The sequence below is a fragment of the Lynx canadensis genome, chromosome A1 (assembly GCF_007474595.2).
Source record: "Lynx canadensis isolate LIC74 chromosome A1, mLynCan4.pri.v2, whole genome shotgun sequence".
Taxonomy (NCBI): Eukaryota; Metazoa; Chordata; class Mammalia; order Carnivora; family Felidae; genus Lynx; species Lynx canadensis.
The window spans coordinates 21,159,655-21,445,164 of NC_044303.2; the positions used below are offsets into that span (position 1 = coordinate 21,159,655).

Below are 285,510 nucleotides of genomic sequence, written 5' to 3' on the forward strand. Positions count from 1 at the left end.
CCAGCTACTACCAAATATTTCCATATAAGAGTGAAGGCACGAAACAGGGAAGGTCTGGGTTTTATGTGGCCCAAAGCTAATACAAAGTTTGTATCCCTCTTTAAAGAAAATAAAATACAAAATTAGATGCAAAAAATGAATACTTCTTGGGAATGAGTAGAGAAATTACACATTTTTTTAAAAGATGACAAGGGGCACCTGGGTGGCTCAATCAGTCAAGCATCTGACTTTGGCTCAGGTCAGGATCTCACAGCTCATGGGTTCGAACCCCGTGTCAGGCTCTGTGCTGATAGCTCAGAGCCTGGAGCCTGCTTCGAGTTCTGTGTCTCCCTCTCTCTCTGCCCTTCCCCTGCTAACACTCTGTCTCTCTCTCTCTCTCTCCTTCAGAAATAAACATTTCTTTAAGTAAGAAAAAAAAAGATGACAGATACAACAAACATTTTCTTTCAATTTATACTTTTGGCTTCCAATAGACATACATCCTTTCTATCACATCTGAATTTTGGTATAAACAATAATTCTGGGGAAAAAACATACAAAATTAACCAGAAATTAAGGCATACACAAGAACAATTCAAATATCCCTACATTGCATTCAGTAACATAATTAGATAATTGAATTCCTCTTAAGCTACATACTGTGAATTACTGATGGGATTACATGAGAGTTTTGTCACCAGAACACTTACTCCTCAGGACGTTTCTCTTGCTTTGGTGGTGATTTTGCACATCCTTTCCTCTGAAACCAAATTTTGTTGGGACAAGAGGCAACAGATACAATAAGAGGAGATCCAGAATGGGAGGCAGAAACATGCACAAACACAAGAATTCTGATGAAATCTATTTCTTGCTGTTCACATAAGAGAAAGAAAAATATATGTAGTGAGTTTATAATTGTATGCTCAGCCCTATTAAGCATATTCCAAAGAGGAGAGAATATACTTGGCTAGGCATCAATCTTCTGCCCACAATTTCATGTCTGCCGAAAGTGAGAATTTTCCACAGCTGAGCTTCTCAAACTTTGCTTCAAACCTTTTTTATCTCCACTGCTCTGTACTGCCAGTGATGAGAGCCATAAGCTGGCTTATATGGCCCTCACTTTTCCTCACCATCTCTGCTGGGTAAGTCATCCACTGGGTGGATTCCTGAAAGTCATTCCTCACCCAGATGGCCACAAAAGGGCCTACAAACTACATAAAAATATTGCACCAAACTACATGTATCCCTAGTTCAACTTCCTTTTAGCCAGATCCAAAACATGCCCACCACTCAGATGCCAGCTGACAAATTGTGATGGGAAAGCCAGAGTAGAAAGAGGTGATCTTGAGTGATTATATTTAAAACATTGTGCTTTTGCAAAATTTAGAAACATACATGATCATGTGAACACTCTGACAGTGCCCCTTGCAGGGCCTTTATTAGATTGCTGGAGACTGGCTGCCTGCATAGAAAAGATCATACTATATCCAAATAGAATTGGAAGAGAAGCAGTCCAAGCACCAAGAGGATATTTGATGAGTCTAACAAGGTTTCTGGGTGTACCTATCTATTGGAGGACAAGACTTAATTCAAGGCAGACACAAAGTGAGAGAAGAAGAGTAAAGCAATCATCTATTCTTTGATTGTTTTTTAAATGTTTTTACTTATTTCTTTGGAGAGCAAGAGTGAATGAGGGGCAGAGAGAGAGAGAGGGAGAGAGAGAATCCCAAGCAGGCTCCATGCTGTCAGAACCTCAACAGGGGTCCTACGACCCTAGGATCATGACCTGAGACAAAATCAAGAGTCAAACACTTAACCAACTGAGCCACCCAGGCACTCCTTGATGATTTTAATAAACCACAGTCATGTTCTGGTAAGTCACAGTCACCTAGTGAGACTGAGAGTGTCCCCCAAAGGTTGCCTCCACAATCCATTCTAAACAAAACGTTGGAGAGCAATACAGTACAGTTCAATAATTAAAATTAGCCTTTTGGCTGTTTTATTTTTTCTCCCCCAGGGTGGTAGTTTATCTTCCTCACACGTGTATAATGGGCCACTTTGTAGAAAAACTAGCAGAATTATTTATTGTCCCTTGCATTATTTTTTAGAGCCTGATATAGACTTTAAGGTTATTGTTGCGGTCTTTTTTTTCTCCTTCTTGTTAGCTCATCAAAGTTTACTTATCTAGTTTCAGGAAAGGCCAATTGGTTTTCATAAGAACTGAAAAAGATAAATATGATCCCTCACCAAAAAACAGTGTGAGGTCCTTTTAGTCCACTGAATAGTGCCTATACAGTTGATCCTTCAAAGGGAAATACCCATTAATTTCACCTCTAAAGGACATACAAAATTGACCCTCAGCATCTGAGGCCTTCATTTATATGTGCTATATAAACAACTGCCTCTTTCCCTCCTGTTGCTACCTGAATTGAATGAGATAGACTAGGGAGCTTGAGCATTCCCCTTTTCCTGGACACAGATATCCACAAACAAATCCCACAATCCTGTAGTCGTCTCCTATCCCCTAAGTCCAAATGCATAACACAGTCTTTTCTGACAGTTGTAAGGTTGAAAAACAAGGGGGTGGGGGGGATGCTTTGCCACGCTTGCTTAGGCCTCCACAACAAAATCACATCATAGATTCTCTTCCCATAATGCTAGTTCACAAAAGAAAGGAAACGAGAACTTTAGTTGCTGGCTACTGTGTACCAGGAACTTTCATACATGTTTCATACATGCCTTTTGATGGTAAATATTATTATCCATATTTTATAGATAAGGAAAGGGAGGCTCAGAAAGTTTAAGACATTTCCCCCAAGATTCTGCAGCTATAAAGGAGCAGTATTCTGAAATCTTGTGAAATGGTACCTACGGTGTAAAGTAAGGAAACCTTGGGTTTGGGGCTCCATTCCTGGCTCTGCACACAATAGCAGTATGACCAGAGACAGATGATGGTGCCCCCCTTTTCTCATCATAAAACAGGGGTAAGAACAGCACCTACCTCAGAGGTGTCACAAAGGTTGAATGAGTGGTAGCTATCAAAGGCCAGCACCTAAAAGACACACAGTAATTTTTGTTACTTTCCCTTCCTCTCAAGTTTCTTGGAGACAGAGGCCACATCTTTTCTCTTATCTTTTTTTTATCTTACACACACTCAGTCTTTTGCAAATATCTGTGGAAATGAGCTCTGCCATGTCCAGTGCTTTTTGGGGACAGCTGACACAGTGTTTTCCGAAACAACACCAGGCATCCTTATGAAACTTTGATTTCAACAGATTGGATGATATATCTCACACAACAATACATTTAAAGTAAGAAACGGGTGGGAAAAGCATTTTGCAATTTTTTAAACCATCAGCTCCAGTGTCTCCTTTTTATTAAAAAAGATTTTAAGCCAGTGGGACGTAAAGTGAAACCATAATCAAGTTATCAAACAAACATTCTGAGCAGCATCAAGCCTCTACAAGAGGCACAAATGGCTAGCGGATGAGGAGTACATCTGACCCAGGGAAGCCTGGCTTCCAGGGTTCCAAACCAGCTGCGCAGACACTAAGCACATAAATGCTAGAGCCAGCCCCCAGCCATACATGAAGGACACACTAGTATAAGAAACAGGGTTCGGCCTACAAACACACACTTTGGCAAGAATTGGTCCGTCTCCACTTCAAACACCCTAGTCTAAGCCATCATTATCTCTAGTTTAGAATTCTGCAATAGATACCCAGCTCCTGCCCTTGACCTCTTTCATCTGTTTTTACACTACAGCCAAAGAAAACTTTTAAAAACACCTATCAGACCATGTCAGCCCCCTGGTCTCCTACAGTTCCTAGAATCAAAACTAAATTCTTCACTATGGCCTGGAAGGCCTAATGAGATCTGGCTTCTGTGTACCTCTTTATTCAGTGAAAGAATGAATTATAAACAAGTGAATGAGACAGATATAGCACGGCACCGCCTGCCTTGGATAAAGCCCAGAGTGTCTTGCATATGGCAAGTGACTGGTATTGTTCGCACTTAACCTTTATGAAATGGCTTTAGCACACTGGGATGTGTACAGAACAACAAAGGCAATCCAAAAGCCCCAGTACTTCAAGAGCTATGTTCTAGGAGTTAGTTTTCCAAAAACTGAAGGAAAGGAAGGGTATTTCTTGGCAACATTTGTTTTATTCTTTTTCCTTCTTCAGACTTAGAGAGCATGGTGCATGGAGAGCAGTGAGAAAGAAAAAACTAGGAACGCTAGGAAAAGTAGATGTGCCACTAGGAGGAAGGGAGAAAAAGAAACCAGTAAAAATATCAGGAATGGGGCAGGGAGGTCAGAGAAGAGAAGAAGTAATGAGGAAGAAATAGGGAATCCATTTAAGGCTTGCTGTTTCTCCCTCTCTCAAATAGATATCGGACTGGGATTCATCTGAAAAAACAGAAATCAAGGTGAGTCTCTGTGACCTCAGACAGACCCGTGACCATGCAAGAATGGACTGCACTGTATGTTAATTATACTTGAATAAAAAATTGTTATTAATTAAAAAATATTTTTTTAAATGACTACAGTAGCTAAAGCACCTGGGTGGCTCAGTCGATTGAGCATCCGACTTTGGCTCAGGTCGTGATCTTGAGGTTTGTGAGTTTGACCCCACATTAGGCTCAACCTGTCAGTGCAGAGCCCACTTTGGATCCTCTGTCCCCCTTTTTTTGCCCCTCCCCCACTTGTGCTTTCCCCAAAATAAATATTAAAAAAAAAAAAAAGAATGGGCTACAGTAGCTAGAAGAATACATATGTACACTATGCTCTCCGGGTGGCTGGACAGAAGGCAAGAGCCCCAACTCAATAATATTCTACCATTACTGCCTTCATCTCTATTTCTGAAAATAATTTCCCATCAGCTCCCAAATTTCCAAAGACTTTGCCTTACAGGAGCATCATGGCATGAGCAAAGAAGGAAGAGATAAGTAAGCCTTCTTCTCTCCTTTCTATCCCCTTTCGGACTGGGTTTTGGAGTTCTTGACCATTAAAGTGAAAGAACAAGCTATGGGTATTTTAGCTCTTTAAATAATCCCACTGTGCTTTTTCTAAACTAAATAAGTGTAAGTATGTGTATCATATACTGTCTTATCTCATTATTTAACTGGTTCAAGAATGCCTTGTCTCAATAAATTATAAGTTCCTTGACAGTAGGAACCATGTATTCTTTCTCTCACTTGTATACCATACAACACTCAGCACAGTGTCAGAAACATAGCAAGCACTCAAGAGAAACTCATTGCACTAAATATGATTCAATGCTTTACTGTCTTAAAAAATTGTCTCTCAAGGGCATGAGAATTTGCAGTCTGACATTACAGAAGAAACTGAATAAGAATCACAGCTAAAATATCAACAGTCACTTCAAAAAAATCAACATACTCAACTTCCTCATGTGTATAGCTGGTCTACCAGAGCAAAAACCATTCTGATACCCCATGATGTGGGCATAGTTATGATAGTTCACCCCATTCCCATGTAAATACTGAGAAGCTAGCCCCCCAACAGACATGCTGGAAATATTGATCCCATTCTAAAAATAACATTTCCTTTTCCCTTCAAGAAATAATTTTCCAGGTTAATACAAATATGCAAAGAGAATACTAAAGTGCATCAAGGCTTCCCACAACTCTTGTAGACATCCTCAATGGATGTCCCAAGCTCTTCTCACTCTTGTGAGGATGGGACTAAGTTGTTACTGCCAATGATGATCTACTAAATCCTCAAAAATGCAGCAGAGTCTAAGCCTGTGATGACCACTCCTTCCTCTTGGACCCATGGCAGGAATCATTAAATGATGGAATTCATTCCCTTGAGTCTGGACTTGGTCTCACAACCTCTCTTACCTCACATCCCAACCCAAGAAGACTCAATCAAGCAACGTGAAGATTTGAGATGAAGACTTTTTCCCATATATAGGCTAAGGCCTTCTAATCTCCCATGAAGAGCTACAGTAGAGGCAAAACTCCAAATCAGGCTATGAGATAGGTTACATTTATCTTCAGGAACACCTAAAACCTCTTTACTAGAGTTATCCCATTATTTCTATCATCCCCAACCCCAACAAAGCCATCATTCTATGATGTTTATGTTAAATCAAGCTGTCAAAGTTCCATGCTATGTGCCCACCCCTGGCCTGCTTTCCAAAAATTATATTTTCAGGACATTTTGTCTTCCAACTTCCTTCTCTGTTAACTCCTGAATGGTCTTCCTTATACTGGACTGTTTTTCCTTAGTGCCATAGATAACTGTTTAGTTAGTCTGACAAACTTACCTAAACCAATGTGCTCATTCTCCAAAGGAGCAGGGCCCTTATGGAAACATTGGCCTGAATGACACTAGTGGAGAAAATTTTAGACCCAAAGTTATGGCTAGAAGACAGATTTGAGAGTCTGAGAGAGAAACTGCTCTGTCATACCACCTTGATTTTCTCTCTGCCCACCCAACAGCCCTTTACAATCAGTCACTGCCCTGGATCTTTCTAGATCCATTTCAGCAAACCAACTTAACCACCATATAAGAACACAGCCCAGGGCACCCAGGTGGCTTAGTCAGTTAAGTGACTGACTCTTGATTTCAGCTCAGGTCATGATCTTGAGGTTCATGAGATCGAGCCCCACATCAGCCTCTGCACTGACAGAGGCTTTCTCCCTCTCTCTCTTTCTTCTCCCTTTCTCCCTCTCTCTCTCTCAAAAGTAGATAAGTAAACATTTTTTAAAAAGAAGAAGAACACAGTCCATAAAACACCTAACAATTCCCAAGGAAAGCTAAGGTAGCTTAACAAAGAAGTACCTGATTTCTGTGGACCGTTGGGCACATACTAACGGGAAGAGTTTGCTAGAACCTCCCCGCCCCTCAAAGTTTAAAATCTGCCTCTGTAAGCATTAATCTGGTACCTTCCAGAAGCTGAATAAATTAGGTACCCAATACCACTTAAGTGGCTTAATGTTTTCACCAGACCTGAATAGGCCTAGACAACAAGGAGTGGGTGGGGATGATCATGTATTTTCATTTATTTCATGAGTCTAATTCTCTGTGGACTGGTTGTTTCTAAAGCTGCACACAAAAAAGCTTTAACTGCATGAGTAATTTTTGTTTTGTGGTACATTATTATTCACTTTCAATCATGCAACTCAAAAATGACTTACAGGATTACAAGAGTGTAGCATATAGTTTCTGATACAATCCAATGGCCCTTAAGTAAAAACATGAACACCATCAACTGCAGTTATCCTGTGCAATGTCAGAGAACCGTCAAACCCAATTATGTGAAAATACAAGAGAACTGCTTAGACAAGCTCCTCACCAAGCTTTTCCATTGCTTATATAAGAGAGGATGGTTAACATCAAAATTCTAATGACATTTAATCAGTTTTCTGATTATAAAACATGCTTTTCAAGTTAGTTCAACATAGCATTCTCTGTCCTAGTAGAGAGATTAAAATATTATAACAGTTATTCCTAGGAGGAAGAAGCCAGTTGCCAATCAAAATTGTACGTTCCAGGTGAAGTTAGAGAAAATTCTTAAGGCAAATTTACTAATGAAGGGTGATTTGAGAAAGCAAAATACTTGAGACACATACGCCCATCTCCCATCATGGGTTCTGTTTTACTACATGTAATCTACTTCCTTATATACTTGTTCAGTTGAGGTTTTGGAAAACTATTAGATTAACATTGGGCACATAGTCACACACAAAAGATGATGAATAAAGGAGGGAATTCTTTTTTTTTTTTTAATGTTTATTTATTTTTGAGAGAGAGAGACAGTGCAAGCTGGGGAGGGGCAGAGACAGAGGGAAACAGAAAATCTGAAGCAGGCTCCAGGTTCTGTCTAGGCTGTCAGCGGGGCTCGAACTCATGAACCACGAGATCATGACCTGAGCCAAAGTTGGATGCTTAACCAATAAGCCACCCAGGCGCCCCAGGAATGAATTCTTACGTATACTAAAGAGCTCCAATAAATGTAAAAAATTTAGAGCCATAACATAAAGAACCATATCTCACTTTTTCAAAAATGTGATTACTAGTCTTCTTGTTAATTATTCTCCTTAAGGCAATTTCTCTTTTCAAAATGTTTTAAGGCATTTATTTTTCCAGCAATGAATTAAATGAGGGTTAAGCATCTGCACATCCATACCATTTACATATAGCATGTATTTTTTCCTATTTTCATAGATTTCATAAAATGCAAAGGTTGTGTAATCCTGTCAGCATTATTAAGTCATTAGCAGACAAAGAGAAACACTCATGAGATTTGTGTCTTAGTTTATCTCACATTCTGCTTCATAGCCCAACCAGCTTTCATAATGAAAATTTCCTTCAGCTGGGGCCTCAAATACTTTATTTTTAAAATACAAATGATTTGACCAATATCACTGTGGTTTAGAAATGTTTTCCTCCCTGTTGGTCTCTGCCATGATCTCCTCTGGATATAGTTCAATTAGATGCCTTCTCATTTTTTCACAAGTAGCCTGTTTTTGTAAAAGTTTGAAAAACTTTGAAAAAGAACTATAAAACGTTTTCACTGTCAATAGAAAAAAAAAATGGATTGCTTGAGCCAGACACAGCTCCCTGTAGAGCTAACCTTTTGATCCTGGAGTCCTTTCATGCACTTAAGTCTTCTCTAGAGTCAATGGGAGTGTTGTGTGTGCAGGGGCAGCAGGATCAAGTTCAGTCAGCTCAGTCTCTTCTTTAGTACTCTGTAGCCAAGTGGGGTAGCCAGCTGAATCTGGTTTAGTTATAAAGTTGGGGGGGAAAAAACCTTTCCTGATGCTTTGAAGTTTTTTGGGCAGTGTAATAATATCAGGATTTGTAGAAGGTTATTTTGCATAATCCTTAATAAGATATTCTTATGCCTTCAAAAAGTGAGTGGGACAAGAAAAGCAAGAACCTCCAGTATCCATATGAAGTAATTTTTAAAGTTCTGTGTAGAAATGACCCAAAATGCGTTTCAGGAGGATGCATAATTATAGGACTGCCCAACTGTGTCCACACAGGAATGCACCTAAAACTATTCCTGATAGATGGATTTCTACCTCCATTTCTTAAGAAAGAGATATAATAGCCCTCACAAAAGTGTTCACAGAAAGTAGAATGGTGATTGCCAGGGGCTGGGGGCGGGGGGAGGAGGGAAGTGGGGAGGTCATGTTTAATGGGTACAGAGTTTCAGTTTTGCGAGATGAAAACAATTCTGAAGACTGGATGGTGGTGACGGTTGCACAACAACATGAATGTGCTTAATGTCACTGACCTATATACTTAAAAATAGTAAAAATGGTAAATTTTTATGTTATGTGTATTTTAATCACAATGTAAAACTTCTATGAAAAAAGTAAATCTTTAAAAGTGCCTTAATGGGGCGCCTGGGTGGCGCAGTCGGTTAAGCGTCCGACTTCAGCCAGGTCACGATCTCGCGGTCTGTGAGTTCGAGCCCCGCGTCGGGCTCTGGGCTGATGGCTCAGAGCCTGGAGCCTGTTTCCGATTCTGTGTCTCCCTCTCTCTCTGCCCCTCACCCGTTCATGCTCTGTCTCTCTCTGTCCCAAAAATAAATAAAAACGTTGGAAAAAAAATTAAAAAAAAAAAAAAAGTGCCTTAATACTTATGCTATTTAGAATCAGAAAAATTAGAATTCTGCTAAATGAACAACTCCTGCATGATTTGCATTCAGTTATTCCTTTTTTTTTTTTCCTTTAAATGAGTACAAAATACTCTGATGAACACAAAGAAGCTTGCTGGAGGATTCTACTATTTGTAAATGGATTAAGTATCCCTGTGACTAATCCAACTATTTGAATTGAAACAGGCACTCTTTCCTTTAGAATCCTTATCACCCTAACCCCACACTCACTGATGAGGACATTTTTCCAGGCAAGGTCAGAGGGCTGAGCAAGGTGACTTTGCACTGCCAAGTGGGAAAAGGGGGCTGGAGAACAAAGTACAGAGGCACGTCACAGAAGCCACAAAACTTCTCTGCTGAAAACCCGTTCACTTTAATATTACCAAAAACCTGAGGTTCATTTTCTGGCATTTTGGTCAGGACATTAAGAATTTAAACTAACACCATTGGACACAACCTACTGTTTTTAAAAATAAGCATTTCATTATCACTTTGTGGAAGGGTACTAAAACTTCTGTGATTTATTGGTACTGGGAATTCAGAAGGAATTTAGGCAGCAGCAACTTGGGTCTGAAAAATAAAAGTGCCTCACTGAAGGGGCACCTGGGTGGCTCACTTGGTTAAGTGTCAGTCTCTTGATTTCAGCTCAGGTCATGATCTCACAATTCTGACAGCATGAAGCCTGCTTGGGATTCTCTTTCCCTCTCTCTCTGCCCCTCCCTCCCTCTCTCTCTCTCTCTCTCTCCCTCTCAAAATAAATAAATAAACTTTTTTTTTAAAAAGTGCCTCGCTAAATAAGTGATGGTCCCAACACTAAATATGAAGTTAGGAAGGACTTTCTCTCTGGTTAAATACACACACACACACACACACACACACGCACACACACGCACACACACACACAATTTCAGAAAGCATGCTAAAGCTAAAACAAACAGAAGAAAAGTAAAAAACATTTAGTAGTTGGAAATGAAGTATGTCATTTCAATATACATAAATAACTTATTTTTTCCCACTTTTTGGAATCCAGATATTGAACAACCTAATCTTTGTTCCAGATGACTGTTATCTTTTTAACAAATGTTCTTAAAAGTTTATTAGTGGTCCACAGACAAAAAGATACTGTGCTGGGGTGCCTGGATGGCTCAGTGGGTTGAGCATCCATCCTACTCTTGATTTAGGCTCAGGTCATGATTTCATGGTTCATGGGCTGGAGTCTCAGATCAGACTCTATGCTGATAGGACAGAGCCTGCTTGAGATTCTCACTCTTCCTCTCTCTCTGTCCCTCTCTTGCTTGCACACCGTCTCTCTGTCGAAATAAATAAATGAACTTTTTAAAAATTTTTCTTTTTAAAAGATACTGTGTTAAGAGGTAAAATCTCCAAATTATCTTCTTGGCTATCTGACAAATGAGAACTATGACTCCACATGTTCACTTATTAATATGCCTTACTAAAGGAAGTATTTTGTTACTTGTTTCGAGTATATGTTAAAATTATAAAATTAAATGGCTTCAGCAGGAGAAATATGTCTCTGGTGTTTCAAGAGATAACCACTGGACAAAGAACAGACAATGCATAAAAGAAATATATGTTGAAGTTGCCTTAAACAGATCATTGTGCATGTGAACAAAGATGCAAAAGGATATTCACTGCAGTATAATTTATAATGGTGAAAACTGGAAAGAAATAATGTCCATTAATAGGAAATTGGTTAAATAAATTACTGCTCATTCATTCATCAACAAGTGGTTGAGGGCCTACTGAGTGCCAGGCAGTATTCTATACACAGTACACATAATGCATCCATTAAAATACTATTCATTAAGGGGGGCCTGGGTGGCTTGGTCGGTTAAGCGTCCGACTTCGGCTCAGGTCATGATCTCACGGTCTGTGAGTTCGAGCCCCGCGTCGGGCTCTGTGCTGACAGCTCAGAGCCTGGAGCCTGTTTCGGATTCTGTGTCTCCCTCTCTCTCTGCCCCTCCCCTGTTCATGCTCTGTCTCTCTCTGTCTCAAAAATAAATAAACGTTAAAAAAAAAAAAATTTTTTTTAAAAAAATAAAAAATAAAAAAATAAAATACTATTCATTAATATAAAATTGCATGTGTGAATTTACTTATACATATGTTTATATATGAATATATACACATTGAGAGACATCTATAAGGATGATCACCAATGTGTTATGATATTGCCAGTCATTATCTCTGGGACTTTTTTATTGTTAACCTCTATATGAAATTTCCCCATTATCTGAAAGTAGAGCATTCCTATGAAAACTTTCATAAGTTGAAATGAAGCAAATAAACAATTAACATTAATTTACATGGAAAAATTTTTTAGCGAATGTCTTAGGCTTATCTGACACTTTTTTTTTTACTTCGTTTTTATTTAAATTCTAGTTAGTTAACATACATGGTAAAATTGGTTTCAGGTGTAGAATTTAGTGATTCATCATTTGGGGCACCTGGGTGGCTCAGTCAGTTAAGCGCCTGACTTTGGCTCAGGTCATGATCTCATGGTTTGCGGTTTGAGCCCCGTGTCAGGCTCTGTGATGACAGCTCAGAGCCTGAAGTCTGCTTGGGATTCTGTGTCTCCCTCTCTCCCTCTGCCCCTCCCCCACTGGTGTGCAGGCTCTCTTTCTCTCTCTCTCTCTCTCTCTCTCTCTCCCTCTCTCTCTCTCTCTGTCTCTCCAAAGTAAATAAATAAGCATTAAAAAAAAAATCCCAAGTGACCTCCTTAATGCCCATCAACCATTTGGCACATTCCCCACTCACCTCCCTTCTACCACACTCAGTTTGTTCTCTATAGTTAAGAGTCTCGTATAGTTTGCTTCCCTCTATGTTTTCCTCTTCGCCTATGTTCATCTGTTTTGGTTTCTAAATTCCACATATGAGTGAAATCATATGGTATTTGTCTTTCTCCGACTTATTTCACTTAGCATAATACACTCTAGCTCTACCCATGTTGTTGTAAATGGCAAGATCTCATTCTTTTTGATGTGATGGCTGAGTAATATTCCATTGTATAGATATACCACTTCTTCTTCATCCATTCATCAGCCGATGGACATTTGGACTCTTTCCATAATTTGGCTATTGTTGATAGTGCTGCTACAAACATTGGGGTGCATGTGCCCCTTCAAATCAGCACTCCTGTATCCTTTGGATAAATGGCTAGTAGTGCAATTTCTGGGTCGTATGGTAATTCTATTTTTAATTTTTTGAGGAACCTCCATACTGTTTTCCAGAGTGGATGCACCAGTTTGCATTCCCACCAACAGTGTAAGAAGGTTCCCTTTCTCCACATCCTTGCCAACATCTGTTGTTTCCTATGCTGTTAATTTTAGCCATTCTGATAGGTGTGAGGTGGTATCTCATGGTTTTGATTTGTATTTTCCTGCTGATGAGTGATGTTGAACATCTTTTCATGTGTCTGTTAGCCATCTGTATGTCTTCTTTGGAAAAACATCTGTTTGTATCTTCTGGCCATTTCTTATCTGGATTATTTATTTTTTAGGTGTTAAATTTGGTAAGTTCTTTACAGATTTTGGATACTTACCCTTTATCAGACATGTCATTTGCAAACATCTCTCATTCCATAGGCTGTCTTTTAGTTTTGTTGCTGCTTTTCTGATACTTTAGGACACATCTTGTGAATGGATGCACAAAATAAATCAAGATAAACACAGATGCTCACAGACACAGTTCAAAGCTATGGCAGCTTAATACCGAACTGCTCACTGTAGTTCTGGGGAAAGAGCTTGGTGGTGCCACTCTCCCTGCTTGGGGTACGCACCATCTCCATATGGCTGGCTGCAAAACAAATGCTGAACACTATTTTCACTTCTTGCCTTTTTTCCTAAAAGCGAAAATCTTTTTCAGATCACTTTCAGCTCTTGAAAACAGGTACTAAAGTAGGTCTTTCATAAAAGCAAAGTGGCGTAAGGCAAACTTTCAAAAAGCCGGGTCTACCTATACTTTTCCATACTGTTTGACTATTTTTTACAAGGTAACTATATCATTTTTATAATCTAAAAATATTAGGGGTATATTCATTTTGAAATGATAAAAAAGGGAACCATTGGTCCAATTTAATCATATTAATATGCAGAAGAAAATACCAGACAGCCGCAGAATTCCAGAAATCCAGCTGCAGTTCTAAGATGTAAGACACAAAAGCAGATGCTTCCCCACAAGGATGAGGTAAATAGAGATGAAGCACAACGGTTCCATAGAACTCAAGTGCACAATGCAGCTGAATGTACTCCACGAAACTAGAAAGCAGGCCAGCTAAGTCCCCCAAGACTACAAAGCCTAAAAACTAATAACGATAAACATATCACACAGGGCTTTTATATAACTTGGATGTTATTTGTGTTGAAATACTGGCCTTTTAACAGTTTATAATGTTGCTTTTTAACTCTATATATCATTCCCTTTTCCTTTAAAAATGATTTCCCATGAACCTTCCTCATCCTTTTAATCCTACAAGATACTTTTTAGTCTGAGCAGGTGGCAAATGCATAGCTCGTTTAAAAGGCCAAAATATTCTTAGCTTTACCTAAAATTCTGATCATCTCAGCCAAAGTATTAAGTGTATATCAACAGCACAATCATAATACAAAATAATTCCTTTTCCTGCCATGAGTCGAATCAACAGGATGTGCATCGTAAAGATAGATAGAGAAACCATAACACAGAATGATATACCAGAAGTCATGCTAGAAATTCTCTCAAGATTCTAGTGAACCTGAATATATGAATAGCTGGCCAACATGAACAAGAGAATGGAAACATACAACCAGTCAGGTCTTTAAACTGTTTAGGAAAGGACATTCACAGAGCTCTCATTTAAATGCATAGAACAATTATTTAAAAGTCTGGGTTTCTATTGTGAGAAATATCGTAAGTATTCAACTTTGAATATTTTTTAAGTTTTTGTTGTTATGTTGTTGTTTACTCTTACTGGATTACTTTACATTTTTATGCCTTGTACTATGGGTGCATCATAAGGCATCAGCTTTCCCAAACCAGTGTAAAATTTCTGCTCCAGGTCTCCAAGATGGAATCAAACCCCAGCAGTAAGCAAATACCTTGATTTCACAGTTTTTACGATAAAAATTGGAAACGAAACTTGAAGACATTTGGTTGAGTCAATCAGAACTAATAAAGCAAGTACTGTAGTCTGGTGTCTTTCATTAGTCCAACTTTGAGTTCTGAACACCAATCTCCCTTGACCACATAGAAGTCTTAAGTGTGGGTGTGCATGCACTGAACTCTACCAAGGACCCGTAAGATGGATCAAACGTTCTAGCTTTGCTCCTTTCAAAACCTGTTCCAAGGAATCAGGATAGATAATCTGCTAGTAGATTTTCAAAAGCCAAAAAATATTCTGTATCATATGACCTTTCTGATTAGAAAGAAGGCATATACTATTGACCAAACCCAAGCTTCCAGCTGCCACTATTAGCAAAGCTGAAGACCTGTTAAATTAACTGTTGTGAACCTAGGCCAGAAGCATCAACCTCTCTCCGGTGTCTTGCCCTTACTTCTCCATTTGTTATACTCTTCAGATGAAAATTCCAACTTCAAGCAGTCTGCTGGTGTTCCTAAGAATAAATCAGGTTTTATAGACCTGAATATCTTATAAGAACAAAGAATATTTAGGAAGCCCTAAAAGTATCAGACTGATGCATTAATTTTCTGGATGTTCACCAGGTTAATACAAACAGGCCTGGTTACCCCTGTTGGGGAAGGGAAAGGTAAGAGTTTAGGTTTCTGGACTTTACGTTGATAGTTCAAAGCTGGAGAGCGGGGTGGGAGATTGAGCACAAGTCCCTCCTCGCCTGCCAAAGCACATCCTTGCTGCAGTGGCTTCTCTACGAATCTTTGGGAATGGAACGTTAAAGGAAATTACTAAAAGAGAAAGAATACACCATGTTCATTAGTCTGATGCTGCACAGTAAACAGTTACTTTCATTTTCTTTAAAGACATTTTTGTAGAATGATGTCATAAATAAAGTTTAAAATACAATTTTAATATCAAAACTTCTTAAAATAGTTGAAAGAGGAAAACCCCTAAAACTGCGGTAGTATAATCACTCATCTCAACTGCTCAGAAACAAAGGGTTTACATTTGGTTTAGTGTGTTTGTGTGTCTGTGTGTGCTTTCATAACCAGCAATTAATTGAACCAATCCTTTCTTGTGGTTCTATTACAATAATCATGTTTGAAGGAACCAAGAATATTGCATTAACCGGTATTCAAAGTTTTAGTACTTAAAACAGAGTAAATACTGTCAAATATCTTAGGTGGTGTCTAAATGGTGAACTAAATTTAAAAAAAAAAAACAACAGAAAAATTCAGTGCAGTTGAAAGTATTGTACTAACACCATATTTAACAGAAATAACTGAGTTGTTTTTAACAATTTAAATTCTTGTGGTAATATTTACAATAACATACTGATTACTATCATGGCAATACATTTTGGGGATTATTAATAAGGCTAGAAAAAGTCTTCCACTAAATAGTCTCTGCAGCGAATACATGAATACATGAATAGACATGCATGAAGAGATTAATAGACACTTCTCCAAAGAAGACATCCAAATGGCCAACAGACACATGAAAAGATGTTCAATGTCACTCATCATAGGGAAATACAAATCAAAGCCACACTGAGATATCACCTGACACCAGTCAGAGTGGCTAAAATTAACAACTCAGGAAACACAGATGCTGATGAGGATGTGGAGAAATGGGAACCCTCTTGCACTGTTGGTGGGAATGCAAACTGGTGCAGCTGCTCTGGAAAACAGTGTGGAGGTTCCCAAAAAAATTAAAAATAGATCTACCCTATGATCCAGCAATAACACTGCTAGGAATTTACCCAAGGGATACAGGAGTGCTGACGCATAGGGGCACTTGTACCCCAATGTTTATAGCAGTGCTTTCAACAATAACCAAATTATGGAAAGAGCCTAAATGTCCATCAACTGACAAATGGATAAAGAAGATGTGGTTTATATATACAAGGGAATACTATTTGGCAATGAGAAAGAATGAAATCCTGCCATTTGCAGCAACGTGGTTGGAACTGGAAGGTTTCATGCTGAGTAAAATAAGTCAGTCAGAGAAGGACAGATATCATATGTTTTCACTCATATGTGGATCTTGAGAAACTTAACAGAAGTCCATGGAGGAGGGGAAGGGGAAAAAATAGTTACAAACAGAGAGGAAGGGAGGCAAACCACAAGAAACTCTTAAATACAGAGAACAAACTGAGGCTGGATGGAGGAGTGGGGGAGAGGGAAACTAGGTGATGGGCATTGAGGAGGGCATGAGCACTGGGTGTTGTATGGAAGCCAATTTGACAATAAATTATGTTAAAATATTTTTTAAAAAAGATTATGTCTCTCTCTCCCTCTGCCCCTCTCCCCCCGTGCGTCCCACCCCCCAATTAAATAAATAAATAACATTAAAAAATAAAAAGCTTAAAGGAAGGAGTAGTTCTCATGAACACATAGAAGCTATATAGAAGCTATACTATTGAGGAAGAAAACTACTTGAGGCTTTAAAGAAAGAAAAAAAGGGGCACCTGGGTGGCTCAGTCAGTTAAGCATCCAACTTCGGCTCAGGTCATCATCTCGTGGTTCATGAGTTCCAGCCCCGCATCGGGCTCTGTGCCGACAGCTCAGGGCCTGGAGCCTGCTTCAGATTCTGTGTCTCCCTCTCTCTCTGCCCCTCCCCCACTCACACTCTGTCTCTCTCTGTCTCTCAAAAATAAATAAACATTAAAAATTTTTTTTTAAAAATACAAGAGCTCTTCACACTTCATAGACCTTACCCTTATTCACTCAGAATTCTTTAAAGACTGCCTATGTATGTTTTAGCCTGTGACAAGGCTGTATTCGTTATCTCCTACCCATCACTGCCCCAATTACTTCCCACCATATAACAATTAGATACCAAGAAATTGAGCCCATGGCAAAGTGAAGAGTGGCTCAGCATCTGCTAAAACAGCTGAAGTCATGAACTAACGTGGCACCTCATACCTTGTCAAGCTGAGGTCAGTTGGTTTGGTATAGACTCAAAGCACCAGCAAAGAGCTTCCACAAGTCATCTGGTTGATTCTCCAATGTCTTAAGCAAGGGTCCACCTATCTAAACCATTCCTCCCACATCAGTTTCTGTCTTATTTCCAAACATCTCCAGAAAAAGAGATTCCTTAATAATCCATTCCAGTGCTTACCAAACCTCACTTTCTGGGAAATTCTTCCTTATGTCCAACCTAGTTCTGTTACCCCCAACCCCCCTCCCCCTAAAATTAAAGACTATTTCCTTTTGTTCTCTTCTCAGCAGCAAGGAGAACAGCCACTTACCAGTCTCTACATGACAACCCTTCATATACTTGAAAACTTTTATTAAGCCACCCACCAGTTGCTTTCTTCCAAGCAGAATAATCCTAACTCCTTTAACCTTCATAAATCCTATTTTTCTAACTTTTTATCAATTTTTTCTTTCCTAGGTAATAGCCCTGGACTACTGAACATGAAATCCAAGATGTTGAGGCATTAAAGTGGACTGGAGACACAGTTTCAGGACTGTTAAACAGAGATGGTGAGACGAGGTGACAGAAAACTGGAAAAAGATACACTGGAATTCAATGCATAAAACCAAGATAGTCTTGGAAATGTAAGTCTTAGTCATTCTAAATTTTTCCACAATTTCTTACAGAGCCATTGTGTTTTCAAGACTAGCATGTTCAAGATAACATTACAATCAGCTGCAAGTTTTGTGAACATCAATCTTGCCCAACACTTGGAAAACTGCTGTCCAAGGCACCCTTCAGGACAACTTTAGACTGCAATAAAACAGCTAGATAATATCAATACTGGCTGACTCAGAAGAATGCAAATCTCCAGTAACTCATCAGCTAATAAATGCTGAATGCAAAGGTTAAAGTCACACACCAAGACACATGGTTTGACTCCATCCCAATCTTTCATCAAGACACAGAGCATAATCAGGGCCTGAGAAGAACATTCCTTGTCTTGAGATGGTCAGACACACCTTTTATTTTCTATCTAAATCCCAGGTGACAGAAAGTCCTGCAAATGTCAAAGTGCTTCTTAGAGCACCCTGGGTTCCTGTGCCTCAAAGAATGTGCCACACATAATACACCAAGAGTTTTCTTTACAATTTTTTTCCAATTTTATTAAATAAGAATCTAAGAATAAATGCATTCAGATGTATGAAGTCTAACTTTTTACTCTTGATTACGACAGGATACTGAAAGAAGAAAGAAAGAAAGAAAGAAAGAAAGAAAGAAAGAAAGAAAGAAAGAAAGAAAGAAAGAAAGAAGGGTTTTTGCAAAATTGAAGATGAAATCTTCTGTAGTTTGTGGCCTCAGAAAGGTTAAATACTGATTAGATACACTTTGGCAAGATGCCACTTCTCTTATATCAATTTTCACAAAGACAAAGTAGAGTGTTTCACAAGTACTTGTTTCTTAAATACCACATTTCAGCCTCAGAACTTTTTTTCTTACAGCATACTTTTCCCCAAATATATGTGGTTAAGTTTGTATTTGTCAACTGTAGGTCAAATTCTATTCTTAAGGACCAAGGCAGGGTGCCTTAAAAGTTACATGCGTGTTCCTGCATACATTTGTAAACTGTGTGTATGAATGTGTATTCAGAATGTGTCTTTAATTTACCATCCGGTTGTATGGACAAGTTGGTCTTTCACTGATTGAAAATGTATTGAGCTACTTATCAAAAACAAATTGCTGCCATCTGTAAAATAAATGACTAAAGATATTGCTACCCTAATGAAATTCAGGAATCAAGATCCATGAGGAGATGGATAGTTTTCATATCCAAAATCTACGTTTGTTTCTCCCTTTCGAAACTCTGCATACTGAAAGAAGGTTTAGACACTAACTGCAAAGATGGGCCCTCACCTCCTGCAGTGAAGCCTAGGGTAAAGTTCTTGACAGGCTGAAGGCATTTGCATTGTAATGCAGAATCCAGGAATGCCAGATGTAGGGTGGGCTCCTTTTGTGTGTCTTCCAGCCTGATTCCCTTGACTCTTACCACTGTAAATTTAAGTGGGTAGCAGTAGAACCTAGCATAGACTCACATTCAATAAATAGTTGCTGGATATATGAATGGTCATAGATTCTAGATCATATCTTAGTGGTACCAACATTTTGCTATATCTGGAGAAACTCAGGCAAAGAGAAATAAAAAGGCTTCTCTATATGGCCTAAACCGAACTAAGCGGTCAGGTATTCTTTTGAACCAGGGGTATTTTGACCACCTGACTTAATGAAGATATCATGGAGTGTTAGGACACTAAACAGCAATGCTTGGTCACCCTGGTATTTGTTAATGCCTATATTGTCGTGACCTACATTACCTGCCCAGGGTAACCCAGGCTATTAATTAATTCAGGGCCAAGAATCAAACACAAGCATCCTGGCTTAGGGTTGAACCTGCTCCCCATTATACCACAATCTGAATTCCTTTGTGACTAGTTACTGCTGCATTCCATTGTCATAAACTGAACCCCTACGGTAGAGTGCTAATATTAAAATGGTGTTGGCTGTATTTCAAAACATTGCCTATTTGGAAGTACTTTTCCTTGGAAAAAGGCATAGCAATAACCGCCTTGTATCTCTAGAGTCACAAAATCTAAAGATCAGGAAAACATTCAGCTAACTAAAAACACTCAACTGAAAGTAACACATGTCTTTTCTTTAAGGACTGGATGAAACTTTGCTACTAATAGTTACAACTCACACAAAATCAAAGTGTTAAAAAGTGCAGCAGCTAAAACACGGTTACCAGTGCTTAAGAAAATGCTTTGGACCTTGGTCATTTTAAACTCCATTGTATTTAAATTGCCATTTGTCACACTGAATCTTCCTTTGTCCCCGTTTCCCTTCTCTAACAATGGCCCTTCACCTAGGATAAGGCCTCCTACCCACCAATTTTGGGCTCCCTTCCCCTCTTCACTTAGAGGATTTTTAGAAGTTCAATCAAACCAGGCTCTCGTTACTGGAATATAAATGACAGTATTTTTTAATATGTTATCATTCCTAAAAGACTTAATATTTAAATAGGAAAGGAAATCTAAGCCAGCCAGTTTGAAAGTTAAAAAAAGAAATGTGTAAATTATTAACCTAGGAGTTCATCACACTAAATAATAATATAAATGTAGTATAGTAGAAGTTAAAATTCCCAAGCGTCCTTTACAAAGTTTCACCAGAGGAATCAAAGATGATCCAGGCACCGGAGAATTTGCATTACAGTTGACCCTTGAACAACACAGTTTGAACTGCATGGGTCCACTTGTACATGGATATTTTCAATAAATCCAGTACAGTACTGCTAATGTATTGTTTTCCTTATGATTTTCTTAATAACATCTCCTCTCTCTAGCTTACTTTATTGCAAGAATATAGTATAATACATATAACATACAAAATATGTGTTAATCGACTCTTGATATTATCAGTAAGGCTTCTGGTCAACAGTAGGCTATTTTTTTTAATGTTTATTTTTGAGAGAGAAAGAGAGAGACAGAGTGTAAGCAGTGGAGGGGCAGAGAGAGAGGGAGACACAGGGAGGTGGGCTCCCAGCTCTGGGCTGCTAGCACAGCGCCCAAAGCAGAGCTCAAACTCACAAACTGTGAGATCATGACCTGAGCCGAAGTGGGAGGTTTAACTGACTGAGCCACCCAGGTGCCCCTAGTCAACAGTAGGCTATTAATGTTAAGTTTGGGGGGGGAGACAAAAGTTATACATGGATTTTTGACGAGGTGGAGGGGTCAGCGCTCCTAATCCCTGCATTGTTCAAGGGTCAACTGCACTTTTCTTCTCTAGGCTTTGAAATGAATGTTCTAGACTAGAATTCAGGTAAAAAAAATGGTGCAATGATGATGAAAATTTTGCCTTCAATTTTGACTACTTCAAATTTGTAAATTTGACAAATTTACAATGACAGAGCTTCTCCTACATGGCTTGCTGGAATGTAAACCAGGATAACCTTTCTGTACAAAACTGGCAATATAACATTTGACCCAGTCACTTTACTCTAAAACTTTATCCTGGGGAAATAATTAAAGATGCACCCAAAGATTTGGACAAAATATTTATGCAATACATTTAAAAGCAAAATAAAACAATTTCAAATCAACCACAATGTCCAGCAATAGGACATGATTAAATAAAAATGGGTATCCTTGGATGGGATCATTGTGTAGCCACTGTGGTGAGGCAACTCTGGCCATTAACACTAACTAGAAAATATATACCTGGTGATGCCGCCTGAAAAATCACATAGTGTCAGGGCATGAGTAAAATGACCCTGTTTAAAGGGAAAACTCTCACATACACAGATATTCATATGCATTAATATCCTTACATTTTTTTAATGACCATAAATACATACCCCAAGCATTAAATGGAGTCACCTCTGGGAATGTGACCGAGAGTGAGTGAGTTGGCAGTGTGTAGAGAGAAAGTTTAATTTTCAGGTTTACAAAACTAATTATTGCTTAAATCTTTATACTCAGCAAGTATCTGCTTTATAGTTCAAAAACAAAAATAAAAAGCTTTTAAAAATCATGTTTCAGAATAAAAACATGGGAAGTAACTCATAGTATTTTCTCAAGTGAAAAAAAGATACAAAATAGCACAATCTGATCCCAACTCTGTGAAAAATAAATCATATATGCAGAGGACATAAGACAAATATAGAGTCAAAAGGAATGAAAATATAATTATTAGTGGTTAGTTCTGAATGGTGAAACTAAGACCAATTTTTTTCTTTTTTTCTGAATTTCACAAATTTTCTGTGATGAGCCTGGATCACTAGTATAAGAGAGAAAAGTAAACATTATTCTTCATACATTTAATTTTTTTAATTGTCAGTTCAATAAGCTAATGGTATTTGCTTTTCTAATGCTAAGACTTACACTTTCTGCCAACACTGACATTCATTTTAATTTCACAGTGTTAGTCTGAAGCTGGATATGTCAAATTTCTACAGACGGGTCTCCTTCAAGCTCACTAGGATGTGCATGTTCTAACGGACTTGAAACGTTAGATGAAAGAAGGGACTTTCTGTAGCAGACAGATGCAGCTGATGAAGCTGAGGTCCAAAGAGTTAAAGTGGTTTTCCAAAAGCTCAAATCTTTTCATTTAACGGAAGAGCTGAGACGAGAATTGATTCTCCCAGTCCAGTGTTTTTCCATGACATGATGCTGCTATGTTTTGGAAGAGAATCAGCGAAACCACAACAAAAATAGCACTTTAAGAAATGTACAGCAAAATGGCAAATGGACAAAATTCGCATGTAGCTTCACGGAGAATTGTTAGATCCAGCAAAATACCAGATTCCATCTCAAAAACCAAGTGGCATTTCTAAGAATTCTATCTAAAGAAATGACTAGAGTGTACCTAGAAGGACTCTTAAAGAAACTTGATTTTTATTTTAATAGTAACACAATTCAAGGCTTAAATGAAAACATCTGGTTTCACTTTCTTTACTGATTATGATAGCTAGAGATTCTGAGACATCAAGCATGACTCTGTTATTTAATATGCAAATAAAAGTTTTGGCTTGAGTGTAAATCTTATACTTTCAGTTGTGCCCCTTGCAGCTAATTATTTTTTTATATCCCCTCTTGGGCCCAAAAAAGCTTGAGGTAGAGTTATTCATTAAGAAATGCATCCTTCCCACAAAATGCCTACAGGCACAATTCCCCCTAAAAAGTAGGGAAAAAGTAGACCTTAATTAATTAGAATCTAGATCACTGGGATAATTGCCAATTCTGCTTTTTTCCACCCTTCCCCAAAGGTTGTGACCCAAACCCAAGGATGAAAGACCAAATGGGGTTGGAAGGGAGGTGACCACATGGCAAAGGAATCAGTTTCTATCGCAGCTATGAAGCAGACCCATTTATTATGAAACAGGTACTATGCTAAGTGATATTCAAAGACTACCAGAGTCAGATGAGAAACTTAGAGTTGTTCACAGTGGGAGCAGAACCCCAGAACTGTTCTCACACTGGCTGGTTTTCTCCAAGTATCCTCTACAGACACACACACACACACACACACACACACACACACACCCCAAAATAAACAAAAACATCCATAACTCTCAGTCTTCTCATTTATTAAATGTTTGATATAACAGAGTATTAGGCACATTCACCCTTGCTAATGAAAACGTTGCTTTGGCTCTGTGCGTATCATAATGCCAAACATGTAATTCTGGATCTCAATAATGAACTACTTCTGGGATGTGTTGTAACACATCCTCATACTTCAAGGGGCTTAGACCTATCTTTTCCTCACAGGGCATCCTCTCCTAGTTGGGAACTATACAAATGCATTCACTGACATTCACAGGGTGCCAGAGTGTGGTATATATTCATCCATGTCAGGCAATGTGACATTTCAGAAAATGGGAGACTGGGAGACCCTTCTCCCTCAGTTTTTATTTCATGTGGACCCAGATATAAAGTTGATAATTCCATCTGAACTGAAACTAGACTGAGGAGAGAGTCCAGGTAATGAGGTACAAAAATATACCTTTTCACAGTCAAATGTCACAGTCTCACTTCACAATATCCCTGAATTTGAAGTGGAGGAGGCAAAATCCAGAATATTCATTGATTTAAGCAAGAAGAGATTAAATCAATGGGGAAAAAGAAATGGCATCCAAATCACAATTAACCATTTAACTTTCTAAAAATAAATAAATAAACTAGCCAGTTCACATAACTAGAATTTTTAAAAATATGTTACGCACCCTACTGTTATGAGATGAGGGCAAGTGAATAACATTCAAAGGATATTCAAACAGGCAAGTGCCAAGTTACATCACTGAATTTGTATCTATTAAGCCCAGTCCCCACACGTTCATGTCTGATGCTGCACAGTAACAATGTTGGTTATAACCCGCTGAAGGTCAGAGTAGTAACTGTGATATCCTACAATGCCTACCAAATGGATCAACTAGATTACGTTCTATTTAGAATAGTCATACTCACCAATGTATTTTCTCATATTTAAGTTTCTCTCACATTTAAATTGATTATAAACTGGCAAGCCACATATAACACAGTCCAATTAGTCAAAACATAGCCCACTCCTGAACATTGAAAACTACACCTGTTCTACTTACTACAACTACAAGTAAAACAGACACAGAGGCAGAGCTACACTGACAATCCAGGAAGTTATGAACACTGCGCTGTCTCATCATCTGATATCACATGCTGATATATCTAAGCATGTCCAAATTTTCACATCGGTCCAGAGCTCACATCCCTAAATAGACATAAACTATGTTCTAAGTTCAGAAATTAATCTGGTTTCTCTCATCCTAGCTTCCTGAATATTCTGACCACTGCTCTCCCACCACCTCCCTCCACCACACGTACATTTTCACCATCTGAGACATTGCAGAGTGAGGGAAAGAAAGGAGAAAGAAAAAAGGAGAGAAGAAAGAAAAGGACAGTTTTGCTTAATTCTAGTGCTGAGTACTGTTGCTTAATTATTCTTTATAAGATACACGAGATCTTTTTAGCCATTTCCTTATTCATTTAATTTACAAGAAGTGAAACTCTAATGTAAAGAAACCTGTTCCGCACACAGGAATCACTTTGCCCTTGGCACCTGACAACATCCCACCCCACCCCAAACGATAGCTTTCATGACGGGGCCTTACCTTGTGTGTTTACATACCAAGCAACCTAAGAGCTAAAATGAGGAGCCTAACACAGCTGAACTGGAGAAAGCACAAAGTGGAAATTTATCCCCCTTAGAAAAATAAATAAAATATATGTTAAGGAAATGGGTAATTCAGGGAACCAGAGTATTTAAATAAATTCCCAGATGTTTGTGCTGCTGTCTGTACATTTTAAAAAGGAAACGGCTTTTCATTACTTCGTGAATCTCCTTCATCGTGAAGACAATTTCAAAGCCCCCAGTATTCAAAAGAGAAAGCCTCAGAATTCTCAGGGTCACGCAGTGTCACGGGCCCCATGAATGTTCCAGAAACCCACAGAAAAAGCTCAGGCCTGAAAACATGTCTGATTTTGACCTTCCAACCCCCCAAAAATCTGTGCTTATATAATTCATGATTCAGATGGATTTATGAAGCTCCGGTAAAATCCCATTTCATATTTCCCCAATCAATATTTCAAAACAATTAAACCAGCCATCATTTTAACACTAAGAGCATGGATGGGATGACCATAAATCCCCACACCTTCCTCTGGACATCACATGCCTTCACCGGGAAGCTTTAACTACCTCTGGCAGTACCAATAAATGTGGTTAAAAATCAAGCAGGAAATGTCCGAATGTGCACACTCAGCTACATGATTTTCACTGTCTGAGACTCAAAAGAAATTCTCAAACAATTTTCACCCAATTTGGCTTGCCTTTCTTGCCTGTAAATTGCAATACTGCCAAGTTACAAGTTAAAGATTCTGCCAATTTTTCAGTTTTGCGAGCAAAGAAAGAAAAAGTCAGTGTACTTTCCCTAAACGGATGTGTGTGTGTGTGTGTGTGTGTGTGTGTGTGTGTGTGTGTCTGTGTGTTAACACTTGGTTATAACAGTATACTATAACAACATATGGAACTCCTATTCAAATTTTCTAAAATAACACACACACGCTATATACAGATCATGAAAAAAAAAATGTCAAATCCAGATTGAACTGAAAGGGACGAGAAGAGATAGTGTTTGTAGCTCTAAATGCTAATATCCACAGCCATTATTGCTGCAACTTAGGCAGACAACTTATCACTCTTCTAGATCTTTATTCTAATATAACTCACATCACAAATGTGGTCAAATGAGTCGTTTCAGCCTTCACACAAATAAATTTAACTTCTAGAAAAGTCCTCATAGCAAATTTACAGCCAAAGATAGACTCATTCCAGAAGTGGTGGTGGTCATGGTGGTACAGATGTTTTTCTAGGGTAATGTCTGATTTAGGCCTGAGAATGAAACTCTGAAATCAAGAAGGAAATACTCAAGATGCCCTGCAGGCATTAAGAACAGCAGCCATGGAGCCGGCTAATCAGCCTTCTTCAGACTTGGCTGTTTAAGAAAAACAAAATATTGAGATAGACTTCTAATGGTAAATTCTGGAAAATATCTACACCCAAGCTTTAAATACCCTCTCCTTCTTCCCAAAGCTAGGAGAGTGATGTGCTCCCTGTCAAATACATCATAAATAGCCAAAATGTCACTGAAGATGAAAAGTAAAGGTCTGGTATAACAACTAAGAACTTAGATACATCGATGGCAGGCGTCTACTTCACTACAAGCATTCCAGAGGGTGATTTGGCTGTGTGTGTCAAACTAGATGCCCTGGCGTTGAATGACATCCACTAACAGTTTTAAATGAACTCACGGGTAAAACTGTTAGCCAAAATGCTTTCCCATTGAATGCGTTATATTTTACATCATTCACATCTGCTTTGGAGATTTCTGTCCACCTTTCCAATCCCTTAGCATATGCATTCTCTAAGTGGGTTTGGATTCTTAACTTTTGCTGGTAGCATATAACCACATCCCTGTCCCCAGTGTCAGGGGATGGGGGCCTGTTTTTCTTTAGGCCACTCAACTATGATCAAGTGGTCTGGCTCTTTTTCGCAAATGCTGATGTAGGCAGACTTACTTCACAGGAACCATTGGAAAATTTGTTTAAAATGGAGAGTAATGAGGGCACCGGTATGGCTCAGTTGGTAGAGAATGTGACTCTCTATCTTGGGGTTGTGAATTTGAGCCCTACACTGGGTGTAGAGATTAAGTTTAAAAAATGTTTTTATTAAAATAAGACAAAATCGGGGCACCTGGGTGGCTCAGTCAGTTGAGGGTCCGACTTTGGCTCAGGTCATGATCTTGCAGTCTGTGAGTGTGAGTTCTCGAGCCCTGCGTCGGGCTCTGTGCTGACAGCTCAGAGCCTGGAGCCTGTTTCAGATTCTGTGTCTCCCTCTCTCTCTGCCCCTCCCCTGCTCATGCTCTGTCTCTCTGTCAAAAATAAATAAACGTTAAAAAAGAATTTTTAAGAAACACTGTTTAGGAGGTAAAACTTCTAGTCTGGGCAAGGGAGGCTCAGAATGCTGTTGGATCTCAAGAGACCTTGGGCATCTGTTATAGCACATTTTCATAATTCACCTGTTTATATGTCTCTTTCACCCACTAGACTTGAAGCTCCTTTTGGACAAGGAACGCCCCCTAATCTCTGTATCTACCGTCTCAGTGCAAGTCTACTCTATCCAATAAGTGTGTGGCATTGAATTAATAAAACAAAGAACAACAATACTTCATCAAAATCTGATCCTACTAGACTAGCAGTTCTTTTCCACAATCAGTAGATTATTATAATAAACCTGTTATTCGAGTTCAGGTGCTTTTTACTCTGTAACATTAAATTAAGGTAAACAATTGCTTTTGGGGCTTAACAGTGTTCCATGAAGTAAACAGGATAAGAATAATTATCCAACTGTTTTAGTTGAGGAAACATGGCAAGGAAGGATAAAATGACTAGCAAGTACTCACAATTTTTAGTATTAGCAGTGCCTAATCAAGGATGCACTGCTGGGTAATGAAAAAGCATAATCTCTATTGCTGGGTTTGAATTGGAGCTCTGCCATTCATTAGTGTGATCTTGTACAAGTTATTTAAATATTCGGAGCCTTTTTTGTGTGTGTATGTACTGTATATACAGGGACAGACAGCATCCTTGTCTGAAAGATTAAATGGGTCTAGGAGAGTGTTTGGCACATAGTAGAAGCTGAGCAAACATTGTTTTCCCTCCTTCCTGATACACTGTCCACAGCGAGGATTCAGTTTGTCTTGAGGAATGTTATATCCTCAGTACAGAGTACAGTACATGGCAATTAGTGTGTGTTCAACAGATATTTATTGAATTCACTAATGGACTAATAATATATTCCTAGGATTTAAAAAATACTTTTTACTATCAAATGTTATCAATCTATAAAATTATTATATTATCATAATCTTTCCCCCAATCACAAACCTCAGATGGTCTACATACTAATGACAAGCCACCTCAGTCAAAACCCAGGGAAAGTGACCTAGAGACTGCAGGTTAGAAAATCAAAAGGGGAATTTCCATTTAAATGTAAGACTATACACACATGTGTTCCTCTGTATCGTAAAATAAAACCAATACACAAGTATGCCTTTATTCTGAAAATTTTCTAGCAAGCAAAGGAAGGTAAAGAGAAATCAATCACGTGTGAATTCAACTTGTATAAAAACATTCCTGGTGTTCTACTAATTGTGATCTCCTTAATTTTAATATTGGCAACTCTAAAATATAATTTATAGGGATACTATAAATTCACTCAACCCTATATTTTCCAAAAGGATTTAGAGTCTCAAATACGAACTTTCTTAATATGATTTTCTTTTTTAGGGTCATCACCCTCTGGTTGGAACAAGCTTTGTGAGAAGAGTGAACACAGAGTAGGAGTCAGATAGCTCTGCCACTTACTTGCCAAGTGACCTTGCATAAACACACTGAACCTCAGTTTCCTAAAATATAAAATGGAAATAAAAACACCTACTTCATGGAGCTGTTAACAGGGTTAGAAAAGGCAATATAAAAGAAATACCTATGTCACACAGGAGGCGCTCAATGAATTGTTCCCTCCTGCCCCCACCAGCAATATAACAAAGGGATTCAGTAGCTCTAATTAAAGGTACCAGTCTAGGTATTTTCATACTCAATAACTGTGACATCAAACTAACACTTTTTTTTTTTTTTTTTTAGTCTAGTTAGTTGTAAGACCTTTCTTTCTCTCTCTGGAACAGAGTTAAATTAGCTGATAGCATGCCTAAGACTCACAAATGTTGTGGACTCCAACATTTCCAGAGAGGCTACAGGCTATGTCAACCCACAAAGGCTTAATCTTTCCTAGGAACAGTCTCTGGGATTTCCCCGTGGGACTTCCCTGAGTTACCTTGACCTAAATGCCCCACCCCCATGACCTGGCTTTCTGAGACTTTAAAGCCTGCCCTGTCTGATGCACTTTATATTTGAGGATGTTTAACATCTTATATTTATTTCTCCATATCTTCCATTGGATTTTAAACTCCACGAGGACAGGATAGGGTCTTCCTCATTGTCTAAAGTCTAATCTCAAATACAATTCTCTAATTGCAATATTTTCACAAAATTTTCTGCCAGATGGGTCTCTTCAAATTAGTTTTTAATTTTCTTCTTTTGAAAGTCTAAGGTGTCGGCCATATAGGTATATAGGTATACAGGTATACCTATAGGCCATATAGGTATATTGATGTGTTTTATTTATTTATAAATAAATAAATGTGGGTCCTGGAATGGAAATACCAACTCCCTCAATAAAATGAAAGTGCATCCTTAGCACCAAAAGAAAAACCTAGGGGGCATCTGATCTAGTGCAGCACCAGACCCTCCTCAGGTTTATTTCCTAGGCCACTGCCCTGAAGGCCCTATAACGTACTGCTCACATTTTAAACTCCTCTCTTTGGTCCAGGCTAATCACCTGAGGCTGTGTCTCTACTCCCCCAACCTAGTCCTTTGCCCTCTATGTTCCAGGGATGTTGCCCTTGTACATGGTCCCCTATAACCAGGCTCACTTTATCATGGATGTACCTACACATCCCTTTTCACAGCATATTTTAATTTGCTTGTTTCTTTTTCTCTATAAAGAAAATTAGGTTGAAAACTCCATAAGGACAGGAACTGTCTTGTTCGCTCTCCCATTCCTGTGCCTGACACACAGTAGGATCTCAACTAAGATCTGTTAACTGAATGATTTCCTTTTGTGAGATTTTCAAAAACATTTGACTCAAGAGTAAATGGAAAGAATCTTAAAGCACAGCACAAGAAACCCAGCCAGGAACAGACAGATTTCTGACACTAGCTTGGTCTCTGGGAGCTGGGGCCTTGTCCTATCCTCCTTTAGACTGGGCATACCCACCTTGTCTTTTTAGGCAAGGCAACTACACTCCCCAGGCCTCTTTTTCATAGCAAGAGAGCTATCCTAACCACCCCTAGTCCTCCACACACACTCTGGCCGGGTCTCCTGGTGGCCTTCATGCCTTTCTGCAGTGGCTCCCAGGTATGCCAGATAGACCTCTCACTCCCATGTCAGGCTAGTCCTGCAAGGAGGCCCGCTCTCTCAGCTCAGTGCAGGACCCCCTGGCAAGCCCAGGAGTGGGGAACACACAACGTCCCAAGAAGGAGGCACATACATAAACAGGGGATGAATGCTTCCCAGGCCTGTCAGCCACCTTTTGTCTGCATGACCAGCTCACTAGAGGGAAAGAAGACAGCCCCAAATTCACTTCCACAGGCAAAAATACAGATAGGAGCCTAAGAAAACAGACAGCCCTGAGTTCATTGATTGCAGATTTGGGAAACTTGTGTAGTTCTTTTTTGGTGAAAGAAGAAACCTGACTCTGAGCGAGCTCCTGCCCAGAGTCCACTGGGGCCTGGAAATACCCTTGTGAATTCTCGGCGTCTAGGCCAACGCCTGGGAGTTCCCTGCCATCCGGCCATCTGCAGAGGCCCTCTCTGGAGGCTTGGCCGGGCCCAACGGTGCGACCTGTGGCCAGACTGTGTGCGGTACCCAGAAAGCGAAGGCCGCTGCCCACCTTGACCGGGAGAGAAACCTGTCGCTGAGGCTAGGCCCACCTTCGCTGCCATGGGCTACCGGGCTCCTCCGACCCGCACCCCTACTGCGTCTGCCCACGGCTGAGACCGCAAGATCCGTGCCAAGAACAGAGTTCATTCACGCCCCTTACCCCTTCCCTGACACACTTGCCTGCGCCACGAAGCTCGCGAGGTGGCTCCCCCTGCGCGCCTCTCGCTCCAGGCCGAGCCTGGAAGCGCCCGCGCCTTCGCCGCTGCGCCAGCCCCGCGTGGGCCTCCCGCGGCCTCCGCTCGGCAGGGCCCCGGGCTCCGTGCGCGACGCGGTCGCCGCTGCCCCGCTGCAGACAGCGCAGGTCGGTGCTAGGCCCGCCCAGACCCCTGGACCTCCAGATGGGAAAGCCCTGGGGTTACTCCCAGGCCGCGGGGGTAGGGTGGAGGATGGGGACTCACTTCAAGTCTCCGTTTGCAAAAATAATAAGCCCCGGTCGCACTGATGCCAGGACTCCCACGGAAGGCAAGCAAGTGATTCTGCGGGCCCTTCAGGCGTGGCGTCCAGGGCTCAAAGTTTAGTAATCCACTACATCTGCGCTGTGAGAAGGATTTTTGAAGGGGTTGGGGCTGAGCCCTAGACAGCAGGTCCCGGCTGGACTTGGGGTTTTTTGTTTTTGTTTTTTTCCCCACTTCTGACCTGGATCCGAGGCTCTGACCTGCCTGTGACCTCCGCGCCCCGCCTTGCTCTCTGAACCAGCGGGAACCCGGTGCGGGACTCCGGCTACGTCGCACTCGCACCCGGGGCTTGGGGACCACTGGAGTGGAGGGCGGGGAGTATTTATATATATGTTCTTGTATGGTGTAGCTTTCCAGAGCGAGCTAAATAGACCTCAAAAGTAAAGTCCTGGTCCCAAAGCCACGACTGCGCCCCCCTCGTTCTGCCCACAGATTCCCCAACGATGCCGGTGTAAAGGGAAGACATTAGCGCCCCAAGTCTTCCTCACGCTCTGAACCTGGGGACAGCGTTCAAGATGCGCGCACGGTGCACACGCACTCACGTCTGTGGGAGACACGTACTAATTAGGTGACACTGTCACCTCGCAGGGCAGGGCAGCCCCGCTCCAGGAGGCTGAGACCCGCAGCAGATGCCAAGGTCACCCCGCGACATTTAGAAGGAGAAAGGCTGTGGGGAACACCTTTTAAATACGTAATAATTTGAGGCAGGAAAGCCTGCAAGCGGACACGAACATGCGGGAGTCCTCTTAAAGAGGAGCGCAAAGTTGCCAGGAAACCCACTAAAATCTGTTTACTCCCGGCGCGTGGGCCCCAAAGAAAATACGTCCGGACCAGGTATCGGCGCAGGATCCGCAAAAGCAGCTCCCCCGCGACTCTCCTCTCCAGCGACTGCGCAACCAAGGGAGCAGGAGCGGACAGGTGGGTTTTCTCCACCCGTGAGTGCTTACAAGCTCCTTCTCTATTTTCTCATTTTATTTCTTAAAAGAAAAAAATGAGCACAAGTCTCAAATGTGGATAGCTGAACAAGATCAAGATAAAATTTGCACTGTGAAAAATATCAAGTCTAGATAGATCAGTTTGTGGGTGAAGGCTGCTCTAGCAGAAACGCGAGACGCGAGCAGGAGCCCACAGTTTTCGTTTTTACTGTAGAAACCAGTAAACGAAATCAAATGGTAATGGTTACCTATTACAGCCACTGAAAAGTCTGAAATAATTTAGTGTGTTTCGGATTTATATGTATGTAATCACCATACTTTTTATTTTGTCTAGCTATTTCCATTAAGTTTTAATAAGCTATTAAAGCTCCCTGGATAAATTTTGTGAGTTTTTTTTAAGTGAGTGGAGATTACATGAACCAGAAGCGAAGTTTGAGCATAATTTCCTTAGCCACTGGGAAGTCTGTACCTCCTGCCAAAATTTCCAACGATGAGGAGAAGAAAGGGAGAGAGGGAGATTAAATATTCATTGAGTACCCACTATGCGCATGCACCCTGTTGGGGCTAGCTTTACCCATTTTATTTCATATTAATCATTGTTTATAAATAAGAGCTCTTTTGAAAAAGACGGAACCCTCATTCTGCATCCGGACCTCAGATGGATAGCTTCCATGATTTTATTTTATTCGCAAGAATTTCGTTTTTATTACTTCCTTCTTCGAAGTGACATAATTGCCAAGGTTAATGGAGAGATCCATGTTTAATGATATTAAAGTCTGTTTGGTTTAACCGATTACATCGTTTAGTGTTAATCCTGACTGTAAAAAAGAAAGAAGAAAAAAGGAGTGAAGGTGAGTCAGTAAACGCTGAATTTCTCCTAACTCTTTAAGTCCCTGTAAAAATTAAGAAAAAGCAATCCCGAACTGTTTGGGAGGAGAGGGAATTTGTAACTGGGACGAGAGCACCATCCCTGAATGCGATGTGCCAAAGAAAGAAAGAGAGAGAGAGAGAAAGAAAGAAAGAAAGAAAGAAAGAAAGAAAGAAAGAAAGAAAAGAAAAGGAGAAGAGAAATAAAAGAACAGGCAAAACAAAACTTTTCCATCACTGTGGATCAAAGGAACCGAAAACATGACCCATTTTGTGGGGGTTATGCAAACACTGTGGCTTATATTGACCATTGATAAAGGTTGAGTTAGACTAGCGGCTACATAAGTTACAATGGATACGGTGTAATTGAGTACCCGGAGCTTTAGAAAAAAAGAGAGAGGGAGAGAGACAGAGAGAGAGAAAGGAGTTGACAACCAGATGAAGTGGGAAAGGAGAGGAGGAGAATAAACCCAGGAGCTCCAGCAGGCAGGTAAATCATCAAAAATTCAGTTCCTGCAACTAATGAAAAAACCAATCTCGCTATATAGTCCAGGGGAAATGGTTCTCTGACGCAAGCCTGATGGTGAGTCTATTTGTCGTGTTTCTTTTCCGGACTATCAAAAAAGTTATTTCGAGATTCAGCCAAATGTTTTGACTGGGAGACAGAAAACGGGACGAAGTGTTTCCTGCTGTAACGCCCGGGTCGCAAAGCGGCCCAGCGCGGAGCGCGCCGGGAGTCGCGCGCTTCCCGCCCGGGGCTGCTCAGAATGGACGCTCCCCCGGCGCGCTGGGAGACGCGAGCCCTAGGTCAGCTGGCGGGGCTGCTCGGGTCCCACGTGGGGCCTGAACTTCTGCCTTCCTTGGGAGCAAACGCCTTTAGTTTTGTCCTGGAAGGGGAAATGGGCGCAGCTCTTCCAGAGCTATCAAGATTCCCAGCCCCTCACAAACTTGGAAACTGTGCGGAGTTCTATACTGAACTTCCCTCGTTCCCGGAGTCCCTTTCTATCTACTTTACCAGGGCTAAAGGGCTGCTGGCCGAGGGGTTGCTCTTTCAAATGAGTTTTTCCACGTAGACTGGAGAAAGGCCGCCGCCCGCTCCGAAGGCTACTTGTCGACCTCAGCGCCCTGGGCTCGGCGCGGCGCACCGCCAGCCTCCCTGCGCCCGCCCAGCCCCGCTCGCGCAGAGAGCCCGAGGGGGAGTATCTTCTCCACGGGTCAGAGCTCGGTGCCAAGGAGGTCTCCAGACATAACCCTGTCCAGGGGGGGCCAAGACGTGTACTAACCAGTGCCTGGCTTCTCGGCTACCGGGCCCATCCCCATTACCGCCCGCATCTTCCTAGAAGCCAACCCCCAATTGCAGAAACCCTCGCTTCACAACCTCCCCCCCTTGGTCCCCGCTTTCCCGGCCCTTTCCGGGATCCCACACCCCCACCCCGCTTCTCCCGCCCGTCGGGGCCGAACACAGGCACCACTCCCCACGCCCACCCCGCCGCGCCATTTAACCCATTACAGGTTTCCGCTGCCGGGGGGAACGCTGAACCGGGAAGGCTCAACCTCCTCACCTCACCCCAACCCCACCTCCCACCCTACCCCCACTCCGCTTGGGTCCCCGCCTAACGCAACCTGAAGGGAGGGGATTATGAAATAAACCGGTGGTGGGCGGGGGTAGGGGACACGTTACTTATGGATTCTAGAAATTTTGGCAAAGTCTGGGGAACACTTGTGCTCCCCCAGGACAGTTTTCTTCGCCTCACGTGGAGCGCGGGGTGTCCGAGTTTCTTGGCACTAACTGCGAAGAGCCTCTCCCTTTTCTGAGCCCCTTTAAGGACATCTGATCTCAGCCTCAAGTTTTCTCCTCTGGTCTAAAAGCTTCGTCTGCCGCCGAGAGCGACCCCAGGCGAAGCCGGGAAGGGAGAACGCTGGTGTGGGGCTAACCCAAACCAGGGCGCCCAGAGGTTGGCTGAGGCCCTGCGGGTCGAGGCCCCGCGCACTGTTTGCAGGAGGGAGCCCCCAGAGATCCGCACGGGGCATGTTGCCACGCCTGAAACAGGCGTTGCCTTTTCGAGATCATATTCCCCATAAAATCTAAAGCCAGATGCATCGCTTGGGCAAGTTCCCATTTCACCGCGAAAAGCACAGATTTATTTCCAAACTGGACTCCAAATCGAGGTTTCTGGTGCGGGTTCCAGTGGAGTACGCAAGGTTGGGCTTTCGATGGCTCCAGGGACTACCCGGGCTGGTAACGTTTTAGGCACTTTAGTTTCAACCTAGCCTTAGCAAAGTATCATTTGTGTATGAGGAGATTAAAAAAAAAAAAAAAAAAAAGGAGGGTGCGCAATAAAGACAACTAATTCTTTCAAAGCCGTGCATGTACTTTTTATTTAAGTGGGGTGGAGAAAAGACCAACTTCATAATTACAGACGCCCAGGAAAGCAAGATAACCTGATGGAACCTCTGTTTCACAACAATGTTACAAGGGGAAAAACTTGCAAGAAAGTGAGAACAGTGGCCAGGTATGAAGCCAAAGGGCGAGCATGGTAAAAGGAGGCATTTTTATCAGTCTGGTGCTTCAGAAACAGCTTCTGCTGAATATTTTTGTAAAGAAATAGATGGTTCTTTACAAAAGGGTAGCTTAAGTGTCCATAAGCCTAAGGGTCTATTTCACCTGTAGTTCTCTTCTCATCATTGTATAAAGAAATTTGGGTGGAGTGGGCCGTCTTCCTACACTTAGAACTTTCTGGTATTTGCTGTTAGGGGAAAGAGGCAAGGAATAAAACGAACAATGCTGGTCTGGGATTGACCGCTGCCTGTTACCAGCAAAACATTAGCAGGAAACCAAGACTGCCTTACTGAGGCTCGCCTAAGCGAACTAACTTTTGCATCTTTTAAAATTACAGCTGTTTTAAAGTCACGTTGGTGAGCTGCATAAGCAGCAATGCGGGATCTAAACGCAAACAAGTACACAATTCCAAGTCTCTCTACTTAAAGAGCGAAAGAGCGCGATGCGAAACCGCCTCTGAACAGCTCGAGATGGAAGAGCTGCGGTCTGCACCGTGCATGAGGTGCCAGTGAGAGAAAGCACAGACCCCCAGCTACTCGCACAGAAAACTACGTTTCCACATTCGACTCACTTAAGATGAAATGATTTTTTAACACTTGCCAAAACTCACAGATACCGCTACGACAAATGTACCATTAAATAGAATAAAATTAGCTGTTTATTAGGGTGAGGTGGTGATTTTCCGGTGTTTGGCTACGTACTTGTACTGGAGTGAAAGAGCGAGCCTCTAGGAGGCCAATTCTCCAGCGTTGGTTCACTGCGGGGGTGGGGGTGGGGGAGCCGAGGGCGCAATCTGGGACCGGCAGCCATCCCTGAGGCATGGTTGTGGAGGGTTACCTTCACCTCGTGTAGATACTCTCAAGCCTTCCCTTAACTGAGAAAGTCTGCGGCCGGTAAGGCCGCCCACAAGGGCCGTGCCTCGTCCAAATCTGCGCAGGCCGCCTTTGTCCCCGCGGTGACTACCGCGAGGGAGGAGGGCGGGAGCAGAGGATGTCACCGAAGTTTCCTGAAATCCTTATACCACGTAGAACTTTGGTTTTTCGGAGAGTCTGGGTGCTTATCTAACCTGAGCGGAGCAACAATTCCGTGGGCCTCTGCGGCCTCTGTGCGCACTCGCTAGCCCGGGCCTCGCCCCGGGATCCGCCTCCAGGGGCCAACGTTCGCCTCCGCGCCACACTTCTTTGCCTCTGCGTCCCCTCCGCACAGACCTAATCAGTCTCGAATTTCAACTCCCGACCCAGGCCAAACTTTCCTTCTGGACTGGCATTCGCTTCTCCCAGGGGGGAGGAGAAGCGCTGGGGCTCTTGGCAGCCCCCGGACGCTCTCCGGGGACCACCCTCCAACCCAATTTCAGCGCACCTCCGGCGCCCACCCTTGCCTCCCCACCCCAAAACTTGACCTCCCACAGCCGCGCTCAGGGAAGTCCTGGGAAGCCGCTGCAACTGATGCACCCGGGTGCTTTCGTTTTACTTTCGCTCCCTCCCCTCCGCAGCTGAAAAGACTGCGGAAGAACAAAGTGGGGGTGAAAGGCACGTGTCCCGGCAAAGTGGCGGGGACACCGCGGTTTGGCCCGAAACGGGAAGGGGGAAGGAAGGCTAAGGCCTGGACAGCCCTGTCATTTGCAGGGGCGGGAAGGACCAGGAGGCCCTGGCTTGTTTTCTTTATGCAAAGAAACGTGGTTTATAAGAATGGGTGCAACAAAATTGGCGTAGAAACGAATTCGCTTTCTTAGGCAGGCTGCGTCTTTCAAATACAGAAGACAAGGCAGGGTAGAAAGGCGGGAAGAGAGGCGGCCTTTCACTAACTTGAAGGAGAGCCGAGGCACGAAAGCCAGAAGATTAAGAGCGAGTTCCCCCACCAGACTCTAAGCCCTGTCAGGAGTCAGGGGACCAACGCGTCGTCCAATTTGCTGCGAGTCCGCTTAGCTCCGCGCTTTGCAAACCCAGCAACCACTGCACAGGTTTGCTTTACTTCTCGCCTCTTTATGGCGAGCGAAGCACATGTTGCTAAATTGATGAATTCATGGCCTAAGTTCGCCTCCTTAAAACAAACAAACAAACAAACAAACAAACAAACAAACAAACAAACAAGGCCTAAACCTGGAAAGTTTTCTCAAATAGGGGCAAACTTACTGCTGTCAGTGTGGCCCCTGCGAAAGCGCTCCTAGTTGGACAAGCCCCTTGCGGGGCCAGGAAGCGCGGCTCGCGGGCGCTGGCCGGTACAGAGGTCCCGCCCCCACTCCCCCAGCCTGCTCTCGAGCCTGAACGAGGCTGAATGCACGAGTACAGTCTCTCCAAACTTCGTAGAAAACAACATAACCCTTCCAGACTGTTTACCACACTGTCCAGCTGCCCGGAAAGGTCCAACGCATTTCCTGCACTCGTCCCAGCTCAGCCTGGGCTTTTCTCCATCCGTGATATGAGAGGCTAAAATATTTTACTCCGACTCAGGCAAGTTAAACTGTGATCTAAATAAGTTAGTTAGGGAAAAGACCATAAATTTAGAAGGCAAATTACACTCAAACTAGCTATTTGCACTTGGTATTGTTATAAGGCCTTCCTCTCGTATTTACCTCGCTCCTTGTTTACATCGAGCTCAGAAACAGGCTTCAGGCCAGCAGGGAGCTCAGTTTCATTTCGGGGGTATGGCGGGGCCTATCATCTCACCAGGTTTTGAAGGAAAGTTCTAATGTTTTTGTCACAGATCTAACTTACAGTAACTCCTCAAAAGCCACAGTCCCCCCCACTGCGGCTTAGGTCTGCAAACTCCTCGGTCCCCAGTAGTCCCGGGAGCTGTAAGTGAACTCGCGCAACGCCTCGTTGCACCTGCGGAGTAGGGAAAGCTTCTCCGCGCGTCTTGAAACGGCCACACCGCGCTTCCCGCGCTCCGCGGGCCAGCCTGGGAGCTGCTGGGAGCCACCTCCGCAAGCCTCAGTCCCCCGCCGTCATCCAATCGTGCGGGGCCAGGAGGCATCCCAATGCCTGGGGAAGCCACCGCGCGAGGGACAAGTCAGGCTCCTGGCCCCGAGGCGAGGCCCGAACGCGCGCACACTTCGCGGCCAGGGCGGTGGCGCTCCCGAAGCGGAGGGGTGGGGGAGGTGGAGGGCGGAAGCGCCGAACGTTAGTGAGCACACCCTCAACCCGCGGACCAGGGGTCTCCACCGGGTGGCTAAGATGTGGGTGCCCACGCTGTGCGCGACGCTCGGGCTACAGCCGGAACCCACGAGCTGGGCGCACAGCTGAGCGAGGCGGCCGCAGCCGCCACGGAGCCTGGCGGGCGGCGCGGAGCCCCGGGGAGCTGGTTTTCCCGAGCGGGCACGTGACGGGGTTGGCAGCGCGCTGGCCCGGGCTAGGAGGAGGGGGAAGCGGCAAGCAGGAGGCCGGGGGCGGGCGGGCGGCTGGCTCGCTGTGTACTTAGGTCGTGTGCTGGGGCTTTTCTCTCCCAGGAGCCGGCGGAGGGAGGGGGAGGGGCCACCGCTCCGCCTTCTCCTTTTCGCAATGTTGACGCAATCTATAAATAGTGGAACAAAAGGACCAACTTCCTCGGAGCTTTGCTGAAACTGCACAAAAAATCGAGCTGGGGGGTTCCCTGGTCCCTGGCGACGGGGCGGGGAGCGCCGCGCCAGGGGAGGGGGCGGGCGCGGTAGCGCGGGCCCCGCCGAGGGGGGAACACCTGGCTGAGGCACGGCTGCCGCCGCACCGCTCCGCGCGAACCCAGGGCTCCGGTCCCCGCGCGGGCTCGAGAGTTCGCCCCGACCGGGGGTCTTCCTCCTCCGCCGTTGACAGGTCAGTTCGTACCGCCCCTTTCTACACTGGTTTTTTTTCCCTCCCCCAAGCCTCTACTTTTAGAACGGAATTGAGGGGAAAAATAGAACGAGGCGAAGCAGTGACAGCCACCAAATCTGCAACCCCAGCAGTCCACGGCGGGGTGACCGAGGGGGCTCTAGGAAGCGGTCAGCGCCTGGCCCCTCGTCCTACGGCCGCTGCCCGCGCCGCGGCCAGAGACGAAGCCAGGCAGGACTAGCGTGCGCCGCCCAGGCGGCAAGGAGAGCGGAGGCGGGAGCGTTGCGGAGGCGCTGGGCGCCGGCCGCCCGGCGCGGGTCGAAGGCGGGCTCCCGGCTGCCGCTCCCGTTCGGGGACCGACCCCCGGCGGAGAGGTGCCAGGGCGAGGAGGCCGCTGAGCGCGCCTCGCCCCCTCCGAGCTCGGACCTGGCGTCTCCGCCTCGTCCTGCGGCTGCTGTGGGAGGGCTGAGCAGAGGAGAGCTGTTGCCACACGCCGCCGCTCACCCTGGCTCCGGTGCCCACGCACCCAGCGCGCCAGGAACTGGGGGGCAAGGTGGGGTCAGGGGGCACGCTCTCCTTCCGAGGAGCCCAGGACCTGTGCGCGAGCGCCCGCCGCGCCGCCGTGGCGGTTACTCTGGGCGCGGGGGAGGGGGCGGAGCTGGCGCTGTTGACAGCAGTGCTGGAGCTGGGAGGGTGAAAGTTGGGGAGAAGGGGCGGGGGAGAGGTGGGAGTCGGAGCTGGGGGAGGGAAGCGCGCGCGGGATTCGGCGGGGAGGGGGGGCTGCACCACGTGACGGGCAGACGCCCCCGCTACAGGCTAACTGTAGGGGTGACGTCACCATCCTCTGACTGCAGGGGGTGGCACTTCCGCTCCCTCCCCCATCTCTTTTTCTCCAGCCCCCAGTAACTGCGGCTGTAGCCATTTCGAAGCGTGGGAGGGGGCGGAGGGTGGACAGGGGTTTTCCTCACTGCCCTAGCGCGTCGCTGCTTCCCCAGCAATCCAAAGACCCGGGCCTGGGACCAGAGCGGGAGCCGTGGCCACCCCCTCCCGACACGTCCCATTGTGTGAGCGGGTGGCGCTGGGCGGAGGCTGGTGCCGGCCCCCCGCGGCTCCTAGCTCCGGAGGGGGCGGGGCGGCCCCGGAGCAGTCAAGGCCAAGTCCCTCTGCGTCCCAAGAGCGCCGTCCTAGTGCGCGCGAGGTCCAACACTCGACTCTCGGTTGGGAATTTGGCGGTCTTGCCCGCGTTCACGGGGCGCCTGGTGGCTGTGGACCCACTCAAGGCGCGGGCCTAAAGTCCTGCGGGTGTGTGGTGGGAGTCAGTCACCACTCCGGGGGGCTATGATTCCTGGAGTCGTTATAAGCTATTTGGGGAAACTCGGGGTTTTGGTGACTCAGCGCGGTAAGCGCTATTTATAAGTTGATGCCTTACTAGCCTGGGCAGTACACTTCACTCAGATCAGTCGGCCTGAGAAGGGCAAAGAGCTATGTTAAGCGACAACAATTTAAAAGAACTTTTTTTTTTTTTTTTAAGAGAAAAGGCTAGAGCTTGTGCTATAAGGCACAGCAGGTCTCACTCGTGTACTAGTCAGACCCAAGTTTTATTTTAAAAAGTTGGAACATACTCCAGAGTAGATGGAGAATTTTAGGGACACATTGTGATGGTAGACTGTTCTGGTGTTGGGTGAACCAGAAGCAATAATTCAGATATATGACCCAGCAGTCCTCCTAGCAAGTTATAGAATATCAGAACTGCATTGTTAAAGGATTTATTAAATAAGTAACACCATGAGGTGTGTAGGTATAAAATAAAGGAAAACTGGATGATGTTGAAAATTCCTGTACAATATTCTGGAACAGGAAAGTGTGTGTGGTATTTATCACCAAAACTGCTGGCAAATATAAATTACATATTTGCCACCCAATTTCTTCCTCCCCAGAAAGTACTATAAAAACGTATATTACAGCCTGGCATTCTTCTACAGTGTATAAGTGCTGCAGAAACAATTATCAGTCATTGCTTGTTTTACAGGCTTTATAGGTTTTATTTTTTTTTCTCCCTCTCCCCTCACCACCCCCCCCCCCACTCCCACCACCATCTTTCCGGTTTGGAAATCCAGGGGGTAAATGCTAAAAAAGAGCAATTGCTAGGCTGGCTTCAGGGAGCCAACAGTTGACTCCCAGCTGGGCTAGCCCTCCCTGCACAGTTTTCTGTAGGTAGTGTGACCTGAGATGTTTCTCAAAAGAAAGAAAGTGGTTTCATGGATGGCAAAAGTTAGGCCAGCTACGAAAGGAAAGGGCTTCCCAAGGTGAGCAAGTAAAGCAGCATGTACAAAGGCCTGGAACTACAGAGGGAGAAGCATGGGACAAGAGGGGAGGGAAGACGGGCATGAGAAAGGAAGCTGAACAAAGACCAGGAGTTCAGACTTTAGCCTGAGACCTTCAAGTTTTTAACCTTTTTGCAGACACATATCCTTTTGAGAACCTATGGAAAGGAATATGGCCTCTCTCCATAAAAACATACCTATAGACCTATACTACAATTTTGTATACATTGTCAAGGGGTTTGTGAGTAAAGGACTATTGGGCCTCAAGATTAATACCTATAGGAAAGGGAGAACAAAGATAGGATATTTTAATGGAAGTGCGTGGTCAGGTGTGAAAAGATTACATTGGTTGGGGTGCTGGAACTTGAAGATGGAATGTAAAGCAGCCTGTGATAGAAGTAAGAATGGATTGGGACCACTGCTGTGTACCTAATGACAATGGGGCTAGAGAGAAGAGGGATTCGAGAAAAGTAATGAATTGGTGGAATGGAAAACTGGTTGTGTGGGGCAAAGACAGGGGATCCCCAGGTTTCTGCTCTAGTGTGTAGACTAGGAGGAGGAGTGGACCTCAGGTTCAGGAGGAGGAACCCTGTTTTGTCCGTGTAGAATTGCAGCTATCAGGGAACTATCCCATCAGGGTTGGCAGTAAAGTCTGGCTCTCTAGAGTCATTAAAATGTAGGTGGTAACTAAAGTTATGGGCATGTGTAAGACGGACCAGAAAGTGTGTCAAGTGAGAAGAGGTCTGAAAAGAGAACCCTAGGGAGTGTCCACATTTAGAAGGAGAGGATCCTGAGGAACCTTTCAAGGACAGTGATGAGTGACTGAAGACAGAGTGGTGTCCTTAGTGTATCACTTTGGTCAGTAAATCCTGCTTCCTTGATAAGGAGTGCAAATATGTTGTAGGTTTGGTCCCTTCATAAGATTGAAGTGTCTGTGTAGTCATTTAGTGGGGGGAAAAAAATCACCTTTAAAAGATTTGAATTCAGAAGAGAGATGAGGGCAAGAAATGATTAAATCTTGCTTTCCCCTCCTTTTTGAAACTAGGTATACTTAGGGGAGAAGAAAAGGAGAAATAGACTCAAGCTTTCTCTTTTTCCTGCTCAGACACTAAGCCTTCAAGGAAGAGTTTAGATAGATAGACCAGGTCCCCATTATCGTGTTTTTTGTTCCTAATGGCACTTCAAAACTATACTTAATTGCCAACAATTAGTACTAGGAGGTGCTAAGATTTTCAATCTAAGGAAACAAGGAAAAGTGGGGGGGGGGGGGGAGGACATTTTCTTTTGCTTCCTCCATTTCCTTCCTACTTGTTACAGCTAACCTGAGCTAGAGCTAGTCCCTAGAAACAGGGATTCAAATGCTTAACAAACCACCCCAAAACTTAGTGGTTTAAAACAGCATTCTCATGAACATGTGATCTGGGTAGTGCTCTGCAGGGATAGATTGTTTCTAATGCACCTGGCCTCATCTTGAGCAGCTCATAGGCTAGAGGTTTGTATCATCTGAAGATTTGTTCATTTGCATGTCTAGTGATTAGTACTCACTGATGACTGGGACCTTAGCTGGGATTATCAGGTCAGAACACCTACACAATGGCCTGTCCTTCTGTTTTTGGCTTTCTCACAACAGGGTTCCTGGGTTCCAAGTGTCCTAAGACAGAGAGCCAGATGAAGCTGTATGACCTAACTAGTCATGCAGCATTATATCTATCACATTATGTTTGTTAGAAAAAAATCACTAAGGCCATCCATATTCTAGACAGGGGAATTAGACTCTGATCCTTTAATGAAGGCGTGTCAAAGAATTGGCAATATTTAGTTTAAAATCACCACACATATTAACTTCCAATAAACAGATTTATAAACAATGTATCATATATTAAAAATATTTAAACATAAGAAACCAAACAATCATCCTCTTTTGATATGAGAATGACATATAAAAACCCAAACATTTCAGGGGCACCTGCGTGGCTCAGTGGGTTAAGTGTCTGACTTGATTTCAACTCAGATCATGATTTCATGCTTCATGAGATGGAGCCCCATGTTGGGCTCCAGGCTCAGAATGCAGAACCTGCCTGGGATTCTCTCTTTACTTCTCTCTCTCTCTCTGCCCCTTCCCTGATCATACCATATGAACATGTGCTCGCTCTCTCTCAAAATAAATAAACAAATAAAAAAACCCCACCACATTTCATTGTTACAGCAAAGCTAAACCTAAACCAATCTGAGTAGGCAGTTTGTCTCATAATCTTTCCCTCTTCTCCCCCTTGACCATCCTCCCCCTCCAGATCAGGCCGCCTATACACAGAAACCCCTCTCTCCCAATCCACATAGGACCCCTAGAGTGGCTATACCTCCAGAGTGATGATCAGGTCCTAAAGGTTTTTTCTTTTTCTTCCCTGAATTATCCCTGACTTTGTACCTCACTAGATCATTGGCAAGGCCATCAGTTTAACTTCTCAAAGTTAGTTAAAAAGCAAAATGCTACGGAGATTATTCCAACAAGTAATTTTATAATAAATTCATGTTACATAATTAAAACAAAATGACATTTCTTTAAGAGGTCTATATGCTTTTAGATAACAGGATCTTGACTTAGGCTTGTTTATTCATAAAACTCAGTAATTCTAAAGGGATGGTTGAGATTTTAGGTATTTTATAAAAAATTTTCACGTTGCCTTGAAGGTGATATACAATTTGATTATTACAATACAAAATTTAAATGATTTTTCTTCCATGTTTACAATGCATATTGCAATATTTTTCTTTAAAACCAATACACCTAGTTATTTGGTTGGCCAAGGAGCAAGAGTTCTCCCTCTCAGGAACTGAAAATATTACCTTTCTTCGAGTAATCAAGAGAAAATAATTTTTTCTTATAACCTGGTATCTTTTTAAATTCTCCTAAAGCTGATATTATTATAATTTATACATCTATGATGTTCTCTTAGATTTCTTTTATGACTTAGAGATAGAAATAGTGGTCTTGGTGTAGAAATAGAATTTTAATAATTCATACTCTCCTAAAGGCTAATACCTCTACACATTTTGGTAATTTTGCATAATTATTTATAATTATACTGAGTCAAAATCATACTGTGAATTCATGGTATGGAATACAGATTTTAAAATAAATACATCTAGACAATGAGCAAACATACATTTATGAATCCTTTGTTTTGTGTATTGATTTTTGAAGAAGCATACTTGTTTTAAAAAATGAAATGAGTTAAGTATATCTTTGTTTTTAAAGTTTCTTATACAGCAATGTTAAAAAAAAAAAAAAATTGACACAGTGTTCACATTAAACTAACAGACGTTGTTATCAGGCCCCAAACTGGTCCTAATTCTGTGACTTCATAGCTACCATGGAGGCAGCCCAAAGGAGCTTAAGTAAACACTTTCAAATTATGTAATGAAGTTCTGAAGGAGGAACAGCCCCAACCAAACTGTGCCATATCGTTGTACAGATGCTATTTTTCTTTATGCCAGAATGCTTATTACCCTATCTATAAAATGACTTCATAGTAATAACAACATGAAAGAAAATTAAAGTAGGCAAGTCTGTTTCTAGGCATCGTGAATGAAAGCAGGGTTGGGGCAATTATTTCAAAGTAGTTATCTAGTGAATGTTTTTCTTAATCTTATAAGCTAAGCATTTAGTAAGCATTTTGGAAAGTGCTGTAGTGAAAATGGCACATTAAGCAATAAATTCAGTATGATTTCAATAAAGAAATTCAATAAATAAAATATGATATTGCTAGCTTCTAGTAATAATGTTCTATTTACCACTACATTAATAATTAAATACAATCTTACCTTTTTTTACTAAGTAAAATAAATCTGGATCCTTCCCTATGCTATTTTTCTTCACCTTTCTATGTGTTCAAAATATAATTTATTTTAAAAGAAATACTGCCAAAGTCAATAAAAAATACATTTCTTCACCAGCTGAATAAGCATCATGGAAAAGACAAAGAATATTAAGTCCTTGAGGTAGTTAAGTTATTAATATGAGTATATGAGCAAAAATGCAATTTTATCAAATTACACAATGAGTCTCCCTATTATCAGACTGACAAAGATTGAAAATGCAAGTGTTAATAACTAGTGTAGCTAAGAATGTGTTAAAATTTACAGTCGCATTTATTACTATATTACCTTTCTGGGGTCTTAAAAATGTCCAAATCTTTGATATAGTAGTTCCACTTCCAGGAACCAATCCTAAAGAAATAATCAAATACAAAGTCAAAGACTTATATATATATTCAGTACAGCATCTATACAGAGGAAACAATCTGAATATTCAACAGTAAAGGAGTGGTTAAATGAGCCATGGTATATCAATCTAATGGAATATTATGCAATCACTAAAAGTCTTAATGCAGAAAAATACTAATATTTAAATTTAATGTACAGTTCAATTTTTTAGGCTATAAAACTATCTCTCCTCATTTATTTGAAGATGTATTCATTTATATGCATAGTAAAAGGATGGGTAAAAATATAGCAAAGTGCATTATATGTGGTTATGGTAATTTTTCTTTCCCATATTTTCTAAAATTAGCACAAATTATTTTAACAATCAGAAAAAAATCATTAAAAGATTTCCTCCAAAATACATAAATCAAATGACATATTTACATTCTTATGTAACACTAGGATATTTAATAAAGTATCAACATATTACTCTTTATAAGTATTCTTCATTTTACATACTTATAACAATGTTTTCTAAAATTAAATTAGATAAGGTATAGGCAGGAAGTACAGAGTATTATGTGAATGGTGTAATTTGACGGGTTACCTTTGGTGGAAAAGTTGATTTAAGAAAAATTTAGCATAGTCATAATCCATCTGTAAAGCTATAATGGCTAGATCTATTTTATTAAATTTTTTAAAAAATTTATTCATTTTTGAGAGACAGAGAAAGACAGTGTGAGCAGGGGAGGGGCAGAGAGAGAGGGAGACACAGAACTCAAAGGAGGCTCCAGGCTCAGAGCTGTCAGCACAAAGCCTGACATGGGGCTTGAACTCACGAATTGCAAGATCATGACCTGAGCCAAAGTCGGACGCCTAGCCAATTGAGCTACCCAGGTGCCCCTTGGCTAGATCTATTTTATAAGTTTTTTAACAGTATTTTTAATATTTATTTTTAAATTTTGTGGTTAAAGACATAGCAATTAAAATTTACCATCTTAACCATTTTTTAAATGTACAGTTCAGCAGTATTAACTATATTCACACTGTTATGGGTAATAGTATTGTTAGTTTCATAAAAATAATACATGTTCACTGATAAATAACTTAATGTAGAAAGTTACAGGAAGGTTTTTAAATATCAGATCCCAGATTTTACTATCAATTTTAAATGAATATCATGTTAGGCATATTTCTATGCATTTATACAAATAAGATAATCTATTTAAGATCAGAACATGTACTTTACATTTAAGTTAAAAGCATTAAATTAAAATTTTTAATTTGGAAGTGGTAAGATAAACTGAAGTACTTGCTGAACTTTTAGAAAAATGTTTCTTTACTACAAGAGATTTTATTTCTTAAAATATCTGAAGTTTAAAAAAGAGTCTGGAGACTTTTATATGTTTCAAATTTAGAAATGCTAATAGACTCTGCTATGAAAAATACATTTTTACATCATTACATCATTATTTTTACAAAGTTGAGGTTTTAATGTCTATTTGTTTTATAATCCTAATTTCTTTGATCATTTGGTCTTGATTTGCATTTTAATCCCGTGCTCACAATATGCCTTGGTTCTCAGTATCTTAGTTACTGAATTTTGATTCATCAGTTATCTGCTCTTCACTAAGTAATTTTGGGGTTTTCTTCTATATGGATCCATGGATGCTTGTGTTGGTCTTTTCATCAATTCTCAAATGACACTTATTTAGATATAATAGTTTGGGGTCGTGCTGGCTTTGCCTTAAAACTGCAGACATTTTTCCTTTGTTTTCTGACTTCGAATATTGCTTAGAGGAAGTCTAAGGCCAGCATGATTTCCTCCCTCTTGATAAGTTATTTAGTTGTCTCCTGGAGGTCTGAAAAGGTTTTCCTTCATTCTTTATGGTTAGTAGCTTAACCAGAAAATGCCTCAATACTGAATATTATGTGTCTAATATTTTTCTGCAGATTCAGTTCTTTTCATTATTTTGTGGAAATTCTCTTCTGTTACATCTTTACAGTGCTTGTTCTGATTCACTTGTTGCATTATGTACTCAGGGAGATGAATCAGGCTTTATGTTATCTTTGTCTCACTTACATAGGATCTTCTTTGCAATTACTTTGTTCTACTTTTCCTCTACATTGACTACAATTTATTAAATGCATTTATCAACTAGAATGTACTGAGTGCCAGCACTAGTGGAAAATAATAACATATTCCTACATTTATGAAGAGCTTTTAGTTAAGGATAGGGGAGGGAGAAATAAACAAACTTAAAACAGTGTCAGGTAGTAATAAGAAAAACACCAGGTAGGAAATTGGGAGGAATGGGGGAAGGAATTGTGCATTTTAAATGGAGCATGAGAGCAGGTCTCTCTAAGATGACATCTGAGAAGAGATCTGAATGAAGTTAGGCGGTAAGTCAGGGGAAGACCTGGGCAATCCAGATGCAGAAAAGAGTAAGTACAAAGGCCCTGTAAGTGGGAAAGTGGTGTGTTCAAGACAGAATGATCAGAGCCAATTAGAGCCAGAAAGTGGTGAGAGATGAGACTAGAGAAATGGATAGGCCAGCTCACAAAAAGGGTTGTAGGCCCTAGTGAGGAGACTGAATTTTGTTCCAAGTCTGATGAGCAGGTAGATGATGTATATACTTCAGAGGAGTTGTTCTGGTTGCTGTTAAGAATTTCAACAGCAAAAACTGAGTACAAAGAATTGGTCAGATAGGTGCTATAGAACTGAAAATGCAAAAAGGGAGTAGTGAAAATAAGAGTAACTTCAGGAAGCAGCCACTACCCCCTAGAACTGGATAAACAATATATCATATTGAAACTGTTTATATCATCTCTTCTCAGAGATGAGGCATAATCATCTAGGAGAAAAGAAGAATGAATTGACTCAGGGAATGTGCTGGGATTGCCAGTCTTGCCTTTTGTTGAGAATCTGATTTCCAACCATATTTCATTTCTTGAAATTCCAAATGTATTTGTTTTCAAATAATAGTATTATTTTGGCCTTCATTGGCTTAGGTTGTAGACATTTTTTTTTTTTAAAGGAGTTTTTACTGTTTGTTTTTCCTGTATTGTAAGATATTTGGAGAGAGAAATTTTGTGCTCTTCCCTTACTCCCCATCTTTATCTGGAAGTCTAGATTAATGTTTTAAAATAGATTATAATTCATATTTTTTCAACTCACCCTCTATATAGGAATATAACAGTAAGATGTCATAGTAATATTATATATTGTCATAATAGCCACCATTTACTGAATGCCAATGTGCAATGCACTATGATAGGGACTTTACATACATGATCTCTAAAACTTGTAACAAGCCTACAGGGTAAGTACTGTTGCCAGTTATTTCCACAAGAAACCTTTTTTACTGATGATGTCAGATCACAGAGTCTTACCTGAAGCTTACAGCTGACCAAAATAAACAAGGTAAGAACAAATTTTTCTCTCTTCTGTGGTTATAAAAAATTAGTACATAAGAGGGGCACCTGGGTGGTTCAGTTGGTAAAGTGTCTCTTGATTTTAGCTCAGGTCATGAGATGGAGCCCTGTGCTCACAGTTCAGAGCCTGGAGCCTGCTTCAGATTATTGTGTGTCTCCCTTTCTCTCTACCCCTCCCCCACTCACACTCTCTCTCAAAAACAAACATTTTTTTTTTTAATTTAGCACATAAGAGACTGTTCTTTTTGAAGTAGAAAGTAATAGTTTGCAAAAGTATACCACACAAACTAAGAGCAATTTTATGGACAGCTTTTTGACACTATACTGTATGATTAAACTCTTGGTGGGAAAGGTACTAGCTAACTGACAGATTCCAGGAACTTGGTAAATTGAGGTGCTCTTTCTCTCTCTCCATCATCCACAAACATGCTGAGAGCCTGCTATGTTAAAATCATTACTAAACTATATTAAACCATTATAATTTTATAAGTTATAGGATATGTATCAGTATTTTTTTTTTTTTTTGGAAACTCCACTATTTGGATTTATATGATATCAAACTTTTCTATTGTTCAACAATATTTATATTGACATGACACTGAAAACATATCACTGGGACATGAACACATATCTATGACAAGTAATGGGTTTCTTTTTCTGATTAGAAAAGTAGTACTTACATGTGAAGAAAATTTTGAAAATATGTTTAAATAAAATAAGTAAAGGAAACATCTTTTGTAAAGGAGAGCAGAAAAAAACCAATAATTCTTTTATTTGCAGGCAACTGACTATTGAGGTTGTCCTAGTTCCATGTAGTTTAAGTTTATGAAGTTTAAACTATTTGAGTACACTTCCTTTTTTCCTAACACTATATCACAAATGTTTCCTCAAATTATTTAAAACTCTTTCAAAAATGTTTTCAATGGCTGTATAATGTTCCTTGAGTAGTATTTCCTTTAAGTGGTCATTTAAACTATTTTCCTTAGTTTCTTATAAGTAATATTACTATGAACTTTTTTATACTTACATCTGTTTTAGCATTTCAGATTATTTCCTAAATTAGGATAAATTCCTAGAAGTGAGCTAAAAGGCCAATAGTTTTAAACTTCTTCATATGGTAAAACATTTGCTGTAAAAAAAATCTTTTTATTTTTTTTTATTTTTTTAATGTTTACTTATTTCTAAGAGGGAAAGACAGAGCATGAGCAGGGGAGGGGCCGAAGGAGAGGTAGACACAGAATTTGAAGCAGGCTCCAGGCTCTGAGCTGTCAGCACAGAACCCCACGTGGGGCTTGAACTCACAAGCTGTGAGATCATGACCCAGCTAAAGTCGGATGCTTAACCAACTGAGGCACCCAGGCACCCCTTGCTGTAAAAAAATCTTTTAATTAATTTCCTACACAGTTTTATATTGAAAATAAATCTAAGGAGAAAATTTTATGTGGGGTACCTTTTAAAATTGAGATGAGGCAGGTGGGTGGGTCAGCTGGTTAAGCGTCTAACTTCATGATCTCACCGTTCATGAGTTGGAGCTGACAGCTCAGAGCCTGGAGCCTGCTTCGGATTCTGTGTCTCCCTAACTCTCTGCCCCTCCCCCCCCCCAACACTTGGTCTCTTTCAAAAATAAACATTTTTTTTAAATTAAAAAAATAAAATTGAGATTAATATTTAAGTTTGGGTTTAGTGTTTTGGTTTTAATATCTTACTTTAAGGAAAAATCCACTCTTCAAAATATCTACTTGTTTTTGTCAGGTTCAAAACTTACACTTAATTTGAGGATGTAAGTTTAAATATATACTTATTTCGGCCTAATGCTTCTATTTTTCAAGGCATCACAATCTCTTTTTTCCTATTTTCAAATATACTCACCCAACAGTGTTGCCTCCTGACTTGTACATCACATGTATATCACTAATTCATGGTATAAATGTACACTTTCATCTGTGGATGGAAATCTAAATAAAATTGCAGGCCGGGGCACCTCCATGGCTCAGTTAAATAAAACTGCAGGCCAACATCATTCCCAAATTAAGTAAACTTGGCACAAGAGTTTTAACAGCGCCTAAATTAATATTACAAAACAGTTCTACTGTGCAAGACTGAAATACAGAGCATACGAACAGAGCAGATTTACCTAATTCTAAAACTGATTTAGACTGGTGATAGGATTGCAAAACTTGAGGAAAATATCCAGAAGAAATCTAGTCTAAGTAAATAAAGGATTACTGCTTTATTAATTCACTCACCAAATTCTTATTAAACATCTTTTGTGTATCAAACATTTGCTAGGCACTGGAGTCAACTGAAAAAAGATCTTCCTCCTGTAAGATACATTCTAGTGGAAGAGATAGACAAAAGCAAATGAATAAATAAATAGTCCTAAACTATAATCTAGTCACTTTCATTACCAATATTACTTAAGTGAGAAAAAGAAATGATTTGGGCTCTACCCCAAGAATTTTTAAAGTTGTATTAAGAAAAACATTAAAGATTTTCAATTATTAGGAAATATAGACATCTTTACATCCAGATACCCTATAGCTCTTTTGTGACTGGTCATTGTCATCCCTTGTAACCAGTACTTCCCCCTCCAAAAGAAAGGATAGACTAGAAAGAGTATCTAGAATTTGGCCTTCCCTTTATTACTCTCTTTACTCTGGTCTGACCCAATCTCTGATATAGCAGTGTTGAAGTAGAAAGTGAAACATTCCCAATTTGGGGAGTAAGAAACCCTAAGTTTTAGCAAGTGATAATACTAAAAGAATTGAAACCTTAGATGAAACATTTCATTTTTGAGAGTGCCCATTTCCTTTGCAAACTGATGGATTTTAACTAAATTATCTCTAAAATCACTTCAGGCTCTAAATATCACGATCTGTGTGTCTCTGTGTTAAACATTTCTTCCATTGTGCTCCTATTTATCCTGGGGATGGAGAGGAAACGGCAGAAAGAGGACAGAGGTTGGAAAGAATAAGACTGATCCCTGTTTAGTAAGAATAAAGGATTTAGTAAGAATAAATGTTTATAATGAACATTTTTTCATGTTATTGAATATTTTTTAAAACATGTTTTGGGGCACCTGGGTGGCTCGGTTAAGCAGCCAACTTCGGCTCAGGTCATGATCTCGCGGTCCGTGAGTTCGAGCCCCGCGTCGGGCTCTGTGCTGACAGCTCAGAGCCTGGAGCCTGTTTCGGATTCTGTGTCTCCCTCTGTCTGACCCTCCCCTGTTCATGCTCTGTCTCTCCCTGTCTCAAAAATATATTAAAAACGTTAAAAAAAATTTAAAAAAAACATGTTTTTAATATCTGCATAGCATTCCAACATAGGGATATATACCAAAATGTATTTATCCGTGCCCTCATTCTGAAGATTTTTTTCCCAATTTCTGCAGTATTGTAAGGATATTTTAGAATCTATACTTGTCTCCTAGTACCCAAAATAAATACTATTATAGGCTTTCTCGTTTTATTCCTTTTGTGTGGAAAAAAAAAAAAAATCACTCTGATTCTTTCTTCTTATCTATTCCAGCCTATATATGGCTTTCTGATAATTTAAAAAAACTCCACTTTGGACAATGTTACAGAGCCTGTTCTTTCTCCTTTCTAAAACAGTATCATCCCTGAGTGAGGTCCATATTTCTGCAGCTCTCCTGCAGTAAAAGAATGAATTAAAGCCAATCCCGTGCCTGCATCAAGTCTGGATGATGTATATTTTCGCTTTACCCATAGTTGAAATCCATGAGATTAAAGCCCCAACAGCAGACAAATAGGCAAATAAATATTCATTTCTGTTAGCTACACCAAAAATGTGATTTAGTGTGTTAACTATGACAAAGGTAACTATGACTTTGGTGATATTGCCATGATTCTGAGCTTGCTATAATATTAATGGTTACTACACTGAAACATTAGAACACAAATATACAATTAGGAGAAATAAAATTTAAAGTTGTAACTATTAAATTCAGTGAACAACTACACAATCTGCTATTTAGTTTTCTTTTTTTTTTTTTTTTTTTTTTTTTTTTGCAATATGGTACATTATTTCAGTAGATCTCACATTCTGCACTAGTGTTGGTACTTCTCCCCCCATGAGCAAAGGGATCAGGTGACACACTGCTTTAAAATTACCCTAAAAAATGTTTTGAGTTAAACACCTTTTCAACTTAACAGTTTTTGTTCAGGAGAAGAGTGAAACTTCTGATATGCGTCTTTGTGAACTGGTGCAACTTACATACCTTTTTTTAAAACTTCAAGTTACTTTTAATGATCTCTATAGAATGAATTTGGAATCCAAACCAATACTCACATGAATGATTATTTCTACCAATAGCTATGGACATTACAGTCATCAATAGAATTTTAGTGACAGGATCTTTGAGGTTACACAATCCAACTCTCGTCTTACAAATGAGAAAAGTAAATCAGAAAAGTTTTTGTTACTCATAGCAGTAAGCTGGGAGTGGGTGGGGGTAGGCAGGGGATCCTAACACTCTTTCAGCCTAATGCATACCAGAGGTATTTATTAGGTTATAAGAACACTATATAGTAACAGTTGAACAAATCTAAGAAAGAGATCTGATTTGTATCCTAAGTATACATTTTCCCTCATCATCAATCACAAATCAATGCTTGTGTGCAGTAAAATCCAAGAGAGAAGTTGGAATTAGTTTGGCAGAACTAAGTATTGCATAACTCCTAGGGTGAAAATTTATTTTATTTTATATATATATATATATATATATATATATATATATATATACACACACACATACACACACACATATGGATATCCATATGTATATATACCTGTAGCTTCTTAATCCTGCTTCAGGAAATGCCATTTACATACATTACAATGTAAATAGTGCCCACCCGCTGGAGTCATGCATCACAGGGACACTGTAAATACAAGTTTTATGTATTACATTAATTAGGGTAGGCTAATTGCCATAACAGATCAACACCCAAATGTATAATGGCTCCAATTATATTTGCTAAAATAAACAAGTTTCTTGCTAAAACAGACAAGTAGTTCACTACTTAGTTTCCAAGGTTTTCCAGTAACTAGGCTTTCAGTACCAAACTTCCAAGGCCTCCTGGAGGGTCTTGTCTATGACAGTCTGTTAGAAGGCGAGTATTTTTAGGAGACTAAAAAGTAGTACACAGAACTGCTGTTCTTATTCCATTGGCTCTAACTTGGTCACATGCCTACACCCAACTGCAAGGGAAGCTGGGAACAAGTTTATCTTTGTGGCCAACAAGAAATGAGAACATGGATTTGGATGTCTAGGTAAGAGTTATTGCTCACTTGGGTGCTCTCTCTCTCTGCGCACACACACACCTCCACACACAAAATCTGAAGTAGACACTAAAAAATAAACACGTGATTAGCTTCAGACAGAACAAACCATGAAAGAAAGGGGCTTTAAGAACTGCATTCACCTCTACCCTTTCCCTCCTGCAGGTGGGACTGTTAATTACTGCCTAACAATAACCAACTGGCAGCTGAAATCTAAAACAGAGGGGAAAAAAAGCAAATTTTTGCAATTATTACATACATACACACACACACACACACACACACACACACACACACATATACATACATACATACATACTTGCACCTATACATACCCATAGGTATATATTAGTTGGGGATTGGCTTGGTTTTCCTATTCCATTAATTAGTCAAATTTAGAACGAAGACTCATGTCTAATTACTTGTTTTAGGGACAAAAGACCACCAAGCTCCCCTTTAACTACACTATTAGTAAATAATGTTTGAAAAATATTTAACTTTTTACACAACAAAGATAGCAATTCCACCAATGAAGGCAATAGTAAGTTTAGTGAGGTTTTTTTCCTTTGGATAAGTTGTCATTGTAACCCTGAAACTGTTCTTAATCACTCAGTTTTTAATAGAAGCACTGCATGGCTGCGTTTCTGAAATCATAAACAGGAAGTGTGATATATAAATGTCAGTAGAACTAAAACTCAGTTCTTTGGTTTGGTATTTTTCTTCCCCCCATATTTTCATGTTAATGTCTGATTAACCCTCTTTTACAGAGGAGGAAATGGGAATGACGCAGAAACTGCTACTGCATCCTTAGAAATTGTTTTGTATAGGTTGCCCAAATTTATTATTGCCAGAAGACAGTGTAGATGGAGAAAGAGGCCAGAGAGTATATGACTCTTAATTTAACTCTTTAAAAATCCATTATAGAAAATACTCTTACACTTTGTACATTTGTTTAAGGTATCTCATTTTGTTTTTTTAATTTATTTAAGTTAGTTAGCATACAGTGTAGTATTGGTTTCAGGAGTAGAACCCAGTGATTCATCACTTCACTTTCCACATTCTTATTCTGACCTCAGCAATTCCTTGAATGTGTTCTACTACATTAATTCCTTCATGAGACAACTAAGGAGTAGCTTGAGTACTGCAAAAATCAGGATGTTATCTCTGGTTCTTCTCAATGAAGACATTAGGGGTCTTTCTATGGTTGGTGATATTTTCTACATAATACTGTTTCAGTTTCTTTGCTGCATGGACATCTCTGGAAATTACAAGAAAAGATTCAAATTGACCAGCCAGAACTTTTTTTTTTTTAAGTTTATTTATTTATTTTGAGAGAGACAGAGAAGGAATGCAAGTAGGGGATGGGCGGCGGGGGGGGGGGAGGGGGACAGAGAATCCAAAGCAGGCTCTGTGCTGACAGCAGCAAGCCCAATGCGGGGCTCGAACTCATGAACCATGAGATCATGACCTGAGCTGAAGTCAGATGCTTAACCGACTAAGCCACCCAGGTGTCCTGACCAGCTAGAACTTCTTTATTACATTAAATATTTCTGGAGAAATGTACCAACATGTAGATTCTTCCGTAACTTTAAAATGTTTTTGTTTTGGAAACAGTTTCTTAATTTGTTCTTAAACTAAGCACTGAAGGAATGATTTTACTCAAGGTCACACAATATATAGTGAAATAGCAAAAAACAGAACTTATTTATGTATCTAAACTCCCTTTCAAGGATGATCACAATGTTCTAGAGAATGTCCTCCTTTTACGGAGGTAGCCGGCCCACCTATCGAGTGTCTTGCTTTCTACAGCACATGAGGCACTGTCGAGCAGCATATGCAATATGTAAAACTTGATATATTTTAATTGAAAATGTAACATAGGTAAAAAGGATGTGGGAGTGTTTGAAAAGAAACATAGTAAGTATATGAATCAAATGCAAACTATAAATAATTGCTAAAGGGATATGGAAAATGAAGTTATTTAAAAACTAGATTGATAATGGATAGAAGTTTACTGGAATAGGCAAGTTTCATGTAGTTTTTAAAGCTGTAGTGGATTTGGATTGCCAGAGAGAAAAGATAACCAACCATTGATTCATTCATCCAACATGTATTGAGTGCTCACTGTGTGCTACGTGCTAGGCACTGTTGAAGGCACTAGAGATAGAGCAGTCCGCAGAACTACTGCATGGCAGGCCCAGCAACTGCATGTCCAAGGCGTGACAACTGGATAGGAACAGTCGACACAAATATGAGAGTAGAGAGAAATGAAAGAGAAAGGAAAAGAACTAGTAATGGGCTTATAGTAGAAGGCCTTAGATGCTAGGATGTTTTCTAAATGGGAGAAAGATGTTTGGTATGAATTGAACTCCTTTGGTCAGTGTAGTCAGAATAGACTGCTTTTTTTCCCTTCTGCTGGTCAGCTCTCCTAGCTTCCTAGATAACTTTATAATGACCAGACTAACACAAACAAAATAAATACTGCACCTAGAAAGATTCCCAACTGAACTATGTGAAAAGCAAAAAGGGAAAGAAAGCAAAAAGTTGAATTTCATATCTCCTTTTATCTTTCCAGTGGTTATTATATATATAATGTCTCTTCCTAGCAACACTCTCCCATTCAGTAGATGTCTAGGTTGTGATTCAATTCCTGAAGGCTCTGTTCTTCTCCTTTCCTTGTAGGTGGAATCACTGAAAGGAGATTCTATTTAAATTCCTTTTTTTTAGTCAATCAGGTGTTCTTTATTCACCTAGCAATACTTCTCTACAGAGTTTGTATATGCTAGTGGGAAAAGGGGTAAGACAGGATGGGGACTAGGGAAAATACCAAGAGGCTGTAATGCAATACAAGCAAGGCAATGTAATGCAATGCAGTATAATACAAGAGCCTAGAACACAAACTAGACACTTAAGAGCTTTGGATTAAATGGGCAGTTTTAAAAATGAAAAGATACAGGTCTGAAGTATATAATAAAGAAGCAACTATAAGAAGTAACAAATTTAACACTTGTTTACCTACGGGAGGATAAGAAAATAAAGAAATGAACATAAGATTTTAAGTTTGAAGGTCCGAAAATTTGTGTTGTCAGCAAGAATAACTAAGAAATTTGGAAGAAATAGCTTGAAGGGAAAAAAATGAACTTAATGTCAGATCTAAATGGGATGTCACCAGAAGACAGAGGACTCAAGCTTTCTTGAGCAGCTGTTGGGCCTGTTACTGTACATGTGTAAGTCATCATCATATAGAAATTGATGGAAACTCAATGGACTAATGAGGAAATGCAGTGAAGAAGATCAAATGGCTATGTATGAACTTTGACTCTAAGATGAGGTATCAATTTCAAAGCAATTTCAAAGAAGGTGATCTATCTTTGGAACTCTTTCCTTCAGGTCAGATAAAGCTGTCCTTTATTAAATATCGACTCTTCATTTTGACTGACCCCTTAGTGAGGGAGTATAATAAAATGAATGAATAAAATTGAAAGATATATTCTTACTGGATTATCTCATTGGAAGTTCTGCATTTTTTTTAAGTTTATTTTTTTTATTTATTTTTTTTTTAATTTTTTTTTTCAACGTTTATTTATTTTTGGGACAGAGAGAGACAGAGCATGAACGGGGGAGGGGCAGAGAGAGAGGGAGACACAGAATTGGAAACAGGCTCCAGGCTCTGAGCCATCAGCCCAGAGCCCGATGTGGGGCTCGAACTCCCGGACCGCGAGATCGTGACCTGGCTGAAGTTGGACGCTTAACCGACTGCGCCACCCAGGCGCCCCTTAAGTTTATTTTTTGAGAAAGAGAGTGGGAGCAGGGGAGAGGCAGAGAGAGAGAAGGGGGCAGAGGATCTGAGGCAGGCTCCGCGCTGACAGCAGAGAGCACGATATGGGGCTTGAACTCATGAACCTTGAGATCATGACCTGAGCCGACTGAGCCACCCAGGCGACCCTGGAAATTATGAATTTTTAACTGAATGTCCTCCTAGCCAACTTATACACATTATGTGCCTTAAGATAAAACAAACAAAATAAGTACCTGCAACTTTTGACTGCGTACCTTTGTATAAAGGCCATGGCTTCAAAAAATATAGAATATAAAATATACATTAGCACAAGTCATTCAAACTATTTAAAAGTTAAATTTGGAGTTTTAAAAATATTTTTTTTAATGTTTGTTTATTTTTGAGGGAGAGAGAGAAGATAGAGTGCGAGCAGGGGAGGGACAGAAAGAGAGGGAGACACAGAATCCAAAGCAGGCTCCAAGCTCTGAGCTGTCAGCACAGAGCCTGACACGGGGCTCAAACTCACAAACTGGGAGATCATGACCTGAGCCAAAGTTGGACATGTAACCGACTGAGTTACCCAGGTGCCCCTGGAGTTTGTTTTATGTAAAACTGTCAGGGTCAACGTGAATTTCCATTTCCAAAGCAAATCTTGGCTATGGAACCACGTGAATCCCCTTTAAAGAAGGTTCAATTTTATTTATTTATTTTTTTAATATTTTTATTTATTTTTGAGACAGAGCATGAGCAGGGGAGGGGCAGAGAGAGAGGGAGACACAGAATCCGAAGCAGTCTCCAGGCTCTGAGCTGTCAGCCCAGAGCCCAACGCAGGGCTCGAACTCACGGACCGTGAGATCGTGACCCGAGCCGAAGTCGGCCGCCCAACCAACTGAGCCACCCAGGCGCCCCAAGAGGGTTCAATTTTAGAATGTGCTAGGCTACATGTTTCTTTAAATAGGAAAGGATCAGGTTCAATATTCCCTGAACTCAGGGTTTTTGTAATCTATTTGATATATTTTCTGTACACAGGAGATTATATCATAAAATAATTTCATCATTTAATAATTATCTAATCAGATATGGCTTTGGATTCCTATATTTATACTTTTTTTTTTCAACGTTTATTTATTTTTGGGACAGAGAGAGACAGAGCATGAACGGGGGAGGGGCAGAGAGAGAGGGAGACACAGAATCGAAACAGGCTCCAGGCTCCGAGCCATCAGCCCAGAGCCTGACGCGGGGCTCGAACTCACGGACCGCGAGATCGTGACCTGGCTGAAGTCAGACGCTTAACCGACTGCGCCACCCAGGTGCCCCTGGATTCCTATATTTATATAGAAGTACCTTCATAGTAGCTAACAGTAGAACATTTATTAGAGTACTTTCTGTATGTTGGATACTGTGTTATGTGCTCACATATTTATTATCTCATTTAACACACAAAAACTCAATGAGGTATTACCCATCTCACAGATGGGCAAAACTGAGGCCCAAGTTAAGTTATATCTTCAAGGTAACCTAGATAGTAAGTAGGAAGTACGAGGATTTGAGTTCAGATCTGATTCCAATGCCACTTTTCTTAACTAATACCATACTGACTCCAAAATTCACTTAAAAAAATATTTTTATTGTAAAAGTTTTATGCCTTTTGAATTCTGTTCAGTATAATGGAATACTTTATTTAGCAATTTACAAATGTTCCTGCATTCTTGCTTACTCTCATGACTTTAACCAAGAAAGTCTCGTTGGGGGCCACTTGACCACATATCAAACCATATCTCCCACTCTAGTAACCATAATCTAAAACACACACTCACTCACTCACAGGAAAAGGAAGATATCATGGAAAAGTAAAAGAAATTCCTCCAGTTCAATTTTAGGGATATAAGAACACATCATCTGTTTAATTCTACTTATGGAAGTGCATAGACAAGTTACTGGCTTTAATATTAGCCTGAAAAGATCCTTCAAAGTCACACATTCAATCTCTTAGTTTCAAGAGAAACAGTTACTATGAATATCGAAAATGGAATTGTCAAGACAAAGCAACAATAAAAATTTTTGAGCTCTTACTTGCTTATTGATGCTATATAGAGATAGAGATAGAAATAGAGATAGAAATAGATATTCTAATCTATAGTCAACAAACATGCCAGACAACACATTGAGTGGTAAAAGGGGTGTGGGAGAAGTGGATCACATAGTCTGAGTTATCACTAGGATTATAGCATTAGGCCTGCTATTTAACCACAAATCTAAGTGCAAGCAATCTAGTATAGAAGAGTATATAATTTTGGAATAAAACAAATTTGAGTTTAAATCTTGACATTACTTACAAATTCTGCGACCCTGGAAAATTTACTGCCTTTGTGAGTCACAGTTCTCTCATTTTGTAAACTGGAACTAAAACGCTGTACCCTTATCGATGTCATAAAGATCTATTCAAATAAGACTTCCCAGGTTCAAATTTCAGCTCCCTCACTCAGAAGCTTTGTGACTTAATGCTTCCTTTTCCTCATCTATAAAATGAGGATAATAATAGTCCCTATACCCCAAAGGGTTGTGAGGATTTAACACCTTAATATATTTAATTTTTTTTTTTATTTGAGAGAGAGAGGGAGAGCACGGGAATGGGGGAAAGGGGCAGAGGGAGAGAGAATCTTAAGCAGGCCCCAAGCCCAATGCAAGGCTTGATCTACAACCCTGGGATCATGATCTGAGACGAAATCATGAGTAAGTGGCTCAACCAACTGAGCCATCCAAGTGGCCTCAACATCTTAATGTATTTAAAGTGCACATAGAAAATGATATATTTATGTATACTGTAATTCTTATTTAAAGCACCTACCTAGTACTTGCCCCTTAGTATATTTCTAATAAATGTTAATTCCCTTTTATATTTCAATTGAAGTTATTTTCCCTTATTTTATAGATATATTTTTAAATGTATTAAGCTTTATAAAACTTTACTAAGGTAGAACTGATATTCAATAAACTGCACCTACTTAAGGTGTACAACTAAAAACTTTTAACATGCATACAATTGATAACTATACAACTGCTAAGTTTTAACATCTATACCCCTGTGAAACCGTCACCAGAATAAGAGTGAACATATCCATCAACCCTGAGAATTTCCCCTGCCTTTTTAAAATCCCTCTCTCCTAGCAACCACTGGGCCGTCGTCTCCCTTTTGTCCTAATAGATTAGTTTGCATTTTCTAGAATTTTATATTTTCTGCCTTTCATCACTTAGAATATCGTTTTAGATTCATCCACGTTGTTGTATATAACAATACTTCATTACCTTTTAATGCTGAGTATTACATTGTAAGAATATATCACAATTTATCCGTTAATAGACATGTGACTTGTTTCAAATTAGAGATCGTTAAAAATAAAGCAACTATGAATATTCATATACAGATGTCTATAGGAACATATGCTTTACTTTCTTGGGGAAATACCTACAATGAAATGGGTTATATATTGGTATATGTTTAACTTTTCAAGAAACTGCCAAACTGTTTCAAACTGATTATATCCTTTTACATCCCTATTAGAGGAGTATATCAAAGTTCTAATTCCTCCATATCCTTAACAACACTTTTCATTTTAGCTGTTCTAATAGATATGTATACATTTTTTGTATATGGATATCCAGTTTCTCCATCATGGTTTTTATTCTGTTTCCCTAAGACTAATGAGGTTAATAAAGTTGGAACATCTTTTCATGTACCTATTTGCTATCTGGGTATCTGCTTGGTGAAGTTACTATCCAAGTCCTTTGCCCATTTTTTGAGACTTGTTTTCTCATTGTTGAGTTTTGAGAGTTTGAGAGTTTCTTTCATTTAAAAAAAATGTTTTTAATGTTTTTATTTATTTTTGAGAGAGAGCAAGACAAAGTGTGAGCAGGGAAGAGGCAGAGAGAGAGGGAAACACAGAATCCAAAGCAGCCTCCAGGCTCTGAGCTGTCAGCACAGACCCTGATGCGGGGCTCAAACTCACAGACCGTGAGATCATGACCTGAGCCCCAGTCAGGCACTCAACCGACTGAGCCACCCAGGCACCCCTATCTTTATTTATTTTTTAAGTGATATCTATGCCCAACGTGGGGCTTGAACTCATGACCCCGAGATTAAGAGTCAAATACTCTACAACTGAACCAACCAGGAACCCTGAGAGTTTGTTACATTCTTGATACAAATTCTTTATTACATGCTTTGCAAATATTTCTCTCAGGCTGGGGCTTGTCTTCTTTAGCAGTATATTTTAAAGAATAGAAGTTTGTAAAAATTGACTAAGTCCAATCTCTCAATTTGTTCATTCATAGATTGTGACTTTTATTGTCACATCTAAAAAATCTTTGTCTAACTCAGAGTCACAAAAATTTTCTTACGCTTTCTTCCAGAAATTAAAATAAAATTTTTTTTTAAGTTTATTTAATTTTGAGAGACAGAGAGAGACAGAGCAAGCAGGGGAGGGGCAAAGAGAGAGGGAGACACAGAATCCAAAGCAGGCTCCAGGCCCTGAGTTGTCAGCACAGAGCCCGACGTGCGGCTCCAACTCATGAGCTGTGAGATCATGATCTGAGCCAAAGTTGGACGCTCAACGAACTGAGCCACCCAGACCCTCCTCTTCCAGAAATTTAACAGTAATTTTAAGCTTTATATTTAGGTCTGTGATCAATTTGGGGTAAATTTATACAAGGTTTGAGATGTAAATCAAAGTTCTTATTTTTATATATGGATATCCAGTTCTTCTAAGCACAATTTGTTAAAAACAAACTATTCTTTATTCATTGAATCACCTTTGCCCTTTGTCAAAAACCTGTTGTCCTTATATATGTGGGTCTATTTCTGGACTCTACATTCTGTTACATTAATCCATTTGTCTATTTTTACACTAATACCACTCTGTTTTGATTACTGTAGATATTTAATAAGTCTTAAAATCAGGTAGTGTCAGTCCTCCAACTTTGTTCTTGTTATCAAAGTTAACTGGGCTATTCTACATCTTTGCATTTCTATATGAATTTTAGAATCAGCTTGTAAGTTTCTTTCTTCCTTCCTTCCTTTCTTTCTTTCTTTCAACCTACTGGGATTTTGATTTGGATAGTGTTGAACCTACATATCAATTTAAGGAGAGCTGACATGTTAATGATATGAACCCACTGAGCCAGGAAAATCTGTCCAATTATTTAAGTTGTCTTTACTTTCTCTAACCATATTTGCAGTCTTTAGTGTATAGGTCCTTTGTGCCTTTTATCAGATTTATTCCTAAGTATTTCATATTTTTTATGCTATTGTAAAGGCTATATATTTTTTGTATTTCCATTTTCAGTTGTTTGTTGCTAGAATGTAGAAATACAAATTATTATACATTTATCTTGTATCCTGCAATTTTGCTACATTCACCTATTAGTTCTAGTAAGTTTTGTAGATTCCACCAAATGGAACAGACGGATGATGTCAGTTTTATTTCTTCCTTTCCAATACGAATATGTTTTTTTTCTTTTCTTGCCTGATTGCATGGCAGAACCTCCAATGTTGAATAAAAGTGGTAAGAACAGACATTACTCTGTTGTCCTGAAGTTACAGGAAAAGCATGCAGTCTTTCGCCGATAGGCATGAGATTATCTGTAGGTTTTCTATAAATGCACTTTATGTGGTTGAAGAAGTACCCTTGCATTCTAAGTTTGCTGAGTTTTTAAATTGGGAATGAATATTGGATTTTGTCAGATGTTTTTCTGCACCTATTGAGATGATCAGCTTTTCTTTTTTAGATTAATGTGGTGAGTTATAATGATTGATTTTTGAATGTTAAACCAATCTTATACTCTTGGAATAAATCCCACCCAATTAAAATATTATCCTTTTTATATATTGTTGGATTTAATAAAATTTTGTCTAGAATTTTTTACATCTGTGTTCATGAGGGAAATTGTCCAGAGTTTTCTTTTCTTGTAATGTTTTTGTGTGGCTTGGGTATCAGGGTAATGCTGGCCTCCAGAATAAGCCTGAAAACATTCCTTTCTCTTTACTTTTGTGAAAGAGCTTACGGCGATTGGTTGTTTTTTGTTGTTTTTTTTTTTTCTCTAAATATTGTAAGGATTCACTAGTAAAATCCTATGGACCAGAATTTTTCTTACAGGAATGTTTTAAACTAAAAGTTCAATTTTGGGGAAATAAATATATAACCATTCGGGTTATATATTTCTTCTTGAGTCAGCTTTGGTAGTTTATGTCTTTCAGGGAATTTGGCCATTTCATCTAAGTTGTTAAATTTTTTTTTTTTTTTTTTTTTTTTGCCTAAAGTTGTTCATAATATTCCTTTATTATCCTCTAAATATCTGTAGAATTTGTAATGATGTCACCTCTCTCATTTCTGACATTGGTATTCCTGATAAGTGTCTTCTCTTTTTTTTTCCCTAACCAGTCTAGCCAAAGGTTTATCAATTTTACTGATCTCAAACAACCAGGCTTTGATTCCTTAGATATTCTCAATTAATCTTTGTTTTCTATTTCATTAATTTCCACCTTCATCTTTATTATTTCATTTCTTTGGCTTCTCTGTGTTTGATTTGTTCTTTTCTAGTTTCTTACGGTGCAAGTTAGGTCATTGCTTTGAGATTTTTTTGTATTTTTTAATGTAAGCAGTTCATTGGTATAAATTAAGATACGTTGTATTTTTATTTTCATTCAGGTCAAAATACTTTCTAATTTCACCTTGGATTTCTTCTTTAATCAGTGGGTTACCCAGAAGCATGTGATTTACTTTCCAAATATTTGGGGATTTTCCAGTTAGCTTTCTGCTATTGATTTCTAATTTAATTCCATTGTGGTGAAAGGACATAGTTTGCATGACTTAAATCCTCTAAAATATATTGAGACATATTTTATGGACTAAAACAGAGACTGGCAAACTTTTTCTATAAAGGATCAGACAGTAAATAGTTTAAGCTTTATGGGTCACACACAGTCTCTTCTGTTACATATTTTTTCTTTTTTAAGAAACCTTTCAAAATGTGAAAACCATTCTTAGTTCATAGGCCATATAAAACCAAGCTAGATTTGGTCCCATAGTCATACTTTGCTAACCCCTAACCAAGAACATGGTCTCTTTGGGTAAATGCTTAATGTACTTTTTGAAGAGAACGTGTATTCTTCTGTTTGTGGAATGTTCTAGTGTTGAGTTTACTATGTCCTTGCTATGTTTCAACTTGTCCTAGCAACTATTTAAGAGGATTATTATTTAATAATAATAATTTAATTATTATGGAATTATTTAATTATTGAAGCAATTATTAAAATCTCTGGCTATAATTATAGATTTGTCTGTTTCTGCTTACAGTTCTATCAGTTTTTGCTTCACATATTTTGGACCTTTTATCATTTGGGGCATAAACATTTAGGATTATCACATCCTCCTAATTAACTGACTTCTTTATTGTTATGAAATGACTTTCTTTACCCCGGTTATACCCTTTGCTCTGAAATCTTACTTTGTTTTTACTATGTTAATACAGCTCCACCAGTTTCTTTTGACTAATGTGAGCATCAGCATGGTATATCTTTTACCATCCTTTCATTCTTAACATTTTTGTATCTCTATATATAAAGTGTGCTGGGTCTTTCTTGCTATCCAACCTGACAGTCTGTACTCTTTGATTGGGATTTTTAATTTTTTTTTTTTAACGTTTATTTATTTTTAAGACAGAGAGAGAGACAGAGCATGAGCAGGGGAGGGTCAGAGGGAGGGGAGACACAGAATCCGAAACAGGCTCGAGGCTCTGAGCTGTCAGCACAGAGCCCGCACAGAGCCCGACGCGGGGCTCGAAGTCACGGACTGCGAGATCATGACCTGAGCCGAAGTCGGCCGCTTAACCGACTGAGCCACCCAGGCGCCCCTGATTGGGATTTTTAGATCATTTACATTTAGTGTGATTACTGACATAATTAAATTTAAGCCTATCATCTTGCTATTTTCTTCTTTTTTTTTTTTAATGTTTTATTTTTTTATTTTGAGAGAGAAAGAGCATGAGCAAGGGAGGGAAAGAGAGAGAGGGAGAGAGAGAGAATTCCAAGCAGGCTACACACTGCCAACACAGAGCCCAACATGGTGCTGTATCCCACGAACCGTGAGATTATGACCTGAGCCAAGGTCAAGAGTCAGACACTCAACCAACCCAGGCACCCCCTCGTCTTGCTAACTTCTATTTGTTCCATTTGTTCTGTGTTCCATCTGTTCATTGCTCCTTTTCTCCTTTTTCTGCCTTCTTTTGGATTGAGTACTTTTTTTTTTTTTAAGTTTATTTCTGTTGAGAGAGAGAGAGAGAGAGAGAGAGAGAGAGAGAGAGAGAAGCAGGGAAGGGGAAGAGAAAGAAAGAGAGAGAGAATCCTGTCAGCACTAAGCATGACACAAGACTCGAACTCACAAACTGTGAGATCACGACCTGACCCGAAACCAAAAGTTGGACACTTAACCAACTGAGCCACCCAGGCGCCCCTGGATTGAGTACTTTTTTATGATTCCATTTTTTGTCCTTTTGGCTTATTAGCCATAACTGTTTTGTTATTATTCTACTGGTTGCTTTAGGGTTTATAGTCTACATATTTAATTTATTACAATTTACTTTCAAGTAAATTTATACCACTTCACATATAATAAAGGAACCTTATAATATCATATTTCTATTTTTCTCTTCCTGGTCTTTATGCTATTATTGACATATATTTACTAATGCATATTATAAATCCCATAATACATTGCTATTGTTTTTGTTTAAATCGTTATGTTAAAAGAGAATTAAATGGGAAAAAAAAACTTACATATTTGGCCATGTAGTTACCTTTTCCAGTGCTCATCATTCCTCTGTGTAGATCTGTATTTCCATCCGGTATCATTTCCTTTCTGTCTGAATGACTTTCTTTAACATTCTTGAAGTGTAGTCTGTTGGATATGATATTAAATTTTCATTCTGTGAATTTTCAGTCTTTCCAACACTCTCAGGTTCAAAGTGAGTAATCACCTATTAATCTACTCCCTACCATACACTACTATAAATAGCCTGGGCTAAACTATAAAAGAGAAAACTGAAAAGGAGGAGCATATTGTACAACCATAAATAACCTAGAACCTTGCCTCTAAAAGTCCAGTTTAGGACAAAGGAAACTTATGGTATGCCAGGGTGTTAAAAGCCACTGAATAAACATGGGGCATCTTCTTAGATATCAATTTTATATTCCAAGATTTTAAAAAAATTTATAAGCATATTTACACTAAACATAGGGCTTCTATGGTATGTAATGCAACCTTTATATTAAATTTAAGACAAGAAACTGAAGAAAATTCTAGTTTGGGATCAAGCATTCTAAGGCAATTACTCACTTTTCTCTACTATTAACCACACTTTTATGAAAAAGTTTGAGAAGCTGTGAACTTGATTATTCACGATTTATTAAAACCTCTCCTAAAATTGGATGCTGTCAACAAATATGTAGGTTATTCATAGAGGTTTTTATTTAATTTGAATATGCATTTCTGAATTGACCACTATATCCTGTTATTCAGCTCATGAATCATTTCTTATTGTGCTCATGAAAAGTAAACTTAATTCCAAGTTTTTAAAATACCCATCATTGGGGCGCCTGGGTGGTTCGGTCAGTTAAGTGTCCGACTCTTGATTTCAGCTTAGGTCATGATCTCATGGGTTATGGGATCAAGCCTCATGTCGGGCTCTACTCTGACAGGGCAGAGCCTGCTTGGGATTCTTTCTCTTCCTCTCTCTCTGCCCCTCCCCCCCCACACATGCACTCTCTCAAAACAAATAAATAAGCTAAAAAAAAAACCCATCATTATTCCTGTGAAGGACTTTTACTTACCAGTTCTTACTTTTATGGGTATCAGCATGCCTACACGTCATTCAGTACCTGCAACACTGTCCAATTTTCTGAATCCAATCCAGAATTGAATAAGAATACACATAACAAGTCTGTTAGAAATAGGCCTAAAACAAAGAAAAATAAGCTGGCTATGAAGACCCTGCCAGAAAATCCACTTCTAAGACTGCATCCTAAGGAAATAAAGCAAAAATTTAACTGTTAGATTGTCCCTTTTAAAAATAGAGAAAAAAACACATATAATATCCCCAAATAAGATACTACTTAAATTATGGTATATCCTTATTTTATGTGGAATACTTAGCCATTAAAGGATATTATAGCTGAATATTTATTGCCAGGATAAACAACAAACAGGTATGAAAATTTAATAAAAGGGGCTAACAGTGGTTATTTCTGGGTTTGGATTATTAATTTTTTTTCTACATCTTGCTCATCTTGTTGTATATTCTTTAGTATCAACTGCTTGTAATAAGAAAAACCCAAAGTTTCCAAAAATACTAATTCAACATGAGTATTTGTTCAAAATGATGAGGTCATCATTTGTTTATCCATTAATCAACAAATATTTGCAATATTATGTAAGACATAGTCCTTGCCCTCATGACTCTTAATTTGTGAGAGAGAAAAAGGCTATAATGAACAATCTTGGAAACCTTTTATTCCTCTGTTTCATTCCCATTACTTTATTGCCCAGTCACTCTCTCTTATTTATAGTGGACTTTGGCACTTGGCTTTCAGTATCTGTCTCCCCTGCATTTCCTGCCATGATGTGCCAGTTCAGTGTCCATATGGACAACCTATCCAACAACAACCTTGAATTCTGACTCCACCAGCTTACAACCATTTCATTCAGTGATCCATACCCAGAGCCACACCTTCAACCTTCTGATCATCAAGAAATTGTTCCACAACCTTAGACTCCAATATTCTTGATCTGTGACCACACCACCTATCATTCCAATTTTTTCACTCCCTTCCTCTCTAAACACTTGCTTTCTTACCTTATTTTAACTTCTGTTCCTCAACCATTCCCTTTTCTTTTTTTCAGACCACTGTCTCCAGCATAGCTTCATTTCTTTTCCTATCTAGCTTAGTTTCCCAGATACATCAGTCTCTCCTGCTAATAACCTTGCCCCTGGCTAATTCCCTCTCCCATTCCTTAGGACATATATTTTATGCCACTTTATTTCAACTCCAACTTGCTACTTCCCCTATGCCCTTATCTTTTATGTCTCCTTTACCAGAAAAAAAAAAAATCAAAACTATAAGCTACATACCTCCTAACCTTCTTGCTCCACATTTATAAGTTATACATTTAATTATCTTCACCTCCTTCCTTCTAATCTCAGAGGAAGTATCCTTTTCTTCCAGGTCAACTCCTTTAATGCGCACCTGATCCCACATTCCCTAATCTCCTATAGATCTTTCTTTACCTTTATTCCTCCTTCTTTCTAATCTCTTCTGTCTGCTGACTCTCCCCACATTTTATAAATATTAAACTCTCTTCACTGTAAAATCTCCTCCTCAATTCTATAAACTACTCCCTACAATGATCCTTTATTTCTGTTTTCAAGAAGAAATGAAGAGCCTTGAAATAGTATAAATCTGCTATAATTTTTCTCAATTTAAAATAATTTTCAACCCAACACAGAATTCTGCCACCATCAATGAATGTATTGAAAGCACACTAGCAAACGTTACTAATGACAAAATTGCCAAATCCCATGATCTGTTTCAATTTACTTGACCTGTCTTTATATTCTGATAATCCTAACTCCTTTTTTCCTGAATCCTCTCTCCCATTGGCTTCTAGAACATTGAGCTCCGTTGGTGTCCCCTTCCATCCTTCTGCTAGTTATTCTTAATATATTTTTTTTGCTGCCTTCTCTTACTCTGCCCACTTAATAATGTTAGTTCTCATTTCCTCTCACTATATTCAGTCTCTATGAGGAATGGCATCCAGTTCCCCCCAAATTTCAACATCCACTTCTGAGTGGTCACTTCTTAGTGACTCCACTTCTAGCCCCAGCCTTTCTCCTAAGCTTCAAATGCACGTGCTGAGCTCCCTACTGAACTTCTCTATATGGATATCCCAGTGACAGTCTTCCATATTAAATATGTCTTCACTGAACGTCTTATCTCCTTCCCCTTTCCCAGTTTTCTATTCCACGCCCTTATACACACATACACATAAAGCAAAATCCCCAGCCTTCCTCCATTTGCCTCTATGCTGGTTAATTATACCACTGTTGTACTCTACAACCAAGTGAGGAACCAGGCAGTCATTATAGATTCCTCCTCATCTCTATCCCATTACTTCCCTAAGTCCAAAATTTCATTATCTCCCCCCATGACTGTAAAACCACACAAAACTACTTTCATTTACTTAAATAATTAGAACACATTTTACATTTCCCCTAGTATTTAAATTATGAAATTACAGGGGCACCTGGATGGCTCAGTCAGTTAAGCATCTGACTTTGGCTCAGGTCATGATCTCACTCTTGGTGATTTTGAGCCCCGCATTGGGCTGTGTGCTGACAGCTCAGAGCCTGGAGCCTGCTTCAAATTCTGCGTCTCCCACTCTCTCTGCCCACCCCCCCCCCATACTCTGTCTCTCTCTCAAAAAATAAAATAAATTATGAAATTACAACTATGTTACCTTATTAGCAAACTAAGAAGGCTTATACAGAAACATAAATAGCCTCCACTATTCCAAGATCAGAAACCTTGTTTATACTCCTATACCTAAGTGTTTATCACACAGCAGTTATTGCTTTACTATCTGTTCACTTTTGAATAAGGTAAACATGGCATACTTAAAGATAACCATAATAATTATTAAGCTGCATATTAAACCGTTGGATAAATAATAGGATTCATATTAATTTTAAATAACAAAATACAATTTTATACCTTGTTAGTTCATCAGAAATTCTTTAAAACATGTACCACACACATAGCTATATACATAAACCAAATCAGGAATTAGATAAACTAACAAACTGAGTTTTCTCTATAAACTGAGCTTCCTTTTATTCCTATCCTGTCACTGACACCATCACCCTATCTATGCTCCCAAAATGATGAAAGCAAAGGCATCCTTGTAGCTACTCTTGGAGTAAGAATAGTATACCCTAGGTGGATCAGAGGGGTCCCACTGCCTCCCCAAATCTTTTCTGCTTTGCTTTCTGATGCCTGAGAGATGGAACCATCTATTCCACAAAAAAACTGCAATTTTCCTGAAGGAGAGAAACGAAGTATAGTATTTAATAATGCTAAATGACTGTACTTCAAAAATACCAAGACACAAAAAAACAAATGTAGAGCCTTCCTTTGTCAACTGGGAAAGGAGGGAGGAAAGTAGTATATTGTTAAGGGGTCTTCACAAGCAATGCCTTCCAAATCATTCCTGATTTTTTTAATATTCTTTAATGCACATGTATTTTGTAGTGGGGGGGGGAATTTTTCAAAAGAGAGTCCACAGGTCTAGTTTCAAGGGCAAATAAAAGTTATTCACAAAGTATTTTTATATCAAGTGATTTAGAAGAAGCTTTGAACTTTATAATTAACAACTGTATGTACTAACATTTTCTACGTCTAAAGGATTAAACTTTAGGAACTTTCAGTTTTATATTCCTTTCCTTTTAAAGGAAATAGGAGTATAAAGATAGATGGGAGGATCATTAGATGTAGTCACATGCTACAAGAATTTCTTGTCAGGAAAAAGTTTTGTATCTGCCATAGTATAGTATGAGTAGTTTTGCAGTTTATTAAAAATATTGCAGTTAAGTCACATGAGCTTTGAGTTGTTCTGCCAATGGCATAAACATCTAATGGTTTAAAAAAAAAAACCTATGTTTATAAAATACATCCTCTAAAAAGGAAAAAAATTAGTACGCATGATACTTCAAACCTCTTATGTTTCTTTAAGAGTTTCTTTAAAATTAGGTGTATGCTCTATATATCCCATCCTGAGTTCACAGGGCCAAAAGTTAACAGTATAGGGTCATCAAGTAAATTAAATGTTAACAGCAAAAATTAAAGGACTTAAATTAAAAACATAGGGTCTAATCCTATGATGAAGAAAAGTGAGGAAAAAGTGTTCCCACAAGAGCTGTAAACTGTTCACCTATTTAAAATAAATTACTTCTTCAGAGCTGCCTTAAAAAGTTAATTTGTTTTAAACACATAAGCATTTCTTTGCCAAAAAAGAATGCTGTATTTTTTCTCCTCATTTCCCTATAGATTTGTACTACATGAAAGAAATAATGTTTTACATATTAAGAATAGAAATGTAGCATGAGGGTCAATTGTCACAGAGAACTCATCACACGTTCTCAGTCATATCTCCAAGAGACCAGAGAGGGTCTCAATTTTACTTCTGTGTACTAAAAATAAGAAATGAATGCTAATAAATTCCTGGCTCCCTGTCCTCCTCAACTTCTAGGCCAAGGCTCACCCCAAGTCAATAAAGTCTCTGAGAAGGTCATGAGTTATAATTTTTTAAAGTTTTTACTCAATGTAAAGTTTATTTTATTAAAACCCTTCAATTTTCTTTTGATAAAGGATCAATAGATCCATCTCTATTATTTACAAGTCCTTTTTATTATCTTATATTGTTCCCCAAATATCAACATTTTAATAGCTAGGACAAAAACTTAACTAATGCTTAGTATATTTCAGACCATATATGGTATAGGATTTACTGTTCTAGGTGTGTCACTTTTTGAGAGGGGCTCTGTTAAACTGCAGCATAACCATTTACTTTTTTTTAAGTTTATTTAGTTTTTTTTTTTTAGTAATCTCTACACCCAACATGTAGAACTCATGCCCTGACTCTGAGGTCAAGAGTCACATGCTCTTCCGACTGAGCCAGCCGGGAGCCCTATTAGTGGTCATATTTAAAGAGTTATCACACGTAGGTGGTTATGAATTTATACTCAGTAGCTGCAGGGGGCACTCTGACAATGGGTAGCAGCTTTTACAAAGAGGTATGCTTTAACTGATATGATTCTATGACTCTATTATTTTAAAAACAATATTCTAAAACTCTGTATTTAATGTTTCATCTAAAGACAGCAGGTTCACACAATTTTAAAAGGTAGGCAACTGAAATAAGTGGATTTATCCTTTTTCCAGGTATCCTTATTGGTAAAGGGGGTGGGAGAGTTCATACTTCTTCAGTAAATATTAATCATTATTAATTGTAAATGAATTTTAGTTCAGTCACATACTCTGTGCCCAAGAATATGGAAGCAAAACAATTCTTCATATGGGGGGAAAAAGCCTTTATACCTCCACAACCTTAAATCAGAGTTGAAAATATGTATGAATCTGTTCTACTTCCATAATACTCACTCATAATATGATTTTTTAATTGAAATAGATATTTGCCTAATTTTCTTAAATATTACAAGAACTTAAAATACATAGATCATTCCTAAGCTATAATACTATATGCTTGACTTAATAAATCATTCTACATTTAATTTATATCTTCCTGGGGTTAAAACTATGACTTACTGGTAAAAACTGTCACCTCAAGCAAGTTAGGATTACCATCCCAGGCACTGAAGTTAATTATCAGAGCCCCCCCAAAAGGGGTGATCTTACAGACATGACTCCCAGATTCAAATTACATATAATTTAAATCTTCCATCTGCCACTAAGATTGTAGCTAACTTTCATCACTAGTTTGTTTTGCATCTTCGGATACCTTAAGATCATTTAGTTGGATTCTCCATAGCTCTCAAGTTTTATGACTATGATCACAACACTAAACTCATGGTAACAAATGGGATCTAATTCTTTATGAACAAGAGAAGCAAATGTTTTTAAAAAGCAGATTTATAAGAATTGTGTGACCCATCCATCCATCAGCACCCTCCAGTCTCTTAACAACATCCTCTATTATTGATTTTTTTTTAAATGTTTATTTTTGAGAGAGAGAGAGTGCTTGCAAGTGGGGTAAGGGCAGAGAGAGAGGGGGAGACAGGATGTGAAGCAGGCCCCAGGCTCTGAGCTGTCAGCGCAGAGCCTAATGCAGGGCTCGAACCCACGAACTATGAGATCATTACCGAGCCATGAGATCATGATCTGAGCCCAAGTAGACACTTAACCAACTGAGCCACCCAGGCACACCTCAACTGTTGATTTTAAAAAGTAATTCCATAACAATGAGATAGATAGTGAAAACTTACAAACTTCTTCTTTACTTTCACTTCCAAGTTTTGCTTTTACAAATACTTTTTGTTGTTGTTTTTCTTCTGTTAACTGTATTTGTTAACTGTTCAATTTTTCTTTTCTTTTTTTAATGTTTATTTATTTATTTTTGAGAGAGAGAGTGAGTGAGTGAGCAGGGTAGGAGCAGAGAGACGGGGAGAGAGAGAATCCTAAGCATTCTCTTGGAATGAGAAGAGATCGTACTCTCAGCCAAAATCAAGAGTTAAGAGTTGGCTGCTTAACCAACTGAGTTACCCAGGCGCCCCTCTATCTTTCTTAGAGACTTATCTCTTTATACATTGAGGATATTAACCCATTATCTGCTTTATAGGTTAAAAATATTTTTCAGTTTGTCATGTCTTTAATATTTATAGTGAATTTTTTCCTGTGTATTTTTTGTGTAGCTACCAAACAATGATCTCCAAGATTCTGTGTTGAACCTTTTTATCATTCTGCATATCTCAGTGACCTCATCCAATCCCATAGTTTAAACTACCATCTACAATTGATCAACTAGTAAATCTATAGACAACATGCAAACCAAAGTTTTCCCCTAAATTCCAGACTTCTAAATAAAATCCAATCCTAATATGTAGTTATCTATAAAGTGAGGATGGGGAGGATGTACTTAGCCACAGACATCTCAAAATCAATACTTCATATATCAAAATCCATCAAACCTAGTTTCCTTATCTCAGGAAATGGCACCCACAGCTACTCAGCTGCCCACACCAGAAACCTAGGAGTCCTGTGACATACCTCCTTCTTGCTCTTCTCCATATATAAAGCCTCCTAAACCTCCTCTTTAGTCTTATCTTCCAACTTCTTCTATCTTTACTTACTCCGCTCTAGCCATATGGGCATTGAATGTACCAGTCCTTCCTGCTCAGGATATTACCATATGTTCTTCCTTTGCTTAGAATGTTCTTCCTTTTTGTCCTAGCTAATTCCTAAGCCTTGGCTTAACTGTCCGACCTTAGGAAAGCCTTGCTTAAACCTCCAGTGTTAGGTAGGTCTCCATGGTGTATGCTTTCATTGCATCTGTATTTTTCTGTTACAGTACTTATCACAGTTGTAATTTGTATGACTATTAACTTACACATTGTTTCTCTCACTAGACCACACCACAAGAACTGTGACTATTTTGTCACCCCACTTATATGCTCAGTACCTTGCACAACACATGACACAGAAGAGGTGCTAAAAATAGTTACCTAGAAATACCTACATATTAATACTGAATAAATAAATCCAATCCCTTTCGAACTTCATTTCACTCCCATTTCTACTTCTTTCGTTCAAGTACTATTTACTGCTTGCCTGGATACCACAATAGCCTCTGGAGGATCTGACCACTGCTCTCACATTTTCTTTTTCTTGCTTTCTTTTTTTAAAAAATTTTTAAGTTTACTTATTTATTTTGAGAGAGAAAGCCCGAGTGGGGGAGAGAAGAGAGAGAATCCCAAGCAGGCTCCCACGCTATGAGAGCCGGGATGCGGGGCTCGAACCCACCAACCATGAGATCATGACCTGAGATGAAATTAAGAGTCACACTTAACCAAGTGAGCCACCCAGGCACCCCTGCTCTCACATTTTCTAATCTGTTCTCCAGTATCCTTGTTAAAGTGAGTTTCTAAAATATAAATCTGATCATTTTACTCACAGGTTTAAGATTTTTCAATTGCATCAATATAAAGGTGACACACAAGGCCCTTCATGGTTTAACCTCTATCCACTTGATCAGGCTGAACTTTTCAACTCCTCCAAAGCCACGTAGCAGCAAATCACACAAACTACCCGAATTTCCTTGAACATGCAGGTTCTTTATGACTTCTGTTTCATTACACTCCAATGATTATGTTTAAAATGTTTTCTGTGGCAGATTTCTACACTTTCTTTCACACTGGAATAACCCTAGTCCTGTAAGGCTCCACAAAGGAATCCCTCAAGATATATAGCTCTACTTCTGGAAAGCTTTCCTGAGCCACTTATTCCTAACCTGGTTTAGGCATACTCTTACTCTATTTTTATCAAATTGTCATTTTTAGAGAATTTATCTATCTTCCATTAGACTTTCAGTTCCTTCCTTGGCAAGAACTACATATTTTTCATCTCTGTATATCCAATTCTGGTATGGACTTCGGTAAATGTCTGATTAAATCTGTGTGCCAAAACATATCAAACCCATCAAAACATACCTACCTGTGGGAACTGGTATTCCTACTTCTGGGAAATCTTCCAATAAATAAGCAAACAAATAAGAAAGTCAATTAGAAAAGGTATATGCATAAAAATGTTCACTTTAGAATTTTTTATAATAGCAAAATATTAAAAATAACCTAAATGTCCAGCAATAGAATGGTAGAATCTGCTAATGACATGTAGTAGAGCAATTTAGAATGAAGATTGTAAAATGGATATAGTAATTCACAGATGCTTACAACATGTTAAGTGGAAAAAGACAAAAAAAACTATTTCACAGCATGACCTTTTAAAATAGCTATTGACTCAAAGGGAACGTGAAAATTGTATGAGTAGTTTGTGTGGATTGTGATTTCATTGCCTTTATTCAGAACTTTATAAATGTTGCTATGATAGCTTCTCAATTATAATTACAATGAAAAAAACTTAAAATTAAACCCATATCATTAACCCATGTGTATATATCAGTGTATGCACATTTATATATACACATAGTTTTATGTGTACATATATATATATATATATATTTGTGTGTGTGTGTACACGTATATTTTTTCCTAGTTCTGTCTTACGAAAGATCCAAGAAGCAGACACTTCATTAGCATAAGCATACCTAGCCTTGGTCTCTAATACCATTCTGCACTAACAGGAAACAGGGCTCCTTAGAGAAAAGGCTAATTCCAGGGCTGGAGCAGAGTTAAAGACAAGATAAACATGGAAGATCTTATTATATCAGAAAGTAAGGAAGTGCTCAAAAAAAAAAAAAATGATGTAGGCATATCACAAAGACATAGTACCCAACCTAAAGGTGCTCCCACTAGCTTAATCTGGGACAATTTAAACACCAAAATAATTAAATACAGACTCAAATATTTAGAAGTGAAAGATCATGATGTAACTTACCTTCAAGTGATTCAGAAAAAAAGTATACAAAATATACACATATAAATAAATATAGGTAAAACTCAAGAAAACAAAGCAAATACAGAATGGAAAAATAGGAACTCCTAAGTTAATGCAGATAATAAATAGACAAATAGAGTTGAAAGGGCTCTTTGTTCACAGAATGCTATGGGCTGACTGGTAGATGTGGAGAGAGCATTAGATTTGTTGACTCATTTTGCAACCATTATGGTAAAATTGTATCAACAACAGTTGATTCTAAATTTAAATGGGAATTTTGGTGATGAGCAGGATGCATCTTCAAATATTTCCCCACAATTTGCTTTTTAATTGCCAGGAAGAAAAAAAACAAAACCCAGAGTAACTATAGAATGGAAAATTCAGGCCACATATGGATCAGGTGATCAAAACTAATTATTATCAATGAGGGAAAGATGGATATCATGTGCTTCTAAAAGTGATCACCTGTGCAGCAGTCCAGTTGAGAATATATATATAACCCCAATTTAATCATGAGGGAACATCAGACAAAAACAAAATAAGGAATGTTTTATTTAAAAGAGGGGTGGAGTGAGAAGCTATATTCTTTAAAAATGTCAAGGTCAGGGGTGCCTGGGTGGCTTAGTAGGTTGAGCATCCAACTTCGGCTCAGGTCATGATCTCAACATTTGCAGTTCATGAGTTCCAGCCCGGCATCAGGCTCTGTGCTGACAGCTCGGAGCCTGGAGCTTGCTTCTGGTTCTGTGTCTCTTGCCCTCTCTACCCCTCCCCCACTTGCTCTGTTTCTCTCTCTCAAAAATAAATAAACATTAAAAAAAAATTTTTTTTTAATGTCAAGGTAATAAAAGATAAAGGCTGGAAATGTTCCAAAGTAAAGGAAGCTAAAGAGTCATGACAACTAAATGTAGTACCTGACACCAGTCTGGCTCCTATACTAGAGGGGGAAAAGCTACAAGGATCAACCTACAAAATTGGAATATGGAGGTAGATTGAAGTATTAGTTCAATGTAAGACTATCAAGTATTCATGGGTTACAGGTCAGAATGTATGTAAATTAACCTAAAATGGTTCAGAAAAAAATTGTATATAAATATACATGTATGAGGTGAGAGAGATTTTGCACAAGAGCTAGCAGATGATAAGGATGTTCTATAAATTATTTTTTTTGAACTTTTTGTAAATTTAAAATTATTTCTAAGTAAAAAGATTTTTTAAAAATTGAGTCCACCTTAGAGAAACAAGACCAACAGGAAAATAAATGTTACTTTAAGACCCATCTAAGCAAATTGTTTTTAAAACATTCTCCAGTGTGTACTAAATTTTCAAGTTATTGTTCAAAATGTTTTCAAGTCTTCATTGTTTTGTAAAAGATGAAAAGACCTATAGCTTTCACAGTTTTATCTAAATAAGTTAATATGTTGAAGCCAACATTCCATCAGTTGTAGCTTTCTTATTACAAACAGCAGGAGGGAAAGAAAGCATTGAAATTACAAAACCTCTGTTCTCCACATTACCCACATTTACCATTCGTTTGCTGGTGATTGCATTCCAGTTTCCAAGTAAAACCTCAGATTTTAAATTATGACTTCAGTTCTACTGTTATGACAAGTAAAGAGTATGCAGAGACTCAAATGAGGTCTGTGGAAAGGAGTGGGGTAGGGCTGATTAACTCTTCATCATATTGAAGATGAAAAAAAGCTGAAAACTTGTACCCTAATTGAGTACCTAAATAACTTCCTTATTTTCATAAAGTACATCACTATGTGGAGTTTTAAAGTTTGGAGAAAGTATTCTTATTAGTTTTTACCTCTGAATTTGATGATTTGATGTAAAAACACTTTCTTTTTTTTTTTTTTCCTTTAAAATTCAACTCAATTATTTGCACCCCCTTGTGGTCAAACATAAAATTCGTCGTTTTCAAAACATCTTCCAATTGGGCTTTTTGTTCAGGCATAGGAACCATGTTACTAGATTTTGTTTTCCTCCTGTTTTGGTGAATTGAGATTATGAAGGGTTTTTGGTTTATGAAATAGTATTTTAAACAAAACAGGACTTAAATCTTCTAAAAGTGACCTCTATATAAACTTCAGTCTGGGCAAAATGGAGATAATTGCACCAACCTCAAGGGTTACTGTGAGGATTCAAGGGGAAAGTGCATATACTTGCTTAGCTGACACACAGTAGGTGCTCAGTAAATGTTATTTGCCAACATCATCACTTTAGAATTCTCTTGACAGACTATATCGTAAAGGGGGTTAGATAAAAAATTTACCAGTTCATGCAGTTCAAGTACAATTGTTCCTTAAAGATACCACTTATCCAGACTTACGTCTGGCTGGTTCTCGCCACAGATATAGTATATTTTTAAAGAACAAAGAATATATACTTATCTCTGGATGACAGAAATTTAGGTAGTTTTTACTTTATATTTTACTTTATATTTTAGACTGGCCTCATTTTGCTCTTCCCCCCTCCTTAATTTTAATAATTAGAAAAAGCAATAAAACTATTCCACTTCCATATGATACTCTTAATGATACACTGACATCCTTATTCATCTGGCAGAGACTGTTACTCATATTTGGCAAAAATAATTTGTCAGGCTACTTTATCATTTTAAGGAGCTTTTGATCACAAATGTTTAACTCCTATTGGCACTAGCTTAGCTTTTTAAGACATAAGAACCTATTTTAAAAGATTAGTGTTAATGACTGACAACAATAGCTAACATTTACTAATATACCAACCGCTGTTAAAATGCACTTACTATATTACCACATTTACATCCATACAACCCAATGAGATAATAGCATTACACCTTTTACAGAAGATAAAATTGAGAAAAAGTAACTTATAAAGCTAATAAGTAGCAAGGCTGAGATCCAAATCCAGGCAGTTTAGTTCCAGAGTCCACCCACTTAACCAGTGCACAGAAGCACCAGAGATGTAAAACAAACATACTACTTTGCAACATTACTTCTTGATCTCAAATTATTAAAATCCATTTCTTTTCTAATTGTACCTCAATAATGCAAATCATGCTAGCCTTCTCCCATTTCCCTACTTCTTAGTACTTCAGGCACTTTCAATATCCATCATCTTCTTTAACCCTCGCAATGATATATGTATGTTTTTGTATACTCCTACAGTTACTTACGGTTTATCACAAGTTGTTTTGCAACAGAAACTGGAAAAAAAAAAAGTAGCAATACCCCAGCTTTTAGACTGTTGGATTCTTTAGAAAGCTTATTATCACTTGGGATCAGGAAAAAATTAACCAGACAAAAATAATCTTAAAATGTAACAATATAGGACCAATGGCAGTTGTTTTGTTTTCATTTTCATCTTAACTAGCTTGGTGGCGGGTAGGATAACTCTCCCAAGCATATGAATGCTTAAAAGAGGTTTCTAAGGAAGGTGTTAAAATATTGACAACTTTATCATCAATTATTGCTATCTTAGCGTCCAGTTTGGGGACGTGGGCACAGATTTGTCTACGTTTTGTGCCTCTTTCTACTTACTAGTTCTAAGATTTAGGGGCAAATTTCTTAATCTGAGCCTCGAGTGCCCTCATGTATAAAATGACAATAATACCTATATAACAGTACTGTTTTTAGGGGCAAACACGATCAATCCGTAAAGCGTTTATTTAGCTCCGTGCCAAGCCAGAGTACAAAGTACAGTACCACAGTGTACGTGGTATCTAGCTATTATTACTTTATTAACGTGCCGCACAATGGAAACCCGTCTTCGATAGTTTCAGTTCCTTTACCACCCTTTAAAAAAAAAATCACCCTAAGTGATACCCAAAGACTACCCATTCACCTCCCCAAAACAGAGCAGAATGTTTAGGAACATGTGAGACGGTGAGAAACTGGACTCGATGAAAGCGCCTTCGAAACAGCCTAGAATCGAGAAGGGCTACAACACACTTAAGTAATCCTTCACTCCAGAGCACACGCACACCACACACACACACACACACACACACACACACACAAAGTTGTTGAGGAGGGGAAACCACGCCTCCTGTGTGTGCTCAGGTTGGATCGCACAGCAAGAAACAGAGTGCCCCAAGTTCCAGAATCTGACAGATGCGGACTCATCCACGTGCTTGCAACCTGTGCCTCCTTGGGCAAATTACTTAAATTCTCTGAGCCTTGCTTTCCTGGTCTGCAAACCGATAATAATAATAGTACCTACCTCATAAAGTTGTTCTGAGGCTTAAGTGCAATAGCTCCTGCAAAGCGTTGACATACAGCAAGTGCTCTACACACAGGCGGGGCTGTTTTAAGTACACGTGTATCCATACACAGGGTCTCAGAGACACAGTCCGTTGTTAGTTTAGACACTGGCAATAAAACGTTTTTCTTTTCGTCTAGGCTGCACCCTTATTTGTTTTCCTCGAACAGTAAAATAATGCCGATCGACTGACAAGTCATCTATGGACCCTCGGGCCCACAGTCCCCACAGTTCCTCCACGTCCGCGGCTGAGCAAAGAAGCTGCACGCACGCGCAAAAAAGGAGGTCGGAGGAGAGACTGAGGAAGCAAAGTGCGAGCGGCGAACAGCGACGATTCTGCGCATGTACAAGGCGCGGAGGTTGGGGTAGGAGTTTGCGCATGAGCAGAAGTGTGGGGAAAGCTAGAGAAGGGTTAGGAGGCGGTATTGACAGCTGTGGAGGCAGCCCGCGTTCCCGGCATGCCCCGGGGCGGCGGGGTTGGCTCTAACGAATTTGAATGAGGAGCCTCAGCGCTTTCGGCGCCATTTTCGAGTGATGCCTGATCTCATCAATCTAGCGGGAGAGACGGGATAACCTGTCCGAGATTATAGCGCCGCTAGGACTCCGCCGAAAAATCACTTAAAAAATTGCCAAAAATTACTTCGTGCAAAGGGCAGCCCGCGGAGCTTCACCAGGGTTGGCGCAGACGGTAAGAACCTGAAGAAGTAACAGCGGGACCTGGGAGGTGGCAGTGGGGGACCGTCAGGCGATGGGGGGGGGGTGCAGCGAGTGGGCACTGGGTCCGCCCTCATTTTAATTGCTAAAAATGAGAGGAGATGGGGTTGGGGGTAATTGAGTGTCTGCGAGTGGGCGGCGGCGGGCGGAATGTGGCGGGAGCGCGGAGAGACGGGGGTGTGGGGGGAGGGGAGTTGCAGTTTGAGCGGGACTCTGACGGGCTGCGGCGGAGCAGCCGCCGCCCAGCAGATCTGTCAGCGGGACCCCCCGCCCGGGGCCGGGCTCGGGGCGCGGCGGGGCTCCGCAGGCCGGGGCTTCTTGACAGGAGAGGGGCGAGCGTCCCCTCCCCCATTTGCCAAACCGAGCGGTCTTTAATCGCAGTTTTCCCGGCCCGCTGACGGCCGTCTTCTCGTGACATGAAATTTAAGATCTACGGAAAATTAAGGACCGAGAGTCTAGTGGGTGCCTCCAGTCCGTCGTGCGGACCTGCTGTCCGCGGGACCCAGCACTGTATATTGTGTTAGACGCTGAAGCGTGAGGTGCCCTCGGAATGTGGGTTTCACAACGTAGCCCTACGGCTTTGCGCTCCTCGGTCCCGGCAGGAGTAACCCTGACGGTGTCTGGCTTTTCCAATTTGGGCAAGATAGGGCGGGGGCAGACTTTTGAGGTTTCAGCGGGCTCCTAGGGAAGATGCTGGACTTTCGCTTTTCGCTCGGGATTTTTGTCCTTTGCTCTCACGGTGTTGTTTTTTCTGGGGGGGAGGGGGTGAAAGATAGGGTTTGGAGCTTGCAATTTCCTTCTCCCAGTTGCACTTTTCTTAGAAGACTCCTCCGATCTCTGAAACATGTCTCAGGGAAAAAAAAGCAATCTGTGAAACTGTATTGATGTTTTCCTCACGAAAAAGTCTTAGCCCGGACAGCTTAACGGTAATTTTGCGATCTCCACCTTTTCTCGGGAACTCTCTTGACTGAGGCGGAGGGAAGAGGACTGTTATTTGTCTTTCCCTTTAGTGATTTTTTTTTTTTTACGTCGTAGTTTCTACCAATTCTTAGTCGATAACTCTTGAATGATTTGAGCCAGTTACGGTTTTAAGCAGTACTTTATAAATAATGGCCTTCGTAAAAATTATTCATTAAAGATCTGTTAGGTTTTGAGTCTTTTTCTGCGCTGAAGGCACCGCTGATTAACCCTTTGCCGGTGTGTTTTGCATGTGGGGCGCGCGGCTGTGGGTTGCGAATATGCAGGAGATGGGTTTTGCAGCAGCTATTCAATTGTTCGCGAAGAGGAAAAACGCTTTCTGGGGACCGCACTCACACCCTCTTTAGGACCACCTGCCTGAAGAGTTTTTCCCCCTGGAATGGATGTAACGATTGATTGATTTCTTATTTCTGTAAAGACTGGAGGACCCGCCCTCACTTAGAATCTGTCCCCGAGGAGAATAGGAGAGCGCAATGTGATGTTTTTCAAATTGTGTCTAACGGAGCTCCCAAAACACCGGACTTGTTACCCCCTGATTGGCTGGAAGGGAGCGGGACTAGGGGGTTTGAAAGTTGAACACTAGATTGTGATTCTCGACTTTGAGAAAAATACTTTTAGAGAACCACGGAAATAGTTAGGAAACGTTAAGACGGGGAGTTTGGGGGGTGGGGGGGAAGCTGGTGTTTAGTATTTTTTTTCTTCCATAAAGGACTTTCGAACAGTTCTGAAATGTGTATTAAAAGTAAAACTGAGGATGCAGTTTTCGCAAAAATTGTAATTCTGTTGGCTGAAATTGCAAGATTTTTATGTGTTTGCCCCTGTTATCTGTTGGTTAAAAACTGACTGTAGGGTCTAGGGTTTTTATTTCTTTGGCAGAAAATTTTCAACTTAAGCTACACATTTCGATGCAGAGTTCGGGAGAATTGTTTCTTTTATTTTGATGATAAGAAACTTAACATTTCTTAGGAACGAGCCTCCCCACATTGCCCATAAAAATTGTATGTATTTAAATTTATTTTCCACATCTAACTTAAAACACATGGGTTTTGCAAATTCAGGCATTGCTGTGGACTTAAAACTTTATTAACAAGAAATTTACGTTGCTTAATTTAGACAATACAACAGGTAAGTATGCACAGGTGCTTATGTATGATTTCATTCCTTTGATAAATTCACTGTGAAGAAATACATCGCATACACCATTGTGGGTGTGTTGTGTCTTACTTGGTTGGTTTTCAGTTCATTTTTGTTGAATGTTGGTTGAGACAGCCGTCAATATATTTCTATTTATTACCAAGCTTGTCATTCCGTTTAATTGCATCTTGATAAAAGGCGGGTGTGGTTTTCAAAGCAAATCGGTGAAGTCAGTGATAAACAAGATAGCTGTAGATACTTTTTAAAAGATTTTTTAATTTAATAGAAATTAATGTTCTTTTATGAATAGCAGTTGAAATTTTGAAACTTAGTTTGTATTCTAACATTAGGTCAAATATACATTGTTAGAAGGTATTCAAATGAAAAGATCCCACGACTTTTAAAATCTCTGTAGGGCTATAAATATAATTTATATTGAGTGAAATAGCTGAGTTTATAAATAATGCTATTTTGTATTGCCTTCATAACAAGAATTGCAATTGTGGAATCTTTGTTCATTACCTTTCTTCAAAGCTGTTTATTTTGAATCATCTCATGAAAATTTCATGAAAGGTGCTAATTATCCTCTCTATAAAATTTGACTTAATGAAGTTGTAGGAGACCTCATTTCTGTTTTAAGTGTAATTTTACCTATGATACAGAACTATCAGGTTTTGCTTTTTTTACTGTTATTTTGGGTTTGGGGTTTTAATTTTCATTCAGATTATTATGTGACTTGGAGAGTTTTGAGGGTGGGGTAAGAGAGGGCTTTAAATTCCACCAGGCGGGTTAAACTTAACCATACTTTTTTAGTGCTTTGGTTTATGAGGGTTTTTGTTTGTTTTAAGGAGTGATGGTGAAGAATTGTTTTATTTAATAAGCCATTTTTTAAAGAAGTGAAGGATTCCTTTATTTAAAATACTACACTTAAAGCTTGAGAATGTACTAGCACCTAAATAAAAATGACAGCATTTAAAATATTTTCTCTTTTTATGTGATGGGTTTTTAGATTTGTGGCCATGTAGGTATGAGTTCCAACATGTATATTATTATTACGTATAGTATCCATATTTCTCTGTAGAAATTGATAATTCTCATTTTCTATTGTAAGGACTAGAAAAGTCATTTATTCCCTCTGGAAAACAATGGTGGGTAAAGGTGTTGCCAGTAGCTCTACTCTTTTTAAAGCTATGTTTATATAACATGGGGGAGAGGGAACTAGAGAAGGTAAGGTGTCAGTCTTCCTGGTAGCATTGATATTCATTTGTTTGCCTTTCAATTTTTTTTAAAACTCCAAATAAAAGTGCAATTTTAGACTTTGCTTTAATGCTATTAACTTGCCTTAGTTGTACATTTACAAAATATAACCTCCAGTGTTTGCAAGTAACACTACATTTTTTCTAATCAGATTAATATCACTTTTTAATGTTACCAAAAACTGGAACCAAGGATGAAAATTTCACAATAGCTTTCATATTCTGGATCCCTTGTTTCATCATGTTTTGTGTACTACATTATTGTTTTTTGTTTGTGAAGACGTGTATATTTTTATTTCTGTTTATTGGCATGCAGTAACAATATACTTCAATATTGGTCAGTTAATAAGATTTACAAGAAAAAAAAAAAATGCCCAGAGACTGTATTGGGTATTTCTTCTATGTGATACATAAGCTTTCTCCAATTAAAAAAAATCAATTAAATACACTATTTTGAAATTTTATTGTATAAAAATTTGTCTCTCATTTTAAAAAATTTCACTGGCCTAAAATTGGCTTTTTTCTTTTTTCCTTTTGTTTAGTGAAACCTAATAATTCCCACATTGATTTCTTTTTAACCCTTTTTTAGAAGAAACAGGTTATTGGTCTGATTATGACTAGAAAACACATTTTAGAAAGAACTGTCATGCCAGAGTGTTCATGTACATGTAGTTTTGTTATTTCTTACTGTTACTAATTTTTATTTAGCAAACTTAGAAACACTGTGGCCAGACAACTAATTTGGCATGTAATTAGACTCAAACTATGACTTGCTGAAATTTGGTAGCTCCACATCTCTTAAGACCAAAGGAAATCAATAATAAACTACCACTTTCAAATAAGTGTCAAAAATTAGATTAAGTCATTTTTGCTAGTGATAGTATTAGACTTTTAAAGTCGTGATTGTCTTAATAAGAGTAGTATCACTTTTAGAATTTCACGTTACTAATAAATGTTTATATGTTTGATTATTTGCATATACAAATGACTGTAGAGGCTTCCTATAAATATTGCTTTCTTATAGGGAAATGATTTTCCTTTGCCTTTTTCCTCCCCAGTGTCTGTCTTAGAGATGCTTTAAAGGATCTCCTTTTAGAAAGAAAAGTTTCAAATATGAACTGATATTAAGTATACATATTAATTTTATTTTTAATATTTTTTATCTAATTATGAGAAGGTTAATATACTTTTTTTATTACTTTCATATTTCACTAAAAAGTCTTTGCCCTGGAAAAATTTTGCACTGGGTTTTAAGTGTAAATAACTACTTTGTAATATGTTTGACATTGAGTTGTACTAGTTTGGGGGGGCTACATCTTTTTTTTCTTATCATACACATTTGGTTTAATATTTGTCTTCGATCCAAACCTCTTTTGTTCTTTATTGTCTAGTATTTGTTGTTTCCCCACTATTTAAAAACTTTTGGCATGGAGTACATAATGGTTTCTATTTTCTTTCTGTGATTTTTAAAGTTGTGACACCTTAATTTTCAGAGTGCTCAAATATAGAAAACTTTGTCTAGATCTTTTGAGAAGGACTATGTAGAAATGATTTTAATGTTTCAAAATGTCATGGTTTTTGGGTTGATGTTTGTGAGTTACATATGTGTGCTATTTGTTGTTAAATATTTGGTGGCAGAGGAATAAAGGTTTTTTTGGTTCTCATTTCTTTTCCTAAGCTATTCTTAAATAACAGTAGAAATCTGAACTCGTTAACATACGGTACGGTATAAACCTATGGTAATTTAACAACTTTATATTTTTACATAATTGCCATTAAATCATTAAGATTCAAGTGAAACAAATGAAGAAGCCACTTCTATACATTTGGTTACACCATCTACCTGGAAATATTAAAAAACCATTGGCCCAATAGTCATCCACTTGTTACTTATAAATATTTTAATTTATTTAAAAAGTTAATTCTAAATTTTTTTTCTGTTAGAACTGTAATGTCTTAAAATATTTGGAAATATCAGTATAATTGTTCACTTGGGCATGGCAAAAGACCAAACTTAAGAATAGTAATTTCTGTCATCATTAAAATGATTGATAATTTGGGGAGAAAGGTAGTTAAAAATTTATCTCTGTCTCTTGAGTAGTTCTTTTAACTGTGGATTTTATGAGTTTTAGAAACACAAACTGTATTTCTGATATTTTCCTTATGGAGTCACCTTTACCAGTCCTCCAGCACTTACACACACACACACACACACACACACACACCCACCCACCTTTGAAAATGAATGCCCTAAAGAGAAATGAAAGCAGAAACATATTAATCTGATTTGTTTGAAGAGGCTTCAGATGATAAAGCATATCACAGGTGTTTCTAATCAAGTTATTTCTGCTTAAAAAACATTATTTTCAAGTTAGGGTTTCTTTGAACACAGGCAAGATTGGGGTCATTTTGAAGATTTTTACCTTCGTGTTCAGGGATCAACTGTGGAACTGCAGGAGGCAGAAATCTGTTGAGTGTCTTCATGCTATAATACATGACATTTTTATTGCAGGTTTTGACCTTTAGGAGAGAGCCAATTCTGGAGAACAACCTAACTTCTCTGATTGAACACTCACATAATGCATTGGAACATGATAGGAGATTAAGGTATACTAATGAATTTTAAAAGCATACTATTTCATATCTTTGCAGTATAATTGGACTAGACCATTAGTAAAGCTAGAACTTTTAGGTGAGCTAAAACCAATAAAGATTTATTAATAGACAGAAATCTGTGAAGTGGTCAGGTAGGCTTCTCTTATTAAAACTCCACATTTTTTAATATAATTGCTATTCTCATCGACTTTTATTAGATCCAGTCCCAACTGAATTTATTCATTCTAAAAATAAGAATATATATAGTGATTTTTCTTTTTTTTTTTAAGGTTATTATACTGGTATATAAAGAAGAATTAAATAGTACACTTTTCATCTCATAAAATGAAAGGTTTAAATCAAATAGAATTTGGTGCTTGGCTGTTTGACAGGTATAATGATAGGTAGAGCCTATAAGTTTAGGTAAGATTAATGAGACTATTTTAAGAGAATTTAAAGTATCCCAGATACCATCCTAACCAAAAGTGGCATTTTGGTTGAAACTGAAAAACCCACTTTCTTAAGCAGAAACTAGTATCTTACTCATAGGTACTCTGAATAAAATAAATTGTTCATATCAAAAATTACAGACTATAAAAATGTAGAATGCCAAAACTTCAAGTAACTTAATTTTGCCTCCAAAATACTTTATCACAGTGCCACTTTTCTAGTATATTTTCTTTGATTTTTATAGTTTTTTGAAGGTTTCAGATACTTAGCTAATAAAAATTTTGATTGTTTTGTAAACAGTGACCTGGTATAATGAAAATGAACTTACTGAACAATATTACTAAGCATTGGTTAATTTTTGCATGGTAAAAATATTAATCACATGATAAAGTATTAACCCTAACGTATTTTTAAAAAAAGTATTTGCTAAAGTGAGGTTTACTAAAATAGAGCATAATATGAATTTTTCTTTAAATTTTTTTTCACCTAAAAATATTTACTTTATATGCTTACGATACAGGAGAGATAGCAAAGATTTGTTTTCCTAAGAAAAGTGTTAATTTTGTCTTATGAGTGAAGTGTAATTGTCATATAACTGCTTGTATCTTTAAATGTTCAGTTATTTTAAAGCAAATTCTCTAATGTGTGTTTGAACATTGAGATACGTAACAAAATATTTAAAAACTAATATTCAGCATTTATTATAAGATATTAGATAATCCAGGAATGTGAATCCATTAACAGTTAAAGCTAAATAAAATGTTAAAATTTAATAGAAATCAGTTTAATATAAGGGCAGAGTTCACATATTGATATCATTATACTGTAAGGTGTCACTATATACTGTTGGAGATAAATACAGGGTATTGAATGTCTTCATAGCTTAGATTTGAGAATGTTATAAATAAGCAGCTTAGTTTAAATAAGATGGAAATGAATACAACTTTTTCCCCCTCTAACTTAGCCAGTGATTTTCAGATTAGAAAACATTAAGATGAAAAGTGAAAAATGTGGTTTCTGAATATCTGAAAAATAAAAACAAATCCAGATTCAATTTATCAGTTTCAATCCAGATATCTTTGCACACAGCCTATTGTTAAATGGAGGAAGAGTGATAGCTTTTGAGTTGATATTTTAGATAAAGACATCAATCCCCAGAGTTTCTAATTTAGAGAGTTTATGATTTATGATCTTTTAAGTTGTCAAAACTTATTATTTGGACACAAACATTTAGCACCATAAAATCATCTCTCTATAACTATATACTGGCTTATAAACTTCCAAATTTTTAGCTTAGTAAATAATCTAACATGTAAGAGATTTGGTGCAAATATTAATAGTTTTCATGTATTTGGTCACCTCTTACAGGATAAGACACTTTAACCTAATTGGTAGTGTGTGTTATTTTAGAAGACAGGTTAATAAAGGCTTTTACTGCTATGTGTGATTGGCTATCCTTTACCCCTTAAAGGACATTTTCTACGGATTTTAGGTGTTTTAAATTTGCAAACCTGATTATCTATATCTAAGCCTTGGTAAGTACTTTATCATATCAGGATTTGGGGAAAAAGACTTACTGTGGTTTTTTTTTCTCTGATACACTTCTTATTTGGACAGTGTTTATATTCTGGGTTAAATGCATTTTCCGGGTTAAAAAACATTCATTTTCAGGAAAAATTCTTAATTGTTCCTAAAATACAGTTATACTGTCAGTGTTCAAATTTTTTTGAAATAGTTATCCTTAGCAGGGAAAGAATATTAGGATAAACTAGAATAGAGAAAATTTAACATGTCCACTCAGGTACTTGAAATTCTTCGTTGTCATTGGTAGATAATTCTAGTTTATAAGGACAACGTATTTTAAGCAGTTTCTCAGCTGTAACAACTTTCTTTATTGTGGTTTTGTAATGTTGCTGTGGATTCATTAAAGAATAGTCAATTAAAAAATTTTTTAAATGTTTATTTGAGGCAGTTTTGTATGTGTGTATTTTGTGGTGTTTCTTGACCAACCAATAAAATATATTCTTAGTCTATTTTTTCTTTTCAGAATTATAATTTCTGATAACCATTTTCAAAACAATATTTAAGTAATGGGAAGATTTAAATTTTTCATTAAATATCATTTTGAAGTAAAATTTCAGTTCTTAGCACGACAAAACACAGTTTTGGTATTTTATTAACATGTATGATTTGGATTAGTTTTACTTTCCTGTTTTATGATTAGAGTCACTTGGAAGAGAAACATGTAGTGTATTTCAGATGTAGTTCCCGAGACTGATTAATCCATTGGTTAATAGTTCATTAATTTGTTACTGTTTTGTGTCTTAATTTTTAAATATCCTTTTTTGATATTTGCTGTTATTTTTTTCCATTGTTTGGCTTTCATAATAAATGTATTATAGTATTTTTGTTACCCTGTGATCCTCAGAATTATTTCTTTTATTTTTATTAGCATTATTTGTTACTGAACTGCTGCTAAACAGAACAGTTGTTTTTCAATTTTGATAAAAATAAAAGATTGAGTTTTTCCCTTTTTTTCCCCACAAAATGTTTTTATCTGAATTTTAGGTATTTCTGTTTTATACTTTTATTTTTAATCCCAAATCTAGCCTTCTTGACTAGATATTACTTAAATTCAGCCAGTTCTAGCATTTAAAAAAATAATTTATAGATGTCCTAATTTTCCTGAGTTTTTAAATATTTTTCAGAATCAAAAATTGCTTAAGGCATTAAAAGATAAGGATTGCATTTAAAATTGAAGTATTAATTTAATGCTATTGGATATAAATAGCATCACATTTAAATTTAAAGATAATTTGACAGAATACTTCTATTTGTTATTCATTTGATATTATGTACTAAGTTTTTAGCTTCATATTACACATTTAAAGTAGATAAATTACATGTGGAAATTTTTTTTTAATAGTTGGAGTTTTTTTGTAAAAGAAAAAAGTTTATGGGCTAAAAATCTTCTTTGTTAATAGGGTCTGATTGCAAACATATGGTGATGATTAGATATGTGGAACTTGGGAGTCTGGAGCTTTTTATAAGCAAAATATAATTTCATTTCTTGATTAAATTTTAGATACTTTCTTATTTTCCAGGAGAATGGATAGGAAGGATAATATGAATTTATGAATTCATAGCAAATCTGGCTAAAACTTTTCTGAGAATTTTGATAATTGAGCAGTTAAATCTAAACTAGGAGCTGAAGATCATTACATGTGTCATTAATTTTTTGCCTTAGATACATTATAGGTTCACTTTCTAATCAAAACACTAATTTTGTCTTCTACTCTTCCCATCCTACTTTTTAAGAAAAAAAAAAATTCTTAAATAATTGTATCATATAGTGATGTAAGCAGACCTGCTAGGTAGATTGGGCCTGAACCATTTTTGTCTTCTGTGTCAGTTGCATATGCTTTTCTTAGCTTGCTGCTTCAGCAGCAGCAGCAGCAACAATGAATAAACAAGTATCACCACAGCCCTTGTTCTTGTCCCTTACAGCTGGGAGCAGGGGCTGGGAGATTGCTGCTGCATGTCAGCTGTTGTACAGAATAGCATCAATATGCAATAATGGTGGCCAAAGGAGCCTACACCCACCAGCTTTTACAGACCAGGTAGGAAGGGCCCAACTATCATAACCCATATATAGCATAATAAATACTTTTTTTGACAAAAGGTACTTTTTTTCCCAAAGCTGCAGAAAGAGAACAGTAGTTGCTTACAGTTCTTAGACTTACATTTTTCTATTATTTACTCTGTGGCTTTATTTAATTTTTGTTCTGTTAATTTCACGTATGAATGGAAAACTGTCTTGTTTCTGGAAGTATGCATGGTATGTTTCATGTTTTTCACTTTTAAGCTGGTAGATTGGAAAAAAACTATTAATAAGTTGCTGATAACACAAGTTATGTATTGTATTAAGGAAAGAGAAGTTGATTATGGCCACATTGGAGTGTTTCTTTCACTTTGGGGCCATATTCTGAGCCCATGTTATCTTTGTTTATAGCCCAAACAAACAAGGCCAAATTCTTGCTGATTTCACTATAACTAAAAAGAATACCCCATACTACTTAGTGTTGTATTTAACTAAAGACAGAGCAGGCTGCAGGTGGAAACTCATTAAGTCTTTACTTTTTCTTACTGTTAAAATGTTTTATATCTGAAAGTTCAGATTATTCTAAATTTTTTGGAATTAGGTCTTTGTAATATCAAATGATACAGAACGGTGTTTTTTATTTTTACAATTTAAATTTGCACAGCTTTGCATAACCTAAATATCTGCATTTTTCTCACCTTTTGTATCTAAATAATTCCAGTAGGTTATAGTTACAAGGAAGTGAATGTTAGATTTCTATTAATGTTCAGATTTCATCTGTAGTTAATGAAGTGTAGGTAGAAAACTACAAATGACATTTTATTTTGTATAAGCCTAATATCCCAATTTAAAGTCTTGACATTTGCGGTAGCATTCTTTTTAAAAGGTAATCATAGTTTTTCCCTGGTCATCTTCATTAAAATTACAACTAATCACTCCTACTCTTAATGTTTTCCCTTACCAATCACAGTAAACTCAGAATATGAATTTCCTGCTAATACTGTTGAAACAAGCTTTGTTGTAGTATGTGTTAGTTTTGTCTGAAATAATAAATGAGCTCAAAACCTGATCTAATGTGAAATTAAATGTATTCAACCATAAATTGAAATTACTTTTTTTTTTTTTTTTACTAATACTAGAATGTTGTCTTTAATGTGTTTGATGTAATTTAACAGATAACATTTTAGTTACCTGCTCTTAATCAAAAAGTGAGTTACATAATCCTTTATATTGAAAATATCTTGTTTTTGCTATGAATTACGACATAAACTGTCTATGGACCACCTGTACCGGAATAACTTAGAATAAAGCATTTTTCCAGACCTGCAGAATCAGAATCTCTAGAGCTGAGACTCAGAAATTTGTACTTTTTACAAGCTCCACATGAGTTCTTTTAGAAGCACCACATGTGAGGAGTACTGCCCAAAATGAAATGGGGGAGGATTCTTCACATCAATAAACCATTTATATTTTCTGTTTCTCTCCGCCCCCCCAGCCTCTTTGGTCGTCATGGATCCAAGCTCAGTAACTACTTCTGAATCTTATCATCTCTACCACAGTAGTTCTAGATTAAGTCTTATTATTTCCTCAATCATGTGAAGAAAATCAGTATTATGAGAGCTTTATTTTTGTTCAAGTATCTTGGGGCACATTTTAGTCTCTGGTACATTTAGTATACCTATGTTAGACCTACACTTGATAAAAGCAGAAGGATTTGGTCATTTAAGAATTTTAAGATTTTTCCTCTGGATAGTGGCTATTTTTCTTAAATATACTTCCAAACATTGGAGAAAATAAAGAAGAACTTCTTATATGCTGCTTATGGGAGCATTTGACAATGTCGTAGTAAAGTTGAAGATATACATAGGCTTGAACCCAACAATTCCGTTCCTAGATGTTCTAGGTAAACTGAGACATGTATGAAAAAGTCTTATAGTTACTTTTATTTTTAATAGGAAAAAATCAAAAGTACTATAAATGTTAAGCAACAGGAGAATGGCAAATTGTGTCATAGTCATATGATGAACTGTTTATTATACTGCTGTTTAAGTGAGAGCTCTGTGTGATCATGGATGAGTGTCTTCGGCGAACAAAAACAAGTTGCAAAAGGTTGTATATTATATAATATTTATATAAGATATATAGCATTTATGTAAAGCTAGAAAGCAATGATATATATGGTTTTAAGTACTTGATTTTATAGTAGTAGTAGTGTAAAAGCATGTATAGGAAATAAATGCCAAATTCAAGATTGTAATTTTATATTAGGAGAGAAAGGAATGGGATCAGGGTATGGTACGAAAAGGATTCAACTATATGCATAGGCTTTTTCTTTTAAAAAAAAAAAAATACGTAAAGCAAAATAAGCCTGGCAGAATATTAGAATTCCATGAGAAGGCCAGGGATTTGAAATTTTCCTGTGGATTTGAAATATTTTTTCAAATATATCAAAAAATGTGCTGTCTTTATTTTGGTGAACATCTTCTACAATAAGATGTATACTTAGGATGCTCCTAAAAGCATGGATGACTTTATTCTATTTGTTCTATATCTTACAGTAACTAATAGAAATAGTACTACTTCCTACTCTTGTAAATAAAGAACAGCCTTGGAGGCAATTTTTCTTATCACTGCTCTTCCATTTACCCTTGAAGTCAGACAGTTTCACAATAGTATTTTCTTTTGTTATGGCTATCGATCATAACATTATTTTCAGAATTTGTTTATGCATTTGAAACTCCAACTTAAGCTTTGTATTATACTGTTTTACAGTAGAATTCTTGGAATTAAACAATATATGGATTTTTACATTTTGCATTTGTATACATGTTACATGTGTGTATGTGTGTGAGAGAAAGATTGGTCAATCTTGAGGTATGATCTTGAATTTATCTTAAAATATCTGCACTTAGATGATGTCCTCTAGAAGCTGAGTGTGCTCCAAGTTAGACATGAAGTGTGAGTTTTAGTTGCACTTAGATATTTGACTTTTAAACTTTGAGAAGGTAATAGTAATAGAAAAGTGAATTTTAAAAACTAGTGATAACACTTTGGACTGAAATAGGTAAATGCTGCTTGGTGTTCATAATCTGTGATTGTGCTGTAGAAGGATCAGAAAGCTGTGATTATCAACTTTAGCTGAAAATTTTATTAACTTCTATAATGTGATCAATTTTTTAAAGTCTTCACTCTTATTTTTTTTCCTAGGTTTAATAAAGATAAAATGAAGACCATAATAAAATAGTCCCCTACTTAGCCCAGCAATTCTTACCTTGTAAGTATCAACTCTCAGTTAATATTTAGTATTAACCTCTGCCATTGCTATAAAAAGTTAGTGTTTCGCTACAGGTGTTGCTTTATTTCTGAATGACAAGTTTCTTATCTCCCCTTACCCCCTACACATTGAAGGTTGGTATTAATTTAATCCAGTTTAGAGCAAGAATAATGCCATTGCTTTGAATAAGTTTTCTATTTTGGAAAGTATTTTACAGCAAGGCTCTATTTTCTAAATCTGAGAATCACAATTTTAAACACTTATCCTCCAAAGGAATTGATAAATAAGTAATTATCTTTATTATTATTAGTCAAGTTTTTTTTTTTTTTATTTTTTTACATGTTTATATATTTATTTTGAGAGAGAGAAAGAAAGAGACAAGCAGGCTCCACGCTGTCAGTGCAGAGTACAGTCTAGGGCTCAATTTCACCAACTGTGAGATCATGACCTGAGCTGAAATGAAGAGTTGAGTGCTTCACTGACTGAGCCACCCAGGTGCCCCCCATTAGTCAGGTTTATTGATAGTTATTTTATGGTTTTATAAATTGGAAGGATTCTCTCCACTTGAGAGTTTTTTCATTTATTTGTTTTTATATTTCACTAAATTACCTTGCACACTTTTCTGTGAGATACTTAAAATTTAGCTGTTAAACTTCAGAAAGTGGGAAAGACAGGAAGGCAATCCCTTTTCCTTCCTTTTATACATACATACATGCACACCTCTTTCTTAGAATAAACATTTGGACCCTGATTCATTTAACTTTTGAGAAACTTACAAATTCTAAGGAAAAAATTTTAACAGGTTAGCTAAAATTAATGTCATACCCCTAGAAAAACTCAAATCAAGGTCATGGTAAATACACAAGATAACTATTTTCCTAAAAATATTTGAGACCCTGGGGTGCCTGAGTGACTCAGTCAGTTAAGCATCTGACTTGGGTTCAGGTCATGGTTTTACAGGTTTGTGAGTTCCAGCCCTGCGTTGGGCTCTGTGCTGACAGCTCAGAGCCTGGAGCCTGCTTCACATTCTGTGTCTCCCGTTTTCTGCCCCTCCCCAACTTGTGCTTGAGCTCTCGCACACATGCGCACTCTCTCTCAAAAATAAATAAAAAATAAAACATTTTAAAAATATTTTAAAAAAATATTTGAGACTCTAAAGTCAAGCTACCATAATGATTCATTTCCATCTATTCTTTGAGCTCATCCCTAAATAAAAGAAACTTAAGCGCACCTTTTTTCTGTTTGTGGTGTTGAGGGATGGCCCTGTTTTAGTGAAAACTAGTGCATCAGATTCTTCTCTACCATATCTAATACCATTGGATTAGTGACTCTGTGAATAATGTTTATGTGTCGAGGAGTGACCTTATCATAGAAGATCTGCCACTGAACTCAGTAAATAGTTTTTTGGGTGGAAATAATTAAATATTGAAGACTTTTATTAATGAGCCAGTTTGAAGAGTAGTTGCCAAATACCACAGGTCACTTCCTTCTCTAATTTTTTTTCCTTTTTATATTTTTGTCTCTGGAAAACTAGAATGGAAACATTTGCAAATCCCCAGAGAATCCTATATAGCCCAGGCATAAGTTCCTTAATTGGTCCCTTGGAAGCCAGCTCAGTTTTACTTCAGCTTACTCTTAGAAAAAGAAATCTTTTTGATTGGTATTGCGCTCCTGTAGATTGGAGGGTAGTCGACTTTTCAGAAAGAAATAGGTATCATTTAACTTCTAACAGATTTAAAAGCATAGATAATGTCATATTCTTAACCTTATTTCATCTCCTTTGTAAATTTCTAAGCAAATAAATAAGCTGGATATTTTCCAGCATCTTTTAAACATAGGTCATTTGCTGTATTTTATAATTGGAATGCTTTCTGTTGTCTGTTCTAGGTAGTATGGAGTTCTCTTTAATCTTAGTTACTAAGATAGTGATGTTTCCAGTCAGTACCCAGAAAAATAGGTACATCATGACAGTAGTCAGTGATTCTATATGATTATGCGTGGGTATCCCCTCTTTTGTCATTCTCTTATGCTCGTTTAATGCCATGCTTCAAGGAATTTTTTTAAGCTGTTCCCCACTTGTGGGATGTGGATATTCTACAAGTTGTAGAATGTTCATGTTTTATATATTCATTGCTGTCTGAATTAAATAATGGCAGTGTTTTGGGTTCATTTTTATAAATTGAGTAAAGAGAGGAAATCTCTTTCAAGGTTTTTTTTCAGTTTAAAGCTCTTAAATGGTTGTTGCTTAACATAAAACATTCAGAAATAATCATATTTCAGGGTTCCTGGGTGGCTCGGTTGATTGTCTGACTGTTGATTTCAGCTCAGGTCATGATCCCAGGGTTAAAGGGTTGGGCTCTGGGGCGCCTGGGTGGCTCAGTCAGTTGAGCGTCCGACTTGGGCTCAGGTCATGATCTTGCCGTCTGTGAGTTTGAGCCCTGCGTTGGGCTCTGTGCTGACAGCTCAGAGCCTGGGGCCTGCTTCCAATTCTGTGTCTCCCTCTCTCTCTGCCCCTCCCCTGCTCATGCTCTGTCTCTCTCTGTCAAAAATAAATAAACATTTTTAAAAAAATTTAAAAAGAAAAAACAGGTTGGGCTCTGTGCTAAGCATGGAGCCTGCTTGAGATTTTCTTCCTCTCTCTTCCTCTCCCTTTGTCCCTCTGTCCCTCTCTCCTCCCCCCGCCACCCCCGCTCATGTGTCCCCTCTCTAAAATAAAACTAAAATAATACTTCTTTCTCTTTTTTCTCACTTTAAGATTTTTGAGCTGTGTTTTGTTTTTTCACATTGTAAATGTGGGTACATACACTTAAATTACATATTTCTGTTATATAAATTTAAAATAACTAGATCCATCATTTGGTGCTAAATAAAATAATATCTTTAGGTGCACTGTCAGCAATTACGATCATTGCTGCTTTTTAATTTACAACAGCAAAAACTTTAAGACCCTGACTCTAAATAAGAAACAGAAGATGAAGCAGAATATTAACCAGTCTGTGCTGTCATTGTTAGTCCTGTAAACCGAAGTGATGGAAACAAGTAACCTTATAATCAGTAGACTTACTATTTGTCTATTATTAAAAACGAGTCTAGTAAGAAGAAATAACAAAAATAATTCCTTACATTAGACTGATTATCTAGATAAGTTTTTAGAATTTTTATCAAGTTAGCAATAGAATAGCAATGGCATGTAATCATACCATTTTAGAAAATATTGTCAGTTCTTGAATTATAAATAGTGTAAATGTGGAGCTGATTGAAAGTACTGCAAATAAAATCAATGTTGTAAATCAGTAGGGCAGTAAGTAGTTAATAAGGCAAATGATATAGAATCTATTGTTTTCAATAAAAATGTAATGCTTTTGGTATGACTTGCTAAAAATAGCTGAAATCTCATGATTGAAATTTACTCTTGTGTTAAATTGCTGTCTACCTGTGGCACTTATGAGGAATTTTTAATTATTTTGAATAATTTTATAACGTGAATGTTTCTGGGGGAAAGACTACCAAAAGAAAAAACAAAAGAACAAATTGCTCTTTTGGCGCTTGGATTAGTAGTAAATAATGTTTATAATCAAAAAAAAAAAAATTATAAGGATGCTAGATAATCTCAGCATTTGGTGGTAAGGAAGGTTTGCAAATATACTGATCAATTGATATTAATTTAGTTAAATATATCAAATCTAGGTTCTTAAAGGGGTATATTGTTCTATAACGTATGAACATAGAGAAAATTTACAATGTGCCACAACCATTTTTCAGCCATTGTTCAAATAACTTCTCTTTTTGAGAGTTAGTGTTTAAATCAAATGCTAGTAGTTCTATCCTTACAGTCTTACATGTTTGACATATATGTGTTGAACAGAATAATTTAAATTATTAAATGTGATCTGTCTATGCAAGGCTGTGTTTCTGCTCTCAACAAAATTGTAGCCATAAAATTTGAATTTTAGTGCCAAAATTATAGAAAGGAGTTGGGTTAGTTGTTTTCCCACCTTGAACAAGTTCTCAGTTCAAGATGGATGATTCAAAGAAGTGTAATAGGAAATGTCTTATTTATGAAGTTACTTTTGATGTTTTCTTATGAAAATGAAAACAACGCAAAATTTAATAGTACAGACCTTTATTGAAATAGGAAATAAACATACAAATATAAATTCTGATACAATAGGGATTTCAGGTTCTAAGCATAAATAGAGTAGGTAACATCCCTAAACTGTTGATGCAGTCTTGCCCTTTGCTACTACCTTTTTGCCTGAAATTTGAGTTTTCAAAATGATCTCCATGTAGAAACAAGCAGATTGAATGCAGAATTGAAATAGATACATGTCAGATTGTCAGCAATCACACCTGACTTTTGCCAGCTTCATGCTTCCTGTTATATCCAGTAAATAAATTTCTTAAAATTCTTTTCAGTTTTGTTTTCTTTAAATTGTCTCTGTTTCTTTATTCCCTTTGTATTTAATGCCCTATCATCAAAACTTAAACATAGTTTGTCCTCCAAATCCTTAATAAAACAGCTTATACTGAAATTTTCTAAGTCAGTTTTTTTTTTAGTTGATCTTTATTCATTTTATTCTAATGCTCAGAGTATTAGTGTTAGAACTATAGTAGAGAAACTTTTTCCTTAATGGTATAAATTGTATTTATGTCAGTTAAAATAATTGATAGAAAATAAAATTTTCATGAGAGCAGGTTTCAGTTTAGTATATAATTTCATCCTTTGGCCCTAGATATGTCTTCTAGAAATAGTTTTTCTGTCTTTTCTCTAGGCTAAGCATACTTAAGTCCTTCCACTGGTTCTCATAGCATGAATTCTAGATCAGTAGTATCCTGGATATTCCACTTTGGATCTGCTACATTTTGTCAGTATTGCATATAGAACTGACTGTACTCAGTGTGGTTTGAGGTACACAATACAGTCTGTCTTTCATGAATAAGGTAGTTCTATCAGTGTAGCCTGCCTGGTTCCACTGACTTTCTCTTTGTCGTCGGCACTGTTGGTTCATGTTGAATCACAGTCCACTGAAACCCTAAGTGTATTTGTCCAAAGTGTATTTCACATCCTACCGTAAGTTAAGAAATTCAGCAATCATTTATTAAATACCTATTCACTACTAGCTGTGTTCATAAAAGTTTCAATTTGTACAGTCTTAAAAGGGCTATGAACTAGCCATTAATAACCCATTTTACAAAAAGGAGTCTCAAAGCTCCATGTACTGAAATAACTTACCCAAGATACAAGAATTCATAAGGAATAGAGGCGCCTGGGTGGCTCAGTCTGTTGAGCATCTGGGTTTTGATTTCGGCTTAGGTCATGACCCCAGGGGTCATCATATTGAAGCCCATGTCAGGCTCTACACTGAGTGTGGCGTCTACTTAAGATATTCATTCATTCATTCATTCATTCATTCATTCTCTCTCTCTCTCTCTCACTCACTCACTCATTAAAAAAAAAAAAAAGACACAAGGGGCAGAGTCAGGATTCCATCTTGGGTCTCCCAGCTTCAAATTCAGTGTTCTGTATCATTTCTCCCTCAATAATTTATTTTTGCTGCATATTATATTGATTAAGTTAAGAAAAATGCAGAAAGTGGCTAGTAAATTCTGTTTCATCCAGGATGATTTTAGAGCTTAGGAGACATGCCTAGAATTTTTTAATGTTTTTGTTAAATGCAGTAATGTCTAACATGAATGAGATGAACTGAAATTAAAGCAGCATAAGAAAATAAATATGTAGGGGCGCCTGGGTGGCGCAGTCGGTTGAGCGTCCGACTTCAGCCAGGTCACGATCTCGCAGTCCGTGAGTTCGAGCCCCATCAGGCTGATGGCTCAGAGCCTGGAACCTGTTTCCGATTCTGTGTCTCCCTCTCTCTCTGCCCCTCCCCCGTTCATGCTCTGTCTCTCTCTGTCCCAAAAATAAATAAACGTTGAAAAAAAAAATTAAAAAAAAAAAAAAAGAAAATAAATATGCCTAAACAGAAATGTTAATTGAATCAAAATTAGACTTGCAAATCAATTAATTGCAAGAAAATGAGGGGGAAAACATTTAATTTATATAAAATTTGTATCCTTTTTACTGTATTTAAAAAATTTTTAAATCTGTTAACCTGGAGTGCCTGGGTGGTTCAGTTGGTTGAATGTCCAGCTCTTGATTTCAGCTCAGATCATGATCTCATGGTTCGTGAGTTCATGCCCCACATCGGGCTCTGTGCTGACAAAGAGGAGCCTGCTTGGGATTTGTCTCTCCCTCTCTCCCTCCCTCCCTCTCCCTCTCTCTCTCTCCCTCCCTCCCTCTCTCTCCCTCCCTCTCTCTCTCTCCCTCCCTCCCTCTCTCTCCCTCCCTCTCTCTCTCTCCCTCTCCCTCCCTCCCTCTCTCTCCCTCCCTCCCTCTCTCTCCCTCCCGCTCGCTCCCTCTCTCTCCCTCTCTCTCCCTCTCTCTCTCTCCCTCCCGCCCTCCCTCCCTCTCTCTCCCTCCCTCTCTCTCCCTCTCTCTCCCTCTCCCTCCCTCTCTCTCCCTCTCTCTCCCTCTCCCTCCCTCTCCCTCCCTCTCCCTCCCTCTCCCTCCCTCTCCCTCCCTCTCCCCCTCCGCCCCCCCCCACTTACTCTGTCTCTCCCAAAATAAACTAACATTTAAAAAAATAAATCTGGTATCTAATATGAAAAAAGCTAATTTAATGTACTTAAACATTCCTATTTACTCAGATTAATGTTCAAGCTGACTTCTTAAAACGTTGATTTATTGTCTCACCTTTCAAAATGAGTATTGTTTTCTTAAAAGATCATAAAAATGAAAAGTTGATACATACTTAAAAGGTGGTAAATCATAAAGATAATCAAGAACTCATAGGCCAGAGTATAAGCCACGGGGCTTGGAAGTAAAACTTTTATAAAGAAAAAGGACAAGAGTTGAATGGTTCTGTTTTCTAATTTTTTTTAATAGCTCTCTTTGTTTAATTAGATCTGCATCTAACCAGTAAGGCTCTTTCCATATGTAGTTAGGGAATGTGACTTTGCTTTTAGCCAGCAAACTTGAAAGCACAGTTTAAGTGATGGAGGCACTATATAACGTTTGTATATAAGTAGAGAAATGGCATGGGCCATACCAGGAAGCATTGCTACGTAGCTAGTCCAGTTTGAATGGATGATAGGTATGAAATAATTAAGCCGGTTATTTGCTCAGCATAGTACTCAATAAGAATAATTTCCTGTATTCAAAAGTTCTTAAAACTGGTGCAATTCAATATCAGCTAGGAAGGCTGAAGATTACACTGGAAAATATAGACTTGAATTGTCCTCTAAAGTAGGAATAAATTGAAAGGGGATTAGTGAGTATTTTAGCCTCCAGCAGTAGCTTCAGTGAAGATTTAGAGAGGAGAAAGGAATATACAGTTTAGGAGAGGAAAGAACTGGAAAACAATTGACTACAAGCATGATAAATAATTTTCTTCCACTTGCTACTTACCTGATGGCCACAGCACATGCCTGACCAGTTTTTGTCCACTCATAAATACTTAAATGCTTCTCTAACTTATAGGGACCCTTTTTTGCTAAATATGTAACCACCCATACTTAGAATAACACAATGAATAATAATCTTACTGTAATAATGTCTAGTTTCTCTTAAAATTCTTGATTATTTCAGAAAAGTCTACATACTACATTGGTTTATGTCTCTTAAAAGAGACCTTTTAACTGGAATGGTAGAGGCTTTTAATTGGAGAGAAGTAGGAAATACTGGATTATACAGACCTTGATATGTGTGTGGGGGTGGGTGGGTGGGTGTGTGTGTGTAGCCTGACTTTTCTGGAATAAGTTGTCTAGATTGAAGTCCACCTCACACACAATTTCTAAATAATCATTACTTTCTTAATCAGAAAAAAAAAAATCAAGTATAGACATACTACAGTTTTATACTTTACTCAAAAGCTAGGTTTTTATGGATTATAAAACAGACTTCTTGGATTTTATCTGAATACTATTTCATTACCTGCCTGTTCTCAACATTGAAGTTTAAAGGTATCTTATCTGGTTATTTTTTTTGTTTTTAAGCATCTGTAGCCAAAAAACAAGTTAAAAAAATTTTTAATGTTTGTGGATTTTATATATTTAGACATTTCATAAAACTTTCACTTTCTTTATAGGATAGTAAGAAATTATTATGTTTAATGAAATTGTCATGAAGTTTAGTTAGACCCCATAATTTAGGCCTATTCTTAAAGATACCAAAGCATGGCTAATTTCAAAATTTCTCCAGGTGTAGTATCAACATTTCATACCACAAGTGTAGTATTCCATTGTCCTGACCAAGCATAGTCATTCTGTGACCCAAGGGCTATATGTAGTCAGCTCCTTAGAGGTTTACATGCAGAATTTGAAGCATACTTGAAGACAGTAATTATTACAAATTGTGTTGATGCCAGATTAAAAGTAAAATTAAGTACTTGAAAAATTGAAAGCAATGTGCTGGTACTTAATGGTTATGTCTAAACAAAATAGAAATATTTTCATGGCATGTATTAACCTCTGAATATTTCTATTATGTGACAGTGGGAACAGTCTATAGATTCAAAGAAATTTTTAGTTTAAGATATACCCGCCCCCCCCCCCGCCTTTTTTTCTTGAGACCTAGAGAGAGGGAGACACCAAATATGAAGCAGGCTCCAGGCCCTACCTGTCAGCACAGAGCCTGAGGCGGGTCCCAAACCCACCAACCAGGAGATCACGACCTGAGCTGAAGCAAAGATGCTTAACTGACTGAGCCACCCAGGTTTAATCCCCATTTAGAACTTACGGTTAAAAAAAAAAAAAAAGACTATTCAATGGAAAAAGGACAGTCTTCAACAAATCATTTTGGGAAAACTGAATATCAACATATAAAAGAATGAAATTGATACTTCATACTATATATAAAAATTAAAATGGGTCAAAGACCTAAATGTAAGAACTAAAACTATAAAACTCTTAGAAGAAAACATAGGGGGACGACTTCATGACAGTCTTGATCATGATTTCATGGATAGCAAACCCAAAGCACAGGCAGCAACAACAACAAAAAGGTAAATCGGACTCCCATCAAAATTTAAGATTTTTTATGCATCACAGGACACTATCAGAGTGAAAAGGCAACCTACAGAATGGGAGAAAATATTTGCAAATCATATATCCGATACAGGACTAATCTCCAGAATCTATAAAAAACTCTTACAACTCAACCACAACAACAAAATAAAAACCCAGTTAAATGAGTAAAGGACTTGAATACATATTTCACTAAAGAAGATATACAAATGGTCAATAAGCCTGACATGCTCAAATGACTAATCATTAGGGAAATGAAAGTCAAAACTATACCAAGATACCACCTCACATCCCCAAGGATGGCTATTATTTTTTAACAAGAAAAAAATAGTAAGTGTTGGCAAGGATGGGGAGAAATTGGAATCCTTTTGCTTTGCTGATGGAAGTGTAAAATGGTATAGCCACTATCTAAGAAAGAAAGTATGGCAGTTTTTCAAAAAAATGAAAATAGAATTAAATACCATATGATCCAGTTATACTGCTTTGGGGTTTATACCAAAAAGAAATGAAAGCAGGACTCAAGCAGATATTTGTATACCATGTTTATAGCAGCAATTAATCATAATAACAGAAAGATCAAAACAACTTAAATGTTCATAGATGGACAAAATGTATATACATACAATCGAATACTACTCAGCTGTGAAAAGGAAAGATAGTGTAAAATATGCAGCAACATGGATGAACTTTGAAAAAGTTAACCCTATGTAAAAGCCAGACACACAAAAAATAAATGTTACATGATTCCATTTATATAAGGTACCTGAAATAGGCAAATTCATCAAGACAAAGTAGACTAGTGGTGTCCGGGGGCTGAGGGAATGGAAGCATGGCCACTGTTTAGTGGCTCCAGTGTCAGTTGGTGTAAATGTAAAGGTTATGGAGATGGAAGGTGGTGATAGTTATACAACAGTGTAAGTAGACTTAATGCCACAGAACTGTACCCTTTAAAATGGTAAAATTTATGTCATGTATTTAACCGCAATACTCTAAAAATAATAAGACATTATTACTGTGAAGTTTTTAAAAGAAAAAAAAGATTTATTAGGGTACCTGGGTGGGTTAGTTGGTTAAGCATCTGACTCCTGATCTCTGCTCAGGTCATGATCTCACAGTTCCTGAGTTTGAGCTCCACATCAGGCCTCTGCACTGACAGTGTGGAGCCTGCTCAGTATTCTTTTTGAGACAGAGCGAGACAGAGCATGAATGGGGGAGGGTCAGAGAGAGGGAGACATAGAATCTGAAGCAGGCTCCAGGCTCTTATCTGTCAGCACAGAGCCCGACGCGGGGCTTGAACCCACGAACTGTGAGATCATGACCTGAGCCGAAGTTGGACGCTTAACTGACTGAGCCACCCAGGTGCCCCTTAAATGATTTTAAATTCTGAGAAGGAATTGTGTCCGTATACTCACTAGTGTAACAATTGGGACAGTGCCTTGCACATAGTAGGTATTAAGATATTTGCTAAATGAAAAAAGTACGTACATAAATTTTGTATATTTGAAAATACCATGTTTACATTTTTGTTTGGAAAGTGGGAAAGGGTAGCCTAAAGAACTGTTCCAAATGTAGTTGGTAAATACAAATATGTATTACGTATTTCTCAAGTCATTGTAGCATAGCCATTTTAATGATGAGAAAACTGGAGCAAAAGGTTATCGAGGCTTAAACTAGAGTGGTGGCAGTTTCCTTGTATCTTTTAGAGAAAGAGGTTATTACATTCCTACATCTGAGTAAGTGGAAACTGTTCAGGAGTGTATTTCCATGCCTGGTGAAGAGGGGAGGCCGATAGGATAAAGGAAGGTCAAGAGCCACAGGATTCCAATTTTATTTCTCATCTCTGGGTACAAAGTTAATTCATCTTCCAAAGGCTTCATAATCTTTAATTCTTATGTAAAGTGATGTCCAACTTTTAACAGAGTAACTATTCTAAAAAAGGGATAAATGTTAAGGGTAAGATAATACTTGGATTTTTTTAAGATAAATTAATTAGAAAATTCACTTGAGTCTTTTGTATATTTTCACTTTATTTAGCGTTAAAATATTTCATGTGACATCATCTTTTCCTTTAAAAGTACATCTGCATTTTCTTAGCTTAATTTTATTGAAACTGAGCTCTTATATGTCATTTCTTATTTTTCCTTTGACATGAAGTCTTACCTACTGGATGGAAGATGTCTTTAGAAAGGCATACTGCAAGGAATGAACTGCTGTCTGTAAATTTTGCTTTTACCAAGGTAAAAACCAAATTTTATGAATTCACTTTGTGTTTATAAAAGGAAAAAAAACTTTTATATATTTAATACATTCAAAAATTTGATTAAATATTTAACTTTATTGGCTTATTAAGTTGACAAAGGGGGAGGAAATGCTTAGCTTTTCCTCATATTACACATCTTTGTGTTCCTAACCTATAGCAATATGCTTAGCACGTAGTAGGCTTTCCTTAAACATTTGATGTAGAAATAAATTTTACTATTCTACTTAAAAGCTTCTAAGAAATAGCTATTTATGTATACTTTGTCCGTTATAATCTTTAAATATTGGTTTCTTAATGTATTCTCTTCTAAAAGAAAAAAATTTTTTGTATCTTCAGGTGCTAATGTGTGTTTAAAAAACAAAACCTTGGAGTAAAGTAGCAGCACATAATGGTTTGTGGATTTTGAAAAGGTGCAGGCCATATTGTGCTGCCTCAAAAATACAAGGATCTGATCTTCTGAAGAAAATATATTTCTTTTTATTCATAGCTCTTATGATAGTGATGTCAGCAGTGCCTTAGCAGCACGTAAATATTGGCGTTAAGATTCTAAAATTATCTCCAGTATTAACTGTGCTGCTGAAGTAAGGCTGGCCATGTTCTACAGTCTAATGTTTTATATTTTAATATGTCTTAATATGTATTAACATCATTGATATATCTTCAGTTTTATTGATAATGTATTTTCAATATTATTGAGAATCTTGTTATCTTTAGTATGATTCTATAAAAATAAGTAGTAACTTTTAAGATGTATTTGTATTAACATGGTTGTGGGGTGCCTGGCTGGCTCAGTCAGTAGAGTGTGTAACACTTGCTCTCGGAATTGTAAGTTCAAGTACCACATTGCATGTAGAGATTACTTAAAATCTGTAAAAAAAAAAAAAAAATGTAAGTGCAATTTAATAGTAGTGTTGAATGCCATCAAGAGTTTATTGAAAGAGCTTATACAGAACCAAATTTACTTTAATGCATATTTATATTCATTGTAAATACTGAAATTTTTAAATACTCATTTTTCCTTTGTTTCTCTAGTAAAATGAAGTTTAAAAATATTTGCTTATTTCACAGATAAGTGTGCACTATAAAATATACATTCTGAACAGAACTTACAAGACAATTTTTAGTAATGTTTCTAAATATTTCGTTAGAAGGGGGAAATTTCAAAATGTGTGAATTAAATCCCTGAAATCCTGGGTCTCAAAATGCTCTTAATCATAAACTCAAAGGTAGGAAAGGCCTTTACAGATGACCAGCCTATTTTTTGGGTGGCTCAGGAAACAAATTCAAATTAGGTAATTTGCCCCACATGACAGATTAGAATCTTAATCCTATGCCTTCTGACTTTACACTATCATTGTTTTATCTTGTTTCTATTAAATCCTTAGCTGAAGATTTTTGACAAGTTGAAAATGTGACTTTGTTTGCTTTTTTATAGTCAATATTTAACTTCACAGTAAAAGTAAAAATTATTATTATAGTTACTAATTTTATAGATGTAACAGTTGAAATTTTTAATTTAAGATTTAAAGAAAAATGTTTTCTTTACCTTCTGTTTCTTATTTATTGTTTTATTAAGTCATTAAACTAAAAATTAATGTTCAGGACAAGACAGGTGTTTTTGTGTAGCACATCACACTTTTGGTCTTCTTTTCTACAAGGAATAGCTTACCCTTTTCAATTGCAGCCAAACAGGAAATCTACAAAATAAAAGCACTTCTTAACAAATCATTTCCAATTATTATTGTCTTTTAGAAACCCTAAAAGTACTTCAGATGTAATTTAAGGAATTGTAATCAAGGATCTTCATTTTAAAGTCTAATGTAAAGGTAAAGAAAATATGTAAGGCAAAGCTCTCATTTTTAAAAACAATTTTTCCCCAGCAAAAATTTTTTTCCCTAAATTAGGAAGCAGTATACCATATATATGGTAGCTAGAATTAAATGCCAGCTTTTACATTAAGTACAATTAAGCACTATTGACTTGGTGCTTTGAAAAATCATTCATCAAGCTGTTCACCTCTTTTCCTTTATTTCATTTCAACTATTTTATGAAAGACTAACAAATATAACTTTTGATTCCACTGAAAGTACTCCAAGATTTAACATCTAGATTCTTAGAAATATTTATTAAATGAATTACAAAGTTTGTCCACTATTTTCCAGAATAACTCAGGAATTAGATACCTTTTTTCCTGTTTTTGTTTTTCTAAGTATATTATGTTTAGTCTAATCTGCCTTCTAAATGAAAGAGAGAAAACCTGGATTTTACATTTACTAGGTGAATTTTTTTTTTTAATTTTTTTTTTTTTTTCAACGTTTATTTACTTTTGGGACAGAGAGAGACAGAGCATGAACAGGGGAGGGGCAGAGAGAGAGGGAGACACAGAATCGGAAACAGGCTCCAGGCTCCGAGCCATCAGCCCAGAGCCTGACGCGGGGCTCGAACTCACGGACCGCGAGATCGTGACCTGGCTGAAGTCGGACGCTTAACCGACTGCGCCACCCAGGCGCCCCTACTAGGTGAATTTTTATATCTAGGTCCTCCAGATGTGAAGAAGGAACACTTGGGGCTATTATTGCTAAATGAAAACTTTTCTTGTTTTAATCCTGAGAATAGATTAAAGGAAAATGAAAATATTGGTAAAGTGAGAAACTATAGAAAAACTGTTATAATGAAATTTATCATAACAGCATTCAGCTTCTTTCCAGTCTCTTAAGAGGAAGTAGCCTGTCAGTACCTAATGAAACACACACATTTAGGTAATTCAGAACTGGAAGTTGTATTTGTACGAGTTAATACATTTTATCCTTGTGTAATTTTGAACACATTAAAAGCAAATAGTAAAATAAAAGTTGTACCTTTTAATGTTAACCTTAATTTGACTATTTTTACAAAGAAAAAATAAGTATATACAGGTGTGTGTTTTCATTTTTTCCATCATCTTTGGGAAAAAAATGCTCATCTTTCATTCAGGTTTCTTTTTAAGTTGATGCCAAATAATTTCAATATTGAGCGTCTTAAATCTGTTACTTGGAATATGGATTGAGTTTGTTTGGAGCTAACTCAGAGGACGCAGGCAAGTATTCAGGAGGTAGCAAGAGGAATATTGTAATAGTTGAATAACTCAGTTCACATCCTGTATTTAAAGGCAGATCTCTTAAGGTCACACATATTGATATGTGATAGTAAATATGAAAATTTGGCCGTAGACTTAATTCTGTACTCAACAATGAAGATTTTCTTCAATCAATTATATATCCTTTTGGTTGTTAGAGAATTACATGTTGTTTTTAAGCCACTAAGTGTCATTATGGGTATATGCCCAAGTTAGCTCTATTGGATTAGCAAGATTATGCTTGCATAAACTGTGATCTCTGTTAATGATTTATCAATTTAGAAATTGACATTCTAAATCAATTTTTTTTCCTTTTACAGGTGGATATTACTATCCCTTATTCTTCGAAAAAGTTTTATTCTCAGTGTTGTTTCTCATTGAGTATTAACAAAAAGAAAAATTAATGTTCCAAACTTTTCAGATAGATTTGGTCCTAGTAAGTATTTAGACATACTATTTGCATAGCTAGAAGAAGAAATGAGACCATCATCATTTCCAGCTAAAATTTTTTATTTTCATCTGTTATCAAAGGATTTCTTATAATTTCTGTCTTATTAATAGCTTGAGCCCCTTTAATGCAGAATTAACTCACACCAGAAATGTGAGAGTATATATTCTTGCCTTATTTATTTATAAATATATCTCACAAATTTCTGATGTCTTTTTTTAAAGCTATATATGAAAGCTATATATGAAGAAAAAAATAATTGACAAAATAAATACTAAGTTTTAAACCTCTAATGTTAAAGTTACTGTGTGAGGTGACAAATTACTTGCTTTTTTTTTTTTTTTGTCTTTATTTTACTGAAATTAAATTCAACATTTATAATTTCTATTTGGGTCTATTTCTTGATTACTAATACATTGAATTCATGTAAAAACTTTATGAGTAATATACTGAAATTAGCATACTGATGATTACAGTTCTCCCTTAATTCTGTGGAACTTTGAATAATCTGGTATTACATTCTTGCAATTGAACTTTTGTGTTTTGAAGAAATGTAAACTGCCTGGAAAATGTTATTATTGTTTGTATTTATCATATGCCATAGGATTAGATTTTGTTTGAGAAATTTTTAGCTACCTATTTACACAAAATGCCACTCAGTTTGATTAACTTGTTATTCAAAGGTATTCTCTTTGTTTTATAATTTAACCACTTACTACCATCGACTATTCTATTAAGGAGTATCTTTAGGAAGTGATAGAAGTTCTGAATCACCCTAAAGTTTGCTAATTTCCGCATCTCATTATTTTATAATTTTGGGGAATGCTTGTATTATACCATTTCAGGAATATAAGTTTTTATTATACCACTAAAACTATTTCTTTTTGGACTTAATGCATATGATAGTAGATCACAGAATTTTTTTTTTAAGTTTCCATGTCCTCAATATTAAAAATGCTGTTTTAGCCTGAAGCAAGCAATGAAGAAGGGTATTTATTGTCCTACCGTGTAAGTCAAGAAAGTTGAATAAGTACATGATTTCTTAAGAGAATTTATAAATTTTAACATGGTCAATGCAGACTTTTATGTTAATTTGTTTATATTCTCATGAATGTCTTTTGTGGCAGTGTGAAAATGCAGATGTTTGACAGGGAGCATTAAAAATAGATTTGAGGGGTGCCTGGGTGGTTCAGTCGGTTAAGCGTCTGACTTCACCTCAGGTCATGATCTCGCAGTTTGTGAGTTCAAGCCCCGTATCAGGCTCTGTGCTGACCGCTCAGAGCCTGGAGCCTGCTTCAGATTCTGTGTCTCCCTCTCTCTCTGCCCCTCCCCTGCTCATGCTCTCTCTCTGACTCAAAAATAAATAAAACATTAAAAAATTAAAAATAATAATAAAATAAAAATAGATTTGAAACATTTATAAAGAGAGGTACAAATTTATTCTACGCAAATGCTGAGGATCTGTAGAACAAAACAAATTTCTGCCCTCATAGAGTGTATGATCTTGGAAGTGAGATGTGAGTAATAAACTAGACGAAAAAATTGATAGGTACTATATGTGGTGTGTCAGATGGTAGTACGTTGTAGAAAAATAATGCAAAGGAGGTGGAAAGGATGGAATAAAGGTGTTTGGAAGACAGGAGAGAGAAGTTTTTAAATACTGTAGAGAGAAAATGCTTGACAAATGATTATTTAGACAAAGATTTTTAAAACGATGAGCAAATTATTAGGTATCTGGGAAAAGAGCCTTTCGGGCAGGTGAAATAACAACTTCAAAGATCTTCAGGCTGAACCACTTTGGTGTGTACAAGAAACAGCAAGGAGATCTGGTTGGCTACGATTAAATACACAAGAAGGGGACTCATAATTCATGGGATCGAAGAGTCTGTAAGGGCTAGATCTTACGGCTGTTTTCAGCTTTTAGCTTGTTCTACAGATTTAATTTTTCATACTTCCTTCAGAGAACTTTGACAGCAGTATGCGTCTCAGCCTATTTGACCTTTGTAGGTAGAACAGTATTTTTATAAATCTGACTCAAGATTACAACCTCCATCAGACACTATTGTTTAAACATTTTAAACAAAATGTTTAAATAGTTGGTTAATAGGTACATGTGTGATGATCAGATTTTTACAAATTGTGCTTTGATGGCTCTGAATTTGTTTTCCACTTGATCAGTTTAGCTTGTCAAAGCTAACAGCTCCAGGAGACACTAAACTTACTCATGTTTGTCATTTACCCAAACAAATCACCACCATTTGATGCCTCCATTCTGGAATTGATGTCATAATTAAGTATTTAATGATTTATCACCTGTTCTGTAGCATCTTAGCTGAAATGTTCTTTGCCTGGAATTGTTTCATTCGCTATGGTATCTATCCCACTAACTTAATCTTCCTAAAACAATGCTTTTGTTTATAAGGTAAAATTCAAACTTGTTAGCTTTTGCATCATGATATTGCCCCAACTCTTCTTTAGGTGAACTAGTCTTGACCCATCCGTTTTTCTGTTTGCTTTTATTTATGCCATTTCACCACCCCAGTTCTCTCCCAGCGAATCCCTCCCTGTACGTGGTTAAAAATGAGCCAGACCTCTTGTGTGTGGTAAATGTTTCCTGACTTTAACCATGTGGTATTATCCCTCTATCTTGTGGTATGAATGATTTATATCTCTAGTTCTTAGCCTTTTTTTTCCTAACTTAACACACCTGAGGGACATAATACTTCATCATTAATTGTGCCTCATTTATTAATACATATTAACCTTTTAAATGCATTAGCCATATGAATAAACATTTAAAATTTTATAAACAAAATGAAGAAAAGCAAGTGGACCAAAACACCCAGAACTTGAAAACATCAACCTAAATATCAGGTCCCAAAGTTTAAATACTAATTTTGTGCTGACGTTGATATAGTTGATTTTTTTCCTCAGTTACATGAAAATCTCTTCTCCCTCCCTCCTTCCTTCTGGCCCTCTTTCTCTACTTCCATTTCCTCCTTCCCTCTCTCTTTCTATATCTCATATATAATTGAGTATGAACCATCCATATATATTTTTAGGATTTTAGCACATTTAAAGGAATGATAAGTCATCATTTTAATTTTTCAATATTGTAAAAGTAATTAATAAATACACTCTTAAGTAATGCATGTGTTTATTATGGTGTTGCTTATAATAATAAAACTTTGTAAGAGTTTTTAAAGTGTCCAATATTAAAAGGCTAATTAAATAACATGCTGAGTGGAATACTGTGCAGCTACTTAAAATAATGTAATGAATATTTGATCAGCTAGAAAATTGTTCATGATAAATGTCAGACAGTATGAACAGACTCCTTAGAAGAATACATTTGCTGAACTGTTAATCACTGGTTTACTACAGGCGTGAGACAAATCTTATTAAGATGAGGAAGGTGGATCTTATTTTCATGATTATAAGTAAGCTTTATGATTTTTGTGACTTGGGGAAAGGTTGTTTTTGAAAAGGAGAGAGAAAAATCCTTAAAAAATAAAAACAAATATTTGAAGCACCACCACATAATCATAACCCTTTTGGAAATTTTGCTGGGTTCAGGAAATTTAGAAGTGATAAAAATTAACTATCAGGGAAGAACTGAACAGGTAACTTCAAAAATCAGATAATTTAAAAATCAGCTGTAGGGGAGCAATCTCTGTTCTCAAAGGAGGGTTGAAAGGAATTCAAAAATCACATCTTGAATTCATTGTTGAGTGCTTTTGCTGTCATTTTTCCACTCTTCAAAACTTCAAAAGGTAAGTATAAAAGTGATAAATCTATTTTAATTTTGAAACTGTATTAATAAACTATGTAAAGAAAAACAAATCCAGTTATTTTATAGTTACAGATACTTAACAGCAATGAAACTGACTTTCAGATCTAAAAATTAAGAATTTTCCTGCTTGGGGCACCTGGCTGGCTCAGTCGGTAGATTATGTGACTCTTGTTCTTGGGGTCACGAGTTCAAGTCCCACTTTGGGTGTAGAGCTTACTTTAAAAAAATTTGAGGAGGGGGGAGGCACCTGGATGGCTCAGTCAGTTAAGCCTCCGACTTCAGCTCAGGTCGTAATCTCACAGTTTGTGAGTTCAAGCCCCGCATCGGGCTCTGTACTGACAGCTCAGCCTGGAGCCTGCTTCAGATTCTGTGTCTCCCTATCTCTCTGCCCCTCCCCTTTTCATGCTCTCTCTCAAAAATAAACTTTAAAAAATACATAAATTTTTTAATAGAAAAAATAATTTTCCTTGAAAAGATTTAATCTCTCCTAGCATAAAAGGAATACATAGGCATAGAAACCTTTGGAAAAGGCAAAAAATTCTATTTAAAAATCCTATTTTTACTATCCAGTAGCAACAATTATTAGCTTTATATTATTCCCTTATAGTTGCATAGTTGAATTAACACATTTTATTTCTTAATCCAAATCATAACTATTCCAGGGATCAAAATCTAGAACATCTCTCTCTAGAGAAGAGAGAGGGGATATGCTTTTGGCTAAGAAAATTTTTTCTTTACATTTATCTAAAGTATACCTTAAACTATTGTCTTTATAATTTGTTGCATAATATTTTACTGTAAAAATGCTTAAATTTTATTAACTTTTTTTCCTCAAGATTAGTAAATCTGAGTTTATGGGAAGATGCATCTTGTTTACCCTTTGGCTTCTTCTACCACGCCTGCATGCCAACCCCAACGGTACCTTTCCATTGTGTGAGAAGCATTCTGAGGCAAGGGAAGTCATTGAAGGTTTTTTAGCAGGAAAGAAAAATAACTACTGAAATATGTATACTGGCCCAAGATTTGCTCAGAGAGAAATCTAAGGCTGGTGTACTAAGTTATGAATTTGTTTCTTTTGTATCTCCATAACCACATCAAATTTACCAAAAACCTGAGCTGTTCTAAAATTGTGGAATTCATATTTGATATTCAAAAAACATTAATATGGACATTTTGTGCAAAACATGACTAAAGTTACCAATATGTAAACCTAACACAAATGTATGAGTTCTAGTGTATGACCTTTCTGTTACTGTGACCCATTTAGAATGTAAGCAAAATATGGTCTGTCTCAACTTGGTTTTTTCACATGCAAATATTTTATAATTTGAAACTCTTAAGAACAGTGGTAGTTTAATTTAGAAAAGCAGGTTTAGAACCTGAAAACACGTTGGCTAATACGGTAAAGAAAATACATTTGGGGGGATCTAAAAATCTTTACCTGTGGAGAAGATATTTGTCACCAGAACAGGCCTGTGGTGCAGGTTTCAGGTCAGACCCTGTTGTGCCACTAGGGTCTGCATTTTAGTGGTTTATTGCATCCTCTGGGGAAAAAAAACACCCAAAAGTAAAGCCTCTGGTCGATAATAAGCTATTGTACTGTTTTTTAAATTAGTGATTCTTAGATGTGTTTACCTCTAAAACTCAAGGTATTTGGACCTTTAAAAATTGATGACTTACTCATTTTAGAAAGTTTACATAGTCACACTCTTCAGGAAAAGTTTGTGATGGTTTTACTGTATTTCCCATATTGATTAAGGAACTAAATACCCCCTCACCCAAAAAAGAGAATTTCTTCTGTGTACTTCCCCCCCCCCCCAACAATACTAGGTAGCCTTGGTTTCTGGATAGCCAAGTTGGATTATTTAATTTGGAATTTAGGTAAACTTTGGACACATTTCAAAACTAGCATGAAAATTGATTTATTTAGGTTAACCTGTTACATGCTAATAAACACTTGTTCCCCCAAACCGTTGTTGATTGGAAGTCTTGGTATGTATGACTCATGTCAGGACACATGTAGAGTATGGATGTGAACCAACTGGAGTGCATTCAGAAAATTGAAAAATATGAGGTGCTCAGATCTCACAAGGAATGGTTGAAGGTACTGAGGAGCTTCCAAGCTTCCTTGAAAAAGAGAAGACAAATAACAATCTGAGGCTTGTGCATTTTGTTTTCACCTGGAGGGCAAAACCGGGGAGTTTCAGGGATGTGCAAGGGCTTTCTGCTGACTTTGAATGTGTGCATTAGGGAAGTGGACTGCTTTGCCAAGACCCTCAAAAGTGATGAAATGGGGTTGGGGTAGTTAGTAAGATTTAAAGATACTGTTTGGAATGAAGAAAATGAGTACACAGCATCTTAAGTCCTTGCCTTTAAAATGTAAGACCATTTGTGCCAACAGGACAACTTTTGACTAAAGGAAATCATAGGGAAACATGGATTTTGTTTTGCTTTTGGACAGTTTTTACTGATAATGATCATTGTTTTAACAGACCTGGCAGCATCTAGGGAAGGTACTCTAAGAAGTTCAAGATCAAGGTTTCCAGAAACATATCACTTGTCTGAGAACTATGAAATAAAAATGTTAACTTACTTTCATTAAATACTAAGAGTTAGAACATAATTTTTAAATATTAAAAGCTTTTATAAATTGGCATTTGTTTTCAAGAAGGATTACTTTTTGAAGGCTATTAGACAAATCCAGAATAGAAATGGATCATTAATTTTTCATTTTCCTCTTAAGACTTAACAGGAGAGTAAAGTTGAAAATATTAGATAAACAGGAAGGAATCCATTCTATAGTAATTTTTAATCTATAGTTCTGATTTGAGATTTTAGTTATAGTGTCAGTACGGCATTCTTTGATGTTTATATTCTGTGGTGCTGGATGTTCATAAGACTGCAGGACAATAGCTTGGGCTTAGAATCACCACTCTTGGAATTCTTTCTGTAATTACATATAGGGGAATCCAGCTTCAGTTGGAACTTTTTCTATCTTGCCAGGCACATAGTAGATGCTCAGTTACTTATTAAATGGAGTGTGCCCAGGAGGATCAATATCACTCTGAAATTGGCAGTGGAGTGTAGTTGATTCTGGCATCAGATGTGCAGGAAATAATTTTGTAGTATCTTTGCCAGTTCTTTTGAGGCCAAATCATTGTTGAGACAAACAATATTATGGCTTGGCTAAGAAAATAATTTTTGTGACATCTTTTAAGGCAGGTTTCTTAGTTTTTACAGCTAAGTACTTTTTCAAACACTCTGGTTCTCTTCCAAGTTAGATTTGAGATTATGGATAGGAGATAATAGTAAATATAATAATGGAACATCAGCTGCGGCACATTTTTTAGGTTTATTTGCCCCTCTGGGAGATATGCCAGTAATTTTTTTATTGTTTGGTAATTTTAGTGAAAATGACCTAAATCAAAGTATTTTAATATCTACTAGGGTTGATTTAAGTGCATATAGAAACCACTCAAGCTTTAGGTGCTGCTTTTAGTGATAGAAATAACTGCTAACACATTGTCTTTTGCTAGAAACTGACATGTAATAAACGATTTAAGTCTCCACCTCCTTGTGAGGGAAGCATATCATTATCCCTGTGATACAGGTAAAGAAATGGAGTTGAGGAAATAGTATGCCTAATGCCGCATAACTAATAAGTTGGGGGGGAGGGGGAGGGTGAAATCACTATTCAAGACCGGGTGGTTTGACTGCAGATCTGCTGTTAGTAATTAATATTTACAACCTCTGTCCTATAACTAATCAGAGGTAGAGGAGACAAAATACTAAGCCGGAAACTGCTAAAAATAATACTGATACCTTAAAGATAGGTTTGTATGTGGAAGTATTCTATCAAACCAAATTAACTTCTCAAATATTCCACGATGGTACTATTGTCCTACCGCAAGGAGACCTGCTCTTAGAAGTGTGTTTTGGTAACATTTGTCATGGGATGTGTTTATGTGTCCATGACCTTCTGTATATTTATTTGCATGGTCCATGGATATATACATGCAGATATATGAATTGAGTCATCTTCATTGTGATAGCAATGTGATAGAGGACATTGAGAAAGCTGCACCCCCCCAACTGTCCAGAGTAAGTCTACACAATCAATAGGTCATACTTGGTTGTATTGTTTTTAAAGCATCAAACATCATTGTCCTCCCACTTAAGCATACTGTGTCTCTGAAAGCTCATCAAAATCCAAGAAAAATAGACCTTTTGTAACTGACTGCAGACAAACTATACAATACAAATTGTGACTTGTTTTGGATACTATCCCTAAGCTATCAGACATACCATTTTTCTTAGTAGTTCATATCAATTTAAGGAATTAAACTTCTGGCAGGGCTTAATTAGTATTAAACATTCTGTCTCAACCAATTCCAGGCAGTGTAACAAATCCTCACTCAGCACTTAGAAATGTTCTCAGGTATTACCTCAGAAGGGCCTGTCTACATACACAGAAGATCACTCCCTTTCTGTACTATCATCCTTACAATAGTTTCATTATTGCTTATGTTACATCATACTGTGATGATTTTTTTTCCCTTCTTTTCTGTTGGTCTATAAGCCCAGAGACTGTATCTTAACAGCTCATCTGTGACTAATGTAGTAAGTAGAGCTGATGACCCCACAGCACTAAGTAGTATGTTAGTTTTTTTCCTTATTACATGATATATTGATACCAATATTAATATGGTTGCCCAAGACAACTCACTAGTCATTTAGCCAGAAATTGTATCTTAACTTTACAGTGGAATTCTCCAGGCTCAGGTCAAATTTATTTATAGATCACCAGTATCACAATTTCACCAAAGGATCAGAAGGAAAGAGAAATTAGAAAAGTGAAATAGTGTTTGCCAGTTAATACAGTTTTGTATGTGAAAGCCTTTGTAAGTGTTCATTTCTCATTGAGATGGTGTACTAGTTAGGAATAAAGAATTTCACACAGCATATTTTATCCCCTAGGTAACATAGACAAAAACTTTGACAATATATCTGATGTAAGTCTTAAGAAAAATTGTCTCTAGCAGGCTGAAATGGATTCCCAGATGTTCTCAAATTTTACAAGAAAGCACTATGGAGGTCAGGAATTTCAGTTAACTTCTACTATCAAGATTCAGAGTTTTAAAAGTATTAAGTACTTTAAAAGGTATTAAAATTATTTAACAGCTTTTTTTCCCCACTTTGTCAGTCATGTGATTAACCCAATAGTTGATTGCTTAAGACAGCTTTAAAATCCAAGTCAACTTTGCTTAGGCCAATGAATCCATACAAGCTTGTAAGAATCCAACCAAAACAGTTCTTTGTAACTACTTTCTGTTTCTACCTCATCAAGAAATAGATGCTTTTCTCACTTGCATCTTTCCCTGATCTGGTTGTGACTCCTTAACCTAGCATTCCATTTGTGATCTTGCTGACCTCCCAAACCCTGCATGCCTAAATCTGCAGTATCCAACCTCTGAATCCTGTCTGCCTAAGCCCAGGATATTCAGATGCTTTGCTCTGCATTGGGAAATCTGGCTTCTGGGCTCTACTTTTGGAGGGGGACCTAAGTATATTCCCAAATTAACTGAAGCTCTTAATACCCTGCTTACTGTATGTAGCCTCTTGGATAGATTTCACATGGTAGCCTCTGTTGCTCTTTATAATTAAGTTCTCCCAACTAGATATAACCCTACCTTGTCAAATATTTGGGTGTTTTATAGTTAACAAATGATTGATAATTTACCTGACACATTTGCTACTCTAAAATTCATTTTATTTCCTTTTAATTATTGATTTATTTTTTGAGAGAGAGAGCACAAATTGGGTAGGGGCAGAGGGAGAGAGAATCCCAAGCAGGCTCCTCACTGTCAGTACAGAGCCCAATGCAAGGCTCAATCTCGTGAACCGTGAGATCCTGACCTGAGTCAAAATGAGTCAGTTACTTAACCAACTGAGCCACCCTGGCACCTGAAAATTGCCTTTTATTTTTAATAACTTTTCTAAAATTAACTGCTCACTGCCATAGAATACTCCATATCCTCATTTTTAGACAAGAAAAAGCCTGAGATACCATTGCATTACAATAGGGTTCTGATATCAAGACATGACAGTGTTAACAGCTTGAGGTAGATAATTGCTCAATAGAATTACCAGAGACCTGTGAAAGGAAGCGTAAGAACCTCATCTTCAAAATGTATCCATACAATAGTCCCCCCCCCCCCTTATCTGTGAGGGACATGTTCCAAGATCCCCACTGGATGCCTGAAACTGCAGGTGGTACTGAACCCTGTATATACTGTGTTCTTCCTATACATGTATGCCCATGGTAAAGTTTAATTTGTAAATGAAGCACAGTAAGAGATTTACAATAGCTAATAATAAAATGGAACTATTATAACAATATACTATAATAAAAGTTATGTGAACGTGCTCTCAAAATACCTTGTACTCAACTTTCTTGTGATGGTATGAGATGATAAAGTTGCTGTGTCATGAGATTAAATGGAGTAAATGATGTAGGCATTGTGACATAGCAGTAGGCTACTGTGGACCTTCTGACTATTCATCAGAAGGGAGTCATCTGCTTCCAGACTGTGGTTGACAGCAGTAACTGAAACCATGGGAAGTGAAACCAATGATAAGGGAGACTATAATTATTAGCCATGGAGAAGTCTAAAGTGGTTGGAAATTACTTTTTCTGTCTAAGTTTACTTTTTATTCTGTTTCCTGTCAATATAATCTTTTTATGTGAAATTGTGCTGTTTACATTTTCATAGTTTTAATTTATTAATGTGTGGAATGTATAGTTCTACAATTTATGATATCTGATGTTATTTCAAGTAATACAGTTTCCTTACACATGTAAGGACATTAAAATTAAAACGTATTTCACATGGTAGATAGTAAGCATTTAAATTAAAGTTGAATGAATAAATCTGATTTATTTAACATGGGGGTTTTAAAAGGTAAGTCAGATTTTTAGAATTCTGTTATCAGCAAATAATCTTATAAATTTAGAACTTTCTCTGTGTTTCCAACATGTTTACTTTTAGTAGTCAGTATTTTTGTGTGTAATTTCTCATAATTTAAAAGATGAAGTTTCTCATAGAAATAGTAAAATTAATATTTTAGATTAATTTTTTTAGACTATGCTTTTGGTTCTGTTACTTGCTTCTATGGAAAATAATATAAGCATCCCTAAATAAATAACTTAGTATTCGCTCAAGAATTCAGGGGTGTCTGGATGACTCAATTGAGCATCTGACTCTTGATTTCGGCTTGGGTCTTATTCTCATAGTTCATGGGATTGAGCCCTATGTTGTTCCAGGGCTGGCAGCAAGGAGCCTGCTTGGGATTCTCTCTCTCTCCCTCTCTTTCTGTCCCTCCCCTGCTTTGCATGCTTGAACACATGCTTGCTCACTCACTTGCTGTCTCTCAAAATAAACTTTTAAAAAAGAATTCATACAGAATTAGGAATAATGCAGAAAATCAGGTAATGCAAATTAGAAGTAAAAATGTTCATTAGATTAATTTGATGATTCTAGACGCACAAATCTGTAAATTATTTTCTGTGGTTTTGTCCTTTTAAGGTCTCAGACAATGAAACTTCCATCACTTCACTCTCATTCAGTAATGTGTGTACAGCTATTCATTCATCCAACAAGTCACTTTGTTCAAGGCACTTGCTTCTGATACCATTCTCTTCACTGTCCTCAAGATGCCTCTTTTTTTTTTTTTTTTTGAGATAGAGAGAGAAACAGTGTGAGCAGGCGCCCCAAGATGCCATTTTATTAAGATACCAGTTGAGCATGTAAAAGAAGCTAACGGTTTCTCAGTGGTTTAGATGACCATGAAATGAAGGAGAACAAAAGGTTATAATGCAGTATAATAAATTCATATTTGTGAACATTAGGCTAAAGAAGTGTTTAGGTAGGTTGTTACTTTGCCAGAGGAATGACAATGTAAACAGAAGCTTAAACTGTACTTAGAGAAGTTAAGTGCGATGATACTCAAATACTTAAAATTGGCTCTGCGATTAGTTGTGTGACCTTAAGCAAGTTGCTATCTCTCTCCAAACCTCAGTTTAAAATTTAAAAGATTGAATTTGTCTCTGTCTTGTCCCAAATTTTTAAAACCCTAAACAAAGTCAGCCTCCAATATATCCATTTTGCAAATACTTCTTTTTTTAAAATGCTTATTTATTTATTTTTGAGAGAGAGAGTGCATGTGAGCGGAGGAGGGGCAGAGAGAGAAAGAGGGTCTGAAGCTGGCTCTGCACTGACAGCAGAGAGCCCAATGGGGCACTTGAACTCACGAACCACAAGATCGTGACCTGAGCCAAAGTCAGAGGCTTACCTGACTGAGCCACCCAGGCATCCTGCAAATAATTCTTTATACTGACATATTACAAAAGCAAAGGAAAAAGTTGAATAATCTTGTAGATTTATGGGAGACTTTAATATCACCTTAGAATTTTGGAAGTTACATGTTTAACTTTGCCATTATAGAAAAAAAGATTTATTTTTCCTACCCTTTGTCAGACCAACACCTTGTCTGTAAGAGACACAGTCAAAAAAAAGAGAGAGGAAAAAAAAAAAAACGAACCTAGAGAAGGAGAAACACTTGTAAATTTAAAATAATAAAATTTCGGAAAAAAATCAAATTTGGGGGATCCCTAGGCAGCTCAGTCGGTTAAGCATCCAGCTTGACTTCAGCTCAAGTCCTGATCTCACAGTCATGAGGTAGAGCCCCATGTTAGGCTCTGCACTGACAGCACAGAGCTTTCTTGGAATTGTCTCTCTCTGCCCCTATCTGCCCCCCCCCCACATAAAAAAAATAATTTTTTTAAGTTTATCACATAAAGCATTTAATTGAATTAATGGAACAGTATGGAGTACTAGATGATTTAGTTAACTGAAGTTTATAGTAATCCTAAACTTTTGAGTATTTCCTAAAACCTAAAAATTACAGTATGTCAGTATATTGTCTTGTCTCAAAGCATGCTGAATATCACCAAACTTTATGAGTAAGGAATCTTACTATCAAGTAGTATAAAGTAATATGTAATTATAGGTATAGAAATTTTAAGAATTGTGTTCAATGTGTTTCATATAACCCAAAGAGTATTTGATTATAATTTTTTTCTTGAGGTAGAGCACAAGAGACTCATTCAGATTAAGGATTTAATTTGAAGAATTCCAATTTCCTTTAAGCAAAGTTTCACTTTATTTCAAGCTGAACATTAGTGTATTCATGATTTGATAATACACTTAAAGATGTACACTCTAAAGAATTTGAGTTACAAAACGCTCAGTTATAATCTGTTGGTTGTAAACAAGGCCAGTTACTTGTAGAAATTGGATCAGAAGGAATTGGATTATCACAAATGGCCACTGGTTTTCATCATGGTTATGTTGTGTACATGTGATAAAGTAGGACAGTTTATTCATAATGCAAATTTATTTTGAACGGTGTGAAAATCTGAGTTGGTTGTAATTTGAGGCCCCAAATTCTATAACGAGTGAATATCATTTTATGTCATCAAAGATGGTTATTAAAAAACTACTTTAAAATTCTTTCACAATTTGGGATGCCTGGCTGGCTCAGTCAATACAGCATGCAAATGTTGGTCTCAGAGTCATGAGTTCAAACCCCATGTGTGACATACAGTTTACTTAAAAAAATTTTTTTTAAGTTTTCTTTGCATTTTTCAAGTGAGCTTTAAGGGCCTATTCTATGTCTAGTACTTACTATAGTCCAAAAAGATGGTCACTGTCAGCAAAGAACTTTTAGCCATAATAGAAATATACTAACATACAAGAAACAACTAGAAAATAGTGGAGAGTAAATTTTGCCTTGTGGACTTGAAGTTTAGTAGAAGATCAAAGAAAATGTAGACTTAGACTCACCAAAAAAGACTTCTTAGGGGAGGTGGAAGGTGAGCTGGGCTTAAAGAAGAATAGGTAGAATTAATTCTTGGAAATGAAGATATTTGGAGGCTTTCAAATACAGGAAACATGAATCAAAGTATCAAGTTGGAAGGAGTAAAACAGATACACTAGATTGAAAATAGAGGAATAGGGAAATGAATGTAACCATATTTGAGATTGCTTTGCTTTGCTTAAGGGGCCCTAATTTCTAATAGAAGAAAACGAGGATTTGGATTGCCTGCAACCCTTTTGAGAGCCAAAAAACAGTTGAAGAAAAAAAAAAGGGAAGGAAATCTAGGATTATATCAGACAAGTTTATTACCCTAAATATTAGGGAATCTATGGATTTTAGCTCAGCAAATCAAGTGAGAAATCTTTTTTTAATGATTTGTGTTTTTATGTTTTTATCGGAATTGAATTTTGTATATGAAGTTCTCAACACTGAACCTAACATTGTTTACTTAATAGCATATAACAGTTGCTGTACTTGCTCGGACATGACACTTTTTAAAAAAATGTATTTTGAGAGAGAGAGTGAGCAGGGGAGAGGCAGAGAGAGGGAGACAGAAAATCCCAAGCAGGCTCCACACTGTCAGTGCCAAGCCCAACCAGGCACTCATACTCACAAACTGTGAGATCATGACCTGATCTGAAACCAAGAGTTGGATGCTTAATTGATTGAGCCACACAGGCACCCCTCAAGTGAGAAATCTTGAGAGGAAAGGGTTGCATAGCCAAAATTCTATCAGGCATATTTTTTGTTCTCCATAACATTCATCTTAACACTATGGGAATGATGGTGAATTAATACCAAAGTAATGTTGTTATGCCAAATAGAAATACTCCTTTTCCAAACCCTTCTCTAATTTGCATCTAAGTCTTAGCTCAAGTTATTTACTCTTAGAATGTCCTTTCCCTCATCTTCACCTGTCTAAATCCTCCTAGGCTATCTACCTCTTGCATTAAATTTTCCCAGTTCATTTTTCCTTCTCACCCAGAAATTCTCTCTTTTGAGCTCATATACATGGCTTAGAACAATTAATATACCCTGCCTTATGGACAGGGATTATCTTACTCTTTATTATATACTCTGCAAGCTTAACAGAGTGGGTGCTTAGCAATTAAATGGTAATTAATTGCTGAAAATCAATAATACCTTTATGGTAAATGTTTTCTGTAAAGGCTAAATACCAGCTAGATAAATACAGAAATGCCCGGGCTCTTTTCTGGTAATTTAAGAATTTTTCCACCTTTTACTACTTTTATAGGGCTTCTTTGATTCTCTACTACCTATTAACATTCATGTCTCAAGTCTTATTTATCTTAAAATGTCCTTTAAAGAAAAATTTCAGGGGTGCCTGGGTGGCTCAGTTGGTTGGGCGTCCGACTTCAGCCTAGGTCGTGATCTCACGATTCTTGAGTTCGAGCCCCGCATCTGGCTCTTTGCTGATGGCTTGGAACCTGGAACCTGCTTCGGATTCTGTGTCTCCATCTCTCTCTCTGCCTCTCCCCTACTCATGCTCAGTCTCTCTCTCGCTCTCAAAAATAAAATAAGCATTAAAAAAAATTTTTTTTTAAGTCAAAACCTGTGGGTAGGTTTGTGAACAGTTAGAAGGCCTGTGAAATTTCAATATCCCTTTGGGAGGGCCATGAGTAATCCAACTGATAATCCTAAGCTTTTCAATGAAGTATAATTTAACTATTTTTTGTCAGCCTTCCATCTGAGGAGATGGAAGATGATAGAATGAAAAGTACTTACATTAAAAAATACTTTTTAAGAAACACCATTACCGTAATCATAAAAAACAAATGTACTGAGCATTGTTGAAGTTCTTTATACATCTCTAAAGTTAATGGTATGCTACTGGGGCACCTGGGTGGCTCAGTCGGTTAAGTATCTGACTCTTTGTTTCTGCTCAGGTCATAATCTCGCATTTCGTGGGTTTGAGACCCACATCAGGCTCCACGCTGACACTTCGGAGCCTACTTGGGATTCTCTCTCTCTCTCTCTCTCTCTCTCTACCTCTCTCTCTCTCTCTCTCTCTCTCTCTCTCAGCCCCTTCCCTGCTCTGTCTCAAAATGAATAAATAAGATTTTTAATAAAGTTAATGGTATGCTTCTGAATCCCTCTGCTTACTGGAGCTACCTTGTTGAATGAAATTGGTTTTCTAACAAATTTTCTTGGACTATTGTATAAGAGACTATGCAAGTCACACCAAAGAAAGTTTTTTTTAAAGTAAGCTCTACACCCATTGTGCAGCTTGAACTGAGACCCCAAGATCAAAAGTCACATGCTCTACCGACTGAGCCAGCCAGGCACCCCAGAGAAAGCTTTTAGAAATCTAAAAAGACAAAATTGTGACACAAATATGTAGCATTTGTTTTCTGCTAGGACATTTAAGTCATAAGGATTTATTTTACGTATCCTTAGAGCTTTTATATAAAATCTATATGACATTTGTGTTTGTTTTTCAGAACCTGTATAAAAATTACATTTTTTAAAACATCTGTTGTTACTATTGGGTTTGGTTGGCTTTGAGGGTGGTTGACTTGTTATATTTTACATTTAACCAAAAGTCAGGATTTCAACCAGCAATTAAATAATGGTTTATATGGCAAAGCAGTTTCCCCTTTGTAATGATTTTCTTTATGACCTGTTTTCTAGGCATGTATTTTGATAGCACTACTACGTCCCCTCCAAAAGGTGAGAACTGACTCTTCCATCTGTACCTGGATCATGTGGAGAAAGGACTGAGAATGGAAGCAGAAAACAGACATTGTCCATGTAGAGCAGACTGCCTGACAACAGCTCACTCTAATAAAGGGCAATAAATGCCACACGAGATGATCCTCTCATCACAAAACTGTAAGTAATTTTGGGGAATTACAGGGCAATTGGTTGTCTCTGCTGACTCAATAAAAAAAGGTCTTCATTTTGTAATTTGTGGCCTGTATGCTGTAAATTAAGATGCACTGAACTGTTAAACAGTGGACTTTCCTGGCTTGTGGATGAGAATTTAAGGCAAAATAAAATACAGTATTCCCCACAAAGTAAACTTAGGACCTTTGCTCTAAGACCTGAGGCAAAGGTTACATGAATTTGGATAACTGGGTTAAAACTAAGTAATTGGGGCTTGCCTGGAAAACAAGCTTGAGAACTTCAGTCTTTTTTTTTTTTTTCAATGTTTATCTTTTGAGAGAGAGAGAGAGAGAGAGATGACAGAGCACAAGCTGGGGAGAGGCACAGAGAGAGGGAGACACAGAATCCGCAGCAGGCTCCAGGCTCTGAGCTGTCAGCACAGAGCCCAGCACGGGGCTCAAACTCACCAACCATGAGATCATGACCTGAACTGAAGTCGGATGTTTAACTGACTGAGCCACCCAGGTGCCCTGGAGAACTTTAGTCTTGATATAGCATGGAATAGGGAGGCCATATGGCCTCTTGAAACAAAATAACGGAAGTTGACAAAGTAATAGAATTTTTGGAAATTAAATCTAGCAATACCATAGATAGATAGATAGATAGATAGATAGATAGATAGATAGATAGATAGACAGACAGACAGACAGACTGGGGAGGGGGGGAGTGGCGCCGCAGGCTGTATAGAGAAGGATTCTAAGATACAAAGTATGGTGAAAAAGAAACTGGGCATGTGACCATTGTAGTAATCGAGGAGTAAAGAAAACCTGAACAAAATAATGTCATTGAGAATGGAGATGAAATAATAAATTGAAGATATTTTTTTAAAAAAATCGTAGAACATCATGATGAGTTGGATAAAAAGGGAGTTGTCAAAATTATATATTTTCTGTACTGGAAGGAAACAGTGATATCACTGCAAGAGGATGGTTAAGAGAAGCTAGTGTGAGAAAGATGTTGTATCCTATTTTTGTAATATTGCATTTAAGAAATCTAGGCATTCCATTTGAAATCCTTTAAAGATCACTGAATATACAGAAGGAGAATTCTATGTAAAAGGCTAGAGAGGTAAAAATGTCAGTTATCCTCATAAAGCTGATAAGAATAGACAAGCTAACAAAAACTATTAAGGACAATAGACTTTCTTTTAAAAGCAAATATGTAACATAAATTTATATAAATTAATTAGGTATATAATCTTAAATAAACATTTCCAAATAAAAAACTATTTTCCTCAGAATGTCATGTCTCAAGCTTACACCTGTAAGAAAATCCCTATACTTATATTAGTTGTGAGAGTCAATGACTAATATGTGTTAATATTCTTGAACTTATCTTCGTGTCTATTAATAAAACAAAGACCTTTCCCCATATTAGATTGAGGGAATGAAATTGAGAACTTAAAGTTCACATGATCAACCAGTTAAAACTTTATAAAATTGACATGGCTTTAATTTCTCAAATGGAAAGGCAGGTAATTGAATTGTGGGAAATGTGCTGGTCTCCAGTTTCAAGAAACAGTACAGCACAAAGACCTGGAATTCTGGCTGAAGAGCTGTAATAATAAACAAAAATTTGAAAACCAGGAAGCCAAATCTTCCAAATGTACGACTGTGGCATTTCAAAGGAGATATAACAAGAGATTCCAGAAGATGGTAAAAAATAGGTTTAGATAATTGAGATTCCTTATATGAATACTTGTGTTTGATGGAGAAACACTGTTAAGCAGAAATGAAGGTTCTAAGAAGCTGTGACTTTCTCCTTCTCACCCTAAATTAGGCTTGCTTCTGAAAAAAAAAGTGTTAGTCCAAAAAATTCAAACGGGGATTCAATAAATTTTAGCCAGGAATTTAAAAAGTGACCAAAGGGGCAGGGCCAGAATTTCATTGAAAGAAATATTTTGGTTTTCTAGGAGCTAAACCTTGTTTTGTAGGATTCCTATTTAGAATGTCAAAGTATCTTGCTCTATTTACCTAGTCACTACTTGCTGTGGAAAACTGCCACCTTCATCAGACAGAAATCCCACATCATTCTACACCTTGAATTGATATTTTAATATACTATCCATTTTAATGATATGTAAGGAAACCTAAAATGTCAATCTGTGCTTCCAAAATAGCATTTAAAACACTCACTAATATGTCTTCTGGATATACCACATCTTTTGGACCATACTCAATCCTTAAACTGTTTGATTAAGCCAAGTTCAGTGAACCTATGACTTCAAATCAGGTTATCCAGAACTGCTAACATTTTTTTCTGTATTTCTGTCCTAGTTACATCTGACTTATATGCCTGGTCTGATAACTTCTATCTTTTTATGACTCCTAAATTGTGGAGGTAAGTCAAGATTTAATATCAGTTATAGTCATGTAAAGTTCATTCTGAATTTGTATTCCCTTAACATTTATTTAATTACTAAGCATTCTTGTAGCATTGCATTTTTATTAGCAAATTATATACTATATTCCAACTTTGGCTGGGCTATTTTACTCTGATTAAATGTGTAATTTTCTGTAACTTTCAACTAGTTAGTATTCCTATAGACATCTAATATTTTCGTCACACTTGGTATGTGATTACCCAAGTAAACTTCTAATGGAAAAATACCATGGGATTTTTTTTTCTGTAGTCTTTAGCTTAAATCACTTCTTTCAGACTCTGTACATAAAGTATCATCCATCTTTGATCTACTATAATTCTTGTTTTTCCAAGTGCCTATTCACCGAGACTGTAGTGTTCTAAATTTTTCAGTTCAGTTCAGTTGAGACCATTAGACATCCAGTACTGTGGGGGAATATAAAGATCAGTATTAAACACAATCCCATTCCTCATCTTAAAAGATTTCATGGAAGCTCAGACATTGCAGCCTGACTTTCTTGGGGTCTCTTATTACAAGGAGACCAAGACAAATCTCTCCTATTTGGCTTCCAAGTTGGGAACCCAAAGAAATTCAGATGCTTACCAGAGTGAGAAATAATGGAGAGTAACATGAAATAGAAACACTTGGTTTAGGGTATGTTCTACTCCACTGATAAGAGTAAAAAGCCACTTTAAAACAATGATTCTGGATTTGAGGTGTTGGTGTGAAATTTGAAGGTGCAGAATGCTGCCTACCTAGAAGTTTGTATAATTAGACATGTCTTAAGCACATTTTAGTTTGGGAAGCAGAGGCCTATTTATTTTGCTGAATGTTTGTTGCTCTTTTATTCTGTGCCATGTAAGGTGTTAACTTTTTATCCTTTAAAAGATTTTTGTAGTTGGATCTCATAGTTTAGATAAATATTAAGGCATTTTATTTTCTAAGCTTAATAATTATGATATAATGAATTTTTTGTGAAATTTTTACATAAATTTTCATCTCTAATAGGTCTGATAGGCCTTATAATTCTTTTTTTTTTTTAAGTTTATTTATTTATTTTGAGACAGAGAGAGAGCGCAAGCATGAGCCTGGGAGGGGCAGAGAGAAAGGGAGAGAGAGAATCCCAAGCAGGCTCTGGGCTGATGTGGGGCTCAAACTCAATAAACCGTGAGATCATGACCTGGGCCAAAATCAAGAATTGGACGCTTAAACCAACTGAGCCACCCAGGCGCCTGGAAGGCCTAATAATTCTTGAAGTGCAGTTCTGTGGCAAAGCTGGTAAGTAATGATGGCTTTTACTAGGTCATTGGTATTCCAGAAATCTAAGTATTTTAGTAAGATGTTTTCACATTAACTCTTTATTTCTTGAACTTTGTTTGAAATACTAAGTTTGATGTCACATTGTTCTCTTCCATGAGTTCTTTGGCTCTCTCAAAGTAACAAAACGTCCTAAATTTATTTTTAAAAATTTCCTCATAGTGTCTCGTCTGCATTGCTAAACTTACTGTTAACAGAGTCAACTTCCCCTGCACAGAGGAAAAATAACAGTAGAATATGGGAGATTTGAAGTGCTCTAATAAATATTTTGTCATCCCAACAAGGTTTCTGGTGATGTGACTATTTCTATTATTTGTGATAGAGAACCAGTACAAAAACTTATAAAGCAAAACTGAAGTTTGTCAGATGTAAACAATATATAAGACAAATTAGAAATAGCTTATGATTCCCTAAACCATATATTATTTCTCTAGCTCCTTTCCCATGACCATTTTATGTTATTTGGGGCTCCTGATTTCAGATATATTTTCAAAGCAGCCCAAATTAATTCCAATTTTACCATACCTAAGAACTCTTTATAGTTATGACTTGTATATTAAATTCAAGAGTAAAATTCAACATTTTACTCTTCAGAAAATTTTTTTAGGGACAACTTCCAATCACTTATAAGGCAAATTACTGAGTTTCAAGAATAAGCTCTTTAGTGCCTTGTCAGAAATGAAACTGTGGGTGGAAAGATAAAACACACATAACAGAATCGGGAGAACAGGGAAGGCCCAACTACTGATGGTACTGGTCATTAAGAATGACAGACCTTGGGGCACCTGGATGGCTCAGTTGATTAAGCATTCAACTTCAGCTCAAGTCACGATCTCCCCGTTTGTGAGTTCAAGCCCTGCGTTCGAGCCCCCAGAGCCTATTCGATTTCTGTGTGTCCCTCTCTCTCTGCCCCTCCCCACCTTCTCAAAAATAAAAAATAAACATTAAAAAAAAAAAGAATGACAGACCTTAATGTGTCATTGTGATGATTCATCTTTGTATATATGAGATGGATTGATAGGTGTATATGATTTAATAGAACAAGGTTTTCAGCATGGTTGGCCAAGACCAGCTTCTGCCATTATTTTCTTATAATTTAAAATGGCCTGGGTGGCTCAGTTGGTTGAGCAGCTGACTTTGGCTCAGGTCATGATCTTAACGGTGTGTGAGCTCAAGCCCTGCATCAGGCTCTCTGCTGTCAACGCAGAGCCTGCTTCAGATCCTCTGTCCCCTTCTCTCTCTGCCCCTCCCCCGCTCGTGCTCTCTCAAAATAAGTAAACATTAAAAAATTTTTAAATAAAACTGACAAATTCATCCAGTCCAGAAGTTAAGAGTTAAGTGGTGTACCCATATGAAAATGTTAAAGCTTTTTTTTTTTCTAAAGCAGGCAAGAGTTTTTAATTTGCATTGCATCTGATATATCCCTGTTTTCTTCAAACTACAGTTGCCTTGTCCCCCTTTCTGAAACAAGACTCAATGTTTTGCATGTCTTGATATCCCAGTGATAGTGTCCCACTCTATTTTAGAGTGAATACGAGAGGCTTACTGAGATGATCTTGACAGATGTGTCTCCAGATGAGATAATCTCTAAAGTATTTACTAAAATAAGAAACTCAGTCTACTCTGAAACTACACTTTCCTTAATAATATATATATTTTTAATTGTGGTAATCTTTCTCCTTCCACAAACCTCTGCATTGTGAACTCATAACTTTTGAGAAACTATTTAATAAAAAGCTTGTCTTTCTAATTAAACCATTTGTCAATATTATGAATTGTTTTTGTAAAAAGTTCTAGGAGGGAAGGCATTATTTGTTCTCTGCAGTATCTCCAATGTCTAAAATAGTATTTGGCACACAGTAGATGTCACTAAAGATTTATTGAATGAAGGAATGAAGGAATGAATGTCATATATATCTCCATAGGTAACATGTTTCTATTAGCACATTTTATTTCTCAACTCAAAGTAGTTTCCTACAAATATGAATGACTAAGAACATATTAAACAGTAGTTTTAACATTTCCTGTCTTACTATTTGCCAACCTGTTACAGTATTTTTTGTTTTAATGTTTTTAACCAGTTATCAGTTTTTAGTAATCTTATCAGTAAAGCAGTGTTGAACAGTGTTGCATATATAACCATGTCAACTATATCCAACAAGTTAAATCACATAAATGTCAAAAACTTAGTGTGTCCTAGAATATGATACTAGCAAGGGAAGCAAACACATCATCCCGAAAATTAACTTGACATGCTAAAACAACTAAATTGGCTTTTCTGCAGAAAAGAGGGGATAACTGCCACCAAAAATAAAACACTTATTCATAGGGCTTTTTCTCTTATTTGGGTCATTACTTTCAAATACTAACCTTGACATTACTAATCTTGAAGTATTTTGCACTTCTACATTATACATAACCTTTGAAGTACTGTTAGAAAATTTTAAAAATATGTATTTCTTCCCTACAACCTAGTACACAAATTTGTAATTACTAGAAGTTTCTGGATGCCAACTCTTTACTAAGTGGAGGGCCTTCACAGGAAAGGTGGTAAAGTAACATTTGTATCAGTATAAGATAATAAGCCATACTTTGCCATAATAGTCCCCCTAACACTCATCTAACACCCATATCTTTGTTGAAAATTCCATGCATGGGGGCACCTGGGTGGCTCGGTCGGTTAAGCATCTGACTTCGGCTCAGGTCATGATCTCACAGTCCGTGAGTTTGAGCCCCGCGTCGGGCTCTGTGCTGACAGCTCAGAGCCTGGAGGCTGTTTCGGATTCTGTGTCTCCCTCTCTCTGACCCTCCCCTGTTCATGCTCTCTCTCTCTCTGTCTCAAAAATAAATAAACGTTAAAAAAAAAAATTTTTTTTTAAAAAAAGAAAATTCCATGCATGTATAAGAAAATGAGTATGTTTCCACAATTGGATATATATATAGTGGAAGTATTTTCCCACTTTATATGTTGTTCTACACCTTGCTTTTTTTCCACTTAGAAATATTTGACATTCTTTCCCTAGTTTATAAACTCTTGCCCCATCCTTAAGGACTACATAGTATTTCACTGTATGAACCATAATTTACCCATCCCCTGTTGATCAGCTTTGAGTTTATGTCTCATCTTTTGCTGTTACAATGATGTCCTTTCTCCCTTGAATGTGAGCTGAGAATAAGGATTTTTGTCTTACTCATTTTTTAATCTTAATAACTTAGTATGGTGTCTAACAAATGTTTAATATATGTTTTTGAATGAATTAATTGTACTTTTTAAAATGATACTTAACTGCTTCCAGGTAGGTTTTAACCCTACTGTGTGCTTGATACTCTTTGATTTAACATTTCCTCTTCTAGATGTTTATCCTAGTGTGCAAAGTGACACATATAAATGAGGAATTCCTACAAAAGGAATCACCAAACCAAAGTATATGTGTATTTTAAATGTTAGTAGAGGTTTTCAGAAGCTTTTCACCAAATGTAGGTGTTAATTAATAACAAAGTTATTATTCCTCTCCCCATATGTTTGTCAGTGCTTTACACATAGTAGTGTTAAAATTGTTGAGTGATTGAGCTCACATTCAAGTGGAAAAAAAATTGGTTTTTATGATGGCCTATAAGTCTATACAGAGGAAAAGACTGATTAATATGCCTGGGAAAGGAGGGAAACAAGGCCACAGAGAAGAGGTACAATTGAAAGTGGGCCACCAATCATCTTCTCCTGCCTCCTCCCTCCCTTCTTCCTCCTCCTCCTCCTCTTCCTCTTCCTCCTCCTTCTCCTTTTTCTTCTTCTTCTTCTTCTTCTTCTTCTTCTTCTTCTTCTTCTCCTTCATCATCACCATCACCATCACCAACAGTGACTTGGTGCCTACCAGATACCAGATGTGTTGAATACGTTATTTCCTTTTATTTTCACATATCCTACAAGGGAGATATATTATCCCCATGTGATAAAGAAGTTGAGGCACAGACAACTTAAATAACTTGCCCAAGTTGTATAGCTAGTAATTGATTGAGTTGGGATTAGAAATCAAGCATTCTGATTCCAGAACGCACTCTTGAAAGCTGTGTAAGTGTTCATGAAGAAAAGAAAGGGAAAGATACATTGAAGGTAGAAGAAACATGTGCCAAAGGACCAAGTGCATGTTGTTACTTAGAGAACAAGCAGTTAGTATGGCCTAAACACGATTGAGGTATGGTTGCCAGAGAAGGCATGCTAGGAGACAAGGCCACAAGTTAAGCTGAGTACATATTTGACTAACATATATGCCATAAATACAGAATTTCCAAACAAGAAAATGGCAATTCTCTTCACTCTAAAAGAGAATAGAGAATCTCACTTTTTTTTCTGAGATTGCTCTGATATGATGGTAGTCTCTGGTTTCAGTGTTTTGTTCATGGTGAAAGCTTCAGGCCTTTTTATCCTTTCAAAGCTATAGCATTCAGTTTTGTCTTCAGAAGATAATGTTCTAGCACTGACTAGATGGAAGCCTTCCATTAATAAAGTGTCGATTAGTAAGCCGAGGACGTTAGTTCCATTGGCCAATTTTCGATTATCAGGTTTTATAGAAACATACCTAGGACACACAACAAATGTTTGGTTATAAAGGATCCTTTTAATAACTAGCAAAACTAAACACATAAATTTGGCTTATAATCTCAGACAAAGGCATCATACCATTTTGATCAGAATTTTTTTTGCGATTTCATTTATAAATCCAAATCAATAGCTTTTTGTCAGGGTACTAAAAATAGAGACTTTCCTGTGATCCCCACAGTCATTTTAATTCTACATTTAGGAATATAACCAACATTGATGAATTTTCATTGAGAAATTATTTTCTGGAGAAAGCAATTTGATCAAAAAAATTAGCTTAATTTTTTATATATGTAATTTATTTCCAGTTTTTTCAAATTACTAAATATTGTTTTAATCGGCTTAACTAAATTAATTGATTCAATCATTAAAAAAAATTTTTTTTAGAGGAGCCCGGGTGACTCAGTTGGTTAAGCGTCTGTGACTTCAGCTCTGGTCATGATCTCAGTTGTGAGTTTGGGCCCCGCGTTGGGCTTTGTGCTGACAGCTCAGAGCCTGAAACCTGCTTCAGATTCTGTGTCTCTTCTCTTTCTCTCTACATCTTCCCTGCTCACAGTCTGTCTCTCTCAAACATTAAAAAAAATTTTTTTTAATTTTTTTTGTTTTAGAGATCGAGGGGGCAGTGAGAGAGGGAGAGAGAGAGTCTTAAGCAGTCTCCATGTTCAGCACAGAGGCCACCATGAGGCTTGATCCCGCAATCCTGGGATCATGACCCTAGCCAAAAACAAGAGTCAGATGCTCAAGTGACTAAGCCACCCAGGTGCCCCTAATTCAATCATTTTAATGAACATTTTATGCATTTACAGCTTTCCTCCTAAATCTAATTCTACCCATTATTAGCACTGACATTACAAATGTTTTCTTTTGTGACTTATTTCTGTCAAAAGTATTTTCTGAGGTACAATTTTGCATATAAAAAATGTCAATATTTAATCATCAATTTTTACTCAATAACTATCCATTATTAAAGAGCAAAGCACAGGATCAAAAGGCTATATACAATCTGGAATCAAAATGACAAAACTCTATTTCCTGGGATACTTGATAGAACCAATACACATAGTTCAAGAAAAATATACCTGAATTTTTCAGACTTGCTATAAATTGGCTTTAATAATGTCAACATAACATGCCCACATAGATACAGCTATATTACTCCTTTATCTACTATCAAGGATATTTTTATGTCTTTGAGTCCTCTCACCATTTGTTTATGAGATGTGAAGAAAAGCCTAACTTAAATTACTTCCACACATTAGTGGAAGTTTCTCTGTCATTTTATAGCATAAAAAGAGCCTTTAGGACATCCTTAGCCTCCTTTAATTATGACTAAAATTGAGTGGTTACTGTAGCTCACATTTAGAAATCAATTCTAGGGGCGCCTGGGTGGCGCAGTCGGTTAAGCGTCCGACTTCAGCCAGGTCACGATCTCGCGGTCCGTGAGTTCGAGCCCCGCGTCAGGCTCTGGGCTGATGGCTCGGAGCCTGGAGCCTGTTTCCGATTCTGTGTCTCCCTCTCTCTCTGCCCCTCCCCCGTTCATGCTCTCTCTCTGTCCCAAAAATAAATAAAAACGTTGGAAAAAAAAAAATTTTAGAAATCAATTCTAGGCAAAGAAAATAATAAAATGTAAGATTTATAAAAGCACAAAATACAGATCAGAAAATGTTTATTATGTTTGATACACCAGATTTTTAACATTGGGAAATCATTCCATCTACTCCAAAGACCCAGATTTTGATTATGTAGCCTAGAAACATTTGTCAAAGAGAAGAAAAGTTACAGCACATCTCAAAAAATTAAGACACAAATAGTATATAGTAAGTGATAACAAACACTTGGAAGAAATCACTGAGCCACAGTACTTGATTCCCTACGAGGTCAAATTAAGAAATGAAAGATTATAAGGCAGAAGAAAAGGATAGAAGAACCCACTGAGAAATAGAAAATCAAAACTTATTTTAAAAACTTAAAAGGCAGCTATATTTTCCCATTTGATCCAGTTTAAAAAGGAAAGGTCAGATAGAATAAAGGCTACCAAAGAGACTCTAGAATCCTGTGACCATAACTTGAGCTTAATAATGTGGTATCATATGAATGGCCTTCTGCAAGATGCAAGCCAAGTATTTCTCATACTATGAACTTGAGAGATAATAACTGAGCAATCTGCTAGGTTAATAAGATCGCAGAGTAGTAAATCATCGTAGTGGGACATCCTAAACAGCCCCATGGTACAGCAGACTCTTAGGAGCCGTCCAGGCTTACTCCTCCACTTTCCACCTTCAAAAAACATCTGAATGAACAGCTCAGAACAGGAAGTGAACAAGAAATAAAAATGATTGCTAGCCAGGCAGTTATATACCTAAGGTGGGCCTTTCAGGGCCAGAGTTTTCATCCAATCCCCTGAAATCCCAATAATGCCCCCTTACTAGGTTACCCATCCCTACTTTGAAACTGGCATGACAGAAAAAAAATCACAAACACTTACTGGGTGGAAAAAAATTCTGAACTTCAGGCAACTGAACAAAAATACTGTTTGGTGATGAAAATTTTAATTATTAAAATAGCTTCTGGTTTTGGAATTCCCTATTTGGGAAGTTTAATGCCATTTTTTTTTTTTTTTTTTTTTTTTTAATTTTTTTTTTAACGTTTATTTATTTTTGAGACAGAGAGAGACAGAGCATGAACGGGGGAGGGTCAGAGAGAGGGAGACACAGAATCCGAAACAGGCTCCAGGCTCTGAGCTGTCAGCACAGAGCCCGACGCAGGGCTCGAACTCACAGACCATGAGATCATGACCTGAGCCGAAGTCGGAAGCTTAACCGACTGAGCCACCCAGGCGCCCCTAATGCCATTCTTAATATTAACATGAAAAATTTTTGTACCGTTTCTGAACACAAACAACAAAGGTAAAGTCACTTGGCACTGTACATACAAGAATATTCCAACTTTAGTTTTTAATCTTGTTTTAATTTTAAAATGCATAGGTTTTAAAGCGTTCAGTTTACTTTGCATATTTCTTCTTAAAATTACACCATTTTACCTTAGGCTTCTAACATTTTTTTAATTTATTTTTTTATTTTTAAAAATTTTTTAAGGTTTATTTATTCTTGAGAGAGAGACAGAGTGCAAGCAGGGGAGAGGCAGAGAGAGAAGGAGACACAGAATCCTGAGAAGGCTCCAGGCACCAAGCTGTCAGCACAGAGCCCGATGTAGGGCTTGAACTCACAAACCGTGAGATCATGACTTGAGCCGAAGTCAGACGCTCAACCAGCTGAGCCACCCAGGCGCCCCTGTTTTTTTTAAAAAAGGATCCTCAAAGATCTTAATCATTGGGGTGCCTGGGTGGCTCGGTTGAGCGTCTGACTTTGGCTCAAGTCATGATCTCACGGTTCGTGAGTTTGAAACAAATAAAACAAATAAACATTAAACAAATAAACATTAAAAAAGATTTTTTTTAAGTTGTTAATTGTTAGATCAAATTTAGAAAACAAAAAGCTGGTAGTTTTCCCTTCTATCCATGTTGGTGCTCCACCAGCAAAAAGAGAGTTGGACACAGAGACACCTTAAAATGCTTCGAGATGGGGCGCCTGGGTGGCGCAGTCGGTTAAGCGTCCGACTTCAGCCAGGTCACGATCTCGCGGTCCGTGAGTTCGAGCCCCGCGTCAGGCTCTGGGCTGATGGCTCAGAGCCTGGAGCCTGTTTCCGATTCTGTGTCTCCCTCTCTCTCTGCCCCTCCCCCGTTCATGCTCTGTCTCTCTCTGTCCCAAAAATAAATAAACGTTGAAAAAAAAAAAAAATTAAAAAAAAATGCTTCGAGCTAAAGATAGGGTCTTATGTTCTCCTCATAATCAGCCTATTAATCTAATTGGCCCTCTTTTCCCAAAACGACATTTCAGTCTTTCTAGGAGGGCAGGAAATTATTAAGTGTAAAAAGTTAAGAGTTGTCGTATTGCCCAGTGTTCTCCAGTTAGTAAGTAGGACCACAGGGTGTACTGTGGGAGAGGCAAACATTGATAGTTCCCAATGGCTACTGCTGAAGAAAATATCCCAAATTATGTCTACCTTTTCTCCCCAAAAAAAAAAAAAAAAAAAAAAAAAAAAAACTTAAACAGTTATCAGTAAAGAACATATACAGACTACTTTTTTTCCTCCTGAAAATTAAAGCCAGCTTTCACAGTTAGTAAAATAATGGTGGGACAGCATTAAGACATTTTTAAGGAGAAAAAAAATGTGTCCCTGACAGCAGAGTGGAAATCAGCCTTAGTGCCCAGCCAAGAACAACAAGGAGAGAAAGTGAATAATTGACTCAGAAGCAACTATCCTTAACATACTGACAGCCTATCCCAATATTTTGAGTTGTCTAAGAGTGCCAAAGATGTAATAGGATACCAAATTTGCTCTGGGATATATCTGCCTTAATGGTGTTTAAAAATAAAGTGGGGTGGAGGAAAATCAGTAGTCAGATCATAAGGACTGAAAGAACAAATATACATAGACTGTAAGGAAATCAGGAGAAACTGAAACTTTACCATATGCCAGCCACTAAAAGAATCTCTTGGGGGGAAAAAAAGCCTTCTCGGTCCTAAGCCAAATTAATGATCATTAGCAATGGAACATAATGTATAAAATTATTTCCTCTTAGAACTTAAATGACCATAGTCCCAGTTTTCCCTGGACAGTCTTGGTTTATTCCTTTTGTCCCACATTGTAACAATGCCTCCTTTCACTCTGAAAAGTAGCCCGGTTTGGACAATTATCTGATCACTCTACCCAACTCTACCAGTTACCCCAAAACATTTGAGTAATCATTTTTTCTAAGAAAAGTTTCAGGCGTGAGAAACTTTCAGTTTGAGGGGGAAAGGAACTAGTATAGAAGAGAGATGCTTCAAAATACAAAATACCTGACTCCAGTTTGGTTATCAGTAGTGCTGTCAGAGCCACACTGGAAAACCAGGTCGTGGTAAGAAGGTCTTTGTGGCGGCAGTGGAAGTAAAGTCATCTGAGGAGGGAAAGAGTTACTACTCCAGGTCATTGCTGAAGGTTGCTCTATAAACACTGTAATCCTCCCAGTTAGCATCTCAATTGTTTTGCTGCAAGAGCCAAATACCCTGAAAACAGCTTGAGTGTTTCGGCTTAGGAAATGCACCTCCAAAAAAGCAGGTCTTGGCTGTAGCAAGCGTTCTTGGTTTAAGAGATCAATCAGAGGATCCAGTTCATAGAAAAGAGCCTCTCTCTGAAGCCTGTGATAGTCTGAAAAGTCAGTAGGTAATAAAAGCTGGTGAGTTCTCAAAAAATCTAAGATGAAACTAAATAAAACACCATCTCTGTCCACAAAAATCTGGCCACCAACCATCTTGAATTCTTGGTCTCTGCCATCTATCATTCTTGTCAACCGAGAGGCAGGAAACTGCTTTATGGTAGAAAATCTTGTTGTGAATATCTTCCCTCCCACATTCAAAGTGACTAGTTCCTGACTACTCATTCTTTTCTTGCTTCAAACTAGAGGCTACAAACCATCAGCCACAGACTTAGAAACTTGTAAATCAACTTCTAACCATAAGTGTTGCTAGTTATATATGATCAAGAAATGGAGGGGAGGGGAAAATAACAAAAAAACAGAGACCTAGATTCCCAGGTAACTACTGTAAAGCAAATATTGTATCCATAGCTGTGTTTGCAAATTTGAGTTGCTTGGGAACTTGCAGTATACAAAATGAAAAAGCAGCAGTTGAGGTACTGAATTGTTTAAGAAAAACTGCCTTGGGGAGCGTGGTTGGCTCAGTCAGTTAAGTGTCCAACTTTGGCTCAGGTCACAATCTCACAGTTCATGAGTTCAAACCCCACATCGGGCTCTGTGCTGACAGCTTGGAGCCTGGAGCCTGCTTCGGATTCTGTGTCTCCTTCTCTCTCTGCCCCTCCCCCCACTTGCACTCTGTCTCTCTCTCTCAAAAATAAACATTAAAAAAATTTTTTTTAAACTGCCAATATTTCCAAGGTTAGATGTCAAATGGATCCTGTTCCTGTATTGCATAAAAAATTCTCCATGAAAACCTGTTGTAAATCTCTATTTAAATTTTTTTTTTCAACGTTTATTTATTTTTGGGACAGAGAGAGACAGAGCATGAACGGGGGAGGGGCAGAGAGAGAGGGAGACACAGAATCGGAAACAGGCTCCAGGCTCCGAGCCATCAGCCCAGAGCCCGACGCGGGGCTCGAACTCACGGACCCCGAGATCGTGACCTGGCTGAAGTTGGACGCTTAACCCACTGCGCCACCCAGGCGCCCCTGTAAATCTCTATTTAAACACACACACACACACACACACACACATACATACATACATACATACATATACACATACATACATACACACATATATACACTGGGAGCAGAAAAGCAACCCCTGCCGGATTCCCCAGACCACTTATCTATGATGAGTCCTCATAGCAGAGGTAAGATTTACAGTGAAACATTTTTATAATTTATGAACCCTTTAGCAATTTTGGCTAAATCATGAATTGTCAGTTATGGTTGAGGCAGCCATTACCTCAACCAGCAGCTTAATTTGACTCTTTTTCTCATAGCTGGATTCTTCTGTACTTTCAAGTTAGTTGGCCCTTTTTTTTTTTCTTGTCCCCACTTGTGTTACCTTCTCTCAACCAAATTAAAAGACAGGGTAGGGGTGCCTCGGTGGCTCAGTCAGTTAAGCATCCAACTCTTTATTTCGGTTCAGGTCACGATCTCATGGTTCATAGGATGGAACCTCATGTTGGGCTGACAACGCAGAGCCTGCTTGGGATTCCCTCTCCCCCTCTCTCTCTCCCCCTCCCCTGCATGCACACTCTTTCTCTCTCAAAATAAATAAACTTAAAAAAATAAAAGGGTAAAGACGCTCTGCTTTCCAAAGAATGTTGTTTCATGACAGAAATAAGGTAGACTCGAGAGCAGTTCTAAGATGAGTTCTAAGATGAGCAGTTCTTGTCTTCATCTGAATTGTAAGCAAGAGGAGAAAATTAAGTATTTTTATTCTGTGGGAGATAGGGCATCTTTATCTCATGTAAGCAGGTAGGGCAAAATTAGTGTTTAGCTGATTACTTTGCACTTTATAATAGCTGACAGACTCCTCCATCTATTGGCAAATTAATCTTACTACTCTTCAAAAAGATACTAAGCAAGTGGATTGGTTTAGTTGTCCTGTTGCCATGATACTTGGGAACAACAACACAACACTTGGCTGCCAGTAAAAAGGCTTTCCCATTTCCTGTTCTTGCCATGTGTTAGACTTTTTTTTGTACCTACCACAGCCACCTAACACTTCTGTAGTTTATCACCAAAGGAATTTACAAAACCTAAGGAGAACAAGGCAAGCTGAAATCATTACCCTCCTAAAAACGTAAACTGATCCCAAGAAAATGCCACCTTTTGTTTACCTGAGATTTACATTTTAGTAAAAAACTAAAATTTAGAAATCCAAATCTAGAAAAATTTGGAAATCCAATCCACTCACATCTTTTCCTTTTTTAAAAGAATGTTCAGTCTCAAAAAGAGTTGCTTTACACGAGTAGTCTTTATTACATGCTTAAATGAACAATCACTGTTATACTACCTCATTAATACATTAGATCATGCGCTTTCACCTCCCCTTTTTCCACAGCATCAACACAACTGATATTGGAGGTAGGAGGTGTATTTCAAAAGCACTCTTTAAAAAGGAAGGAGGGTTCAGGACTGTACTATTAAATTTCACATTTACCTTTATGCTAACTCATTTGAACAACATATATAGGACATTATTTTTGAAAGGAATACTTTGGGCAGGGAAATACTTCATTGAAATCTTGACCAAATCTGAACTACCACTCAGCTCTTTAACAAATTTCTAACAAAAGACAGAGAACTAAATAGTTGCAACAGATTTTATAATAGTTTATATTTGCACACAAATTCTGCCACATTGTTCAGCACCACCAAAGTAAAATTCTTAAATCTTTCACTGAAAATGAAAAATCCATCTGTCACCTGTTCCCAATAAAACACTGATTGTTCTACAAAATCAGCTGATTTAGCCAGATAGGAATTGAAGTTGGAGAGGCAGTCTTTCCAAGTTGTGAATTCATCAAATAAAGACCCTTCTAGGAATATGGTGGGACCAAAGAAAATGAGAAGGCTGAGCAGAATGACTACCACAAATAACTGAGAAAAGCTCCAGGGAATCTTACTAACGAACGTGCCAGCATCTTGAGGCAAAGAAAGTTTATCCACATCTACTAGTTTTATGTCTTCCCACTGACTGGTATCAAAGTTCTTCATTAAAGGGCTTGTGGGCAAATTCGAGGGAGGTAAAGGAGTTTCCTTGATTACTTTTATTTTCTCCCTGAACTCCTGCATCTGTTGCAGAAATATGATGGGTTCTGACACGTCTTTGAAAGCCTCAGCAATGTTAAAGGCCATTCGTTGTTCCTGCAAGATGGTGTTGAGTTTGTTGATCTCTGGGTCATAGGCTTGCATAACTGCCAGTTTCATGGTCTCAAAGTCAGACAGGATTTCATTCTTCTTTTGATCTAATGTATGTTGTAACTTCTCAAAAAACTCCTTCACTTTATCTGAATCTTTAGTCAGTAACTGTAGAGATTTCCTTTTGCTAGTTTCTAAGGTATCCAAGCGAGAAAGAGCATCTCCCCGACGCCAGGTCTCAAAGCTCTGGAAGAGGGACTCAAAGGCATCTCTTTCCTGAGCATAGGCATCTTCAATAGAACAGAAGACATGCTTGGTGTGGTCACCACGAGTAGCACAGATCCCGCAAATCAGTTGCATATCAGTCAGGCAGAAAATGTTGAGGGGTTGCCCCAAGTGTCCTTTGCACACAGGCATTTTGGGAGAGATCTTGATCTTGTTATACTTTTCCACAATACCCTTCAGGGAGTAATTGACCTGCAGGCTATTGACTCCAGTAGCTGAAGTTTCCTTACGGCATGTAGGGCACTTGAATGGAGATGATCTCCACAACGAATTCCGCACGGTCCCCTCTAAGATCCCTTCTAAGCATTTTTTGCAAAAGTTATGCGAGCAAGGCAAAACTCGAGGATCATCAAACAGACTGCAACAAATTGGGCACGTGAGATCTTCTTCAAGCAGCTCCATCACATCCTACCATAAAGAAAGAAACATTTTACTCCAGTAATCCCCTCCATTCAGACTACTAATCAGAAATTATCTTTACAGGTCATTAAAAATGATCTCTCACTGAAATAACCAGGCAAACAAAGGAAATAAGTGAGAAATTTGGGAAGGGAATGCACACCAAAGCAGATTTAATCTGCTGGGACTAGAACACACTCCTTATTAGCAGGGCTCCCTGTACACAAGGCCTTTGTGTGGGCTTTCCAACAACAGTCTTTGGCTGAGATAGGGTTAGGTCTAGGACAACTGCAAGTTGAGCCAGCAGGACCCAACTGATTGTTTTAAAACAGAGAGCTGACTACTAGCTGTCAGAAACAAAGCTACTCAGTGTCTGAATAGAATGAGCTCTTTAGTCTGGGCCCACAATTATAAAATGGTATGCTATTCAAAAGAAAGAAGCACAGAAATACAAATTCAAGCATGCACTCTCGTGCAGGCTTTTATTAAAAACTAGCATATTTTTCTATTTCAAATGCAAGATTACAATTATTAAAATCCTAAGTAAAAGCATAAGGCAAGAGTTGCAATTAATTCTTCAGAAAATTAAATGAGTTTTTTTTTTTTTAAACCACCAGAACCATCTAGAGCATCAATTCTCAAAATGTAGACAGAAATCTGATGTCCCTAAGACTCCTTCAAGTCATTCATGAAGGTGAATACTTTATTCACAATAATATTGAGAACATACTTGCTTTGGGCACCATGTTGACAAATGCACCGTAAAAGCAATGGTGAGGAGACACTGCTAAAGCCTCAGCAGGAATCAAACAAGGCAAAAGGTACAAGTTACTGAATCCTTCATTACCACACACCCACAGTCTAAGTGGGGGTAGCCAATTTCATTTAAGAATGTTCTTTATGAAGCAGCAACAATTATTCATTTTATTAAATCTTGATCCTTGTGTATGTGCTTCTTTAATATTTTGGGTGACAAAATAGGAAGTAAAGAATTTCTGCTGCATCCAACAGATACTGTCTGGAGAAAAAGCAGTTAGTTACATGATTGAGTCACAATCTGAACCAGCTGCTTTTTTTGTGGAACACCATTTTTACTTGAAAGAATGAATGGCAAACTGGCTATTTAGACTTAGGTAAAAGCAGACATTTTCTTGAAAATGAACAAAATAAGCCCTTCAAGAAAAATAAATGATAGTATTTCTTGCCAATGATAAAAATTAAGTTTTTGAGTGAACATTAGAATTTTGGAAAACATTTTTGCCACTTAAGAGCTTGACAGCTTCCCATTAATTAAAGACTTTGTAATGAAATGGTGATTTTAATGAATGTTGGCTTTTATCTTTTTTAGTGGGGAGATTATTGTATAATGAAATATGTTATTTGGAGATCTGCATAATACAATAAACTAATTTGTTCAAATGACTAATGCATGTTATAAATCGTGCTTGGATAAAAGATCAAAAGACCAATACGTTGAAAAATATGATTTCAGATTCCATATTGTGACATTTAAGAAACTACCAGTTGTTGAGCTTTAGCAAAGTGTCAAAGAAGATCCGTAATTATCAGAAAAGGCTATTAAAATATTCTTCCCTTCACCAACTACGTATCTGTGCAAGGTCAGATTATGATCTTTGTATATTTCAAAAAAAAAAAAAAAAGAAAAAACCCATAACTTATTCTAACAGGTGTAATGAAGGGACAGATAAAAGACTTTATTTGTAATCTATTAAACAGCAATTCATTCAAGGGATCTATAAATATGTAGGAGCGCCCGGGTGGCTCAGTCGGTTGAGCATCCGACTTCAGCTCAGGTCATGATCTCACGGTTCCTGGGTTCGAGCCCCGCCTCAGGCTCTGTGCTGACAGCTCAGAGCCTGGAGCCTGTTTCAGATTCTGCGTCTCCCCCTCTCTCCCTGCCCCTCCCCAGCTCATGTTCTCTCTCTTTCAAAAATAAATAAACACTAAAAACAATTTTTTTAATTAAAAAAAGATCTATAAATATGTAAAGCAATGCCAATTTTCTCACAACTTATTTAGAAAATGTTATTTTTCACAAATTATGTTAACATATAACAGGTTTATGATTGTTATTTTAAATGAGTATCTTAAAATTTCTGTTTTAATTTCCAATACAATAAATGGCTATATAAAGTACATATGTAAACAAAAGCTCCTGGGATCCTCAGTTATTAAGACTGTAAAGTGGGGTCCTGAAAATAAAAAATTTCGAGATCCCTGGTCTAGAGAATACCATTTCTCAGTTCAAGTTTTATTATTTTAAAATGGACATCTTAAAACTTCTATCCCTAAAGTTTTAAAACCAAATACAGTGCTAAATATGTCCTCGTTCAGCTTACTGAGGAACACATATATATGTCACATTACCACCAAACTAATAAACAGAATAGGGCCTAATAATAATCCTTATAATAAATAATTAAATAATTTTTAACAGTAATTTTAAGAGTCACAATCAGAGGGACGCCTGGGTGATTCAGTCGGTTAAGCATCTGACTCATGGTTTTGGTGTGGTTCTGTAGTTCAAGCCCCGCATCAGGCTCCATGCTGACCATGAAGAGCCTACTTGGGATTCTCTCTCTCTGTCTCTCTCTCTCTGCCCCTCTCGTGAGCTCTCGCACTCTCTCTCAAAACAAATAAACTTAAAAAAAAGTGGGGGGGGCGGGGAGCCTTGGTGGCTCAGGAGGTTGAGCATCAGACTTCACCTCAGGTCATGATCTCACAGCTTGTGGGTTCGAGCCCTGTGTTGGGCTCTGTGCTGACAGCTGGGGGCCTGGAGCCTGCTTGGGATTCTGTGTCTCCCTATGTCTCTGCCCCTCCCCCACTTGTTCTCTCTCTCTCTCTCTCTCTCTCTCTCTCTCTCTCTCTCAAAAGTAAATAAACATTAAAAAAAGTTTAATATAAAAAAAAGTCACAATTGGTGCTATAATATAGAAGATAAATAATATTTTTTTAATATTTGGGGGGCAAGGAGAGCACAGATAGAGGGAGCCAGAGGATCTGAAGCAGGCTCTGCACTGACAGGCTGACAGCAGTGAGCCAGGTATGGGGCTTGAACTCATGAACCGTGAGATCAAGACCTGAGCTGGAGTTGGGACCCTCAACCAACTGAGCCACCCAGGTGCCCTGAAGATAAAGAGTATTTAAAAGATAAGCTGAGTTTGCAAGTCTAATAATTTATAGTTTTATATTAAGTTGTGAGAGATATATGTATTATAGATTATAATACAATTTTATGTGGAATTAAAGCAAAGGTTATTTCTGTCAAATTTAATGTCATATGGCAAAAATACGTGATGAGCTGATTTTTCTGAACAATCTTTTGTGACATGAGAAGTCATAAAACCTTTGAAAAGTATGGGGAAGAGAACAGCTACAGAGACTGGGGTTGGTGTGAAGTAACTAAAAATTCTGACTCTAGAACAGAGAAGGAAAACTTTTGATGGTCCTCCTACCTTAGTCCTGCTATTTTATCATCTGCACTGCTCTTTGTCATATTTCAGCTAAAAATTCTATGCTAAAACTAGATTTTGGAGAAGGCAGTAGAAACAGGAAAGCGGGGGGGGGGGGCAGCATTCAATAAAGTAAACCTAATTTACTCATTCTTGAAGGTTAATATTTCCAGAGAATCCTATCCAAGTATATTAAATAAATAAGAAGAAAAACAATATCAACTATTTGGGATGCAGAGGAAAAAGGGCACCCAAAGCAAAGAGAAACTTTGAGGAAAATGGAGAAAGGCAATCCAGTATCATCAAAAATAAACAGAAAAATGTCACACGCAGGAAAATTTAGTAATAAACAGTCATCCCAAAGCCATAATCACATTATAGCTCTGAAAACGAACCAGGGGAAAAAACTATTTGAGAAGTTTCTTTTTAAAAATATGCATCAAAATTATGGTGGACCCTGTTGTTCCATTTTTAGTGATGCAGCTTATAAATTTTGGTTTATGATTTAACGATTCTTATTTCTGTTCATAAAAGCTCAACATTTTCATTTCTTTTAACTTTATACTCAGAACTTCCCCTACTACCAAATTAATGGAACCACTTCCACAGCTGACTTTTAGGGAAAACTGAGACAGCCTAATCCAAGAAACCATGGCAAGTCTGTTGCCTCAAAAGTTTTAAAGGAAGATGAGTAAGGTTTTTAGTTTAAGTGAAGGAACTTCTAGCTCCTTTTCTTAAAGTGTGGCTAACACAGAAAAATCGGAAGAAATCAATAAAACTTACTCCTTTGCAGGAAAATACATATCCCCTCGTTTCTATGGCTAATTTTTTTTACCAATATATAGATGTCAAAAACCTGTATGTGAACAAAATTTTTGCTCTCCAGTCATAAAATTTCAACTTAACCACTGTCAAATTCAGCGTAGAACAGCAAACACATATCCAAGATTCATTTTTGCCTTCAAATGTGTTCTGAATACCAAGAAAGTCTTAAATTTTGAAGCACAAAAATCTTTTTTCCCCAACAATTAAAAATTTCCCAAGTTTTATACCAACAAAGCAAGTAGCCAAATCTGTACCTAGTTGTCTACCACCTCTCATTTTCAACCTCATTTTCCTGCCATATTTGTTTTTGTTTTGTTTTAGGTTTTTTTCCTTTGGAGAGAGAGCACATGCATGCCGGGGGGGGGGGGGAGAGAGAGAGAGAGAGAGAGAGAGAGAGAGAGAGAGAGAGAATCTTAAGCTGGCTCCACACACAGCATGGAGCCTTATATAGGGCTCAATCTCATGACCCTGAGACCATGACCTAAACCAGTATCAACAGTCAGACACTTAACTAACTTAGCCACTCAGAAGCCTCTGTATTTTTTTAAATACTTTTCATTTATATACAATAAAATTCACTCTTTCTGGTATACAATTCTGAGTTTTGACAAATAGTCATAGTTGTGTACCACCACCATAGATATATTTTTAAGCAAATATTCATGATATCTGCACTCAGTGTAGACTATGAAAACTGCTTTATCCTACCTTGAGTGGATATATAGCAACAAGTCTGTACAAATGAAAACTGAAAAATGACAACCAGAATATTAAAAATGGAAAAGCCAACACTTAAAAGGAAAGTCATAAAACAGAAACAAAACCTAATATGTGTGTATTAGACTTCTCCCTCCTAGAAATACTTTATTTTTAAATGATCAACTCAAAATGAGTAGTGCCTAGGTGGCTCAGTCAGTTAAGCATCCAACTCTTGATTTCGACTCAGGTTATGATTTCACAGTTGGTGAGATTGAGCCCCTTGTCAGGCTCTGAACTGACAGCATGGAGCCTGCTTAGGATTCTCTCTCTCCCTCTCTCTGTGCATCTCCCCACTCATGCTGTCACATTCTCTTGCTTGTTCTCAAAAAAATAACAATAAATGATAACTCAAAATGATAATGCAAAAGGTGCTCATTTATTCATTCTTAAACTAGTTAATTTTAATAAACTATTCAAAGAAACTTTCCTATTAAATCTTTTAATCGATAGGAATATAAAGTTGTTCAAGATACTACTCATAATCTCTTTCCAAATCCCATTAGAAAACAAAAAGAAAAATTAATACTTTGTATCTTAGGGTTAAATCAAATTTCCATCCTGTTTTGAGGCATCTTTGAATTCAGGAATTCCAAAGTAAATACCTAATAAGTAACTAAAAAGCAAATATTGAAACTCACTTCACAGACAAAGCTAAATTATGCAAACCTCTACTAAACTGAGAGCCATCAATCTTAGCTGGAACAGTGCTTGGAATAAAAAGGATCACCTTTTTTTTTTTAATTACTTCTTCTCAGCATATTAGTTAATCTTATTTTCAAGTAGTATACTATATTCAATGTTAGTATGAGATCTAATAATGCTTTCTTGAAACTTAGGGTCTAGTTACTGAATCTAGTTAGAGGATGGAAGAATATTTATTGTAGTATTTTTTAAATCTTCTGTGTATTTGAAATTTTTCACAATAAAAAGGGAAAAAACTAAAAAGGGGACCAATTATAAGAAAACCATATTGAACTTAAAAAGCAAAACTTCAGAAGCATTAGCTAAGGTATGATAAGCTTTACAAGAGCTTGATCTGCTTTAGTACTGTTGTATCTTTTATAAAATAAAAAATGTATTATTGAGAATCTCTGTGATCCAGGCCTGTGAGGAGGCTGATGTAAGTCTGGGTCTTAATCTATGGCCTTTGACAAACCACTTACATATATTGCAGTTTCTCTCCTCGCTGTACAACTGTTTTGAAAGGTATCTAATAACATATGAAAATTATTTTCAAGTATTTAAGTACTCTATGTCAATGCCTTATTATATTTTATTCTGGCTTTTAGAGACTGCTCCATAACTTATATGATCAAAACAGGTTAAGAAAAAACAAGATTTCTGATATCTGAAAAAAAGGAATATTACAAATATTAAAAATATGTTACATATAGTGTCTAAAATAGCTTGTCTAATTGTTAGGTGGCTCCAAGTTTCCTATGTCTGCATATAAGACAGTAAGAAACTTACCTTTTCTGCCATTATTCTAGAATTAGTAGTTAAAATTTCCCCCAAGACATTTCTAATAGGATTCCTGATAAGTAGGGCAAAATGAAGCTAGAACAAAAGGTCCATCAGCTTGGAAGAACCACCTACTCAGCAATTTCACAGAGTTTTTGGACTATGGTAACATTCCCAGAAACTTAAAAACCAAATCATTACCCTTACTAGTCCAGACCACTCAGAAAAACTGGGTGTTTTCCTTTCCTTCATTCTCTCCTCCATACCACTGTTTCATCTTGACTCTTTCCTTTGTTTATTCTTTTAACTCATATGCCCCACCTTTCAAGGTGTACACTCTTTTGATTTCCTCCTATTCTTATCCCCCACCTGCCTCTTCACCTTATTTTTCTTTCCCTTTTATCTTTTCCCTGTGTCACTTGATAATCACCCCAGCCATTATTCCATAATCCTGTAAATCCACAGCATTATATCAATAGGGTTTTAGGATACCAGCTAGATCAAATATCCCTATCCTACTTCTGTATAACTATCCAGAAATCTGTGGGGGTGGGGGGACACCTGGCTGGCTCAGTCAGTATACCATGAGACTCTTGATCTCAGGGTCATGCGTTTGAGCCCCACGCTAGGCATAGAGATTACTTTAAAAAAATTATTTTTAATTTAACAGTAACAACAACAAAACCCAGAAATCTGTGTGGATTCCGAATGGTATTGAAGCCTAATCTCTCTCATCCAGATGAAATCAATTTGAATGAGTGTATGAATTTGAGGGAAACATACATATAGACTAAATTATTCACCTATTGTGGTACCAACCAAATTCAGATATTTATCTTTACCTGTTAAGAGTTCCAATTAAGTTAAGTTGGAACTAATGACTTCCAGAAAGGTTTGATGAACCAGAAATGTCTGGTTTCTCTTCTCCCAAATAAATATAAGTGGGTTTAAATGAAGATGGAAAACTTTTACCCATAAAACAACTTGTCTTCTTTTACAACCATAAATTTGGCAATCGTTATTGGTTGGTATCTATTAATAAATTTCCATCATCTAAATCTGTATTTGAGGTTAATGCCAGCTTCCAGAAAGTAGTGTCAAAGTCTAGCATTCAATAAGTGGCTAGCTGGATTTAGCTAGGTAAGTGAGGTTACTTAGGTCGTATATAATACTGTACCAAGTGAAAACAGGCATTTTGTAAATAACTGATAAGCACTACCTATCAACTAATAACTTATTTGGAAATGTAATTAGTGCCATTGGAAATGTAATTAGTATAAACAAGGTTCCTTTTGCTAGGTGTAGAAGTAGGTACACACACATCTTATTCTAAAGTAAACCTGATCTACAGAATATATCAAGTAGAACACTAATTATGCTAAACTTTAAGCAATTTTTAGTTTGGCTATGTTACGGTATACACTATGTTGGCACTCCTCACTCATATTCAATATCACAAATATGCAGGGGGAAAAAAAGAAAAAAGAAAGAGCTCCTCTGGGAGTTATAATGAGGAGCCAGGCTGTTGCCAAGTACGATATACTTGTGGCACTTATGCCACAGGAAAGACAAGAATTTAAACTATCAGCAAAAATTTTCAATTCAACTTTTCTTTAGTAATACACCTAAATCTACAATGCAAATGAATTTTTTTTTAAAGTTCATGTTACAAGAATTTACTTTATAGAAGGCTTAACTGCAATATAACTATTCTGTATGTCAAAGGATGCCTGTATTTGGTTAACTGTTACAAAAAGGAGACATAGCACCCTATTCTTTTAGTACCATTCTAGTATCCAGAGTTCCAGGCCAAGGTAATGAAGATGGCAATGTCTTCCATGAATAACAAAAATGAATAATCCAATGTCCTAATGATATTTAAAAAGGTGAAATATAAGCCAAAGTCAATTCTTGCCCTAAATTCAGAAATACAGCACATTTACAAAGATACTGTTACTCTAAAAGGTATGATAAATGCCTTATAAAAAGAACATAGAGGGGCACCTGGTGGTTCAGTCATTTGAGCGTCTGACTCTTGATTTGGGCTCAGGTCATGATCTCACAGTTGATGAGACTGAGCCCTATATTGGGCTCTGCACTGATAGCACACAGCCTGCTTGGGTTCTCTCTCTCCCTCTCTTTCCCTCCCCGGCTCACTCGCTCTCTCAAAATAAATAAGCATTAAAAAAAAAAAAAAAAAAAAAAAACATAGAAAGTTGACACCATACTAAAGTTGGAAAGGTTATCCAAGCAGTTAGCTTTTATGTTTTTGTTAATATAAAAGTAATTTGTGGGTATAGAAAGTTCAGAAAATACAAGGAAGAAATCACCCATAATTACATTAGCAAGGAATAATCACATATTATTTTGTTATATTTCTTCCAATCATGTGTGTGTGCGCACATATGTATTTTAACAAAACTGGTAACATCATACAATTTTATATCTACTTTTTTTCACTTTTTTTAATCACATGTATTTCCCTTATTTTTATATATTCTTCTAAAATGTTATAGTGCATCTTACAGATATGCTAATACTGGCTATATGTCTTTTTGGTAATAGAACATTTAAATGAACATCTTGTAGAAGAGTCTTAGTCCACGGTTCTAATTATTTCCTTAGTTCCTATAAGTGTACTGTTAGGTGGGTCAAAGAGTAGAAACACTTTTAAGGACCTTTGAAACACTGACAGGTTTCCCACTAGAAGGGATGTACCACTTTATGAACTCTAACCAATGATGTATGAGTGCCCCACTTCTCCATGCGGTCCCTGGCCTTACAAGAGAACTGTACTTTTATAGTTTAGTAAAACAAAAACAAACAACAACAACAAAAAAACCCAATAAGGCATACATTTTGATCATACCTACCCAAATTTAAAATATAAAATAATTTAAGGCAGTTAATATTAGTATGCATTTAGGATTACCAGTATGTATAAGGAATATATGGTAATAAAAGTTATGGGGTAGGAATAAACTAGAAGTACAAACATCTTAGACATCATCTAGAAAACACCTAACTGTATAATTGAAAAAACTGAGCACCCCCCGCCAAAATGGAGCTTTCTCAATCATACACAGCAAGCTAGGCACAGGACCCGAATTTCCCAATTCTTAGACTTCAGCTCTATCTAGAAAGTGGGTCAAGAATTCAGTGTTCTCATTCATAAAATGGATTAAGTTTAATCATGGCTCTCTAAATCCCTTCTAAAGTTTTATGATTTTTACACATTAGGCTGTAACAGGCTGTCTGGTAGAGAGAACAGAGCACTGAACCTGTCTCTGGATACCTGGGTTCAAGCAGGAGTGTCTAAGTCATGGTTTTGGAAAGATTAGGTAGTATGTGCCAGTTTTGTATATTGCTAAACTATATACATGTAAGGTGGTTTAATTAATCTGTGTACAAATACTGTGAAAAATGTAAATACACATTTAAAGTATTATGTTAAAGTATGAGTATATTAACCAGGAAAGGTCCTGAAAAAGAGGTGGACTCTCTTGAACTCTAATTTCATGAAAAGGTAAAGCAAGTATTACACAGGATAGCAGGTATAAAGCACTTTCATGGAAATGGGCATATCTGAACAAAAGCTGTGGTACAAGTAGGACCAGGTAACCAACCAGTCATAAATATACAGAATGAAAAGAACAGCCTAGTGTTATGGAAGGACTTACCAGGGAGATTTAGTATCTCAGCTAGTGTAAAACAGATGGTATTAGTAAGGAAAGGAGAGCCTGAAAAAATGTATCTTCTCATTGTATAAGGTGGAAGTAAACCAGTTAATCAACAGCTCCAGTTAATCAAGTTCTACCAGAAGGAGTGGCTATGAAAATGAAATTCTGCTTTTAAAATACTTATTGTATAAAAGTCTCTAGAGTCAGAAAACTCAAACATTGTCTGTACAAGCCCTAGCAAAAAGGCATGGGAGAAGGGCCGGGGTGGGGGGGGAGAGACCATAAAAAAAAAGATGCTACTAAGACCTCTCTTTTTCCTTTACAATATAACTCTTTAGCTTGTAATACATTTCAAATAATTGTTACATAAACATTTTCCAAATATAGAATCTATTTTTCTGAGTTTTGACAAAATATGAAAACAGAACACTCGTGAGGATGGGAACACATTCTACACATAGTTCAATTTTGCATGGTTCTGGGCCTAAAAAAAAAAAAAAAAGAAAAAGAAAACTGAATGCTTTGTTTCTTAATGTAGGGAGAAGTATTGTAGTTTACCTCTGTCCCCTGCGAGCGAGCAGGTGCAGGTGTATTCGTCAGGGTTACTATTTTTCAGGACAAAGCTATCAGGGTTTTTTTTCCCCTCACGTTGTGATGGACAATCAAACGAAGCTACTGCAAAGAAAGAACAAAGAGAGTATTATGTATTTATTTGCAGAGGATCCTTAGCCTTGATCCTCAGTGTTTTCATCCCCCCCCCCCCCCCCCCCCCCCCCCCATTAAGCCTGCGCGCTAGGACGTGGTGAAAAAGCCAGGAGCATGGCTTTTTTTTTTTTTTTTTTGATATCTTTGTGCCTTTACTAAGGAGCTTCCCGGTTAGGGCGCCCTCCCCAGGCGCCAGGCACTTCCTCAGTTTCAGTGCCAGAGAGTGGTTGCCGGGCTCCGACTTCTGGTTCATGGTTGCCTTTTCTTTCCTAGGCGATACCGAGGCACTGGCACTGAAGCCGGGCATAATCTGTAGCGGAGCAGGGTTTCTGGAGCACAGACACGCTGCCTGGGCCCCGCGGATGCCCACCGCACGCCTCTCCACCCCACTCCCGTTTGTTCCAGTGCCGCGCTGGTTTTCGCTGTGCAGCTGGGGCTGGAGCTGAAACTGAGCTCTCTGGAGCCCCCCACCCACGCAGGTCGCTGTCCTGCCAGGGCAAATCCTCACCCTTGCAGCAGGCCCAAGGACCACCCCCCTTCCTAGAGAGTGACCGGGTGGGTACTTATCTCGGACCTCGGGGGCCGCGGGCAGGCGCCTGTCCTCCAGCCGCGGGGACCTCGCGTTACCGGCTGGGCACGGCGGCAAAATGGACTCGCAGCCCCAACGGGCCCGCCCCCTGCCCTCCTCTTCCAGCACCTCGATCCGCCTCCCGGGCCTCGGCGTTGCCTTTGTTCCGTCTCCCGGGTCTCGCCTTTCCCCGGGGCGGGGGGTGGGGAGTGGGTGAGGTGAGGCGGGAGTCCTTCCGGTGTCGACAGCCAGCAGCAATAACTGCCACCGTCCGCGGTGCACCTAGGGGCGGGGAGGGCCCGGGACTGCTCGCTTCTCTCCCTTCCAGAGTGGCTGCGCGCGCCACGGAGCACCCTGCCAGAGCGGGCCGAGCCCGCGCGCGCTGGGAAGCAGACGGCGACAGCTAAGACGCGTAGGCTGGGCCTATGGAGCTCTGGCGACCGGAGGTGGAGCCACCCTGGAAGAAAGCTGGCGCGCAACAAGATGGTTGGGTTTGGATTGTTGTACTTTTTTTTTTGTTCGTTGCATTTTTAGGAACAAAAAAAAAAGCCCAACCCTTCACACCACTTCATCTGCATCTCTCAAGACCAGAAGCCCAGCCACAGTGGCTTGGGGGACGGAGACAACTGTCTGCATTGCACCCCACAACTCGGGTTGGGTGGGATGGTCACTCTTGTTGGGACCAACGCCAGGGCTCTAGCCATGGGCTCCAACCAGAACACAACCAAAATAAGGTTAATTACCGTCCTCCCCAACCTTGCACCTGTTTCTTCGCAGGCTTTAGGCTGAATACTAGCGACCCAATTCTACGTAAGATTTTCTTTTAGGAAAAACACTGTTTTCCTTTGGAGAGAAGGAAGAACTTAAAATTGGCTTTAACTTAAACGCTGCTAATGGCTATTCAGATGCTAACCTGACTCACCATTCTGTATAAGGACTTTGTCTAATACCAAACACATTAAGCACTTCAATGATCTGTTTGGTTCCAAGAAGAATACAAAGGTGGAGGAATGGCTTCTCCAAAATTTACAGTCTTAGGGGAAGTGCAACAAGAAAATAACAGGATATGTCCAGGAGTTGAGTTCGCCCCCAGTAGGGAAGTCTGGTCTTTGGAAGTAGAATTTCAGGGAAAGGTATTATAGACCTACTATAAATAGTACTTGGGCTCCTTGACTAATCATGCTTAGCTCAAACTCCATAAAAAGCTCCTCCCCGCTCCCTTCGGAGATGTCGAGTTCCTTGCCAATGCCCTGTCCCTGAAACCCAATTTTGCCCTTGCAGAACAGTTCCTATATTTATGCCATATACTCTTCATAAAAACACCGTGGGATGAAAACAAAAAAATTATTTATTTATTTATTTATTTATTTATTTATTTATTTTTATTTCATTTTTTTTAAAGAAAAACGGGTGCCTTGGTGGCTCAGTCGGTTAAGTGTGCAACTTCATCTCAGGTCATGATCTCACAGTTCATGAGTTCAAGCCCCACATCAGGCTCTGTGCTGACAGCTCGGAGCCTGGAGCCTGCTTCAGATTCTCTCTCTCTCTCTCTCTCTCTCTCTCTCTCTCTCTCTCTCTCTCTCTGCTCCTCTCCTACTTGTGCTCTTACTCTCTCTCAAAAATAAATATAAAAAAAAAAAAAAGCACCGTGAGATAGACATTATGATTCTCATCCTGTAGTTGAAGAAATGGATGAAGTGATTTCTCAAGATAAAAATCAAGAGGCAGAGCCAAGATTCTCAAGTTAGAGTCCAGCCAGGTATAGGTTCTTTCTATAGCATCATAACTGTCAATGCCATTGGAAACTGCACCCCGGTCTCCTACTAAATTAGTGTTGTTTTTTAAAACACACAAAATCTGATTTATAAAAGCATCTTAAATACCCTAATGTTAAAATGAAACAAGAGTGAAAGGTTATTGACTCATAAGTCACAAATTATCCTTCATGCAATTATATACATATTTATATAGTTAGATCTGTTTGGTGGTAAATACTAATTAATAAACCTCTGCCCAACTAAATGGAAAATATTGGTTAAATCAGCACAGAAGTCTTAAGACTGTTACATTGCTGAGAGAACATTATGTATTAAACTCTGAAGTGTAGAAAAATAGGGAAGGAAAAATAGCCTCTCTCCTCCCACGGTACTAATAAAACAGCACTGGGAATCCCCACATATAGTGTGACTAGAATAAGAGCGAAACCGCCAGATTGAAATGAACATACACAGCTACATCCTTCCCAGAAGATCACAATGTAACTAGATCCTGTTAGAGATAACACTGAGGGATTGTCAAAATTCTTGTCACACTGGAATTTCCTTCTATTGACTGTTCTTCACATAAGTAAACTAACAGCTGAAGACTGGAATTCATATGTCAGCACAACAATATAGAGTCTTATTTAAATTTGTCTTTTGTGATATATTATTACAGGTAGAATTTTTTTTAAGATTTTGTTTTTAAGTAATCTCTATGCCCAATGTGGGGCTCAAACTCACACCCCAAGGTCAAGAGTCTCAGGCTCTACCAACTGAACCAGCCAGGCACCCCTACAGGGAGAATTTCTAATATGAAATATATGTATGTATTCTTATTGTTGTATTGATTTTATTCTATTGATTTTGTTTTGAGCCTTGACAAAGGTAAAAACTGCCAGGTGTCCTTCCATCTACCAAGACATGTGATCAGACGTTCCATAACAAAGGGGACATATAAATAAAACAAAGGGGACACATAAAAAGGGAGCAATATAAATTGCCAGTGTGGGGAGCATCTAATAACTAAGACTGAAGCAACTCTGTGCAGGAGAGGACTGCCGGATAATACAATAATAATAATAATAATAATAATATAATAATAATAATTTTATTATTATTCTGTTCTTCTCAATAGCTGCCAAGTTCATGAGTGCAAGCCCCAGTAGTCCTGAAAGAGAATTCCTGGCAATACAAAGCACTGACATTGCAAGGTGTAGTGAAAAGAGCAGAGGCTTTGGAATCAATTCTGCGTCCAAATTCTCACTCTACCACTTACTAGCTGTTCAAGTTACTTAGCAGCTCTAAGTAACCTCAGTTTTCTCTTCTGTAAAACAGGAATCATGATTCATTCATTTATGAAAATTAGGTGACATGTAAAGCAATCAACATTGTGTCTGACATATAGGAGGTGCATAATAAATGGTCCCTACTGCTATTGGGCAAAAGAGAACCATACTGGTTTTGGATTACGGTTTTCTTGGATTTGTAGATTTGACGCCCAAGCACAACAGTCTTAAGCAGAGCTAAGCTGCCTGTGTAGTAGAGGAAGCTAGGACTGTAAGTTTTGCTTTTCTACACCCAGCCCAGGGTGGCCTTTTAAAAAACATATAGCCTTCTACTTCTATACCTCCTTCTCTGTGCTTAGGGTAAGTAGAGAAAAAAGGAAAAAACATCACACTCAGTGAAAGGAAAACTCTGCAGTTATTTTAAAGCTCTATAATTTCAGAGAAATTGAACATCTAAAACATTCCATTAAAAGGGAAAAAATCTACCTGTAAATATACATTTATCACAAAAGACAGAAACTTACCTAAGACTTGGTGAAATTAAAAGTCCCTGGTTTGAAGAAAGTTCCAGATTCCATACGTTTCATTTGCACAGAGAAGTTCATGCATTAAATGGAGCCAATAGTAAGATAACTGGCTTTTGAAGAGAATGAGAGACACTGCAGCAACAATAAACTTGGCCTTTAGCTGGGCTGTTTCTGTAGTTGGAAAGAAAAATTGTAAGAATAAAGTAAACTGTCAGAGGTAATTAAGGTGATACTAGCATGTGCTTAGAATTAAATACTCAGGATTGTGCTAGGCACCAAAGGCACTAATCAAGGAATTTCCCATGTGGTTGAAGAGACAAGTCTTAAAAATAGGAACTAGTTTAGTAACAGTACATGGCCCAGTTAAAAGCCAACATGAGTGTTAAAGACAAGAAAGGAGGAAGGCATCAGAAGCATCAGGGAAAATTCCCAAGGGAGGTGGGAGTCAAATGGAATAATTAAAGATCAGAGGATTTGGGGCACCTGGCTGGCTCAGTCAGTAGAGCATGTAACTCTTCATCTCAGGTTTGTGAGTTCAAGCCCAACGTTGGGTGTGGAGCCTACTTGAAAAAATGAAAATAATAGATAAAGATCATAGGACTTGAAGATGAGAAAGAGGAGCATTGGAGGTGAGGAGCACAAGCTCAGGGTCAGAATGAACTTTGCTGGTACTGAGTCAGTGAAGAGCATGGCCTGGTTTGAAAATAAAGTTTGAGGCCAAAGCATGGAATGTTGTGAAGGTCAGAATAAAGAGTTGAACTTCATTTTGTAGGAAATGGGAATTCACTGAATAATGATTTACGTGGCACTAACAAGATGAAAGCAGAATTTTAGAAAGATTAATCGGATTACAAGATCCAAGATTTAAGGGAGAAGAAATGTCCTTTATTTTTATTAAATGATTGATTGACTGATGTTTTTATTTATTTTTGAGACAAAAAGAAAGCACGAGCTGGGGAGGGGCAGAGAAAGAGGGAGACAGGAACTGAAGCAGACTCTACGCTGATAGCAGGGAGCCTGATGTGGGGCTTGAACTCATGAGCCGTGAGATCATGACCTGAGCTGAAGTTGGATACTTAGCCACTGAGCCACCCAGGTGCCCTAGAAATTTCCTTTGCTTTAATATTTTTGAGGTTTGTTGTTGAAAATTATAGATTTTTTTAAATGCAATAAGGTATATAAAAGTATAGCATTTAATACCAAATAATTGTTGATTAGAGTTCTCAATTTATAAATAAAATACAATATAGAATTAACTATGACACATATTCTCCTAAAATCCAACAAGAGGAAATTATATGAATATATATACTTATATATTAGTTATATATATATAATTCATTTTACTATAATGATTTTAACTACATCATGTGACTAATACATTAAAACATTGCTTAGCTACATTTTAAATTATGCCTCATTAGAGCTTTAAAAATCACTACATATATACACTTTGAAATTTACTGCTCTGTTTTGATATTTTAATGATTAATTACATTCAATTATGTTAACTGATTTTTTTCTGAATTCCCATGTGTGTAGAATTTTATTCTTGATGAACAATAACTTCAGGAGGGCCTTGAGAATTATTCATTCAGGTTAAGACTAATAAATACTGTATATTTACAGTTGTTTAACTGAATTAAATTTGTAGAAACTATTTTGGAATCCTTCTGTTAAGTTCATTAATCATTATGTGCTCTACTTTTATCTTGAAAAATGTCAGTTTTGATAATAAAGTCTTACCATTTCAATTCGGAAAATGACTTTCATCCTGTTCTATGGAACATTTTTTAGAATATTTCTTCTACAAATAAAGACACAATAGGGGTGGGGTTCTGCAGTTTTCAGTAGCTGGTAGATTCTTATACCTTCAATATACTCTGTTAAATAAAGGCAATAGTACATTTCATAGAGCTTTATTCTGAAGATCTCGATTAACCAGATACCTATCTGTACAGCATTACACAAGAAATACATGCTTCATGGTGTTTTATGTGAGCCTGCTTGAGTCTGTCTGAGATTAAAACATGTGGTAATAAATACCTTGTCAAAAATGTGTTTATCTTATAATGGTCTTATTTATAACACCGTGCTGGTTGTTGCTAGAATGAGGCGGGGTCTCTAGAAGCTTGTGCTGGGTCTGACCTAGCCACACCCCCTCCAAGTCAGGCATAAGACACAGACAATTCAGGAGACACATGAGACTCATTACACAATGTCAGCACAGTCTAGGCATTTTGTGAAGGTCACTGACCTCTGGGTTATGAAATTCAAAGGACATTTTTTCGGTTCTCATTTTCCTTGATCTCTTAGCAGCACTCACTGCCTCCTCCTTGAAAGGCCTTCTTTCCCTGGCCTTTAATAAGATCATCCTCACTCCCTGATTTTCTTTTCCCAACTCCAGAACTCCACCCTATTCTTTCCAGCATTCAAATTCTGGAACTCTTTGAACGCTCAGTTTCAGGACATTTTCAGGACCTCAGTCATTGTTTAATGAGTCTCATATTCCCCATAAAGCAGGGATCACAAACTGATAGCTTGTAGTCCTACCATTTATTTTTTTTTAATTTATTTTTATTTTTATTTTAGAGTGACAGAGAGAACGTGCAACTGGGGGAGAAGGGCAGAGGGAGAGAGAGAGAAAATCTCAAGCAGGTGCCACACTCAACCAGAGCTGGACACAGGGTGAGGCTCAATCTTACAATCCTGGGATCATGACCTGAGCCGAAATCAAGAGTCAGATGCTCAACCTACTGAGCCACCCAGGTGCCCCTATTTTTTTATTTTTTAAAGATTTTGGTTTTATTTTTTTTAAGTTTATTTATTTATTTTGAGAGAGAGAGAGGGAGCAGGGGAGGGGCAGAGAGAGAGAATCCCAAGCAGGCTCTGTGCTGTCAGTGCAGAGCCCGACATGGGGCTCAGTCCCACAAATTGTGAGATCATGACCTGAGCCAAATTCAAGAGTCCAACACTAGGGGCGCCTGGGTGGCGCAGTCGGTTAAGCGTCCGACTTCAGCCAGGTCACGATCTCGTGGTCCGTGAGTTCGAGCCCCGCGTCAGGCTCTGGGCTGATGGCTCGGAGCCTGGAGCCTGTTTCCGATTCTGTGTCTCCCTCTCTCTCTGCCCCTCGCCCGTTCATGCTCTGTCTCTCTCTGTCCCAAAAATAAATAAACGTTGAAAAAAAAAAAAGAGTCCAACACTAAACTGACTAAGCCACCCAGGCACCCCAAAGATTTTATTTTATTTTTTAATTTTTTAGCGTTTATTTATTATTCAGAGACAGGGACAGAGCTGTAGCAGGGGAGGGGCAGAGAGAGGAGGAGACACAGAATCTGAACCAGGCTCCAGGCTCAGAGCTGTCAGCACAGAGCCCGATGTGGGGCTCGAACTCACAAACCATGAGATCATGACCTGAACTGAAGTCGGACGCTTAACCGACTGAGCCAGCCAGGCACCCGCCCTAAAGATTTTATTTTCAATCTCTACACCCAACATGGGGCTCAAGTTGACAACCCCAAGATCGAGTTGCACACCCTCCCGACTGAGCCAGCCAGGCACCCCAGTCATACCACTTTTAGATGATAAAAACCTTTTGAATTTAAAACTTTAGCAGAGGCATGCTCCTTCCTGTCCCATAGCCTTTCCTCCTTGTGGGCATTTGAGCTAGCTCTTGTGTTGCCCAAGGCTTGAACCCCTTCCAGCTTCTGGGCTCCTACCCTTGTAGCTCCTTCTCTTCCTAATGCACCCTCTTCTTGCCACCAAACCTCCCCTCCCCACTCTGGTCCCCCAATCGCAGCACAGCTGACACATCCCAGGTTGGCTTTCCAAAATGTTCCAGGCCAGGGATGGATCCCTCTGAGTCATCTCACTCTGCCCTGTACTCTTCTTCCTTTGCACACACTGCAGTTTGTTCTTACATATTTGCTTGTATAATTACTTGAACAAAGCTTGTCTCCAAGGCTTGAACCCCTTCCAGCTTCTGGGCTCCTACCCTTGTAGCTCCTTCTCTTCCTAATGCACCCTCTTCTTGCCACCAAACCTCCCCTCCCCACTCTGGTCCCCCAATCGCAGCACAGCTGACACATCCCAGGTTGGCTTTCCAAAATGTTCCAGGCCAGGGATGGATCCCTCTGAGTCATCTCACTCTGCCCTGTACTCTTCTTCCTTTGCACACACTGCAGTTTGTTCTTACATATTTGCTTGTATAATTACTTGAACAATGCTTGTCTCCACTTGACTGTACACCCTGTAAGAGCAGGGATTGTGTGTGTTGTGTGCATGCGTGTGTCTTGTGTTTCCTCATCAATGCATTGCCAGCACCTAACCCAATGACTATAAATTTTTTTATGAATGTTTCAGGGAAGTAAGAACTCTCTCTTTCAAAGACTATTGATGCATTTCAACCTTCTACAAATTAGCTCTTGAGACCAGATGAAATGGTAATGTACTCCGAACTTTATTCACTTAAAATAAGGACTTTACTATACTTTATTTGATCAAAACATTATTTCCACCCCCCCTGTATTTGCAAAGCAGTTTTTCAGACTCCTTATAGAATCTACAAGATGTGTCAACAGTCTACACTCTTTCACGGCATAGCTTGTCTTGGAAAATGAAGATAATTTCTTGAACAGTCCATCAGAGAATTCTCATAAAAATTTGAAAACCTTCTTCCACTGCACAAAAGTTAAGCAATATGCCACAAAAAAGACTTAATGATATAACTCAATAAAAATGTAAAACTGTTCATGTTTAAAGCACAATATAGTCGTGATAGCACACAACTATTAAAAGGGAGACAAGTGTCTGGGTGGCTCAACTCATGATCTCGAAGTCCCTGAGTTCAAACTCAGGGACTAGCTTCGGATCCTCTGTCCCCTTCTCTCTGCCCCTCCCTGCTCATGCTCTCTCAAAAATAAAATTAAAAACATTGAAAAAAGAAAAGATAAAGCTATATGTATTGACAATGTCATATATATAAGATATAGTATTGGGGGGTGCCTGGATGGCTCAGTCCATTAAGCATCTGACTTCGGCTCAGGTCATGATCTCATGACTTGTGGGTTCGAGCCCCGTATCAGGCTCTGTGCTGACAGCTTAGAGCCTGGAACCTGCTTCAGACTCTGTGTCTCCCTCACTCTCTGCCCCTCCCCCACTCGTGCTCTGTCTCTCTCAAAAATAAATAAACATTAAAAAAATTATTTAAAAAGAAGACAGTAAGTGAAAAATCAAGTTAAAAACAACATGTGTATCATGATTCCAATTTTGAAAAGAAATGTAATTGGTAGAATATGGATAGGAAAAAACATTTGGAGGAATATACACCAAACTGTCAGTTGGAGAGGGTGAAATTTGGAATTTTTCAGTATTTATGTTTTATATTATTATAATTCTTTTATATTTTTACACTAAACATCTATTACTTTTGTAATGTATTAAAAAAAAAAAGGAAAGAGAAAAATTTGTAAAAGAAAAAGACACTCAATTGGAACTCTTCCAAATGAATAATAAGGCAACACCTAGACAGAAAAACAGGCCAAATACATGAAAAACAGGACATTAAAAAAGGAAATACAAATGATCAATAAGCAGGAGAAAAAAATGTTCATTCTTAATGAGAATCAAAGAAATACCAAGCAAAATGTTATTGCAGCCTGTTTTAGTTCATTACATTGGCAGAGATTTAAACCATTATAATGACCAATAGGTCAGCAATGAGTGACACAGGCCATCTTGTTAGCTGATGGAAACTAACATAGATGGATACAACCTTTCAGAGGACAGTCTGGTAATCTGTATTAAAAAACCTGAAAATACATATACGTAATTCAATTTCTAGGAATTTATCCTACAAAAGTAGTCATAAACACCACAATTTATATGCCAAGAATATTTGTACACAGCTATCAGAGGAAAATTAGAACTATTGTTATTATCTATCAAAACGATATGAGTTAAATTAATCCTGGTACCTTCATACAAAATAATAATATGTAGCCATTTTTTAAAGTTTATTTATTTTGAGAGAGAGAGAGAGAGAGAGAGAGAGAGAGTGAGCAGGGAGAGGCAGAGAGAAAGAATCCCAAGCAGGCTCCAGTACAGAGCCTGATACAGGGCTCTATCCCATGTGTCATTAGATCATGACCTGAGCTGAAATCAAGAGTTGGACGCCTAACTGACTGAGCCAACCAAGCGCCCCAATATGTAGCCATTTACAAAATGATTTAGAAGACTATTTAACAACTTGAAAAATTAATGTCTCTTATAAGTGGAGAAAAGCAAATTTCAAAAGGTGTATATATAGCATAACACAGATTGTGTGTGCAAGCATACATATGCACATATTAAAAAGACTGATCACGATGTCAACAATTGTTATCCATAGTAGTATAAAGTGGAAATAACCTTTATTTTGTCCTGATTCTTCACTGGATTTTTCAAAGTTTCTCTAATGGTTATATAATGTATATCTTTATAGTCCTAAAAAAAAGTTCTTTTAAAAGTTGCTGGGCTATGCTTTGGAAAAAAACTTGGCAGTTCCTCTAAAAATTAAACAGAGTTAAGTATATGATCTGACATGTCTGCTCCTAGATATATTCCCAAGAGAATTGAAAGCATATGTACAGAGACACCTGGGTATCTCAGTCAGTTAAGTGACCAACTCTTGGTTTCAGCTCAGGTCATAATCTCATGGTTTGTGAGATTGAGCCCCACATTAGGCTCTGTGCTAGATTAGGATTCTGTGCTAGAAAGGGTTCTCTCCCTCTATCTCTGCCCCTTCCCTGCTTGTGCACTCTCTCTCTCTCTCTCTCTCTCTCTCAAAATAAATAAACATTTAAAAAATTAATTAAAAAGAAGAAAGCATATGTACAAACAATAACATATATGAATGTTCATAGCAGCATTATGTAAAATACTCCCCCCCCCCAATAGAAGTAACCCAAATGCTCATGAACTGGTGGATGAATATGCAAAAGGTGGTATGTCTATTCAAAGGAATAGTATTCAGCTGTGTAAAGGAATGATACTGATTCATGCTACAGCATGGATTTTAACGACTACATTATACTGAATGTGAAAGAAGCTTGTCAAAAGGCCATATATTGATATATTGCAGGAGTCCATTCAGATGAATTGTCCAGAAAAAGCATATAAAAATCATATAAATAGAAAGTTGATGAGTGGTTGCCAGGGACAGGGGAGAAGGAAGAATGATGAGTGGCCGCTAATGAGTACAGGGTTTCTTCCAGGGGTAATGAAATAATTCTGGAATTAGATAGCGGTGATGGTTGCACACAACCTTGTGAATATGCTAAAGCCCACTGAATTTTAACAATTCAAAGAGGGAGAATTCTACGGTATATGAATTATAGCTCAATTTTTAAATGTGGGAAAAGTTTCCTAGAAAAGAATAACAGCATTTTAAAAGTATATATTACTTTATAAACATAACCTACAGAGTGATAACTGCTGTGGTAGAGGGTGGGAACATACAAGGAAAACATCTAACAGTACCTGGGGGCAGAGGAGGCCTCCATTAAAACAGAGACTCTCAAACATTTTGAAAATAATAAATAAAAAGAAACTTTCTAAGTTTATTTTTGGGAGAGAAGAGAGCACATGAGCATGAGCAGGGGAGGGTCAGAGAGAGAGGAGGACAGAGGATCTGAAGCAGGTTCTGCACTGACAGCAGAGAGCCCAACGTGGGGCTTGAACTCACGAACCATGAGATCATGACCTGAGCCGAAGTGGGACGCTTAACCAACTAAGCCCCCCAGGTGCCCCAAAATAAACTTTATTTATTAATTCATCTAAAAATAACCAATAAATAATCTAATAATATCCAAATACAAATATAACATTATTATTATAACATATTATTATAAATAATAACAAAATAATCTAATAATAATCCATTGTATCACTCAGTTCTCTCAATGATGTCATCTTATGTAATTGCAGGACATTCTCAAAACCAGGAACCTGATGTTACAGAATACAGCTGACCACAGACATTGTTCAGGCTTTACCAGATTTTGCATGCACTCCTTTCTAAAAAACAATTTTTTAACTGAAAAGACAATATAACAACAACACTTAAAATTTTTAAATAAATGGTTACAACTACCCATAATGTTACTATAAAACCAGCCTGATTACCTTATTCAGAAATATATTAAAATTTTATCATAAGATAGTTTACACAAAAAAGTTATATAAAAAATAGCTATGTACCCACATTATCTCCATGTATGTTTTTACACCTTTACTACATATGTAAATATCCGTGAAAATAAATAGTATTATTTTACACAACTAAAAACCTTATATAATAATCGTGTCACAATACACAAGGATGTGTATTTTTAAGAATAGATGTTTCTATCATAGTAACACACACTGTCAGTTGCTGGTTGAGGAGGGAACTTTGCCACCCTCTCTGCCCACCAAGGGGTTATCATGGAGGTCAGAGCTGAGGCTCTAGTGAGGACTTGCCTGGATTGGAATCCAGGGTTGTTTTCTTCTTCTTCTTCTTCTTCTTCTTCTTCTTCGTCGTCGTCTTCTTCTTCTTCTTCTTCTTCTTCTTCGTCGTCGTCTTCTTCTTCTTCTTCTTCTCCTTCTTCTCCTTCTTCTCATTCTCCTTCTTCTTCTTCTTCTTCTTCTTCTTCTTCTTCTTCTTCTTCTTTTATAGAATTTTTTTCATTCTTTTTATTAATTATTTTGAGAGAGAAAGAGAACACATGGAAGTCGGGGAGGGGCAGAAAGAAAGGTCAGATCCTGACCTGAGCCAAAATCTAGTGTGGGACACTTAAACAACTGAGCCACCCAGGCACCCCTGGAATCCGGAATCTTCTATTCACCAACAGTGTAACAGGAGACAAATTACTTACTCTCTGATTCACAGTGTTCTCATCTGTAAAACAGAGGTAATGACAGTTCCTATTTCATAAAGTGATGAGTAGAAATTAAGGTTATGCATGGGAAATGCTTGGTACGGTGAAACACAGTACCTAGAAGTGTCAATAGGTGTTACTATCATTGGCATCTTTATTATTGCAGATACGAATTCAGACATGGATCTAACGTTCTTCCCACAATGAAACAGAATGTTGCGTTTAATACCCAGAGCCAACTCAGAGTAAGAGAGTATTTCGTGCTTTCTGCCTTCTCCCTGTGAGGTGCTGCTAGTTAACATTCAGCGTTGGCAAAGGTCGGGGATGGGAAGCCGTGCTTTATAGTGTTTACCAATTTCTATGGTGTAAAAATACTCCCACCCTGGTAGATTTCAACCTGAAGTTCACTGAATGCAGAGGCAGAAAGAGATGATCACAATCTTCTCTCTCAAGTTCATGGAGCCTGCCCCGGCACACCCAAGAGGTAATCTCTCTTCTCTTTTGCAGTCCCTTTGTTCCCTGATGAAACCAGATCTCTTCCCTCTCAGGCGGAGGACCTGTATGTCTCCCTGCTGTCCTCCTGCAGAGGTAAGAGGCTGTGCCTGGAAGTTAGAGGAAGTCTTCAGGCCTGAACCTCAAAGCGGTGCTCAGGCCCAGCTCACCAGACTGTCCATAGCAAACGGTACTTTAATTCTCATTTGCTAGTGTTCCCTACATGTCTACTGCCCTCGGGGGATCTTTGCTGTGGCTGTAGCTGTGACTTGGGTAAGACTGCTATCTTTGGATCACATCAACATAATGCCTTCTTAAGACCAAAAGCTCCTTACCTATTTTTAACATGTAGCATTTATATATGGCACTATTTTTGCTTAGGAAGTTAATCATTTTTGTGTCTTTCCACAGTCTTCAAAATGATACTTTTTGATAACTACATAATTCCGTTAATACACTTAAAATAAGGTGTCTGTAAAGGAAAAAGAACCAGGGGGCAAACACTGGGGAAAGAATAAGAATTTCAAGAACTGAGTATAGTCTTGAATATTAATAAGAGAAGTAAAGTGAACCATTGAATCTTCCAATTAGGTCACTAATGATTTTAGGAAGAGAAAGTTAATCTCTGTCCTGGGGGCAGAAGTAGGCAAAGACAGCGAAGGAATTAAGATCACATATTTGCCGAGTGCCAGGGACTATGGTAGATGCTTTTCTTGCATGACCTCATGTGGAAGTTACAGCGAAGAAACCAAGGCTTGGAGTCATTCGCTAACCGGTCCAGGGTTGCCCAGATCAGTCTTCATTTTATTGCAGTCAGGAGTGAATGAGAATGAAGACGGTAGAGACAGGAAGTATGAATAATTCTTTCTGGAATCATGATGGGGAAAGAAGAGAAAGCCAGGTGTAAGGACATGGAATCACTGCTTTTATAATAAAAACAAAGCTCAGTTCCTCCAAGGTTGACACTGAAAAAGAGCCCTCACGTGCCTGCCAGGCCAGAAGCAGAGACTGCCAAACCCTAAACCCTGTCCTGGAGATTCATCTCTCTTCTGGGAATCTTGGCCTCATTATCTTTGCTCCAGCAAAGCCTGCTCAGATCTTTCTTCCTTTCCTATCTGAGACGCCAGCACAAGGTAACAAAAGGCATTTTTTTTTAATTTTTTTAAACGTTTATTTATTTTTGAGACAGAGACAGAGCATGAACGGGGGAGGGTCAGAGAGAGAGGGAGACACAGAATCTGAAACAGGCTCCAGGCTCTGAGCGGTCAGCACAGAGCCCGACGCGGGGCTTGAACTCACGGACCACGAGATCATGACCTGAGCTGAAGTCGGAGGCTTAACCGACTGAGCCACCCAGGCGCCCCAAAAGGCATTTTTTAAAATTGAAGTATGGTTGACACAATGTTACACATAAAAGGCATTTCCTAACATCCCATGGCAAAACCAAATCAAAACTAGAAAGTTTAAATGAAAGGGTAACGTTTCCTAACCTTGGCTGGTCATAGAAACTGCCCGGAATGTCAGGAGATTTGGATTCAGAAGGTCTATAGTGGCAGCCTGGCAATGGGTGTCTTAAAGTAATTCCAGTTTATCCTTAAATTCCTGCAAGTTTGGGTATCACTGCACTGGCAAGTAACAGAGCAATAAATATAGTAACATACATCCGTGTGGTCTGGCTCCCAAGACAAAGCGTGCTTACAACCGTGTTGAGGTCCTCACCCTCATCTCATGGGTTTGATGCTACATTGGCACATGCCGGCTTCTTTAAACTCCGATCTGGGCCCAAAGGAGGGAAGCCCTTGGCCAAATCCCAAGGTGGCAAGGAAGGAGGGAAAGAGGGCTTCTTCCATTCTTAACACTTCCCAAAGACTGGGTCATTAGTTCCTAACCAGCTTACCAAAACAGGCAAGGCCTGACTTCACCCGCCCTGTCCCCTTTCCTGTCATCGCTCCAACAGGAGGAATGGTGGCAGCCTGATGGCAGCCGGCTCTCTGCCACCTGATCCTCAGTCTCACCACGAGTGAGTCTTAGGGAGGGTGACCAGACATCCAGGCTTGCCCGGGGTTAGTCCTGACCTACTACTCCCAAGAGCCCAGAGTCCTGTCTGGTTCGCTGTACTCTTTCATTCTCAGAAGGGTCCCAGTTTGGATGATAAATTATATAGTCACGCTGTCTATGAACGACGAGCTAGAACAAAAACAGGAGTGCACAAAAGCAAGTAGTAGTCTGCCAGCAATTTACATAATGACTTCCATTTATCAAGCAAATGACTCTGTGACACCACACACATCACTTCAATTAACCCTCACAGCAACCCCGGGAGGGACAAGGATTTTGCAAATGAGGGAAGTACCAGGGTCAAGCGCCTTGACCAGAGCCATCCAACTATGAGGAGCAGAACTGGATTCAAACATCCATCTGCGTGACCCCAACTTCTGCCCTGAAAGGGGCCTGGCTGACTCTTCAGGGCATGTGGACACCGCCCGCCCCCCCGCCCCGCCCCCTGCCCCAGTCTCTGACCCTGTGAAGAAACAACTTTACCAAGAAAGCCGGCCACTTTCCACACTAAAGGAAAACTCTCAATATTCACATTTTCATCTCACATTTGAGAGTAGAAATCTGCTTCTGCAGCTGTTGTCGCTTGCTTGTTTCTGTAACCTGATTTGAAAGAACACTCCCAAGAGAAGCAACCAAGTCTGCAGAAGCACAGTTTGACTCAAATGGATCCAACCCGTTCGCAAATGGAAAATAACACTGAGGAATCAGTTTTGCATCACATGCATTGCCACTTTGAGTTGTTCCTAATGGCACCGAGGACTTAAATGTAACCCAGCGAATGGATTAAAATCCTTGCTTTGTATTTGCATGATTTAATCTTCTAAACCTATTGCTCTCCCGGTAGAGGTGACTTTAAATTTTAGCTTTCACAGGGGCACCTGGGTGGTTCAGTTGGTTAGGCTTCCGGCTTCGACTCAGGTCGTGATCTTGTGCTTTGTGAGTTCAAGCCCCACGTTGGGCTCTGTGCTGACAGCTCAGAGCCTGGAGCCTACTTAGGATTCTGTGTCTCCTTCTCTCTCTGTCCCTCCCTGGCTTGTGATCTGTTTCTGTCTCTTAAAGATAAATAAACATTAAAAAAAATATTTTTAAAATTTTAAACTTTACTTTCATCACCAGATTGTCTGCAGTTTCCATTCCCCCCCCCTTTATAAGACAAATGGGTGTTTTTTTGCATTTTAATTTTTTATTCCAAAAGCACTCCCTTAATGCATTCTCTTTCACACACACACACACACACACACACACACACATCACACATAGGCTTAAGTGACCTTTGATCGATTACTCCAGTCTCAGACCTGTACACTGTTACTGATTTGGTTTTTTGTCCTTCTAGATATTTTTCTACTCAGGAAATTATTTTCTTCTACTTTCTGCCTTTTGCAATAAAGCTTCCAATATAACTGCTTTTCCCTTCCTCCCCTCAAACTCCGTCATGAGGAAGCAACTAAAATCTCAGAGGTTGAAATCTCCCGGGGAGTTGTGGCAGCCCCCTTCTCTCTGTCTAGTCCGTCCTTCACCCTGTTGAGTGCTTAAGAGCAAAAGCTCCAGAGTCAGACTTCTGGGCGTGAATCGTGGCTCCATCACTTACTACCTGAGTGACCTTGGGCAGGTTCATTCATTCACTGTTTGTTCAGTAAATATTTATTGAGCGCCCATTAAGTGTTAGGGATATAATGGTGCACAAGACAATATTCTGACGCTTACAGAGCTTGTATTCTAGTGGGAAACACAGAATATAAGCTTATGAATGAACAGAGCATAATTCTAGGATGCAATAAATGCCATGAAGGAAGATGAAACAGAGTCAGGGGACAGATACCACCTTTTTCAATGTAGGTGATCAGAGAAAACTTCCCTGAGGACATGACGTTAGAGCAGAGAGCTAAGTAAAGTCAGAGAACAAGCCATGAAAAGTTGTGAAGAGAATGGCAAGTACAAAGGCCCTGAGGCAGAAACCAACTTCAGGCGTTGGAGGAACAGCAGGAAGGCCAGTGAGCTGAAACAGTGTAGGAGAGAGAATGGTGGTGCATGAAGCATTCTGCTTTCCACCACCACCCCCGTCTTCTTACCCCTGTTGTACCCCAACCCCCAAACTTCTGCATATCCCTGTAGTACCCCAACGCCAGCTCTGTGGGTCCGACAGCCTACTGTTTTCCTACCTTTTTATTGCTCCTCCCCTCTCTCATATCCTCACTTCCCTCCTTAACCAGCTTAGTTCCAAAGTCCAGTATAGTAACTTCTCCCTTGCATAAACACTCAACCCCTCAGCTGCCCATCATCTTCCTTTCCTCAGACTTGTAACACTTCCTCCCCCAATCCTCGTCTTCGCTGACAGACTTCCTGTTTCGCCGAGAAAATAGAAGCAAGCCAGAGAGGGCTCCACAAGCTCCCACCCGCACTTGTCCCCCATCCCTGCCTTCCGTCCTGTGGGTGCCAGGGAGGAAGGCCCTCCTGCAGGTGCACATACTCCATCCCTCCAGCCTTCTCTGGTGAGTGTCCTTCTTTCTCCTTCGTGGTGCCATCAGCAGGACTTTCCTCCACTGTCACAAGGCCACCTCCTGATGACCCACCTGCCCCTGCAGCCACCACCTCATGTTTCTGACCGTCTCTACAGCACAACCACTTTTGCTCACCACCTTCACCTTCTCTTTCTGCATCCCCTCTGAACCCTTGCCAGCCTGCTGTGTCCCACTGTCCCACTGAAACTCCTCGTTTGCTAAGCCTTCCACGTTGGCAGACCCAATGCTTGATCCTCATTTCCCAGACCTGTGGCAGCATGGGAGCCCTCTTCCTGCACTGCCCTGGCCTCCATTATTGTTCCTGTTTCTGACTCCAAGCAGGCTCCCTGCAACCACTCCTGCCCATCTTCACAGGCACATCTCTGACCTGCTCATATTCCTCCCCTGCTGCCCACCCACTCAGTGTCCAAGTCCCGGGTGGGGCAGGGAACTCCAAGTTCCTACATGGCCTGCCCTCTCCCCAAACCACCCCCAGGACCTCTCTGACCTCTGCTTACTGCCATACCTTACTCTCTGTGCTCTAGACACGTCTGCCTCATTGCTGTTCCACAAACACACCAAGCACACTCTTCCACAGGGCCTTTGCACTTGCTCTTCCTTCTGTCTAGAATGTTCTTCCTCCAGAATCCACTTGGCTCACTCCTTTGTCACCTTCATGTTTCTGCTCTAGTGTCACTTTCTTGGGAAGACCTTCCTGGCCATCCCCTCAGCCATCCTGGTGGCCCCTCACTGCCACTCAGCACTCCCTAGTCTCCTTTTCTTTCTTTTTTTTTTTAAGTTTTTTTTTTTTTTTATTAATCTCTACATTGTGGGGCACAAACTCATGACCCCGAGGTCAAGAGTCACATGCTCTACCAAATGGATCACCCAGGCTCCCTCCTATTCTCCTTTTCTACTTCATTTTTCTCCATAGAACTTACTACTATCTGATAGCCTACATATTTTTTTAATTACTGTTTCCTCCCACTAGAATGTAAGCTCTATGAGTTAAAGTTTAAAAAGAACACTCTTGGGGGGGGGGGGGGGAGTTGCGCCTTGGTGGCTCAGTTGGGTGAGCGTCCAACTCTTGATTTTGGCTTAGGACGTATCTCACAGTTCATGAGTTCAAGCCCCACATCAGGCTCTGTGCCCTGACATTGTGGCGCCTGCTCGGGATCCTGTCTCTCCCCGACTTGCTCTCTATCTGTCTCTCAAAATAAACTTCGAAAACCTTAAAAAAATTAAAAAATTAAAAAATTAAAAGACCACTCTGGGGAGATACAGGCATCCAGTTACAGAATGAATTCAGCATGGGGATGAAAGTTACGGCAGAGGGAATATAGTCAGCGACATTTTAATAGTGCTGCATAGTGACAGATGATGGTTACACTGTAGTGAGCACAACATCAAGTTTTGAGAAGTCAAATCAACTATCTTGTGCACCTAAAACCAATGTAACACTGTGTCAACTATACTCAAATAAACACATTTTTAAAAAAGAAAAAGAAAAAGGCCACTCTGGCTGCGCTGTGTAGGGAAGACTGTACTGGGCTGGGGGCGGGGTGGCAGTTGAAGGGTAAGGCAAAATCCAAGCAAGATAGATAATGAGGCCCTGAGCTAAGGTGGAAAAAGGTTAGGGGCTCCTGGGTGGCTCGGTTGGCTAAGCGTCTGACTTTGGCTCCGGTCATAATCTCACAGTTCATGAGTTTGAGCCCCGCGTCGTGCTCTCTGCGGTCAGTGCAGAGCCTGCTTCAGATCCTCTGCCCCTCTCTCTCTCTCTCTGCCCCTTCCCTGCTCTCTCTCTCTCTCTCTCTCTCTCTCTCTTTCTCTCTCTCAAAAATAAATACACATTAAAAAATATATATGAAAAAAAAGGTCAGAGTTTTGGATATATTTTGGAATTATCACAGACAGAATTTGTTATAAATTGGATGAGGGGTCTGAGAGACAAGAGGAATTTGGTTTGGGGCCTCGGTGCTTTCTGAGATTGTTTCCCTAACTGTAAAATGGGGACAATTAGAATGTCCCCCTTGTGGAACTGTTGCAGAAAGGGATAGAAGACATCCAGTCTCACGCAGCGTTGGGCACGTAGTAAACGCTCAGTAAACGTTGGCGCTTATTACTGCCCCAAAGATGACTGTGTTTCCCTGCTTCCTGGGTAAATAGGATTACAGAAATATCCACCCCACAGAGACTGAGGAAACAAAACACTTTTTGTCGAGTGCACCCTCCCCTCCCGAGGGATAGGCTTTTACTTTATTTAACAGAATACTTAACATTAGTGTTGGAACAGTTTACTTGCACACAGATACATAAAAGGATTCCTCACATTTCAAAAGAATCCTAAATCGCCTTTAAGTAGTGTTTGTCCATTCGATACTTAGCAGGAAGAGTAACTAAACGCTGAAATTACAAACCTCTGCCGATTAAAAATCAATCCAAATGTAAGAAAAGTACATCTGAAATAATAATGATTTTTCAGGTATTTGCTGCATTTTAATACACTAGATGCTAAAATACCACACTGTCTGGTTCAATACCTGGCAACACTCTTTGTCAGTGTAACTCAGCTTTCTGCAAAGGCAACACCCAGCCCTTTTTGGCTGCCTTGGCCTGTCCTCATTTCCCCCTGGACAACTGTTTTAAACCTAGTACAGATAACATTCTGCCTGTCTTACAATTAGCAGCTTCTCTCAATGGGTCAGCTGGTTTCACAAGTGCTTCTGTGGGCTAGCCCTGTATCTTCTTTCAAAACCTCTCAAAGGCAGCCTCTAGGTTGCCCGTGAAAAGCTGTCTGTGGGGAATTTAGGGGCTGCTCTGGGACCTTCAGGGACTTTCCTGCTAGCATCTCTGTCCCACCAGATCGCCCTGATTATTATCTCCGTGATTATCATTCCCCCCACTCATTGGTAGACCAGCCATTCTTCTTCTTAGCCACCAGGCACCCTGGGAGATTGGTGAGGAGTCCCAAAATCTGAGGCGCCTTTCCCTCCCTGCCCCATAATTGAACTTCTCCTTAAATGCTTACACTACCTGGGAACCTGAAAAAACAACCTTAATTTTGAACTGGAGCTGAAAGAATTTGCCCAGTGGCTGGGTCTCTGCCTCATGACCTCCAGACTCAACTGGAAAAGACGCTTGCTTCTGAAAGTAGGGTCTGAGATGGACCAGCAGGCTCACCAGGAAACTTGTTAGAAATACAGAATCAGAGGTGGCATTCTGGGCCTGTTGAATCAGAATCTGAGTTTTAACACGACGCCCAGGTAATTCCCACACATCTTCAAGTTTGAGGAGCCAGAGAAGTGCTCTGGCCCCTCCCTTCCTGCTTGCTACGGAGAATTCTTGTGTTGTTTAAGGGACTTGAAGCCCCAGCCTACTACATTGTGCTCACTTTCCTTCCTTCCTCCCTTCCTCCCTCCCTCCCTCCTTCCCTCCCTCCCTCCTCCCTCCCTCCCTCCCTCCTTCCTCCCTCCCTCCTCCTTCCTCCCCCCTCCCTCCCTCCCTCCCTCCCTCCCTTCCTTCCTTCCTTCCTTCCTTTTCTCCCTCCCTTCATTCCTTTCTTCCTTTCTTTCTTCTTGATCTCTAACCCAATGTGGGATTCAGGGTGCATGCTCTATCACTGAACCAGCCAGGCACCTCGTGTTCACTTTTCACTGAATCTGGAGGCCCAGGACTTCCCATACCGTACTCTGCCCTTCGTCTCACAGTCTTTGTTGTTTGTTTGTTTGTTTGTTTGTTTGTTTGTTTGTTTTTATGGACCCCTTTCCCTTCTACAGCCCTGTTCCCCCACTCAAGGCTCCCGCTCCTGGGGCATTCCCTGGAAGGCAGATTTTTCTGCTGTGCTTCTCCCAAAGTAGAGCCTGTGATACCAATCCGAGGGTCCCCTCTTCTGCACCTCTTAGAGCTGCCTTAACCTGTCCAGTGACAGTCCCTTAAAGCTGGGCCACACTGCCCCCCCGCCCTGGTCTTTGGATGGATGTGAGAGGTCTCACGCAGAGCAGGGGACTTGCCAAAGCTTACTCTGAAGTTGAGACCTCCCAGCCTTCCCCCACTGCATGGACATACTGTTCTTTTTCCCTGCCAGCTAGTCCTTACAGCCTCAACAGAGAAGCAGAACACAAGTAAAGGCTACCTTCAAGTGGAGAAGCCCAGGGAAGGAGGGGGATGTGGACCGACAACCAGCTTCAACCAGCTTCGGAAAAAGAGTCAGGACTCCTTGGAAACTAGCCAGCAGGAGGGGCAGGTACATTTAAAATGCTCCAAGCACTTGATTCTTTGAAGATTTGAGGATTTGAGTTTAGGGTTGTTTTTAAGCTTTCCAAATGAGAAAAAAAAAAAATTATCAGAAACCTTTTCTGGACGTTGGAAACTAGAGGCTCTCCTAAAATACTAACGTAAGGCTTCTTGGCTCTCAATCTAGTGGTCAGGTTATTTAACCACACATTCTTTCCCACACCTTTATCATTTATTATGCAACCAATTCCCATCCCAAAAGGTATATTAAAAGCCAACTTCCAGTCTTTTAAAAAAGTGCCCTTGGAATGTTATCCTCATTACTAAAATAGTGTCTTTCCAAATTTTTATTCAGCAGACAGTTATTACAGGACTTTTTATGTACCAAGCACTGTCCTAGGAGGTTTACAAAAATTAGCTCATTGGATCCTTAAAATAATCTAATAAAATATGTACTGTTATTAACTATGTTTATAGATGAGGAAATTAAGTTACAAAGAGGTTAAGTAACTTGCTTATGGTCACACAGTTAATAAGGACAGAACCAGAATTCATATCCAGAAAGTCTGGGTGGGTCACAGTCATATGCTGAATCACTAGACTCTGCTGCCTCTTTAAAGGCCTGGGTATGTGTGTGTGTGTTTATTTATATTTATATTTTAAATTTAATTTCAATTTTATTTATATGTAAATATAAAATATAGTTTATTTACTATACAATACATATATGACATATTTTTACATTTACATATTACATATTTTTATATGTATATTATATACATACATAAATCTATATGAGAGAGAGTGTGAAAGAGAGATAGAAGGATTCTAGATGCAGTTTTTCCAAATGGCCACCTGTCCACGTGTTTTCAAAACATGCCTAACATCCAGTTTTGAAAGAAGTATACTTTTTCTATAGACATATCCTCTTGAGGACTCTAGAGGACTGTTTCACAAACTTCAGCTTCCTCATCTGAGAAATGTGCTAGCTGGATTAAAGGAACTAGTTTGTCGAATGAGTGTAATGAGCCCTTCAACTTTAAAATTATTAAAATTTCCTGAAAAATATCCAGGTAATTTTCCTCTTTAAGTTTGATTCTACCAGAGAGGTCATGGCTTAGTATTCCTTAAGCTAATTCCGGCCTGTTCTTGTGCCCTTGGACTGAACATAACCCAGGCTTGTTCTGTACAATTGGTAACGTCTTAATGCGTATGTGCCAGGTTTAAGTGTAAATTTCTGTAGTCTCAGCTCAGGCCTTGGGTTCATCCAAAAGGTAACCCTCCAGTAAACAAGCCCGGGCAAAGGAACGGCGTTCTAGCTACTGATGCAAGTCCGCCCTCTGCTGGCCTTATGGAGGTGATGCGGCCTCATGAAGGGACCTCTTCCCCTCCTGGGTACAGCCCAGCTTTAGCCTTTCCCCTCCTCCTGTAGCATTCCTACGAAGCAACATTTGTTTAGCACATATCCTGAGCTAGGCACAAGTGTGCTTAGGGCTGGAGATCAAAGATAAATAAAACTGTCGCAGCTTTAAAGGATCTCACAGTCTATCGGGGCACACCCAAATCAGATCATTATAATTCAACTTGAGAGTTGTGTTACTAGAACTGTGCCTCCTGTACCATAAGTTTGCAACCACAAGTGGCATACAAGAGCCCAAATCAAACACCACAGTACAATGCCCTTTTGTTAGGGAGGGAGGACTATGACTCATTCTAGCATTTTCTCCGTGCACAGAAACAGACGACCTGCATAGGAACAATCTGGCTAACCTATATTCCCTTAGAGACCCAGGCTACCTGGGAGTTGTCCTGACCATCCCCCCTCCAAGATGGGTGTGGGAGGGGATGCAGAGAAAGGTCAGGATTTGAGAGAAGGAGAGAGAGAGAAAGAGAGAGAGAGAGAGAGAGAGAGAGAGAGAGAGAGAGAGAGAGAGAGAGAGAAAGTTAAGAATAGGGGCCAGGAGATACCTAAGTGGCTCAGTCGGTTAAGCACACGACTTTGACTCAGGGCATGATCTCACAGTTGATGAGTTCGAGCCCCTGCATGGAGCTCCGTGCTGACAGCTCAGAGTGTGGAGCCTGCTTCAGCTTCTGTATCTCCCTCTCTCTCTGCTCCTTCCCTGCTGGTACTCTCTCTCAAAAATAAACAAACATTAAAAAAAAAAAAAATAGGGGCCAAGAGGATACCTATGCATTTCCACATTAAATGAATAAGTGCCTTTAAAATATACAACCAAGATCTTTGACTTTTAGTAAGGAGATTCTAGCTTATCTTCCCAACTAGATTTTGTTGGATTTTGTTTTTTTGAAAGAATTTCTCTGGTCATGTTTTTGAAACTAGGCCAGGAGACTTCCTGACTTTCTAAAATACAAAAATTACCTCTGCTCCTCTTCTCAAATGTAAATCAGACTCTGGACATACCCAGCAACCCTGTGTGCCTTTTAGTTAACTTTGTCTCCTCTAGCAATGATTTCCTTTCCTTTCACTTTAAAAGAAAGTCCTGCTATTAACAAATATGCTATACAAGCCAAGTGAGGGGAAGAACTTGGAGGAAGAGGAAGAACACGTTTTCCTTAATTTCTTCTTAAAATACATGAGGGGACAAAATAAAAGAGAAATAAAAAGGATAAATATGTCACTCAATACAGTAGTCACTCTGGACAAATTTCTTGAAACCGAGATCTAAAGGAACAGCCATCATAGCAACAAATAGTGGACGTAATTACAAATGAAGACCTTGGATGAAATCTCTAAAACAGTTCTCACAAAGGTGTAGTTCACAAAAATCTATGCAGAAGAGAGAAAGAAAAGACAAAATTGGAACCTCATGAGAGTCGAGAAAAAAGCACAAGGGAGAAGGGAGACAGGAGAAGGTTGGGGAAACAGAGAAGAATATGAAGTATGAGTAGCCACAGGGCAGGGGCTGCACCATGATGAACATCTTACATTTACAATTAAAATGTAAGAAATACATGTCATTGAAAAAAGCAGACTAATGGGAGTAGAGCTTAAATGTTCTCTCTCTCTCTCTCTCTCTCTCCCCCCCCACACACACACACACACACGCAGGCAAATACCTGACAAATGCAGGCAACACAGAAGTCCATAGAGTGGAAAGTGAAAGCCCCTTCCCCCCACGCCCACCCTCTCAAACAGGTGCCTCTAATGGAAGTGGGAGGGGTGCAGGGGGAGGTGCAGGTGGGAGGCAGTGAGCACCTAAGGCAAGTGGCCACACTCTGACCTGCTGAAGCCCAGCCCAGGATACTTGTGGTTAACCCAAGTGTTTTCAGCCAATGGCTTAACAGAAAATGCTTAGACAGGCTTCCTGCCCCTGAAAATCCTCACCTAATTCTCAGCAAATGTGAGCCCTATTACCAAACAACAACAACCCCCACCCCAATTTTATGCAATCAACAAAATCAAAACCTAAATTTTTATGCATGTCTGAAATGTTAAGAATGGACCTGTAAGGGGGCGCCTGGGTGGCTCAGTCAGCTACGCGTCCGGCTCTTGATTTCAGCTTAGGTCAATGATCTCGTGAAGTCGGCTTCAGGCTCCGCTTTGACAGCACGGAGCCTGCTTGGGATTCTCTCTCCCTCCCTCTCTCTCTGCCCCTGCCCTGCTCTCTCTCTCTTTCTCAAAATAAGTAAACTTCAAAAAATAATAAAATGTTTTAAAAAAGAATGTACCTGTAGAAATTTTAAACATAGCACATTAAGCTTTGTGACGTAAACTGAGTGAAAGCGTGTAAAACAAATACACAAATGTCACTGTAATGACCAAGGTGGCTGGTAGGTAGTGATAAAAGCTGACCAGAAGGTTCACCTGGTTATATCATATTTATTCTTCTTTTTTCTGCCCCAATTCAGGGGAGGTAGGATGGTAGGAGGTAGTGAGGATAAGGATGGGGTAGAGGGGACGGTACACTAATGTGCTGTGCCTGGTGATAAATTCAAACGTGTTGAACTTCCACAGTTATGTTAGAATTTCATACATCTTGTAGAAAGGTTTAGATAGTATTTTCTTTAAAAAAAAATTTTTTTTAACGTTTATTTATTTTTGAGACAGAGAGAGACAGAGCATGAACGGGGGAGGGTCAGAGAGAGGGAGACACAGAATCTGAAACAGGCTCCAGGCTCTGAGCTGTCAGCACAGAGCCCGATGCGGGGCTCGAACTCACAGACCGTGAGATCATGACCCGAGCCGAAGTCGGCCGCTCAACAGACTGAGCCACCCAGGCGCCCCTAGATAGTATTTTCTCATACAGCTTTAACACAAAATAAAAACTCCTAAAGAATGGTTAGCATATAGTACTTTACCTGTTATACAAATAATAATAAATACTATTTATGTAACACATAACAAATAATATTTATGAGTAAATACAGACTCTCCTTCATATAATTATAAAAAAAGTTCTAATCATTTTATTAATAATCCTTTATATCATAATTCTTTAATTAAAGTATCAATTTGGCCTTTAACCAGAATATCCCCTAGGTTCTAGGAAGGTTGGGACTAGTACAGTGCTCTTTGTATCTCCCATGTTGTGCCTTTGTAGAGTTGGTTGGTTGGCTGGTTTATACCCTACTTTGTTCCACGAGAGATTTAAGATTGCTCAATGCCTTTCCATCAGAGGTGCCAAATTGTATTGAACTGTATGCTGCTAGGCTGTGTATATATGTTTATAAAGAATGTGTGCCAATTACAGCAGCCATAATATTAGATGAATATAATTGAATAATACTGAATACCAAAACTGATGTTAACAAAAACAAGTTACACACACACACACACACACACACACACACATGCACACTTTTTTTTTTCTCTGTAGCTTTTTTGAGCACTCACAGAAGAGAAATGCATAAAAGATAAAGTCAAGCTGGGGTAGGTTCAAGGCAGTGAGTTCTTTGGAGTCCCTATCAGATGAGTGGATTTCTATCTGTTTAGTTATCCAAACAAACACAACAGAATAGAGATGTGAAGATAACTCAAGATTCTATCATCTCAGCATATAGTCCTTGCAAACTGCTGTCTTCCGTCTCCTTTTGGTTCTAAAGGAAAAAAGATGCAAATCCCTGTTCTCTCTAGGGAGCTAATCCTCTGTTAAAATAGGCAAACCACGCAGCTCTTTATGTTTATTTACAGTGTAGAATTATATAGCAGGGTAGAGGTACCAAATGCACTCAATAAATAAAATGCACTTTATTTAAAATAGAGAAGGATTTCCTGGGGGAACAAAAGCAGGAATGTTACAGTAATTTTGTGAATCATCCAGGCATAATTACCAACCAACAAAAATAAGATATTCCATAATTCTCTCAGTCTTTATTAAATTCTGGTCTCTAGGGCATTGTTCTGCTGTTCGCTTTTGTTCAAACAAAGTCTTTACAACCAATACCCCTTATCTGTCAATATATGTACAGGGTGGAAATCTTTATAATCATGGAAGTTTATGTGCATAAAAGTTGTCTAGGTCCCAGCTCTGAGTATGCAGTGAGCACAGGCCACAGGAGCATCACTAGGCCCAGGGACCCTGGGTTGACTGGGTCTTACCGGAGGGATCTTGAAATAACACAGCTAAAAGTGGAGAAACAGAAGCTAAAGTCTCAGCCTGTAAAATGGGCCTTGCATGACATCAGAGGGCAAGTAAAGTCAACAATGGGAGAACAGTGGTGGTTAAGACTCAGAAGCTAAGAAAAAGTCTTTAGGAGCCATGAGTCAACTAGAACCATTCAAAACTAAGGCCAAAATATTCCCCATCCTCCTTTCTCGGTCATTATATTACCAACTTAATTTACACTAAGAAATTAATAGTCATATGAGATGATGATGATGATGATGATGTTGGCATGAGTGGTGTTTTTTTCTCCTTGAATTCTAGACATATGATGTAACAACTCTTTTTTTTTCAACGTTTTTTTTTTTTTTTTTTTTTTTTATTTTTGGGACGGAGAGAGACAGAGCATGAACGGGGGAGGGGCAGAGAGAGAGGGAGACACAGAATCGGAAACAGGCTCCAGGCTCCGAGCCATCAGCCCAGAGCCCGACGCAGGGCTCGAACTCACGGACCGCAAGATCGTGACCTGGCTGATGTCGGACGCTTAACCGACTGCGCCACCCAGGCGCCCCTAACAACTCTTAATTATAAGCTACTTTACTGGTTTGCTTGAGTAACCACTGTCACAGGGATCAGAAATACTCAAACAGTGCATTCTCTCTGCAGATCAACAGGGGAATCAGAAGATAGCCCGGTGAACGAGGAGTCAGCCAAAGGGAGTCCAAAGAATAAAGTCACAGAGACATAAGGCTTTGATAGCTTAGGCACCCATCTGACTCTTGGGGCACCTTACTCCCCAAAGCATCTACATTAGGACCAGAATGGCCACTGGGAATAGAAATGCTAGTTGGCAGTCCTACGGGATCCAAAACTGTGAGAAAGGGAGAAGTTCAGTTTCTACAGCCTAGGGAATATAGAGGATTTTGCAGTTTATTTTTTGTAAGTTGGAGAATTTTTTTTAAATATAAAACATTTTTCATAGGCCCCCTAAAGCCTCCTAGGACCTTGGTATGGAGTCTGTAGTATCCCATGATAATGGTCCCGACAGTTGTAGCCTCAGCCAGATATGCAGGAACCAGCATTCCTGACAGAATTGAGGGAGTACAGGTACTGGTTACTGGGACTAAGCCATGGATGGAATGCCCCAGAAGAACAGAGCCAAAACTGTATTCCCCAATACCTGGCTCATAGTAGGCAAAAATAAGTATTTGAAAATGAATGAACAAATGAACAGGTAAACCAGAAAGCCAAAGTAGAGGAATGATAAGGTAAGTAGTTTTAAGTAGTAAAAACCGCAAGAGATCAGAATCCAGGAAATTAGATGAAGTCTAAAAGACTACAGCACCTGGTAATCAGAATACAGATCTAATCATAGTCGTGGCCTCTGCATTTCCTGCTGAATTCGGGTGGCATTAAGTTTCTTGATATTTTTTCCAACATTTTATTATGCAAATGTGTAAACATATAGCAAAATTGAGACAATTTTATAATGAATACTGTACATTTACCATCTGGATTCTACCCCTAATATTTTATTTTACTTAATCACACATCTATTTATTTCTCTATCCAGTTATCTATTCATCTTATTTTTTATGCATTCCCAGGTAAATTGCCAACATCACTATATGTCCCCCTAAATAATTCAACACACATATCATTAACTAGAGTTAAAGATTTGTTGATGGTTTTTTTTAATTTGAAGTGAAATTTATATGCAATTAAATGCAAAATCTTACTTGTAAGTCCCCAAGTTTTAACAAATGCCTACACCTGTGTATCCCAAATCCCTACTAAGATACAGAACACTACTATCACCTCAGAAATTAGTCATAATTTTTTACGAGTGATGATTTTCTTGGTAGAGTGAGGGTAGAAGTATTGAAACTTCAGTGTGGTCTGATTGCAGCTTAAAACAGCAGGGAAGAACTTTCAGGTAGTCCTATGTTGGGGAGTAAGTAGAACCCCATGAGCATCATCTTCAGAAATGATCTCAGGGCACGTGCATGGCTCACTTGGTTAGACAACTGATTCTTGATTTTGTCTCAGGTCATGATCTCACAGCTGGTGGGATGCTCTGCATTGGCAGCGAGGAGCCTGCTTAGGATTCTCTCTTTCTCTCTCTCTGCCCCTCCCCTGCTTGTGCACACACAGAGAGCTCTCTCTCTCCCTCTCTCTCTTTCTTTCTCTCTCTCTTTCTCAAAATAAATAAGCTTTTAAAAATGATCTCAAGGGATCCATAAGAATGATTGATTACTAGCTGTTGTCGAACTCCAGTCTCAAGTTAAAGAAAATACAAGTACAGCCAGGTTGTAGCAAACTTCTTTCTTCTGTAACATACTCTACACTGACAAACACACAGAAGGAAAGGCACTCGCTTGAATCCCGCTTGTACCCCTGACAGGTCTGGAACTCAGTTGGCCTGACTCACTGCCAGAGTCCAGACTCTTCTGCATGGTTTTCTGCTCTGTTTCTAGTACCCAGACAAATTAAATTCCTAAAGCCAATAAGCCAATAAGTCTTATTTCCTCTCAGAATTGGGTGCTGAAAACCACTCAAAAAGCTTTCTTAGTATAAATCTTAAGGTAATAAAACACAATCATTCACATTACCAGATTTGATCTTCATTTAACTGGTATTTTGCTGTGCAACATTTCAGATGTGGCTTCTGGCATCAGAATATGGAAGCTGAGTCACATTTGTGTCATACATGGGCATTATGATGTCATCAAAATAAAACACCCTTTAAAAACTTTTATTATGGAAATACTCAATTATACACAAAAGTAGAGAATATAATAACGAATCTCCATGGACTTATCACCCAGCCCCAACAACTATGTTCTTACGAACATGCATTCAAGATTTGCCCATGTTGTGGCATGAATCAATACAGGGCATGTTGTTCCCCTGTATGGATTACCACAGTTTGTTTATTGCTTTACACCTTGATTACTTGTTCGGAGGCAGCTGTGAATAAATACTTACTACCCATTTTTGTGTGAACATAAGTTTTCGTTTTAATTGGGTAAATACTTAGGAATAGGATTGCTGCTGGACCATGTGATAAAAGTATATTTATTTTTTTTTTTAATTTTTTTTCAACGTTATTTATTTTGGGACAGAGAGAGACAGAGCGTGAACGGGGGAGGGGCAGAGAGAGAGGGAGACACAGAATCGGAAACAGGCTCCAGGCTCTGAGCCATCAGCCCAGAGCCCGACGCGGGGCTCGAACTCACGGACCGCGAGATCGTGACCTGGCTGAAGTCGGACGCTTAACCGACTGCGCCACCCAGGCGCCCCATAAAAGTATATTTAACTTTGTAAGCAATGGCAAAATTTTTTTCTTAAGTGGCTGTACTATTTTGCATTTCCGGCAGCAATGAATGAGAGTTCCTGTTGCTCCTCGTCATGGCCAACATTTTGTATTCATCTCCTTATTTTAGCCATTCTAATAGAAGTGTAGTAGTGATGCATTGTAGTTTTAAGTTATGTAACCCTAATGGACTAACGATGTTGAACGCCCTTCCATATATTCATCTGCCATCCATATATCTTCTTAGAGAAGTTTCTTTTCAGATATTTTGCCCATTTTTTAATTGGGTTGTTTTATTACTGTTGAGGTTAAAGAGTTCTTTATACATTCTAAATAGAACTACCATATGACCCAGTCATTCCACTACTGGGTACCCAAAGAATACAAAAACACTAATCTGAAAAGATACATGCACCCCTATGTTTATAGCAGCATTATTTACAATTGCCAAACTATGGAAGGAGCCCAACTGTCCATCAATAGGTGACTGGATAAAGAAGATGTGGCATATGTATACAATTATTCAGCCATAGAAAATAATGAAATCTTGCCATTGGCAATGACATGGATGGAGCTAGAGAGTATAATGCTAAGTGAAATAAATCAGTGAGACAAATACCACATGATTTCACTCTTATGTGAAATTTAAAAAACAAAACAAACAAGCAATAAAGAGATAAACCAAAAAACTGACTCTTAACTAGAGAGAGCAAACTGATTGCCAGAGGGGAGGTGGGTGGGAGGATGGGTGAAATAGGTGAAGGGAATTAAGAGGACACGTAACGTGATGAGCGCTGAGTAATGTAGAGAATTGTTCAATCACCATATTGTACACCTGAAGCAGATATAACGCCATATGTTAACTATACTGGAATTGATATGAAAAAAAATAAATTGCATCAGGGGTGCATGGCTCAGTGAATAAAGCATGCAACTCTTTTATATTTTTTTTAATTTTTAAAATATAATTTATTGTCAAATCGGCTTCTATACAACACCCAGTGTTCATCCCAACAAGTGCCCTCCTCAGTGCCCATCACCCACTTTCCCCTCTCCTGCACCCCCCATCCACCCTCACCTTATTCTCTGTATTTAAGAGTCTCTTATGGTTTGCCTTGCTCCCTCTTTGTAACTATTTTTTCCCCTTCCTGTCCCCCATGGTCTTCTGTTAAGTTTCTCAAGATCCATATATGAGTGAAAACATAAAAGCATACAACTCTTGATCTCAGGGTTATAAGTTCAAGCCCCACTTTGGGTGTAGAGCCTACTTAAATTATAGCAAAAAAAAAGTTGTTTATATATTCTGAATACAAGTTCCTCATTAGGGATGTGATCTGCAAATATTTTCTCCCCACTTATTGCTTGTTATTTCATTCTCTTCACAGATTATTTTGCAGAGCAAAAGTTTTTAATTTTGATAAAAGTCAGTTTTTCAACTTTTTGTTTTATGGGTTGTGCTTATGGTGTCATTTCTAAAAACAGATCGCCAAATCCAAGATCTCCGATGGCTTGGTTTTTTCTAGAAGTCTTATAGTTTTACATTAATATTTAGGTCTGTGGAGCTAATTTTTGTGAGTTACATGTCTAGATTTTCATTTGCACATGGGTGAATAATTATTCCAGCATCATTTATTGAAGACGCTATCTTTTCTTTATTGAATTGCCTTTGTAACTTTGTCAAAAGTTTTTTGCACCTACGTTTTTGTAGGTTTATTTTTGGCCTCTCTATTTTGATCAATTGATCAATTGACATGTATACATCTATCTTTTTAACACTACCACACTGTCTTGATTACTATAGCCTTGTAATAAGCCTTAAAATTGGGTAGTGTAAATCCTCCAACTTTTTTATTTTGTGTTGTTATTCTTTAAAAAATTGGCTCTTCTCATTTCGTAACCTTTTCCATATAAAAGCCGAATTCCCTTGTCAATATCTAAAACATGTCTGCTGAGATTTTCCTTGGGATTGTGCTCAATGTGGAGATCAAACCGGAGAGAATTGGCATCTTAACAATCTGAGTCTTCCAGCCCGTAAATACAGCATGCCCTTCATTTCTCCAGATATTCTCCCCCTATTTCATCAGTGTTTTATAGTTTTCAGCAAACAGATCCTGCCCATATATCATAGATTTATAAATAAGATGTTTATTATAGGAGGTGCTATTTTAAATGTGTTTTAAATTTCAAATTTCCGTTTTTCATTACTGCTATAAACATCTGTAGGCAGTTTTGTTGTGTGGAAATAGGTTTTCAGTTCATTTGGTAAACACCAAGAAGCACAACTGCTAGATCATATACTAAGAATATGTGTGGGGTTGTTGTTTTTTTAATGCTTATTTCTTTATTTTTGAGAGAGAGAACAAGTGTGAACAGAGGAGGGGCAGAGAGGAAGAGCGAGAATCCCAAGCAGGCTCCACGCTGCCAGCCCAGAGCCTGATGTGGAGCTTGAAGTCTTGAACTATGAGATCATGACCTGAGACAAAACCAAGAGCCAGAGCCTCAGCCGACTGAGCCACCCAAGCGCCCCTCACAACCTGTTTAGTTTTGTAAGAAACTTCCAAGCTCTGCTCCAAAGTGATTTTACCATTTGCTTTCCCACCAGCAAATGATTGAGAGCTCCTGTTGTTCCACATCCTCACTAGAATTTGATGTTGTCATTCTCAGATTTTGGCCATTCTGATAGGCATGTAGTGGTATCTCATTATTGCTTTAATTTGCATTTCCCTGATAACATAGGATGGGAAGCACCCTTCCATATGTTTATTTGCCATCTGTATATCTTCTTTGGAGAGATGTCTGTTAAGGTCATTGGCTCATTTTTAAATCAAGTTGTTTGTTTTCTAATGGTTGAGTTTTGTTTTGTTTTGTTTTTTAGGTTTTTAAAAAATGTTTATTTATTTTTGAGAGAGAGAGATCATGACCTGAGCTGAAATCAGATGCTTAACCAACTGAGCCACCGGGGCATCCCTCTAACTGTTGAGTTTCAAGAGTTCTTTGTGCATTAAAAAAAATTTTTTTTAAGTTTATTTATTTTGAGAGAGAGTGAAGCAGCACGAGTAGGGAATGGGCAGAGAGAGAGAGAGAGAGAGAGAAGAGAGAGATCCCAAGCAGGCTCTGCACTTTCAGCACAGAACCCAATGTGGGGCTCAAATTCATGAAACCATGAGATCATGACCTGAGCCGAAACCAAGGGTCAGAGACTTAACCGACTGAGCCACCCAGGCGCCCCACGAATTTATACATTTTAGATAACAGTTCTTTATCAGCTGTGTCTTTCACAAATATTTTTTCTCTGTCTGTGGCTTCTCTTTTCATTCTCTTGGCACTGTCTTTCACAGAGCAGAAGTTTTTCATCTTTTTTTTTTTTTTTTTTTATAAAGTTGAGAATTTTTTTTTTCTTTCAACATTTATTTATTTTTGGGACAGAGAGAGACAGAGCATGAACGGGGGAGGGGCAGAGAGAGAGGGAGACACAGAATCGGAAACAGGCTCCAGGCTCTGAGCAGTCAGCACAGAGCCCGACGCGGGGCTCGAACTCACGGACCGCGAGATCGTGACCTGGCTGAAGTCGGACGCTTAACCGACTGCGCCACCCAGGCGCCCCAGAAGTTTTTCATCTTAATGAAGTCCAGCTTATCAATTCATTCTTTCATGCATTGTGATTTTGGTGTTGTGTCTAAAAAGTCATAACCATATTTAAAGTCATCTAGGTTTTCTTTTATGTTATCTTTTAGGAGTTTTATACTTTTGCCTTTTACGTTTATGTCTAGGATACATTTTCAGTTAATTGTTGTGAAAGGTGTAGGGTCTGTGTCTGGAGATATTATTTTGTATGTGGGTGTCTAGCTGTTCCAGCATCATTTATTGAAAACACTTGTGTTTGCCCCATTGTATTGCTTTTATTCCTTCGTCAAAGGTCAGTTGATTGCATTTATAAGGGTCTATTCCTGGTAATTTTATTCTGTTCCATTGATCTATTTGCCTATACTTTCACCAGTAAGATACTCTCTCTCTTACTGTACCTTTATACTAAGTCTTGAAGTGGGGCGCCTAGGTGGCTCAGTCAGTTGGGCGTCTGACTCCTGGTTTCAGCTCAAGTCATGATCTCACAGTTCATGAGATCCAGCCCCGCATTGAACCCTGTCTTAGCTGCACTGACAGCTCCGAGCCTGCTTGGAATTCTCTCTCTCTGCACCTCCCCAGTTCATGTGGTTGCTCTCTCTCTCTCTCTCAAAATAAATAAATAAATGAACTTAAAAAAAGATAACAAGTCTTGAAGTTGGGTAGTGTCAGTCGTCTGACTTTGTTCCTCTTCAGTACTGAGTTGGCTGTTCTGGGCCTTTTACCTCTCCATCAGTTTGTTGATATCCACAAAATAACCTGTCTGGAATAAGAGAGTTTTTCTTTCTGAATTCCAGAACTACATTAATTAGGCATCAGGAACCTCCATTTTCAAATACAATTGGAATACATTATTTTATGCACTAAAACAAAGTGATGAATAAAATGGAGCAAGATGACTCCACTTTTTTTTTTTTCTTCAGGGAGTTTCTCCATTTTCTCATAAGAAGGGATCATTAAAATAACCAGAAGACAGGGGTGCTAGGTGGCTCAGTCAGTTGAGCATCCAACTGTTGATTTCAGCTCAGGTCATGATCTCAAGGCTCTTGAGTTTGAGCCCCCCACTGGGCTCTGCACTGACAGCATGGATCCTGCTTGGGGTTCTCTCTCTCCCTCCCTCTCTGCCCCTTCCCATCTCATGCTCTCTCTCTGTCTCTCTCTCAAAACAAATAAATAAATTTAAAAAAAATAACCAGAAGACAAATGACACCAAATCAGTAAAAGTGTAGATCAAATGGTCCTTCGGTAACTATTTTCACTCAATTGTAGTTGAGAAATGCGTTGATTAAACTGCTAGCTAAAGCCATGGGAATCTACCCCCAAACCAAGAGCACACTGTACACACTGTATGTTAGCCAATTTGACAATAAGTTATATTTACAAAAAAAAAAAAAAACTGCTGGCTAACAAACAAACAAAAAAATTCATATGCTTCTCCTGATGCCTAAGTGGCCTTAGTTATGCCATATATGGTGATCTAGACTATAACTACTGGGTGACAATGCCCATGTGGCTTAACCAAAGTAATGGTGACCCAAACCAAGTTGAACAACAAATCCCAAAGTGGAGCGACCTGTGCTCGTCAGGTTATATTTTTGTATGTGGGAAAGTGTAGGCTACAGAATAACCCACTGTTGGAAATGGAGTTGCTTTTTGGCCTAGCTATTGCACTCTGTAATTATTGGCAAAGACACTGTAGATCAGCAGGTCAGTTTAAACTCCCTTGTGTGGATCATAATGGATTATAGCTTTGCCTTGGACCTCATCCTGGCTGTCTGAAATAAGACTTGCTGATCCCCTTTGGGACATATTCATAGTTGGCTGAATTTGTGCCCTTGGCAGAGAGGGGTATGATTAAGGTGAAGACTGCAAGGTGGCCTCAGCCTGCTGCTTGGAGTCCTGTTGATAGAAGCTTTGATTAAATGCTGAATGAGACAAATTAAATGAATTTGCTCTCAGCCTTTGTGGTCAGATTAATCAGAGTAGCTGATGGGGTGGCATACTCATGTAAAAATTCAGCTTGGCCAAGAATGTGTTATTGTGGGCTGAGGGGTGGATTGTTGAGAGAGGCAGTCTGCCATGGGCCCTGAGTGTCCCTGCATGTTCTTGCTGGGCATGCCATGAATGCAAAGCCTTGACCATTCTTTACAGGGCCCATTTCTGCAGGTTGTGTCTTGAGCTGGGGTAATGTCTCCTCTGACGTTCACTTACTAGACAAACAATAAATCTCCTACACTCAGTGTTTCCTCTAATGCAATTCACTGCATGCCCAGGCATCCATCACGGGCCCTTTGTGTCACTTCTGTGGGACTCGTGAGGCACAGGGAACAACACAAAGGAACATGAAGCTCTGAATACACTACTTTTGCGGTGAGCAATAAAGTCCTTTGTCTCTGACGCAGGAATTTTGTGTCTTCTGCCAGCATCCACAAAACGGGAACAGGCTAACGTGTTAGCTTATAAGCAGGGTAAAATCCCAAGCTTTGCACAGTTCTTGACAATACTATGCTTGGATTTGGCTGATGGTGTTATGACAGAGTCATTTAACTTGTTCTCCATGTCCATATTTCTTACAAACTAGAAGCCAAATCTGAAAATTTCATCAGATTCAGCTCCAGCTTTCAAGGCAGAAATACTCTGCATTTGTGCTGTGTTCTTCCTATTGCCCCACATTAGGAGACATAGTGTCAGGTTTTCTACTTTTAGTGAAGCTAAACTTATTCAGCGGATTTAGGTGGTTTCAGTACATTAGAAAATTCCCCATCAACATTTCAGCTAATAGTTTGAGCATGCATTGATGATCATTGCCTGGATCTCTTATTTCATTAGTGGATTTTAAAAGGTGACATTTAAATGGTATCATTCATCCTACATTTATCCACTGTATGCCTTTGGTGAAGGGGAACTTTCTATCATCAAACAATGGGTTGCCCTAAAATCAGTTCAGCCCTTTAACCTAGGTGGCCTCTTCCCCAGGCCCCTTGTTTCAGGGTGCCCTACACTTTGAGGTCTTCTTCAAACTGAAACCATGGATAAGAGGGGACGACTATACCACTATCGGCCTACATTTGTACTCTCACTTTCATGGTAAATATATATATATATATATATATATATATATATACACACATATATGTATATATATAGTGTAAATATATATACACATATATTTGTGTATATATGTACATATACATATATATGTAAATATATATATATATATAGTGTACATGTATGAATGTTTTTATTTAGCTCTTATTTCAAAATGTCTGACATAAAAAGGCAGTGGTGATATTCAAGTGTTTATTTGAAGTTGTGTTTCATAACTTTGTTCACAAATAAAGTATCCATTCTGCCAATTTGCTTTTCTGGTAAGGCAATGAAACCATCAAGATTAAGTGTACATTTTACAGAGAAATTCTGATAAAGTTGGCAAAAATATGTATTTCTGATATTTAAGGGAAATGTTAGAAAATCATCATACTATGATTGGAATGTGTTTTTTTTTTATCTTCTAAAGAATAAAAGTCTATGGGAAATGGATAAATAGATATATGTAATACTAAAAAATACATAGCATTAAAAAAAAGCCAAATTTCTGATACAACAATAGAGTGGATAATTCTCACAGACATTAAGTTGAGTAAGAAGTCCAAATACAAAAGAACACATATGGTAAGATTCTGTTTATAAAAACTTCCACAACGTGGAAAACTGACTAATGGTAAAAGAAGTCAGAATAGTAGGTATCTTTGGTGTGTGAGGAGTTTCAGGGGAAGGGGCAAAGGGAAACTTTGAGATGCAGGAAATGTGCTGGATGTTAATGTGGGGGATGGTTATACAGGTCTATATGTTTATAAAAATTCATCAAGCTATGTACTTTATGTATTTTACTGCATGAATTAGTTTCCTATTGTTGCCACACAAGAAACCACAAATTTAGTGGCTGAAAACAACACAAATTTACTGTTACAATTGTAGAGATTAGTCTAAACTGGGTCTGCAGGGTTGCATTCCTTCAGGATGTTCTAGGGGAGAATCCATCCCAAGGCTTTTTCCAGCTTCTGGAGGCCCGCATCACTCCAACCTCTGTTTCCACCTCCTTCCCTGTCAGACCCTCCTGCTTCCCACCTATAAGAAGCCTTCTGACTAGTTGGCCTACCTGGATAATACAGAATAACCTCCCCATCTCAAAATCCTTCATCACATTTGCAAAGTCCTTTTTTTGAAATAATTGTTAGGTTTAGTTATTTATTTTGAGAGAGATAGCACATACAAGCAGAGGAGGGGCAGAGAGGGAGGGAGAGAGAGAATCCCAAGCAGTCTCTGTGCTGTCAGAGCACAGCCCAACACAGGGCTCAATCTCAGAAACTTCGAGATCATGACTTGAGCTGAAATCAGGAGTCAGATGCTTAACCGACTGAGCCACCCAGGTGCCCCAAATGAGAATTCTTTTTCAAGCTGGAAGAAAATAAGAACAACTTCACTAAAGTCAAAGATAGTATCATGGAATTTATTAACAAACTTACACTATTTACAAAAATGTTTTGTTCAAGATTTTTCAATTTCCATCCTTGCAATTAATAGATAGAAATATGCTTAATGATGCTGAATTGGAAATGTATTGCGCTCACTTGACTATGATTTTGAAAGTCATCATAAATAGATTTAAAGATTTTTTTAAATTTAAAATAACAAATTGGATACTTTATACATTTGAAATGAATGAGGACCATGTTAACCAACTTAGCAGAAATTATTAAAACATAATTTAAAAAAACTAACAAAAGAAAACAGAAAGGGCTCCCTGGTGGCTCAGTTGGTTAAGCATCCAACTCTTCACCTCAGTTCAGGGTTATGAATTCAAGTCCTGAACACCTAGCGTGAAACCCACTTTGAAAAAAGAGAGAGAGAGAAAACATGAAGATTTTGAGGCCAAAGAGCAATTTAATCAGTCTAATCACACAAGCTTTGAAATCCACCTAAAATGTTCATACCTAGTTTCTTGGAAAGAGCTTCTTACTCATTGCATTACTTAATTACTTAATTAGTTAGTTGAAATGGGACTCAGTGCAGTAGTGTAGTTACTGCAAAAGCAACAAAACCAACTGCAAACATAACAGACAAGATTATAGAATCACATTAATAGACTCAAAGCTAATACTATACAATTAGTTGAAATACTAAGTGCACGGATTTTATTAAATTTCATTAACAAGATTGTTTGAAAAATATCTTCTACTACTGCCATCATATTTATATTTATTTAATTTAATATATATTTAATTTTTAGTGTCATGATAAGAACATTACTTATTGAAATTATTTATTTCTTTGGGGGTTATTCCTGGACTGTTTTTCACTCCTAATCTAACACTGTCCTGAGGAAAGTACCATACAACTTCTTTTTAGCCTTTTATACTAGTTTCTGTTCTCCATCCAGACGCTATTCTCTGATACTATCAAAGGTTCTGATCTCCAAGATATCGTTAATCACAAACAACTGAATGTATGCCTCCTTATTTAATAGTAAGGGCATTATATCGATTTTCTGAAATTATATAGATACATTATCAATGAGTTACATTTCAGGAGAGTAAAGAGGACAAAGTATTAGCTGTGTAAAAAGGAAGCATGGAGTCTGATGAGGATGAGAACCAATGGTTAAAGGAAGAGTTCCTGGCGAGGTAAAGATCAAAGACAGGATGCCGCATCCTGGGAACTGATGAGGAGAGATAGGGTAGGAAAGATAAAGACCAACAAAATGGAGGGCTCCCTGAAGGATCCAAGAGGGAATGTGGTTTTGCTACTAGTCTAGTTGACACAAAAACTCCCAGTAATCGTTATGACCGTGTTTAAAATATGTACACAGGTATTTAAGAGATCTTGGTATCTGCTTTCTGACTGCTCATATTCAGATTAAACCAACTATGACTATTCTTAGTCAAACAAAACCTTTGTTATCTGAGTTACAAAGTCTTACGTAATTTTCAATAAGGATGCCAAGACAATTCCATGGGGGAAAGAATGGCCCTTAAAAAATTTTTTTTTGAAATGTTTATTTATTTTTGAGAGAGGGAGAGAGAGCGCAAGCAGGGGAGGGGCAGGGAGAGAGAGGGAGACGAAGGATCCAAAGCGGGCTCAGTGCTGATAGCAGAGAGCCTGATGTGGGGTTTGAACCCACAAATTGGGAGATCATGACCTGAGCTGAAGTTGGATACTCAACGGACCAAGCCACCCAGGTGCCCCAAGAATGGCTTTTTTAACATGTAGTGCAGGGACATCTGGATGTCTGTGAAAAAAAAAAAAAAATGAATACCTACTTTACATCATACGGAAAAATTAACTTAGAATGTCTCAAAGACCTAAAGTAGGAGCTGAAATAATACAACTCTTAGAAAAAACATAGGAGTAAATCTTTCTGACCTTGGATTAGATAATGGTTTCTTAGACATAACACCAAAGCACAGTGACAAAAGAAAAACTGGATAAATTAGGATTCATAAAATTAATTTCTGTGCTTTAAAGGACACCATGAAGAATGTGAAAAGACAACCTACAGAGTGGGAGAAATTTTTTGCAAGTTATATAATCTGGTAAAAGACTTGTACCCAGGTTATATAAGAACTTATACAACTCAAGAACAAAAAGATAAATAAACCCAATTTAAAAATGGGCAAAGGATCTGAATAGAATTACTCCGAGGAAGATATGCAAATCACCAATAAACATGTGAAAAGAAGCTCAACATCACTGATCATTAAGGAAATGCAAATCAAAACTACAGTGAGGGGCGCCTGGGTGGCTCAGTCGGTTAAGTGGCTGACTTGAGCTCAGCTCATGATCTCATGGTTCATAAGTTTGAACGCCACGTCAGGCTCTGTCCTGACAGCCTGCTTCAGATTCTGTGTCTCCCTCTCTCTCTGCCCCCTTCCGCTCATTTTCTGTCTCTGTCTCTCAAAAATAATTAAACATTGAAAACAACAACAACAACAACAACAACAACAACAACAACACTATAGTGAGATACTATTTCAGACCTAACAGGATAGCTAAAATAAAAAGGACAGACAATAACGAGTACTGGTGAGGATGTGGAGAAGTTGTACATTGCTGGGATTGTAAATTGATGTAGCCACTTTGCAAAAACAGTTTGGCAGTTATTCAACCTTCAAATGTAGAGGCACCATATGATCCAGTAATTCCTTTCCTAGGTATATGACCAAGAACATTTAAACACACGTTCACTAAAAAACCTGTACACAAATGTTCCTAACAGTATTATTCATAATAGTCAAGAGATGGAAACAACCCAAATGTTCATTGACTGATGCATGAATAAACAAAATATGGCACATTTACTACAGTGGAATACGTACTATTTGACCACAAAAAAGGAATGAAGGACTGACACAGGCTACAACGTGGGTGAACTTTGAAAACATCATGCTAAGTGAAAAAATCCACACAAAAAGGCCACAACTGTATGATTCCATTTATATGAAATGTCCCAAATAGGCAAATTCCTGGAGTCAGAAAGTAGATTAATGATGGCCAAGGGCCAGGTGGCAGCAGAATGGGGAGTGACTGCTAAGGGGTATGTGGTTTCTTTTTGAGGTGATGGCAATGGTCACACAATTCTGTAGATAAACTAAAAAACTTTGACTTATACACTTTAAAAGGTTGAAATTTATCATATGTGATAAATCTCAATAAAGCTTTTATTATTTTTAAATTCTGTATAGGGGCGCCTGGGTGGCTCAGTCGGTTAAGCGCCGACTTCGGCTCAGGTCATGATCTCGGGTCCGTGAGTTCGAGCCCCACGTCGGGCTCTGTGCTGACAGCTCAGAGCCTGGAGCCTGTTTCAGATTCTGTGTCTCCCTCTCCCTGACCCTCCCCCGTTCATGCTCTGTCTCTCTCTGTCTCAAAAATAAGTAAACGTTAAAAAAAATTTTTTTTAAATAAATAAATTCTGTATATAGATTTCTTTTCTACAGCAACCTTAGTGCATTTAATGTAGAAATCTATTTCTAAGAATTCAGTTTACATACTGCTTTCTGGGTTTTAGATGAAGTGTGATTATAATATCTGTATTTATTTTAGGGGCTTTATTCATTTGCTGTTCTTAGGAACATTTACAGGGTGCCGATGAATTAAGAACATATAAAATGGGATTTTACCGTTTTTTTTGTGTGAAATTTTAGGAAAATTCAAGTATCTTCTTAACTTTTTCCTTTGCCTCCTTTCCAAAGCTTTGCATCTCTTTTTAGAGAGTATTTTAAGTATTTGGCATAAATTGAGATCTACATTAGATGGTAGACACGATACAAACAGGAAGTTTGAAAGAAGCCATATATAATAATTTTTAAAGCATTTGGTTAAATGTTTGGAATAGCCAAAGTGAGAGGGGAAAAAAAGTATTTTAATTATGCTCAATTCTTAGCAGTTCCATTTTCCTACACTGAAGTCCTCTTGGCAAACATAACCTTGGAGCTAGCTCACACTGCTGGTATTTCAAAGTCTTTTCTTTCACAGTGAGTTTTTTAAAAGTAGTTTTCAAATATTCCAGAGTTCTGTAAACTTTACCAACAATTTTAAGTAGTCTCACATTCCCTGTGACTCAGCTTACAGGATCTGCAAAGGTTAGAGGCCTAGGAGTTATGCCCCAAACTGAAACTAGGCCGACCCAGGACCACATCTACATTCATAGACACACATGTCTTAATGGATGGAAGTAAAACACGTCCTTCTCAATATAAAAATCAGGGTTCTGACAACACCTGCATTTGGAATATTCATGTGCAGGACCACTATTGAGAAAATAGGTTTGGAGGGATTGCAACTATAGGCAAAACCTTATAAAAAACACTACAAATTTTTCTACACTCACAAAAATAAAACCATAGACACTGTGTGACATTGTACATATCTTAAACTAATGTTAGGTACATTTTAACCAATAATTCATTTCTCTTCCTTGTTAAAAGAAACATTTTGGGATCTTTCTCACAATTTCAATGAGATACTTACAATTTTGTTCTTTTGCAGATATTACATATAAGAAGTATTTTTTTCCTCTGCCTGATCTTCCTGCAAATGTCCAGTGCCTTTTGGTTTCATAATTTCGAGATGGTGACTTCTTGTTCCCCAGCCCTACTTCAGTCCCAAGACACAGAATCACTTCAATGTTTGAGATGCTTTGAGAAACATTTATTTGAACTATTTGATCCAGCCAACTAAGTGTTTTTACAACCTCCTTTCCATAATATCAGGCTATGTAGCCTTATCTTTGGCCATAGAAACTTTGCACAAAACACTTATCATCAGCTCCCTGACGACAAGTGAAGGTTTAGGTACCTTCTGTACTGCTAAACAAGGAGTGTCTTATCCTTCCTTAATTTCTTCTGGGAATGCAAAACCTACCCCAGTAGTACCTTTGCTTTGCTTCCTTTTTTTTTTTCTTTTCTTTATCCTAATATCTCTTTCTCCTAATTATTGCAGAAATAGTACCTAGAATCTAAATTGGTAGGAAAAGTTTTGTGTAAGTACACAAGGACACCTGCACTTTTAGTAAGAGAAGCTAAGGTTGGGGAGAGATCACAAAACCCCCCTCAGTTTATGACAGCCTTCTCTCTCCTCTCCAGAAGGGAAGCAGATAAAGGCACAGTTCTTCCAGGTTGAAAGTTCCTGGCAAATCGTGGGTTTTTAAAATAAATATTTATTTATTTATTTTGAGAGAGAGAGAATGGGGGAGGGGCAGAGAGAGAGAAGGAGAGAAAGAATTCCAAGCAGGCTCTGCACTGTCAGCACAGAGCCCAACACAGAGCTGGATCCCATGAACCATACAATCATGACCTGAGCCGAAATCAAGAGTTGGATGCTTAATCGACTAAGCCACCTAGGTGCCCTGGCAAGTCACATTTTTTATTCCCTGAGGTCTTATTTACAGAGCACTTGGCTTCTTTTCTTCCTTTCCAATACTAAAAACTATTCTGATTTATCTTCTATTATTCTCCTTTTTCTATACCTCTATCCAATTCCTTTATTTTACCCCATCCTCTCTTTCCCTCTAATGCCAGAACTCTGTATTTTCCAAGTATCCAACATGTTTTAACTGTTTTAGTGATTCAAAGTACTAACTATCCTTTTCTTTGGATCATTTAGAGATACCCTATGAAAGACACCCTTCCTAAGTGTTCCAATGTGTTGCTAACAAAGTGGAACTGTTGCAGGAGAAGGTTCTCAATGTTTCTTGTTAATTTTTGGTTGTTGGATATAGGTAAGATACTTTATACTTCGGCAAATCCAGATTAAATGAGTGCAATTAATGTCAGCTGAATTTAAATGTCAGCTTGAGGTAAGGGAAGAGATGTAAACAAAAATTAGGAATTTATTCTTAAATGTAGCACCCTAGGCTGGCAGGTTGCATAGTGGTTAAGAACTAAGAACCTAGAGCCAGACTGCCTGGGTTTGAGTGCAGCTTTATCCCTTACTGACTGTGTGACTTTGGGCACCTTTCTTATCTGTGCCTCGGCTTCCTCATGTGTAAAGTGGAAGACGCTTTTACCTCATGGGGTTGTTACAACGATTAAATTAGTTTATAAAAAGCATTTATTATTGCCCGGTAATAGTAAGCACAACATAAATATTAGTTACGATGACTCAAAATTACAGTAATGAATAGATCAAGGCCCCAGAAATATTTTTAGTTTTTAGAAGTATGAGTTTTTTGTAAGGTTTCTGATTTTTGAAAGATCACAAATGTGGTCTGGAGTACCCCAAGAAAAAAGTTTGGCTTAATAACTGATTAATGAGTTTTTAAAAAGAAACCATTTTGTGTGACCCAGTACAGAGTGTAAAGTTCACTAACAGGAGATGTCTGGTTGGCATAAAAACCATTAAAGAAAATCCTGAGCATGATGTTAAACTCAACTCGGAAACACATGCTTTACATTATTGTCCTATCAGTTCTCAAGTTCCTGGCATATGTCGCTGAAGCAGACTTTTTTTTTTTTCAAGTAGTCATTCTCTCTTATTGCTTTTGACTTAGATAAACGACCTTCTAACTAACTATTGGGAAACTTTTTGTAGGCTTTATTTGTGATTGTTATTTAAAGTGATAGCTGTGAAAGACTGTCAAAATATCTTTAGCATTGTGCTTTTCAAAAAGAAAGGATAATTCCTTTGAAAATAATAATGAAAGGATAATCAAATCCCAGATATAAGAAGGATAAGGTCTGTGAGCTCATGGATGGCATTCATCTGCCAAGACAGGGAAGTCTGTTTTAGGAGCTAACTGGTTTTGCTTGCTTCATACTGCTGAGTCTACTTGAGTTGCTACATTGGGGGCAAAGTGCACTGGGCAGTGGCCCAGCATTTTACTCTTCCAGCCAGGAAAGACTATGGCAATTCTGCTTCTACAGTCATGGCCAATTCATGCCATCTAATAGTCTGGCTTTTCACTGAAGATGTGAGTAACTTGAATGGTCTAAATATTCGTTAAATATTTAATACAAGTACTACTTTTAATAATATTAATGAGGGGCACCTGGGTGGCTCAGTCGGTTAAGCGTCCCACTTGGGCTCAGGTCATGATCTCCTGGATCTCGAGCCCCTCTGAGCTGTCAGCACAGAACCTGGAGCCTGCTTCAGATTCTGTGTCTTCATCTCTCTGTGCCCCTCCCCCGCTCATGCTGTGTGTGTGTGTGTGTGTGTGTGTGTGTGTCTGTGCGTGTGTGTGTCAAAAAATAAATATCAAAAAATTAATAATATTAATGATATTATTAAAACATAATTGATAAATATTAATAAGATTTATGAATAAATATTTTACCTAATAACAACAGCTATTTTGATATTGTCTATACGTGAATTATGGCAGCTTGTAGCCAATATGGAGTTTAATGAAACATACAAAAATAAAGCGCAAATCTGCATTTTGAACTGAAAGCACATTTAAAAGAATTTCAGCATTTATTATTTTTTTTAAGAATTTCAGCATTTATTACAAGAGTTAGATCTTCATAATTTGAGAGGCAGCATGACCTGGTGGAGCAAATACAGGCTTAGGAGTCAGACTGATGGGCTTTGAATCCTACTTTGTTTATTTCCTAATTATCTGAGGCGACACCAGTTGTTTAATCCCTCTAATCCTATTTCTTCATATAGAGTGGGGACAATATCTACCCAGAAAACTTTCAAGAATTCAACTAGATACATACATGAAAGAGTGCTACCTCAGGGAATGACATTCGACTCCCCCCTCCCCCCAACGGAAAGAGAACCGAACCCTAATTAAACCCTCAGAATAATGAGCATGGTTTTCAGTAAAAGAAAAATTTCATGTGTAAAATGATTACCAAGAAAGTACTCTATAGGCAGTGAGAGTCTATCCTCAATCACTTTAATAATCACCTTTAGATATTAATTCTATGGTTAACTAAATCTCAAAGTCTAGAATTTGGAGGTTTTCCCTATTGTAATGAAAAGATCATTTGTATAGACTGCAAAGAGGCCCAGGACCCAGAAAAAATTCTCTTCTTCCTTGGGAGGAAACAAACAAAAACAAAAAAAACCTCCATTAAGGATATCTGCACTCAGGTCACTAAAAAGTTATGTATAGGAAACCATTACATATGAAATGGGCATCTTGCATCTGTTTCCCAGAGCCTGAACTTGGGTGAAGCCTCCAGGTTGGAAACCATTTTGGGAATAAAGGTTTGAGCCCAGTTAATGCTAGAGGTCATTGAAGACCATCTCCAGGCACCAAGCTGTATTTAACAATTTTTTAAAATACAGTTTATTTTATTATTTGTTTTGAGAGAGAGCACGTGTGCACGTGCACGAGAAGGAGAGGGGCAACGAGACAGGGGGAGAAAGAATCCAAAGCAAGCTTTGCACTGTCACCGTGGAGCCCCATACCAGGTTTGAACCCACAAACCATGAGATCATGACCTGAGCCAAAATCAAGAGTGGGATGTTAAACCCACTGAGCCACCCAGGCACCCCTGTATTTAAAGATATGAAATCGACCAGGCACAGATGACGTAAGCAGGCAAGGAGATGACAGATGACCACCCTGTGGGCCTCCTACTTGGAAGCAGAAAGGGGCAGATGGTAGGAACCGAGGTCTTCCCTTGGGGGACCAGACATCCTCGCTCCCTCGGGAGTTCTCTTCACACTCCTAGAAACCCCCAATCCACGAAGAGGGTGAGCTTGGCAGAGGCCCGTCAAGCGGTACCTCCCAGAGGTATCCTCCCTGGACGGCCTCCTGGGAGCCCCAACCGCGTGGCATCAGGAGCCACGCACGGGATGCACATCTCTGCACCTAAAATGCATCAGGGCCCACTTAGAGCCCCGGGTGCACATCCACGGTGAAGTCACTAACAACCATTACTTCTGAGGCCTGTGTGTCTATTTAGAATTTGAAGAAATTCTTCAGAAATCTGCTACGGTAGGAGGAGGAGGCTCGGTCGAGGTAAAGTTCTCTCAGCCCCGAGCTTGCCGTGGGAGGATGGGAGTGTGTGGAAAACCTCGGGGCTTCCACTCCCCCAGCCTGACTTGATTCTGTCAATTCATCCCTAAAGGTAATGTCAAAGTTGGGGGGAACAGTTTTTAAAACGCAGCGCCGTACGGTTGCAAACCAGGCGGAGAAGCCGACGCCTTGAGCATTGCTCAACGTTAAGAACTCAAACTTGAAGCCCCGCCGAGGAAAAAACGACCCCGCGCGCAGGCGCACGCCGTCCTCCGCCTGCTCGCCCGTCCCGCCCGTCCCGCCCGTCCCGCCCTCTGCCCCTGCTCCGCCTCCAGTGCCGCCCCCTTCTCGACACCGCCCCTCCCCACGCGCAGATCCTCCGCATCTTCCGCACAGGCCGGCTTCACCTCTGCCTGCACTGCGCCCTCCCGGCGTGGGGCGTCGCTGTATCGGTCTGCGCGCTCGACACAGATACCTCCGGCGCTCGGGCAGGGGCGGGAGGCGGAGCGAAGGCGTAGGGGCGGTGTCACCGCGGGCTTGGGGCGGCCGGCGGCTAGCGGAGGCGGCCGAGTCGGTGGTCCTGGCGTGATGGCTGCCTCGGTGTTCTGCTGCCTGCGGTGCTGCAGGGACGGCGGGACGGGACACATCCCTCTGAAGGAGATGCCGGCGGTGCAGCTGGACACGCAGCACATGGGTAAGGGCCCTCCCTTCTCCAGACCCAACGGCCCACGCCGGGTGGGGCGCGGCGGGTCGGGGGCAGTGAGGGGTCGGAGGGACCACACGCCCACGCGCGGCCCTGCCTCTCCGGGCGCAGCCCTCCGCTCCCTGCCCTCAGTTGCTGCCCTCGACCCCATTTCGTCTCGCGGCGGACTCCACCTCGGCCCTGTTCTGTGTTCAAGGCTACGCAACCCTGTCTGCCCCTGTCATCGGGAGGTGCTTGTGCGCACCTACCCATTTTCACGGGAATCTCGGAGCTGCCGCCTCCCGAGACTCGTCAGCTGTTCCCAGGTGAGGGGAGCGCCTCTGGTGCTCCTCCTACTGAGTTACTACTAAATTGCCCAAACAGGATTTGTAGCCGCAAATGAATATTAATATAAACATTCTCAGGGGGAAAAAGGGGCGGGGGGAGAAGTAAAAATTGTTCTGAATTTATCAGCATTTCTAAATTTCAAAGTAAATATAGCATCGCTATTTTTTTGATTTAGAATTAAAAGTGAAAGAAAGTAACCTTGATTGTTGGATAAGAAAATAAAAAACTTCACACTGTGTATTTTTTATTTAGGAACAGATGTTGTCATTGTAAAAAATGGAAGAAGAATATGTGGAACAGGAGGTTGTTTAGCCAGTGCCCCTTTACATCAAAACAAAAGCTACTTTGAATTCAAAATCCAGTCCACAGGTCGGTATAATGGTCCTTTACTATTAAAACTCCTAATTGTTGTAACTATTAAGAGCAGTTCTCGATATATGGAAAAGATTAATGAGGCAATAAAAAAGCACGAAACTTATTTGGAAGATCCTTTTTCCCACCCCTCGGGTGGTTCCAGTTAAATTATACTTTAGGTTCAGTTTTCTTATTTGTAAAATGGGATTACAGGAACTGTAATCCTGCTTCACATGAGTTATACCAATGAAAGTGTTTTAAAGACAGGGCACACAGGATCAGTGTTAGGCACTAGCATTATTAATGGGTACTAAATGCGCCTTTGGGTACTAAATGTTTTCTTTGGTCAAGCATATAAGGTGTAGACTCTTGATGTTTTATCTTAGCATAAAATCAATCTTATGATCCGTTTTTTTTTCCTCTTAATTCTTGTTAAGATGCCCAAGTTCATTGTCTTCTGAAGCAATCAGCAAATTTAGAATTCTGATCGAAGGCTAATGTTTATACTTCTCATTAAAAACTTATGGAGTTCTTGAATCATACAACAGTTCTGCTTGAGTATTATAATAATGACTAGATAATTTGTAGCCATATTGAATATGGAGAAATATATTTTTAAAGCTTTATTATAAAAAAATTACTAGTGAAATATAGTATGAATAATGTAAGTATAAGTGTAGAATAGGAAAAGTAGAGGGAAGTAAATCATACTTTTACTCGACAAGCTTGAATGGTATAAAGCATCCTTCTGGAGCTTGCTTTCTAAATTAGTTCAAAATACTGATTTTGCTAAGTATATGAAATAAATATGAATCTGTCCTCCATTCTTTTATAAAATATCTCTGGCTACTAAAATCTTAAGTAAAACATACCTTTTCTCAAGAAAAGCAAATGTTTTCTAGATCCTTGAATCCAGTACAAATTTTTATGTGGATTTTCTGTAAAGGATGACATCTTCAGTGACATTCCTAGAATAAATACATTGTTGGAGTCTGTAAATTGATCTCTCAATGAAAGCCTGAGGCAGTTATGCCAAAATGTATCACAGCATGCACAGTTCTTTAGGGGTAAGGAGAGTAATCCTGTCTAGAACTGTTGTCCCATGAAATCAATATTATTACCTTCTGTTACTCTTAAAATTGTCCCACTCTGGAGAATAAATTACATAGATTATTTAGGAAGCCCAGACAGTGATATCCAGACATGCAACTTTTTGATAGTCTTGCTCAATTCAGAAAAATTAATCGATTGGCAACATGACCTTGAAACCTTCTTCCATTTATAGATTTTCTCCTAACTGATTTTGATAAAAACTGAGAAGGAAACAGTTTGAGACAAAATCCAGAGCTCTAGGTATTCTGTTTGGCTGCTTAAGAGGAGAGCTGCTTGCTTTAAAATCAGCTTAGACCAAAAGATTTTAAGCCCACTGACTTAAGGCACGGGTAAGAAAATGATTTTACACTTCATCCTTAATTTTCTCCTCTCCATAATTTTGACCAGGTCCTATATTATTTGTCACATATTATATAGATGTAAAAACTAAAGACTAATTTCCCACTTCTCCAAAGTAGTGCTTGACTGGAACCCTAGGCCTTTTAAATTCAACGTGTAGCTTTTTAAAAACATCTTTCAGAGAGTAGTGATGATGATAATAGCTAACATCTAAAAATACTCTGCTTCACTTAACCGATTGTGGGGGGAATACTTACACTGTTACAAGTGTTTTACTTGATTACCTTGCTATATCTTTTAATAACTTTTTGAAGTCTGTACTGTTAGAATCCCAAGTTCACAGGTGAGGAAGCAGAGTGAGGTTAAGTAACTTGCCCCAGAGGACATAGCTAAGCCAAGGTTTAACCTAGTCCTTACAGCTTCAGGGCCTTCTCTTATCTCCTAGGCTGTACTCCATCTGTCGAGAATATAGGGTAGTTTGCAAACTACTTTTAAAAGATTTGTTTTTTTAAAAAATTAATAAAAGATAGTTTAGTGATAGCGTGCCATTTCTTTTAAAAACAATTTACACTCTCTTAAAAACAACCCCTTGTTTCATATTCTTCAGATTTTGGGGGCATTTAAACTATTACTTTTTAGGAATATGGGGTATTGGCGTCGCAACTCAGAAAGTTAACTTGAATCAGATTCCTCTTGGCCGAGATGCCCACAGTCTGGTGATGAGGAATGATGGAGCCCTATACCACAACAACGAGGAGAAAAACAGGCTGCCAGCAAACAGCCTCCCACAGGAGGGAGACGTGGTGGTGAGTTTTCTTGTGGAGTTGCTTTCCACTGTAAATTATTCAACTTGAACGGCTTTTAGTGTATATAGTTTTGCTTGGGAGTTTGTAGTTTGAATTCCGAAGCACTGGGATTAGATCTAATGAGGTACATGTTCCAGAGAAAGCACTTGATAAAGATGCTGCTGGCTAACCTAACTGCTCTCCTTTCTAGAGCTGCCACTGGCCAGGAAAATTAGTGTGAGCCCTTATTCCCATTCAGGAGAATTAATGACAGCTTGGCTCTTGATCAACATTTCCTGCTTCTCTCACATCAGAGAAATCTTCACCCACAATTTTAAAAGTTTGCTAACCTTCATATTAGAAAATATCAGGGGGGGACACCTGGGTCGCTCAGTAGGTTTAGCATCCAACTCTTTGTTGCCATCAGTTTCTTCCAGACTCTTGTTAATGTTGATCTTTTGGCTTCTTCCCATAAATCATGAATGTTTTTAGGCCGTGTTTTGAGTGGTGAATCCTCGGGGCACCTGGGTGGCTCAGTCAGCTAAGCGTCCAACTTCAGCTCAGGTCATGATCTCGCGGTCTGTGAGTCTGAGCCCCGCATTGGGCTCTGTGCTGACAGCTCAGAGCCTGGAGCCGGATTCCGATTCTGTATCTCTCACTGCCCCTCCCCTGCTCACACTCTCTCAAAAATGAATAAAAGTTAAAAAAAATTTTTTTTTCAATAGAATGGTGAATCCTTTTCAGAAGGTTTTCAATTTACTTTGCCCAAGTCCTTCAGAGGAATCACTATCTATGGCAGCTGTAGCCTTACGAAATGTATTTCTTAAGTAATAAGACTTGAAATTACTCCTTCATCCATGGGCTACAGAATGGATGCTGTGTTAGCAGGCATGAAAACAGCATTAATCTCACATACATTGTCAATGAGCAGTGATATTTTGAAAGGAGCCTTTTGTTCTGAGCAGTAGGTCTCAACTGTGGGCTTAAAATATTCAGTAAACCATGTTGTAAATAGAAGTGCTGTTATCCAGGCTTTGTTGTCCCAGCTATAGAGCACACAGAGTAGATTTAGCATAACTCTTAAGGGCCCTAGGATTTTTGGAATGGTCAATGAGCATTGGCTTCAACTGAAAGTCACCAGCTGCATTAGCCCCCAACGGGAGAGTCAGCCTGTCCTTTGAAGCTTTGAAGTCAGATATTGACTTCTCCTTTCTAGCTATGAAAGTCCTAAATGGCATCTTCTTGCAGTAGAAGGCTGTTTCATCTACACTGACATCTGTTGTTTGGTGTAGCCACCTTCACTAATTTTAGCTAGGTCTTCTGGACAACTTGCTGCAGCTTTTGCATGAGCACTTGCTGCTTCACCTTGCACTTTTATGTAGTAGAAATGGCCTCTTTCCTTAAACCTCATGAATCAACTTCTGCTAGTTTCACACTTTTCTTCTGTCATTTCCCCACCTCTCTCAGCCTTCACAGAATTGAAGAGAGGTAGGGTCTTGCTCTGTATTAGGCTTTGGGTTAAGGGAGTATTATGGCTGATTTGATCTTCTAAGCAGGCACCACAAATTTCTCCATATCAGCAAGAAGGTGTTTCACTTTCTTATCACTTACATAGTCACTGGAGTAGCACTTTTAATTTTCTTCAGGAACTTTCCTTCGCATCACAACATGGCAAAATTGGTGCGGAAGACCTAGCTTTTGGCCTATCTTGGCTCTCTACATGAGCTTAATCATTTCTGACTTTTGACTTAAAGTGAGAGGCATGTGACTTCCTTTCCCTTGAACACTTAGGGGCCACTGTGGGGTTATTAATTGACCCAATTTCAATATCGTGTCTCAGGAAATAAGGATCCCAGAGGAGAAGGAGAGAGACTGGCAACAGCCGGTCAGTGGAGCAGTTAAAACCCACACGTTTATTGTTCAAACTTTTGGTCTTATATGGGCGTGGTTTGTGGCACCCCAAAATCATTGTAATGATAACATCAAAGATCACTGAATGAAGATCACTGTTACATATAATAATGAAAAAGATTGAAATATTACAAGAATTACCAAAACGTGACCCAGACTTGAAGTGAGAAAATACTATTGGAAAAATGGCACTGATAGAGTTGCCCGACGTTTGCTTGACAGAAACCTTTAATTTGTAAAAAAATGCAGTATCTGCAAAGTGCAGTAAAATAAGGTATGCCTGTATTTAATTTGTTATGAACTTCTCTTAATTAAGAGCATTTTATTAGGAGTGTTGATCCTCATTAATCTTATTAAACTTCTTCACTTTCACAACTCTTCAAAGAACTGGACTCAAAATCCTAAGGTTTGATTGTAGAAAAGTTTTTTTGGAAAGCAGGGGATGGAAAGTTACATATTGTTAAGACTTCTCTATTTTTATTCCCAACTAGATATATTTAAGTCATTACCAAAGCCACCCTCTTGAAAATGTAATCCAAAGATCCCTTTCTGTCTTTCCCAGTTATTTCTTTTTATATGCTATTATTGAAGAACTTTCTACACAGATTTCAGGCTTTTAGCTATTGATGAGGGACAGAGTCTTAGGATCTCCTTTAGCAAAGGTGCTTTTCTACATAGAACCTTGGGTTCGTGGCTCTGGTACCAAATTGAAAGGAATCTATACATAATGAAGGAAAGTTTCTAATAAGATGACACAGGGTAAATCCAGGTTATTGAATTAAAGAACTATACAGTATTTTGGTAAGAATGAAGACAAATGTGGAAAATAAGGTTTTTAACTGGGGTCTGATCTTCCATCTCTTCTGCAGTTTAAAAAGTATAAAGAACACTTAGTTTTTAAATGGGTAAATTATTGAAAGTGTTATAGGAGTCAAAAGGCATAAACCATTTTTGAAATCTGTTTTTCCCTGTTCATCTTTTTGAATAGCTGGTTTTGTATTTGTAGATCATTGCCAGATGTCCATAATACGAAACACTCTTACTCAAATGGATATTTCTTGAAAGAGAATCTTGAAGTCAGGTTGAGGCTATCAAGCTGTTTACACTAAGATGAAATTCAAACATAAGCAAGGATAATCAGTAACAAATGTTTTTCTTTGTTGATGTATTGAACTACTGTGTGCTATTCTTGCCTTCCTATCTCATTCATTGAAATGACTGATACCAAAAACTGACAGATTTAAGAATGTCATTTTTAGTCTGTCAGCATTATTAAATTAGACTTTGAGTTTTTGTACCCATCCTGATAAAAGGAGAACTTTAAAAAGGTGAAATATATGAAGAATCAAGAAAAGTAAAACATCACCCTACCATATTACCTTTATCTTCCTAGTTCAAACATTTGAGAAAAAATTTCACCAAATTGCTGACAGTGGCATAGGAAAAGTAGAAATGATTATAAGACAGGAAAAACAATTGCTTCTTAGCCTTTTGGCCAAGATCAAGTGTAGTATTTGTTCTTATCAGTTTAGTATAAGACAGGAAAAACATTTTCATATGTGTAGAATTTAAGTCATATGCCATTCTCTGAGGAGAAATCAAGAAAGATAAGCTTTCAACATCTGACCAAATGATTATATTCATACAATAATCATATAATACCCATAGGGCCTCCCACAGCACTAGGAAACATACCTGGCTTAAGCTTACTTTTTTCCTTCTATATGTAGTTTTGAAAAGTGCAAATTATATTCTAAAATTGCATTATTTCAGTTTAATTTCAGAGAAGTTTTTTTTGGGGGGGGAATTTGAGCCTTTTATTTATTTATTGTGTGTGTGTGTGTGTGTGTGTTTATTTTTTTAATTTACATCCAAATTAGCATATAGTGCAACAGTGATTTCAGGAGTAGATTCCTTAATGCCCTTACCCATTTAGCCCATCCCCCCTCCCACAGCCCCTCCAGTAACCTTCTGTTTGTTCTCCATATTTAAAAGTCTCTTATATTTTGTCCCCTCCCTGTTTTTATGTTTCCCTTCCTTTATGTTCATCTGTTCTGTGTCTTAAAGTCCTCATATGAGTGAAGTCATATGATATTTGTCTTTCTCTAATTTCGCTTAGCATAATACCCTCTAGTTCCATCCACATAGTTGCAAATGGCAAGATTTCATTCTTTTTGATTGCCGAGTGATACTCCATTGTATATATATACCACATCTTTATCCATTCATCCATCGATGGACATTTGGGCTGTTTCCATACTTTGGCTATTGTTGATAGTGCTGCTATAAACATGGGGGTGCATGTGCCCCTTCAAAACAGCACATCTGTATCCCTTGGATACATGCCTAGTAGTGCAATTTCTGGGTCGTAGGGTAGTTCTATTTTTAGTTTTTTGAAGAACCTCCATAGTGTTTTCCAGAGTAGCTGCACCAGCTTGCATTCCCACCAACAGTGCAAAGACATCCTCTCTCTCTGCATCTTTGCCAACATCTTTTGTTACCTGAGTTGTTAATGTTAGCCATTCTGACAGGTGTGAGATGGTATCTCATTGTGGTTTCGATTTGTATTTCCCTGATGATGAGTGATGTTGAGCATTTTTTCATGTGTCAGCCATCTGGATGTCTTCTTTGCAGAAGTGTCTGTTCATGTCTTTTGCCCATTTCTTCACTGGACTATTTGTTTTTGGGGTGTTGAGTTTGAGAAGCTCTTTATAGATTTTGGATACTGACCCTTTATCTGATATGTTGTTTGCAAATATCTTCTCCCATTCTGTCGGTTGCCTTTTAGTTTTGCTGATTGTTTCCTTCGGTGTGCAGAAGCTTTTTATTTTGGTGAGGTCCCAGTTTGAGAAAAGTTTTATAACCATTCTATGTAATAACAATAACATTACTAATAATAGCAAATGCTTTTCTCTAGAATTTATTATAGGCCTGGCACTGTTCTAAATGCCTGGCAGGGTTTAAATTGTTTAATCCTCATAATGACTCTATAACATAGATAGTATTATTATCACCGTTTTACAGATTAGGGGAAGTTAAGTAACTTCTTGTATGGAGGGATCCCAGGATTATTATATAGGCAGCTTAATTTCAGAGTCCGTTCACTGAACATGCAAACAATTATGTCAGATTTTTTGGTGTCATTATGGTGGAATCAGACCTAGTTTCTAGATCATAAAAAGGACAGATTAAATTAGAAATAGTTGGAACTAAACCCTGCTAGTAGGAGTTGGGGGTTCTCATATCCTTTCTCACTTCTTTCTTTGGTATTGAGACCTTACCATTATGCTGCAGGTTTGGGCTTTAAAATTTGCTTGCTGGCAGTATATGCTGCCACCAGGTGGTGAAGGGTGCCTAGATTACAGGCCTGATGTCCCGTAAGGTAGTCCTCTAAAGAGAGGACACATTATTTTTATGTAATTTTGTTTTTGTTTTTTGAATGAAAAAAAGGCCTCTTCATTACAGAAACTAATCCCAGCTATCATTTAACTTTATAATTATATTTAAATACATAAACTGAAATGAAACAAAAACTGCAAAAACTGTCTCTCTCAATATTTTGTAACTTAATCAATTATTATTTAACCGTGGCTTTGCTAAGGTTTGAGGAGAATCTTTTATAGCACTTAACATACTGACTCATCTGGACCTTTGTTGTTTTAACTGGAAAGTGAGGGAAGTTAAGACTAGATCATGTGTCAGATCTTTTTCTACCTCTAAAATATATCCACAGTCAGGGGGTGCCTGGGTGGCTCAGTCGGTTGGGCGTCCGACTTCGGCTCAGGTCGTGATCTCACGGTTTGTGAGTTCAAACCCCGCATCGGACTCTGTGCTGACAGCTCAGAACCTGGAGCCTGCTTTGGATTCTGTGTGTGTCTCTCTCTCTGCCCCTCCCCTGCTCATGCTCTGTCTCTCTCTATCTTTCAATAATGAATAAACGACAAAAAAATTTAAAAAATAAAAAAAAATAATAAAATAAAATATATCCACAGTCAGAATTCCTTGGAGCAGTTGCTTGTTGGTCTGATGATGATTTTTCTACTGAAAGAACTGTCTACTTAATTCTTCAAAGAAAAGCTGGCTTTCTGTCATCAGGTAGTAACTATGACATAAGTTTTAAAGAGAGGTAGTATGGCATGGCAAGTAGGGTATTCTGAGGCCATACTGCGTGGGTTTTAATCCCAGCTCTGCCACCTCCTAACTCTCTAACCTTATGTAAATTATTTAACCTTTTTGTGCCTTAGCTATTTCATCTATAAAATGGGGATGATAATAATAATACCCATCTTGTTGTGAGGATCAAATGATTAAACATGAAGTACTTAGAATAGTGCTTGGTAGATAATACAGGCTTTTTAAGTGTTTTCCAGCATTTTAATGTATGTATTAATATAATTGTTAGTATTCATCGTGACTTTTGTACCGTCAATAATGTATAGATACACAGAGTGATCTATTTTTATTCTACTTTTTTTTCTTAGTCTTTTGAGCTGTTGTTTTTCTGTTTTTAGCTGGGTACTAACTACCAGTTATAGTCCATTGTAAGCACTAGCTTCACTTTGGTAATACATTTTGACATATACGAGAGCAAGGTAAACAGATATGGAAATGTATTTCTTTTCAGAAATAAGTTGAAGACACTTCTTCACAACTTGAGAACAGTGACAGGTAGTAAGCCCTAATGCTAAAAACCTCATTGTTTTCCCCCCTTAAGATCAAATTCTATAGAGAGAGAGCAGTGTTTTCTCTATGAGTTTTAAAGGCCTCTCTGTGCATGGTAGGCAGTACTTATATCATCTTAATATTCAGAATATGAAATTCAGATTATCTGAATATAATAACTCAGACTCCAAATTGTTCCTCATTTGTTTTACCTCTGATGTGAACCCTTGGGACTTTACATGACTTTGCCCCCACATAATCACCACTAATTTTTTTTAGCTCAGTTCAAGTAGAACTCTACCAAATTGTAAACCCTTAATGAAAGCTACTGTGACACCTTACTTTAATTTTTTCCATGCTTCCCAGTAGTGCTTTTTGACTCTTTAGGCTTTTTTTATTGGAATATTTATATTTTTACTTTTTAACATTTTTTTTCCTTCCTAGGGTATTACATATGACCATGTAGAATTAAATGTATATTTGAATGGAAAAAATATGCATTGTCCAGCATCAGGTATACGAGGGACAGTGTATCCGGTTGTTTATGGTAAGCTAAAATATTTCTAAATATTATTATATATGTTAACTTTTACTCAACATTTTCCTTAACTTAATAACTGTCATTCAAAAATCTGGACAAGTTGGGGTGCTGCGTGGCTCATTTGGTTGAGTGTCCAACTCTTGATTTAAGCTCAGGTCATGATCTCACTGTTCATGAGTTCGAATCTCACTTTGGGCTCCGTGCTGACAGTGCAGAGCCTACTTGTGATTCTTTCTCTCTCTGCCCCTTTCTCTGCCCCTCTCTGGCTCTCTCTCTCTCAAAATAAATAAATAAACTTAAAAAAAAAATCCGGACAAGTTAATAAGGACCTTTTTTTATGAAATGTACTGAGTAGGATACTATAATCCCACTTCGCAGTACTAAGGAAGCTTTTTATTCCCCATGTATTAAAAAACTGCCCAAAACATTGAATATAATTAAATATATAATAACCATATTCCCTTTTTGAATCATGTATTCATATATTCTAGAACATTCCAAAAAGCTTTACTGAATGTACAAAGCTCTTTCTGCCAGTTATTAGGGAGATTTAGGTTACCAAGAAATGTAATTGTAAAGAATATTGTGGAACTATAGATGGGAATTTTATGTAGATTGACCATTAGTCACCTTTATAAAATTACTTGAATGTTAAAACTCTTTTGAGAGAGAGAGAAAATTGTGACTTTGAATAGTATTGATATGTATGTATTATAATTTCTGTACAAGTATATCCCTTCAAGAATTGGGTTACTTAAGAGATGACTCTATACCATTTAATTACTTTAATTTTTATTACAGAAAATTTCAAACATGTGTAGAAGTAAAATAGTATAATGAACGCTCATGTACCCATCACCCAGCTTCAAACAATTATCAACTTGGAGCCAGTAACGCTTCATCTACCCCCTAATACTAATACTCCTCCTGTTTTTCACCTTTCCTCCTTGGATTATTTTGAAGTAAATGTCAGATGTTATATATCATTTTATTCATAAATATTTAGTATGTATCTCTAAAAAGGAAGGTGTCTCTCTTTATAGAAAATAACAAACATAAGCACAGTGCCTTTGTCACTATTCTGCTTTATTTTTTATGTTCCCAACTTTAAAGCAACAGGTATCTGATTTTTCTGCCTGTGGTTTTAATAGATCTAAAAGTATTTTCTCATTTAATTACTTTAAATTTCTAGATTTGAGCTATAATAAAAACTAATTACTAATTTTTATAGTAATTTATTAGAAAGGTAGCAGTGTTAGTGATGACAGACTGGGACATCAGAAAAGTATTCAAATAACAAATGTAAATATTCAATAATAGGATAATAATAACCAAAGCCTATGCTTTACTTTTTTTTAACTTTTTTTTTCTTTAATGTTTATTTATTTTTGAGAGAGAGAGAGACAGACAGAGTGTGAACAGGGGAGGGGCAGAGAGAGAGGGTGACACAGAATCTGAAGCAGGCTCCAGGCTCTGAGCTGTCAGCACAGAGCCTGACACGGGGCTCGAACCCACGGACCGACCGTGAGACCATGACCTGAGCCGAAGTCGGACGCTCAACCGACTGAGCCACCCAGGCACCCCATATGCTTTACTTTTTAGTTAAGGTTTTCATTAGTCTTCTTTTCTCCTAAAAATTACTTTCCAGTGATTTTACCTTCTCTGTCTTTGCATGTAAAAGTGTATTTTTAAGTTTGATTTCAGTTAGTTTCCTTGCCATATTGGGCAAGCCTAAAAGCAGTTCCTTTATTTACTTAAATAATTGGAAATGTAGCTTAATATTCTAAAAAACTGAGTCTGAAATAAATATCAGTAGAATGAATTACACAAATGAGTTTAGCAAATAAAATTTTTATTCCAAATTATTTCTTTGATTCAGCATAATTTTTAATGTAGTAAAGTTATAGATAGTAAATAATATATATTTTATAAATTGACATTAGTAAATTAGTCAAATTAAGCCAAATATTTTAATAGTTTGTTACTATCACAGATAAAAATAAAACTTAAGGGGCACCTGGCTGGCTCAGTTGGTAGAGTATCGAACTCTTAATCTCACGGTCGTGAGTTTGAGTCCCATGTTGGGTATAGAGATTACTTAAAAATAAATAAATATGGGGCATCTGGGTGGCTCAGTCGGTTAAGCGTCCAACTTCAGCTCAGGTCATGATCTTACAGTTCGTGGGTTCGAGCCCTCATCAGGCTCAGAGCCTGGAGCCTGTTTCTGATACTGTGTCTCCCTTTCCCTCTGCCCCTCCCCTGCTCACACTCTGTCTCTCTCTGGCTCTCAAAAATAACTAACTAACTAACTTAAATTCCTTTACCCTTTATCCCTCCTTCCCATCTCTAATCCTAGATCCATCCAGTCATTCATTTTGTCAGCTCTTAACACAGAACTTATGGAGAGGAAAAAAACATGGCACACTCAAAAAGAGTGTCATTACAAAGTTTTGACTTCCAGCCTAAGCTGTCAACGTTTTTTGACAATTCTTTTACATTCTACACATTGACTATGCTTCTTGAATTCCCTCCTCATTCTCCACAGATGACCTTATCTTCAACTTTATAAAGAATGAGGCTATTAATGGTGCACTCCACCTTCCCAGCCTTACCCTCCTAAAGCTTTTCTGGATCAGATCCAATCTTGCCTTCTTTCTGTCCCATCTTAGATGAAGTGGTATGCTTCATGTTAAAATAAACAGTGTATAGTCTGGATTTCAAACTCCCCAACTCTGGGACTTCACTTTGTCAGTTATTTCACTTATATCTCCTGTCAGGAACCTCTCTCTTCAATGCCTATGAAAATTCTGAGTCATCCTTATCCCCCAAAACCCTTCCTAAATTCATATCCCTCATTAGCCCTCTATTTACCCTGCTTTATATGGCTTCATTTCTACGCCATATGCTGTATCATTCAGTAGTTCTTCAGCCCTGTCTGACTGCCTTTAGCACCACTTCACTGAAACCACCCTTGTTAAAATCTCTAGTGGCTTCATGAATGTCAAATTCAGTACTTAACTTTTTCCTGCATTTATTATGAAATACGCATAGTTTAGTAATGTGCATTAATCATATTTCTGTAGTTTAACAAGTAGCTATGAAATGAACATTCATATTATTACCACAGTCAACATCATGAATATATCCATCCGTCCTAAAAGTTTCCTTCTGTTCCTTTATAATCCCTCCTGCTCGCCTCTCCCACCCCAGCCCCAACCAAGCAATGCCCTGATCTACTTTCTGTCACCACCGATTATCTGAATCATAAGTTTGTATTATTCTTTTTTCCTCTGGCTTATCTCAGCATAATTATTTTGAGATTGATCTACGTGGTAGCATGTATCAATAATTCATTCATTTTAGTTGCCAAGTAGTATATATGGTTCATTGTGTGCTTATATCACAATTTGTTTTTCTCTTCCCCTGTCAATGGATATTTAGGTTTTTTCCAGTTTGGGGCCATTACAAATAAAGCTGCTATGATCAACATTCATGTACAAGTCTTTGTGTGGATATATACGTTTATTTCTCTTTGGTAAATGCTGGTAAAAACATGTAGAAGGGCGCCTGGGTGGCTCAGGCAGTTAAGTGTCCAACTCTTGATTTCTTCTCAGGTCATGATCTCATGGTTCATGAGATCAAGCCTCATGTCGGGCTACGCACTGACAGCATGGAGCCTACTTGGGATTTTCTCTCTCCCTCTCTCCCTGCCCCTCCCTGACTTACACTCTTTTTCTCTCTCAAAATAAATAAACATTAAAAAAAAAAAATGTAGAAGCTGAATAAGGACTGCAGTCTAGTTAACAGTACTGTATTGATGTCAGTTTTCTGGTCTTGAGATCATACTGTAGTTATGTAGCCTATTACCATTAGAGGAAGCTGGATGAAGGGTACATAGAACTCTTACTATTTTTGCAACTTTTTTGAATCTATAATTATTTCAAAATAAAACAATTTTTAAAAAGTAATACATTTTAATGTATAAAATTAAGAAAATAACAGGTAGGCAAATAAGGAAAAAGTTAAGTACTCTTATTCACACTATCTGATTATTAGTAATATTTTGATATATAGTCTTTCATTGTTTTTGATGGATTTGGTTTTACATTGTGGTTATTTTTATCAAGTAGGATTATGTTTTGTAACCTGGACAGCAGATGTATTTATTCTTTTTGCCTGTTAACACTATGATATTATAAAGACAGTTTATTTTATAATTGTGTATTCTTTCTAATTAAGGCTTCTAATTTCTTTCTTTCTTTTTCTGTCTCTAGTTGATGACAGTGCAATTTTGGATTGCCAGTTCAGTGAATTTTATCACACTCCTCCACCTGGTTTTGAAAAAATATTATTTGAACAGCAGATCTTCTGAGTGTATTTGTTTTTGAAACTTGTGTTTCTGCACTTTTAAAAGTGTTTACCGTTTAATAAAGCTTTACCTGACCTGTAGATGAAAATATATTCTTAAAAATATGCTTGTTAATGTTGTTTAAGGAACCAGTGTATTCAAGATACCATCTGGAAGTTGTGATTTAAAAATACTTCTGTTCTGTGAGATGAAATCTGCATTTTGGACAGTTTATTTAATTGTTATTTAAATAAATATAACTGTGGGTTTGATTAACAGTATTAAGTAGAAATATGTATATAGATATTTAAAAGGGAATCTTTCTTACGTAAAGTATTTGTTTTTATAATAGAGATGTAGAGTTGGGTGGGTTTTTCTCATTCTGAAATTTAGACCTCATTATTTTAAGTCTGCAGTCTAATAATTTTGTGTCTCGGTGTTCTTTTTTATACAGAGGATAACAAAGTGACAGAAAATATATCATTGGGAACTTCTTTTTTGGTGATTTATTTACTGTAAAACGTACCACTTTTCTTAAACTTTAAATTGTTTATTTTGTTTGTCATTGCTTTTGATTTGCTTTGTGAAAGGAGATAAATGTTTCAGTAAATGTCAGAGCATTTTGTTGAAGACCATCATGCTGTGTTACTTCAATACCAGAGTAAGTAGTGGTTGATTGGTGATGTAGTATACACTGGCAGACATTTAGAATAGTATGCTGCTTTAAACTTAAATATAACGAGATTATTCTTTTAAGGACTTTTATTTAAATATGTGTTTTTCTGTAAGGAATAATAAAATAGTAATTAAGGAATATTTAGTACTATACTAAATACATGTTCTTCCTGTTTTGTTAAGTATACATTAAATTCACTTCATCCTTGATTATTTCAGAAGTTCAGAGATCAGTGAATCCTCTCTGTGACCTTGAGCCTTTGCCAAGTCTTCAGTTAAGATTCCTTTAATGCTCTACTAACCTGAATTAATCACTGTACTCAGTGATTGGTACAGTTTCCTTTTCTAGAGAGCATGCCGAGGATGTGTACATTTCCCTCCTTTGGCAACAAGTACAAAGTGTGTTGTGCTCGAAAAACATGGGCATTAGAATCAGAGATCTGAACTGTAATTTTGCCATCTAATCCCATTACCTCCTCAGCTGAGTTCCTTAGCTTCCCTGAGCTCAGGTTCCCCATTTATAAAAGGGATACTCATACTTGCTTGATAAGATTCTGTAACTAATTAAGCTAATATCTGAAAGACATCTGAATCATCATAGGCACTTAATAAATGTAGCTTCCTTGTTGACTCTTAAGAAGTGGTTTTCAGTGTTCTCAGACATCAGCACCGCCTGGGAACTTTATAGAAATGCACATTCTCAGGCCCTGCCCCAGACCTACTGAATCAGAAACTGCCAGGAACAGCACCCAGGAATCTGTGTTTGAGTAAGCCTTTCAGGCGATTCTAATACACGCTAAAGTTTGAGAACCACCGCTCAGGAGAGAATGATTGCCTACTATAAAATTTCTAAGGATTTAAGGCTATTTTTGACCCCTAGGCAAGAGAATCCTACACAGTGTTTATTGTTTGTTTGGTAGATAAAACTGTGACAGTATGCTTTGAAAACATAAATATACTTAAGTAAATTTATATACAACCTAAATTTACCTCTGAAGATACAGAATTGAACTAACTATATTATTTATGCATTTTTGTCTGATGTTCTGTCTTAATTTGTAAAGAACATGGTTACTTTGGAAAGCAAATTAAAATGACTACTATTTGCTGTCTTTATTAATGTTATCTACCTCTTAGTTATTTTTTTAAAAAAGCCAACCTTTTTTTAATCATATTTTTTTCTCAAGGCTGTCTTTTCTGCCTCTAGTCATACAAAATAGGCACAATACTAAAAATGATGCATGGGTTACGTCCTCGGCAACAGTTTGATGAAGTATAGATGTGTGTTTTTAATCTGCAGGTATCTAAGTCCTCTTAGGAAAATTACCTCCCTAAACCTATAACCTCAGTCTAACCTTGAGAAAAATGTCAAATTCCAGGAGAGGGACATCATATAAAATACTTGAGCAGTACTTCTCCAAACTGTCAAGGTCATCAAAAACAAAGTTGGAGAAACTGTCATACCCAAGAGGAGCCGAGTCCAAGGGTATATAACAAGTAAATGTAATGTGGGATCCAGGGACAGAAAAAAGACATTAGGTAAAAACTCTAAGGAAATATGAATAATCCATGGATTTTAATAATATAAAGTATCAATATTCATTTATTAACTGTAAATGAATAAATACATTTATCCTGTAAGATGTTTATAACGGGAGAGACAGAGAGGGGATATATGGAAACTACTACCTTATCAATTTTCCTGTAAATCTAAACTAAAATAAAAAATAAAGTCTTAAAAAATTACATTGAGCTATGAGAAACTCAAAAATAAAGCCTTTCATGAAGCTATCATGAAGAATATTAGTACAGTATAAACCTATAGCTTAAATATTTAATGTTAGCTAAATATAGACATAGATGGAACATAAAACACAAATACCTGCATTTGTTCCTGGCTAAAGAGACCATGCCCAGTGTCTTTCTGTATACTGCAGAAATCCATTGGTACTAGTGTAGTTTTCCATAGTCAGGTTGAAAATCAATGATTTATTATCCATGTTACTTCAGTAATTTCAGTATTAACAAGGATTTGTAATGTTAGGTATGTGAAACAAAATAGTTTTTTTTAGATATCAATTATCTTTTTCCCTTCAATTTTATTTTTTTTATTTTCCATAATGTATTTTTTTAATAATTTAATAATTTAATCCAAATTAGCACATGTGCAACAACGATTTCAGGAGTACATTCCTCAATGCTCCTTACCCATTTAGCCTATTCCCTTCCCACAACCCCTCTAGCAACCCTCTGTTTGTTCTCTATATTTAAAAGTCTCTTATGAGACTGTTAAAAACTGAGAATAAACTGAGGGTTGATGGGGGGTGGGAGGGAGGGGAGGATGGGTGATGGGTATTGAGGAGGGCACCTTTTGGGATGAGCACTGGGTGTTGTATGGAAACCAATTTGTCAATAAATTTCATATATATATAAAAAAAAAAAGTCTCTTATGTTTTGTCCCCCTCCCTGTTTTTATATTATTTTTTGTTTCCTTTCCCTTGTGTTCATCTGTTTTGTATCTTAAGTCCTCATATGAGTGAAGTCATATGATACTTGTCTTTGACTAATTTCGCTTAGCTGAAACAGAATCTTTTCATCAGTTTACATACTATAAACCAGAAAAAGTTTGGTTTTTAATTGCCTTTGGCTCATTAGTTAAGATAATTTGAACATATTTTTAACTTGGATTACAGACTATTATAAATTAATTTGAGAATGGTAGAAAACAATTTGACTTAGGGCTTTTCTAAATCATTAACAAAAACAGACATATGCATGATATTGTTGCTCAGATGTTGTTAACTATTTATTTTCTAACGTAAGTCTAGGTACGGACCAGCAAAAGCATAGCTAGAAATGCAAGTGAGATCTTGGACAAGTTTTGATAAAATACATTAAATCAATAACTTCTTTTAGAAAATGTAAAAACACTAGATACGATTGTGAGGAGAAATCTCCAATCAAAACTCTAGAATTTCCCTGTACACAGATATAACCAAACATAGAACTCATAAATGGAATATAATCAGCTACCACTTATATTAATTTGTACTAATTATGCAACCTGGCAGGGAAATACTGTTGGGAGCTAATTGGGCTGTTCATGTGAATGAGTAGAAACATAATAGTAGAATCAATTAACTATTGTTCTTCCATTTACTGAATAAGATATGAGATCCCCTTTCAACTTGCTCTTTTAAAATAACTGTGACAAAATTATTGAAATGGTATAAACACAAAATAATGTTAAATATAATTAGCAAAAATAAATGAAATCACACGCTATCTATCCAAGAGTTCTCTAGAAATTTAAAGGAAAAGTTGTCCCAGTATTGGCTGAAATGTGTAATCTGTGGTTATATAGGAATCATTACAACATAGTCATTCAACAGTTGTATCATTTATGTGTGTTTCGTAAATACTTAAGGTAGTCCTGCCCTCAGGGAGCTCTACTAATTGCAGTTCGTAAGTTTGGCACTCTAGAATACCAAAGATATATTGGTAAATGGAAAAAAAAAAAGTTGTTAAATATTTCTGTGTATAATACGAGCCAATAAAAACCTGGGGTCTAGGAAAAAGTATGAAGTAGTATACACCAAAATATTATATCTTGGCAATAGGATTACAGGAAACTGTCTCTTTTATTGATAAATTTATCTGGTAAATTGTTACTTGATACTGTGACAGGCACCAGCAGAAGCCTGATGCCCAGACCCAGGAAAGTTAATAGTGGTAATGAAACTGCATGTGCAGTAGACCAGTTCTAGTAGATACTACGTTTTTAAAAGGACAGTGATAAACTAGTGAAGGCTACCAGGCTACTGAGGTTCTGCTTAATCCATGAATGAATGGATGATTATGGGAATGTTAGAAGAAAATATTCAATTCACTGGGCTGTTGAAGCCACAGTGACTTGTCAGATGCTGATCATCATAAGAAGGAGGCTAGAAATAAAGCCAAAAAATTCTGTAGATTCATCTGTGTGATTCTCACAAATGTGTTTCAGGAAAGGCAATCATAGATGTGTTTCTGATACCTCATCGTTCATCACCTGAAAAAAATGGGTAAATTTATTCTCTGTTGCCCTGGAGGCTGAATTATTCGGAAGGTACAAGGAAGCAGATTGCAGCTTAAGATGGGAAAGAACTCTATTCACCACTGAAATTGCTGCCTTGCAAAGAAATGGACTTCTGGTCCCTGGAATTGTTCTAACAGTTGTTTTAAAATGTAGGGTTTTTTACTGAGGTATGGTGGGCCAACAGATCAGGGGATGACTGCCCTTGAAAAAGCTAATTTGTTACAGTTCCCAAGAGGAAAGGACACACCATGCCACACAGGCACACACAGGTAAGCGTCAGATTAGGTCAGGAGGCAGAAGGAACAAGGGGAAAGCAAGGTGTGAGCCTTTATTGTGGTTTCCGTGTTCAAGACAGGGTAAACACACTTAGGATTTGCTACTTTAAATAGGTTCAGCAGGCTCTGGGGTATAGAGGCTGTCTCAAATTGTCTGGTACCTTGCCCTGTGGTGATTAGGACAGGGGAGTATTGACAGGGCAGTGTATGAGCCAGATAGGGGAGGTGGGGCTCTGGATTGGTTGGTTTGTAAATGAAAGCCAGGATCCTGGCTGTCTCTAGGAATCAGCTAACTGGGGGTGGGGCTGTGCCTCCCCTGTCAGTAAAGCCCCCAGATGCCAAAGCATCAGGAATACAGGAAATAAGAGCATGTAATGAGTACACAGGCTGGTTTACGTAAATCATAAATACGGTTCCTGCTTGGTTAGAGGCTGAAGTAGATGTTTTCTAAAATTGTGATTTGAATTCATTCAGACTGTTGCCAAGTCTCCAAATAAGTTAAACTGAAAACAAAGAAATGGGAGATGTAAGAGTTCCAGGGATCTATACTGGGACTTGTCATATTAACTTTGTGTTAATTCTGGAAAGGGGAGATGATGTTAAAGTTCATTTAGGAACATAGTGCCAGCTCGACAGGGTAAGCCAGAGTTCTCACACAGTTTTGTGAGTAGACAACAGTGACTTACAAGTGATGAACAAAAAAACCTGTGAGGTTTAGGGATAAATAGACAAAACTATGAGTACCATGGTCTCCTATCTATTATTTAAGCTCAGAAAGAGATCTCTATAGCTACCATTCCAGGGTGTGGTCACAAAAGTATCTCTAAAATGCAACCATTAGGAAGGGGGTTGAAAATTAAGCAGAGGATTTTACCAACCATTATAAGAAACAAAACACAAAATTTGTCTCTCCTTAACCTATGTATGGTTTACTTACCGCATTTCAGGTGAAAGGGTGAGTTGAAGAAAACCCAAAGAAAAATAGCACAAGTGGCCAAGAGAAGGCCAGCCACTAGACGTGTAGGCCTGTCAGTCTGGAAGTCAAGGCTGAGAATGAATATTATCCAAATCCATAAAATCAGGGTGAGTATGGATGGTTAGGGTAGGTTAAACTTGGATTTACTGACCAAATTCCTGAGTGCTAATAATTAAGGCAGCAACCCTTAAAACTTAAGAAAGAAATACTTAGAGGCAAAAAGGTTTATGCTGTGTAAGAAACAGGGATTATTCTACCCAGAGGTGGTATAGGGAGAGATAGTTTCAAAACTGAGTTTTAGGTGTTTTTAAGTTTATTTATTTTGAAAGAGAGAGAGAGAGCACAAACAGGGGAGAGGCAGAGAGAGGGAGAGAGAGAGAATCCCAAGCAGCACAGAGCTGGATGCAGGGGTTTTAACTCATGAATCATGAGATCATGACCTGAGCAGAAATCAAGAGCCAGAGGCTTAACCGATTGAGCCACCCAGGCGCCCCTTGAAATGGAGTTGTTAAGCAACAAGAAATACTGGAAGCTATTTGTGTTAATTCTCACTTCACACATGGGCAAAGTGGCCCAAGAGAGATTAGGTGTCTTGGCCTAGGTGACACAGTTAGCAAAATCCAGGTAATCCAACTTTCATTAATAAACATAAGCACTCTGTCAGGCATTGTACAAAGTTCACTGTACCCTGCCATGTGATAAGATAAATCCATTAGCAATCTCTAGAGGTTTCTAAAGAGTTTTTGATAGAAGCTAGAAATTTAGTAAAATATCATTTTTAACACTGACAGCATGAAAGACAGGTTAGCAGCCTTATAAAACATATCTTCATACAACTGTCTGAGACAAAGACAGATAGACCATTAGGTAGTATTCGTATTTGATCACCCTTATTTAATGCTTGGTACTTGTAAAGCTGCCAGCAATGAAGAAATAAATATCTACCTTTTTGATATCTATGTGACAGCTCTCTATCAGCACAAATAAACAGCAGTTAATGATTCACCCACTGTCATCCCTGGGTTATGTGCAGACATGGAGGTGTGGCCTCAAAGCCTGATAAGACATTTTATTTTTCTCCTGTGTTATATCCTTGTAATTAGATGGGACTATGTACACTGAAGCTTGGAAAATCCATAGTACTTTAATGAAGTTTGCTATGATATATGTTCTTTAGTTGTCATTTCGGAATTTTTTCCTAGACCCTGTTCCTCCCATTAGAAGTATCTTTAGAAAAGCCTCATTTTTTGCTGGATTTTACAGATTCAGATTTTATGAAGATTCAACCCCAAAGCTCCTTTTTTATTTTCACTCTTGAAGAACACTTTAAAGCAAATATAATAATATAAATTAAATTATAGGGAAAAGGTTTAAACTCATCACAAAAACAGTTTTCCAACATCTTGGAAGTATATATCTTGGTATAAGCAATTGTCATGCTGTCGTAAAACTGTTCCTACCTATTGGATAGGGATCTTGAAAAACAAGATAGTATAACTTAAGTATTCCACAGCTCTTCTCAGAAATGATGGTGGAAACTGAGTAAGCTCTTGAAATCTCATTATACAGTAAGTTTTCTTTTTGATTATTTTTGTAGGACTGACCTTATTCATTTGACAAGTATTTTTCAGCATCTACGGTGTGCCAAGCGCAGGGCCAGGAGATGTGAAGACGAATAAGACCGTCTTCACCTTCAAAGACATGCATGACTATGCTCATGGCTCTGCAGCGGTTTTACTCGACCAGGAATAATAACAGAAGGAAATTGACATAGGTGTGTCTTTTCCAGCAATACAGTGAAACTCATTTCATGGTAACAATAGACTAGAATCCTTGGGATTTATTTTATGCACCTTTATTTGGGAAATTTGGATTGTTAACCAACATATATATGCCCATTAAGATAAGTGTGCTCTTGGCCCCCTTTACCTATTTCGCCCATCCCCCGCACTCACCTCCCCTCTTGTAACCCTCTGTTTGCTCTCTATAGTTAAGAGTTTACTTTTTTATTTGTCTCTCTTTTTTTTCTTTGTACAGTTGGTTTTTTCTTAAATTGCACATATGAGTCAAGTCACATGGTATTTGTCTTTCTCTGACTTTCTTATTTCGCTTAGCATTATAGTCTCTGGATTCATCCGCATTGTTGCAAATGGCAAGATTTCATTCTTTTTCATGGCTGAATAATATTCCTCTGTGTGTGTGGTGTGTTTGTGTGTGTGTGTACACACATATATACCACATCTTCTTTATCCGTTCATCTATTGCTGGACACTTAGGCTGTTTCCATAATTTAACTATTATACATAATGCTGCAATAATCACAGGGGGTATATCCCTTTGAATATATTGTTTTTGTATTCTTTGGGTAAATACTTAGTAGTGCAATTATTGCATCATAGGGTAGTTCTATTTTTAATTTTTTGAGGAACCTCCATACTGTCTTCCACTGCAGAAGTCTGCATTCCCACCAACAGTGCACAAGGGTTCCTTTTGTTCCACATACTCACCAACACTTGTGTCTTGAATTTTTTATGTTTGCTATTCTGACAGGTGTGAGATGTTTTCTCAGTGTGGTTTTGATTTGCTTTTTCCTGATAATGACTGACGTTGCACAACTTTTCATGTGTCTGTTGGCCATCTGGTATGTTTTCCTTGGAGAAATGTCTGTTCATGTCGTCTGCTCATTTTTTAATTGGAGTATTTGGTTTGGGGATATTGAGCTATAGAAGTTCTTTATAGATTTTGGATACTAACCCTTTACCAGATGTGTTATTTATAAATATCTTCTCCCATTTAGTAGGTTGTCTTTTAATTTTGTTGATTGTTTCCTTCACTGTATAGAAGCATTTTATTTCGTTGTAATCCCAATGTTTATTTTTGCTTTTGTTTTTCTTGCCTCAGGAGACATATCTAGGAAGATATTGTTATGGATGATGCCAGAGAAATTACTACCTGTGTTCTCTTCTAGGATTTTTATGGTTCAGGGCTCACATTAAGGTCCTTAATACATTTTGAGTTTATTTTTGTGTATGTTGTAAGAAAGCAGTCCAATTTCATTCTTTTGTTTGTAGCTGTCCAATTTTCCCAACACTCTTTGTTGAAGAGTCTGTCTTTTCTCAATAGGTATTCTCCGCTTTGTCAAAGATTAATTGACTGTATAATTGTGGGTTCATTTCTGGCCTTTCTATTTTGTTGTATTGTTCTGTGTCTATTTTTGTGCCAGTACCATACTATTTTGATTACTATAGCCTTGCAATATAACTTGAAGTCTGGAATTGTGATACCTTTGGTTTTTTGGGTTTTTTTCTTTAGCAAGATTGCTATTGGCTATTTGGGGTCTTCTGTGTTTCCATACAAGTTTTAGAATTGTTTGTTCTAGTTCTATAAAAAAAATGCTGTTGGTATTTTGATAGGGATTGCATTAAGTGTGCAGATTGCTTTGAGTAGTATGGACATTTTAGCAATATTCTTTCAATCCAGGAACATGAAATATCTTTCCATTTGTTTGTGTCACTTTCCATTTCTTTCATCAGTGTTTTTTTTTAAAGTTTATTTATTTATTCTTAGTAATCTCTACACCAGCGTGGGGCTGCAACTCATGACCCTAAAATCAAGAGTTTCATGCTCTTCCAATTGAGCCAGCCAGGCGCCCCGGCCATCAATGTATTATAGTTTTCAGAGTATAGGTCTTTCACCTCTTTGGTTATGTTTACCTCAGGTATTTTATTATTTTTTACTGCAATTATAAATGGGATTGTTTTCTTAATTTCTCTTTCTGCTACTTCATTATTGGTGTATAGAAATGCAATGGATTTCTGGACATTGATTTTGTATCCTTTGACCTTACTGAATTCATTTATCAGCTCTAGTAGTTTTTTGGTGGAGTCTTTAGGATTTTCTATATATAGTTTCATGTCATCTGCAAAGAGTGAAAATTTTACTTCTTCCTTACCAGTTTGTATGCCTTTTATTTCTTTTTGTTGCTTATTTCTGAGGCTAGGACCTCCAGTACTATGGTGAATAAAAGTGGTCAGAGTGGACATCCTTATCTTGTTCCTGATCCTAGAGGGAAAGCTCTCAGTTTTTCCTCATTGACTATGATATTAGCTGTGGGTTTTTCATATGTGACCTTTGTTATGTTGAGGTGTGTTCTCCCTAACCCTACTTTATTCAGGGTTTTTATCATGAATGGATGTTGTACTTTGTCATACGCTTTTTCTGTGTCTATAAAATGACCATATGGTTCTTATCCTTTCTGATGTGAGGTACCACATTGATTGATTTGCAAATAGTGAACCACCCTTGCAACCCAGGAATAAATCCCACTTGACTGTGGTAAATGTTTTTTTTTTAGTGTATTGTTGGATTCTGTTTGCTAGTATTTTGTTGAGGATTTTTTGCATCTCTGTTCATCAAAGATACTGGCCTGTATTTCTCTTTTTTTGTGATGTCTTTATTGCTTTTGGAATCAGTGTAATGCTGGCTTCTTAGAATGAATTTGGAAGTTTTCCTTCCTTTTCTATTTTTTGGTAAAGTTTGAGAAGAATAGGTGTTAACTCTTCTTTAGATGTTTACTAGAATTCACCTGTGAAGCCACCTGATACTGGGCTTTTGTTTGTTGGAAGTTTTTTGATTACTGATTTAATTTCATTGCTGGTAATCAGTCTGTTCAGATTTTGTATTTCTTCCTGCTTCAGTTTTGGTAGGTTATGTTTCTAGGAATTTATCAATTTCGTCTAGGTTGTTCAATTGTTGGCATATAATTTTTCGTAATACTCTGTTACAATCCTTTGTATTTCTGTGGTGTCATTAACCAACATATTTAATTTGAAGAACTCTCTTGTTCCTTGCACAAAATAAAGTTTTTAAGAAACAGTGATTCAGAAGTCTTTTTGCCATAAAAAATGGGAAAAATGAAGATTTAAAGCCCACAGAAGGCAGCTCTATACAAGCACAATTTCTTGAGTAATTATTGTAAAAACTCTACCTTTGCTTTAATTATCTGAGTAACTGCTTCAATCTTCATTATATATTGATTATTTAAAGATGACTACTGATTCATGTGTGATAGATATGCCTTGGAGTAAAATATGGATCTAATATGTTACTAAAGATATATTTTATTCTGTTTTATTGGCCAATAAAAATTGGCCACTTGGTATTTGGAGATAATGTGTGGTTAAGCTTTTCTACTGATCTACTAATCAACACAGTGTTTCTCAAAGTGTGTTTCAGAGAACGCCAGTTCTAGAGGATGTTAATAGACATTGTGCAAAAATGGTTCAAGGTCTAACTACTTTAGGAAATATATCTATTTCCTATGGAACTTGAGAAAACCAGCTTGTGACCAAGAGAAGGAGATAGGATTTATAACATTACCTAAACATTTAATCAAAGAACTCCTTTCTTAGGAACAGGGTGTTGTGCAATACTTTGGCAAATACTCATCTAGTGAATTCAGATGTTTGGGAAGATAGTTGAAAGTTGATTGTAGGTAAAGATATTGTAGGTAAAGATATTATAACTTATTTCTGCATTTCAGAGGGACCACAGAAGAAGGTGAAATTGATTGAGCATGGTGGGCGAGGCACTGTTCTGACAACTTTACATACATTCCCTTGTTTAACATTCAGAACAACCTTATGAAGTAGCTACAGTCACCGTCATTTTAAAACTGTCCACATTCCAGAAAACATGAATAGACACTTCTCTAAAGAAGACATCCAGATGGCCAACAGGCACATGAAAAGATGTTCAGCGTCGCTCCTTATCAGGGAAATACAAATCAAAACCACACTCAGGTATCACCTCACGCCAGTCAGAGTGGCCAAAATGAACAAATCAGGAGACTATAGATGCTGGAGAGGATGTGGAGAAACGGGAACCCTCTTGCACTGTTGGTGGGAATGCAAATTGGTGCAGCCGCTCTGGAAAGCAGTGTGGAGGTTCCTCAGAAAATTAAAAATAGACCTACCCTATGACCCAGCAATAGCACTGCTAGGAATTTATCCAAGGGATACAGGAGTACTGATGCATAGGGGCACTTGGACCCCAATGTTCATAGCAGCACTCTCAACAATAGCCAAATTATGGAAAGAGCCTAAATGTCCATCAACTGATGAATGGATAAAGAAATTGTGGTTTATATACACAATGGAATACTATGTGGCAATGAGAAAAAATGAAATATGGCCCTTTGTAGCAACGTGGATGGAACTGGAGAGTGTAATGCTAAGTGAAATAAGCCATACAGAGAAAGACAGATACCATATGGTTTCACTCTTATGTGGATCCTGAGAAACTTAACAGGAACCCATGGGGGAGGGGAAGGAAAAAAAAAAAAAAAAGAGGTTAGAGTGGGAGAGAGCCAAAGCATAAGAGACTGTTAAAAACTGAGAACAAACTGAGGGTTGATGGGGGGTGGGAGGGAGGGGAGGGTGGGTGATGGGTATTGAGGAGGGCACCTTTTGGGATGAGCACTGGGTGTTGTATGGAAACCAATTTGTCAATAAATTTCATAAAAAAAATAAATAAATAAAAGTAAAACATTAAAAATAAATAAATAAATAAATAAAATTATGTCTTAACTCACAAAAAAAAAAAAAAAAAAACTGTCCACATTCATATGGCCAAGAAGTGGCAGAATGCGGGTTCAAACCCACTATACTTAACTACTCCCCTATATGGCATTTCTAGGACTGGTTATAGGTCTAACCTTCCCAAAGCTGTCTAGCCTTGCACCAGTGTTAACAGAGTTCAGTGTTCAGTGTTAACAGAGTGCTTTTTTGAATGTTCTCTTGTCCTTGTAGGGCTTATACCCAATGGGTACTCTACCTTTCCTAGCTTCTCATAAGTATTATCACTTGTTTATTTTTCTAGATAACCTGCAGAATAATTTATCATGTTCCAAAAATAAAACAAAAATTTTGTTGTGGCTTTCATTGTGTTAAAACTCTAAATTAATAGGAAAATTGACATTTTATGATATTCAGTCTTTTTGTCCATTAATATGATTTCCTTTCAATCTTTCAATCTCGGGTCTTCTGAGGCAGTTTTATAGTTTTCTTCAAGTGCATTTTAAGTAACGCAAACTTATTTAGAGATGAACAAAACCCATCTTCCAAAACTCATCTCAGTCCTATAATGTTTACCTCACCTTTGGCCCTCTCTTCATCCCATGCTTTACCCCTAACTGTATGTCCCCTTCTCTAATCCTTGACAGACATTTGAAGTCTTATTCTACTATTTGATGTTGATATTTATGCTGCTGCTTCTATGCCCAGAAATTCTCCAGCAAGGCAAGACCCCTCAGGATTCCTTTTACCTCTACCAATCGTCTAGAGCAGATCTCATTTTCCCTGCGTCTCCTTCCTGTTCCACCCCGATTTCACAGCATTACTGACCTGACCCCTACCCTGCAGGCTCTTCCATTGTTGGAATGCTGCCCCCACTTATTTCTTGGCTCTGCACCTCCCCTTGGAGGTTTCCTCTTCCACTTCCTTCCCTCACCAAACCAGACAAGGGCTGTGACCTAAACAACTCTACCTCCCCATCTTCTACCTGGCCCACATGGTAGAATTTCAACAGATGTTTCGTCTCTTCCCCTGAAGTCCCATCGACAGAGATGGCGCAACTGGCTTTTTAAAATAAAATAATACTTGTGTTCATCTTTCTCCACCGTTGAAAGGATCATGACTGCCACCTAATTTTCATCCAAATATACATAAAGCACAAGGGATGCTTTTAGGAAGGCAGGAGGGAAAGTGGTGTTGGCAAAGCAGCAGAACAAGATAGCAGTTCATTTGTACACATAGCCAGAAGTTGATTGTTGTTCATAGTTCAGAAAGTGGCTCATCACTACTGTGTTACCAGAACATTATCATTATATTTAAATAGGTGAGGTTTTAAACTTTATATATACTCCTAAGTAAGGTTTCATTTTGCTTTAGGATAGTTCTAGAGATTTCTGTTAATTCACATCTGATAGAATCTCTTGTTTTTCTCTAATAGAACACTTCTCTCATTTGACAATTAAATCCAATAAACTAAATAAAGGATAGTAACAGCAGTATTTCTGGCTTCTTCCATGTCCATCTATCTGTAAGAATGTAATCATTAGTTGACATTTACTGAGTGCCCAGTGTTTATGAGTGAGCTAAGCATTGCAAGGAGATATAAAAAGAGACGTGTGATTCTTGTCCTTTAAAAGCTGACATTTGTGGTGTGGAGGGGTGGGGTGGATGCCAACAGAGAGCTCCTAAATAATTTTTTAAGCCTCTGCTTAAAGACCCAGCCCCAGAGAATGCATGAAAGGAAGGTTTTCAACCAGCCTTTGCATAGGAAAACAGACAATCCCAAGAAAGTGTTCCCTCGATTGATACCATTGTCCATTTTCCTCATTGAGTCATAGACTTAATGGATGGAAACCAGATAATCATTTTACCATCAGTGTAGAGAGTGCAGGAACTGAGTGTGGAAATGAGGGGGCGAGTCATTTACTTCGTCTCATCTACAAGGAAGAGGTATGGACGCTTCAGCATCTTTACACATCAGCTATTTCAAAGTTCTGAAAATAAACCACCATCATCTTTCCCCCCAGACCACTTCAGCTGCCTCCTGACTGGACATCATACCCATTCCTGCCCAGTGAGCAAACAAATGAATATCTGACGGGTCTCTTAAACCTTCAATCTATCAACTATAATAGGTACTTGGCTCAATCTGATTAAGAAAAACAAACATGAGGGGCACCTGGGTGGCTCAGTTGGTTAAGTGTCCAACTCTTGATTTCAGCTCAGATCATGATCTCACAGTTTGTGAGTTTGAGCCTACCCCCCACCCTGATCGGACTCTGCACTGTCAGCACAAAGCCTGCTTGTGTGTGTGTGCTCTCTCTCTCTCAAAATAAATAAACTTTAAAAAAAAAAGTGAATATATTCTGGTTATTGCCAGAAAGAAACATCTCCACAAGTTTGTTTCAGCTAGTCTGCCCACAAGCTTTTGCTGAGTCTCTCCAAGGGATGTGTCAGGTGCTAGGCTGGCCCTGGGTATGTAGCTTAATAAGAAGTAATGCTCTCTGCCTCTGAGTTGCTTACAGAGTCATTGGGACTAGAGATTTGAAAAGAGGTCATCATGGTGTGATGGTGCAAGAAAAGTGTAATGGGGACACAGTAGGAGGCAGTTACCTTTTTCTTTCTTGCAGTGGGAGAAGGAATAGAACTAGGCTTTGAGAGGTAAACATTCTAAGCAGAGGAGACAATGTGCACAGGCACGAAGCCTGGTCTGGGAACGCAAGCAGCAACAGGGGAATGCCAGAAGGGCAGCTGAATCCAGCAGTGAAGGGTCTTATATTCGAAGCTAGGGAGATTATCCTTTATCCCGTGGCTGAGGAGCCAAAGGAGGATTTTACACAAGGGAAATTGAGTAATTCTAGCAGCAGTGTGAATGATGATTTGGAGTAGGGTAAGAGTAGAGGGCAGGGAGGCCAGTGGGAGGCTGTGGCCAAGGTCCATCTGGAGATCTTGATGGTCTAAGTCAGTGCCTTAATTCCAGGAAATGATGGGAATGGTAACAGGGCCTGCAACGTGCTTCATTAATTCACTGAAAGAAAGATTTATTCTCCATCGTTTTCAAGAACACTCACAATTAATTCATATGATCAGCCACCAGAAAGATGCAAATCAAAACAACAATGAGATACTACTTCACACCCACAAGGATGGTTATAATCAAACGCAAAGATAATAAGTGTTGGCAAAGGTATGGAGAAAGCAGAACCCTCATACACTGCTGGTGGGAATGTAAAATGGTGCACTGCTTTGGAAAAGTATGGCTCTTCCTTAAAAGGTTAACATAGAATTAACAATGACCCAGCAAATCCACTCCTAGGTATATGCCCAAGAGAAATTGAAAAATATGTGCACACAAAAACTTATACATGAATGTCCATCGCCACATTATTCATAATCGTCCAAAAAGTGGAAACAACCCAAAGGTCTATATCTTAGTCAGTTTGGGCTGCTACAACAAATTATCATAGATTGAGTGGTTTAAACAACAGAAACTTATTTCTCACAGTTCTGGAGGCTTGCAAATCTAAGATCGTGGTTGGATTCTGATGAGAATCCTCTACTTGGTTTGCAAATGGTCATCTTCTCATTATATCCTCCTGGGGGTTGAGAGAGAGGGAGTCAGCTCTTGTATGCCTCTTTTTATAAGGGCACTAATCCTATCAAGAGCTCCACCCTCATGACCTAATTATCTCCCAAAGACCCCACCTCCAAACACCATCACATTGTAGATTAGTCTTCCACATATGAATTTGGCAGGAACACAAGCATTCAGTCCTTGCTTGTCCATAAGCTGATGAATGAATAAATAAATATGGTATATCCATATGAGGGAATATTACTTGGCAACAAAGGAAAGGAAGTACTGACACGTGCTATAACATGGATGAACCTTGAAAACATTAACACTAAGTGAAAGAGGCCGATCAGTCACCAAAGACTACGTGTTGTATGACTCCATTTATGTGAAATGTCCAGAGTAGGCAAATCTGCAGAAACAGGTGGATTAGTGGTTGCCTGGGCCTAGGGAGGAAATGAGGCAGGGAATGATAAAGGGAATGTTTCTTTCTGGTGGGATGCAAATATTCTAAAATTAATTGTGCTGATGGTTACACAACTCTGTAAATAAACTAAAAACGATTGAATTGTATACTTTAAATGAATAAGATATATGGCATATGAATTAGATCTCAATAAAGTTGTTACCCCAAAAAAGGGCAAAAATGTTACATACTAATTATGGAAAGAGAAAATATAAGTAAAACTAGTATAACTTTTTCCACCAATTCATAGTATGAAAAAGTCTATCTTTCCTTCTCCAGATGATCACTCCATCCCTTTGGAGACCATACTTCTCACCAAAAAACCTGGGGCTGATACATGCAAAGGGACAGTCCTTCCCAGTGCCAAAAGAGAGCATTAGAGCCCAAGTCACCACTTCTCTATGCTCCTGCTCTTGAGGCTGGATCCATGGAGTTACAGTTCTTGGGGAGTAAGACCACAGAGGTAAAGTGCCATTTTCATCACACCATATCAAGGTTACATACTATCAACATCACTTGTCACTGTTGATGTTGACCTTGGTCACCTGACTGAGGTAGTGTTTTGTCAGGTTTCTTTACTGTAAAGTTACTCTTTTCCCCCTTTCCATACTGTACTCTTTGGAAGGAAGTCATTCTGTACAGCCCACACTTAGAGTGGGGAGTTATGTTCCACCTACTTGTGGGCAGAATAGATTTGCAGAGAATGGATTTGGGAGATATGTCCATTCTCCCTGTACTAGTGAGGGTTCTTCAGAGAAACAGAACCAATAGGAGATGATTAGATAGATAGATAGATAGATGATAAATAGAATATAAAGATATACACATACAGAGAGAGAGGGAGAGATTATGAGAAATTGGCAATTATGGAGTTTGGCAAGTCCCAGGATCTACAAGGTGAGTTTGGCCACCGGGAGACAGAGGAGGCCTGATAGTAAATAGTTCTGATCTGAGTCTGAAGGCCTGAAACAATGTTTCAGTTTCAGTCTGAAGTCAAGAAAAAAGCCTTTTTCCTAGTTCAAAGGTTGTCATATATGAAGAGTTCTCTCTTACTTGGAGGAAGGTCGACATTCTACTGATTGGATGAATCCCTCCTACCTTAAGGAGGATAATCTGCTTTACTCTGTCTACCAATTTAAATGCTAATCTTACCCAAAAATACCTTCATAGAAACATCCAGAATAAATTTTAACCAAATATCTGGGTACCCCATAGCCTAGCAAATTGACACATAAAATTAATCATCACAAGTCCACACTTTGTAGGCATGGCACCCATATGCATCTCCTTAAACCATACTTAATCTCCAAATAAAGACAACAGCAAAGTCATAATTCCACCAAACACAATACAACTATCTTGCATACAGCTGAAAACACACCACCCCTTATCCAGAAGAGGAGATAAAGTCCTTGAGTAATGTTTACTCTTCTCCTTGGTATCCTATAGCTTAAATATTCATGAAAACTATACTCCTTGTTTCTCTAGCTGGTCATATGGTTGTAGCTGGTATTTATAAGTACTTTCTTCTACTACCCATTCTGTATTCCATTTACCCTCAGTAAGCCCCTCAGTTGGCCATGGTTCTTTACCTGATGGAGCGACCCAAACCTTCATTCTTGAAGGATCTGGGCCATTAATTGTCCAGCCTGGATTGGGTTGTAGATTTCCCTTTACCTTAACCATTGGGCATGGTAGTACTAAGAGACACCGAAAGGGATCTCCTATACTCCAGACATAGTCTTTCTTACACTCCATATGGAGTAGCAGTCAAGGTTCCCCTTGGTAGTGAAGATCTGTCACCCCAGCCAGCACCATAGCTCCCTTCTTTGCTTGTTGATTCAAAGGCATGAGGAGCCCAAGTGGCTCAGCAGCCATCTTAACTTTCAGTTCAGTGGACTCATTGTTGTGTCTTTTGGTGGAAGCATTCTTCCCTTTAGAACTAAAGCCTCTAGACCAGCAAAGCATAGGTTGTGGGAATAGGAAGCAAAAAGCTTTGTTAGTGGGTCACTAGGGGTAATAGTAAGTGGTGCCACTTGCATTTCCACCCCTTGATTCCTGGATTCATGAATGCTGGCTAGGGGACAAACAGCATCACATATTGGATGCTGATTCGCAGCATGTACAGCTTTCTGGGGAGCCTTGCCCCAGCCCTGCAAGGTATTTCCAACTAGCTGGTGCTGTAACTGAGTCTTCAAAAGGCCATTCCACCATTCTATCAAGCCAGCTACTTCATGGGGGTTGGGGGTGGGGTGCGGTGAGGAGGGGAACATGGTAAGACCAGTGAATCCCTGAGCAGGGACCCGCTGCTTTACTTAATTTGCTGTTGAGTTCCATGATGAGAAGCAATGCTGTGTGGAATACCATGATGGTGGATGAGGCTTTCTGTAAGTCCATGGATATTAATTTCAGCAGAAACATTGCAGGCAAAGAAAGAAAACTGGTATCCAGAGTAAGAACCTAGTCCAGTAAAAACAAAACACTGCTCCTTCCATGATGGAAGCAGTCCAGTGTAATCAGGCTACCACCAGGTAACTGGCTAATCACCCTGGAAAATCATTTCCTGTTGGAGGCTCAGTATTGGTTTCTGTTGCTGACAGATTGGGCCATCAGTGGTGACCAAAGCCAGGTCAGCCTTGGTGAGTGGAAGCCCATGTTGCTGAGCCCATGCATAACTTCCATCCCTACCACCATAGCCACTTTGTTCATGAGCCCTCTAGGTGATATGACAGAGCCTCTCTTTGGGGAAAGACAGAATGAGTCATCTTTTCCACTTGATTATCAAAATTCGCCTCTGCTATGCTCACCCTCTGGTTAATATTCATATGGGACACAAATATATTCACATTTTTTTCCTATTCAGTGAGGGCTTTCTACATACACTTCCCCAGGTTTCCTTGTCACCAAGTTTCCAATCATGTTTCTTCCAAGTCCCCGACCATCTAGCCAAACCATTGGCCATAGTCCATGAAGCAGTATATAATCACACATCTGGCCATTCTTCTTCCAAACAAACTGACAACCAGGTGCACTGCCTGAAGTTCTGCCCACTGGGACGGGTTCCCTTCACCACTGCTTCCAGGGATGTCCCAGGAAGGGACCTTAGTTCTACAGCTGTCCACTTTCAGGGGGTGTGGTGCCTTTATATTTCTGCAGAACCACTTGTAAACCAGGCCCAAATCTTCTTTTACTCTGTTATTGATTGTAGGCAAGGCTGGGGAGGTGCAGGTGGGGGGAGAGAAGATAGTCCAGCAGGGGTGAAGACCAAGTACATTTGGTCCTCTTTTTCATGTAACTTACTTGTGCACAATTACAAATATACCACTTCCATTTGATGATGGAGTGCTGCTGTGCATGCCCAGTTTTATGGCTTGGTGGATCATATAACACCCAGTTCATAATGGGAAGCTCAGGCCTCATGTAAACTTGGTGGCCCATAGTTAAGCATTAAGTCTCTACTAAAGCCCAGTTGCAGGCTGAGAGCTGTTTCCCAAAAGGACAGTAGTTATTTGCAGAAGACGGCAGAGTTTTGCTCCAAAATCCTAAGGACTTGGGCTGCGGTTCACCTGTTGGGACCTGCCAAAGGCTCCAAAAGCATCCTTATCTGCCATTGACAACTTAAGCGCCATGGGATCTCCTGGATTATACGGGCCGAGCAGCCGAACTGCTAGTGGGGCTCAGTCTAGACTTGTTGCAGAGCCTTCTGTTGTTCTGGGCCCCACTCCAAACTAGCAGCTTTTTAGGTCACTTGGTGAATGGGCTGGAAGAGCACACTCAAGTGAAAAATATGTTGTTTCCAAACTCCAAAAAGGCCCCCCAGGTGTTGTGCTTCTTTTTTGGTTGTAGGAGGGGACAGATGCAATTTAAGGAGTTATGCTCTGCGTCCTAGAGGACAGAGTCTCTACATAATTTATTTAGAGTTCTTCTGCACAGGAGATTTGTCTATTTTCCCAATTTCTTTTTTTTAATGTTTATTTTTTATTTTGAGAGAGAGAAGGTGTGTGTGAGTGGGGGAGGGACAGAGAGAGAGAGAGAGAGAAAGAGAGAGAGAGAGAATCCCAAGCAGGCTCTGCACTGTCAGCACAGAGCCTGATGGGAGCTCATTCTCACAAACTGTGAGATCATGACCTGAGCTGAAATCAAGAGTCAGACGCTCAACCGACTGAGCCACCCAGGCGCCCCTATTTCTTTATTCAAGTCTTTATGTAGGTCAGTACAGGCCCACGGATATTTATTTATATTTTGAGTTATAATCCAATACTATTTGATTTTGTTGCCCAAATTGTTCCAGCTTTGGCCATTGGGATCAGTACTTTATAAAGTTCCATAGATGATTTCAATGTGTAACCAAGGCTGAGAACCACTGCTTTAGGTAAAACATCGTTTAGAATTTTACCACCAGGAAAGAAAGCATTGATTTCCCTCAAATCAGGACAGATCCAAAGTGAAAGGAAAAAGAACCACAGATAGAGTCATATGCACCTGTAAATACTAATCTACACCGTCAAAGGGCAGTTAGGAGTTTCTCCTACTCCACTCCCTTTTTTACTGTAGACGGTGAGGATACATAAAATAATACTTGTTTCTTGATTAGGACAAATTTTAAATAAGTGGAGATGGTAGAATTCAGTTCTTGAACCGACAAACTAAGAGCTGCCTAGTTGCCCGGAAAAAGAGAAGACAAGACAGTGACCTCCTGATAACGCCAGTGATTAGAGTTCCAGATGTGTCTCTGCAGAGATGAGTGGTTGTCTTGGGGGAGCCGCCATTTCCAGTGAGTGGTCTTGGCAACAGCAGCCTCAGTAGCTTCACCTTCAGGGAAAGACTCAAAGCTGATTCCAACTAGACTTAAAAGGGCTTTTCCAAGGATCCCTGGCATGCAGAACTAACAACTCAGAAAGTTACTGGTTTGTTATTCTGAGGTAAAATTCCTTTCCCCACATGTGGGCCCAGCCAAAGGGATAGCTCATTTCTAGCCCCAGTAATAATTTGGGATTGCTATCAAGACAGCCAGGCATTTCAGCAACCTTCCAGTAACATTTAACAGCAATGGCTGTTGTATGAATTGGGATGTTTAGCTAAGCAGATACAGCCAAAGGGGAGGGAGTTTTCTTACAACAACTCTGGCATAGTTTTCATAGAACAGTGTTTCTCGGGGCACCTGGGTGGCTCAGTCGGTTAAGCATCTGACTTCGTCTCAGGTCATGATCTCATGGTCCCTGAGTTTGAGCCCTGTGTTGGGTTCTGTGCTGACAGCTCAGAGCCTGGAACCTACTTTGGATTGTGTGTCTCCCTCTCTCCCCGCCCTTCCCCCATTGGTGCAGTCTCTCTCTGTCTCTCTCTAAATAATAAATATAAAAAAAAAAAAAGAACAGTTTCTCAAGGTCTGTCCTGAACCAGCAGCATCAGCATCCCCTAAGGACTTGTTGGAAATTCACATTCTCAGATCGCACACCAAACCTACTGAATTAGAAACTCTACGATGGGTTCCAGCAACCTGTGTCCCAACAAGCCCTCCAGGTGATTCTGAGCACACTCAAGTTTGAGTGTCCACTGTCACTGCCCTACAATAAACCCAAGCAATACTAGCTATCGGTTTCCCTCTTTTCTTGGTGGTTTCTGTAATGGAAAATAGTGACCCAACTAGTCTCAGTGTCTCAGAAGCTCCCCCATCAGTCCTGGGGAAGAGAAGGAACCACGTTTGTATCCCCACAGCCTATGCCTGGCACATGGCAGGTGCTCAGTAAATGTGTACTAGATGAAAGGATGAATGAATAGAAAATAAAAGGGGAAGAATACCTGGAGAGATTCGTGGATGATCTCAATCAGCGTGGTCCTAGAGTGGGGGCTTAGAGACTTTTCACAATGCTACTGCCTAGCCTTTTGGGGTAATCATCAGAGACTGACTCAGAATCTCTAATTGCTCAGCTCTACCACATTGCAGCTACCCTCAGGGACCCCTCAGGACATTGGTGCTCCCCCTAACAAACAGCACTGCCAACTTCCTCTTTCCTTGAACCAGACTGAGCTGAAGAGAAAGGAGAGACGTCGAGAGAGGAGAGAACAGGGGCCTTGATGAACAGGAGGGTGTGACCAGGCAGAAGAAGGGATGGCCACCATGGAAGAAAAAAAGCCAGCTGGGAAATAAAAGGTATGCCTCAAGCAAGGCAAAGTGGGTTATTCCAGTAAAAAGGTTCATAGAACATGTATGCAGAAATGTAACAACTATGCCCACGTATGTCCTGGCCTGGATCTGTGGGATGTCTCGGGAGAAGCCGTGTGTGTGTGTGTGTGTGTGTGTGTGTGAGAGAGAGAGAGAGACAGAGACAGAGACAGAGACACAGAGAGACAGAGAGGGAGAGAGAGAAATCTCCTAACTTTAAAATGTTGGCTCTTGGGGCGCCTGGGTGGCGCAGTCGGTTAAGCGTCCGACTTCAGCCAGGTCACGATCTCACGGTCCGTGGGTTCGAGCCCCGCGTCGGGCTCTGGGCTGATGGCCCAGAGCCTGGAGCCTGTTTCCGATTCTGTGTCTCCCTCTCTCTCTGCCCCTCCCCCGTTCATGCTCTGTCTCGCTCTGTCCCAAAAATAAATAAAAAACGTTGAAAAAAAATTTTTAAATGTTGGCTCTTACCTGTAGAAGTAGCCAATGGAGGACAAAAGGCATCTGCCAACAGCCGGGTTCCAAGCATCTATTGGGAAAATTTCAGTTTTTTCCTTTAAAAAAATGATTTTTCTAGTTCACATTCATTAGGATGGCTATCACCAAAAAATTGGAAAGTAGTCTGTGTTGGCCAGGATGTGGAGAAATAGGAACCCCTGTGCGCTGTTTGTGGGAACGTAAAATGGTACAGCCACTTGGAAAACAGTTCGGCAGTTCCTCCAAAAGTTAAATTGCATGGAAATACAATACGATCCAGAAATTTTACTTCTAGGTATATCCTCAAAAGAGTTAAAAGCAGGAAGTCGTATACTTACATATTCACTGTTCATAGCAGCATCACTCACAAGAGCCAACAGGTAGACATAATCTAAGTGCCCATCACCAGATGAATGGCTAAACAAAATGTACATACTGTGGAATATCAGTCAGCCTTCAAATGTAATGAAATTCTGACACATGAATGAACCTTGAAGGCATTGTGGTAAGTGAAATAAACCAGACTCAAAAGGATAAATAGTGTATGATTCTGCTTCTCTGAGGTGCCCAGAATAGGCAAATTCATAGGGACAGAGAGCAGGAAACAGAACACTGGGGACAAGGAGGAAGCAATGAGGAATCATCGTTTAATGGGTACAGAATGTTGGTTTGGAAAGATGAAATAGTCCTGCAAGTGGATAGTGTGATGTTTGTACATAGTGTGAAGATATTAATGCCACCGAACTATGTACTTAAAATGGTAAATTTTATTTACATTATTTATTTTACTTATTTAAGCTTATCTTTTTTGAGAGAGAGAACATGCACAAGCAGGGGAGGGGCAGAGAGAGAGGGAGAGAGAGAGAATCCCAAGCAGCCTCAACACTGCAAGTGCAGAGCCCGATGTGGGGCTCGAACTCACAAACCGTGAGATCACGACCTGAGCCGAAACCAAGAGTCGGATGCTTAACTGACTGAGCCACCCAGGCGCCCCTGTACATTATTTATCTAAAAAATAACTAACATTTATTGACTGTATGCCAGGAACTGTTCTGGGTGCTGTGTGTTCTCACTATAACCCTCTGAGGTAGCTATGATTATCGTGCCAATTTACAGATGAAGAAACAGAGGTACAGTGAAGCATCTCTTTCAGGTCATATCTGGCCAGCATCAGAGTCAGGTTCACGCCTTGGCCCTTAACTGTGATGAACACTGTCTCTGCTCCACCTAAGTAATCATCTCAGAGACTCCATCTGCATGCAACTCAACTGTCACAAACCCTGGCTCTGCTCCTTGCTGGCAGTGCGGGCTTGGACAGATCACTTGTGCACTTTACCTCCAAAATGTCCCAAATTGTTCATGTCTCTGTATCTCCACTTCCATCAGCCTCTCCAGCTTCTTCTTCAGCATCAGGTTCCTGAATGGTCTCTGGGCCACCACCATTTGCCGTACCATCTATTCTCTACAGAGCAGCCGGACTGGCCTTCGAAAGTCAGAACCCGTTACTCCCAGCATATAGCTTTCCAAAGGCCTCCTGCAGTACCCAGAACCACTTCCTAACTCCTAACCCTGAGGGAATAGATAAGGCTGTGCTTATATCTGGTTGCCCCCAGGATTGGGTGGAACAGTAAGTCCACCACACCAGAAGCCCCAGGTAGGAAACTCTGTTCTTCAGGAGCTGGCCCCTGCTTCCCTCTCCGACTCTATTCCAGTCATACCAGCCTACTTCCTAATCTTCCAACTTGCGCAGTTGGTCCCACCTCAGGGCCTTTGCACTTGCTATTTCCTCTGCCTGGGTTGCTTTTCCCTCAGGTATTGGTATGAAAGCTCCTTTTTGTCATTCAGGTTATAGCTCACTAGTAAATGCCATTCCTTTAAGCTGCCCTCTCTGAACACTAATCAAAAGCAGACCCCAAAACACATTATCTATCTTATTTTATTCCTCCGTAGCACTTACAACTATAAGATAGTTATTCACAGACTTAATTTGTGTATTGTTTTTATTCTTCCTTTGAAATAAATATAAGTGCCATGAAGGCCTTATATTTACCTTGACTCACCAGTTTCCCAGGACTGAGATCCATGCCTGGCACATCACAGGTGCTCAATAAATATTGGTTGAACAAATGAATGAGTAAATGACCCTGTGCATCCTTACCTGTAAAATCTGGGCCTCCGCACATGCTGGTCACCCTGCCTCGATGGTTGTTGTCCCTCTTTGCCTAGCTGACTTCTACGTGGACAGGGTCTCTGCTTTTCACCCTCTCAGGGGTGCCTTCTCTAACTCCTCAGACTGAGATGAATGTCTTTGTCCCCTCTACATATCATCACCTAGTTCTTAATGTCTGTCTCCCTGACTAACATTTCAGCTCCAGAGAGCTGGGACCCTGTCTGTTTGTCCAACACTCTATTCCCAGTGGCTAGCACTACGCCTTGCTTTTATGGGCGCTCAGTAAATGCTCTTGAATGAATGAATTTGTGAAATTTAATCAGTGCTTACCTGGGTTGCTGTGAAGAATGATTGAGGTTTTGTGTGTAATGTGCTTAACAGAGTCTGGAACACAGTGATGGCTGCATCGGAACAGCAGCAACAGTAACAAACACATGTTAGAGTCAGAAGGGGCCAGGCCAGCCGCTCAGCAAACAGAAGCTAGCACTCGAATACTTTCACCGCCTGGTTTTAAGGAGGCATCTTGGAACAAAAATGAAATACCCATGAGGAATATTGATGCCAGTGGGACTATCAAATTTCACAATTCTTTCTGCATTTTCTTTGACAACTGTGGCCCAATCAGGTCACTGTCACTCTTAGGGTGACACACGGAAAGATTCAGCTTTCTGAAGCCTAAAGCTTATTCAATCCGGGGCACCCTCATTAAGAAAAATAATACAGAACTATAAATAACTACAACTTGAGCTGTGAAAATGAATATTAAGAATGAGAAAAATATACCAAAATTTTTAGAAAGCTTCCAAATACTGCAAATATTTCAAAATTCAGAAAAATAACATGATATTTTTATTAGTTAATGGCTGAATAAATCACCTCTACATTATAAATTTTGGAAAAATAAAAAATTTTTATTAGTTAATGATTAAATAACCTGTATAATATTTTTTCTTTACATTTTTTTGGCTACATAATCACCTGTTTATAGGATGACAATGTTTGAATTGTCATTTTTATAGAGGAAAGAGAAAGATTTCAGTCTTTTCTCTAGCATAACTGATTGAAATTTGTTTTTTATTATCAATAAATTAGAAAAGTTTCCTTCAGCTCCCCAGCTCATGATTTCTTTTTTTTTTTTTTAATTTTTTTTTTTCAACGTTTTTTATTTATTTTTGGGACAGAGAGAGACAGAGCATGAACGGGGGAGGGGCAGAGAGAGAGGGAGACACAGAATCGGAAACAGGCTCCAGGCTCCGAGCCATCAGCCCAGAGCCCGATGCGGGGCTCGAACTCACGGACCGCGAGATCGTGACCTGGCTGAAGTCGGACGCTTAACCGACTGTGCCACCCAGGCGTCCCCCAAGCTCATGATTTCTAATGCCTCGCAAATGTTTAGGATTGCTAAGTAATTTGGGAGAAATTCTATCAAGTTTTTTCATATGCGCACTGTAAGATTTCAGGACATGATCGAGGATGTTCCTCCCAGAAGAGATCTTTCAGCCAACAGAACCAAATTTTCCACCCCCAGTTTTCATCTTGATGATCAAAATGTTCCACAGATCAGCTTCCGGTGCTGTATTTCAAGCCTTGCTTCTCCTTTAGTACCCCTATACTGCTGATGGTGGGCACTGTGAACACGCTCATGAAGCAATATGACCTCTTGCCTCTTCATGTCACAGTGTCAGATAAGTTGGCACAGTATATGGCTGGAGAAAGCCTGGAGCCACGCCTGCATCTGGACAGTTCACAGTAACTTCACTGTATGTGAAATGACTGTGAACCACATTGATACCTGCCAAGAAACCCTCCCGAAATGGATCCCCCAACTCAACTTCTCCTTAGCCCCCAAGTGCTTATGGCCACTCCAACACCACCCAGCACAGGGTGACAGAGGGGAAGCTGGAGTGGCAAAAACATAGCCATTAACCAGTTAAAGTGAAAGTTCTTATTTTTGTAAATCTTATGAAAACACATGACCACATGAATATGTTACAGAGTCTTTGCCAGGATTTAGAAGGGCCTATGCAAATGAGGGGCCCACGGATTTTAATACCACTTATTCAATGAATTAAATAACTGAATGAAAGAATAAATGAGTTGAATAAGCTGAAAAGGTGGAGGACATCCTCAGAATTTTCTAGTTGATGGACTTGCAAAGATCTGACCAAGCCAGCATGATAATCCAATCTCTGAACCCCATTTCAACTCCCTTTCCATAGAATCATACTTCAGCAATTGATGATGTCCAAAAAGTGTTGAAACCAACAAGTGTAGTTCTAACAAGAGCTTTTCCTTCAAATTGAAGTTTTTTGCTTGTTTGTTTTTTTGATGTGTATTTATTTATTTTGAGAAAGAGAGAGAGAGAGCATGAGCAGGGCAGGAGCAGAGAGAGAAAGAATCCCAACCAGGCTCTACACTGCCAGCAAAGGCCTGACACGGGGTTCAATCCCATGAACAATGAGATCATGATCTGAGTCAGAGTTTCAACCAACTGAGTCACCCAGGAGCCCCAAACTGAAGTTAAAAAAAAAAAAAAACTATTGTATACAAGCTCTTCACTCTGTAAATTCTTAAAGACTGTCAAAAAGGGGTACACAGCACATATATGTCCATACAACATATATGTTTTTAATAGTCATATATTTATTTTTAATAAGATTAAAGAAATACGTAAATAAATATTGAACTCCAGTTAATGATACGCATGCTGACATGTTTACGGGTGAAATGTACTGCTATCTGCAAACCTATCTTGAAATGCACAAAATGGTAAGTTGGATCAATATTCAGTATATTAGTCTGCTAGGGCTACCAAGACCCTTGTGTACAAGAGACCACAGACTGGGAGGCTTAAACAACAGAAAATTTATTTCTCACAGTTCAAGGTGCTGACAAGGTAGGCATCTTTCTGAGGCCTCTTTTCTTGGCCTGTAGGCAGCTGCGATCTCACCATGTACTCGCATGACCTCTTACGGAAAGACACTGGAATCCTATCAGGATTACGGCCCCACCCTTATGGCCTCAGTTTATCTTAATTACTTCCTTAGAGGCCCCATCTCCAAATACAGCTACACTGGGAATTAGGTGAATGTATGAATCTTGGGGGAGACACAAGCATTCAGTTTGTAACACATTGATAAAGGAATGGATAGATTAGGGTAAAGCAGGTAACAGTAAAATGTTGGTTGTAGAATCTAGACGGTAGGTATATGGGTACTCACTGTATAATTTTTTCAACTTGCCTACATGTTTGAAGATTTTCATAGTAAAATGTTGGGTCAAAAGAAAGAGGAAGTTCAGGAAAGTCAAGTATGGGGAGGTTGAGCAACTTTTCCAAGTTCACACAGCTAAGAATTGTCACAGCCAGGCTTTGAACTCTGACCTTTCCAGTTGTTGAGCCCAGGTCCTTAACCAGTGCATACACTGACCCTCCTTAACAACTGATCCACTCACATTCATTTCCCCGTTTACACACACACAGCTGGTGTACTTTGATTTTACAGGTGGGGAAACTGAAACCTGGAGAGCTAACTCTAGGACTTGCCCCACTGGTTTGCCTGGGAGGTAAGAGCACAGATGACCCCACTGCTGGCTCATCTTCCCAGGTGGAGTGTGTGGAAAGAGCATGTGCTTTAGCATCTGATGGACTTTCATTCAAAAACTGACTCCAGATAAACTGTTTTTAGGATCTTGGGCATAGGGATGAAGGGTAATGTTCTGGAAGCTAAAATGGAGAGAGAGCAGGGCACCGTCCTCACTTCCTGACCCTGAGGAATTTCAGTGTGAGAAGGAATTCAGCCTCCACCCAACAGGGCTTTAAGGTCCTCAGAAGTTGCCAGGTTCTATTAAAAAGAAAGGGAATGTTTGGAGGAGGCTTGGTTTTCTCATCCGTAAAATGGAGGGTGATAATGCCTGACTCAAAGAAGCTGTATAAGAATTAAGTGAGAGGGGCGCCTGGGTGGCTCAGTCAGTTAAGCATCTCTCATTCACTATTTTTGATACTCATTTATTCTTGTTCAATTTCTGCCTGCTTTTCTCTCATAATTTTCTTTCTCTCTTTTGGAATATACAGGACAATTTCCTGAAGTCAGTTTCAAGTGAAATCTGAAATCAGTGGGATGTCATTAAAAATTTTTGCAAATTAACCCTCACTGAAGTAAAAGGCACACTTGAATTCTATTTGTATAAGTCTTTTAAAATAAAAAAGGCAACATCTCAGTAAATGTAATGTACAAGATTACATGTTGCTACCATTACATCAATAAGCAGCTTAAATTATTATAGGCAATCCTAAATACACTATAACTAGTCAGCAATAAGCTATCATAGTATATAGAGGTTAACTAAGCTTTATACGTGTTCCACACTATGCAATAGAATATAGACTAATCAACAAAATTTCCAGAACATATCTTAAAAGTTATGTGACAACATCAAGTAATGCCCAGTAGAACACCCCCAAGGAAAATTAGCACTAACCCCTTAGTGCCAAGGGCTTCTGGCCAAAAGATCAACTCCAGTCTCAAGTCACTTAGGCAAAATAACATTTCACAGGACCTACTAAGTAGATTACAACAAAACAAAGTATGGAAATAACCAATCTACATAGGATATTATCTTAGATAAAAATCATGGGGAAATGAAAATGGGATCTGTTGGTACCTGTATTTGTTGTGCAATATCATTTAAGTGGGTACAGATGAATTTCTCATCAATCCTCATTCCAATTCCAAATTGATATGAGATTCCAGTTCTCATATCAATTCCACACATTCCTGTACATAAAAAGACAATCTTATATATTTTCAAAAAATCTTTGCATTATTAGTTGTAATCACCATTTAGCATCTTGGTTATTAGTAGCAATGTATGTCCTTTTTTTAACACAGGCACAGGACAAACGAGATAAGAGGAGTATTAGTGACAACAGAGGAAAAGTAGGTTGGATCCAGTCAAGTTCTAATGTGACAAGAATACTTTATAAATGCCTTATATGGGTGACCCAATGGATACTTGGAGCCCTTCGCACATGTCAGCAGTCTGTTGGCAGTCAGGGAATGGACACATTGGAACCTGAGGGTGCTTTCCTGCCAACTAACAGATGCAGTAATGTCACATAATAAAAACTAAGGATTTAATAATTTTTTATCATTCATTATTAATAGCTACTATGCTTTAATTTTTCTCTTTGAGCACATTAAGCAAACATTTAAAAATCTTTGTCATGCTACCCTTTACTAGAGGTTATGTACTGATAATGCACTGTGTCTCATTATCCCCTTGTAGAGGTGATGCACTGTAATGCATTCTGTCACTACCCCTGATTCCAGGTAATGTGCCGACTAGGGAAGAGAACACCTGGGAAGAGACTGGGATTCGGGAAGTCTCTCGGTTCTAGAGGCTGGAAGTTCAAGATCAAGGTGTCAGCAAGGGCATTCTCTTTCCAAAGGCTCTATGGAAGACTCCTTCCTTGTCTCTTCCAGCTGGTGGTGGTTCCTGACAATCCTTGGCATTCCTTGGCTTATGGATGCTAGGGTGCTGTGCTAGGGGGACTTGCTGGATATGGGCTATTCAACTTGCCTAAATTTGCTGTCTGGGGTGTTAAGGAAAGCTGTTCACAGGGAAGTGCCATGCTGGCACCATTCTGCTGTGAAGCTGCCCAAGGTGGGCCAGGGGAAGCTGCCCACAGGGACGTGCCATGTGCCAACTGACCACCAGGGGCTGCTGGCCCCTGCTTACTGTAGGAACCCAGCCTGACAAGCTACCCTCACGGCGGAAGCCTAGTTTTATGAGAAGCACATTAGAACCAGGAAGCAAAACCCCATTTCCTCCAGTGTTCCTCCAGTACCTTTTACCAACAACACTTAGCATCATCTCAGTAGGCAAGGGAGAAATATTTATAGGGTCCACCTCCATTATCACAGAGCAGGCAATGAAGTATGGATTTGGAGCTGAGAAGCAATAAGTTAATAATTGACACAGCCTACGCCTTTGGCTATACAGCTTCCATATACACCTTTCTCTAAACATTGCAACTTCTATAAAATAGCAAAGCAACTTTATATTTCTAACTAATAAGATACAGGTGTCCTTCCAAGTGAAGAAGTTCTCACCCTTTCCTCAAAATGAAGAAAGGCAAGGTCCAAACAATCACTATGTCCATCACTGATTATGTTAATTAACCCCCAAATCTTGTCACAATTCAATTTGCTATTCTGTTACCCTAAAGACTAAGCTATAAAGTTATTCTCCAACAACTTATATTTAAAAATAAAAATGAGAAGAAGAAAGATGAAGAAAATGGTTGATATATGCAAATAAAAACCTACAGATACCAAGAAAAGAGAAAATGTGCAAAGCAATACACTCCTCGTTTCTTTAATTGGCCATGAGGCCATAATTGATATCTATGACTTCTTTCCTTTATTACTCATTTTGTATTTCTCTCACCCTCAGTCAGAACCTCAGCTGGTGGGGATTCTTTAAGTGGCAGAATAGCCCAAATTCGAAAAAGGACTGAGTCGTCAACTATCTTGCATTTGTTGTTTGTTTGTTTCTATGGTTTCCATCATAACACTGGGCATAGAAGTACTAAAGACACCCCAGAAAATCCCCTGGGTTTCAGACAAAGTTCTCCTTGTCCCTACTGTGTAGCAGCAATTTAGTTTCTCCGTGGTGGTTCAGATCAATCACTGTGGCCATTAGAGGAACTTCTTTTCTTCCTGTTGGTTCAATGGCATAAAACAGCCCAAAAAGACCAGGTGGACATCTCACTTTCCAATTTAATGGAACTGTAGTTATTTTCCCCAGTGGAAAGATTTCCTCTTTCAGGACTGAGACCTCCAAACCAGCAGAACCCAAGGTTATCAGGATGAAAAGCAAAAATTAACTGGAAGTGAGTTCATTAGGTAAAGTAATAAAAAGAGCCACTCCCATTTCTAACCCTTGATTCTGGCCCCGTGTGTTCTGCTTATGTGGGAGCAAGCAGGATCCTTCCTGCCTCTTCTTGAATCAAGGAGCTTTGGGTCTGTAAATTGACCTAAGTCTGGAAACTGGTAAGAGGCCATGACTGTCCACAGTGGTGGCTCAAGGCAGGTGTTTGGCTACTAAGAGCGTTTTCCTCTTATATAGACCAAGCCATACTCCAGAAGGTGGCTCATCTATTTCACTCCAGGAGCATGGCAAATTCACTACCATCAAAGTTCAGGCAAAGGCATCCTGATTACCCTCCACCATAGAGGCACCCACTCTGCCTCTGGTGACTAAGGGCTGCCACTATCTCTACCACTGTAAGATCCCATCGTCACCATTGGGATTGGGGAGGCTGTGTCAGTGGTGATATCTCACACCTGGCCTCCCAAGCAGAGCAACCACAGAGCTGTCCTTTGAGAGAGTTTATAGGGGCTCCGCCCGTTAACGCATTCCTCAGTTGCTTTAGTGAGAAAGATGTTTTCTGGTCTTGTTATGCGGCATAGTCGGGTGGCAAGACTGAATAATGATGTGATGAGTACGGTAAAGAAATGTTTTGTGCCATCTTCTGGGCTCTGTTCACAATTGGCTAATTTTTTCCCTAATACTATGGACCGTTTAGATATTTTCTGAATGATGGAAACGTACAGAATGGCGTTAGGGTACTACATGAATCAGAGACTCAGGATGGCACAAACCAGAGAAGTCTCTGGGTTCTTCGGCTGCATTCATTTTTGACTCTTCTTTCTAGGATTCTGCTATTATTATGACAAACTTCTCACCCTTAGTCTTGGATTTCTCCATTCAAATTCTATGGGGAAAAGATAATTTTCCCCTCCTATTTTATCAGTATTTTTGGAGTCAATACCAATAAAAGCCAATTCAGTAACAAGGCATACTTTTAATAAGGCTCAGTTAGCAAGTATTTTAAAGAGCAAAGAATTTTCACATCAACTTCCACAAATGCATCTGATGTCATGCTTTTGAGCTGGAAAAAGTGCTTGGGGAATTACACATGGTATGTATAAACCTGAACATGCTGTACTCACAAGGAAAAATATGTGTTTTATCTAAGCATAGTAAATACTTCAGAGTTTAGTTTCCCCAGTAGGAATGTCTCATGTAAACAGTAGCAGTGACTATCCCTATAGCAAAACTTCTAAGCATGAAAATAAGCCAAATTTTTCTAAACATTTGCTCGGTAATATCTTTTGCCCTTTTATTTACAGGGTAGAAAAGGGAAGAAATATGAAAAACATACTACCTTATCTTTGCTCATATCCTTTTCCTTACAATGAAAACAAAATGTACTGTGCACTAAAATTCAAGGCGAATGCCATATCACTAAAGGTATCAAGTTTTGCAAATTCACACCATGACAACTCAGTGCTCCTTGTTTGGCAAACCACTCTCTGAGTTTGGGTACCTCCAAAGCCTCCCAGATCCCTGTGTCACCACTGTTTCTGAACAATGCACTAGCCAGGGCTTTAAAGGAGATTTTGAAGCTCCCTCATGTAGTCAAATGAAACAGATTTATGCTCTGTTAACTGTCTTTACTTTTGCCTACAGAATATGGGGTATTTGAGGTACTTAAAATACATTGTTTCTAAAATGGAAACGCAGCTCCATCATTTCCAAACCAGAAGAACAAAGTCAAAACGTTGCATTCTGATCCGTGGGCACTGAAGATTAGATTTTCTTATTCTCTTCCACCAGTATTTTGTTTTTTATCCCTGCTGTAATCCCAAATTAATGCTCATTTTCTCAAGGTGTGGTTTAATGTTTTGGTTACCACTTCCTGCCAAGGCACTTGCTATCTCTACATGTTTAAGAGAGTCTCAGCAACTCATATTCTTCTGTTTTATAGGAACTAATTGTTTTTCTCTTTCTTTTTCCAATCCACTGAACTGATTCCACTTAACTCAGTGAAGTTTCAGTCTCTGGATTCCTCTACCTTAATCAGTTGAGCTTTCTAACTGAATTGGCACACTAAATCGTGACCTGTATTGTTTGATCTAGATTGGTAAAAACACAGCACTGATCAAAGAAGTAGCTTGGACAAAATGGTCCTAACTCCAGACCCTTGTGAAAATCTAAGCTATTAGAATAAGCTAAGTGAGATTCATAGAATCATGAACCAATCTGAACAAGCCCAACGATTTGGAGGATTGAGTAGTCTCAAGTACACAGCAATGAATTAGGATAAATCATAATCCTGTTTATGATATACTTTCCTTAATGGTCCTGGAGTAGCCTCTTCATTAGATATGATCATATTAATAGAGATATAAATGTAGATGTGTATATAGATAAGCACCCATTAATTCACCATGTAAAGGAAAAATTAAGATCTTAAAAATAACCTAAATCTACGGGGCACCTGGGTGGCTCAGTTGGTTGAGTGTCCAATTCTTGATTTCAGCTCGGGTCATGATCTCATGGCTTGTGAGATTGAGCCCCGAGTTGACCTCTGTGCTGACAGCACAGAGCCTGCTTGGGATTCTCTCTCTCCTTCTCTGTCTCTCAGCTCCTCCTACATTTGTACATACTCTCTCTCTCTCTCAAAATAAATAAAAATTTTTTTTAAAAAGATTCTCTCTCTCTCTCTCTCTCTCTCTCTCTCAGGGCACCTGAGTGGCTCAGTCAGTTAAGTGTCTGACTCTTGATTTCAGCTCAGGTCATGATCTCACGGTTTGTGAGATCGAGCCCTGCTTGGGATTCTCTCTCTCCCTCTCTCTGCCCCTCCCCCACCTGCACACCCATGCTTGAGCCCTCTCTCTCAAAATAAATAAATAAAAAATATTCTCTCCATCTGCCCCTCTCCCCCATTCACTTTCTCTCTCTAAAACACACACACACACACACACACACACACACACACACACCTCTTACAAATTAAAAAAAAAATTCTCTAGGTAAATCTTTTTTTTAAATTTTTTTAACATTTATTATTGAGAGACAGAGAGACACAGGGTGTGAGCAGGGAAGGGGTGGGGGTGGGGGTGGGGGGTGCGGGATGCAGAATCTGAAGTAGGCTCCAGGCCCTGAGCTGTCAGCACAGAGTCCGATGCAGGGCTCGAACTCACAAACTGTGAGATCATGACCTGAGCCGAAGTCCGACGCTTAACCGACTGAGCCACCCAGGTGTCCCTCTAGGTAAATCTAATGTACACCCAAGTATAAGAATCCTGCTATATAGGCAAATACCAGCCTTAGAATCAGCAGTTGTGGGTTAAATCCCATTATGGTTGAGCTGAGTCCTCCTAATTCTTATGTTGAAGTGTTAACCCCTAGCGTCTCAGAAAGTGACTTACTTGGAGATAGAATCTTTACAAAAGTGATCAAGTTAAAACAAGAGTCCCTTAGGATCCTAATCCGGTATGACTAGTGTCCTTCTAAAAAGGGGACATTTGGAGCAGATACGCATACAGACTGAATACCACACAAACACGAGACATCTACAGTCCAAAGAGAAAGGTATGAAGAAGATCCTGACCTGAGGAGGGGACCAACACCTTGTTTCAGACTCCTAGCCTCCAGAACTATGAGACAATACATTTCTATTGTGGTTTTGGTAGTTTGCTGCCGCAGCCCTAGCACACTAAACGAATCCCGCGGTAGCCACGTTTCCACCATGGGTACATACTTTCTTTTAGAGTTCTTCAGTTACCATATCAGAAAAACAAACCCTCCCTCAAAGGGTTACTGAATTTAAATGGGATAAAGTAAGTGAAAGCACCCAGCACAGAGACTGAAACCTCGTGAGTGCTCAGTAGATGGTAGTTGAAACTGAGTCTTTCCCATTCGAATAAAGAAGCTTTTTCCGCTTAGCCAACTGTGGTCAATTCGGCGGCCTGGGGATGCAAGCTAGGACCGACAGGATCCCCTCTAGGCCTCCAGAAAACGAAATCAACAGCTGTGCTCTCGTTCATTAGCTCCTTTCCACCTTGTGCATTGGCCTAGGGCCCCCCAAAGCTTTTTAATCAGTCCTACCTTGGACGCAACCCTTGTTCGGGAGGCCGGCCTCTAGGGGGCGCGCTGTCTCCGGAACGCGCGCCTGGACCTCGCCGGCAGAGGCACCGCAGAGAGCCGTTTGGAATCCGAGTGGAGGGCTCGTCTCCTGCCGCCTCTCCTCCCTGTGGCCGCTTCCTGCAGCAGCGCGGGGAGAGGGAAGATCCACGCTGTGAGCGCTTGGCTGAGCGCGTCCTGACACCCAGTGTCCTACATCACTCACTCTGGACAATCCTGTCCTTAATCACAAATGAGTAAACTTAGGCTCAGGGAGGTTAAGTAACTAGTGTCACAAAGCTAGGGGGATAGAACCCAGGTCGGCCTACTTCCAAAAGCAGCAAAACACCTTTGTGACCAGTCCCCCACAGGAGGGACTAGTGACTCGCAGACCTAGTCAGGGGCCCAGCAGAAGACCCCAGGGGCAAGAGAGCCAACAGAGCCTTTATTAAGACTTTCCTCCCCCCCCCCCCCCCCCCCCCGCCCCCGGAACCTGCTGTTGCTACCTCAGCCTTAGATGTCCCTACCACTCTTGTCATCCACTGGTGACTTTTTACTGCTTGATGTATTCTGAAAGGGAAGGCACTTTCTTTTCTCCCCTTGTCTCTCTCTCGGGATGGTGGATTTCACAGCCGCTCCAAAGGAGTATTTAGGACAGTATAGGAGCAAGTGTTTTAATTGTTTACTACCTCTTCATTGAGGGAGTCAGACACATTATAAAAACAACAGTGGTAACTATAACTACATGTAATTAACACTCTGCTGATGTCTACACTGGGAGGCAAAAGCAGAGTTTTTCCACCAAGAGACAGTCTTCTGTGCCAGAAACACTAACAAATGTTAATTTGACGTTTTATGTCCTAGAATTTGTACTCTGAGGCTGTCCAGGTAATATTCTCCAACTCCTTCCTGCAGTCATCCATACATTCACATACCCATCCACCCATCCACCCACCCACTCACCCACTCATCCATCCATCCATCCATCCATCCATGCTGCCAACAGTTCAGAGTCCACAATGCAAAGCTGTGGACAGGTGTACCTGGCCAGGGCGCTGCCCACAGGACATTTGTGATTGATTCATAGGAAAAATGGCACCAAAAGCATATTGAGAAAACTCTCTCCAGTGAAGGCCATGCTCATCCAAAAGATGCTAGTTCTTTCTGGAGTTTTTGTTGGTTTTATGGCAATTCTTTTTAAGAGGATTAGAGTGATTAGAGAACCAGCGAGGAGCCTGGGATTCATGTCCTTTCTGTTTCGCTAACCAATGCTGATTCCGTGGACAAGGCCACTGGCTTGTGTGTTTGTAAAATAAGGAACGTGGGCTCCTTTTCTAGCTCTGCCGGTCTCTCGTGACATAAGCTGATGTCATCAACTGCAGCAGCCTTGCAAATCCTCTAATATCTCGCCTGCCCACACCAAAGTTTACCAGCCATAATGCTGTCCTTGTGCAAGATGAACTGTATTGAGGACCCTGGAAGGGAGACTTCAGGGCTGAGACGGCCTCCCTGCCCCCACACCTTGCACATTTGTTCTCTGGGTTAGTAGACACAGGGAGGCCGTCTGTCTCTGAAACCCTCCCTGGGCCCTTTGCTCTTCTAAAATCTTTGTTCAAACATCTCATCATAAATATCTCAGTAAATATTATTGGGTGTCATGGAGAGTGAAGACACTTGGGAAAGAAAGTCATAATAGAAGAGCAGAAAGTCAGGGCGCCTGGGTGGCAGTTAAGCATAGGACTCTGGATTTCAGCTCAGGTCATGATCTTACAGTTCATAAGATCACGCCCCACGTCAGGGTCTGTGCTGACAATATAGAGCCTGCTTGGGATTCTCTCTCTCCTTCTCTGTCTGCTCCTCCCCACTTCTCACTTCCTCTCTCTCTCAAAATAAATAAACATTAAAAAAAGAAGAGCAGAAAGTCTACAGAGCAATTCCTATGCCTTGGGTCAAGCTGATGGAATCCAACCTACAGGTCTTGGCACCCTTTCCTTCTCTCCATTCCTGGCTGAGCACCTGTCCCTAGCCATCATGTCCAGTGTCCTCACCCTGCCCATCAAAGCTGCGAGCAGGAGAGTACAGTGGTCAGAGGGAGGCAGGACAAGAAGCAAAGGGCTGGCTCTAACCGTCACTGGTCCCCAAGCCCAGTGTCCTTGTCTGCCCAATGAGGATAGTAATATCCAGTGCACAGGATTCCTACTGGGCACATGAAATGATGGGTGTGAGACACGGGCACGTGACATGTGCTGAATATGTTTTGCAAAGAGAGTTACCTTTCCTGGGCATCTATCCTACCTCCAAATACCATCATATGGGGTTGTTAGAATTTAACATATATACTGGGGGGAGGGTAGCACTGGTCTAAAACCCTTCCTGGCTTCCCTTTGCACTGAGGAGAGGGACTGTGCCTGTCTCGTATTCCCAGCATCTGGCAGAATCTGGCACAAAGCTCCTTCGAAGTTCATGTCATCAGACTAAAAACCTGCTCTTATCTTCCAGCTTCTTTGTTGCTCCTTGTTCCTTAATGCCTTGAGTATTGAACTCACTATCTTCGTTTTCACCAACCACTTCTGTCACTATTTGGGGGGAATGATCCATCTTACACCTTGGGCTCTCGGTTTCTTGACCTCCACACCTCAAATGGTCTTCAGTTTTCCACTCTGGAGGTCAGATGCTTGACCTTGTCATCCCCTCTAAACCTCTATTTCTAGCCCCTCACTTCCTGACCTCCTCCTCTCTATTTAGCTGATTGCTTCTTAAATTTTAAATTAAAAAAATTTTTTAATATTTCTTTATTGTTGAGAGAGAAAGAGAGACAGAGAGATAGACTGTAAGCAGGGGAGGGCCAGAGAGCGGGAGACATAGAATCCGAAGCAGGCTCCAGGCTCCGAGCTGTCAGCACAGAGCCCGATGTGGGGCTCGAACCCATGAACCATGAGATCAGGACCTGAGCCAAAGACAGACGCTTGACCAACTAAGCCACTCAGGTGCCCCTACCTGATTGCTTCTAATGCTCCCCTCCCAGCGATTCTTTGACCTCATTCAGGCCCGTGATTCCTTGGCCCTATCATTTTTTTCATCATCTGATCATATCTGTTTTTCACTTCCTACTTAGCCCAGACTGCATTAAGTGGTACGTCATTAAAAAAATGCGTCCTCATGGAGTGCCTGGATGCCTCAGTTGATCAAGCCTCTGACTCATAGCTTCGGCTCAGGTCATGATCTCAGGACTTGTGGGTTCAAACCCTGCATCGGGCTCTGCGCTGACAGCATGGAGCCTGCTTGGGATTGTCTGTCTCCCTCTCTTTCTGCCTCTCCCCTGCTCACCCTCTCTCTCTGTCTCAAAAATAAATACACAAAAAATTTGTTTCCTCATAAATTGCTTCCTCATAAATACCACTAGCTCGTCGGCTCTGTCTTCATTCTTGATGAAACCCAACTATCGCCTTACTCCATCCCTGTACCCGAGTGGTGAGAGAAGAATACCAGCTGCGGTGACTGTCCTCACTTCAATGGATGGCTACAGACCTCAAAAGTCCCTACACACTGCCCACAAATCTTCCATATATCCTACATCCCTTTGTACTTAAAAGGTGGTCCTAGACCAACAGCGCAGGCCTCACCAGGGAGTTTGTCACAAATGCAGCAGCTCAGGGGCACCTGAGTGGCTCAGTCGGTCAAATGTCTGACTTCAGCTCAGGTCACGATCTCACGGTTCATGGGTTCGAGCCCCGCGTCGGGCTCTGTGCTGACAGCTCAGAGCCTGGAGCTTGCTTCGGATTCCGTGTCTCCCTCTCTCTGCCCCTCCCCTGCTCGCGCTCTGTCTCTCTCTGGCTCTCAAAAATAAATCAAAATGTTAAAAAAAAAATGCAGCAGCTCAGACCCCACTGAGACTTACTGAATCAGGATCTGCGTCTTAACAAAGTCACTGGGTGATTCATTTCCGCATTAAAGGTTTTGAAGCGTTGTCCTAAGTGGCTTGCTTTCTGGATTGCCAGAAACTCCCTCGTCATCTTCACGTCTTCAACCTGCTTCCATCTGTGTCGCATCCTGTCTTCCCTCCTGTTAGGATGGGAGAAGGGTCCAGTCTGTCGGAGGCAGATGCCTTTCTTTAGCCTCTGGATTTCATCCCTCTCTCTCCTGCATCCCTGAATCATGAACTGTTCCTTGGTTACAGGACATATCCTAATCCTAGTCCCCGTGTCGAAAGTCTCTCCCCTGATCCCATATCCTGCGCAAACTGCCCACTTCTTGGCTTCCCTGCAAACTCCTGGGCCCCCTTTCCTCTGATACGCTCATGGCTCACTCTGTCTCTTCATTTAGGTCTTTGCTCAGATGCTGCTTCAGGAGAGAGGCCCTCTCTGACCACCCTTTGTAGAATAACACACACTTTATCTTTAATTATCTTTATGACACCTTCCACCATCTGGTGTGTCTATTTCCTTGGTGTCTGTCTCCCCACACTGAAACGTCAGCTCCAGGGAACAGGGTCTTTTCCTATTTTGTCTACGGCCGAGTCCCCAGGGCCTGACAGTGGCTCCTGCTGCCTATATGTGGAGGGACTGGTGTGGAATGCCACATGCTAGGGAGAGACAGGAGGCTACGAAGGAGGCGCTCAGAAGGGCAAGACCTCAGAGACCTCCACGTTCTACAAGAGGCGATGGCTCAAATAACACTCTCTTTTTCCGTCTTCATCGCTTTCTTAGTCAGAGTTCAGGTGTTGCAAGGATACCGAAATACTCCGGTTCTCTCAAGTAAGAAGGAGGAAGACGGTGCCCATAAGAGTAAGCAGAATCTCGATGAATCGCCTTGGGGAGGCTCAGAGGGACCTCAGAGACTTTGGAATGTCACCTGATGGCCTCCGGGGTTCTCCCCTGGGCATATTCCTGGCCTGGTGTGGGGCCTGCTACACCGAATAAGCCTGACCTGCGTGTAACTAACAGGATTGCAGAAACAATGGTGCGTGGCTTCCGAAGCTAGGTCATAAAAGACATAGAAGGGAGCTTCTATGTTGCTCCCTTTTGGGCCACTTGCTCGAGGGGAAGCCGACGGCCATCACTGGGGTCCAAGAGGGGAGGCACTGAGGCCTCCCGCCCAGAACCGGCACTGCTTGCCAACCGGAGGGTAAGCCCTCTTCCACGTGGACCCTCCAACCCTCGTCAAGCCTCTCTCTTCTCTGCCGTGCCTTTCTCTGGTCCCTTGCTTTCTGTGGCCAAATGCTCTGCTGTCTATGCCATTCTCCCACTTCTTTCTGCAGATGGCCTTTTCGGCTTACTTTTTAATATGCAAATGGTAAAAACTGGTTGCCAGTTGTTGGTCTCCACAGGAAGTTGGCCAACCTTTTCTATAAAGGGCCAGGTAGTAACTACACGAGGCTTTGCAGGCCCTCGCTTTCTGTTGCAACTAGTCAACCCAACTCTGCCTTTGTGGTGCAGGAGCAGCCTTGAGCGACGCCTGAGAGAAGGGGTGGAGCCCTGTTCTAATAAATATCGTATTCACAAAATCCGACAGAGGGCTACATTTGGCCCAAGGGCTGCGGTTTGCCAACCCCTGGTCTCCGAGACCTTACAGCTCCAGAGCCCAACAGCATCTGATGAGCTCAGGCTGAGGCCGGTATCCACTCTTGGCAAATCGGTTTTGTCCAAACAGGCAGCAGGGAGACAACATGGGTTAAGGGGAGAACAGGGGCAGGTTTGACAAGAAAGGAATGTGGCTGGTCAGGAGATAATGCACACCTTTAGCATCACTGCAGTCAATTCGTTAATGTTAATTGACCATCTACTGAGCATTTTGGCAGAATCTGGGAATGTAAGGACGACTGATACATGCTTCCCAATAATAGCTATTGTGTCTCTTACGCTTAAGTGTGCCAGGCTTGCAGCTGAGTATACAAACCATCTCATGTAACCCTCAAAGCAACATTATGAGGAAGCTAAAGTTCAGAGAGGTTAAGTAACTTGTCTAAGGTCACACAGCAACAGAAGGCCAAGCTGCCTGCTCTAAAACCAGGGTTTTAACCCTTATGACTCCTGAAAGTCAGTGCTGCCTCCTAGGTTCCTGAAGGATTTCTGCCCTCCAAAGAGCCCATCGTCTCCTTAGACTTTATTTTTTATGTGTAAACTCTGTTTGTTTGGGGCCTTTTTGGTAAATTGGTTTGGAATCCCTTTTCTAAAAGTCTTTTTGCCGTTGATAAGACTAATTATGTACTCATGACCTCAGTTGTTAATAAAGTGACTCTACAATTAAAAATGACTTTGGAGGGAGCCCTGTTAGCTGGAGAGAGGCTGCACCTGGCCAACTTCCTCATGTTCAGGATTTGTGGGCCACTTATAGACTGGCGGCCGTTGAGGTCTGCAGCTGCTGTGGCTTATCGCAAAGGCACGTGTAGGATCATAGTTGAGGCGCTCAGGGATTCGGCCCTGGTTAGTTTCTCTCCATCTCTAAACTCTCAGAAATGGCAACGTGAGAAACATTTTAATGGTCCATTTGCATTATTATTCAGCAAATTAGAAAGCAAATTGCAGTAATTTCTCAGAAGATGCTCCTTATTCCTTTAATCATGAAACTTTTAAATTTTTTTTAAGTTAGAAAAAAATTTTTTAAAGGAGCCAGTTAGACACATTAGAATTTAAATCCTGGCAATTACTGTGTTTCTATTCAAGTTCAAATCCCCATTAATAACATTTATCAAAACACAACACACACACACACACACACACACACACTATCCCCAAACACTACTGTTTTGTATTAACACTATTCTTATTCTATAATTCTGAAATTACAAATTAATAACAAATCATTATATATTACCATTCCTTTTTTTTTTTTTTTTTTTTTAGGTTTGACAATGGAATCGTTCTGTTTCAAAACAGAGTCCTCCTCTTGTAGAGACTGTGATAGATTAAAACGCCCAGCCACAGGACTTGTGGTTCCTCTTATCAAGGGAAGGAGCCCCCTTCCTACCCCTTTCACCTGGGCAGACCTCGTGATTTGTTTAGGCCAGTAGAATGAAGCATTAGTGAGGCTGTGTGGGTTCCGAAGCCCGGACGGTAAAGGGTCTCGTAGTTTCTGCTTCCGCCCTCTTTCATACGCTGCCAGTGCCACGTAAGAAGCAGAATTAGACTATTGAATGACGAGATATGACACAGAGAGAGAGCCGCAGTCGACAGCCAGCACCAAGACCGCAGACACGTGAGTGAGACGATCCTAGACCGGCCCACCCCACTCAAGCCACCAGACGCCCGCAGTTGTATGAACCACCACAGGGGAGACCATCGGCAGAATCACCCAGGTAAGCCCAGCCTCACTGCAGAAGCGTGAGCAGATAAACGGTTTGTTGTTGTAAGCCACTATGTTTCGGGGTGGCTTGCAGGTAGATAACTGGTACAGAGATAGATACTGGAATATTTATGGATGAAATTTCACGTCGTCTTGCGCTTGCTTAAAAATAACCTGAGGGTAGGAAGATGGCGAAGGTGTAGATGAAATACGATCAGCTGCAAGTTAATCGTCGTTGGCGATAGACGGTCCATTTGTTGGGGGATTCATTATTCTCTCTCTCTCCCTTCTTACTTTTTAAATTTTGGGATATGGTTGAAATTTTCCCGAATACAGTTTGGGGAAAAGAGTCAGGATTGTAATATTGCCACTTGGTTTCAAGTGGAAAATTGCCTTTGTAGTATGGTATAACTAAACCTTTAATGTTGAATATTGGAAGACTTCATGAATGGTCCCCTAAAAAAAATGGAATCAAGACCAAAGGAATCAGGCCAGGGGCACTGGGGTGGCTCATTCAGTTGAGCGTCCCACTCTTGATTTTGGCTCAGGGCATGATCTCACTGTTGTGGCTCCACTCTGAGCATGGACCCTGCTTGGGATTCTCTCTCTCCCTCCCTCTCTGCCCCTCCCCCGATTGTGCTCTTGGACATTCTCTCTCTCTCTCTCTCCTAAAATAAATAAATAAACATTGAAAACAAAAGAAATCAGGCTAAGAGAATATGGTGCAGAGAAAGGGCAAGAGATGTTGAGTATTGGTTCCCAAGCCATCAGAGACTGGATGAGTGCTGGGAGACTGAAGGAAAATGTGCTTGAGAGCCAAGATGCAAAATTAAATGCTGGGAAAGAAGTTGAAATCCTTTTTAATCCTCTATGTGTTGAACCCTATGCCAAATACAGGAGATAGAACAAGACAAACAGGGTCCCCCCCACCCCAGCTCATCAAACCTTCTTATCTGCCTTTGGACAACTGTAGTCTCCCACCCTTAGGGGTGGGAACCTCGAATGCCTAAAGAGCCTGGTCAGGTCAATACATGAGTGAGATGACCACAAGGTAGGGAAATTGGCAAAGAGGACAGCATGTGTTCTAGCGAGTAAGAGATAGACGAGGATCCAGAGAGGCATCTAGAAAGGTCACTGCGCAAAAGGAGCTGGTTCTCCCAATAGGGGCTCTTCCCTCACATTACAATTCTCACATTGCGATAGACTTTGTGTCTGGGCACCAGGAAGCCCAAAATAAACACTGCGTTTTCAGCCTCCTTTATTGCTGTGTGTGGCCATGGATTAAGATTTAGGCAGTGGGTTGTAAAAATAATATGTGCAACTTCCAGGTTATGCCCTTAAAGAGAAGAGTCATATCCCCTCCTTCCTTTTCTTCTCCTTTCAACACCCTGCTGAGGCAGAGTGGACCATATAAAGACAGTAGACACCTAGGGAGGTGACAGGGCCACATTATGACTTTGGGGAGCCCTAGGTATCTTTGGCTTTATGGGCCTCTTCTTGCATTAAAAAAAGGTATTAAAACGTCTATTTTACAACTACATTAATATAATGGCAAATATAATCCAGGCTGGATTCATTTTTATATATTCATTATTATTATATTTATTTTATCTGGTTCTTAATGTAATTAAAACATTTTCATGGGTCCTAAAATTATAACAGGCCCTAAGCACTGTGCCTGCTGCCCCTACTGGGTAAGTCAGCCCTGGATGGTGGGACAATGAAAGAGAAGAACCAGGGTTCTAGGGAACACCAGATAGGACCCCCATGAAAGAGTAAACATCTGCCTTTTTTTTTTTTTTTAATTTTTTTTTTCAACGTTTTTTATTTATTTTTGGGACAGAGAGAGACAGAGCATGAACGGGGGAGGGGCAGAGAGAGAGGGAGACACAGAATCGGAAACAGGCTCCAGGCTCCGAGCCATCAGCCCAGAGCCTGACGCGGGGCTCGAACTCACGGACCGCGAGATCGTGACCTGGCTGAAGTCGGACGCTTAACCGACTGCGCCACCCAGGCGCCCCAAACATCTGCCTTTTTAAAAAAAAATTTTTTAGGGGTGCCTGGGTGGCGCAGTCGGTTAAGCGTCTGACTTCGGCTCAGGTCATGATCTCGTGGTTTGTGAGTTTGAACCCCGCATCGGGCTCTGTGCTCACAGCTCAGAGCCTGGAGCCTGTTTCAGATTCTGTGTCTCTCCATCTCACAGCCCCTCCCCTGCTCATGCTCTGTGTCTCTCAATAATAAATCAACCTTAAAAAAATTTTTTTTAGTAAAAAATAAATAAAAATAAAATAAATAAATATATAATTTTTTTAACGTTTATTTATTTTTGAGAGAGAGAGAGAGAGAGAGAGAGAGAGAGTGTGTGTGTGTGTGTGTGTGTGTGAGCAAGTTGGGGAGAGGCAGAGAGAGGGAGACTCAGAACCCGAAGCAGGCTCCAGCCTCTGAGCTGTCCGCATAGAGCCCGACGCGAATCTCAAACTCATGAACCACAAGATCATGACCTGAGCCGAAGTCGGATGCTTAACTGACTGGGTCACCCAGGCTCCCCAACATCTTCCTTTTAAAAAGTTATTGTTATTTCGGTTCTCTCTTACATTCATTTGAACCTGTGTGTCTTCATTAACCCAGCCATTGGACCCAGTGACTGGAGGCCCAGGAGACTCCCTAAAGGGCGTGACATCGTGAAGGATGCATAGGAACTGGCCAAGCGAATGGGAGAGGGTGAAGGAGAGTCTTTCAGGCAAGAAAACAGCCTGAGCAAAGGCCAAGAGGAGACACAGTGAGAGGAACCATAGGAACTTGGCTAGGGTTTTGAATGCAAGGGTGTGTGTGTGTGTGTGTGTCTGTGTGTTGAGTATCTGGGTCCTTTGATCTGCTCTTGGGACCGCCCTGATGTTTGGACACACTCTAATCTCTTGAACACCAGTGCCTGCCACAGCCAGTGGAACTTGAATGTTGAGATGTCCACGAGGTAAGGTCTGCCTCAGAGAAGAGCATATACCTGTTTAAGGCTCAGGCCATCACTGACCAGCTTCGGCCATTGTCACACGAGATTGCAGGACCAGAGTTAAAACAAGAAGACAGAGGGGCGCCTGGGTGGCTTAGTCGGTTAAGCGTCCGACTTCAGCTCAGGTCACGATCTCACGGTCCGTGAGTTCGAGCCCCGCGTCGGGGCTGGAGCCTGCTTCCGATTCTGTGTCTCCCTCTCTCTCTGCCCCCCCCCCCCCCGTTCATGCTCTGTCTCTCTGTCTCAAAAATAAATAAACGTTAAAAAAAAAAAAATAATAAAAAAAACAAGAAGACAGAAATTTGGTTTTGTTTGTGAAACTCCTGACTTAAACGTAGGCCATTAACTGGAATTAAAAACAGTTTCTGCTCCACTGGGGCCCTGCTGACAGCTGGCGCCCTCTGCTTGAACCACTCACACGCCTCTGTGAGATGCCGCCTTGTCCTCTCCTCAGTCTCCAGGGGAGGTGGTTACTCAGTGTCACAATTCAGAATTGGGGACAGGGCTGGATTTGGAATCTTTAAAAGGCTAAAAACAGTCCTTCTCAAATACTTTGATTCAGTAGGGTTAATAATATTGTTGAATCTCCCCCCCCCCCATTGTTCTCTCCTTTCATTTTTTTTTCCAATGTTTAAAATTGTGGTAAAATTACAAATAACATAAAATTTACCATCTTACCAATTTTTAGGTGTACCGTTCAGTGGTGTTAATTAAATACATTCACAGTGTTGCTCAAGCGTCACCACCATTCATCTCCAGGACCATTTACATCTTGTAAACTCTGTACCCATTAAACAATAACTACCAATTTCCCTACTTCCCCAGCCCCCGGCAACCACCATGCTACTTTCCGTCTTCATGGTTCTGATGACTCTAAATAGCTCATATAAGCGGAATCATACTGTATTTATCTTTTTCCTTTTTTTTTAATGTTTATTTATTTTTGAGAGAGAAAGAGAGAAAGTGTGCATGGGCGTACGAGCCAGGAACGGGCAGAGAAAGAGGGAGACAGGGGATCTGAAGCAGGCTCTATGCTCTCCGTGCAGAGCCTGACCTGGCTTGAACCCACAAACCGTGAGATCGTAACCTGAGTGGAAATCAAGAGTCTGATGCTCAACAGACTGAGCCACCCAGGCACTCCTTTATTTGTCTTTTTCTGTTTGTTTCCCCTAGCATAATGTCCTCAGGGTTCATCCATGTTGTACCGTATTGCAGAATTTCTTTCCTTTTTAAGGCTGAATAATCTTCCATTCGTTGTATGTCTATCCCACATTTTGTTTATCCATTCATTCATCGATGGACACTTGGGTTGCTTCCATGTTTCAGCTATTGTGAATAACACTGCTATGAACATGGGTGTACAAAGACCCTGTTTTAAGTACTGTTGGATGTATACCCAGAAGTGAAATTGCTGGATCATAGGTAATTCTACTTTTTAATGTTTTGAGGAACCTCCCACTATTTTCCACAGTGGCTGTGCCATTTTACGTTCTTACCAACGATGAACAGCGTTCCACATCCTCACCAATACTTATTTTAATGTTTTTCTAGTTTATAGCCAACCTAGGGGGTATGAGGGGTAATATGGTAGTTTTGCTTTGTGTTTCCCTAATGATTAGGGATGTTGAACATCTTTTCATGTACTTCTAGGCCGTTTGTATATCTTCTCTGGAGAAATATCTATTGATGTCTTTTGACCATATTTTGATCAGATTTTTTTGTTGTTGTTGAGTTTTAGGAGTTCTCTATATTGTATATCAATCCCTTATCAGATATATGATTGGCAAATATTTTCTACTATTTTGCAAGGTTTTTGTTTTTTTTTTTTTTTACTCTTTTTACTCTGTTGGTATTATCTTTTGATGCATGACATTTAAAATTTTTCATGAAATCAGAGCACCTGGGTGGCTGAGTCAGTTAAGCGTCCAACTCTTGATTTTGGCTCTGGTCATGATCTCACTGTTCATGGGATTGAGCCCCACGTTGGGCCTGTCAGCACAGAGCCTACTAGGGATTCTCTCTCCCTCTCTCTCTGTCCCTCCCCCTGCCTCTCAAAATAAATAAATAAACTTAAAATTTTTTTTCATGAAATCCCATTTGTCTCTTTTGCTTGTGTTGCCCTGTGCCTTTGGTGTCATATCCAAGAAATTATCCCCAAGTCCTATCATGAAGCTTTTGCCCTATGTTTTCTCCTAAAAGTTTTACAGTTTGAAGTCTTACACTTAGGTCTTTAATCCATTTTGAGTTATGTTTGTATGTGGTGTTAGGTAAGGGACCAATTTTATTTTTTGCATGTGGATATCCAGTTTTCCCAGCACTGTTTGTTGAAGACTGCCCTTTCCCTGTTGAATGCTCTTGCACCCTTGTCAAAAATAATTTTATTATATATGGGAGGGTTTCTTTCTGGGCTATCTATTCTATTCCATTGGTCTATACATCTGTCTTTATGCCAGTACCACATTGTTTTCAAAGCTTTGTGGCAAGCTTTGAAATCAGGAAGTGTGAGGCATCCACATTTGTTCTTTTTCATGGTCATTTTGGCTGTTCAGGCAGGGTCCCAAGATTTCGTATGAACTTTAGGGCGGGTGTTTCGATATCTGCAAAAAAGCATCGTTGAAATTTTGATAGGGAGTGCATTGAATCTGCAGATCATTTTGGGTAGTGTGACATCCTAACCATATTAAGTCTTCCAGTCTATGAACATGGGATCTATCTCCATTATTCATGTCTTCTTTCACTTCTTTTGGCAATGTTTTGTAGTTCTTACTGTACAAGTCTTTCGCCTTCTTGGTTAAGTTCATTCCTAAGCCTTTTGTTCTTTGTGATGCCTTGTAAATCAAATTTTTTTCTTACTTTCAATTTGATATTGTTCATTGTTAGTGTATAGAAATGCAACTTTCTGCAAATACAAATGACTTTTTCATGTTGAGTTTGCATCCTGCTACTTTTCTGAATTCATTTATGAGTTCTAAAGCTTTTTGGTGAAGTCTTTAGGGTTTTCTACATATAAGATCATATAATCTGTGAACAGAGATAATTTTATGTCTTCCCTTCCAGCTTAAAAGTTTTTCTTCCCTAATTGCTCTGGCTAGAACTTTCAGTACTTTAATTGAATAGAGGTTGTGAAAGCAGGCATCCTTGCCTTCTTCCCGATCTTAGAGGAAAAGCTTTCAGTCTTTCGCCATTGTGTATGTTTTCTGTGGAGTTTTCATGTATGGATTTTATTATGTTGAGATAATTCCTGGGTTTTGGAGTATTTATTATGTTGAAATAATTCCTAGTTTTGTCATGAAAGGTTGTTGAATTGTGTCAAATGCTTCTTCTTCATCATTGGAGAGAATCATGTGGGTTTCCTGCCCTTAATTCTTTTTTTTTTTTTTAATTTTTTTAAATGTTTATTTATTTTTGAGAGAGACAAAGACAGAACATGAATGGGGAAGGGGCAGAGAGAGAGGGAGACACAGAATCTGAAGCAGGCTCCAGGCTCTGAGCTGTCAGCACAGAGCCTGACATGGAGCTCGAACTCACTAACCGTGAGATCATGACCTGAGCCAAAGTTGGATGCTTAACTGACTGAGCCATCCAGGCGCCCCTCACCCCCGAATTCTTTTAATGTGGTATATTATGTTGGCCGACTTTTTTATGTTGAACCATCCTTGCATTCTAGGAATAAATCCCACTCTGGCCATGAATAAGCTGCTGAACTTGGTTTGCAAATACTTTGTTGAGGATTTTTGCATCAATATTCATAAGGGATATTCGTCTGTAGTTTCTTTCTTGTTGTGTCTTTGTCTGACTTTAGTATCAGGGTAAGGCTGGCTTCAGAGAATGAGCTAGGAAGTGTTCCTTCCCTCCTTTCAATTTTTTGGAAACGTTTGAGAAGGATTGAGTTAGTTTTTCTTTAAATGTTTGGTAAAATTCATCAGCGAAGCCATCAAACCCTGGGCTTTCTTTATCAGATTTTTTTCATTACTGATTTAATCTTCTTACCGTTTAGAGGTCTATTCATATTTTCTCTTTCTTCATGATTTAGCCTTAGTAGGTTTTGTTTTCCTAAGAAGTTATCCATCTTATCTAAGTTATCCAATTTGTTGGTGTACAATTATTCATAGTATTCTCTTATAACCCTTTTTATTTCTGTAGAATGAGTAATAATGTTCCCACTTTCATTTCTGATTTTGGTAATTCAAGTCTTTTTTTATTTGCCCACTTAGCTAAAGGTATATCAACTTTGTCGATCTTTGCAAAGAACCAACTTTTGGTTTAATTGATTTTCTTTTTTCTATTTCATTTATCTCTGCTCTGATCTTTATTATCTCTCCCTTTCTGCTGGTTTTGGGTTTAGTTTGTTGCCTTTCTGTTTCCTTAAGTTGTAAATTAGGTTGTTGATTTAGATCCTTCTTGTTTCCTAAGTAAGCATTTATAGCTATAAATTTCGCTCTTATCACAGCTTTCATTGTGTGCCATACATTATGGCATGTTGTGTTTTAGTTTTCATCCATTTCTGAGTATTACCTGATTCTTCTTGTGCTCTCTTCTTTGATTTATTGGTCATTTAAAAATGTGTTGTTTAATTTCTGTAAATTTGTGAATTTTCCAATTTTCCTTCTGTTATTGACTTCTAACTTCATCCCATTGGAGTCTGAGGAGATACTTTGTATGATATCTATCTTTTACAATCTATTGAGACTTAATGTGTGGCCTAAAATATGGCATGGCTGTAGGGAACCCATTGAGCTATTCAGACATGTGAAAACCTGGAAGTCCTCGTGAGTCGCCTATGTTTAGGCAGCCTTTAAAGAATTGGGACAACTGGACAATTCTAAGGTCCATTCTCCCAAGCAACTCAAAATCCCCAAGAGGATTAATTCCCCAGTGCCCAGAGCAGCAGCTGGCTTAATAGTACAGCCTTGGATTTGTTCTCCTTCCTTCTTGCCTTTACCCAGACACTAGTCCCATTCCTTGGGGTAATTTCCTAAATAAATACCAATAAGTTCTGTTTCTTTTTTTTTTATGTTTATTTATTTTTGAGAGAGAGAAGAAGACACACAGAAAGAAAGAGGGCATGAGGCGGGAGGGGCAGAGAGAGAGGGAGACACAGCATCTGAAGCAGGCTCCAGGTTCTATGTTGTCAGCACAGAGCCTGATGCAGGGCTGGAACTCACAAACCATTAAGATCATGACCTGAGCTGAAGTCTGATGCTTAACTGACTGAGCCACCCAGGTGCCCTCAGTAAGTTCTGTTTCAAAGTCCAACTAGGGAAGCAGAAAGTACTGAGTATTTTATTTTATTTTACTTTATTTTATTAAAAACAATTTTTTAAAATTTATTTATTTTTGAGAAAGAGACAGAATGTGAGAAGGGAGGAACAGACAGAGAGGGAGACACAGAATCTGCAGCAGGTTCCAGGCTCTGAGCCATCAGCACAGAGCCCAATGCAGGGCTCAAACTCACAAACTGTGAGATCATGACCTGAGCCAAAGTTGGACCCTTAACCAACTGAGCCACCCAGGTGCCCTGAAAGCACTTAGTATTTTAAACAGAGGGACTGTATTCAGAGGAATGGTTATATGTGTGATAGAAGAAGCTGAGAAGCCGACAGGGGGCAGAGAGACCAGTCAGAAGCCATGACCTCAAGGCAGGAGGGACTAAAGACAGAGGTGATGCCAGTAAGGCCTGGAAGATGGAAGAATCACAGTGGACCCGTCCAGCAGGAGCTGTAACCATAGAGGAGACGCCTCTGCTACTGGAGGTGCTGACCTCCATTGTCTGGTTGGCGGAACCCAGCCCAAAGCCAGCCGATATGGGAGCCTGGGAAATGCAGCCCGCAGGGATCAGTTCACTGCAGCAGGGCAGAGAGCAGGGACAGGGCAAAGAAGGGATACAGGACAAACTGGTCTGGACTGACACAAAGGAACAGGCAGGAGATTAGGAAGCAAAAGACACTGAGACTGAATGGCCAGAGAAGTCTAATGGATCAGAGAGCCTGAGTAACTGACCCAGAATTACTTAGTCAGTGGCAGATAGGATGAGAATCTAAAGTTCTTACTTTTTACACTTAAGAAGTATACTTCTTACACTTGAGTGAACTCAGGAACATAATACTAAATATTAATGTTCATAAACTAAACACAGAATTGATTTTATACTAATGAGAAACTCTTGACCTTGGGCACAGTCTCACAGGAGGTTACAATAGATGCTTCAAGCTACGGTATGTAGGGCCCTCCTTCATGGCTCAGGGTAGGAAATCAGTATAATTTCAGGGAAACAGGGAAGGTTGTTAATACCTTCTAGAGTCTTTTGTTATCTATTGTTTGCTGCCTACTATTCTACCTTCAAAGTATTTTTTTTTCTAAAATGTTTTGACTCCTATTTAGGCAAATCCTACAGGGAAGGATAATACATTGACATTTTCTAAAAGTTATCTAACACAACTGTTTGTACATAGAAAGCCCTATGGAATAATTAGTGAGTGAACAAATTGTTAAGAGTTCCAGTTTACATCTTGGTGATGAGGTCATATAATAATGGTCCCATGGAGGATGGCTTATGAGACATGGAGAGCTCCAGAATAGTGAGGAACAGTTTGAGGAAGAAGTAGGAGGTACCATCAACTAGTAAAAAGGTGAAGACAAGATAATCTGGGGGCCTGAGATCTAATGTTACTCTTTGATTTTTTTTTTTCCTAGTGACAACAGCAACATTTTCTATTGCAATACAACTTTTCTAGGTGCTGTAGACACCCAGGAAGAAGAAAGAGAAGGAATTCATAGATAGAATTCCCAGGCATGAGGAAACTCCCTCCAGTACAGAAGGGAGCAAGAAGTGATGTGAGGAGGCAGTAAGAGACCAAAAGCAGAAGCAGTGAATATCTCAGTCCTACTGACTACTACCAAGGAGAAAAAAATCTTCAACGAGTAGTGGATTGAGTCTGGACAGATTGCAAAGAAACACAGGATTCGGAGGCAGAGGCTTCAGGGGATTTGGGGTAAAGGACTTATTCTCCTGATTATGAACTTAAAAATAAGGGTGATGAAGAGGAGGAGGAGGAGGAGGATGCTTACCTTATTGGGTTATGTGGATTCAAATACCCATCCTAATTTTTCTCATCATTAGTTTCCAGTTCAGAATTCCAATTTCCAGTACGGAAACTCGCTTGTCTTTGAAGTGTCCTTTCCAAGGGCTACCCTTTGCTGAAATTTGTCTTAGATTCAACTTGCTGCAAGTATAAGCCTTTTGGTCCTTGGTCCCCAACCCCAGGACTGATGCTGGGGGATTAGGACCATGACACCACTGAGGATACCCACCTTCCCACAGAAAGCTAGAACTGTTTGGCTAATATTTAGATATTATTTTCATGTCATTTGGTAAGGACTAAAAGGACATGTGGTGGAGTAAATAAATGGGGGAGAATAGATAAATCTCCTATGTAGAATTCCAACTGATTTATGTAGGTATCCACTCAAGAATGTGGAACATAATTAAGTGTGGGCTGTGCATTGTGACTTTTTTCCAGAGTACATAGAGAAAGTACGGGTGGGAGGGAATAACTTTACTGTGGAGAAACCTGACAAATACCACCTCAGCCAGATGACCAAGGTCAACGTCAGTAGTCAAAAATGATGTTGGTAGGGGTGCTTGGCTGGCTCAGTAAGTAGAGCATACAACACTTGATCTTGGGGTTGGGGATTCAAGCCCCATGTTGGGAATAGAAATTACTTAAAAAGAAAATATTTTTTAACTGATGTTGACAGTATGTACATTTGATATGATGTGATGAAAATAACATTTTGTATCTGTGATCTTACTCCCCAAAACCCACTACCCCACTCTAATTATGAGAAAAATACCCAATTCCAATAGAAGGTCATTCTACAAAATACCTGACCAATACTAATGAGCAAAAGTGTCAAGGTCATCAAAATCAAGGAAAGTCTAAGAAACTGTCACAGCCAAGAGGAACTCGAGAAGACATGATTACTAAGTGTAATGTGGTATCCTAGACAGGATCCTGGAATAGAAAAAGGATATTAGGTAAAAAAAAACTAAGGAAATTTGAATAAGGTATAGACTTTAGTTAATAATGTATCAGTTTTGATTCATTAAATGTAACAAATGTACAATACTAATGCAAGACGTTAGCTCTAGGGCAAAGTAGGTGGGGAATATGTGCAAACCCTGTACTATCTTTGCAATTTTTCTTTAAATCTATATTTGCCTAAAAATAAAGGCTTATTTTTTTTAAGTTTATTAAGAAGAGGGGCACCTGGGTGGCTCAGTCAGTTAAGCATCTGACTCTTGATTGCAACTCAGGTAATGATCTCACTGTTTGTGAGGTCGAGCCCTGCATGGGGCTCCACACTGGACATGGAGGCTGCTTGAGATTCTCATCCTCTCCCTCTGCCCTGCTCGTGTTTCTTTTTTTTCTCTCTCTCTCTTTCTGAAAAAAGAAAGAGAAAAAAGAAAACTTAATTGAGAAGAAAAACAAAACAAGCAAGAATAATAGAAGAGATACCCCAGCGCAGTATACAATTAATTGACGAAGTGTGGAGAAGATAATTGTTCTGGAAGTTCAGTGGAGGGAGAGAAATGATTTCAGACTATAGCTGCTAATAAATGCTTTATGGTAACAGTGGGACGTGAAACGTCTCTTAAAGATTGAGAGGATGTTTACAAGTACAAATTAGACCAACTTTATCTAATGAGTAGAGTTGACCCGTGAACAACAGAGGTTTCAACTGTGCAGGTCCATTTATATATGGATTACTGTACAGTACTAGAAATGTATTTTCTCTTCCTTATGATTTTCTTCCTTTCTTTTTTTTTTACATTTATTCATTTTTGAGAGACAGAGAGAGACAGACCACAAGTGGGGGAGGGGCAGAAGGGAGGGAGACACAGAATCCGAAGCAGGCTCCAGGCTCCGAGCTGTCAGCACAGAGCCCGACATGGGGCTCGAACTCACAAACAGTGAGATCATGACCTGAGCCGAAGTCGGACACTTAACCGACTGAGCCACCCAGGTGCCTCTTCCTTATGATTTTCTTAAAAACATATTCTTTTCTCTAGCTTAGTTTATTGTAAGAATACAGTCTATAATATGTATAACATACAAAATATGTGTTAATTGACTATGTTATCGGTAAGACTTCAAGTCAACAGTAGGCTACTAGTAGTTAAGCGTTTGGGGAGTCAAAACTTACATGCGGATTTTCGACTGAGCTGGGGGGTCAGTGCCCCTAACCCCCACATTGTTCAAGGGTCAACTATAATTGTAATGTCTTGATTAACTAATTGATGAATTGTTCTCTAAGTCCAAAATGAAACTGAAAATTATGGATATTAGTTGGTAATATATAAGTGCTGGTGGTACACTATATATCTTAAGGTCAGCCTCTGAATGCAAAAGGAATTTCCTTATTCGTGTCGTTTCTTAAATGTTTTTTTGAATTAAAAAAATTTCTTTTAACAAGACAAATAAGAACATGTGAAAAACCCTTTGATCAGCCTCTACCTAGACTACTCCATAAGCAGAGTAGTAATATTTATTTCTTCAAATAGTGACAAGTAATGACATTAATTCAGAATAATTACAAGAGAAAATCTGAAAGCCCCAGAAGCTTGCATATCTTTGCATCTGAGGTACCTGGCATCATACTCACCTCTCCTGGTTCAAGTCTAATCTTTATGACCCCTTTTTCTCAATCGCTTTTACCACCTCTGCCTCCATCTGCTCGTTAGGAACCAAAACAGATGTGAACAGGGAGGCGCCTGGATGGCTCAGTCAGTTCAACGGTGGACTCTTTGTTTCAGCTCGGGTAATGATCTCACGGTTTGGTTTATGAGTTTAAGCCCTACCTTGGGCTCGGTGCTGATGGTGTGGAGCCTGCTTGGGATTCTGTCTCTCTCTGCTCCTCCCCTCATCTCTCTCAAAGTAAATAAAGAAACTCAAAAGAAAACAGATATGAACGGGTCTGAGAACCGTAGGAAAATATATGCAGCACTCTAGCAATACATTTAAAAATACAGACGAAATTGAAGCCTTCCTAATAACCTATAATTTACCAAAACTGATCCAAGAAAAGGAAGAAAATCTAAATAGATCAATACCCATAGAAGACATTAGAAGAGTAATTTAAATATAACCTTTGAAAAAACAGCAGGCTCAGGTGGCTCTGTGACTATGTTCTATCTCCCCTTTAATGCTACTTGCAGTAGCCAGTTAGGGGGCTGTTGATTACCAGTCTGCCAAGAGATAAGGAGCTTACCCTAGAATATAAATCAACATATTGCTTCCTTAGAAAGTCTTGCTTAAAAAAAAGAAAAAAAAAAAAACTCAGCTGATTTCATTACTGCTGTCCTGAACTGACCCCTTTGGATTTAGTAAGTCAACCTGAGGGTCCTAGGAAATACCAGAGAAGAGAATCTTTGGAGGAACATGAACTTTTCATGTACTGGGATACATATTTTCAAATGAATATTTGAGTATTAAATATGTTGTGGTCCTATTTTATCTTAAACCGATGATATAGATATATATAGCAGTTGGTTGTGTATTACTGTTATAGGGTGGTGGGAAGGATATATATTTTTTAACACTGTGAATTTAGACATCCAGAATCAAGCACTCTAGGATATATACTTTCAGAAAATTTTCTTGTGTAAATGTACAAATGTGGATATGAGGCAGAGTTAGGATCCCCCAAATTAAATACTATACAAGCTATTTTGTAGTCCGCTTTTTTCACTTAAAAAATGTGAATAATTTTCCATATCAAAATTGATCTACATCACGTATAATAACTGAATTATATTCCATTGGATGGATATACTATAATTTTTTAATCAGTTCCATGTTAATGAATAATTTGACTGTCTTCAATGTAAGTTTATTTCATTATTTTGAGAGAGAGAGAGAGAGAGAGAGAAAAAAACAAGCATGAGTGGGGGAGGGGCAGAGAGAGAGGGAGAGAGAGAATTTCAAGCAGGCTCCACACTGTCAGCACAGAGCCCGACTCTGGGCTTGAATTCATGAACCAGGAGATCATGACCTGAGTGGAAACCAAGAGTCCGACATTTTACTGACTGAGTCACCCAGGCACCCCAGAATATTTTCGATTTTAAAATATTGTAAATATCATAATAGAGAACAACCATATGTCCATTCCTGGTACCACCACCCTCGTGATCTCTTCTAGAACTGTCGCAATGTCTTGATAAATAATGTCATTTTGTCTGGCAAAAAAAAAGAAGAAACAAAGTCAGCTGAACTAAACAATGTGTATTTAATGACAAAGTTGATTTACATTGTCATGCCTGCAGATCACATTTTGAGTAGCATTGCTTCAATAAGTGGATAATCTCTATGTTATGTAGACTATTTTAGCTCATTAAGACCAAAAAAAAAAAAAATCTTAAAAATCCTTTAAACATTTTGTGAGGTTATCATAAGCTTAAAATCCAATCATGGGTGTAACAAAAACAAATAAGCAAAAAGAACAAAAGAAAGGGTAACAGAGAAAAGGAAGAGAGAAACTGCAAGTCTGGAGATCTAGAAGAGAGGGAGACAGAGCCCCGACTCTAGGAGATTCCCTTCTCGTGGAAGGAGATTGCCGGGAGAGTAAAAAGAAAGCACTAGCAAGCTCTGTGAAGGGGATAAAATAGGGCACGTGGTGGAGAGGTACGGGAATGGAGAAGATCTGCTTTAACTGCTCAAGAGAAGCTTTTTTGATTCTCTGCAAATTTACCCCCTCTTCTCATCCCCTTGCTATCCCACAGCTCAGCACTGACCTCTCAGGTCGTTACTGAGGTCCTTTGGCACAAGGACAGGATTATCCCTTTGCCTGTCACAGGATAGGTGTTCAAAAAATGCTTATTGAATTGCACAAAGGCTCTCATCTGATCCTAACGGTAACACTGAAGTAGCCATTAGCGTCTCCTGTTTTACCAAGGAGGACGCTGCTTCAGAGTGTATGAATTCCCGAGGCAGTTCCACTAATATGGGAGCTGGGGTGCTAACGTGGGTCTTTCCCACACTGAAACGCCATCTCCAGAAATGCTGCTGATAGGGGAAGCAAATCTAAGGAGGGACAAAGTCAAAGGCAGGTCATACGCAATCAGTGGCTTTAACCATTGAATACCTTTCCCTCCTTTTTACTTTACCTCTTTTTCCATTCAAATCTCTCTGTTGGAAACCAATGGCAAGCCTGGTCTTTATATGGTTAAAGCAATTCTAGAATGAACAACCAGAAAAGAAAGAACTAGAGGGGAGATTTCTTCCCAAATGAGATTTGTATTAGAACTAAACCCCAAATTCAGGCTGACCTGATACTATAGGTCAGCTAGGATGTTCCCTGGAGAATACACCAAACCCGTCTCTATGTCCCACTCCCCACCAAGATAGCAGATACTGGAGATGAGGTGTCACGGATCCCAGGATCCAGTGCCTCCCAGACTCTCCTCACTTGTGCCTGGGCCCTGAACTTTTGAGTCTTCTCCCCACCCCTACCAGGAAAAGACCTACAGCCACCGTTGAACAGGTGCACAGAGCGGACACAACTGTTCAAGACCACAGAGGAGACTCCTGGGACAGCCTCCACAGCCAGAAGGAAACTGCCCTGGGCTTTCTCAACAAGCACATTCTCACATCTTGTACTGGTGTCACAGCTAGGGTGGACTCTTCTAAGTGTCAGGAAACGTAAGTACTTCAGGAGTTCTTTTAAGTACAATTATCTCTGGGTGCCTGTTGGCACCTTTACCACTCCCCTCTTCCCCAGCCCCCTCCAGCTTCAAAGCCTTCCCTGGGAGACAAATGTATTCCTCTAAAAGCACTCCCTTCTTCAATTCTCAACTACAAGTCCTCTTTGGAAAGCCAAGATCAAGCAGTTAGATAGTATTGATTTTCTAGGTACTTTCTTTAGTTTTTCTTAGTTAATTTTTTTGAATAGATGATTTTTTTTTTTAAATTTTTTTTTCAACGTTTATTTATTTTTGGGACAGAGAGAGACAGAGCATGAACGGGGGAGGGGCAGAGAGAGAGGGAGACACAGAATCGGAAACAGGCTCCAGGCTCTGAGCCATCAGCCCAGAGCCCGACGCGGGGCTCGAACTCACGGACCTCGAGATCGTGACCTGGCTGAAGTCGGACGCTTAACCGACTGCGCCACCCAGGCGCCCCTGAATAGATGATTTAGGTACATTCTGAAAAGCGCAACCGACTAAAAGGTATATAGTGAAATATGTCTCCCTTTTTTTTTTTAATTTTTTTTTTTAACGTTTATTTATTTTTGAGACAGAGAGAGATAGAGCATGAACAGGGGAGGGGCAGAGAGAGAGGGAGACACAGAATCGGAAACAGGCTCCAGGCTCTGAGCTGTCAGCACAGAGCCTGACGCGGGGCTCGAACTCACGGACCGTGCAATCATGACCTGAGCCGAAGTTGGACGCTTAACAAACCAAGCCACCCAGGCGCCCCTGTCTCCCTTTTATCTTGATACGAATCTGCTACAGATTCAGAAATGTCCTATGCATATTCAAGATCTCTTTTTCTTCTTTTATGCATATGGTAACATAATAAATACTCTGTTTTTCATCTAAGTATCTAGGAGATGAGTCTATGTATGTTCAGGTGGATCTTTCCAAAGGTTTTTGTGGCTGGAGAGTGTTGCATTTTGTGGATGGACTATTTGGGGTTGAGGTCTGGGCCTTGTGTCAAACCATGACTTCAGATAATATATCCCACTGTCTTATATAGTCTTAGGATAGACCTTAGGACAGGGGCGCCTGGGTGGCTCAGTTGGTTGAGCGACCAACTTCAGCTCAGGTCGTGATCTTGCAATTTGTGAGTTGGAGCCCCCTGTCGGGCTCTGTACTGACAGCTCAGAGCCTGGAGCCTGCTTCGGATTCTGTGTCTCCCTCTCTCTACCCCTCCCCTGCTCATGTTCCGTGCCTGTCTCTCAATAATAAATAAATGTTGAAGAAAAAAATTTTTTAAAAATAACTTAGGACAAAAATGCTTAACTGAAGACGTCTAATCAAACAATTGTTTGATTAGGAGATGCTCAAGAAGACAGCTCTGGTGAAAGAATATGCTCTCCTAGCATTTTATTTTATTTTATTATTTTAGAGAGAGAGCACGTGCACACACACATGCACATGTGCGAGCGGGAGAGAGCAGAGGGCGAGAGACAATCCTAAGCAGGCTCCATGATCACGTCAAGCCCAACTCAGGGCTCAGTCCCACCAACCGTGAGATCGTGGCCTAAGCTGAAATCAAGAGTGGGATGCTCAACCGAGACACCCAGGTGCCCCTCTTCTAGCATTTTATATGCACCTTCATTAGGCTAAGGGGCAGGGCCCCCACCTCCTTGGTTTTGGAGCCTATAGGCATTTATGCCCAGGGAAATGGGGCAAGCTGTCCAAGTGGGGAATTAAATGTGTTCCGCTGAAGCAGAGATTTGTCTCAATTTTTACCTGTATCAAGGTACTAATTGTTTTCATTTATGATGAATTTCCTTTAAACTGTTGTCCATTTGTTCCCTCGTGGAGAGGCAGAGGTAGTCAAGGGTTAGGGAAAATGGGATCAAATGAATATGTGAGCAGGAAGACTCCCAGGTAGGAAGGCTGCCAGCGCTAAGCTGAAGGGGGATGGGAAGGTGGGGTGGAGCAGATACTAAGTGCAGGCAGATTCCAGATGGTGTAGCAAGGGGCCCAGACAGGTACGGCCACACCCCCACCCTAAGGCAGCTGTTCCACCTCACCTGTCCTCCCGCCCCAAAGCTGCCCTACCTCCCCTTTGCCCCCAGGACTGCCAGTTCCCGGGACTGAAGGCCATTTCTCTGACTCCTGCGGGAACGCCCTGGTTTTCTAATGCCTAGGATGGCCTGACCGTGACCCTGAAGAATGGAGAGACCAGGCTGGGTGCTCCTCACTCTGGGCCAAGTTGGAGGGGACCATGCTGTTACATGTAAAACCCACAGGAAATACCTTATCATACTGTCTGTGAATCACTTTAAGATAAAGCAGCCTAGGGAGTCAGCTGTATATGCTTGTTGGTTTGGGTCTGTATCCTAGGGATGGTTAGCTACTGTCTTGGATCCGTGGTCATCTGTCTTCTTTGCCCCATCTGCAGTATCTAAGGAAGTTGCTCACCCCTCCTCCTTGGAACACTTTCAGGACCTCAGGCTCCCTAGGGGCTCCTGCTGCCTCCATGCTACTGTTTCTCAGCCTCCTTTGCTGGTTCCTGCTCATCTCCCTGACCTTTAGCTATCTAAGGGACCCAGGATCACTCCTTGAACCTCATCTGCTTTCTGTGTCTTCTCAGTCGGTTGTTTCACTGCTCTCAATCCCGTCTCCACACTGATGACTCCCAGATTTATCTGTCCAGGCAGGACCTCTTCTCTGAACTTGAAACCCTTCTACTCGCTCACCTAACAGCTCCAATATCTCACTGGCCTCTCCAACACCATTTGCCCCTCAAAAGCTGTTTCTCTCACTTTCTTTTCCATTTCATTAAATGGCAAGTCCTTTCTAGAAGTTGTGGCTTTGACAAAAAATAATAAAAGATAAAACAAAACAACACGACCCTGGAGAGCCATCCTTCCCTCTCATCTGCCACACTTCCCATCTCTCTCACAGCCTGAAAAACACTCATCACAGTGACCTATGAGGCTAGCGGCTGGTTACGTGACTGAATTTAGTCCTGATCCAGTCTTGGTGCTGAAGCAATGGGGAGTTAGGGGCTTACGTCCCCCCCACAAACTTCTCACTTTGGAGGCTACAAATATTTGTCACTAGAGTCTAACAATGGAAGGACTGTGGGCTTAGGTCAGTTGCAATTAGTTTTATTCCCTTGCAATTCATTGTTTCAACAGCTGTTTACTGAGGAGTTACTCTGTGCCAGACCCTGTTCTAGGTGTGTGGGACACAGATGCAACAAAATAGACAAAAGCCTCTGCTCTCTTGGAACTTACATTCCAGATGGCAAACAAAATATCATCTAGTAAGTTACATAGTATTTGAGGTTTTTAAGGTTCTGCCGAGAAAACTAAGGCAGGGGAGAAGGATAGAGAATATTTGGGAGGGAAGGGGGTTCTGTGTTCAGTGTTGGATAGGACGTCCAGGGGTTGTGTCATTGAGCAAGTGACATTTGAATGAAGATGACATGAGGAGTGTGCCAGCAGTGTTTGGGGCCCAGACTGTGTGCCAGTGTGTGCCAGGCATGGGGCAATGATGTACCCTACTCCCTCGGGCCCTGCAAGAGTCGTCTGCTGTGATCCTAATAGAGGTGCAGAGGAGGAGGGTGTGCCTGGAATGGAATGAATGATGGCAACAGGAGGAATGGGATCCGAAGGGGAGCCAGTCTGACTCTGGTCACCGAAAAGGTTTACAAACTGTAGCAATACATACTCCCAGCACCCAGATTCTGGTCTCGAAAATTCAATCTGTCACTAAAGGGAAGCAGGGCTTCTTTGCATAATCGCTGATCCCAGAGCTGGGGCAAGAAATGGACATTTCATCATACTAGAAAGCAAAAGAAGCTTTCAAAGACTATGGGTCATGTCCAAAAGATTAGGTTAGGAACCAGTGTAAAGAGACTTCCAAAGTTCAAGGATGGAATAGTTTGAGTCTCTGCAGTGGATTGAAATACATCAAATATGTTAAAATCCTTGAGTTTATAATTATACCAAGGGAAAAAAAACCTCTCATAGGTCACCTTTACAGGTTGCTAGGGAACCAACTCCTTACTCTGAAAACGGATTTAAAAAGGGAAAGAAGCGAGCATTTGTCTTGTCTTTTCTATATGAACTGTATCTCAGGATAGCTAAATTGTTGTTGAGGAAAAGTTCTTCTTTTAGAAGCATTCCAGCTAACAGATGAAGGAGGAGTGGGAGAACTAGGGTACCATAATTTTATAATCCTTAATAAAATAATAGATCTGTGATGATTGTCAATGGCTATTAAAAATTATCAAGGGAAAAGCTCATGGGGAAATGTTATAAAAAATCTTACTATTTTTTTTTATTTTTAAACTACTTTAAATTATTTTTATTGTTTAATTTTATTTTTATTTCTTTACATTTTAATTTTTAATTTTTTTTTAAATTTTAGCTTATGGGGAACTTTTAAAATGAATGGATCAGGCTGTCACTGTCTAAATCCACTAATCAAATCTCAACATCCCCAAAGAGGAGACCACTAGACATCATGCACTCATGATGTGATGAGAGAGGAAGTTCACAGGCCATCTGTGAAGTATCCTTGTCAAACAATGCAACCTGGATTAATCGAGATCTAAATGATACTTTTTAGGAAATACGGGTCTTAGGGAAATACGTTGGATGATGCCACACAGATGCAATCAGCAAAACGCAGAATGTGGGAAACTCTATGGGGCAAATGACTCAGTTTCTCCAACAAATACATTATAAGGGGAAAAGAAAAGGCAGGGGAGCCCTTAAATTAAAAGAGACCTAGAAGATACAGTAACCAGCTGCAAGGAGTGGATCATGTTGGGATACTAACTAAAAAAAGAAAAGAAAGAGAGAAAGAAACTGTGAGAAAATTGAGGAAAGTTGAACACTGATTGAATATTTGACAATATTAATTCATGACTGTTGAAGTTCGGTGATGGTCTATTGCACTATTTTCTCCATTTTGTGTGTGCTTGAAATGTTCCATAACATAAAGCTTAAAAACAGAGTGTGGGGAGGGAGGGATACTCACGTACATAGGAGTCATTAAGAAAGATTTTCTATGATAAATGGGAATAATAATCACTATTTTCTAAGTACAGGGCCAACAGGTAAGTCACTCTTTGCTGTTTCTTCTTTAGTAACCAATACTGTAATCAGTAACTTACTGTAGACCCTAAAGGACTATTTCAGGGAAGATATGCTGCTTTTCATGAACAAAAGGGCTTAGCTCCAATGTGATTAGTCCTGCAGGCAGGCTTTTTTCAGCTACCTTAGCAATGACCAGGGCCAGTGCTTGGCTGGACGATGAAACCATGAGAGAGGTATAGAATGCTTCTGTACCACCTTCCTACTGCCTCTCTCAGGTCTTCCTGCCTCATCCATACTCCTTTGCCACAAAGGAGCACGGCTACTTTGTCCAGTTGAGCAGGCTGTACACTGCACAACTCTAGGGAAATACAGAGCCTGTGTGAATGATACCCCTTGGACTTAGGCAGCGCGGAAACCCTTAGCAGCAGCCTAGTCACTTCATGTCATCTCGGAGTTTGGGACTCCTTAGCCTTAACCAGGGCTATTTCCTCAGGACCCTACTTTCAGTCTCTGCTAAGGTCAATGAGTAATAATGGTGTAAATCATATTAGATTTTTTTTTTTTTTAATGTAGGCTTCACGCCCAGCACAGAGGCCAAGGTGGGGCTTGAACTCACGACCGTGAGACCAAGGCCTAAGCTGAGATTGAGTCTGACACTTAACTGACTGAGCCACCCAGACACCCCCATATGAGCTCTTTAAGTTGGCATTTTTCTAGTATTTCTACCGATATCTTTCTCCCACCTATAAAATTCCCATATGTGTTAGTCAAGATAGGCTGAAAGCTCCCAGACCTTAGTAGTTGAACAAAATGGGTTTTGTTTCTTGCCTCCATCATAGTCCAGTATGAGGGTAGGGGAGAAAGGGATCTGCCTCTTCCTCTTTCAGGCTCCATCATCAGCCATCACCTCCTTCCCTGAGTCTACTGCAAGAGAAGAAAGTGTGACAAGGCATCTCCATCTAAATGGCCTCTGACTGGAGGTGACACATATCCCTTTGACTCACAATCCATCAGCAAGAACATGTGGAGGAACAGAGTGCCAAGGAAGGTGGTGCTGCTGTATCAGAATAACCAGCTAGTCTCAGCTATACCATGGGCGGTGGCCGTGCCTTATTCCAGTGAAATTAACTAGCCTCCACTGCCGGATGCTGACACTGACAGGAGGAGTTCCTGGCCCCCCAGAGAGGTGAGGGAGAGGGAGATTTCTGCTGGGACACCCTTCTGGTGCTTTTATAACTCTGCGGCTATGCTTCTTCCTCCACCTGCTAGTGGTAGTAGCTCTTTCAGAACAGGAAAACTTGGA

At 39.0% G+C, this 285,510-nt stretch overlaps 3 protein-coding genes, 2 long non-coding RNA genes and 2 pseudogenes across 13 annotated transcripts; 3 read left to right on the plus strand and 4 right to left on the minus strand.

Annotated features, from left to right (window-relative positions):
* Positions 1–45,551: 45,551 nt before the first annotated feature.
* LOC115510373 lies at positions 45,552–82,545 on the minus strand. Of its 5 annotated transcripts, none has more exons than XR_004344127.1 (7): positions 82,458–82,534; positions 77,352–77,384; positions 68,904–69,028; positions 67,871–67,971; positions 67,208–67,336; positions 52,188–52,276; positions 45,552–46,530 (listed from the first exon to the last, which is right to left on the minus strand). It is a non-coding gene; the product is annotated as an uncharacterized LOC115510373 (long non-coding RNA). The 5 variants fall into 5 exon arrangements; XR_004344126.1 differs by having other exon boundaries at positions 68,904–69,094; XR_004344129.1 differs by lacking the exon at positions 77,352–77,384 and having other exon boundaries at positions 82,458–82,545.
* A 273-nt stretch (positions 82,546–82,818) lies between these two features.
* Positions 82,819–135,491, plus strand: LOC115510363. 5 transcript variants are annotated; one of them, XR_003967694.1, is made up of 9 exons: positions 82,819–83,184; positions 89,091–89,185; positions 93,131–93,243; positions 96,432–96,498; positions 107,734–107,816; positions 111,275–111,390; positions 127,787–127,987; positions 130,318–130,381; positions 131,471–131,510. It is a non-coding gene; the product is annotated as an uncharacterized LOC115510363 (long non-coding RNA). The 5 variants fall into 5 exon arrangements; XR_003967696.1 differs by lacking the exons at positions 93,131–93,243; positions 131,471–131,510 and adding an exon at positions 135,075–135,491; XR_003967692.1 differs by lacking the exon at positions 93,131–93,243.
* Positions 135,492–136,053: 562 nt separating this feature from the next.
* KCNRG (potassium channel regulator) lies at positions 136,054–141,847 on the minus strand. The gene is made up of 2 exons (XM_030310115.1): positions 141,216–141,847; positions 136,054–136,294 (listed from the first exon to the last, which is right to left on the minus strand). The coding sequence occupies exons 1-2, from the start codon at positions 141,794–141,796 to the stop codon at positions 136,054–136,056; spliced, it is 822 nt and encodes a 273-aa protein (XP_030165975.1). The 5' UTR covers positions 141,797–141,847.
* A 2,015-nt stretch (positions 141,848–143,862) lies between these two features.
* Positions 143,863–157,018, minus strand: TRIM13 (tripartite motif containing 13). The gene is made up of 3 exons (XM_030310103.2): positions 156,930–157,018; positions 156,209–156,325; positions 143,863–145,461 (listed from the first exon to the last, which is right to left on the minus strand). The coding sequence occupies exon 3, from the start codon at positions 145,453–145,455 to the stop codon at positions 144,232–144,234; it is 1,224 nt and encodes a 407-aa protein (XP_030165963.1). The 5' UTR covers positions 145,456–145,461; positions 156,209–156,325; positions 156,930–157,018; the 3' UTR covers positions 143,863–144,231.
* Positions 157,019–205,169: 48,151 nt separating this feature from the next.
* Positions 205,170–221,523, plus strand: SPRYD7 (SPRY domain containing 7). The gene is made up of 5 exons (XM_030310173.2): positions 205,170–205,343; positions 205,932–206,048; positions 208,125–208,291; positions 215,288–215,390; positions 219,659–221,523. Exons 1-5 carry the CDS (start codon positions 205,238–205,240, stop codon positions 219,754–219,756), a joined length of 591 nt encoding a protein of 196 aa, XP_030166033.1. The 5' UTR covers positions 205,170–205,237; the 3' UTR covers positions 219,757–221,523.
* On the plus strand, positions 211,657–211,770 carry LOC115527030 (annotated as a pseudogene).
* A 16,292-nt stretch (positions 221,524–237,815) lies between the features above and the next one.
* LOC116738110 lies at positions 237,816–240,207 on the minus strand (annotated as a pseudogene).
* Positions 240,208–285,510: the final 45,303 nt, after the last annotated feature.

Bases quoted from the DNA above. Each gene is read 5' to 3' on its own strand.
- KCNRG (XM_030310115.1), bottom strand. From the start codon at position 141,796: ATGAGTAGTCAGGAACTAGTCACTTTGAATGTGGGAGGGAAGATATTC. The intron at 136,295-141,215 runs GTATTTTGTATT...TGTGTGTCCTAG, and splicing joins GATAACCAAACTGGAGTCAG to GTATGTTTCTATAAAACCTG.
- TRIM13 (XM_030310103.2), bottom strand. From the start codon at position 145,455: ATGGAGCTGCTTGAAGAAGATCTCACGTGCCCAATTTGTTGCAGTCTG.
- SPRYD7 (XM_030310173.2), top strand. From the start codon at position 205,238: ATGGCTGCCTCGGTGTTCTGCTGCCTGCGGTGCTGCAGGGACGGCGGG. The intron at 206,049-208,124 runs GTCGGTATAATG...ATTACTTTTTAG, and splicing joins ATTCAAAATCCAGTCCACAG to GAATATGGGGTATTGGCGTC. The intron at 208,292-215,287 runs GTGAGTTTTCTT...TTTCCTTCCTAG, and splicing joins CACAGGAGGGAGACGTGGTG to GGTATTACATATGACCATGT.